Source organism: Notothenia rossii (assembly GCF_949606895.1).
Source record: "Notothenia rossii genome assembly, chromosome: 11".
In the NCBI taxonomy this organism is placed as follows: domain Eukaryota; kingdom Metazoa; phylum Chordata; class Actinopteri; order Perciformes; family Nototheniidae; genus Notothenia; species Notothenia rossii.
In genome coordinates, this window is record NC_136910.1 from 50,369,752 (window position 1) to 50,658,109 (window position 288,358).

At 39.9% G+C, this 288,358-nt stretch overlaps 13 protein-coding genes across 18 annotated transcripts in view; 8 read left to right on the forward strand and 5 right to left on the reverse strand.

Annotated features, from left to right (window-relative positions):
* The window catches only part of lpar1 (lysophosphatidic acid receptor 1), a 47,195-nt gene extending 38,374 nt beyond the window's left edge, over positions 1 to 8,821 (reverse strand). Inside the window, exon 1 of the mRNA XM_079659203.1 lies at positions 8,450 to 8,821. The gene's annotated coding sequence lies outside the window, so the exon portion shown is untranslated. The remainder of the gene's footprint in view (positions 1 to 8,449) is intronic.
* A 32,899-nt stretch (positions 8,822 to 41,720) lies between these two features.
* stbd1 (starch binding domain 1) lies at positions 41,721 to 47,753 on the forward strand. Its single transcript, XM_079657496.1, has 3 exons — positions 41,721 to 42,143; positions 43,194 to 43,582; positions 44,441 to 47,753. Exons 1-3 carry the CDS (start codon positions 41,867 to 41,869, stop codon positions 46,835 to 46,837), a joined length of 3,063 nt encoding a protein of 1,020 aa, XP_079513622.1. The 5' UTR covers positions 41,721 to 41,866; the 3' UTR covers positions 46,838 to 47,753.
* A 4,272-nt stretch (positions 47,754 to 52,025) lies between these two features.
* On the reverse strand, positions 52,026 to 69,033 carry LOC307023442 (phospholipid-transporting ATPase ID-like). Of its 2 annotated transcripts, none has more exons than XM_079656720.1 (28): positions 68,709 to 69,033; positions 66,708 to 66,785; positions 66,520 to 66,578; positions 66,272 to 66,385; positions 65,645 to 65,743; positions 65,453 to 65,514; positions 65,263 to 65,335; positions 65,024 to 65,094; positions 64,815 to 64,897; positions 64,049 to 64,207; positions 63,058 to 63,146; positions 62,408 to 62,601; positions 62,109 to 62,317; positions 61,979 to 62,022; positions 61,719 to 61,884; positions 61,044 to 61,232; positions 60,797 to 60,912; positions 60,526 to 60,690; positions 59,463 to 59,574; positions 59,180 to 59,285; positions 58,542 to 58,692; positions 57,830 to 58,013; positions 55,769 to 55,992; positions 55,136 to 55,219; positions 54,764 to 55,009; positions 54,303 to 54,441; positions 53,912 to 54,042; positions 52,026 to 53,607 (listed from the first exon to the last, which is right to left on the reverse strand). In XM_079656720.1, the coding sequence occupies exons 2-28, from the start codon at positions 66,760 to 66,762 to the stop codon at positions 53,341 to 53,343; spliced, it is 3,591 nt and encodes a 1,196-aa protein (XP_079512846.1). In that variant the 5' UTR covers positions 66,763 to 66,785; positions 68,709 to 69,033; the 3' UTR covers positions 52,026 to 53,340. The 2 variants fall into 2 exon arrangements, with proteins under 2 accessions (XP_079512846.1, XP_079512847.1); XM_079656721.1 differs by having other exon boundaries at positions 66,708 to 66,808.
* A 1,218-nt stretch (positions 69,034 to 70,251) lies between these two features.
* unc13bb (unc-13 homolog Bb (C. elegans)) lies at positions 70,252 to 148,631 on the reverse strand. Of its 3 annotated transcripts, XM_079656718.1 has the most exons (42): positions 148,380 to 148,631; positions 136,646 to 136,675; positions 122,257 to 122,356; positions 120,306 to 120,423; positions 118,512 to 118,635; positions 116,314 to 116,387; positions 115,985 to 116,042; positions 115,687 to 115,716; positions 114,445 to 114,658; positions 102,116 to 102,406; positions 101,927 to 102,017; positions 93,012 to 93,058; positions 91,978 to 92,056; positions 91,015 to 91,089; positions 90,640 to 90,859; positions 90,320 to 90,547; positions 90,053 to 90,194; positions 89,670 to 89,839; positions 87,612 to 87,727; positions 86,576 to 86,739; positions 85,973 to 86,123; positions 85,670 to 85,738; positions 85,219 to 85,308; positions 84,818 to 84,955; positions 84,306 to 84,436; positions 83,929 to 84,014; positions 83,313 to 83,439; positions 83,083 to 83,179; positions 82,581 to 82,724; positions 81,959 to 82,036; positions 81,742 to 81,819; positions 76,265 to 76,353; positions 76,026 to 76,172; positions 75,734 to 75,857; positions 75,590 to 75,643; positions 75,088 to 75,165; positions 74,481 to 74,628; positions 73,435 to 73,491; positions 73,225 to 73,317; positions 72,981 to 73,140; positions 72,141 to 72,459; positions 70,252 to 71,828 (listed from the first exon to the last, which is right to left on the reverse strand). In XM_079656718.1, exons 1-41 carry the CDS (start codon positions 148,399 to 148,401, stop codon positions 72,174 to 72,176), a joined length of 4,818 nt encoding a protein of 1,605 aa, XP_079512844.1. In that variant the 5' UTR covers positions 148,402 to 148,631; the 3' UTR covers positions 70,252 to 71,828; positions 72,141 to 72,173. The 3 variants fall into 3 exon arrangements, with proteins under 3 accessions (XP_079512844.1, XP_079512843.1, XP_079512845.1); XM_079656717.1 differs by having other exon boundaries at positions 70,252 to 72,459; XM_079656719.1 differs by lacking the exon at positions 115,687 to 115,716 and having other exon boundaries at positions 70,252 to 72,459.
* Positions 94,115 to 96,472, reverse strand: LOC307024359 (uncharacterized protein; the record flags this gene model as incomplete). Its single annotated transcript, XM_079658424.1, has 1 exon — positions 94,115 to 96,472. The coding sequence occupies exon 1, from the start codon at positions 96,425 to 96,427 to the stop codon at positions 94,115 to 94,117; it is 2,313 nt and encodes a 770-aa protein (XP_079514550.1). The 5' UTR covers positions 96,428 to 96,472.
* A 1,564-nt stretch (positions 148,632 to 150,195) lies between the features above and the next one.
* Positions 150,196 to 156,248, forward strand: LOC307023445 (stomatin-like protein 2, mitochondrial). Of its 2 annotated transcripts, none has more exons than XM_079656725.1 (10): positions 150,196 to 150,382; positions 150,868 to 151,020; positions 151,128 to 151,227; positions 151,570 to 151,628; positions 151,727 to 151,828; positions 153,201 to 153,335; positions 153,613 to 153,757; positions 154,330 to 154,409; positions 154,504 to 154,632; positions 155,048 to 156,248. In XM_079656725.1, exons 1-10 carry the CDS (start codon positions 150,338 to 150,340, stop codon positions 155,141 to 155,143), a joined length of 1,044 nt encoding a protein of 347 aa, XP_079512851.1. In that variant the 5' UTR covers positions 150,196 to 150,337; the 3' UTR covers positions 155,144 to 156,248. The 2 variants fall into 2 exon arrangements, with proteins under 2 accessions (XP_079512851.1, XP_079512852.1); XM_079656726.1 differs by having other exon boundaries at positions 150,877 to 151,020.
* A 147-nt stretch (positions 156,249 to 156,395) lies between these two features.
* On the forward strand, positions 156,396 to 168,804 carry pigo (phosphatidylinositol glycan anchor biosynthesis, class O). Its single transcript, XM_079656722.1, has 11 exons — positions 156,396 to 157,191; positions 157,334 to 157,830; positions 158,598 to 158,741; positions 158,833 to 158,956; positions 159,037 to 159,196; positions 161,554 to 161,736; positions 162,239 to 163,832; positions 164,045 to 164,248; positions 164,552 to 164,736; positions 165,536 to 165,606; positions 166,569 to 168,804. The coding sequence occupies exons 2-11, from the start codon at positions 157,335 to 157,337 to the stop codon at positions 166,696 to 166,698; spliced, it is 3,291 nt and encodes a 1,096-aa protein (XP_079512848.1). The 5' UTR covers positions 156,396 to 157,191; position 157,334; the 3' UTR covers positions 166,699 to 168,804.
* A 45,715-nt stretch (positions 168,805 to 214,519) lies between these two features.
* On the forward strand, positions 214,520 to 245,198 carry phf24 (PHD finger protein 24). 2 transcript variants are annotated; one of them, XM_079656723.1, is made up of 9 exons: positions 214,520 to 214,863; positions 224,620 to 225,035; positions 227,778 to 227,963; positions 234,458 to 234,536; positions 235,593 to 235,795; positions 237,005 to 237,171; positions 240,145 to 240,177; positions 241,947 to 242,024; positions 243,792 to 245,198. In XM_079656723.1, the coding sequence occupies exons 2-9, from the start codon at positions 224,622 to 224,624 to the stop codon at positions 243,886 to 243,888; spliced, it is 1,257 nt and encodes a 418-aa protein (XP_079512849.1). In that variant the 5' UTR covers positions 214,520 to 214,863; positions 224,620 to 224,621; the 3' UTR covers positions 243,889 to 245,198. The 2 variants fall into 2 exon arrangements, with proteins under 2 accessions (XP_079512849.1, XP_079512850.1); XM_079656724.1 differs by lacking the exon at positions 240,145 to 240,177.
* A 9,012-nt stretch (positions 245,199 to 254,210) lies between these two features.
* Positions 254,211 to 261,210, forward strand: prkab1a (protein kinase, AMP-activated, beta 1 non-catalytic subunit, a). Its single transcript, XM_079656727.1, has 8 exons — positions 254,211 to 254,323; positions 255,923 to 256,107; positions 256,655 to 256,824; positions 257,113 to 257,206; positions 257,426 to 257,540; positions 258,232 to 258,365; positions 258,852 to 258,920; positions 259,911 to 261,210. Exons 2-8 carry the CDS (start codon positions 255,958 to 255,960, stop codon positions 259,986 to 259,988), a joined length of 810 nt encoding a protein of 269 aa, XP_079512853.1. The 5' UTR covers positions 254,211 to 254,323; positions 255,923 to 255,957; the 3' UTR covers positions 259,989 to 261,210.
* Positions 261,211 to 267,796: 6,586 nt separating this feature from the next.
* On the forward strand, positions 267,797 to 268,818 carry LOC307023448 (phospholipase A2-like). The gene is made up of 4 exons (XM_079656729.1): positions 267,797 to 267,954; positions 268,049 to 268,196; positions 268,279 to 268,412; positions 268,520 to 268,818. The coding sequence occupies exons 1-4, from the start codon at positions 267,906 to 267,908 to the stop codon at positions 268,636 to 268,638; spliced, it is 450 nt and encodes a 149-aa protein (XP_079512855.1). The 5' UTR covers positions 267,797 to 267,905; the 3' UTR covers positions 268,639 to 268,818.
* Positions 268,819 to 271,612: 2,794 nt separating this feature from the next.
* Positions 271,613 to 272,844, forward strand: LOC307023449 (phospholipase A2-like). The gene is made up of 4 exons (XM_079656730.1): positions 271,613 to 271,733; positions 271,827 to 271,974; positions 272,066 to 272,193; positions 272,436 to 272,844. Exons 1-4 carry the CDS (start codon positions 271,685 to 271,687, stop codon positions 272,552 to 272,554), a joined length of 444 nt encoding a protein of 147 aa, XP_079512856.1. The 5' UTR covers positions 271,613 to 271,684; the 3' UTR covers positions 272,555 to 272,844.
* Positions 272,845 to 277,084: 4,240 nt separating this feature from the next.
* On the forward strand, positions 277,085 to 278,094 carry LOC307023447 (phospholipase A2-like). The gene is made up of 4 exons (XM_079656728.1): positions 277,085 to 277,235; positions 277,332 to 277,479; positions 277,562 to 277,695; positions 277,801 to 278,094. The coding sequence occupies exons 1-4, from the start codon at positions 277,187 to 277,189 to the stop codon at positions 277,917 to 277,919; spliced, it is 450 nt and encodes a 149-aa protein (XP_079512854.1). The 5' UTR covers positions 277,085 to 277,186; the 3' UTR covers positions 277,920 to 278,094.
* A 2,782-nt stretch (positions 278,095 to 280,876) lies between these two features.
* On the reverse strand, positions 280,877 to 282,906 carry ppp1r3c2a (protein phosphatase 1 regulatory subunit 3C2, duplicate a). Its single transcript, XM_079660280.1, has 3 exons — positions 282,792 to 282,906; positions 282,590 to 282,680; positions 280,877 to 282,472 (listed from the first exon to the last, which is right to left on the reverse strand). Exons 2-3 carry the CDS (start codon positions 282,601 to 282,603, stop codon positions 281,434 to 281,436), a joined length of 1,053 nt encoding a protein of 350 aa, XP_079516406.1. The 5' UTR covers positions 282,604 to 282,680; positions 282,792 to 282,906; the 3' UTR covers positions 280,877 to 281,433.
* Between the last annotated feature and the right edge of the window lie 5,452 nt (positions 282,907 to 288,358).

Below are 288,358 nucleotides of genomic sequence, written 5' to 3' on the forward strand. Positions count from 1 at the left end.
TGAATTATATTCACTAGACCACACAACAGCTGATTTAAGAAGCAGTATTTTATCACAAGTTCACAACACCAACAGAAGCCCCTTCTGAAGCATTTTCTCTGCGATGTACTCTGACAAAATTATGTTTTATTCCGCAGGGAATAGGAGTAAACATGCTAAATTGCACCCAGCTCCGTAGAGACAGGCTGAGTGGCTTTCACTGGCTTCTGGTTTATCCAGAGCCACCCTTAGTAATGTTTTATTTCTAAATAACAGCCAGACTCATAAATAACATTTAAAAGGCTTTTCTAATTTGGCAATAAATTCTCCCAGGGATCATCAGCTTGGGAAAGACTGGTGACAACTTAAATCCAACTCAAGGGTTTTTATCTGCGCAGCATATAACACACCCATTCATTTTGTATACAGCCATAAGCTTCTTTAATTTAAGGTCTTTCGGCTATGATCTGTTCCATATGTTCCTAAAGCAGGTTAATGGCAGTACTGGGGAAAAATATATAGGTATGAGAATAATCTTTGGGAAGTCCTGAGAAATGCAGTTAAGAGCAACATAAGCTGTACGACCCAAACACATGCTGTGTGCTCCACTTTGACACACTTGAGTTATACTTGGTTCCAACACAAGGAAATACTTAACATCACTCCAAAGGCATTAAACACTGTATCTCCCTGCGTCAGAGATGTTTTGGTTTCGTTAGGATAAAGAAAGTTGTGCAAATATTTAACAATGACTGCTTCCAGATAAACAGCCCCTGCCATATGTGTTGGGTTTCTCTGCAGTTTATCGTTGGGTGTGTTCAGTGATCCTCTAATGAAATCACACTATTGGAGACAGATTCCTCAGATTACATCACTCTAGTTCAGATGCAATATGGCATTGCATCACTGCGGTCTTCAGAGATTTCAGGGTTTGACTCAAAAGCATTTTAAAAATGCATCCATTAATTGCCCTGGAGTGACGCTTGTAAGAATCATTAATGCTTGCAATAGGGTTAGGGTTGGGGTTATGAATGCCTTGAGGGTAAATGTGAAAGGTTTGTATAAAATATGCGACAAACATCTTCCATGCAAAGGAATACAAAAATGAAACAATAAGACGATTGTGAAATACAGTGCAATCTGTAAGTATGTTAGGACATTATATCTAAAACTAGAAGGGCACTTGGAGAGCGCAGATGTCCATCAAGGCCAAATGCCTCTTTCATTGTTAATGAAATAGTATTTTTGTATAAGCCACATCATTTGAATTTGTCCTTATTTTTTATATTCTCTGCCTTGGCCCATGATACATCCTTCAACCAAGTTTCATGCTGATTGGTCCCGTAGATTTTTACAAATTCTGCTGACAGACACAAAAAATCAACATTATTTACCTGGCAAATTATATTAAGGTTTCTTTTTCTTAAGATAACAAGGTAAATCTGCTAACGGTAGGCTTTAAGGTTACTTGAGGTCATTCATAGATATTTTCTACATGCCCAACGCTGCAGGACAGGATTTTAAAAAGCATAAACAAGACAACTAATGAGTTTCTATGAACAAGTAGTGGAATGTTCTTGAACCACCAAAGGAGCCACTTGACCTAAGTGTAACTGTACATGGAGACCAGAGTGAAGGCTTTTCTTTATTTTTGAACTTTTAAATAGTAGCTACCAAGTGTTTCACAAAAGCAAAGAAGGAAACAAATGGGAATAAAAAGGTATTTGGCAGAGGAGTTGGATGAGTTGACGATATACTGTATATACACACACAATAAACCCTCATGACAAAGCAAACAAATGCGGCAGTCAATAAAGCTTTAAGTCTTCTTGGGTAAGTCTATGGAAGCATTGGAGCAGTTTGGCAAATCCTTTTATGCTCAGTCAGACTGAACTGCCATCTTCAGGTCTCCAAAAGAGTTCATTCTCCATTCAGTAACATTCAGAGACTTTCAGGACACTGCTGTGTTTTACTTGGCTGTATGCCTTCAGGTTGTTCTAGTTCTGAAAGATGAACATTGTCACGGTCTGAAGTCTGTGAAGCTTTACTTTTAAAGACGTCTGAGGCTCCATTTTGCCCCACAAGAGGTACAAAATTGTATTGAATACTTTTGTAAATGAGAAATGTAGAGATTTTAATAAAAGAGAATAATGCTGACCTGCGGATGGAAATTAGCTCAAAGCAAAATCTGGCACTGTTGATACATTTGAATGTTTGAAGTGTTCATTACTGTGCATTGTCCCTGCCAAATAAACGATTAAATAAATAATAATGTTAATGTTTGGTGTTCTTTTTATGGATCCGACAGCATATGGCTACTTAACTAATATTTACTCACATGTAGCTTTCCAATTGTCGGAACAATTCACATGTTCTGTTTCAAAAGTATCTTCTTTTTAACAATACTGATAATACTCTTTTGCATTCTGCTTTTTGGCATGCGCAAAACAATGTTGTTATCTCATCAGATAAACTGTGCTCACTTCACTGAAACTATTTCAAGTAGATCACAACTATGTTAACTTGATATGAAACACAGTAAAATACAAGTACACAATCAGCAATGTATTCCAACAATTGTTTCACTTTGCATTGAAACTGCCAACACAACAAAATATGTGTCACTGTGGTCACACTAATTATACCAACTTCAGTGCAAAAAATATTCCACATGAGTCAACAAGTCTAACTGAACCTTGGACAATATGCTGTCATGTTACCATACTAGCTAGCTTGCCAACTAGCTGCCAGGTGGCTTTCTGGCTTTTACAAAAACACATTATTTGTGATGGTAGTTTTCAATAGCAGCTGTAGCGTGTGATAGGGGAGGTAAAGGGTAGCATGTGACAGCCGAAGGTGGCTAGCTTAATTAGCTGCTAGCTGGTTTTTGAAAATACATTATTTCTGATGGGAACACCAGCTTGCATGTGACAGGGTAGATAAAAGGCTAGGGAACCACTTGAACACATGATCAAAAATAGCATTATGCCACCAAACATGTTATCTTATCGTGGTTTCTGTCTAACCCTTCGACAATGACAACTATTCTAAACTGCCTTCTTTTTGTGTCACTCACATACAATGGCAGCAGTGTAAGGAAACTGACAAGGACAGCTTCCTGTCAAAACCACAGCTGTATTTTTACATTATCTAAGATAAGATGAAAATGGCCCTGCAACACATATTCAAATAACCACAAGCAGCAAGTGTCTGACAACAATAACAGTCCCCAGTTTATCATGATATACCATGGTTAGCACTCATACAACATGACAACTTGTTTCGAACTGTTTTCAAACAAGTGATGATTTTTAACACAGCTTATCTTTTGCCTGCCAAGTGGCCATAATATATGCTTGTTAGCACGCTCCAATGTGCACTGGTAGAGCAATAACAGACTAGGTGGCTACAATGACCACTTTAGGTTTACACTAACTTCTTTTTCTGATTCTCTTTTATCACTATCTTCACTCGGAAAAAACCCATTTAAATAGTCTGGTTGCCTAAGCACTACACACAAATAGATGGGAACTAGTAGAGCACATACTTTCATCAAAACTATTTCCATAAGTAAAACAAGAACAAATGCATTCGCTCCAAATTGAATGTTACTCCCTTCCACCAAGTCACATGCCAACAAGCAAACCAAGAAACCAAACCAAAATGATGCCAATTCATTGGAAGCATTGAAGTACCTTGTATGCACTCTCGGTATCTCTTATTTAAACCGTTGTCCAACTGAAAGAGGACAAGTTATGACCAACCAAATCGATTTATTAAAACAAATATGAGGACAGCCTCACATTAAGTACCTTTAAACATGCAGAGGTGTTTCTTCACAAAACATATTATGGCCGACCCCTCCCACCCTGGACACAAACTGTTCACCCCCTCCCCTCTGGCAGGAGGCTGCACTCCATCAGGACCAAAACCTCTCGCCACCTAAACAGTTTCTTCCCCTCTTAAACAAGGCCTGCCCCCCCCCACTGACACTTTACCTCAGCCACAACGTAGACTCTATATGCATTACATTAACACAATGTTCAAATACTGCTTACTGCACATATTTCTTATTTTATATTCTATAATTCACTGCATTCTATTTCGCTGTAAATTACTGCTTTATTTTTATTGCTATCCAACTATATTTTATTACAGTGTCCTTAAAGATTTTTTGTTTTATATTAGATTTTTTTGTTTTATATGGAGAGTTTTATATTTTATGCAAGCACCATGACATCAAGTCAAATTCCTCGTATGTGTGAACCTACCTGGCAATAAACCCGTTTCTGATTCTGATTCTGATATTGGTTTTTATCACAAAATAAAGCATCAAATGGGCACCTTTTTAGGTAGTTTTTTGATGTCAGGACAAACCAAAAGTGTGATCAGGCCCAAAGCAGCGCGGACAAATGTATAGTGGTTCATCACGCTTATAACGTGTGATCCCCAACTTGAGCATGATCCGCAGTTAAAGAAGAAATCTGACACAGAAAGGACACAGAAATGATTTGCATTTTAATGGAAGTTAAGAACGCAATGCTTGTTCTGAAAAGCTCCACAATGACATGTATAAATGTTAAACAGCTCTTCAAATCGTGTTACTATTTGTTGTATATTTAATTTATTGAAGCTGTTTGGAAGTCTTGTTTGAATAATTTCCCTGCTCACAAGTCCTTTTTCATTTCTGCCACAATGGCTTACAAAATGCAACTCTGTTACCTGCATGAATGTGGAAACAATCTGGACGTTGGGAGTAAGAATGGGTGGAATGCAGGACCTTAGACGAGGGGGAGGAGGATTGTGCCTTCAGTAATCACAACACAGATGTTTCAAGGACACTTTTTTTTGACGGATGTCAGAGCTCATGCAGGGAAACATAAAACAGTCATCTTCAGGGGAGACCATAAGTCTTTGCGGTGGGGGTTTTGTTTACTTTGAGCAAGAAGGTCAGAAGTCAGAAGAATCAGCTTATCCCTTCGCAGTTTTTGCAGCATCTCACAAGTTGTAGAATAACTTCGGGAAGAGTGTGTTTTTGCAATCCTATCAAATCTATCAACCTGCCAAATCTATCAACCAGAGCTTTAATGACTAATAGTGTGTGCTGCTACCATGGTTACTGAGGAAACTAGTCTGCTCTTGAGAATGATCCTGTCCCCATATTTGAGTGGCGTGTCAGATCCACGGTGACAGTTTATAAACTGAAAAGTATGCAAGATCCCTCAAAAAGGATGGCGGATACATTAAACGTTTTTAGATTTTAAGAATCTAGACTCATGCAATTAGTGATACTTTTATCAATAGACACGTCATCAATAGCAATTAATATCTTTTACTTTGGCCTTTCATTTATGTTCTGTTTGTTTGTGCCACTAACTGGGGGTTGTACCGTTTCTTCCTTTGATTACATCTAAAGTGGACTGGAGAAAAGGACCAGCACCTTCAATTCGCTCTCCCTGTGGCAAGGAGATCATCCCACTGGAAGGACAGCAATCTAATAAACACACGATTGTTTTAAACCTTTATATTATTATAGAGGATACTATTAGGATACCAGTATGTTATGTGTTGTCAGGGGCGCCGCCAGAGATTATGGGCCCCATGAAAAGATATCACATTGGTTACTTAAACATTTTTTTCTTAATGTTCTAAAATTGTTTGGGCCCCTGTCAGTCACGGGCCCTTTGAATCGTCCTAACTTTTCACCCCCTTATGGCTTTTTGACATCGGAGTCAAATCCCATACATGTGTAATTATATATTCAATCAAAATTATTTTCGTTTTAAAAATGTGCAGATACACATTTGCTACAGTGATTTCAACAAATTAGTTAGAATGACTAAACTATAGACTGAGATATGTACGCAACAAATCTGGCCTTGGTTCAATAAACCATAGGTCAGGACACCAAGTGGGCTGCAGCCCTATTTGTGAGGAATTTCGCAATTACAAGTAATACAAATTATTCATGTCCACTCTAAAGTGGAAAGGTTAAATGTCTTATTTTCAGCCCAACGCTTAACATTGTGAAGATCCTATGCTCTAGTTGCCGAGTCGATATACAGGAAATTCCACAGAGGGTCATACAGTAGGATGAAATAGGGTGAAGTTTATCCATATTTCAATCAGGAAAGTGTAGCAAAATATCATCAGTCTGTTTTTTATTCTGAGAATGTGGATTCTATAATTAAAACAGCTTGAAGGAGACCAAGCTAATCCATCTACAGAAGTGTAAATGCTTCTCACTCGCCACTATACCATCAAAGACCCCCTGAGGCTTGTGGCAGTGGGTGGGAGGTAAACAGTGTTCTCGCAAACTCCATTGAATACACAAATAATGACACACACAAACAAGTACCATTTGAGCCTGTCAGTATTAATTAGGTCAAATCAAAAGGGCAAACACGCAGGGAGCAAATGGCTTTTTACTTTCTTTTACACTCGACCTTCACAATCCGTTTATATAGAACTGATGAAATAGCAAATCTGTGTGTTGGATGCAAGTGGAAATGTAGATGAAAAGGAAAAGCCATTAAAGATAATGACCATTCAGAGTACATTTCATGGTAATCCTGCCATTTGTTCTTGGTAAACATACACTTAAAGGCTTAAAACCCGCAGTACATTAAAGCTCATATAAGGCCAATATTGCCAGAAATACTTTTTTATTTTATTCTTGCTATTTTTGGTTTAAAATAAAGTCTGTATTTTTTCCTTTAAATAGATGTACTGTATTTGACACTTCTAACACAAACAGACATGGTGTAGAAAGACTAAAGGGAACTCTAACCAACCTTTACTTGTGAACCATCTGTGTGACCCATTTGATATCTTCAGGGGAACATTTAAGCACTCAGTAAGTTCTTATCTTTCCTGTAAAAATGTGTGTTTGGGTACAAATGGACATTTTGGCTTGAGAGATGGGATGAAGAAAACCCAAGGGGGTACAACACAATCTTAGCCTGGGTCTAGAGTGAAAGGTCAAGAAGTGACAAAAGTATCAGATCCTCGGAAGGTGACAAATACAAACTAATGTCAGTCAGAGCAATCAAGCCACTAAAGAACATTTCTGAAACAACCTGTTTAATGTGACATGTCAAGTTTCTCCAGAGAGATTATAAATTCTTCTCTGGGGACAGAAAAGCTAAGTTTTACAGCAGCCTGGCCAGCAGCCAGTTAAGATGTTCTACTTTGGGTCAAAATGTTGGACAGCTTAAGTGTTAAAAAATGTGTCCTTCAGTTAAAGTCATTATCGGGACTCTTTCTTATCAAACATGCACAGCCTTAATTCATTTACACCACACACTTGGGAGCAATGCATGCGGCTATGTTCTGTAAATGCTTAGTCATAATGCTTTTCACAATCACCTCTCAGGTGAATGAAAAAAACGGTCCTCTCAGCATTGGGGTTTCGTGTCTCTGCTAATTCAACGAAAACAGGCAGCACCTGGCCAGAACTAGAGCAATATGCAGCAATGATCATTAATGTGATACGTTTGAATATTCTGCGTTTGCTTTTGTATTCTCTGTATGTCTTTCAATTTCTGTACAGCAAGACAAGACAGCCAAATAAACTCTTTATCTCCATCCTTGTTACAGGTAAGATAGGATAGCGTGACATTTGCCTGAAAATCATGCATCTACCATTTCTGATCTTGCTTCATCATTGGTTCTGCAAGTGTCTCGTAGCTTTGGAGTTCAGCAACGAGTGAAGCTGGTTCATGAAATTGTTGTTGTATTTCAAGGCCTGAGTCCAGGACACAGCATGGTGCATTGACTCCTGCCGGTAGTAGACAGCACCAAGGCGTATACTTTGGGAAGATGCCAAAACCACAAGAAATGTTTAAGGACCATCAATGTGCTGCTGGCCTCCATATCACACATTTTAGTGCTGACACTGACAACATAAGTATTTGCTGTTGAATGGACAACTGCTACATGAATAACTTTTTTTATATAAAAAGGTGGTTTACATTTGGGACAGAAGAAAAGAAGAAAAATTCCTAACACATTCTCTGACTGCAAGATCAGCGTGGAAAATCAAGACAGATGTCAAACTTTTTTACTCCCAGACTCAACGCTCGCTTCTTTTTTCCCTCTAACTCCCTTCCACAAATGTTGTTCTTATCCCAGAGTTGGATAAAGATTCCAGCTCTGGCGCAACAAGTCATATCATTCCAGCAGCGAACCCCGTTCTCGAGCCCTATGTGCGTGCAACTGAGCGAAGTAAGGGTGCGCACAGCAGTTTTAACGCATCTGTTAATGCCATCAAACCTTTATCTCAACCGAATGATTTCTAGCAACGTCTACGTGGCAGGTAGCCTACACTTTGATTATCTAAAAAAGCCCTATCCGTGCGTGCATTAAAAACGCGCTTAAATCAGCCAAAGAAAAAAAAACGTTATTTTCCCATATGGAGCAAATGTATTAGGGTTCATTCATTATGCAATACATGAGATGGACTACTTACTGTGTTTTCCTTTCCAATGAGAGCAGTAAGTTGGTATCTGAGTTTACTCCCAGAGCAGATCCTGGAAGTTTTATTCGGGGTGCCTTCAAATTCTTCAAACAGACAACTCCTAAAGACTGGGCAACTCGTGTCAAAGTCGCAGCAGTGTAATGATAAAAGACTCCAAATCCAAAATAAAGCCAGGTAACCCTTTCATGTTATGTCCGTGCAGCAAAGCAATAACTCCTTTGATGGTTTTTCCCCCCCGCAGGTGTGTGCCTGTTTAAAAATAAAAGTAGTTTTATTGATTTGTTTGCAGATGAAGTCGCCTTGATGCTCTCAGCTGCGTCTCCGTGCCTCTCTGCGCTGGCGCGGCGTCTCCGCCAAGCTCTCTCTTTCTCTGAGCGAGCGACTGCCACACACACTCTGCAGGAGAAGACCTTTGCCTGCACATGACGTCACAAACACACATGCTTGCACACACTGCAAAAAATTGATTTAAATCAGAATCTGCATTGACATTGTTCTTGTAGGGACAGAAAATGTATTAGCATTTCACTGCAAATCGATAAAACTCCAGGCTTTTCCTGAAATGAGTAAATGATGTGTGCATCTTCACACAGAAGACAGGTAAGCCCTAATGTCTAAAGCAGCATTTATTAATCAATTCACATTTGGCCGTACTAATCTTGATTGAAAGGTATATTTTATGATGTTTAAATGCCCTTTTATCCAAGACATTTCTCGTAGTGTTGCCGTTTTAGAGTTCTTCTTTTCCCCTCAGTGCCTAATTGAAAACACGTTTTTTTCAGTAACTTGTTAAGAGAGAGACAGGAAGGGGGAGAGGGGTGAAGGGAAGCAGAGAGAAAAAGAGAGTGTGAGACTGACACTGTGACTCAAAGACATATTGTATTCCTTACCAATTAACCCCTCCACATAATATAGGTGGAAATATGTCCTCCTGTCTGCCGGTGCTGGTATTTAAGTAAAGTTTGAACCTATGAAGTTCTCAGGTTATGAGAAAGTATTTGGTGAGGACAGTTCTGTCTGCCAACTCTATACCATCTGTGAACACTTACTGAGGTGTTTGTAGTTAACCAACCCCCGCGACTGTGGAATAAAATGAAGTGTTAAAGTTACGATACATGGAGGAATAAAACATTTTCTCATTTGTCCTGGAATTGCAGGTCTCTATGTCAATGACAATTAATGTAATTTAGGACCAATTTCCAAGCAATGCACACAAATGTTGTCCCCGTGCCCTCAAAGTGTAATCCATAAAACAACGTTAGGACTAGAAGCAGCCACCACTTTATAATCTGTGATGAGACTATACAATATTAGCCAAAAAAAAAAAACTTAGTCCAACAATTTATATATTTGTTCGAGGAGATTAGTCAATTGAAAATGAAAGTAACACTAACATTCCTCATTAGCTTTAAATTAAGAGATTCTGTTGCTTTTCTATCTTTTGCGGTATGAAACTGATTATCGTAATGCATCAACCTGTGAACAAAAAAACAGGTATTTGAAGACGTCATCTTTTTGAAATTGTGACATTTAGGACCTTTTATAAACTAAATGTGAACAGGCCATTGCAGTGGTTTTAAACTGTTAAGTGTAAACCCGGCCGTAGACACCATCCCTTAAATCCAACTGCATTCTCGCATCTCTGACCATGATGTGCGCATGGAATAGGAATCTTGGTTGGAATATATATTTTATTTATGTCTGCAGGCTACCATTGTGTCACTGCCTTGCAAAACGCAGTTGTAGTAACTTAATTGTACGTTTACAAAAATGACCCTGTTGATCAGACACGGCAAAATGAGGTTTGGCTAGCCTTAGACACAAACACTAAAGGTTACGGAAACTACATCGAACTGAGATTCAAACAATGGTCACGTTCTTTGTGGTCCTATAGAGGTTTAATTCATCTTATGCTCCTACTAGAATAAATCCATCATTGTCAAGGCCACTAAGGTTTTTGTTAGGTAAATGTGAACATAAGCAGGTTGTTAGAGACATTTAAAAACAACCAGTGTTGTAGTTGTTATGTTAAGCAGTCGGTGTTCAATGCGTAGTCTGACATGTCTTTTGGTCAAGTAACAGAAGGAAGTCACAATGATTGTGACCATAGAAAATGTCTCATTAAATCTAATACCCTGCCCTCAGAACTCTGTAACAACCCTGAAATGTGGTTTGGTTTCACTGCCACCTACAGTGTTTTTCATAGTGACTTATTCCAATACATGCTTGTGGTTTCTTCTTTGCCCTTTAAGATGGAAATTAAAGCATATTGATCCGGAGAAAAAGAAGGAAAAACAAAACACTTCAATTAGCCTACTTAGGACACCAAGTAGTATACAGTTGCTTATAGTCAGGGACGTCCCTCCCTACAGGCCGATCATGCAGACTGCGTGGGGCCTCACCTTGCGGAGGGGGCCTCACCTTGCGGAGGGGGCCTCAACTGAGCCGAAAATGCGGCCCACCTATGCGCTTATGCGGCGCAATTAGTGTGGCGCTTGCGAAACAGAGGGCCTCATCATATAACTTTGCGTGGGGCCTCATGTTGGCCATGTTGCTTATAGTGTCGGTCATATTTTTGATGATTGGAAAAGTGTTCCTGGAAACACACAGAAGCCAGCAATGGGGAAATCTGTTTGCTTACAGAGGTTTGTCAAAATACTTGCATGACCACTGTGCTGCATTTGTACTCTCGTTGTGATAGAAGGTGCTCTATTTAACACTAGTCGAACAGACCAAATATAAATCTTGGTGTCCCACATGAAAAGCAAACATCTCTAGGCGGGCCAAAGAAGAATCCTACCTAGTGTAGGCCTACAAGTGGAGACTCAGGTTTCTACGGCTGCAGGACGTTGTATGCTTGGTTGCTTATGTGAGGATCATAAAACATTTTCCTACTTTGAAGATAGTCATACATTCTTCAACTTCAGGCGGAACATTATCTTAAGAAAAAAAGTATTCTGGCAGAGCAACGAGACATATTAGAAGTTGCATTACTTTAATGAAAATCTCTTGAATGTGTCTTTTATGTTATAATTTCTTGCCTTTTATAATGTTATAATGATGCCTAAACCTATTTTGTATTTATTGAGAAACGTTTTGACAATTTATTTGATGTTTAATCACCCTGCCCATCAACTTATTATTGTTTTGGCATTGGCACCAGGCTAAATAATGTCTTTTATAATTGTGGAAAATCTAAATTCTGCACTGTGCAGGAAAATCGTGATTTTTTTTTAGGGCTGTCAAGTTAACGTGTTAATAACGCAAACATTTTTTAACGCCACTAATTATTTTAACGCGATGTGCAGTTTTGTCCTCAGCCGCCCCGTAGTTTCAGAGCGCATCGAGTTTAAAATACCATATATACAATCCAAGCACACTGCTGATGCTGACAGCCCCGCTCCTGCCGCCCGCTTGCGGCAGACCACACTTGAAAGTGTGCGGGGGAGACGCCCGGACACGTCTACGAGCAGCAAACTTTCAACAAAGATCGCTGAATAGGTGGCTACATCTTGCAGGCCAATTAACATTGTGGAGGACGAGGGGCTGCGTGATATAATTCGGGTCGCATCCAACAACTGCACTTATGAATTGCCTTCCAGAGCCACCACTGTGTCGAAAATACACAACTTGTATGAAGTCCAAAAAGCGAAAGTAGAGGAGGATTTAAGAAAGACTTACCGGAGACTATTGGACTTCACTCAGTAATGACAGTTACCTCGGGGTCACAGCGCATTATTTTGACCCACAGTGGGAACTTCAGTCTTATGCTTTGACAGTTATGAAAACAGAGGAGTGGCATTTCGGTTGAAGTCTTTGCGTTGTGTTCCAGTGCGACTGTTGGCCAAGACGCAGGCGACACAACAGTCTTTGGTGTCAGCTTGGTGTGTCTGGGCCTTAAGACTGAGTACCGTGGTGTCTGGCAGCCAAACAGAAGAAACCAATCGGTCTCCTCCAGACTTCCTTAATTAAGTATCAGAGATGATGGCAGTTCAGGAACACCTGAGCAGAGGCAGAGCCAGGACCAAATCAGGAGAATATTCAACCTCAATTGACTGTTCATCACTATGTTTAGTAAGCACCCACATTGTCTCACACCCACAGGGCTGTTATCCTTCTGGTAGCATTTACTGAAGTGTTAGGAGTAAACAAACCGATGTAATTATAGGTATGTAAGTGAAGAGCAGTGATTGCAAAACTGTTTATATAGCGTAGGCTATTCTTCATGGCACGAGGGAGGCCTGGACATTGTCATCCGCTTTCTCCACAACCCAAGGATCTTATAACACTATCTTGTAGAAAGTAGTGATCTTAGATATTGTACACAAAAGAGCAAAAATGTAATAGTATTCATGCTAGCAATATGCTTTTGATCGAGCACCATCATCAGTTCAAAATTGCAAATTGGCAAAAATATTTTTAGTTTTTTAACCAAAACCTGCCATCAGGCTCAGATAAACTGTTGTGTTTTGTTCTACTAAGTAAATGACAGCATGTGAACATGAAAAGCTAATATGGTGGATAAGGTAAACATTATGCCAACTTAACATCATTACATTAACAGAATGGACCACATTAGGGTTAGGGTTAGGTAGTTGTGTTTGGAGTTTGAGAGCTATGATGTATTTGCCTGATGCAAACTCTCTGTGATAAAAACATTGTATAACGTCACACTTGCCTTTAAAAAGGCTTGTGGCCAGGTCTAGCTCCATGTCCGGCAGTGGCTCAGTCAGTAGGGGCTTGGACTGGGAGCTGTAGGTCGCCGGTTCAAGTCCCCGACCAGACCTAAAATATAGAGTGTGGATTGCTACTTGGAGAGGTCCCAGTTCACCTCCTGCCCTGCCGTGGTGCCCTTGAGCAGGGCACAGGACACACCCCTTCCCCCCTCACTCCCATTGCTCCCCGGGCGCTGTACAATAGCTGCCCACTGCTCCTAGTATTAGACTCCTGGTACTAGGATGGGTTAAATGCAGAGGCCACATTTCACTGTGTGTGCTCTGCATGTGTGACCATTAAAGAGGGGCTTCATCCCTCCCAATTCTAATATATATAAATAATAGTAATGTAGATAGAGGAGGGCTGACACTTTGAATTCAGGCAGACAAAGGTCCTCTTCTTAAGCCTGAACTGCAGCCTTATGTCCCATTACAAAATTATACTTAGATTTCAAAGCAATTAGAGGCAGGACAGAATCCCCCTGACAATAAACCCCACCTCGTTGGTATTGAGAAAGAATTATAAGATCAGAGAATTAAATTAGACTGAAATAGTTAAGAAGTTTAGTCACATTGTCAGCAGCGAGAGGGAGAGGGAGACACAGGGGTTTCAAAGGAGGGCTACATTTCAGTAGTGAAGCTGGAAAGTAAAAGAGACCAAGGGGTTAGGCAGGGTGAAATAGAGGAAATGGAGGAAAGAAGTAGAAGGTGGGGGAGAGAGAAAAGGCTACATAAACAGCCCGGGGTTGGAGAGATGAATTACATCACAAAGTAAACAAAACTCTGAGGTGGTTTGCATGAAAGGAGCCAATTATGAGATATCTTTGATGCAGATACAATCAGTTTGGATATAGAGATCATCCATATGCCTATAACAAAACAATAATGAGGCAGTCGTTTATAAAAGTACCAGACAAAACAAATGGATTGAAAGAAAAATAGATAGCTGGGGATTGGATCACCAATTGGCGAAAGTAAAAACACGTTTTGTTAGCATGAAAATAGAAATGAATAACAATGAATAACAATTTTCTGATGTACTTTAATGTTTTCTTCTTACTTGGGTCATTGATAAAAGGTTTACATAAGATTTTTTGCCACTTAAATGATGAATAAAGTACACTAAATATGTAAAAAAGCATGACTGAACAACCGTCTTTACTTGGTCGCACAAACAGATGTGAGAAGTAAACAAAATCCCTTCGGCCAAATTAAGTAAATATACTTTGCTCCTATGACTCAGAGATGTTATTGTCACGTTAGCTGCAGACAGTGTAACACAGAGCAGATGCACACAATGACAGTAACTCAGACTGTGTGTGTGTGTGTGTGTGTGTGTGTGTGTGTGTGTGTGTGTGTGTGTGTGTGTGTGTGTGTGTGTGTGTGTGTGTGTGTGTGTGTGTGTGTGTGTGTGTGTGTGTGTGTGTGTGTGTGTGTGTGTGTGTGTGTGTGTGTGTGTGTGTGTGTGTGTGTGTGGGTGGGTGGGTGGGTGGGTGGGTGGGTGTGTGCGTGTGTTTTCCGGTCAGCATCTCGTCTCTCATCTCTCTCTGTTATTGCCAAAGAGGAGAGAGTTATGAGATAGAGACGACAGATTAGTCATGGCGACTTCCTTTACTCAGGTGATGATACATGGTAATGGCTCCCCTGTCAATGTCTTCATCATTGATATAGTGTTCTTCTTGTAATGCACTATTGAAAAATGGTTTACAGCCTTTCCTCTAAGCAATGTCCACAAACTTTGGATTAGAATAATATATCAAGTTCAAATGACACACAGGTATACAGCTAGCCTGCACAATTAGCAACAGACCACCAGCTAACATTCAAATGACTAGCTACCAGGTAACGGGCTGCGTTTTAGTTTGACTTTTTCCTGTCCCCCTTCTCTTCGAACAATTCATGTGATGTTCCTGCTAAAGATGGAAGAAAACTTTATTCTCCCCGTTAGTCATACCCCAGTGCTATTTAATGGAACAACTACGTAAACTAACGCAACAAGTCAATGGAGACGATGTAGCTAGCCCACATTACTTTACAATTCACCCCAAAATGTAAAACAGAATACTGTCTTACTTTGGTTTTTGAGCATTTCAAACCAGACAGATATAACTTGTCAATCAGTTAGATGTATGGGCTTTATTTATCCATCATGTCAAAAATGTGTGTATTCACACAAATAAATGCTGTCATGCAATCAGGTAAGCAAACAAAGTCACTCACAGGGAAAGACACTATCAGGCAAGTAAGCATATGAAATGTGCGCGCACACACACAAAGAGGGCTCTTATGTGACAGCTGTTTTTTTTTATTTTTTTTATTTAACCTTTATTTAACCAGATGAAAGCATTGAGATAAAATCTAATTTTCAATTCTGACCTGGCCAAGAAGGCAGTAACGTTACACATAACACAAACATATAAAATACAGAGAACATAACTGTACATTGTGCACATTAGGACACTGTTTGTTATTGTGTGTGTGTGTGTGTGTGTGTGTGTGTGTGTGTGTGTGTGTGTGTGTGTGTGTGTGTGTGTGTGTGTGTGTGTGTGTGTGTGTGTGTGTGTGTGTGTGTGTGTGTGTGTGTGTGTGTGTGTGTGTGTGTGTGTGTGTGTGTGTGTGTGTGTGTGTGTGTGTGTGTGTGTGTGTGAATGCTTGAGTATGAAACATATCCCCAATATTGTAGATGTTTGATCTTTTTACTCTTCCCTTGGAACTGCATCAGTACAAAACCAGTACTTTGCATGGTTGAACATATTGTTTTCTTTTTATAAAGGACTGGTTATACTTTTTTTTTTAAGCTTGCAAGCTTTATAACTGTCTTAGGCTTCATGTTTTACCTAAAAATATAAGAGAGTAACAATCTTTGTATTTAACAAATCCTATAAATGCTTTTCTTGCATTGTCTTTTCCAAAATGGTGATTAAGTGTGAGGTATGGTGACCACATTATCCCATTATCTGGCATTTGTCAGGGCATTGCCTGTCCATTAGTTATATAAAGGTCAAATGTTAATGTGTTTGTTTAATATTTCCACTCTGTACTGTACTAGCCTAATGGCTGCAGTTGTAAACTTAGATTTGTATCTGGCCCCCAATAGATTAAATTGGATTGTCGCCAAGAAATTCAGCTGTCCATGACCTTTGATGCTAATAAGGCCATCACAGTTACAATTGTATTTATTCGCCTACCTTTTAATTCAAAACAGGTTGTGAGCTATGCTAGGATGCTAATGTAGCCCCCACCGGAGCTAGTGCAGCATGGACAAGCCATTACAGCTAACAGAAAGGCCTTTTATTTGGAGCACTAAGCTCAGCTTCACATAAGGAACCAATTACTTTCAACTGCTTTCCTCAGAAAAAAACTGAAGAACCCCCCACCTCTACCTTCTTCTGAGTCCATCCCCCACTTCTCCCTCCCCCCAGTCAGTACCTACATCTTTATCCCTCCCTTTTCCCCATTTATTCTTCCCTCTCTCTTTCTCCTTCTCTTTTGCTGGCATTTCACTTTTTAGCGTACCCTCCTTTTCCTTCCTGCCTCCCTCTCTGGTTTCACTCTTTTCTCCCCCACCCTTTCCTGCCAACTAACCTTACTTTTTATATTTTCCCACTCATTTTTTTTCAAATTTTCTCACTACCTCATTCCTCTCATAACCTTTCCTTGCACCCGTGCCCGGCTCTTTCTGCACGCCACTTGTGTTTCTCTTTCCAATCCCTCCTCTTATCATCCCTCCCTTCCTTACAACTCTTTCTCCCTCTGCTTCTCACCAGGTCTTGCCTGTCTCCCTTTTCTTCGGCTCCCGTCTTACACTTGCACTGCAAAAATATAAAAATCTAGCAAAGAAAGATGGAAGGACCAGGATTTTCTTTGTCAAAAATCATTTTTTCCTCACGATAGATAGCCTACCATACAGAGTTACAGATTAATATAAAGACTTAACAACACCCTTCATAAACAATGTCATACAGAAACCACTCCAGTGAATGGATTAGTTCTTAAGAGGCTCAAATAACTTTCTCGAAGTTAGACATCTTTGGTCTACAAAGAGGATTTCGGAAAAATAATCAGTCTGTATTGAACTGAACTCTTTCTTCTCTGACAAAATTGTAAGAATATTTACTTGGATCAAATTGGCGAGTAATTGATAGACTTTCTGAAACTTACTTTTAGAAAAAACGCTGCTGATATTTAGTGAAAAAACACTGATGGAACAAGCCTGGTTGAGCAGAACTGGGTTTTGTTGGTTATAACGTTTAATTATTATTTTCTGGTATTCCCCTCTTTTTAACTTTTTGATTAACATTATAAACAGTTGATACTGCTTTTGCTTTATAAAAGCAGCAAATGCAAATGTTCTGCCGTAGTAATGGCTGAAGCTTACCCCAGCAATAATCCTGCCAATTGCGGTTCTAGGGGGTGGCACGGGGTGGCAGCTGCCACCTCAGAAAAATGCTTTGCCACCCTAGTTGCCACCCTAGTTGGCAGCTTTGTTTTGAAAGAAAAGTTGTGGCTCATCGGACATTTATGAGAGAAAAACTTGAATGTCCGAGTGCAAGTGAATGCAGCACAAGACGCGACCCTTGTAACCCCTTCCCCGGCCCTGGCGCAAGCATGGAAATTTGATTGGCGGCGATTTCATTTGAACGGGGGGACAGCGCAAAACGAGAACCATTTCGGATCCAAGTACACGGAAGGAATGAGGTATTTGCGGTCTACAATATCAGAGAAGAGACTGTCAAGTTTGGCTGTACTCAGCATTGAATCAAAACTCACCATAGCTTTAAATCTTAATATGTTTGTGAGGCGTTTTGCTGAACAAGATGGTAATCGCCACATTCAGCTGTTATAGGCATGCCAACTTGATGCTCTGCTCACGGAGGAGTCGATGAGCATAATAAACTGTTAAGATGATGACCTTACGTGTGTATAACATTTTTCTTCTTTGTGGGGGTCTGCCCCAAAAAAGTCCTGAGAAAGTCAAATAAGACGGTGTGTAAAACTTCACTGCCCAGCCAAAAAAAAGTAACTACTTTGATTTAACTAGGCCAGTAGGTAAGGGCTTTCCACTGGATCATAACTGCAGCGATGTATGTGTTTTAGCTGAATACACGTTTTTTAACCCTAACTGATGCAGTTAGTCATTTCTTTAATGTTTGTTCTTTCTGATGTAAAGTCAAGGTTGTAACTGTTTGCAATGAAGTTGTGGGGCGCTGAACTGTTCCTTTGATTCTCTTGATATATGATAGTAATTACTTGTCTTTCAAATTGGAATGAGGGTGAGCAAGCATCTTGAGGAACATTCATCATTAACTCCTCCAAAAAATATAGTTTATTTAATAATAACACTGAATATGTGAATCATAACAGTGATTGACAGCTGATAGGAATAATATGTTTGTTAATATTATCATATTAATTTAGACAAACATCGACGAGACAGTTAACCTCTTAAGCACGGCGGTCCCCCCAGTGGACCCCCCCCCCCCCCCCAGACCGTTTTTTTTCGAGACTGTGTCTCAGGGCTTCTTAACATTTATGAAACTAGTAATGTGTAGCACCAGATTAACGGGAAGAATCTCAGCCAACTGAAGATATGAACAATTTTTACCAAAACAAAACACAAGGGTAATACCAAGCCTCTGAATTAGCACTAAGCGAAAAAATGCTAGCGCACTTTAGCACAGAATTCAAAATAAAGATACCCTTATTACTTATCGAAACTGCACAATATTATATTTATAATCCATAATTCAATTTTTATGTAAAAATCGGAGCAAAAAAGTTAGCTGCTAATGGTAGCCACCAGAGTGTATATAGCTTCCGGTTTTGGCCACGCGTCACTCTCACTCCTTATTTGTTCATGTGTTGGTGTCTGTAGAACTTCCCCTCGATTCCATTGGCTCTAGCGGTTATAAAGAGATTTCATTCGTCAAAATCGACCAAGGGGGGCCAGAGATATGGAAAATCCACCCAAATGACCCCAGAAGTGTTTTTTTTTTGCTAAATCTCTCTGAAAAAGTCAAATGTCACTTGTTTTGCATCAATCTTGATACAGGGTACTTATTATATGTTGTACTTTGGATTCCTAAAGCTTTTAGTCTACTAACCCATCATCCAATGGTAGTTTTCACTATAAGTAAAAAATAATTTTTGGAGGGACACTATCATTTACAGTTTTTTACTATGTTCAATCTGAATTTTCTTTAAAATAAAAAACATCTATATTGATTTTGACTTTTCTACATCCAACTGACAGGCTTATCATTACTTTGAGAAAGAAGATTATTAATTTAACCCTTTTAGAAGGGAAGATATGGTCATTTGTTCTGGGAATGTCATTTTCGAGCCTGAGACCTGAAAAACAGGCTCAGTGCTTAACAGGTTAATTAATGTACTTATTGCAGCAGTCTACATAGATTTGGTACCCCTGCTGGTCTAAGAGTGAAACAAACTCATTCAGTTATTGTTCAGTTAAAATTCATTCAATTATGTCTGCCACGTTATATATCTCTATGTAAGGCTTTACTGATGTGCCACAATAACGTCACCAAATGTTATTGAGTTAAAATATAAATATTGTGGCTCTCCAAGTTAACATTAATTGATATGACTGCGATTAAATCAGCATATACTTCTGCCAGGGGATGCCACCACTGAAATTCTCCTGCCACCCTCTTGCCACCCCATGAATATTTTTCTAGATCCGCCCCTGAATCCTGCATTACTGTACTATATTAATATCGATACTGAGTCTTCCCCTCTGTTTAGGGCTAAAACTGTTTATTTTGTATCTTTTATTCCTTCTAGAATGGCAGAGTTGCAAATTCAATTACTGTACGATTGTGATGTCTGACATTTCGACTTTTGCCATTGTAAAACATAATCACATCTATCCTGCTGTGTGCAGTAAAACAATGTTAGCTTAGTGTTTGCTGAAGTAGTGGAAATTACAACCAGAAAAACAAAGCTTTCGTTGAAACAGTAAAGGAATTCATAATCCAATGTGAATCGACACAGCTGTACAAGGGATTTAGGATCGGATTTCACCTGTCTGTGCAACAAAATTAGTCGAAGGTTTCATCGAAGCTAAGTTAGCATCGTAAAATCACAGGTTACATATTGAATCTCTCACCACAGGCAAGCATGCGGTCAGTGTTTCAGTTACTGAGAATACACATGCACACAGCTGCGCACACACACACACACACACACTGAGCAGATCCATGTCTGTGGTTTAAAGCCTGGTGGTGTGGTACCATGTAAACACACTACTCAGTGGCATGGCTGTGGTAACCCTCACACAATGTTCACCCTCTGGTGTTCGCTTTCTCTGCTCTTTCTGTTTTTGTTATTTCTAGTCAATGCTACTTTATTTTTCCTGCTCTTCAACCCCTGTCATCTACTTTCTAAGTAGAACCTGAGTTATCTGCAACAAATATATTGTGTGCCTGCATCTGTATGAATATTTGAATACACGGTATTCTACCACAATGTTGTTGAATCTGCATGTGATACACCCATTGCTGTAAATATACAAGTTATGAAAAACTCCCAAATAAACCCCATAATTAATGGGGAGAAATGGAAGAAACCTCAGGGAGGAAAACAGAAGAGAAATCCCTCTCCAAGGAAGGACACAAGTGCAATAGATGTGTGAATAGAATAAAAAAGACAAATAAAATAACATTAACAATCCAAATGCCACAATTGATAATATGGACACGTATACAAAGACAGATTCAGGAGGATGTCAAAAAGAATCTTCTAGGTGTTGCAAGAAATAATAACGTGGTCATAAGGCAGGTTCACGTCAACAGGCGCAGCCATGACTTATGATCCAAACGTTTAATAGAAATAGGAATAGTATTTTCTGTGTAATCATGCAAACAGACGAATGAAGCAACAAGTCAAAACAAAGTGGTGGAGGTAACAATGCAAGTCACCTTGTTTTTATTTTATAGTTTAAGTAAGTGTACAATGGTATGTAACTAGTGGATGGACAAGTCAGCTAGTAGTAATCAAACAAAGACTACGTCGTCATTGCAGTGCTCCCAATGCGTCGTATCTCCGCAACGGAACAACCGATCAACTCAGGTGAAAGATCCCAACAAATTCTGGTTTCAAGACCAACTGTCGGAGAGTATACACATGTAAGCAGTCACATCAATAGGCAAGAAACAGGTAAACCCAAATCATGTCTGCTGTCATGCAGACTCAGAGTCTCCCCCGTAGGCTCACACACACATTCTTGGATAAAGAGCTATTTGTTTTAATGGCTGAAGGGAGGATGTGAATCTACCACCCATTGTGGCGATGTGCTGACTGCTGCAGTTCTCAGGCATTGTGTGAAGAAAATCAACCCTTAAAACCCCACGTTAGAGACAATCAACTCAAAAAACTGCATGTTTGGGACACAGCAGCAGCTGGAGGTCTGTCAGTTTGCACAAGTCGAACACAAGGTTGTCCAAACAAAATCCTACATTTGGTCGTTCAGAATTGAATTAAATCCACTGGAATATGCTGGTTCTTTCTTGGTTTGTTTGTCAGAATGATTATGGAAAAACTACTGGCCCTATTTTCATGAACATGTGTCCAAGGGTTTAGTAAGGGTCATTTATAACCCATTACATTTTGGAGCGGATTCCGATTACAAGATGGAAACATGTTTTTTGTGTCACTTTTGGAAACAGCCTTGGAGAAGATCTTCCTTTTTAATTAGAGTATCTACCCATGTTTCTATCAAAATCCCTTTTGTGGATATTTGACAAGGGGTTAGCGTTCATAAAATCTTACAGAGCTGTGAGAATATGCTACTGGCTTCTTCAGAGGCAAGTGCCGTGGCATTGACTCTTCCCGAATTTGTTTTATGAAGTACATATCATAAGTCAACACCTGATTTACTTCTGTGTCCATGTCTCTATATACACCTAACAAAAAAACAGACCTGTGTCTTATCTACAACTCTACAAGTACAAGTTTGAACTTCATCTATCGGATAAAAAGGGAAGCCAAACCAGATGCCCTCAGGGGGGATCGCAGGGCAGATGGCCCTATATATTATGAGGAAAACCTATTAAATGGTTGTTAGTGACAACTACAGTATGTCACAGAAGCTAATGTCTAGTTCAACAATTGTTTCTACACTTCCACAAGTCTGTCGGTCAGGGCCCTGAGGGCAAAGTTCACCAAGGTTATCTCGTAGGGCTTAACCACTTGAGACGTTTGACCCTAAAACCTGCAAGATTCTGACAGGAATTGGTACATGAATTTCAATATCAAGACTTTTCTCCCGTGTAAGAATGTAATACTGACAGAGATTCCTAACTCCATTCCATCCACTATCTTGTTAGGGTTTTGGGTTTGGTTCTTTTTCTTATCTGTACAGTTTTCATGCTGGCTGTTTTAATGAGCCGGATGATATGTTCATAGAAAGCATATCACGGCGGCTCAATATCTGATAACCATTCATAGTGCTGTAGGGCGTCGCTGTGAAAAACATGCAGTTGAATCACCTTTCATAGTCAAAAAAACTAAATCCAACAAATGTTAAAACAAAACCCAGTGCAGACATTAAATATAGTATTTGGTTAATGTACACAAGGGAAATAATTCAACTGCATGTTACATGTATAACAGGAGAAAGAATGTATTTATAAAAATAAATTCACTAAGGGCTTGGCTGGCAACACCCTGTTTATTTTAGGGCAAATTCAATGAAAGACTGGCTCATTTTTGCTTTTAAGCAAAGAAATGTTTTCAATATCATGTCTTTATTTAATTTCCCTCCACTTTGATCCTCTAGTTTCTTCCTTTTTTCCCAAATCTTCCCTCTGTACCTGTCAATATTTGTATTACTTATTTCTTTTTTTATTGCCTTCCCTCTCATTTTCGTATCTCTCTATGCTGTGGCGGTGTATACGTGTATGTTTCCCCCGCAGTATGGTTAGTGTGATTTATAGGCAGACTGCTGAGAGACTCTGGTTTCAGCTTTGAAGTCACGGCGACCACAGGACCTCTGGCTAACACACACAAGCTCACAAACACACACACATAAAGGACCTGTGGATTAAACACACATTGTCAGTTCTTTTGCCAGAATCCCCAAAAAAAGGGAGTCAGCAAGTGGGAAATGTGTCACACGGAGAAGGAGAGCAAGCAAGAGACAGATGGCAAAAGGGAGGAAGGAGAGGAAATATATAAAGACCCTAAAAAAGAGAAATGGAGGGAGGAAGGGAGGGAAAGGGGGGAGAGGAAATGGTCCCTGCCCATAGAGGTAAAAGAAGCCCTTGTCTGTTTAAACAAAGTCACATTTCAGCTCTCTTTAGTTCAGTCCCGCTTGTCACTTATAACAGATATCCAGACATTCCATTTCTTTAAAGGCTTCTCTGAGTTCTTTAATATATATTTGTACCTAAAGCTACTAGTTAGAGTCCACTAATTCAAGAGAAGCTTTATAAAATGACAAATAAAAAATAAATATGACATTATGTACGGTAAGTGAAATACAAGATGAGATGTGTTTTAAGAAACAGGTGATCAGAATTAAGGTATACAAGAAAAATGTGATGGTGTAAAGAAATATGAGATGATGAATAATAAAACTTAATCTATTATGAGATAGGTATGAGAGGAGTTGTAATACACAGTATATACGATGTACAAAAAATATGGGATAAGATACATGAGCTGAGATAAGGGATGATATGAGATAAAGTTTAGTTAGTAGATGAAATGCAAGAAATATAAAATCATATGGGATTAGTATGAGAGATAAAAATGTAAATAAATTAAATAAGAGATGGGATGACGTTTATGAGAAATATAGGATGGGGATGAGGTAAGAGATAAGCTATTTGAATTTTATATTATGTGAAGTCAGATGATGTACAATAAAAATCGGATGGAAATTGACATTAACAGACAAAATATGATGCATCAATTTTTATAATTTAAAAACTCAAGCACAATCTGTAATATAAATTCAGTCATGTCGCCAAAAATCTAAAAAGGTTAAAACATGCTACTATGACTATTTATCGGTGATCTGTTAAAAAGGGCTCATTTATATTCTGTAAGAAAAACAATTTTACAAAAAAAGATCTCCAGTAAGCGAGCGTATTGGGCTTTTGAGGGTAGCCCTAACATATGGTTGACATGGGAGGGGGCATGTCTGCAACTGTGTGACAATCTTTGGGGCATGTTAAGAATGTGTCATAGCATGCACACACAGGAGGCAGTTGTGCTTTTTTACATCAAAGTGGTGACATTTAGCACCCAACTTCAATAAGAGGTCAGCCACAGCAGATCACCCACCGTCAAAGCTGTGATGAGAACGTCATTCATTCGTGTGTGAGAAGGAAAGGGAAAGTTTGAGTGACGGACAAAGAATCAAAGAGAGAACATGTCTCTGTGTTCGTGTGTCATAAGGTCATGTGAGCCTGTTTCTGTCAATGAGTTCTTCGACACTCTTTGAGGCAATTCAACAACATTACCTGCTGACAAAGTGGAAGTACAGACAGTTCCATTGAGAGGTTAATGGTCTTTGAAAAACTGAACAAAAATTCTGCACTATTTGATCAGTTTTATAAGTCCTAGAGAAGAATCGCAAACACAGAAGCAGCCATGGTGACAAGCTCTTGCTGTGGTTTTATTACTAGAAGACCTCCAACACGTCATCAAGGTAAACAACTTCATCTTGCTGTGGAAAAACACTCACACCATGCCAGCGTGTTTTCCACAATGGAAAAAAAAACATTGAGTATTAGGGTTAGGGTTGGGGTTGTAAACCATTTTCTGCGAAATACTGACCATATGAGATGCTGCTATACCAGTGGATACTTTGTTCTATACAGGATTTACAGAAATAAAATGTACCGTTTCAAGACAAGCCTTGCCAAATTGCACTTTTTTTAGGCTGCACACTGTATTCTCAATATACAAGTGAAAGTACTTCACATACAATGTCACTACAATGGAATGCATCACCGACATTATGCAACGATAACAGATTGTTCATTGGAAATGTGTTATCCTGAGTTGGCAAGTTCCTCTCGTGTGATGTCATGTTTCATTTCGGGTTAATCGAAAACAGTTTATTACTTTAATTTAGATTGCTTGCAGGGGTGTTATATGAGGCTGTCAATACGTTGCTGTATTTTGTTGTACATAGCATTTTAAATCAGTGCTTTAAACCTGCAGTAGATTCTTGAAACATCTTTTATTAGGGCTCCTGTACAGATTTTGGATTATATAACAAGGAAGTTAAGGGACTTGATTTTTCTTTTTTATTCAGCCTTTATTTATACAGGTGTAAAATCTCATTGAGACACAAGGTCTCATTTTCAAGAGAGACCTGTTCAGTGGTAACACTACCACACAAAGTTACAGACAGGACATAGTATACATTATTATATACATATGCCATTAATAACTGTGTAATATATACCTGGCTGCTAAATCTTAAGAACTGTTACAGGATTTGTATTTTGAAAAGTATTTTTTTTTACTTTTCTTTTTTTATTATATTTTTTATTATATCACAACTTAGTACTTTTTTTTTAACATGTAACATCAAGCTGTCTGTGGCTCTTTCCTGCTGTAACAATGCAAATGTTCCCTCTGTGGGACTAATAAAGGTATTCTGATTCTGACACTAAACACAGAGGCAACACTAAAATACAACATCGTAAAAAAGTAATCATTGAAATCCATATACAGTAGTCAGATATATGGAAAACACAGAAAGGCTGTTTGTTCTGCAAAGGATAAATGCCATGTTATAAACAGTGACATCTTCGACTGCTATTGCATTAGATTCGGGACAATATGGCATGGCGAGGTTGTTTTACATTTGAAAACAAATTAAGATTTGTTAGCTTCTTTCCTATTAATTTACTTGGTTTAATATTATTTGAGCTTTACGAACACGATGAGTAAGAGCAGAAGGATCATAAGGAAATTAGAAGTACTGATGAACAACCAATCACATCAGTCAGACAATCAGCAAACTGCCACTCCCTTACCATGAGCTTCACCTAACTGGAACATACCACCTGCTCCGGTAGGTAAGGGGTGAACCAAACTGAGAGCAAGCATCAAAAGCAACTCACAAAACCTTAATTCAAACTACATTTATTTATGCACCTACACTTTCCAATAAGAACACAAAATGTTATTTGAGTAGATTTACTGCAGAACTAACCAGCGTCAAAAAGCATCTGTTCAGCCTCACTGCTAACAAACGATTCACACCTGTTACCACTATTTTAATTAAGCAGCTGATCTACATCACACATAGGGTAAGTTAAATCCCAAAATAAACATGAAATGAAAGTTAAAAAAAAATGAAATAAGCTTGTGTTTTATATAACTTGACTGATAATGTATTGAATAAACTAAAACATGTAACTGAAATGAAAATGTAAGAAGACAGAAAAACTGAGAGAAAACCAGTTTTGAGAAATAAATAAAAAACTCCAACTGAAACATTTTACATAAGAGCACCGTACAATCCCACTATGAATAGATGTGCTGAAACATTTCTTTTCCAACTATGACATAAGTTTGTTTGATTCAAATTAAAGTGTTTTTGACAGAGTTTGGGCTGGAACAATAGATTATTTACAGAGGAAAAGCCCCGTTTACTGCCCTATTTTAGATTTGGCATATGTCAATCAATGTTTATTTATATAGTCCAATATCACAAATGTTACATTTGTCTCAGTGGACTACACAGTTTGTACAGAATATCAGTATGACAATACGACACCCTCTGTCCTTAGAGCGTCACATCGGAAAAGGAAAAACTTCCAGAGAAAACCCACAGTTTAAAGGGGAACATGGGAGAAACCTCAGGGAGAGCAACAGAGGAGGGATCCCTCTCCCAGGACGGACAGATGTGCAATAGATGCCGTGTGTAAATCGAAGAGATAATACATTTTACAGCGTAGGTAGACCAAATGTTTGGAAAGACCAAATGTTCGGAAATGCATGTGTCTATAATAAGAGGATGAATCCACGAGGATGTCAACAATCCTGTGGGAGCCATCAGGGAAGTAGTATGATGAGAGTCAGGCAGGACCACAGTGATAGGTTCAGCCACGACTCGAAGTCCAGGACTCAGATCCAGGACTCAGGATAGAGGATCCAGGACTCAGGATCCAGGATCCAGGACACATGATCCAGGACTCAGGACCACAGCAACAGGATCAGCCACGACTCAGGATCCCGGCGTAGATAGACACCAAAAGGAAATTTGGGGGAGGCTGGATTATTCGGAACTTGAGAGTACACAGGTACAGACAGAAGGAAGAAGTAAGGTGTCCCCAGGCAGTCTAAGTCTATAGCAGCAAAACAAACGTGTCTACGTACATAGACTCCCTGAGGATAGGTTGAGGGAAAGGGGTAGCAAGTAAGAAGTAAGGAACAGAGGTGGAGAGGCCAGAGGTGGGACCAAGTCATTATTTTGCAAGTCCGAGTCAAGTCTCAAGTCTTTGCGCTCAAGTCCGAGTCAAGTCTCAAGTCAGGATGGGCAAGTTCAAGTCAAGTCCAAGTCCTAAACTTTGACAAAACGAGTCTTAAACAAGTCATTATGTGCTTTTCAACAAATGTAATGACATCCATCAACAGAATAATACTTAATAATCAAACTGCTCTTTATTATTCACATTAATAATTAAATAATCCATCTAGATCCTTCTGCAGGTGGTAGCCTACTTTAAGTATATTTTGATGCTAATACTTTTCTACTTTTACTTGTAACATTTTGAATGCAGGACTTTTTATTGTAACCGAGCATTCCTACACTCTGGTACTTTACTCAAGTACAGGCTCAGTTGTCTTATTTGCCCCCTCCCTTTGAGCATCATTCATCCATCGAAAAGATAAATAAATGTCACAATTATGAAATAACTTTAAATAATTATTTTCCCCAACACACGTTACTATGTTTAGATCAAATATGTGGGCAGGCAGTCAAGCAACGTGTAAAAAAGCCTCAACCCCAAGTGAGCTTGTAGTCTTAATTAATGTTAGCATGTGTGCTTAGCTGTAAACACAGTCGGATGGGGGACCAAAACGTCCCCGTTTTCCGGGCAAAGTCCCCTTTTTCGGAATGTGAGTTAAAAACATAGAGCAAGGTGAAATAAAATGTTACATGTCAGTAAAAACAGAGTAACAGTGTTGTGCCTGTTTGTAGCGTTAGCGTATTTATTTTTCTAACACTTCTTCTTCTTCTTCTTCTACCTCTACTTCTTCTACCTCTACTTCTTCTTCTTCTACCTCTACTTCTTCTACCTCTACTTCTTCTTCTTCTACCTCTACTTCTTCTTCTTCTACCTCTACTTGTTCTTTCTTCTACCTCTACTTCTTCTTCTTCTACCTCTACTTCTTCTTTCTTCTACATCTTCTTCTACTCCTTCTTCTTCTTCTTGTTCTACTTCTAATTCAATGTACCTTACTTGTTATTATTTAGGGCTGCCTGTATGGATCAGGATTTTGCCAAAGCGAGCCAGTTAGACTCTAGAGACAAACCAGGGGACTATGTTTAATCTGTGTCTGTCCATTTGGTGTAGTGTTTGATCCAATATTACATTTGGTTTATATATTAGTCACTTTCTTATGGAATGCCAGGTTTTAGGCCTTGGTTTGAACATTCAATCCTGAAAATAAAAAATCAACCAGATTAATGTTTCTTTAATCCTGACATGACTAGAGTAGATAGTAAGTAAGTAAGTCTGATAGGAAGACGACTTAAAGGATAGAGGAGAAAAGGTTATGGTATAATTACAGAGCCTGTCAATTTATAAATTGAGGAAATCAATGTTAGTCTGTTAACCAAATTGCAGCCATCTGATAATGTACTATCTATTATTAAAGATCAGAGGAAAAGAACAGAACGAGAGGGGTAAATCCGGAATAAAAATAAAGAAGCAAAGAGATTGTAGAGCAGTGAGAAGGAAAAAGCTTGGTGTGTCAATTCATTACATTGCCAGTATTTTTCGTTGTTGTGAAAAAAAATCGCCCCCTCTGATTTTTTTAACAGCCCCCTCAGTAATTTCATCCTGGAGCCGGGCCTGCTCAAGTACAACATCTGGGGCCTTATTTATAACGCCGTGCGTAGCATTCACGTGGGAAGGCTGCTTACGTAGTAGAAATCCCAAAAATAGGTAAAGATATTTTCCGATTCACCAAACATTGCGTACCAGCGAGGAAAGTGCGTACTGCACTTCCTACGCCGGTTTCCCTTTATAAATCACAATCGACTCGAAATGCGGTGCAGCTTTTGCGGGCTTCACGTAACGCCCATATTTGTCTATAAATAGTCAAAGAAACGCCCTTTCATTCATTCATTCATTCATTTTGACTGACTGCATGGAGAAGATCGCAGGAAATTACGACAGAACAGCTAAAAAAAGACATCTCACACCGTGTCAGATTCTGGTTATTTTGGGGAGGTCGAGATAAATCATATTGTTTGGTGGATGCAGTTTGAACCAGAGTAGCAGCATGGAGGTCGGATCGTCACCAAAATAAATAAATAAGTGGTCCGAAAAAGGTTAATGACCAAATAAATACACAGAGCCTTCCTCAGGCAGTGTGTTTGTACCGGGGACAGGAGACCCCCCCTTGATGAGAAACTCTAAGAAATGATCGGGGAATCCCTCCGGAGTGGAGTCATGGCGACTGGATCTGAATTATGTTTTTGTATTTGGTGGTTTGTGTTCCAGCTGTCGATCAGCTGTGCGCAGCGTCTCCACTGCAGCCTGTGCATAAAAAACAATGAAACACGATTAAACGTTACGTGATAGTAGCCTATATAAAACCATGCTCGTATACAACCTATAGAAATGCAAAACGGCGTCAGTTTAGACGTAATTCTGTCGTCCTGCTTACTGTAGTTGTCTGCTTATCATTTATGAGAAAACATTTCATAACATTAACACAACATATTCGAGGTGTTTTTAAATAACATATCCGTATTTATCTATTTCTCCAAGTTATATTTTTGTGTGCACTGAGGAGTCTCAAACAGGCGTTTGTTAAATAATTTTAAGATTGGCTTTAATCAATTTGTGAAGTCATGTGACTCGAGTCCACACCTCTGGGAGAGGCACACCGTTTCTACGTACATGCACTCCCTTAGGATAGGGTGACGGAAAAGAGTAGGAACTAAGATTTATGCGCCACATCTATACCATGAACGCATTGCTCCTAAAAAGTTTTTTTTGGCACTGACACCAATCAAAAGTTGTGCGTCGACTCGGCAGGGGTCAAGGCACGTATATGCCTCTCCCTGCTTCCACCGTCTACAGACACAACCAAATGACATACCATCAGTAAGGAAAAAGAGTAAGAACTAAGATGTATAGGTGAAGAGGCACAACGTGTCTACGTCAATGCATTCTTATTAGATTATTTTATCAACTATAAACTTTATCAAAAAGGAAGGTCTTAAGCGTACTCTTAAAAACAGATAGGCTGTCTGCCGCCCGAACACAAACTGGAAGCTGATTCCACAAAAGTGGATCTTGATAAGAAAAGGCTCTGGCTCCCATTGTACTTTTAGAGAATCTAGGTACAACCAAGAACTGTGCATTCTTGGAACGCAATGCCCTAGTTGAACAGTAGGGTATAATGAGTTATTTAAGGTGAGATGGCGCCTGCACATTAAGGGCTTTGTAGGCGAGAATAATAATTTTAAATTCTATCCTGTGTTCTATAGGGAGCCAGTGTAAGGCAGCCAGAACAGGAGTAATATGATCCCTTTTCCAAACTCTGGTTAGTACACGAGCCGCAGCATTTTGAATCAGCTGAAGCGACTTGACTGACTTCTTGGTACACCCTGATAATAAAGAGTTACAATAATCTAGCCTTGAAGTAACAAATGCATGGACTAGTTTCTTTGCATCGTTTTGAGGCAAGATATGCCTGATTTTTGCAATGTTACGTAGATGAAAGAAGGCGGTCCTTGAGATTGATTTTATGTGGGCGTTAAAAGATAAATCCTGATCAAATATAACACCAATATTCCTCACAGTCTCACTGGAGGCCAAATTAATGCCATCCATAGTTAATATATCTTTAGATAGTTTGTTTCGTAGATTCTTTGGGCCGAGTACAATAACTTCAGTTTTGGCCGTGTTTAACATCAATGTAAGGTCATCCACGTTTTTAAGTCCTTGAGGCAGTCTTGAATTGTATTTAGATGATTGTATTCATCATGCTTGATGAATAAATATAGTTGAGTATTATCCGCATAACAATGGAAATGTACAGAATGATTCCTTATAATATTGCCTAACGGAAGCATATATAATGTGAACAAAATAAGTCCGAGCACTGAGCCCTGTGGCACTCCACGGCTAACTTTGGTTTGCATAAGATTCATCGTTGACACATACAAACTGAGAGCGTTCAGATAGATAGGACCTAAACCAGCCTAAAGCAGTTCCCTTTATGCCAACTAGGTGCTCTAGTCTTTGCAATAGGATATCATGGTTGATTGTATCAAATGCAGCACTGAGATTGAGCAAGACAAGAATAGAGACAAGTCCTTTGTCTGAGGCTATTAGGATGTCATTTGTGACTTTAACCAGAGCTGTCTATGTGCTATGATGTGTTCTAAAGCCAGACTGAACATCTTCAAATAAATCATTATTTCTTAAAGGTCCATGTCATGGCCATTTCTACTGATCATATTTCCATTGTTGAGTTCTACTAGAATAGATTTAAATTGTGCAATTTTCCAAAATCACATTGGTTTTTCTCATACAGAATCTCTGTATAGTATATATATACCGCTGCTGCGAACTGCTGCGAGGAGCGGACAGGTTTCCGGGTCGGCGATACAGCGAGAACAAGCTAAACTTATCCTGAGCACACACAAACACTCACAGCCGAAGTAAAAACAATAAGTGTGGCTTGATATTGAGTAAGAAAAAGGTTTATAACGCTGTGAGAATGGGTCTGCGGAGAGCATTTCTCCACGATCCCAACTCGTCTATTACCAGCGTTTACCAGCGAAGGGATCCTGGTGTGTGAGGTGCTCCACGGATTGGTCCATTTGGGCCAATCCGGTCATTTGTGGTTGATTTGGGTGTTCACACATCACAGAATCCAGGAAGCACACTGGAAAATGAGAAATCTCCAACGAGGCGTTTTGGGGCAGCATGGACAGGTATTTTCTGTGTTAGAGTTGTACTCGCTACAGGGTGTACTTTGAGGGTATTTGAATCTGCAGACCGTTTACATGCATAAAAACCTTCATAACACACAAGGGGACGGGTAATAACCGGAAAAGCATGACATGGGCCCTTTAAGTAATCACACAACTGTTTTGCGACCGCTTTTTAAGAATCTTTGAGAGGAACGGAAGATTAGAAATAGGTCTATAATTGGCCAAAACCTCTCGATCGAGGTTGTGCTTTTTAAGAAGAGGTTTTATCACTACTACTTTAAATGATTGTTTGCTTAGATTATGATTGTTTGTGTCAGTCTTTATGTCCGTCTTTATCTTTGCTGCTGTGCGATATTTATATATATATATATCAAGAGGAATTAATTCAAGCTCTTTCAGAATTGTGTTTTCCTTTAGAACCATATTTTTGCAATGAAATTACTGTTTGACAATTCCACATTTAAATTTGTGCACATAATGTAAGAACATAACAGTGGTCCAAACTATGGAATGTACAGTATGTCTTGTGAAAATATTCTGCAAGTTATTGCATACTATTGACATTGTGTGCATTACCATTGAAATGTGTTCAGGGGGTTATACAATTATTCCTGGGTTGAGGGCCTAAGAGATACAAAGGTAGCACGAGTTATACAAATAAGGAGAAAGTCAATTGTAAGAAAAAACAAAAGCAATGAGCAGACAAATGGGATACATATTCTTGACTTCTACTCACAAGAAAAAAGCTGAGTCATGCTAAGATATCCTATTCAAAACATGCATTTATGCCAAAGCAAACAGTAGAACTAGGAGGGGGAGAACAGAGTAAGATGTGGCGGTTTCCCTCTAAAACTTTGACTCGATACAACTCCATTGCATTGACACTGATCCTCACTGCACATTCAGCATTAGATGAATACTTTCATTAACTACCGTTTAGCCATGCGAACTATCAGTCCATGACTAACATTAAAACTTCAATGTACAAGTTTATTCGTTAGCCAGCAGCTAGTTAGCTATCAACAGCACTTTGGTCAACTCTTTTGTTTTTAAATATGCTATATAAATAAAGTTGGATTGGATCAACATTTACATTAGCAAAAGCTTACTAAAAGGTAAAATAGCTACGTATGTGTACACAAGAGAGTGTCAAAAATGAACCCAAAGAATGAGAGATTAAACTGCAGGAAGCACAAAATAAATCGGTTGCAATTGTTCTTAACATTAGCTATAACAATTTGGTCATAGCAATGCAAAAAAAAAAGATTTAATGGCATGAATACCCATATTTATTAGCATTACACAGCTAAAGGCTTTCATACAGTGTGTGACATTTAAACCAATGAGTGACACTGTGTTATGGTCGCTTTAACTTTGATAGTCCTATATATTTTTTGGCTGCTCCAATTACCAGTACCATAACACGAATAGACAAATCAAAATCCAAGCAGCAGGTACCAGGTTTTTTTTCAAACAAGGACTCATAGTATATGAGAAAAATAATAGCCAACTTGGAAAACTTTTTCGGTTAAAACATCATTCGTGTATGCAAAAACGATATGACTTCACCCTTTCTACCGGTGGGAACAAAAACAAGAAGACATAATTAAACTGATTAGGTTCACGGCTGCCACCACTCAGTATCGTGTGTGGGACAGAGACAAAGAGACGGAGAAGTGAGTTGTGTATGAGGTAGGCTACAGAGTGGAAAACCAGGGTTTTGGAAACATGATTTCCTGTGGAAACAATGATGTCATGATGGTCTGTCTTTCACATACACACACTATTTGTCTGTGAAAATCAGCTTTTCTCTTGCACTATGTTAATGCCATTAAAATAGTCTGTGTCAACTCTGCTATAATAGTTTCTCTGACTTTACTAAAGTCGTTTTGAACAAAATGTGTCAGTGCAAAGACTGTATGCAACAACTAACCAGTGTTAACTAGCCAATAACAACAACAAAGGTAACACGTAGGTTCAAAATGGCCAACCATGCGGCATACAAAAATGTCATGTTCTGGCCCTACTCACCATAGGAATAAGGTTTTGGTACACTACTGTGTGTGCAGGACAATGGGAGGCCGGAAAAACGGTTTGCAAGCAGCAAGTGAGACCAATTTATCTATATGTTAAGATAGGCAGCCTACCTATACCACCAACCATGACAGAGCCAAACTAAGGACAAAAGGCCACCAGGTGCATTTTATACACAGCTCTAATGAGGGGAGTGGCTGGGGAGGAGTCAGGCATTGATCTGCATTCAAGAGCATTACCCACTACATAGGTAATGAGTTCATAAACTAAATGTTAGATTAAGTAAAAGGTTTTGACGTGATGATGACATTACCATTCATCCATTGGGGACCTCTGTCTTTAACACATTTGATTTCAATCCATCTAATAGTTTAAATATGTATTTTTGTACAAGGCGCAATCACGGCTAAACACTTCTATGGCCGTCTGTCTTTTCTTCTGCTTTGAAGAAACCACATTTGCTACTGCTGGAAATACTTTGACTTTCTGTGTGTGAAGGGTTTTTCTTGGGCGAGACATATGCCTGGAGAACAGTTAATGTAGATATTTTTATGACCTTGTTAGAGCTTTCAGACGTGAAGTTAATCCCTCTGCTAGTAGGTCAGAGAAACTGTTTTGATAGAAACGGCCCCTGGATGGCAGTTTGTGGCCACACTTCATTCATATTCAGTTTCAAGCCACAATCTGATCCATTTCAAATTCAAGCTAATTTATTAGTTTGAATTTGCTTGAATTTCAGTGTAATTCTGTATATGTGTGTGTTGTGTAATGTTCCTTTGCTAAATTGCCAACCACATTGGAAATATTTTGTACTACTTTTAAATCCGAAGCTATTTATCTATGGCTGATGAGTAGTAATTCAGATCACATTTAAGCACAAACCAAAACATTTGTTTTATTTTTCGGTCTGTCTGTGTGTGTTGTTAATCTGCAGTAGTTACCAAACTGGCTCTAGTTTTCCACTTTGCTTTACCGGCACAGAAATCTGCTTACAGTTCATGACCTCTTTGTCTGTTTCTCCTGCTCACTGTTTTTGTCTGTTTCTATCCTCTTACTCGTGTCACACTCGGGTTCATTTTGTTCATTCATATACTGCCATATTTTCATGAACTTGCTGTATTGAGTGTAGCATGAGTAGAGGAAGAACCTATCGCATTTTGGAAAATGTCTGACTGCACACATCATTTTTCACTTATGGAAATGGCCTCAGCAGAGGTCTGAGCTCTCTGAATGCCCTTGTAGTTTGCTTTGGTTTAATTTGTCTTTATTTAATTCAAATTCCTTTCCCTTGCTTCTTCTCTCTTAGAATGTTTTTGAGAATCTATTAAGCTTTTGGGGTTTTTTCCCTTTCCTGTAGTGTGTTATATAGGTTTATGTGCATGTAAGTGGTCTGCCAGAGCGAGTTTCTCTCCTACACACTTCCCCCCTGCCTGAAACACCTCCATTGGACTCCATTGTTTACTTCCATTACGTATTGACATCGCTATCTAACAGCTTCTTTTGGCTAGTGCTGCAAAACCAACCAATCAGAGCAGACTTGGCTCTGGTTTCAGACAGAGAGTGAAAGAGGTGATGCTGATACAAAAAAATGACTTTTTGAACATTAAAGCATGGAAACAGGTCACAGAAGAGGGACAAAATACAAATATGAGCCTGCAAATAACCATATGTCCTCTTTAATTCATGATACACGATTCTCACTACCTTCCTCCGATTTTCTAAGTATTTCTGTGATTTATTTTCTATTGTTTTTCTATGTTCTCCCGTTTTCATTCTATCTCCCTAACACTTCAACCTCAGTTTTTATTTTCTTAATGTCCCACATTCAGACAGAGCGAGCACACTGCGAATCCCACCTGTGAACTGGATTGTAGTTCCACATTTAGTTAATGAAAAACTCATCAAATATTGAGTACACTATCAACCTTTTAATACCTATATGCCAAATAGAATTTTGGTATTCCAGATGCTGTACAATCCACTTAAATGTGTTTACACTAAAACATATGAGGTGGAGATGTCTTGAAAACAGTGGTTCAGTCTCACTTCCACCTCATTTGCAAACAACACACACCTACTGCTTTGTAAGAGTGTGTGAAAGTTAATTCCTAGAAGTATCTGTGAGCGTGTGTTTTCATGTGTGTTTACGGCTTTACATGGTGACCCTTTACGCACAGTGTTTGTGTGTGCATGTGTTCGGAGGGTACAGACTACGATTGTTCTCTCTGGGTGTTAGCTTTCGGAGCAGGAAGTGCACGTTTGGGTCAGGGGGGGGGATCTAGGCACGCTCAGTCTGACCACATCTGTTCAAATACCAGAGACCCTCAAAGTCACACAGGACATATGTGTTGGTGCGTGCACGTGTGCCCGTGTGCTAGAGAAGCCGCTCTTTGTGTGTGCAATTTATAAAAATATTTAAGCTTTTGCTGAATATAACACGTTTCCACGATAAGTAAGAGGAAAATGTTTCATGTAAATGCCGTAATGTTAATCCAAATGGGCAGACACTGAATAAATACATCATTATGCAGCTCCAAGGTTGTTCTTATAGCACTGTTAGTTGTTTCTGAGAGTCAGATACAATGAGGGTTTATATTCCTGATACATGGGGGCACTCTCACTCTCTGTGCGGGACTGAACAGCATTTTTATAAATTGTCTCACGTCCCACAAATTGAGACAATGTCCCACATTTCATTGACAGTTGCCTTTTTTACTTGACTCTCATCAAAGGCTGTTTGGAAAGAAAGAGACTATCACCATTAGATCAGTCAGATGTCAATCAATCCAAAAATTCTAGAAATGTGTTATCTTTTGTCTGACGGTGAGTTTTTTTTGCGACATTTATTTCTTCTAATAACAGATGGAGGTGAATACGATTTGAAGCGACATTATATGCGATAATCACAAGAAATGCCTGGCTCATAAAGAAAAAATGTAGATCTATGGATACATTGCTCCAGTTTACCACACTGAAGAATGGTTTATCACACTTATTGTAACTCGCTTTGGATGAAAGTGTCAGCTAAATGCAATGTAATGTGTAATGAAGCACTCGCGTCAGCACTCTCTGCAAAAGTAAATGATTATGAGTGCGTCTCTTGTGTAAATTCAGACACATTGTACTTTGTCATTATCTTGAGAAAACGTTTTCCGTCATCAAAACGTAAATATAAGTCTGGTGAGGACTGCATTATCAATTGTGTTCAGCTTTGGACCAAAATGAACTTGTTCCAATGGCCCATCAGTTTGCTATCCCAATGGGTCGATGTTAGCCCATTTATTTGAAAAGCCATTGCACCATAATGTTTTCTTTTGTTATAACTATGGCAGACACACATTACGCGCTACTCCGACTCTGATTGGTTTACCTCATTCCCCATGTCTTAACCTAACCTAACTAACCAAAGAAGGCAACAACGGGCTGTTGAACAAATGAGCTCCAAGTCCAATGGGGCATTCTTCGGACTATTAGGGTTTTGAAATAATGTGCGTTCTCCGCATAACATCAAAATTGGACATACCCAAGTATACTGGCACAATCCAACATGTGTAAATGCATCACTAAACAAAATTTTACTGAGAAATACATTTTTATTTGAATACCTCAGTAAATAATAAGTGTTTGACTTGACAACACTTTAAAGTGGGCAATGCTTATATCACTTGTTGGAACAATGTTTAACTCTCGATAAGGCCCCATATTGCATTTGTCCAACATCACTTTGAACATAAACAGACACAGACAGCCACGCATACACACAGGACTGACTCATGGGCTTTTGTTGAGGCAGTAAAAGCCTTCAGCTTCAAACACACCCTGTTGATTAAAAGTCATTTAAAGTGTCTGAGACGACGGGGAAACGAGTGGAAGGGAAAGAGAGGAAGGGAGGTGAAGAGAAAGATTTGAATATAGAAGGAGATTGTTAATAGGGGGATGGGATGAAAAGGAAAATGGGCCTGGAGGAAAGAGGAAATAAAACGGTCGGTAAATGTTCCCATGTGTTGCTGGAGCTCCGCATCTTGCAGGAGAAGTGAGAAGATGAAAGCAAAGGGATAGTGAGTAAAGACGACGTCACGGTAACACCCAAGCTTACACATACACAGTGAGGAGGAGAATATGATGGGATGAGGGAGGTGAAGACTAAGAGGCCATATTAAAGCAGATGATGGGAGATCAAAGTATTTAAAGGCAAACTGCAAGATATGGAGGGATGAAACGAGGACAGGAGGGCAACGGCTGATATTTAAAGATCTAGGGAATAAGCATTCAGTCAGCACTTTACATAGAAAATAAAACAAAAGCGGAGTAGTTCCCCAAAGTCATTTTTCTCCCTCCTCCGCCCCTGTGCTGCCACGTTTACTGGACAATCCATCTATTCTTGGGAAAGAAAAGCCCTGACAGCCAGACGGGAGCCAGGGAGAGCCTAAGCACCCGTGGTAATAGTTGACATTCACTTGTAAACAACATAAGGGGGGAAAGGGTGGGAGGGGTCATTAATAATGTTTCATTGTACGGTGTTAGCTAATATTGTTTATGAAGGTTTTTTTTAATTGGTGATGGAGAATGATAGGGATACCAGGAGAGTTGATTTGGATTTATATAGACTCTATTCAATCAATGAGACACTTTTGCTGATCAGACTGTTTAATTTGAGCCATTTGTAGATGCCTGAAGACTTTGACAAATGTTCATGCAACTTTGAAATGTTAACATTGTAGCACACTTACTTCCCTAACATAAAACATCATTATGTATTATTATGGAGGGACAAAGGTATCCTCTATTTTCTGAAACACAGAAGATACAACAAGTGATTGTGTGGAATGATTTATAGGATAAATCAGTTCACAGGCAGGTAATGGCTAGACAAACAGAGTGGACATTGAAGCCAATGACTGATTGGGGACAATTTGAAGCAGGTGGGGAGGAAAGGGGGGAAAGGAATGGAGGTGGAGTCAAGAGTTTGGAGGAAAGGTAGAACATGGCCATGAACAGGTTTGAAGAAGTGGGAATGTGGTTGGAAGAAAGGAAATCAATTCAGGGTCAAGTTTATACCCTGTTTGTAACAACAGAAAGTACACAGTTTTTCAAGTGTTCTATACATTCCTACCAATGACAGGGTGTCGGGGCTTTCAGCTGCAAGTTGAGCCTTTGATTATTCTACATGGCTCAGTATCCAGATGACATTTACACCAAGCAGCTGGAAATGAAAGACTTCAGACTGTTAAGCTGAGTGCAGTTGGGACATTGTTAAAGTTGACCTGAGAACTCCTGACATCTTGTGGCGGAAATTAGTCTAACAGTGTCTCAAATACAATGTAACTACTTGTCGACTATGTGAAAATCATTTCTGCTCAGTCATTTAATTGCATATACAGTGTTGCTAAAAGCAAGTTGGAATGGAATATTGCCAGCGGAGTGTGATAGACTTTTTGCCATGTTATGGAATCAAACCAAAGATTTACATTTCAAAAATGTTCGCAGATAAACTATTTGTATGAGTCAGTGTGCAAGTGGGTGAGTCAAGTTCAGTACCATGCGGTGAAAACACGCCTCATGATAGTGAATTTATATTCTCCCCACAAGGCAGCTGTGTACAGGTGAATGTGTTTTAAGGCAGAAGTTAGGAAGTGGAGATTATATATCATCATTATAATCAAGATGTTACTCAATTATCCATTTCTTGCCTCAAATCTTTTCCTCAATCAAACAACATTTACCCCTCCCTCATCGACCTGCCGCCACACCAGCAGCCACAATGCTGCAATTGAGGCTAAACTTCAAGGTTGATGAGGGAGGGGTAAATGTTGCCAGATTGAGAAAAAAGATCACCAGGAGAGTTTTCTTGACTAATAGAATGAATTCTGGGGGTTGGAGCTTAGACTTTCCGACTTTCAATTAGCTGCATCTGCTGCCAATCAGGAGGACTGTCAATCACATGTCAGTTAAACAGAAACACAGAATAAATCACAACTCATTACAAAGGTTTAATGTAACTCATATACTTTGATCAGCTGATATTGTTTCTCATTTGACTTGTATTAAGCCTCACATACCTGTGCAATTTTATGAGGTGGGGAAAACCTTCACAGAGTTTGCAATGTCCCAAAAAAAAAAAAAAAACGTTTCATTGTACATATTTGTATGTATGTGATCTTTGCACATTCTTCTTTTAATATAGACTTCTTCTATCAGAGCACCTTGCAAAAGACACTCACCAAATCCTTCTCAGGCCTGTCACAAGAATTTAATTGTGTGTGTTTAGTCTTGTAATGTGTCTTCTCCTCTGTGTTTCTTTCTGTCGCTGCAGTGCTAGTTTTTATATCCAGCAGGAGGAGCTCCAGAGTGTTCAGGAACTTTCTTGCTATTACTCCATCTCTCCACTGGGAGGAGCTGTGACTCCGCTGATTTCTGGAGCTTTCCTGTGTGTTCATGAAGCTATTTTTATGATACATCTCTACTTGGATTTTGAGGCTAAAGAAAATTATTTATTTTATTTTGAATATATCTATATATTGTCATTATGAATTATTTGTTAATCGATCTAAGAAAATCACTGACACTAGAATATGTACAGTAGAGCCACATCGTTTATCAAAAGGCAAACCATTTTACTCCTAGGCGGTAGCCTACTCATGAACAACATATTGCACAAACCTGCACACCCCTCTTATTCTAAATAAAGGTTAAAATGTACATATCACAGTTATATATTTGTTACAATATGTTTTGTATTTTATTTTCTCTATTCTATTTATGTTCTTTATATTATAGTACTTTGTTTCTGTTTTTTGACAAAAAATACTGTCATTTTCAAATATTTTATGATTATGTTTTTAATTGTATTTATTTTCTAAATATTGGTTTTGTTTTTATTATAATGTATTTATGCTATATACGCCCTTATTTATTATTATGGTTATCATGATCAATATTATTTGTATTTACTATTTATTTATGGTTCACGCATAGGCCTACTGCCTATAAAGAGATATGGTTTGTTTTTTGAGCAAAGTAGATTTAGGCCATGATTAAACAAGGTCAATAGATAAAAAGTAAAAACATATATTTTTTACATCGGCATTAAATATATATTTGGATTAAGAAACTATGCACACCCTTAGTGGAGGTGTACAAATAACCTTCCATTTGAAGGGCCAAATCCTATTCATTATTTTGAGACAGGATGTCATCAGACTGTCTCTCAGTGGATCACGATTTGCTCCTCTCAGTTGGATGTGTGGAACAGGCTGCATAAACAGCTCCTTTCCCTTTTTATGAATGAATGCCGAGTCCCCGTGATCCAGCCAACCAATGAGTAGCTCGCACCTGCACCGTATTCAGATCTGCAGCAACAAGAGGTCACTACACTGGAACAACGTGCAGGATCTAGAGCGACAGCCCGCAGCCGATCAGTCAGGCCTGCATACGCACATACAGACACACACTCCGGGCTGGTTACTCCCACCACAGACCGCCATAATGCCGCTGAAAAACGGCAACACCGTGGGCGTGGAGAGACGCATGGACCTGGCGTCTCTCTTCTGCATGATCGGGCGGCACGGTCCCGCCGTGGCTCTGGCAGTGATCGCGATCGTGTCGGTGCTGGCGGGGTTCGTCATCTACCGGACCGTGAGGGGGAAGCGGAGGAAGGCCCCGGCCGCAGAAGGTGATGGCAAAAGCCCCGGAGAGGAGAGAGACGCAGCGGGGGTCCAGGAGCAGAGCCCGGAGGAAGCCCGCAGCTGTGTGCAGTCAACAGGTACACATCCACACATAACGGAATAATAACATGTACATAATGAGGAGAGTGTTCAAGACCTTGGCTTTCACTATGGTAAACATAATATAAAATAGCCTTTGCATTGTCAACACTAGGTCAGTGTATTTTGTGCATAGGACAATAATGCCTTTGAATCTTGAATGTTGAAATATCATATGCATTTGAAAGGGTAGGCTACATCACGTGTTACTATTAATATATTGTGAGTTAGGTTACAGGAATGATACTGTAGGTCACCATAAGATAACTATAAAACTCTATTATTAACCCTGTAAAATCTTCATAGGTTTATCCATTATAAACGTATATATTTAATAGTAGCTAAGACAAATAATGTTAGTAAATGTTGGCAGTGATGAAACCATTGACTACTTTGTAAGGTATTAAACTTCTTTCTACTCAATTGAAGTTCTACTAAGGTTACAGTTACTACTTTGACCTTTTATTACATTATGACAGTGGAATTAACTGGTTACTGGTTATTTATTCTAAAATCCACAAGGGAAATAATGTACTTTCTATTATTACTACATACTGTAGTAAACTATCTGTCTGTTGGAGCAACTATGCTTATCAAATAAAAAATGTAAAACAAAACATTTCATAAACTCAGAATATGTAATGCATTGGTATGTATTAAACTAACCCTATCCCTATAGTACAAATGTTATTTGATCAAGTGACCTTTGATCATTACTTGATCAATTCAGATTGCCAAATATACAATTGAGTAATAGGGGTACACAAAGGAGATTTGGGGCAGGTCAAATAAGTCGTTGTTGCTGATTGCATTGATTACTTACCCTGTGATTAGATCATTTGCTGTATTGTCATTTCATAAGAGGGTACAAAGGTGGAGAAAAACAAGAAACCTTTTTGTAAACCAGTAGAGATACTTATCAAATGTTACAACTGAATACATTTATCTTGCACTTACCACTTTCAAGTTTTTTGATAAAGTCAGACAAAAATGTTAAAAGGTAGAACCCAGAAATAAATTCAAAATCTTTCCTCTTATATCCCATTTAGACGCGAGTGATGAAGTTTTATCAGACATGAAGGAGGATGTTGGTCTGATTCAGAGTGACCTCAAAGTCAGGCACCGTCGTTCTGCTGCTGCTGAACACACATCTTCACCTTACCCTCATCTTAAGAGTGAGACCCAGGTACCAGACAACAAGCACACCACTTCAGATGACGCAGAGAAAGTGGCTGTTGTGTGGGACTCTTACCAAGTATCAGAGGCGTATGCAGAAGAGGCTTCTAAGAGCCAGCAAAGTGGTACTTACACGGAGGCTGAATTGGTGCTGGAGGATGCTGTTGACCGCCAGGATGTGTTGGAAGAACTCCATTATAATGAGAGCTGCCTGAACAAGACTGAGACTATTAAGGATGAGAACAATGAGGAGGAAGAGAAGGTAAGCAGCCATTTGTCTCAGAGTGAGGTTATATGCAAGCTTCAGACACATTTCAATCTAAAGAGATAGTTTGGACGTTTTAAAGTGGGGTTGTATGTGGTACTTCTCCATCAGTGTATAACACAACCCCATATTTTTAGCCACCGGAAAGAAAGGCCAATAAAAAAATAACAATATCAGAATAAGTGTATGTTATATTTACAATTCTTAGATTCAGTTTGAATTTAGTTCCCTTCCAGAAACATTGTCTGTATATCTGTCAGCAAGGTAATGTGGGAAAACAATAAAAAAAAAAAAAAGATCATTCATATAGTTAGAATACGTCGAGCTGACGCCTCTGTCCACAGCACTGTAGGTTTGGCTTCAGTCGCGTAACCTCTATCTGCTTCTCCCAACTCATAGTGGGCTGAATGACCTCAGGCAACCCCAAATCAACACATCCAAACTATCCCTTTGAAACAATTATTGAGGTTCTGGTAGCTGATATTTTGGTTACCTTTGGACACAGAGAAATTTGGTTTTGACCCCCCAATTCCACTTGGTGTGTTTTGATGAGCTTAGCTAACAAGTTTTAAACTAGTATCTATTTTTTAATCCAACGCTTGGCAAGAAAGCAAATAAGTATATTTCCCCATTTGTCAGATCTACTACTGTTTTAGGATTTAGAACACTAACCCAGTTGGAATATTTCTCTCTCATCTACAGATCAATTTTCCTTCTCCTTCATTCTCTGTTTAGTAACCGACTTGCACAGAGTAGGAGATCAGCCACAGGCAGTTTCTCTGTCTTGTATGTATTTGTATCTACTGACAGGCAAAGTTAGACCTGAAGATATTAACTTTCTCTTCATGTGTCTAGGTGTTGAAATCAGAAGACCAGGAGGATGAGGGTCTGAGCGCAGATGAGGATGTTTCTGACAAGCAAACCAGAGAAGAGGCGGACAACTTTCTGTGTGCTTTCATTAATCCGGTTTGCTTCGAACAAACCCGTCATATGAGTGAAAACAGTGATGAAGACAAAGATAATGAAACAACGAACGACGTGGAGGACTCTGAAGAGCCTATCATTCATACAGAAGATGTACCTGATCCTTGTGTTTGTTATGACAATGAAGAGTTTGAAGAAGAGGAACCAGAAAGTATTGACTGCAATAGTTATTCCGCTGATAATAACTTCTCTCCGGATGAGGGAAATGGATGTGAGGAGTGTTTAAAGGATGAAGGTCATGATGACAGTCTGTCAGGTATGACAACTGATCAACCAAACGCTCAAATCTCAGGCATTGAAGATTCCATCGACTTGTCATCAGATTGTCCACAGAGAGAATATAAAACAGCTTCATCTCTTGATGAAGACACTGATATTACCATTATTTGCCCTCACATATCGTCACAAGAGACAGGAAATCAGCATGAAAACTTCCAGAACGGTACAGCTGTGGCGTTGGCTGAAGAACGCGATGACCAAGTGTATGAACCTCATGTTCAATCTTGCTATGAAGACATAGAAAATATCCAAATGATAAGGAAAGAAGCTTTGGACGAGGCAAGTGTTTCTGATGAGCCTGACGTAGCTGCCAGTGATGGTGAAAACATTGCTACCCCAGAAGATATTCAAAAGGCTGCTGATACGGACACATTTGAAAATGACACTGATTCTGTAATTGTTGAAGAAATAGTGTGTCCTCAACTGCACCCCATTTGCCAAGAACAACAAAGTGACCATGTAGAAACAAATGAAAATGTCAACGAGACAAGAGTCGATGACCCTGATGCTTGCAAAAATGCTAGCTGCACCGCACTAGTAATGTCAGAAGATATCTCTTGTCCTGTAATGTTGTCTTCCTCCCATGACCAACAAAGTGACCACATGGAGAATAATGTAACTTTGGACAAAATGACGGTTCAATCTGACATTGATGCCCCTGGCTGTGACCATTCTACAACCACTTCACTAATAATGCCTATGGAACCATCCCATCCTGACATGTTATCTTCCTCCCAAGACCAACAAAGTGACCAACAAATAATTCCTGAAGATACCACTGGTGCTGCTTCTGTCATGACCGAGGACAGTAAGCCTCCTATATGTCAAATTCGCTTGCCATCTTTCGAGCAATTCAAAATGAGGGATAATGACCCATCATTGGTTGGTAGTGCTGGTGTAGAGAGTGGGATTTCAAGCATGGCTGTCAGCCCTGATGGTGGGAACGACTTTGACGTGATCTTTGAACATACAGTGCTTCCGATGATGGATTGTTATCTAAAGTCTGACTGGCAGATGGAGGCTCAAAAAATCCTCTTTGCTGATGATGCAGCCACATCCAGCATTGAAGACGATACGGCAGGTATGGTGTTCCAACCTTTCCCATCCCATCACTCCCAGCAACCCCACAGCGAGCAAACAAGTTGGACTGATTATGAATCATTAGCAGCAAACAACAACATGTCTGGCCATGAGATCGACGAGAGTTACCACAGAGCGATAGATCAGTTTGCGGCGGAGATTGCAAATAGTGTTACTAGCTTTGTGGAGGAGCTGGAAAAACAGTCAGGTGTGAAAGTTGTAGAGGTTGTAGAGGTTAAAGAACAGAAGGCAGGAGTAAGTGTTGAAAAGAAAGAGGAAACAAAAGCAGAGAAAGAGAAAGAAGAGGACTATGAAAAGACTGAAATCAGTATCATGGAGGCAACTATGGACCATAATGAATGGATCATGGATGGAAACTACCAAACCCTTCCCTGGATGAATCTTTCTGCTTTATCTGTTACTCAAGACCTTACAAAAACCAACGAGCTTCCCACTGGAGAGAGCCAAAACAGCTTGGCTTCAACGGACACCACCTGTGTGGATCCAACAGAAATCCCACCTTCTACTGATGTCCAACAAACCAGCACTCTCTCTCTCATCAACGATAACACGGAAAATAACAAGAAGGTTGTGGCGGTACAGCCCATGCCCAAGAACGTTAACGTGACCTTCCGCGTCCATTATATCACCCAATCGCCAAGCCAGACGGTGGCTGTCACGGGGAACCAGCAGGAGCTTGGGAACTGGAAGGAATTCATCCCACTTGAGAGAGCCAAGGACGGGCACTGGGCCACGGTGGTCAGCCTGCCTGCGGAGAGTCACGCGGAGTGGAAGTTTGTGGTGGTGGACAAGGGAGAGGTATGTCGCTGGGAGGAAGGCGGCAACCGCCATCTTGACACGGGTTACGGAGACGATCTGCTGGTGCACCAACGTTGGGGACTCTTCTAAAAGGCGAGGTTCGAAAAAGATTGATAAGGGCATGTTCAGTATTGGTGGTGGATACGGATCCAGAGAGTTTATATCATATGGTAACGTATATCCATCGTTATGATTTTACAACTTGATTTGAATTTGAACAGTAATTGGCCACACGTGTTTTGACCTGAAGGGTTAGGGTTATCCACACAATGGCATAGTTATCTAATGGGATTTGTCTTAGAGGACTTCTCTAAACTAGACAGTGATTAAATGGATCTTTGAGGGAACTTTGAAGATTGCCTTCAAAATACAGAAGCATTACATGAGACGTCTTCCTTTCTTCCGTGGCAGTATCTGTGATTATGCAAATTGCACCTCTTTAAAAAGCTCTATTTAATGCAAGTGTTTGATTAATGTGAAAGGAGACTTTATTATACTGTCCGTATGCTGCTTAAGTACTCCCCAACAATGTCTGAGAATAAATGCACATAGTTCACTTTTACTACGGCAATAACGAAAGCAATAAATGTATATTGTTGGTGTTATATCAGGTATTCTAATGTGCTTGCCTCTTAACTTTGATATAGTTGATGCTTCCTTTATCTCGCCTGACTGTGTGCATGTACCACTGTCCCATTGTTGTTCTATCAATGTGCCTTTTAAACATGATTTTTCTAATAATGTGTTATAATACATTAAAACAGTGTTTTTCTTTTAAAGCGGTAATTTTCTTTGTTTTAAGTTGAGTGAATTTCTTAAGGTGTATTGTCTATGTTCTTAATACAGTCACTTTCTTGGTCATGTGTATGCTTTTAATCGAAGTAGACTTCTATCAAAAATCATGTAAGTTTTATGCAAATATCTTGTTATGCAATACTGTGGAGATAATGCTTCTTTTGAATGCCATTAAGGTTGAGTTTGTTACCAAATAAACAAGTCTGTCAAATCTATGTGTTTATTTTACCAGTTCATTCATTGAGAGTCCACATTTTCCAGATTTGATTGAAGTTGAAATGTATTATTAGCTAAACACATGAGGAAATAATATTAAAAATCTGCATTGAAGTTGATCAATTCTATATGTATTTATTTTAGTGTCTTTTTTATATTCTGTGAATCTTTACACAATATATATAGATAGATAGATAGATAAGGGGATGCTGCGATCCATTTGTGAAGACAGATTTGCCAATCTCCATTCCAAATGATTGTTTTTAAACTGCTTACAGCAGGTCCACTCATTTATTTCTCAACCAAGCATCGACATGTACAAATGCTGTGCTTTTGCTATATCAATCCATGTGAATCATTTACTGTTGTTGCGACAGCCTGAGACAAATTCAATATTTTAAATGATACCTTCTTACATTTCTGTGATTCAGACCAAAAGCCGAGCTGGTGACCTTGTTCTGAGTCCAGCTGGCTCAGAGGTGGCTCACGCAGAGGAAGCGTCATTAGCAGGCGTGTTTCCCTGCCAACTTGTCAGCTCCACTGAGCGCCGTGCTGAAGGTGACTTCATCTTCCAGCCAAGGAACGAACGTACGCATGAACAAATGCAATGTTTCGCCAGTCCCGTAAATGATTCATCTGCACTGCAGGGAAGCGGGAGGTTATTTCAGGGGATGGAACCAAAACAAAGCAGTGCTGGGAGAGGGAGGGGAGATGCATTATGGGAAGAATGAGTTATAGTTCATTGGCAATCTGGCAAATAGAAGAATTTAGAGTAAGCCATGCAGACTTCGAAATGAAAAGAATAATAATTTACAGATCAAAAAATCAACAATGAACAAGAAGGCTTTAAGCACTTTAGACATAGATACAACGATTGTTTAGCGTAAAATACTGTCAGCTATAATATAGACTTTGAGTTTCCTGTGGTTAACATAACGGCCCGTCCACACAGCAGCGTTAAAAAAAAATCTTGAACATCTTGGAGGTGGGCCTGTCTGAAAGCTTGGGGATTTTTTGCAAGCAACGCGACCATCAACCAATCACATGAATATCCCCGCCCCCGACATACCTCCAAGATTTTCAAGATTTTTTTAATGCTGCTGTGTGGACGGGCCGTTTTACACAGTACGAGTGGATTTGGTATCTTTGCTTTTGTCACGGTTCAAAAGGAGTAATAGCCTAATGTTTGCCGTCTTGGTTTGGACCACAGAGGCTCCATTTTCAAATCATCATTTACATGTTCTGATTATACATCCATTATCTTCATTCATTCATTCATAAAACTCATTCAGAGGAAAATGTACAACGCTTTTTCCCACTTAACATTTGCTGTATAATATGTGCGTACTGTATGAAGGTTATTATGACAACAGCAACATTTAGACCTGCCACTGTGCGTCTTCTTCATGTAACAGCCTGTGAAATGTCTTAGCAGCAGTTGTAAGCATTTGAAAAAGCCTAACTATCCAAAAGGAACAATTATTATGGGAGCCGATTGACCCTCAAGCTTTGCATAATAAACACGTTGCACCTTTGAACCAAAAAAGGCCTCTTGGACTCATCTGCCTCACTTCAGACAGTGTCAACTGATCAGGTGAAAATCACGTGATTTCTTGGATCAATTCTATTTGAAAACAAGAGTTCAGGGAACTTTTGCCCGTTTGCCCTATTGGAGAGATCCAAATTTAACAAAACATGATTTTATTTAGAGGTTCTGTTTACACTGAAAGCCTCTGATCAATATGTTCAATTTGTGTGAAGCTGACCAGACAAAACGCGGATACGATCTGTGATAAAACCCCGTTCTAAAGAGCCAGCAGAAGTGATGTTAATATATTCTCCTGGGTCATGTGGCGTGTAAATGCAACACACCCCCCTCACTGGTGCTAACGCGGCAGCAGGGAGCGTGTGCACTTTCTAAGGTTGAAGGTAATCCTTAATTTAGACACAAGGCTTACAAGTGACACCACTCTTACACTTATAGATGACTCTCTCTTTGTCTCCCACTATCTCACATAGACTTTTGGACAAGTACACACACAGGGTTTGTCCAACATCTGAACAGTTAAGCCACTGTTGAACCAATGTTTGATTTCTGTTAAGGCTAAAGTCTTAACACTGGCCATTGCTCTGTCTTCAAATGCTGAGTAAGGTTGTCCTTGAGTTGACAACGCCTTCAAATCATCACCCTATAATGGTTATTCAGCTCCTACCGTGTCTCACTGTGAAAGCTAATCATCTATTGTCCATCCAAAAGATAAGGCTTTATCATTCAAGATGCCTGAATGTCCCAGAGAGGCTACAATGTTACAAATAAAAGTATGATGGATAAACCATACAATATTTCTTCCTTAATCCTTTCTTATTATCACCTTAATCTGCAAACCTCTGCCTATACAGGGAAGTGACAGTGTTGAAAGGGGGAGAGAGAGGGGATGACACATGGCAAATAGTCGCAGGATGGATTCATGGGGCTCTTCTAAGCAACACTACAGCCAAAAAAATTAAGAAATACAGTTTTTTTAAAAATAAATAGTCTTCAAGTAGATTTTTTTTTTTTTATTGTAATTTAATTTATTTAAAGTGTTGGCACTTTTCACGCATTCTTAAATTTATTTTTTTCATTTGTCTTGTCTGTGTATGTTTTAAAAAAACAGGAAGATATCCTCTACCATCAATGTCCAACCAATCGAGATGGAAATATGGCAGGAAGTCATCCTGGTTCTCTAAATACAGCGCAGCGGTTTGTTGCCTGGTACACTGACACACACAGTGATGATCCTCTAGCTGGAGTTGGAAAGCCTCGTGTGAAATTCTTTTCGAAGTGGACTCTGCCGTCTCCTCTTACAGCTTTCCACTTGACCTTTGACCCAGGAGAGTTTTACGATAATGTCACAGTGTATGTACCATAGTGGGTCTTTACCCCAACATTTAACTATAACTAACTACATCTTACATTTGCTTCAAATCTGCCCTTAATTGATCTATTTCTGTATCAAATCTGACTGTCTTTTTGTAACAATAAATGTCAGAGCTTATTTTTAGTTTAAAGATTCTAACTGACTTCTTTTTGGGTCTCTGACCGCTTCTTATTTCAACGATATGGACCAGAAGGTAAGTTGTAATGAATAGAAAATGTTAGATTAAAGTTTAACAATGTTTATCTGGTTAATCAGAAACACTATTTCAGGTTGGCACGTAATGAAAAATAGTCTGTGGTTGTGGTTTGGGTGTGTCACACTGGCAGGATATTTTTAAATCATTCCTGTTCCATACTGTGGGATCATGCAGCAACCTTCACTGACCTTCACTAGGGTCTGCTGACTGCTGCACTGCCATAAGGGAGGAGGGGGGGGGGGGGGGGGGGGGGGGGGGGGTTTGCAAGGGTTACATAGGAGCAGGAGGAGGCTGTTTGAGTTTCATTTTGTAACCTTTACACTGAATAAATGTGGCATTCAGGGGCATCATGTCAAGTTAATGTGGAAATCTATCAAAATGCATGTGAAGAGTTTTGATTTCTAAAATGTTTTTTCTTTAACCTTCTTGTTAAGATTTTGAGCACATTTCTGCAATTCTAAGGATGTTTTTAGAAATGTTATCCTCTTCAGTTACCGTTTTCTTTCTTTTTTTAAAACTGTTATTGATTCACACCTTGTGGACCGGAAAAGCTTTTTTGGTACCGAGCCATGGGACAGCCCTCCACCAGTGATGTCATCGCTGGCAGTCCCAGAGAAAACTGCAGTTGTGAGCTGAATGCAGTAATCTATGTGTGTGTGTGTGTGTGTGTGTGTGTGTGTGTGTGTGTGTGTGTGTGTGTGTGTGTGTGTGTGTGTGTGTGTGTGTGTGTGTGTGTGTGTGTGTGTGTGTGTGTGTGCAGATGTTACAGTCAAGGATGTATGTACTGCAGAAAGGCAGAGAGAGATGTGGGAAGGTGATACAATATTTACAATAATCAAACATTGTTGAACTATACAGATGATGCTGTCTGTGTAAAGGCTTGCACTTGTATGCATGTTTTTGTCAATCAATCTATACATCTATCTATCTATACATGCCTAGTTTTAATTCAATGAAGCATTATAAAAATCCCATAATGATCTTGTTTGAAGGCAAAAATGCTGTTAAGAGCTTTAAATAAAAAACATCATCCAGTACATTGTCAATTTTATGATCTTATTTGACGATGAAATATTTGAAAATCTCCTCGATTTGACTCTGGTAGACTTAAATGACACAAATGTTCAAATGAAAACACAGGATATGTTGCTGGACTTAAAAAAAAGATTTTATAAGGAAATATGTGCCGAGTGCTTTCACTGTTCCTTTTTGACACTTAAAACCATCACTGTGACTTCATTTTTCTGATAAAGGGTCCACACTGACCCCTGGCTGTACTTTGAGAATACTGCGGTACCTAATCTCTTCATAGGCGACAGACATATTACATGAGCAGACAGGTTATTAACACAGAGCAGAGAAATACAACAAGGTTTAACAAAAATGTAAATCAGAACGTAAACAACAGAGGTTCCTAGATCTTAACAGAAATGACTCGTTTCTCAGAATGACACCCTGAGTCATGACAATTCACTTTTCAAGGAAAACAAATAAAAAGTTATAAAAGGCATCTTCATGTTACAGGCACTGTGGGAGTCAGGTAGTGGCAACCTTTACACAAAAACATCTACAGATCATGACACAAAGTTAATCTCATTCTCATTGTGCAAGTTGTAGCCCATTAAGTAGCTATACACAGTATTTCTTATCATTTGTGAAATCATGCTTGAGATTTTCCTGTCAAATATACAGTTATTGAACAGTCTTCTAAGGCAGCTGGGCTGTGAGGAGGCACGGTTCAATTTAAATTAAAAACTCTCCTTGTTAGTGCGGTAAATGTTGTGTTGACTTCTAAAATTTGAGTCAGCTGTTCCAAAACCTCCTTATACATCAAATTCAAGGATTTATTCTAGGCCAATTTGCTAAAAAAGTGCAAAGAAGGTCAATAAGCAAACACTGGAACATAGACCATTTGCTAACGTTGGTATTCAAAAAATATCTATCTAGTATGCCAACATTTCAATTGTTGCACAAAATATTTTTTAATCAAGCACAATATTTTCCCCCATAAATTCCTTAACATTCACGAATCCTGAGTAGGCATGTTGACGGTGTATTAAAAGAGTAAAAACCTGAAATGTAAGATAATGCAGATTTAATCTCTCTCTTGTTTTACTAAAATGTGCTTTGAAGCATCTGAAAAATGTTCAGTTTTTTCTCCGAAAACATCCGTGCTGAAAAGCATTTTAACATACGACGTCTGGATTTTCTTGATTGTCGTTGTAATAAAATGAATTTATCTGTAAGGACGGAAATAAGTGTCGAACACAGTGGCACGCTTTGAAAAATGTGTTTCTGTATTAACAGTGTTATACTTATTTAGCTAAAACCTGCAGAAGCAGCATTGTGGTCTTCTCATTCATACCTCATAAAAAAACTCAAAGTCAAGTGTGAAAGTTCCGCGGAAGCTATCCAGATGGTGTGCTTTACCCTGTATTTCAAAATCAAAGCGTTCGACCTCCAGCCTACGGGCTCTGAGCATCCTCCTGACCCTCTGCGATGGTGCGGTAGTGCTGCGGCTCGTTCTGAGCCAGAGGAGAGTCGGTCTGAGAGAACAGGGCGGGGCGGCTCCTCAGGGGCAGCCTCAGCAGGAAGCGGCGGGACGTCACCAGGTCTCCGTAGCCCTGAGCGTGGGAGAAGGCGTAGCCGGAGCGACGGGTGCTGATACGCCTGGTGGGGGGGCGGCGGGGTGCGGGGGCCGGCAGAGCCTCCTTACGAAGCTTGTGTCTCACCTACAGGGAGAGAGGGACGAGAATGAAATGAAGATGTGGGTTCATTTTGTAATGTATTTATCCAATGTTGATAGTTTCTTTAGGAGTAGTAGGTTAGCCTATCATAGCGAATTATAACTCCACATATCTTCGTATTGGGTATTGGGTATATTCCTATTGTCAAGATATTTACTGTTTTTTTTGTTATTCATGTGCAAAGGCTTTTTACTTGCTGCTTAACCAACACAAATTCCAAACTTTGGGGACCTATGATGCTGATGTTCAGGTTTATACATGTTGTGCCTCTACTGTGACATGTTCTCACCTTGTCGTTGATGGTGGGCCGGAGTTGAAGGACGATGAAGCGGTAAGCCACCACAGGCAGAATACAGAGGAGGGACGTCAGGAAGATGGTGAGCCACACGTTGGGCTGGGTCAGAGAGTTTCTCGCCGTGCCTGGAGTTTATCAAAATCAGTCGGAATCACAAAGTAAAAGGCTTTTCTATTTAGCAGAACAATAACATTGTATATTGGTCGTAAGTGATTGTGCACATAATTAAAATAGAGGATGACATGACAAATAATTTACATTGGTATATCGAGATTGGCCTTTTATAAGACATTACCTTATACATATTGCGTTGTCCGTTTCAGAAGACTCATATTTGAAAAAGCATGCAACAATCTGCCTCCCTGAATGAGCTGAGTGAACTCACCGATGAAGGGGAAGTAGGAGGTGAAGATGAGGAACATGCCGTTGCTGTACATGGTGAGTGTGATGGCGAAGTAGGAGGCCAGGCTGCCCCAAACAAAAAACTGGTTCAATGCCGTCCAGTAAAATGTGTCGAGACAAAGCTGAAAAAAAGCAAACATTATTTATATATTATTATGAATAAAATGTATATTTCCTCTTAAATGTTGTGTTGTTGGTATTTATGGCATTTTGATTTGATTTATAGATAAAATTGTAGTTCAATAATTTCGGAATCAGAAATATGTTATTGTCCCACAGAGGGAGTGAATACTTTTTTCTTTTAAAAAAAAATGAATTTCCAGGATTAGTTTGACATTTCAGAGAAAAATTACAGGGTGCAGGGGCTTTGCATTAATATTGCAAAGCCCCTGCACCCTTGCTACATGGTGTGTTGCTCCTGGAGACAGGAAGTGTTCTCCTCACCTGCACGCTCATCACGATCAGCAGGCAGGTCTGCGCCAACAGAGCAAAGGACTGATAGTCGGCGATGTCTTTGCCGTCGTCTCGCACTGTGTCGTACATGGCGGCCCACGGGATGAAGAAGAGGATGAGGGAGCTGTAGCAGCTGTGCAGCAGGCAGCGCACAAACATCTTCTTACTGAAGTACAGGTTGAGCTGGCCCGGAGTGTAGAGCTGAGGGTACTGGGAGCTCCAGCGGTCGTTCACATCCTGCACAAACACAGCATCAGTGAGAGAGGATAAATACTGATGACTCATATCATTTTCAACAAAAGAAAATGTTTGATTTGAGTTATTCCAAACTGATTTATTAGTAATTCCCCCCTTAGTGCATACCTGGTCAAAGAGGCTCATGCCGAGGACAGGAAGCGCCGTGTACACCAAGTTATAAAGGGTGATGAACCACTCGTCATACACTGTCTGTGACCACCAAAAACATGTAAATACAGTGTTAATAACATTATATGTACTCATGTTAACGCCTCCAGAGCAACATTTGGTAAAGAAAATGTCACTACAATTTGGAAATAGTTTTTTCCTAATACATTTTGGGATAGAAACATTTCCACACGTGTCCTTTACATTTTAGCTTGAGCCTATCTGTGTTTCAGCACACTTCAATAAGTCAGCCATATTTACTTATGTAAAGAAAATAATATTCATATTTAGTTGGAACTACTGTATGAGGTTTTGTTTGAACCTTATGGCATTTCAGTCTGTATTTGTTGTTATATTGTATAATATCCATGTGAATATTGAAAATCCCCAGAATTGCAATACATGTATACATATGTACTACGGATATAATATAAATTAGAATCATTTATTTATCTGTGGGTTGGTTCGATTTATTAATTTTTGTACATACTGTATACCCCTCGTTCTTACTTGTGTGTCTCATGTGATCCCTTATTTATTCTCTCTACATGTAACCCTTTTAATTATGTAAGAACATTCTGTGTCCCTCACCTGTGCAGAGAAGCCGCAGAAGAAGGCGTACCAGAAATGAACGAAGGTGAAGGTGAAGTTCTTGTAAAAGAAATACTGTAAGAATTTGCACATGCGCAGGTAGGACCAGCGGCCGTGCACCAGCAGGAGGCGCTGAAGGTAACGGAACTGAGCGAAGGAGTAGTCGCTGGAGAGGACCGCCTGCATGCCCTCCTGACCACTGATACCCACGCCGATGTGAGCGGCTGTAGGACAGACAGGAAAGACAGAAACGAACATTTGAATAATAACAAACAGTACGTATTTTCTGGCTATTTAGTTTTACAAAAGCTCAAGTGGTGCAGTGATGACGTATTTTTCTAGACAGACCAGGCAGTTAGCATTGCAAGGGCTCCCTCGCAAACGACCCTGAAGTTGGCTTCCGATTCAGAGCATCCGATTCGGCAGTTAAGGGGAAAGTTAAGGGACATTTAATTTACAGCGCTGAGCGAACAATCCTCCGTGTTTGAACCTCTTAAATCGCTGCATAGACGATTTATTTGGACTGGATTATTCCAGAGACTCTAAAGATTCTTTATAACACGGTTTTAGATTTGTGAAACCTTAATTCTATTTGTGAACATTTTAAAAAGGCAGATTTCAGTGCTTCTTTCGCATCTTGACCACATAAAACCAGGTCCTGATCTAAAACCACTATACCTAGACTCATCAAATCTGGACTGGATTATCCCAGAGAGTCTAAAGATTCTTTATAACACAGTTTGAGATTTGTGAAACCTTAATTCTATTTGTGAAAATACAAAAAAGGGAGATTTTGCGTTTTTCTTTTTCTTTTGTCGTTCAGGAAAATAAAGCTCGCTTTTTGTTACATTACATGTAATTTGTTAGACGCTTTTATCCAAAGCGACATATATATATATATATATATATATATATATATATATATATATATATATATATATATATATATATTTAAGCAATAGCTCATGACAGGCCGTGGTCATTTTACTGCATTTGGGTCTTATTTTTCCCCAACCCTGACACTGAGTCTGCTTCAAATTAACTTATTATCCTCACAGGATCATTTTATTAAAGTTAAAGCGATCCCTATGAGACACCACAGCGTGTTCTCAGTGTTCTGCTCATGCTGCTTTGCTTTTGGCTAACTGTTTTTGTTGCTCTGCTTTATGATTGTAATGCATGACTGTGCCAACATGTGTCTCATCCTCCCCGCTCTTGTTTGTAGGCTGCACCTGCTTTTCAGGAGACCAGGCCTCGCAATTATGTTCTTTCTGCCAGTGCATCAACGGTAAGAGCCCATCACAAACTGCAGGATCTGTCACCCAGCAGGAGCTAGGCTAACATGCTAACAGGCACAGAGCCTTAGAACACCACACACTCCAAAAGACAGATTATGTAGTTCACATCAGGGCACGGAGCTGCTGCAGCCTCACCTGACCCAGCAGTCAAAGAAGCACTGAAATCTCCCTTTTTTGTATTTTCACAAATAGAATAAAGGTTTCACAAATCTGAAACTGTGTTATAAAGAATCTTTAGAGTCTCTGGGATAATCCAGTCCAAATAAATCGGCTATGCAGCGATTTAAGAGGTGCAAACACGGAGGATTGTTCGCTCAGCGCTGTAAATTAAATGTCCCTTAACTTTCCCCTTAACTGCCAAATCGGATGCTCTGAATCGGAAGCCAACTTCAGCATCGTCCCTCGCAATGGGATTCTTCCATTGGGAGTTTGGAAAAATGAACATAAAAAAAGTACATATTTGGCACGTTTTTGATATTTCCAAGTTTAGTGCAGCAAGATAACTAGTACCAAATATTAGAACGTAATGCTATAAACTAACAACATCATGGTCACACAACTTGTCCTAACCAACGCTACGCTAAAGGCGGCTAATATTCGCGTGATGACATTTAGTAATCTCATTTAGTCCCTTGCTGCTAGCAATCGGTTTTAGGTTCAAAAACCCTTTGAGACAAGGGAACCAGAAGTGGTAAAATGCTAACACATTCCCAGGATGAAGGACTCGTTCCTGCACCACTCTATCTGAGTTGAGAGAGCTCACCCTTGATCATGCTGACATCGTTGGCCCCGTCCCCGATGGCCAGAGTGATGGCCTGCTTGTATTTTTTCACCAGCTGAACCACCTGGGCCTTCTGCAGGGGGGTGACCCTGCAGCAGATCACCGTCTGACACATACAGGCCGTCCTCAGCAGCTCCAGGTGCAGGTCCTTCTCCAGAGCAAAGGCCTGAGGAGCCAAGGGAAGAACTGCTTAGGTAACGAGTCAGGTCTAACCCTCAAACACAACCCTAACCCCCTCAAAACACCTAACATAAGTCCTCTCCCCACTGTAGAGAAATACAGTACATTCTAGTGAATAAATACTTAATCCTTCATTTAATTATTTTCCAGAAGCATGTAAAAATGTAATAATATTCTACCAGGAATAAGTGAATACTTACACTTTCTAATACGTTTCCTTAATAAACTTGATTTGAAATATTCTAGCTTTCTGCAAGAGTGTCTAAAATACACATATTGATCAAATCAAACAAAGATTAAGCATTTAAAATACAAAGAAAAATGTCTTTATGAAGAACAAACAATACTAGAATAATCTGTTAAGGTCTGTATAATACAAATATGTATATTTGAATTGTACAATGTGTTGACTGTTTATCTAGAGTTAAAAAAGAAAAGAAAAGAAAAAGGATTTTTAGAAAGATAGCCGATATATTTAGCAACAAGGGAAACATTTAGAAATGTGCTTCCTTACCAGACTGTGTCCGTTGATAACCAGGCCGTATTCTCCCTCCACCTTCTCATCCTCCACCCTCTCTATCTTCTGGAGCCAGAACAGACCGGCGCGAGACGAGATCACAGACGGCTCGTCCGCCGATTCTGGACACATTTTCCTTCTTGCATTCCTGAAAAAAGGAGTAAACGGAGAAGAGTAAAAAAAAAAAGCTTTGACATTTTTATGAACTTTTATGTTTTCCACAATAATGTAATTGGGATACAAACAATAATTTAACTCATATACACATACTAATTAAACCACTGTCATTTGGAGCTAACAAGTGCTAAGTGCATATCAGTAAAACTAAATACTAAAACATCACTCTATATTTTGTAATATAAATGTATAAATGTACATATGTTTTTTCATTTCATCTATGTGTATATAAATATTTTCATTATATATATATATATTTTTTTTTTTTTTACATTTGTCACTAAACCCCATTACCTCCGGGATGAAGAAGTATAATGATTTGAGTATACCAAAAAGTAAAACATCTAAAAGCTTCAGTGTGTTAAATTCAATGTATTAATTTAAGTACGATGATGTTTCCTCAGCCTCTGATGAGCAGACCCCTCCTGTGTGTAGTTCTTTGTGTGTGAGTAACTTACACCAGCTCCTCTTTGACTCCTTCAGGCGTATTGGCCGTCACGACGAAGATCTCCTTCATCTCCTCTCTCAGCATGTTGCAGGAATACCCGATGTTCTCCGCCGTCTCTGTTTCAAAACATACATGTTTAAAATGACAGTGATTCAAATAATCTGCTAAACATGTCTAGTCCATGACTCGTTCAGTAACCGACGACACAGGATGGTCATATAAACACAAACATATTTCTTTCACATTATAATACTGTATTACCTATATTGGTAAATATCATTTGTGGCACTCACCCTGTTTATCCCCAGTCAACACCCAGATTTTGATGTCAGCTTTAGCCAGTTGCTCTATGGTCTGTGGCACACCGTCCTGCAGCTTGTCCTCCACAGCTGTGGCTCCCAACAGCTAAAAACCACAGAGTAAAGGGTGTTAATGGAAAAAAAACTATCATTTTGTATCTTGTGTGTAAAAAGCAACAATAATTTCAATTCCCCCCCCCCCCAATATTGTATGTTTAAAGTAACAATTGTAACATACGTAGGGTTGCAAAATACCTGGAATTTTCAAAGATGGAAACTTTCCACGGGAATAAACGGGAATTTATGGGAATAAACTGGGAATTTTCAAAATTGAAGGTTGGCTCTTCATAGGGAACTTAAATATAGTTTGGGAAAGTATATTTTAGCATAATCTTGACTAAAACAAACCGATGCCATTCAAGTACACTTGAATATCCATGCCATAGCACACTGCTACTGCATGGCTATTGAGACCACACAAAGGTTCGCAACAGGCTCACAAATGTGAGAGTGGAAAAACTGGTTGGCATTCGGGCAAACCTAAGGCTCTTTGAGCCTAACACAGAGCCATCCTCAACAAGGCTGGACAGTGACACTGAAGAGGAAGACTCAGAGTTGGATGTTGATGAGGCCCAGGAAGAGCCCATTGACTGAAAGGGTAAACAATGGAGAGGATCGCTTGAAGGAAGATTTGCATGTTTAATGGGACTGTTTGGAGGGAGAAGGGTGAGTGGGGTTGGGGGGGATGAGTAACATTTAACTCAACATTCCTGTTTTCGTTCTTCAATGAAACAAATAATTGCTCAATAAAATAATAATAAAAAAAAAAAATCTGTTGAAATGTCATGTTTTTGGTTAATTTTGCATCGAATATTTCCAAAATTCCCCAGCTTAACTTCCCATGGAAACTTTCCGGAAGTTTTCCGCCCCTTTGCAACCCTTAACACAAGCATCAATGGTCAACCTTACAATATCATCACAATATCTTTATTGAGGTATTTGGTCAAAAATAATGTGATGTATGATTTTCTTTTTATACAACCCAGTCCAGACTCACCTGCAGGTCTTTCTCTATCTCTTCGTAAAGTTCATCGAGCATCTCCTCTCGGCCGTCCATGGCGGTGCTGGCCTCATGGTGGCGCTTTCTCCACTTATCCATGTATTCCTCATCCAGATCTTTGTAGGCCAGGACCAGAGTCCGGAGACCGTCGCCTGCATACTCCTGTTTCAGTTCAGAACAGGTCAAATTAAAGAAATCCTGACGATTGCTGAGTGTTTAGTGTGTTATATCACCAAACATATCACATAAATCTAACTGCATGGCTCACGTTCAGGTGTGCCGTGGTGACCTCCGTCAGCTTGTTGCAGGACGGGTGTAGTCTCTCATAGATGATGGTGTCTGCTCCTTTGCAGTATAGAGTCAACTTGCCTTCAGGGCTACGCACTGCAAATCATTAGTGAGGGCATTGTTATTGATTAAATATCTTAAGAACATTTTTACCTACTATCTTCAAACAGCAAGTTTTGGCAAAAACTGAAACAAAATAAATAAAATATAGCACATATTTCTCTCACCTATGACTGACATCCTCTTTCGCACGTTGTTGAAGTCAAGAACCGCCAGGAGTTCATATGTGACTTGTTTTCCCATCTCCACTAACGTGATGCTCTCCGGTGTGCGTGAGCGGAACACAAAGCCGAAGTTCCTCGCTGCGGTCACCAAAGCGCCCTCGTCAGGCGACTGAGCCTGGTAGTACAGCTCTCCTAAAAGAAAGAATTTAAAAAAAGTTAGAATGTGAGGATTTCTGTAGTGGGAGGCATTGCTTTCTTCCACTGGGTCACGAGAGAGCATGTTGGCTTTATATCTCAAATGATACCTGTTAAATGGTTCATATAAAAAAGGAAAATATATTAGAGTAAAAAAGAGAAGCTATCTGTATATTTCAGAAGTGTCTCTATGTGTTTTTTTTTTACTATGTTGTCTTAATGTGCAATATACAGTTTATTTTTACGATTTGTCTTGAATTCTTTCCTGGCTCCTTCAATAACTTATATTTTAGTTTATTATTGTTATATATTTTTTAGTACTGCTACTTTTTATTTTACAATGTTTTTTGTATTCACTAAGATTTAGTTAACTTTTGCCTTTTATCTGCACACAAATAATCACCAGAGACAGAACATGGGCAATGTGATTCTTCTGTTATGCGGCCATGTAGTAACAAAGCCTTGCCACTAGAGGTCGCTCACCCTCTTTCTTTTCCTCGGGCATCACTGTGTGGCACAGAGCCAGCAGGCGGAAGAAGTCCTGAGCCTCTGGGTTTGCCTCCTTCACCGTCTCCAGCAGACTGTGGTCGTGAAAGATGAACTTGGGATCCGCCAGCTGGTTCCAGGAGAAGTCCAATCTCTCTGTCTTCTGCAGAGAGAAAAGAAGCAGACAGAGAAACTAAAGAGCTGGAGACAAGATTCACAAATATATAAAAAACTGTGTATCAGTTTTCTCCTCTCACCTCATTTATTTCCACTCTTTGTCCAGAGAAGTCAAACAGCTCCCCTGAATAACAGAGACCTTATTTTAGACATCTAATTATCCTAACTCATTCCCACATTAAGCAGTTTATCGTTATCAGAGCAGCTCACCGTAGGCTTTCCCGTTGATAGAGCACTTGTTGAAAGCCATGATGTTCTGCGTCAGAGTTCCAGTCTTGTCACTGAAGATGTATTTGATCTGGCCCAGCTCCTCGTTGAGGGTGGTGGTCCTCGCATGGGCAGGGGTGTCATTCTTTGGGTAATACATTTTCCTGTCCCAGTCTATGTAGAAGCTGTTCCCCAGGCGGATGATCTCCACACTGATGTTCAAACAAAAAGGGATCCGTGTAAGATGCAAGACAACTAACTCTGAAGGCGTCACGATAAATGTTTACGATTTCTGTACCAACCTGACATAAAGCGAAATGGGCACCACCGTGTTGAGGATGATGACGTAGGACCAAAAGGAGAGGAAGGATGTGAGGCCAGCACCGACCCCCTGATCACGAGGGAGGAAGACCGTAAACATAGAGCCCTCCCTTACCTCCCAGATTGCACTGCCGATGGCCAGAACGGTGCACATGGATGCCAGGAAGCCAAAGATCTGATGGATTCAGAATAGCACACATTGACATCAATTGACTTGTACATTAACAACAAAAAAACAGGAAGAGGAAAGACACACACAAGGTTTTTCCCAGTGTTTTTTAAAAGTATTTCTTGTCACTGTTTGTTAAAGGAGTCGATTAGTTATTGCAAAATCAAGCAGTGCACATTCCTGAAATTATATTATGCTTTTTTCCCCTATTTCTTTAGCATTGCAATGGGACATTTCTGCCACATTAATCGTAATTTGGTTTAATTGTTAAATAGTTTATTTGATGAGAAAACTACAGTCATAAAAATGAAATACCAAATTGCATTTGTTGCTCCAACAAAGTAGCAAAGCAAATGTATAACATATTTACTGTAATATGAACACTTAGATAACATAAGAAAACCTTTTCTGCTGAGCGTGTGTGTGTGTTTGTGTGGCAGTGAGCATGGACAAGACACTCACACACAACACCAGGACATTCATCAGGTGGTCGATGCTGGTGCGTTTGAATGTGGTCTTTCCACTGTTCTGCATCAGCTTGGTGTCCCGACCTGGAAACATTCAACTTCTTTTTTAGATGCATTGAAAATCATGTAAGCAAAGGTACAAAATCCACCTCAGACACTCCTAATAAGCCATTCACATTTAATGTTAAAGGTGGGGTAGGTAAGTTTGAGAACCGGCTCAGGATACACTTTTTGTTATATTCCATGGAATGCTCTTAACATCTCGATAGCAATGAATATCTTGTGCTTTGACAAAAAATCGATAAAAAAATGTCATCTGTGGAAGCCGTAGTACTGTAAAAAGCACGACCAATCATTTTAGCCAGCCCAGCTAAAATAACTGGACGGCCTACCTGCCTGTCATCCTTCCATCTGTGCACAAATTTATCTCGTGCCCTCATTGGTCATGTGCGCGTTCACGTGTGTTGGTTGTGTATTTTCAAATTCTAGCGCACTCGAGCTGGTTTCTCCAAAATGACTTACCCCACCTTTAAGTCTTCAGGAAGTTTATAATTATGGTATTGTGGATTCATTTTAATTAAGCATACATTTTGTAGGCCTGTAATGACAAATGCAAGCTATTTTCAAGCTTACAAAATGCGAACTGAATGTAGTAAAGTGGTAACATTTAGCTTATGTTTTGCCAAATATATTAATAGCTTGAAGCTAAATCAGTGTCATTAAATAATTATATATACCTTAACGTGGCTTTATCTTTATAAATTTCATTTATTACATATTCACTGCTGTATTTACCGTTATTATTGCGTATTTCGTTGTGTTTTAAATATATAATTTGCTCAACTTGACCTAGTCTGTTGTGTGTAGCATTAGCGCCCTCTCTTGGCCCCACATAAGCGGTGCAACCCAAATGAAATGTACCTGTCCTCGTGCGTTTTTTGGACTACATTAGCATTAAGCATTAGCAGACTTGAGGAACTACTAACCTCCAAAGATGACCAGACCGAAGCACCACTCGGTGTTCCTCAGCGTGCATCCTCTGAGCAGCACCTTGTCGTTGTCCAGAGAATAGGTCTGTCCGTCCAGAGACAGGGTTCCTTTGAATTTATCCAGCCGGTTGTTGGGAGGCTCACATCGGACTTCACCTGAGAGAGACCGAGGCTAGTGTCAGCAACATATCCAAGTAAACTGTCAAAGTATCGTGTGGAACTACAGGGAGTTATACACTGAAACGCCTGTGTTAATAGATAGACATAATAAGAACGTCATTGATTGCAGCGTGTTACATAAAAGGAAACTGTTATCAAAACATGTTTATTATATATCGTATTGGAGCCATTCACGAGGTAGATATATTATTTGGCTCGATTCTTAGAGGTTTAAATAAGAACAAATATTAATAGATTCTTACCTTCAGTTCTAATATAAAAATATTACAAATCACATTCAGAAAACTTACATTTGAATGAAAATCCACTTAAAACCTTTTGCCATCAATATGTTTTCCCTATAATAATTTTAATTTAAATAAATTGTCATATTCCTTTGTATATTATTCTTGTATACATTTCTTTTTTTTGTAGTTTTTAAAATAGCTTTTACATGTATTTGTACAACTTCATTCCTTCCATTGTTTTCACCCATGGCACTATGCGTCAAAGCAAATTCCTTGTATGTGTAAACCTACTGGGCAATAAACCGGATTGGGATTCTGACAAAATCTTGGATTCATTTCTTATTTCAGATTTTTACCATTGAAGTGAGCCAGGAGGTCAGTGCTGTCCCCCAAATCCCCGGTTATAGTCAGCGCCTGCTTCACCTTCAGATTGGTCTCACTGGGGGACACGAAGAGGACATGAGAAGGAGGGAAGACAGTGTGAGACGTTAGCCGTAAGTCACACACACACACACACGGACACACAGACAGACAGACAGACAGACAGACGGTTCTGCACACTCACCCATCTAACTCAGCTGTTTCTACGTAAACCAGGTTGAGAGGCTCGCTGCTGGACAGCAACATAAGATCCGCCTTAAATGAAAACAGAATGGTTAACTGATAGAAGATTAGATAAAAATCACTTGTGGGAACTTTGACTTATTCTAGCTGTTTTCACTGAAAGCATCAACGTATATAGATGAGCTTTACGCTATAAAACGCCATAATGAACACACAGTTAACAATCATGTCCATACTTACTGTGACAAACTGATTATTCTCCAGTTTGATGATGTCTCCAACCTGCACGTTCATCCATTTTTCTTTTTTTAGTCTGACAAGATACAAAAGAAGATGAAATGAATTCACAGAACAGCAAACAGAATATGAGCTTTCAAAGCCTAAAACTGCTGTGTAACATGTTAAAAGTATACAGTGTTGAATATCTTACTCTCCATCGATGAGGATGTTTACCATGCGGTTGTTCACCTGCTTGTCGCTTGTGTGTCTGTTCTACTCAGGTGTCATGGAACAAAATGAAAATAAATTAGATTATATTTTTGAATTCAGTAAGTCATATTCTGCCCCAGTATTAAGTGTGGTTCCTCTTTAGTTCTGTTAAATTGTGATAATTAGAACTTACTATGTCATCGCTGGCATCTTTGACTGCTGTTATAGACAGCACTAAAATCAGAGGGACGGCGGTCGTGAACCACGAGAGAGAGGAGATTTGTGGGATCAGCTGTTGACACAAACACACACCAATGCTTTAATATTATGCATCTGTTCATGATGCACACAGATTCAATATTCGTGAGGCTAAATAAGGTCAAATTCCTGCCAAAGAATGTGCAGATAACATTGGCGAAGACATCCATTTCTGCCACGATTCTCACTATAATAATAACAATATTATAATAATAACTTTTTATAGCAACTTTCATAAAAGAAATGCAGCAGGAAGCACTCAAGGAAAATAGATGAAAAAGTATACATATGATGAAAAAAGTAAAAATCACAAAACATTGATAAAAAAAGATGAAATTGAGAACCTAGCATAGGACAGAAAATCCATGAACTTAAAAAGTAAAATAATAAAAAATGTAAAACATTAAAATCAGTACCCATTTTTGCAGCATAGACATCACCAAACGGCTAGCTACATTTTGTAATAATTCGTACTCATTGAAAAAAGTAAAATGACCCCTAATATAGTCCGTGTCGACAAGCATCACAGCACTAGAGTAGGTACATAAAGAGAAATGTCTACCTGCAGGACCATGAGGAACATGAAGTAGGCGTTGGCGAGCCTCCGGAACTGCTCGAAGAGGTTGAGTGGCAGGAAGGTGAAAACATTGTATTTGGAGGTCCGGATGGCGTTGTTCTGAAGGACAGAGTAGTTACACATGAAGGGACATAAGCAAGTGATACTGTAGCTACAGCGCTGTGTAGCCTCATTTGATGCCATATTACTTCTGCTTTTTTAAAGACAGCACAGAGCTTTGTGTCTATACTTACAGCATATTGGTAGGAGAGGTTGTACGGTCTGTCGTTAGCTCGAAAAAGTCTCTCCTCCTCTGTTAGAAAAGAATAATGAATTATGTAAGCATCAGTACCATGAGTCCATGTACTGTATGTTACACACTTTTAGTTTAGGACATATACAGTACAGACACACAATAACATTTGGGAGCTTCCTGACTCACCTATCTTCACCTCTTTCCCACACAACCCGCTAAAGAATGACGTTACGGATCCCATGTTTAGCTCTCCATATCTCACACCTGGAGGAAGAGCTTGTGTTTACCTATCACAGAATAAATAGAACTTATTGAAGTGAAGATACAATTCGTTTTAGTTAGACCAGGGGTGTCAAACTAAAATTCATCGCGGGCCACATTAGCATTATGATTGCACTCAAAGGGCCGGTTGTAACTATATAAATATATAATATATACAATATAATGTATTATTGCCTCTGAATTGGATTATTATCGGATAGGGTAATAACTTAGTAATTAACTACGTCTGAAAGCAGAAGTCCAGGGCAAATAATTCTCTCTTCAGTGCGCATGTCACAGTGCGCGATGCATTGTGGGACATGTCATCTGTAAAGTGGAATGTAACTGTATAATAACGTATTATATTCTTTGCAAGCTCTTGCGGGCCACATCAAATGAAGCCGTGGGCCGAATTTGGCCCCCGGGCCTTGAGTTTGACACCCCTGAGTTAGACCATACAGACATATCAACTGAAAAGGGAAACTGGCATGAGTGAGGGGGAAGCAGTTTATTTATGGAAGGTCATGTTTGTGTTTAGCTTTGGTTCAGTATGAAAAGATATATAGATGACCAAGTGCTAGCAGAGGAAATAAGTGATTTAATTTAAGTAAAAAAATTGTAAGTGAGAAACGGGCGACAAAAAAACAACAACGAAAAAATATGTTTTGTTGCCTTTAACAGTAAGGTGTTATTATACACTTGTGTCATTATGCATCACATGTGGTGTTATTAGTAAATGTAATTAGTTAGCCAAGGCTGGAGACAATCTTTTGATGTTAATTGCAAGCTTTTTAAAGTAGCTGTTCGTCATGGAACTAAGGACTACAAAGGAAAATGGTCAAGGACTCCCTGGAACAAGACATACAATTGATTAAATTATATTAAATATATTTTATTCACTCCTAATTGGACAATTCTTTAAATTCCTGACTAAATAAATAAAAAATGTAAAAAAAACAATACATTTTTTAAGTAACATCACTATGTAACACTCGCTCTAACACATTGTACGTGATAGGCTAATGAGCGGGAAATCTCTAAGTGGACCAATCACAACCGGTATTATGAGAAAAATGAAGCATTTTGGACATTAAATCATGAAAACGTGTCACGGTAGAGGCCCAAAATTTGAATAATCAACCAGAAAATGAGCATAATAGGACCCCGTTAAGTGAGAAAACACACAGCTCTTTCATTGAGACAATACCAGGCAACATCCTCGAGACGTTATCTGTGCTGCAGGGCTGTAAAGACACATCTAACCGCTCCCTTCTCAACCCTTTGTACCACAGTGAAGTCTTTGGCACATAATCCATGATCGCAAAGATTACGATTGCGATATGACCGTGAACCTCTGACTTGTTCTGAATCAGGTGAGCAGAAGAAGACTTCGAATACAAAACAGAACATCTTGTTTTTGCTTCATAGTTGTGATTTTGTATGATCTTGGAACAACAGATCCTTTCAAAAGTGGAAAAGGAAGAGTGGGAAATGTTCAGGGTGAAATTCATAACAATAAAAGTAAGCCAAAGGAAGGTGCCTGCCTGAATACAGAGCAAAGAAAATAAACCAGCTATTATTCTATACTGTATTCCTTTTCGATAGAAGTTAAAAATATCCTACACCTTAGAGAAAAACACTTTTCTCACAACTACACTACTGCTAATAGCTTGACCCCGATCTGTGTTGTTATATAGATCCAAAACTAAAGCCAGTTCCAAACTCACTCTGCTGTCGTTCTCACAACACTTTGAAAGAGTTATTGTGAATCGGAAGTGTGCCACCAGGCTTGGACTTTGAAATGAGAGAAACATTTGAAATACATGACCTTTCTAAGGGTTTAAAACGTGCGCCCATTTCCTCGAAAGCGCATGTACATCCACCGATTCCCCAAGGTGTGCAACCAAATGTTAAACAGCCACATACCTGAAACAAAAATGGGTTTTCCCGCAGACACAGACTCAGGAACACAGGGCCCTAACAAAAGAAAATAGAGGACAAAAACAAATTTCAATCCTCCATTTGCCTCTGCTTTAAATAAAGTAAATCCAGGCCTTATAGAGGTCTGTTTGGACGTCCAGGCTCCAGCAGAGAGGACACACGGGGGCCTCCAGCCGGGACGAAAGACACGCAGGATGGACGACAGGTGGAGTGGTGACAGAGGCGCCTGCAGCAGAGGTTTCAGGTTCGATCAGGAAGAGCTGGGATCCCCCCGCGGCCAACAGCTCAGGGCCTTGAGTAAACACTGCAGCGATCTTTGGACCTGGATGGTAAAACGGGGCAGGACGGGGGCTGTAAAACAACAGTACAGGTGAACGGCTACAGCCAATCAGGGCCAACGTTAGGGTTGTAATAGGGGCGGTCAGGTATGTAACGCACCCTGTGAGGCTGCGCAAGCTCACACTGGGGACTTACCTCTACAATATCAGTGCCTAAATACAGTTTACATATACTTACGTGCAGGAAATGCCAATCATCTGTCACATTTTTGATAAATTACTTAAAATGACAGCTCCAGATATTGTGACTTCCTGACTGATATGCTCTTCCAAAATGGAATTTAATATGTGTGCTCAAACACAAAGGAACCCAGAGTCATCCAGGGGACTTCAACATGCTTGCTAAATTAGTTATTGTGTGTGTGTGTGTGTGTGTGTGTGTGTGTGTGTGTGCACATGTACATAGACGCCTACAGTATCTGCATGTATGCACAAATACCCATACTACCAAAAGAAAAAAGTCCCGATACATTGTTTGTCCAATTCAATATGTAAAAGTACCTGCATTATACTGTATGCAAGCAAGCATGCTTTTATTTTATGGCTATTCCGACCCACAATCCTTTGCAGGGGGTATACTGTTTAAGCATTGGGGTCAAAGCTCAAGGTACTATGTGGACACAAATGGATGCATACTGCATGAGACACCAGATGCTAGACCTTTTATTTATTACCCCCCTTTTATTTGATTGTTTGTTATTGCTTTTTATTCATTCTGTGTTGTGTACTGTTTTTATACTATTCCATGCTCACTGCTTGTAGCACTTCGGGATTTGAAGTCAAATATGAAGTGCTTTATAAATTACAAGATTTGGAACGCAGCAGTGATTCGTTTTTTTTAAGATGATGCAACTCCACAGAAGACACTAAATGATCTCACGTTTATCAATTTTCAGGCACCATCAAATTGAAATTGAAGAACATTTAAAATTTCATTAGTGTTATGAAATTGCTCTGTCTGTTTAACGAGAATACGCAATAGAAAAATCATACATGCATTTCATTTCATCAGTTGATTGGATTGTAAAAGGGTCAGTTTGGCTACATTACAGTACAAACAGGAGATGTTTGCTATTATTTGTCTTGGTTTTGACAAATGTTTGACAAATTATGGAATTGATACGATGATAAATCCAATCAAAAGCTGTGGTTCATATCAGTTGGGGGAAAAAAGCAGGTTCACAAAGGTATAGATACGTCTCAAATACTTTATACAAAAGTCATTATCAGAATGTTGACAAGGTGACAATACAAAGAAAACACCACAAAATGGCAGTTACTGTGACTGATACACTCGTTAACTATTGCAGTGATAGTGCAAGGGTTAACACATTCTCAAAGAAAGAAAGATCAAAACTTGTAACTTGGCACGAGGAACATGTATATTAAAAGAGGCTATGAACCATTTCGTATTCACAAAGTATAACGTACTGTAACAAAGACAAGTCGGTTTAAAAATATGCACACATTGAGGTTCTCATATTATATATTCATTAAAAGTAACATTATAACATCCTTTCATCTGTTATACACATTCACTGGATCTCACTTCATATTACTCCATGAAACAGAATGTGATTGACATCTTTAAAAAGGAAACTTAACACAAAATAAAACTAAGAGATAGAGTTAGAAATATCAAAGATAAAAAAAGATAAGGTACATCACTTGGAAAATGTAATAAACATCCTAATGGGCAAAGACTTGGCCAAATGAAATACAAGGATTCAAAAAGAAATTTAAAAAGATACACATTTCACCAAAGTAAGGCCACTCAGACAGAGCAGGAAGAGAGTTGTAAACCACAAATAAATCTACGCTCGTTTTCAAATGTTCAGATATGGTGGAAGAAAACTTTACCTGAAAGTTTGACATGTTTTTTTCCTCAATTATAAATGAACAAAAGACTTCATTATCGCTTTTGTCAGCCCCCAACATTTCGTTATTAATAAAACACTTTATTCTGAGGGCGTGTAACTCATCTTGTTGAGCTGCAGATCTATTCAACTCGTTCAGACGTACCACTCTTTGCAAATAAAAAAAAAAAAAAAAAAAAAACGGTAAACAACAATTTCAATCTAGGCCTTTGGAAAAGCACAGACAAAAAATAAATATGTATAAAAAATAAATAAAATGGCTGCACCCTCATGGTTACTCTAGAGTTGGAAATGGAGATTTTTGTGAGGAACAAATCTGGCCTTAGCAGGGTTCACTTTGTCGCATTTTTAGTTATTGAAATCATATTGTTGTTGATTATATACGTATTATATCATTATTCTTTTCCTGGGGGGACACAGGAATGAGAGTTGAAAATGGCAAGGCACTTTTATCTGGTAAATCCTTTAAATTCAGGGAATCCAATATCACTTTGAAGTACCTTCTCTTGACATTAGCTGTCCAAGATATGAAACCAGTACATATTTCAACACTTCCGCTCGAATCAATAATTGACCTATTAAGATACACGACCGTATCCTAGCTACAAGCCATTAATTCGTTCCAAAAAAAGAAGCCTGAATTTACTCAAACAATCACAGTGGATCTACACAAAGAGACTTTTTTGTTGACTTCACACATTCACAGTTGGCAGAGTGTAAGGCATCGAACACATGGCCTAGGTTTGAAGGGGTTTAGGTGGTGGTTGGTGGTGGGGGGGGGGTTATTGCACAACAACACTGGAGGAATTGTGGGAACATGTTGGCCCTCCAGCCGGGCCTGGCAGCCGATGCTCCCTTGAGGCTGTGGCGTGTGCACTTTGCCACTCCGGCTGATGAGGAGAGAGGTTAAAGAAGGTTAAATTACAGAGTAAGTGGTCTAGTGCCTAGTGAAACAGCTGGTTAGTGTGAAGGTTGAGTGACTTGTGTGCCGTACAGTAGCTCGGTAAATAATAACAGGAGTGATTGAAGAACAAGGAGTCCAAAACACCCAGAGTGTGAGCGTGACAGTGTGTCGGTGACTTTGATAAGGCGCCATCAAACAGTCAACAGCAGCTAAGACACGTCAAGTAAAAGTCGTTGTCAAAAAAGTAAATGACCACGTTTTTTTTTTTTTTTTTAAGAACTTCGTGAAATCAGAAGACCTTCGAATTCCGTCTTTGTCTCTCCAGCTCATCTCATCTGCCCTCCTCGGCCGATCGAGTTTCTGATTTCAGCTTCACGAACTCCTTGGCCACGTCGTCGCTGGAGCGCTGGGAGAGGATGCGCATGGCGGTGAGGCCCGTGTCGTCCATCTGGATGCGTTGGCCCAGATAGCACCAGCACACGCAGCTGCCCTTCCCCGTGATGTCTTTGAGCTGAATGACAGCCATGCCGACCACTCTGTCTGCGCGGCCGAAGCAGTAGTCTTTGACGCAGAGTTGCAGCTCGTAACACTCAAAGCCCTCCTGGTTACCCAGAACACTGCAGGGGGGAAACAGTCATTTATCAACACAGCAGCAGGTTGGTCAACTTGGGTTAAGAATGTAACCCTGTTTAAGTAAGGCTGCGACCAACGATTATTTAGAATTGTTTGGTTTAAAGACAGTATACAAAGTGTAATACACCATTTTTCAGAGCCCACTTGAAGTGCTATTGTCTTTGGTCTTTTTTTTCCATTCTGGTTTTTGGATCGAGGTTTCTCTCTATCTAATTGACAAATTAAACTATTGATCAATTACTCAACTAATCATTGCCGCTGTAGTTTTTAGTACTGACCCTGGCATCTAAAGCAGCCAAAGATCATAGATTAGCCTGTTTGGCAAACATAAACATCACTGCCTAAGATGAAATACTTTATAACCCACATCACTGTAAATATCTCATGTATACTCTAAATAAACAAGATAAGGGGAAACAATAACATCGCTAATGTCAAGTATCCAATGTTCAAAACATCCATAAAAAGGAGATTTCAGTGGTCCCTTAAGAAAACGGTTACTTACAATTGGAAAGTCTCGTTGAACTTTGGAGACCAGCTGTTGTTCTTGGATTTGGTCTGGAATTTGCGTTTCTTGTCGCTGAGGTTAGGCCCGATCATGGTGACCTCCACGAAGGGTCGGAACATGCCCGACGTCTGCCATTTTATATCGTTGGCTCCTATGACTAAATACGCAAAATGGCATTAAAATCACGCTTGGTTTAAAATGGCCACATATTTAGCACCACGTTATGAAAAGTCAAACAGACCTTTGACGGAAACTTTGCGCTCCTTGTTCCCAGGATTCGTGTGCAGCTCAGTCTGCACTGTCACCTCACCGATTGGCTTGTCCACACCTGGAGCTGGATAAACGCACAGACAAAGAAATGAGCTTATATTTGGCCAAATAAAGGAACAAAGATGAGTAATACACAATGCAGCGTAGATATGGGGCTAGCAGATGATTTAATGAGACCTACCCCTGCTGGGCTGTGCTTTCTCATTGGGAGTCAACCTCATACCCTTCCCATTGTGCACTGGCACAGAGGCAGCAGAGGAGATACAAGAGAAGAGAGCAACAACATGTCAACACAATTCTGCATCAAAATAACACAAAACAACAGGTGCAAGGAGGGGGTATTATCAAACACACTATATGGAGGTAGATTTGTGTAAATATTATTTATGTGACCAAATCGACAATCCGTGTGTAATCTGTAAATGTAAAAAACTTCCAAAATGGCGAAAAAATATTTAGAGATTATAAAACAGATGTGCCAATATACTAACAAATTCAACAAATAAAATACATCTGTGAAAACATTCAATTAATTTACAATTAAATGAAAATAATTTGTAAATATATATAACAGTGACAACTTTCTAACAGGAATTCATGAGTTTTTGTTATTATATTTATGAATGGAGAAATTATTTTACTTTGACTCTCGACACACAGACAGTAGGGCTGCTCAATTATTCGTATTTTAATCGCAATTACGATTTTGGCTTGCAACGATTATGAAAACAACATAATCAAGATAAAACGATTATTTTTTATTGGTTTTTCAGTTGAATTATACTTAAGTTCTGGTAATCAACTGTTAAAAACATGCTGTTCAATTTTTCTTTCAATAAATTGATGTTTTCAAGGTAAATGGATAATCGTTTTTAATAATCGTGATATCAATTATTGACCCAAATAATCGAAGTTACGATTTTTGCCATAATCGAGCAGCCCTAACAGACAGAAACACAAACTATGTGTTTAAGACGTGGTTTCCACATTTTAAAATAAGAGCATGAGGTCGGATTATTTGCAGATCCGTTATCTTTTCAAAATCTTTTCTTGAGTTTACAATTATTTCTGTGCATTTGTGGACGGTGTTTGCAGATTACACATTTACACACCGATTTTCAATCAGTTTACACAATAAGCCAATCCACCTCCATGTACATAGCGCCCTCTCCTGGTCTAACATGGGACACTTTTCAGATGTGTTATTATGGGGGGGGTCAGAAGTACCTTGTGCTTGCTGGGTGGTCACAAAGGTTTTGATGAGTGTGTCTGTTGACTGAGTGTAGAGGGACAGCGCGTGGCGTAGCGACGATAGCTCGGAACTTTTCTCCAGGAACGCCTTCTTCAGCCCGTTGCCTCCTGCGTGGAAGTATTGCTGCAAAGGAAAACCGGGAATGAGTCGGCCTATAGAAGTCTGGAAGAACAACTGGTGGTTTACTGTATTTTGGTGAAATAGTAATAGGAACTCTAGATCAAATAAATAACTCCTTAGCAAGATGAATACACATTTCATTTGACTAAAATTACTCTAGTCTGTACTCTACATCTAAAGGCAATATTCCAAAGATATAAGAGCCAAGATGTACATCCTCTAATCCAAAAACCCCAATGGCTTCTTAATTATATTTCAATATCAAGAAAAAGAAAAAATCACTGTATTTTGAAACAAAAAAAAATAACTGAGGAAAAACTGAGGTTTAACAAAAACATAATAATTTAAAAATTTTCTTTACAAAATCTTCTAGCTTTCAAGCTGCTTACATAACCTTTTAGAATACTTGATTAATGGATGAATAGTTGATGAATGAAACCAAAACCTGCAGTATAAACTGACCTTGATCGTGTCCAGTGCCACATCCATGACAGCACACTGCCTGGGAGACAGGCTTTTAGCCTCCCCCGCCATGTGATCCTGCACATCCACATGGAGAGCAAAGACACAAGTTAAATCCACAACACATCTATTAAGGTCATTTCATCTAACATGCTTTAAAATATTAGAATATTCCATTTACAAAAAGTACTTTTAATCAAATCTGCATATTCTGTTGAAGCTGCACGAACATGGAACTCTAACCCAGCAAGCACAATAACATTTCTTGTGTCATGTTTTTGTTATTATTAGCATTTCCTGTATAATGAGTGCCTATATCGCACACTGCTATTGTTTAATTAACTTAAAGAGTATTTCAAAGTATTATAATTAGTTTGTTTCAGGTTTTTTGTCCCGGGATGAAAAACAGACTCACTCTGCCGCTTTAACAGAAATGTCTTTTAGTTTGCCACTGACCCTGTTAAATAAACTCACAATAATAAACATGAATAAATGATAGTACCTTGAGTTTGGAGAGCTGACCCAGTTCTTTGGCAGCTGAGAGAATCTGTGCTCCCTGAAAAAGAAAGAAAGAAGGGGAATTCATTTTGTTGCTGCGGTTTTAATATGACGTTTCACTGTAAATGTGGAATGCTGTTGAGCTTACAAAGGTGTCGTTGCCCTGTGGCAGGACTATAGTCTTCTCCAGGCTGCTCATTACGATCCTCCACAGCTCCTTCAGCACACGCTTCAAGACGGTCTTCTCACAAGCAGTGGCAAACAGTGTGAGCCTGCAAACACACAAAACATTCAGCAAAGTGTGGAAGTAAAATGTTGCCTTGTTGTTATATAGTGTTGGGTAGTTTAATCTACAACAGACAAGGTTCTCTCGGGGCACCTTTGTAATTGTCTGTAACTATGGTAATATTGGCACTTTATTGTATTATTCATCCACTCACTTTCCATCCAGGAAGTCCATGAGTGGCCGCAGCATGTTGTCAGAGTCGGCGTCCACCTGGTTTTTGTTGCTGTCATTGAGCGGCCCTTTGATCTGGTACAGCAGGGACGCCATCTGTCGCATGCAATCGTTGATGCAGCTCTGGAAACTACAAAGGAAAAAGAAAATGATCGATCGGGACAAATGCATGTGTGGTCACGGATTTAAATGTAAAACAATGTGTTTTTAGGATTAGGATACCTGTTCCCGAATGTTCTGCTGAGCTCATCCAGCACGTTGTTCAGCTTCACCTGCAGGTCGTTCAGCAAGTCACTAGCCTCGGAGTCCATCTGCAGAAAGGATCCAAGAAGGGTCTTTTTTTTGCATATACAAAAGAAAAATCCTAAATATTTAAACTCCAAAGTATGTGCTAGTTTTGGAGCTAATGTAATTATTAAACAGCCATTTAGAGAAGGCTTCATAATTGCAGATATTAGAATCAAAATCCATCCAATAAACTTGCTGCACTTAAGCGCAAATTCTAGAAGATACAAGTAGAAGCAAGAGTATAAGACTTTAAATAAATATCTTCATTAAAAATGTACACCGATGCCACCAGTCAAGCTTCATACAAAGGGGGTCCCAAAAAGAGGAACGAGGTAGGTTTTATGCTTCATTCATGTTGTGTCGCAATGACCTTAAAAAAGGAATACTCAAAAAAATGTTCAAGCAAATCAGGAAGTCTGAGACTTTTTTGGAACAAGACTTGCGGAAGTTCACCTCGTGTTACGCAGAAAAATGGCGGACAAAAGTGATAGTAAAAAGGTTTAATATTAATCCATACAGTATGAAACAATATAGAATTAGGTAGTAACTACTAGTTGCTGTAGAGTGACCCAGTGTTTCCCCTAGGTTTACTGCTTTGGGGGGGGCTGTCTGAATGATTGATTAATGCATTTGTGTTTCTTAGGGTCAAAAACACTAAACTCATAACTTAAAATGAAAGTGTTTAGTTTATTTAATAAAATAACACATGTTCAATGTGAAATGTGACAGTAGATAGATTAGCTGCAATTTGGTGCTATAAATATGTATTATTATTAAAACAAAACAACTTGAATTTCAGGGGGGGCCGCGGGGCTAGTCAAGACAACGGTAGGGGAAACACTGGTGACCTCTAAATGGCAAAGTCAGATATATCCAAGTTTTGGGATTTTTATGAAAATTGCTGTTACAACAACAAGCCTGGGAAATACCTCTTATAGCTAGCATTTAGTTTCACAGCTCATGGACACACCCACGTCGGAACTTCCTAACATTGCAACTGGGACTATCCAATGGCATGCAAAAGCACCAAAACTGTAATAATATTTATAATATACACTCCATCACAAAAGTCACAATTGTGGTTTGTAAAGAGTAGAAGACATTATTAAAATTCAAGGCACACATCCGAGTAAAACCCACCTTTTTACCAGCAATGTCAATCTTTCGAAGGTAGCGCATAAAAAAAAAAAAAAAAAAAAGTTTAATTTTGCAGGAGATGTGCGTGTCATACACCTCACACAGGCACAGGGCGAGGGAACAAGTAGCAAAGCAAATTACCTTTCAGTATACCTAACGCAGGTATACTGTGGGACATCTAAATAAGCACTGCCTGCAGGGAAGCTAAACCGTGGCACGGATCATTAAGTCAATGATCCAATGGCCTTTTGATTCATGGCCTGTCAGGGTGGTGTAGGACCATTAGTGTGGAGAGACTGAGACGCAGCACAAAGGGAAGGCTTCAGGGGAGGAAAGGCAGCTAGGGATGGATTGTGTTAGTTTGTAATGTGCTCTACGGGTTTTGTTTTGCCTGGGAGTATTTTTGGGGGATATTAATATTTATGGTTCTTTACTCCTGCACCCACCTTCTTGTCTTCACATGGCTACGACAGCATAGAGATGTAGAGGGTAACAGAGGACAACCTCGATTAACATTTCATCTCCCATTCGGTAATTCATTTATTTCAAAATGACTACGGAGAATCGATTACCATTACACAAAGTGCTGTGGCAGCAGATACTGGTATGCATACCTTGTCTACTGGTTCATCAATCTTTGTGTGGTTGTAATGGTAAAAAAATGAAAATGAAAAACTGTTAAACGACTCCGGTTCTGTTACTGCATCCCTGTACAGTCAAATCTAAAGAATACAAATATTTAAGTTTTTCCCATTGGAAAGATAAAGCTGTATTTCACCCACCTTCTCCGAGTCAGGCTATTGCAACACAAAGTTACAAAGAAAACACAAAATTAAAGAAAGGAAACAACAAAATGTTCGAAATAACCTTTTTTTTCTGGGGGGGAATGACTTTTGAAGGAAAGGCTAACAAAAGTGAAAGAGGGTAAAGATTTTGATGTGGAATTCACCACAGATGACGTGATAAAAGATGAACACTATAAACTCCACCATGATAACCACGCTTGTGTCAGTAGGACTGAGTATCACTAAGATGTTGCTGTGAGTAGGAAGAACATGGCCCACAAGAATGATGAGGTTAAAGCACTTCACACTGCAACAAACCTCAACCTCATTTTTCTCCCCTACTTCTTCTTCTTCCTCCTCCTCCTCCTCCTCATCATCACTCTCCTCAAACTGGGAGTGGCAGTGAAAAGACAACACAATGTAGTTAAATCTCACTGCCGCAAAATACCACAATCGTAATCAACAAAGTTTGTTTGTTCAAGATCATTTAAGAGCTTCTATTTTGCACACAGTTATAACAAGTGATGTAATATTTGAGTATATGCAAACATGCACCAAACATGTTTGCATATACAGAGAACTTGCCTGCCATGCTAGCATTCTATTGTTGGGCTAGAAAAAGAGAGGGAAAAACATAATTGAGACCCAAAAAATTAATTGGAGTAAATGATGCCCTGCAAAGGCAAAACGGATTCACTACTTATGTAGTAATGACTTGAGACTAGGGGTGCACCGAATGGGAAATTCTTGGCCGAAACCGATACCGAAAATAGGAAACAGTTGGCCGAAAATCGAATGCCGAAAGGCCGAAAATGATTAATAGAAATATATATATATATATATATTGTATACATTTTTTACCAATGTTGTTCAGCTACCTGATTATGGAAAAAGACATGATTATGGTAAAACTTAACTTAAATAATAATCACTATTATGGGTCGATAAAACATTTATTCAGCACTTTTGAATGCATACAGTACATTAATTCCAAGTCAAGTGCATTTTCTTTTATCTGTAGGATAACTACAACAAAGTGCGTTCAGAACAAAGCCAAGGTGCTTTAAAACTGCATAAACATCTAGGCCAGTAGGCCCACAACTAAATAGTGTAAATAAAGACTGTGACAGCCAGGCCTTCAACAACAACAAATGCACCTATACATTTGGTAACCTAACGTGTTGTTGTGATGACGTAATCAAAACGCGGCGACAACAAGCACGGCGCGCGACCATGCTCGCGGCTGGCTCACAGCCAACATGTCTGCCGCTTGGAGATATTTAAAAATATCAGAGAGAGAGGTGCGGATTGCGATTTGTAAAACGTGTTCAGCTGACATTTCTCGAGGGGGTGTAACTGCAAAGACTTTTACCACTTCGGGATTACTCCACCACTTGAAATCAAAACACCCGAACAAATATGCGGAGTATGATCAACGTAACCCTGTTCTCTGACATTCGGTGATATTTTTTCGGTGCTAAAACCCTTTCGGCCGAAAGCCAAAATGGCCTTTTTAACCATTTTCGGCCGATAATTTTCGGTGGCCGAATATTCGGTGCATCCCTACTTGAGACCGACCGTTGCATTTTCACCCAGAGTAGACAACAAGAGAAGCACATCCAGTGCATACTAACTGATCATTTAGCCTAAACTAGCCTTAGCTAAAGCTAAACCTTTACATTACAGATTGATTTATACCATAGGGTTAAAGAAAAGTACCCATTTTAATTTAATTTAATGAAATCAGTAATATAGTTTCAAATCCAGATTATGAAATTAGTAGAAGTTGAACCCTTAGAAAATAATTTTAAAAAACACATCTCCTGCTAGCGGTAATTAGCTTAGCATACCTCACAAGCTAGCAGCTTGGCTATTGACTGATGAATTTCATACAATTCGGTGTAGCTATCTTTAAATCACATACTTAAATCTATCAAAATGGAAATCAATCTGTATCAAGATATTTTAATTTCCTATATGCTATAGCTTGTGCATAAGGAAAATAAAGTTCACCCTGAAACAAAAAGCTATATTTGACCAGAAAGTTGAAAACATTTTGGTGGTAGATACATTTTCCACTTCCGTAAAGAATATTCTTCGCCGAACTCCAGTATCTAATGATTTCCTGATATGTTTAAGCCACTCACTGAACCTTTCAAAGAGCTCACGTGTAACATCAACATCAGTAAAATACTTGCAAGACAAAGTGACTTATCTCAACAACCAACCTTAGAAATAAGAGGTTCTAAAATAACCAGTTTTTTCTGCAGATATGGCGACCTTCAGTTTTTTGTTTTTTTAAAGCCATGGTTGCAGTGAATTTGGTTGACTTTTCCCCAAGCAAAACCATGAAGTTCACATTTGTACTTCATAAAAAAAGAAATAAAAAAACGTCCTGACTACCAATCAAGTGTCATCATCAGGTAAACAATTAGAGAAGGGGTGGCTAAGTAAGATAGTGGATCTACGGGTCTCTACACTACAGTTGAAACTACTACCAATGATTCTAATATGCTACCACCCACAGTACCCACCAGAGCCTCTGCTTCCTTTTCCTCAGTCATGACCTATTTCCAAGTCAGAGGCAGATGAAGATAATCAATACAGGGGTGTACCACACACCATTTAACTGATTAAACAACCAAAATATGTGCTTTAACATCTGCCCGTTTCGGCTACTCAGAAAGACCATGAAGGAAACCTACCTCCTCTTCCCCTGCCTGTTCCTCCTCCTTCTTCATGTCCTCCTCATTTTCCTCTTCCATCTCTCCATTTAGCTTTAGTTGTAAAGTGAACACACTGGTTGAAACTCTAGCTACAGTGTCTGACAACTGTAGTCCTACAATCGACCACACAAAAGCTACATCTACACTAAATGGGCTAAAACACTTCATGTAAAAGCATGGCGAGTGATTTAAAGCAGTGGGAGGGCAGATCTGACACAGAGGCTATTGATTGTTCTCACTGTAGCTACACCAAGACAGAGGACATGATTTCATTAGGTATGAGGCTAATGTCTGTCAGTATTGATCTATGCTTATGCGTCATTGAAAGCATCACATCAGACATCGGGACGGCGTATTGACCTGTTGAACAACTTCCACTCCGGGTTTATTAGGAACAAAGATGGTGTCCTAGTACGAGGATTCTACTTCACATGGTCACAACTAAGACTACTGAACCTACCAGCGCTTCTTCTGTCGCACTCTGATGCACAAGAGACACAAAAATAACTGATGAACAAGCAATCACCACTAGGATATCTGAATTTCTTACTCAAGATTATTTTCTTTGTTTTAAGACAACATCATATTAGAGTTCAAATATATTAAATGAATAAACAAATAAATAAGTAGCCATGGTAGTAACTTAAAACCCACAATGGCCCTAATACTGCATTGCTATTAATATTATCGTAGTGGTATACTGCAGTCATCCATCCCGTTTGAAGCCACAGCACATCATGCTCACCTTTGTCTGTATGCTTACCTGTTTTGCACCCATCGACTCAAACATCTTCTCCAGCTGGATTCTTAACTGCTGCACGTTATTCAGCAGGACACATGGCTGCCAGAGGACAATGGAAACACATTACACACATGTAGCAGGAACTCTACAGGGAATTGTAATAATCATTATATTGAATATTCAAAACCTATGTAAAAGAAGTTTGAGGAAGTCATGTTATAAGGTGTTGACAACTTACAATCTTCTCCTTGTCGATATAAGTAGGAAAACTCTTGGTCAGAATGGCACTGTACTGCAGAAGAACGTTGGCAATAGTCTGAAAGAGAGAGAGAGAAAATTAAATGTATTTAAAAAGTGTATGGAACAAAATGTCGCCTGAAACAAAAAGTTTGAAATCCGATTAGACCTTATCCCACGGGGACTATATTACACCGAAGGATCACTCCCAAATGTTGCCTTTTAAAACATTCCCAATTGTCCTGTAATGTATTTTCTGGCATGAAGGAAAGAAAATCCCCAAACAAAGAGAAATTGGAGGGAGGGGAGTACTACCACCAATACAACATTTATTTTTAATGAGAACATATAAAATTCTCTTGTGAATGTCCCTCCAGACAATGCTGTAGCCATTTTGTTATTTCCCCTATATCTTACATTTTCCTTACATATTTTGTTTCTAGCATAATAAAATATTTATAGAAATGTTCTGCTTCATGATCCTCGATGTATTATCAAATATGCACATTTAAGAACTAAATCCATGTTTCATGCTCAAGCAACTAAACGTTACAATAATGCAGTGTTTTTTATTTTCCCCCTGTTGAATTATTTTGCAATGTGATTTTAGTGTTGGGTGTTACCTTGGAGAAGCGGCGGCTGTACTGAGCCATGACAGCGGGGTCGGGACACTCCAGTTTCTTGATGATCTCAAAGCTCTGGTTGAGCTGCGTGAAGATGTCCACCACGGAGCAGGAGAACAGAGCGTGCTCCGACGTCTGCTGGAACTGAGACACAAGAAAAAAAAAAAAAAAATTGACCATACAGTTATTAGAGTTTTAAAAATATCTACATGCTGTAAAATAAAAACGTTCAAATCAGAAATTAAGGTTAAACCATTTTTATGAAAGATCCTCATACAGCTGAAGTAACTTTTCAAGTACCTCTCTTTTTTATTTATCCTATTAAAGTGAATATATTTTGGTTTTGGAATGACAAAACTACGAGTTTGCAAAACCAGTATTTTTCAGTTTTCTGACATTTTTTGAAGAAACAAATAATAGACGACACTAGAAAATAATGGGCAGAATTATATATAATAAAATAACCATTAGTAGCAGCTAAAGTCAATTTCAACTTTCTTACTCCGTCTTTTTTGTCTCGCTCTAGCGCTCCATTCATGAACTCCATGGACACGCCCTCATTTTCCTTCAACCACTGAAGCACGAATTGTAGGAACCATCTGAAAGTAAAAACAATTGGAATTATTTATTAATTTGGATAATATATTATTATATATATAAATTGGGAGTCAAAAGTTTCTTTAAAAAAAAAGATGTAATGTTTCCCCGTGCCTGCGAGGGAAAAGCACTTACGATGGGTAGTCGGGGACAACGTCCTTAAAGCTCGGCAGGTCTTTGACGTATTCGTTGTTGAGCCACTTGACCTTGAAGTGCAGGTTCATGTAGTCGGTGCTCTTACACAGCCTGAGCTTCTCGTGCTCTGCAAATACAAACACATACAGAGAGATGTATGCTATAGCATCATGGGAAAGGGAAGAACCAAGTTTGTTTGGACTGGGACTCATACCTAAAAGTCAGGATATCTCCGGCTCGCCATTTTGAACATTCTTTTTTAAAACACGTTTCTACAGATACTAATTTCATAACTGTCTTGTGAGGCTTACTCGCAAACATTGATCTGACACAGACAGTCGTTACTGTAGGGGATTCATCTCGAGGACAGGGGCTGTGATACAAATCTGACTGCTTCTGGTTGTGCTCTACAGTACACTTTATGCACTCTATCTTCATGTTTTCGAGGTTTTTAATATAAATATGTCTTCTCCGTGTTCTTACACAATTTAGCCCAGTAGAGTAATAATAGTACCATGAGTCTTTGGTATGGTTCCACAGGATATTACGAATAGATATACCCAAGTTTTATCCTATACTATGTGATGATGGATATCTGACACTGGGTGTGACTTACCTTCCATGGCATACTTCATGTCTTGAGCGAACAATGTCCACATGACCTCGGCTGACACCTTCCCCACGTTCATTTCTTGAGGGAACCTAAGAGAGATAGGGGATAAATTGACATACATTTCCTATTCTTAAGCATAAATAAATAATCCTATGTAGTTACCACTGGAAAATAGAAAAATAGAACATGTAATATAATGCTAAAAATATATGTGTAGCCTAATCCTATGTGCATATACTGTACTTAAACGCAATGAATAGACATCCACAAAAAATGCATGAGACAGGATGCAGGGAAACCGCTTAAGATGTTGTAGGTCGTTATGTTTCCTGCAATTAAAAAACAGTTAAAGATAAAGGGAGTGTGTGCATGTCACTAACTGGTTGAGCACAGGCGTGTAGGAGTTCCTGTCCTCTTCAATGATGGAGACGATGAGCATGATGAGTTTGGGCCAGAAGTCCAAGTTCTTGATGCTCGGACCTTGCTCCTCCATAGAGAGCTCATCTTTGTTCTAGATTAGAAAAACAACACAGTCAGCCACCGAAAAGAGACTTCCAAACAATCAGTTTACATCTGAAACACATGTCTGGCATTACTTACTTAAACAACCAAGTAAAGAGTATAGCAAGGGGTTCTTTGGGAAACATTTTTAGAGGGCGTAATGCAATAGGCCCTTAAAAATGCAATTGCTTTGGCAAAAGAAAAGACCCTGAATGATAAACAATACATATTTCTAGTGAGTTAAATTCATTTTGACAGCCAAATCTGACATCTAACTGACAGCAGAGCACCCTCAGAGTGTAGCTCAGACAGTATCCTGATGTCGAATTTCAAAACTAAAACCCAATACAATGTCATGTAGAGGCAGCTGGGTGATTGGCACATGACTTACTGTGTCTACAGGTTGGTACTGTCTGCTGTACAGCTCATGGCAGTTATTGAAGATGTAGTCATATGTGGAGTTGAGGCAGGCCTTGACACAGTCCTTCACCACCTGACTGGCTCTGGGTGGAGACTGTAACTCCTGGACCTAAACACCAGAGGGAGATAGCAACACTGGCAGTGAATGACGGCAAACAATCATTGTTACCCAATTTGTTTTTACATTAAGTTAAAGGAAAGGGTTATCTGCTATAAGGGGAGTACATACATAAACTACTGTACATCAACACTATCAGGTTGGGAGTTCATGGACAAGCTGTGACAAAATGTTATATTTAAAAAACAATTGATAACCGTTTCGTACAGAATGCATCGGTCTTAAAAAGAAAAGCATGAAACACTGTTTGCTACCTTCATCCTGAAGAAGGTGATGCTGGTTAGAAGGTCCACCGTGGATTTCAAATCCTGCAGGCGATCCTTGTTGCTGGCAGGAAAGTGGTTCTACAGAGGGAACATTGTTTTATACATGTCACAAAATGCAGATTCAAACGTTATAATTGCACGATTTTCCCCCGTTCCTTCTTTAGAGGGTGTCATTTGCTTAAATTTTACAAAAGAGAGCCAAATACTAACAGTCATTGTAAATTAAACAGTTTTTCTGCAATTGCCTGTGTCATATTAATGAAAACAAGTGAGGGAAGAGGTACTTGAATTCAACTTTGCATATAGAGTGATAATAAAAGAAACCTGAACAACATAGCAAAATAAATGTTTAAAGATATCAGGGAAACTATTGACTTTTTCCAAACAATATCAGGCATTAATGGCAGGAATATATATGAGTTACAGTCAGATAATTTACCCTGTAGGTTGAGAGGTCAATGCGCAGGGAGTTGTGTAGCTGGTCTAAAAGCTTCACAAAGCGTTCTTTCTGTACGGTGAATAAAAGACAAAAACAATGAGATTTCATACAGTATGTACACAAACATATTTCTAATTATATGTCTAATAAATAATGAGATTTTAAATGGAAATCAGGATCAGTATTTATATATATGGACAAACACACACATTGTTGTATGTTTATGTTTTAATATTAGAGAAAGAAAGAGAGACATAAATTAAAGACCTATGTATTGTCTGTGTGTGCTAAATGAATACAAACCCCAAAATTGGAAGCAGAAAAGCGGTCGGAGGCGGACACATTGGTGGAGGCGGTTGTGTGGGCGTAGAAGGCGTTGATGTTGGCCAGCAGGGTGCTCATCACCGCGGGAACCCCGGGACACATGTACTTAGACGACAGACAGGCAAAGTGCCTTGAAAGAAAAGCACAGGGAATGCTTGATGAAGACCTGGGACATTTGTTTGTCACAGAGGAAAGGTTTTTTTTTCAAAGCAACGTGGGAGTACAGGGCCATTTGATCAGCCTGCGTAATCAACTTGTTTTCAGCTAATGATCCCTTTTAGAAACATCTGCCCTGCTGTCGTTTCATCTGCCCGTCAGCTCATTGGCACATTTAGGGAGAAGGATGATCCCATTGGGGTGTGCTTTGGGTGAGTGATGGGCCCAGCTATAAGGCATTTATATTGTTGCATGACGTCTCATGGAGACAAATCCATCCTCCGCCCATTTATAATTGATTTTCCTTCATTCGGAGGCCAACAGGGAACTACTCAGCCACTGAGAGGCACTTTGATGTGAGAGCAAAAGGTGGATGGGACAAACACATGGACAGGGCTGAGGAGAAAGTTCATATCTGATACTTACGTCATGGCCTGGTAGATTGACTCAATCCCATAGCGCATGGCAAACTCGTCCACGATTTCCTGAGCTACGTCGTCATAGTAGACCTTCCAGGAGTCGTCACCGCGAGCTTCTGGGATTTTCACCCCGCCTTGGCCGAGAACATCGGTGTAGTGGTGGAACAGGTTCTGTAATGCACGGATACAATGTGTTAATGTCATCTGAATGGCTTTCATACAGTAGGTCTCTTCCAGCCTTTTTGCCTTATGTTTTGAGATTGAAGTACGATTGTACGGTGGCCGACAGGTGCAAACATGCTCCAACAAGCCAAAACTCTTCCATTAGGAGAAACACACTGCAGCTTGAGTAATGATGCAAGTATAAAAACACAAATGTGACAAATGCTGAAACATCTTCACCAACCCTTGCGCAGCATTTAGAACACATTAATCAACTTGATGAAACGAAGGCGCAGTGTTTACTAAAAGCGCCGCATAAACGAAACGATGCAAGAAACTGAAAACACAACCAAAACGGGGGCACTAGAGGTGATGCACACAGCTGGGACCTGAGTGCTTGTTGACAGTACAGTTTTTTGGGCATATTTTGATAATGTAATCGCATGATTCCTTCTGATATTATGACCAACTTTGTAATCCCCGAACATCAAAAAGCAAGCGCTCCGCACTCAGTTGTGTGCTTCTTGCAGTGTTTTGTTTATGCAGCGCTTTTGGTTAACAATGTGCATGTTTTGTCCAATTGGTTAAGATGTTTCTTCATTTGTATATGTTGTGGCACATTTTTGTATTTATTATTTACGTCATCTCAGACGCTGCAGCGCGTTTTTCCTAATGGATCTGTTTTGGGCCGTTGTAGCGTGTTTTCACTTGTTGGCCTCCGTACATTTGAATAAAGAAGAAATATTTCCAAACAATTCAACCATGGCAAGTACTGTAATGAGATTATCATGATTATCAACAACACAATTCCTAATTTCATGCAATGCTCATTGTTACCATGTGTGTTTAGCACAACCCATGGCAAGAGGAAAATCAAATACCTCATGCAGGGAGGTGTACTGCACATGATATGGAGCCACTTTCTCCTCTCCCTTGATCTCCACGTTGATCTGAAGGCGAATGGCACCCGACACGGCGGATTTGTCCGTTCTCTTCTCTGTAATTAAACATAAATTACATTCAGATACATGCACATGCGTTCTCGATTCATAACTCCGAGGACATGGAGGCGCACGTGGATCAAGGTCTGTTTAACACTAATTACAGGCTATTACCATGGCAGAGCTATGTAGAAGGGGGGGGGGGGGGGGTTCTGTTTCTGCAGTTAATGGCAACGCTTGAGGGTGAGGGAGACAATGGCAGTAGGCTGAAGACACTTGAACCAGAGCTTTCCTGGAGGGTGTAGTACTTGGCAGCTCGCCCCTGCTATTTGCCCTGACAGGCATATCATTAGGGGTAATTAGTACATGTCGAGCCGAGCGGTCGATTTCCGACTAGAGCTCCTTCTTGATAATCACACATCAGGAGGAGAAACAGGAAAGTGCAAGGAGATAGAGATAGAAAAATGTTGCTTCAAAGTCTTATTTCTAATGACCCCGAACCAGATTTATATTTGTCCTTGTTGATGTGATTATCAGGGAGATATTAGATTGAGCACTTCATGGATCCCAGATTGTGAGACACAGCTGATTTATTGGCACACTCATATTCAGTGTCATGCTGTTTCAATGGGAGATTTATTAAAGCCACGGTTAAGTCATTTAGAGCACTTCAATCAAGAAGAAACGAGAGATGCTCAAGGAGTGAACGCCTCAGTCTTTAAAGCACCATGGCTGTGAAAATGAGTAGTGCTTTTAAAAAAGGACAGTGATCAAACCAACATGAGACAATGCCTAAGGCTGGTCAATATATGAGTGAACTGGGGGGGGGAGGCATATAGAGATCTTTATATATTGCAACCGGTTGACCAATCACGTCAAAGCCAGAGAGCTAACCAATCAGAGCTACTTATACTGTACAGCCAGTGCTTATAGGAAATAGACTAATAAATCAGCTCCTGTATAATTGACCGTATGGAGAAGTACTGGGGAATATAATGAAACCAAATGTTTTTGTCAGCTATCGCAGAGGGAATTGACGGAAAAAGCTTGCCAGAGAAAGTCAGTTATTTTAATGCAGACTATTATGAAAGATACAAACAAAAGTTGCTGGAGGCAGAATAAACGTGACTAATGAGCTTCAAACTACAGACTGACTGAACTTTCTGCAAGCAGAACTTTTACTCGCTCAACAAAGCAACACAGATGTGTTACGACTGTGCGCCTCATTGGTAGTAGATACATTCTACTTTAATATAAAGTAATGTACTATGTAAGAGGGAATGTGGGAACAAAGCCAAAGTTAGAACGTAGCGAAACAGACATCGTAAATGAGGAACAACATGCAGTATGTCAAGATCCATTGGCCGTGGGGTAAGGTATTTAAATATTTAAAAGGAGGTTGTGTTTCGTACCAGTGCACAACTTTCTACTGAACTAGCTCAGGTTTTTTAAACCAGTTCCATTTGGGATTCTTGGAAACTTGGAGCAGTTTATGTAGAAACATTGTGATCAAGGGCGTGCAATCAACAGAGTTAAACGCAGACTGTACACACAGTAACAAAATGGTGGATTGCATCAGTAACCTGTAGCTTCTCTTCAGTTTTAAAGTTATTTGTATTTACAAAACAAAAAATTACCAACTATTTACTGATAACATTGCACACAGTTTTTTTCTGAAAATATCACACTAGACGTACCTACAAGACATACCAGGGTTGTTTAAATTACATTTGGGAACTTACTTTTTGGGTTAAGAATTGTTTTTACTTTGTTCCAAACTGCTCTGAACAGTTCCAAGTTTGCATTTGATGTTGATGAAAAGGTGAAAAGAAACTGCTGCTATTGTTTTACTTAGCGTTTTTACAGTGGTGCTATCCTTATGTCTAGATGTTCATCCTTTAAAAAAGGAGTTTTTAGGTTTGTGCTTGACTTGGTTCTATTTAATGTACAAACCGTATGCTTCTGATTGAATGTTCATAACAAAGACAGTGTACTGACCCAGGTTGTACCAAACGTCCATTTCTCCACTCAGAGTTCGAACTTCAATTATACTCTGGCCCAGGAAGTCATCAGATTCCCTCTTTAGACGCTGCTTCACCCTCGACTTGATGTCATCGTCCTCGTCCCAAACGCGCACTTTAATTCGATCTGATGAATTGTGGCATTCGCTAGCGAGATAACAGGAAACAAAATGAATATAACCCAAAGAAATGTATATAAGACTCAATAGCATAGAGCACAGAGAGATGGTACTGAGTTTCTGAAGAAAAGGGTAGTGCTATTCTTAGTTTGTTGTATGCTTGGGACTATTAGAAAGAACTTTGCTAAGTGTCTTTACATTTATACAAACATTTAATATTCAAGGAAAATTGGTGACTTACAAGTGGTACTTCTCTTCCCAGACAGGATTGAGGTTTCCATAGATAGTCTTGGTTCTCTTCTTGGTCTTTCCCACCTGAACGGTAACATATGGATCGCTGGATCCTGTCTTGTCCTTTGCCTGAAGACCTTGGGCACAAAAGACTATCGCGAAGAGGGAAAACCAAAAACATTTGGAATAACCATTAAAAAGAATCAGATGAAACCGATGAGGATGATGCTGAAGGTTAATGATGTGGTTGAGTTCAACAATTTTCTGTCAGTTTCACCTGTGATGGTGATCTTGGCTGACCACTTTGAGGTGCCGTCCAGCACGCTCTGCTTGATGGTCTTCATCTGCTGCGCATGGATGGCTTTGCTTATGATGAACACTTCCCTGATCAGCTCAAAGATCTCTGGTTTGTTCCTCTCCCGGATCTTCATCCTGTCCTTCATGGCCATGATAATATTCTGAGTACGGTCTTCAGCCCCGTGCTTACAACTCTTCTCCGCAGCACCTGAACATTCAACAAGAAATGTATTTAGGAATAAAATCCAAGTTCGAAGTAGAGCCTGTAATGTTAGTAATTGTTTTCGGTACAGTACTCACGCTGTAGACAGTCAGCATTCAGAAGCTCTTGGCACTTTTCATGGCACTTGACCCCACACTCAGAACAACGCATGCCTTGGCGGGCAATTCCCCACAAAAGCCCTTCGCACTCATAGCAGTATGTAGGGGTAGTGGCGGTCCACACCTCGAAGTTATGTGGTGTAGTGCAGGATATGGGGTAGATGAGAGCCTGCAAGGTCTTCTTGTACACATGGTTTTTCTACAGAAGGAAGAATTTTTTGTGAAAGACGGAATTCCTGATTCAGTTTTGTTGAAAGAAGAAAGGGTAACATACAACAACTACAGCCTCAAAATAGTTCTATTTTGGTGGATTCCAAAAATGAAGCCAGAAGAAGTTTAAGGTGTTGTGCTCACCAGCTCCCCGTCCTTGACCGAGGACCGTACAGCCATGGCCGAAGCGATTCCCGCCTTCCTGGCTTGAACGAGAGACTGAACAACAGGTGACGGACGGACAAAATGTTAGCATTTATGAAACAAATCTACAACCCACAACCAAAGCACACCTCAAAATATTACCATGAATACATAAAGGGTCAGTGTGGTTAAAAATGAGGCTGGGGTAGTTGGAAGGGTGGTGAGTAGGGTTATTATTTTCCCAATGATGAATCCTTACCAGAAGATCAGAAAACCCGGGTTAGTATTAATATTTTCTAAGCAGCTACAAATGATACCGTTATACCAGTACAGTAACAACACCATCAAAAGATACCAAAACCATCAGCCAGACATTCTGATGGAGTGTTAGTAGAGTATTCTGTCCTTGTACCTTTATTATTTGTGGCTTGCGGGTGAAAAAGAATACAAACCAAAAAGGTGGAGGAAGGATTTGTTACAGTATATTTTACTGCTAATATCAAGTAGGAATACAAACTACCAATGACCAAGAAGGTGCATGCAAGTGTTTGAATTCTTTCAGAGGTTTGCGATCAAAGTGATCGACATACATGTTCGAGGAAACTACTTTTTTTATTTGTCCTACTTGATATTTTGGTACTTAGGTAGAAAAGGGAAGGGGCAACTGGGTTCTATTAACTTACCATAGCCTGACCAAGGAGAGTGAGTGCATTCAAGAGAGTTGTGGGGAATAGTTTTGGGTTTAAGAGAGGAGGGAGAGAGAGATTAGAAGGCTGATTTAATATTTGTCTCCATTTTTTGATAACAATCTCATCCTAAATTCAGCTCAAAGGTACAGAGAACTGTAACTCCTGGGGTGGTCCAACAAGTACAGATATATGCATTTACATAGAATGAACCAAACAGACAGGATGATGTATGACATACAGTTTAGATAATAGTGAATGACAAGTTAGTACTGACCACGTCGCTGACCAAGGCGAGAGGTTTCTTTTTACGCAAGTCTGGCATGCTGTCAATTCCATACAGACCAGGTCCGCCCCTTTGCACCAAGAAGAATTAAATGAAGGTGAATGAAAAGTCCTCGCAAACAAAGCATGGCAATGCATTACATTTTCACGGTTATCCTAATAATCAAATGAAACAACAGTATTACATTGAATGTTAATTGTTTTAATTATTTGTAATAAACATTTCAAAACATGATTCTGAGAATTGTGTTAAGCCAAACAAATGTTGGGGTAACTACCGTAATTTTCGGACTATAAGCCGCGCCTTTTTTCCCATTTTTCGACGCTGCGGCTTATATAACGGTGCAGCTAATCTATGGATTTTTACAGCTAACGGCCACTAGGGGACCTCCTAAATCTATGGATTTTACAGGTTACAGTCCACCACCTTTAACTCTATGGGCTCTATGGCCGGTCCGCGGACCCCCACCTTTAAGCGGCGGGTTCCAGCAGGAAAAGCTGGAGGCCGGAAAAGAGTGAGACAAGTAGCGCGCAAAAGTAAAAGTGGAACCGAGAGTGGTACGAGAGACAGAACGAGAGCAAGACAGACAGACATTACGAGAGCGAGACAGTTTGTCCCCGTACCACTGCTGTAGATCACTGCCGGTACGTGCGCTGGGAGCGCACCGTTTAAGTTTGAAAGTTGAAAAGTGTGTGTGTCTGAAACGCTATGTGATACAGTACAGTTTACACAGCACAGTACATGTTCTGTAGCTACTATTGCACTCAATGGTAACACTTGAATACGTTATGCAAACATGCAAGTTGTTTGTTGAAATGTTAATAAATGGGAGCTTCCTCAAACAGCCATCTCTTTCCCGGCAATCCCCTCTGTGCACGAACCCTTACATATGGTAATTAAACATTAAAACACCTGCGGCTTATAGTCCAGTGCGGCTTATATATGTACACATCATTCAATTTAGCTGCTGCGGCTTATATTCAGGTGCGCCTTATAGTCCGAAAATTACGGTATATATGACTTACCCTGGTTTGTCCCAGGCTTGTCTTGCATTGGGTTCTTCATCTCGGACCTACAAGGTTTGAAATAAGAGAATTTAGCTTGACAATGTTAAGGCTAAAAAATAACAGTATATATTATGGGAAGAGGGAACGTTGTAATAATGGAAAAAGTTACATTTGGTTGAGTTTCACCTCTCTGATGTTTCAGAACATGCAAAGTCAAATAAAAATGAAGTGATGATGCTTTTAAAAAACACAGAAACACATTAATGTTGCTCGGCTCTTTAATTGTGAAATGAATTGTTTTGTGAAATGCAATGGTGGACCAACATTATGTAGGAACAAGACAAAACCACAGAAAAAGTTATATTCACAGAAATTAAGATAAGAAAAGTCTGTTTACCTACAATCTGCTTTTAAAAGAAGACCAGGTAATTCAGAAGGCCTAGATAAAACATTTGCAAGGCTTTCACAAACCACCAATTATATGAATGGGTATGAAACACGTAAAGAAGTTATTTTACTTTCTCTTAGTTAATGTAAGTTTCTTATATTGTTTAAAAAACATTAGGGGAAAAATAAAGCAGCTGCACAAACACTAGCACTAGGAACAGAACTGGTGAATCTTTCTCTAACATGACATGAATAAAACAAATTATAAACTATTCATCATATAGAATAACTTGGGTATATCATTTCTTATTTTCTTTGCAGTGCACACAGACATTCCCTTTGACAAAGACAAATAATGGAGAACAAGAAAAACTGTGCACCCAACATTATCAACAGGAAAAAAGCATAACTATAGAGAAAGTGTTATATGAGTAACCTGATTATCTTCTCCACCACACTCTGCAAAATAAGTAGAAACAACGAAGAACAATTAGTAACCATATGGAGTAGCTGAAGTTGACCAAACTATTTCAAGCATGTTTGAAACTGGTTAAAAGAGTCACAAGCAATCAACTAATGACTCTTAAATCAACAAGTGTTTCTAAATGATAGCAGTATAACTCTATATACATTGAGTCTCAATGCAACATACACACATTATATCTAATAATGACACAATGTGTTTTTTGGCAGCTGTTTCTGGCCTTATTTAGCAGTAGAAGTCAAAGAAAGTATCATTCAAATATACCTGGGTAAAATTCATCTTGAGATTGGGATTGAGATCCCTGGGAGCCTTGAGAGCCATGGGAGCCTTGAGAGCCATGGGAGCCTTGAGAGCCATGGGAGCCTTGAGAGCCATGGGACCCCTGTGACCCATGAGAAGATTTGGACAGTCTATGACGTGTTTGCCTCTTTTCCCTCAGAATGCGCTGGAAATTAGCTACACGCTCTTTGTGACTAGCATCCATGTGCTTTTCTTCAATAACCTCATCGGGAACATGGTTTTCCTTAATTGGACTTAACCGCACCTCATTCGTACTGAGTACTGTACCCAGTGGACTGTCGGCCTTCCTTATTGGACAATGGTCTGGTGTTAAGTCAGAGTTGGACAGTTCCCCATCTGTTGGACATTCTCCTTTGTCCTCTGAGACCTCTACAGAGTGATACTCAGTTGGGGTGCAGGGAGAGGGGCTTGCGTCACGAGGGGATGCTTGAAGGAAACTTGATATGTTTTCACGTGTCTCATTACAATCCACATAGACTGAAGCCTCACTTTCCTCCTTTGGAGTGCCGCATTGAGTGTGATTCTCTGTCACACTAACCTCTCCCTCCTTGTAGTCTGTGCTGCTCCTTTCCTCCTTGGGTTCACTACGTTGACCGACAGGTGATGCAGTTGCCTCCGTCCCACTGTCATCTTTAACACCTTCAGGGTTAGGCACTTCCAATTTTTTCAAAGCCCCTTTCAAAGCTGACCTGAAAGTGAGTACAGCCTTACTTAAAGTTTTCACATCAAAACCTACATTGGGGGTCTTGGATGGGCTATCCGCATCTATTTCAGAAGATTCTGGTGACAAAGATTCTGCTGCTTCATCCTTGAAATGAATGTGATCTGTCCATTCCCTGTCCAAACTGTCAGCAGACCCCAGATCAAGAGTATCACCGGAAGATGGACAGTCCTCACACAGTGAATTTGTCTCCAGGTAACCATCATCACAGTCCGTCAACAGCACGGTGGAGCAACTCAGGCTCCTGGAGGGATCGCTACCCATTTCATTTGCACACGCACCCATGGTGTGGTAACCAGAACTACGCGAGTACGGGCAGTTTGCGGAACAGTCACACTCCAAGTGTTCTTCCTCCTTTTGTAGTCTAGGTGGCCTCCAGTCAACCATACTAGAAGAACTAGTTGGAGAGATAGAATGTTGGCCAAACAGTAATGACAGATGTTCAGAGCTGTCATGAGAAGAATGACCAGGTGTGCTGTTTCTTGTCTCCTCTGTGGCACACCTGTCCCAGACACCAAGACAATTCTCTAACCCTTCTCTACTATTGGCACAAGAGTATATGTCCTCCTCGCTCCAACCTGTTTCTCTGCTTATACTGTGGTGCATATCACCAGAAAGCCACCTTTGATATTGTGTGTCACCAGAGATAAAGCTTGCTTCTTGACAATTGGAGCTGTGACACGAAGACAAAGAGCTAGTGCTTTGGTAGTCATGGCCTCGCTGAATATCCAGGTAGCAGGGGTCAGGTTTTGTATGGCCTAGCATGTGTGTATCTGAACTCTGCTTTGAGTTTTCTTTGTCCGTTTGTTGCTCCGATTGGAAAGTGACTCGATCGACATGCCATTGTTCGGGTGACCTTTGAGATGGCATGCATCCACAATCTGTTCCACAATCTTTGCAATCCAACAATGGACTGGTGTATCGCCCGTGAAGTGAAGTGATGGCGTTCTGTCTACCTAAACTTCCTCTCCTGATGCGGGGGGTTTGAGAAACAGGACTAGGTTCAGGTGCAGCTGAAGCTCCAGAGTATAGCTCGCCTATTTCACTGAGAACTGCATCAACACAACAAGATACCTCATCTACCGAGCCTCGCACAGATGTTAGATACTGTCTCAGGTCTGAAATTTCCTCCTGGATCTTGTTGATGCCCTTTAGCTCTTTTAGGATATGTTCCACTATATTACCCGACCCTTGCTCAGCATCCTCATCTTCCATCTCCTTTTTCTCTTCTTTATTTTTGATCCTTTCTATCAGTTTGGGTAAAGTATCCTCCAAAACCCCAACGCCCACCAGGCAATCCGAGCTAGGCTTTTCCCCACACAGGATGAGGTCTGCTTTGGTGCAGGCAGTGTCCACTGACGACAGGTCAGAAAGGGAGTTATCCTCGATCCCCTGCAGGCACTTCTGCAACTTTCTTCGCATTCTTTTCCCGACATTGGGGCTCTTTGATCTCTTCTCCTCCAGATCTTGCCTCTTGGGCGAGAGAGGAAGTAGCTCTGACTTATAGGGTTCATCCTGTCCACTGTGTCCTCTGGGGAACATCCCTGAGGAATTGAGCTTTTGATCAGCTTTTACCACACATGGAAAAATCCCTCAGTGATTCCTTCAACTTCAATTGATTGAGTACCTGCGGGACAAAAAGACAAGTTATTTTGTTGACAAATAAATCAAAACTTCAAGAGCTGACCTGCATTTGTTGTGTATCAATACAATAATTATATGAATCATATGTTTAGCTTAGTTGGTTGGCAGTTCTGCCTCTGCTATATCCCTGATGTTAAAAAGCAACCAAGCTGATTATAAACCATCAATTCAATAACATATTTTATATGCTACTTAAAAGACAAAGCGGAATGAAATCTTCAATAAAGAATATTATTAATCTTTTGTATTTTGCATTTACTGGAATGACATTTTCATGACCAACAGACCAAACAGAGAGAAAACAATTTCTGCTTACATTGTTAATACTAAGTGGTTGTGTTTCAATAGTCCATAAATCATGGCTTTAGATATAATTGTTTATTACGATATTAAATGTTACCACAGAGACTATGCTGTACAGTATAACATGAGGACAGACAGTGTCTGTAAGGGACCTGTTCTCAGTCTGAGTAGCAACTTGCAGAATAAACTACATGCAGCTGCTTACATCTCTGTAATTAACATGCTCTGAATTAAGATGCAGAGAGAGAAAGCCAGCTCGGTAATTAGATGACAGGTCAATTCTTTCCTCTAAGGCCATGTCACACCCATACCAGCTGCACAGCTTGATACTTTAGCTCTACATAGCCAACAGTGTAACAATAATCTATCTAATGGCATTACATTATCAAGGAATGTATGTTGTCCAAATGTGTATCGGAGAATCATGCCTGTTTTGGGGAAGCATAGACTTGTTTACAAAAAAGAAAGGTCACAAGTTGAGCAATTATATTACAGATCCTATATGTTCCTTCCATTTACTCATAGTATTTGTTAGACACAGCTCAGTGTTATCATCTATGTCCACTTGACAATAGCCATTTAGATATTATGACCAGGAATATAGAAAGTCCTATGAAGGTATTGCTGCTGTTGACATTTCCTGCTGATCACCCCTAAAGATCAGCAGTGATTCGTAAGTAAGCCATTTTGGGGGTTTCTTGACACTCCTAACTTGACTATTTAAACAGCAGGAACATGACATATATACAGCAACCTGCTTGTCTCTTTCTTATTCGGATTCTTTATTTCTGTAATAAAAATAATAATAAAAAAGGTCCTATAAAAGGTTCTGAAATAAATGCTTTAGTGTAATTTCAGCCTCAAACAAAAAACACACAAAATCATGTTAACTGTCTCGCATACTATATTTTAAAGGATGCATGCTTGAGTCTAGGAAAGTTCCTCCACTGTTTGACTTGGAGCTGACTGATTATTTTTCTATATTCATTTTCGAAGAAACCTCAATATGGAATATTTGGATTTTGTATTCCATTAAAGTAAATTACTCCAGATGGTTGCAAATTACATTAACACACCCCTGCACTGGACTTTTCCAATAAGCACTTGAGCGCTGAAGGTGTGTGCTAGCCTGATAAGGGTTTGGTAGAGCAGAAAAAATTGAATCAAGTATATCAGAACAGAATGTGTCCAGTCGCTACTGAATTGGAAATTAAGCTCATGAGCGTATCAGCCAAATGGAATCTGAAATAAACTGGGAGTATTATCTCGTGTGATTGAAATACCATGGGTAAATGATTATGTTTGTCTGAATACGAAATGTGAACATCTGTGTTAAACTAATTTGTCGTATGACGCATTAGCAACCAAATGTTAAATAAATCCCCCAAAATTAACTTCACTTCAGGAGGGCTACTGGCTCTTTTGAAAGAAGCCATGATCTGCAATGGGTGCCCTCTAATAGTCAGTGATTTAAAAGTCAGCTGTCCAGGAAAAAGAAAGGTTGAAGGGATGTTGGGGTCAGGCCCAATTTCCAGGACAGTCATTGTAATAGCCTGCAGCAATCTTCTTTCTGTCTTTGCTAAATGGTCTGTGGCCTGAATACAAAAATACATTTTATTTTGAGGTTGTTAAGTTTACATCTTATCAAATAATAACATTTGCTTTAAAAACTTTGATAAACTGACTACTTAAATAGGCGGATATTCTGATGTTTCCATTGGACGACCATTTCTATGTACATTAACACACATGAGTTTATATGTATTACATTATTAAAGTCAACACAAACTTGAGATTTAATGCTTAATAGAATAATAATAAAATGTCATGCTTACCTTATCAGGGAAATTATGATCCGGAACAACCTGTAGACATCATCTGGCAATATCTGTTAAGTCCACATGTAGGGTTGCAGAGTAGGTCAGTAAAGAAAAATTCCCTGTTTACTAAAAAATATATATATATGCTCGGGTGAATGTTGAAATGTTTCTCAATCAATCAATCAATGAATCAATCATTCCATCAATCACCAGCATATCTCCTTTAACTGACCGAGATGCAGAAGTGCTGACTCTTCTACTGGCAAGTGCGACAGTAGTAGAGCGCGATCACACAGCAGTTCACCCTCGGTTAAGTAGCCATCCCTAACCCCCTCCCACCCTCTTGCATGCTTTCTTTGCTCTCTCCCTCTCTTCCCTCCTCTGGCACTGTATTCCAGCACAAAGCTAATCTGAAGCTGTGAGAGTGCCAGCTCAGTCTCATTCACTCAATTTCTGTATCCACATCTGCCAGCAGCTGATATTCGGGATGTTTCTCTTTCTATTCATAAAAAAGTGAAAACACCCCTGATAAACATATCAGTATTGCTGCTTTTCTTTAACTATACTTGACTGCTTTTAACTTGTCAATGCAACATTTTGAGAAATAATTTGTATTCCAGTGAGTTTGGAAAATGATACTGGAAATTGGTCTGACAGCCAGCTCCATTTCCTGCTCTAAATGCCCCTTGTTTGTCACTGCTTCCAAACGTTTTCAAGGAAACTGTAAACACACCACATATCTCATCTTATCCTATTCCACAAATGCAAACAAGCATGTGAGGATGTTTTACAATGTCTTATTATCCTGGTCAGTGTTGATGATGGACGGATTAACAAGCCATTCTAATTCATTACAGTCTTTTCAGCATTTAGACTTGTGTCCTAAGTGTTTGCCTTCATCCTGTATTAAATTGCCCTTTTGCTGCGTTCACAACGGACGCAATGCGAATATTTGCTTCGCTCTAATCGCTCCTATCGCATCGCTCTAAACGCTCGAGTTTCACCGCGGCTGCCAGCTGTGTTTACTCGTGTCATTCAAACAAGACACGCTGGCTCGGGAGCTACAACTACAACAAAATGAACATATTTGACCGTTATTAAATTATAATACACGTTTCTAAATGATGCAACATGAATGAAGTAACAACATACTGACACCGGTTAGTAAAAACCATGAATTAATGCTTGACAAGTCTGAAGACAGACGGTAGGTGAAAAACCTTTTAAAATGCTTGTTTTCTGAATGGAGATCGGGTAGACCAGGCTAAGCTAACGTTGTATATGCTCCGTCCACACTCACAACAACGGCCTACAGACATAAACAAACCAGCGACTGTATTCACAATGACACAGACAGTCTGTGGTTTGTACTTGTTTAACTTTTGTCCAGTTTCTGAACAGATATGAGGAACTGTGAGCTCTGTGTGCTAACTACTAACAGCTAACGGCTGATGTTTTCTGGTTGAACGTCAGTGGCGGCAGGCTGAGATCCTCACCGCTGATTGGCTACCGCGAGATCGCGTCACGCGAATATGAAGCTCGAGTTGAAAAAATTGAATTTGAGCGTTTGTCGCGGCTCCCTTCAATCGCACCGCGGAATTCGCGTCCACTGCTTCATGATTGCCTTCGGAGCGATTTCGCGTCTGTCCGCGTCTCTGCATTGACTTTACATGTAATCGCGCCGCCCCCAAACATCGCATCGCGTCCGGTGTGAACGCAGCATTAGACAGCTTTCACCTTGCTTTCCAGTTACACTCTTCAATCAGCCGTCATTTACAATACATGTTAATCTCAACCATCCCATGCAAACCAATCATGATAATGGAGCCAATCGAGGTCCTACATTAGGTACTCCTTTACTGCCGTGCCATAAAAAGCTTAATCAAGTCGATGAACCACAGTTAGGGCTGAGAGATTCTGATGATTTCATTACGAGCATACACTAAAGATTTACGATTGTACCCGCAGGATTAGAACCGACATACATGCGCTGGATACAAATGATCCTATATGTTATTGTACAATGTAGTTCAATGTGAGGCTATGCCATCTTATCCCGATACCAAAAGTCAAATATGATGGAGACAAAAACAATGTCATGCCTCGATTTGTATTATCTATTTTTCTTTTTCAGAAAATGGTAAAAATGAACATTTATTACTCAGGAAGTTAATTCCTTGATCTGAAAAATTACAAACTATAAACATGATTGATTGATTGATGAATGGCTATCATGATGCAATTCCCACATCCCATCTTCTAAGCTAGAACGTCCCCGCTCATTAGATTGTTCAAATTCTTGGACACACTCAATTATTTTTGTCCACCCGTAGGGATGAGATGCTGGGTGATTCAAATGAGCAGAAGATGCAACTCATCAGTACAAACCTGATTTGTATCTTGTCCCTGGACTACAGATATTGGCTCATTGGGTATTAGTGCAAAATATATTGTTTTATATTCTTTTACAGATTCTGATAATACTAGAAATTAGTGATTGACCCATAGGGAGAGCTAACTTCATCATAACTGGAGTTTCATCTGATTTATTAAATATTAGATGTTTCTTGGAACCTCTATTAAAGCAGCGTTTTTGCTGGATGGCTATCGCATAAAAGCAGATCTGATATGCAAGAAATATTGAGGTGGGTGACACTAAATCAAATACACTCATCCATAACTTGAAAAACATTTATGTTCTGGCTTTTAATGAGTTGCTGAATCGCAAGTAGTTTCACTATTGCTGCCCAGACGCTATCAAAAGTGTTTAATTGACCTCCGTTTACATGTGTGCAACCTGCAGAGGAGCATACGCGTGTTGTCTCAAAAAAACTATTTTTTGACATTTTGGTGCATAATTTTAAAAACTACCAAAGAGGTAAAACTCAACAACATACAAATATTCACAGATGTGTTATCCATCTAGGTATGCGTCTTAAGCTGCATTCACACGATATGTCGAAAAACTGCATCAATGCTGACGTTGCCGTTATGCTCCTAGGGAGAGAACGGAAATTCTTGCAAAGCGCTGCGTTTAAAGTATATACTATTTAAAAATTGACCTCATTCACCGCTGACCTTTTGAGGGGCAACCAATCAGTTGACAGCAGTAGGAAGTGGCGCAAGCCAGAAAGGGAGCCAACAATAGAAACAAAACTCATGGGAGTTCAGCTTAATTTTTGTGTGTTTATGGTAAAGTATAGAGGGTAGTCAGACTTCAGAGGTGATTAGAAGTCAGATATTGGTAGAGCAACTCTATTAAACCACTGCCTACCTCCCGGAGCTGAACCCTGACTTTATTGATGGCCTTCAACCAACGAATTCTGGATTGGGTAAAGGGTAATGGCGGTCCATCATCATGGAACCTGGGTTACATGGATGGAAAGAAAGACTTGTTCTAAGACTCAGTTCTTATGGATATTCATCATAGCACATATATTACCAAATTGAATTTAGAGCATACCTTAGGAGTTTAGAGGTCCCCCTTTCTGTTGGAGTGTCGTTTTTCAGGCCCTGTCCTTCTTCAGAGATCAGCCCGCGTATCTCCTGCTCACCGACGGTATAGTGTCCATTTGTAGGAGGTTGTCCATTGGTGCGCGGCTGCCCATTGGTGGAGGGGTGAAAGCTAGTACTGTGGTAGGAGTGGAAGGACTCCTCCAGTTCTGACCCTCCAGTGCTCTGGCCAGTCTCACTAAGCTGGGAGCTGGTCTGGCTCAGGTTTCCTGATGACCCAAAGCGACTACTTTCCACTGGACTACAATTGGGAAAGAGGAGTAAGGAAAATATTGTCACATTACTTTTGTTGTTAAATCATCACAGGGTAAAAGACTATTTCTAGATGTTACAGTTGTTCTTCCTGTGGCCAAGGTTAGACAAGTGGGGATTATAACATAACCTGTGTTTACATTTTTACCCATTTTCATAACCACTTTTATATTCACGGGGCATGATGCAGATTAGCTACATTTCTTTCAGAATACAATTTTAAAGATATACAAAAGTTGATTTCTGTTTATATATAAACAACAATTATTTCCACCCGAAAGCAAAAACACAACACAGATCAGAATTCCATGCTCAAACTAAATGTATATCGTTTATAATGTTGTATGCTTATATTTAACTATAAATATATCAAAAGACTCGCCTTTCGTACATGCAATATAAATCATTATTAGTACATTCACTTAGCCATGAATATATTAAGATGTACATTTAGTTTTGGAATTCTGTTTTTAAATGACATGTACAATTATGAAGGTGCTACAAATAAAACTAAGAATAATTTCAAAACGCACACAAACACTCATGCACACACATACATAAACTCAAGCTAAATATGAAATGTAACTATTGAGGATGGATTGCAGAGCTGAACAGGGAATACACTTTTTCCAAAACGTCAATGCATCATAAATGGTGAGGGAGGATGCCATTTATTATGCTTTCACTAGCCTTTTTGCATTCAATAGATCCTTCTTGGACTGGATGTCCAGCTGCACTCCAGAGGTAGGACCTGCAGAGGGGTATGTTTCTACAAGCCCTTCCTTCTCCTTTGGGGTCAGGGATGCTGAAGGATCTACTTCAGGAGTGGAGATGCAAATCTGGGGGTTTGCTACATCATCTGATGAACCTACCGATTCAGATTTGTGTGCATCGGCTGTTGCAACCTTTTGTACAGTTTGAGTTTGACCAAGTGTTGCTTTGTTGTCAGTTTTGGGTTGGGATGTTACAACTGGAGCTTGTGTTTTCGGTGGCTCTGCCTGCCAAGGAAAACTGATTTTCGTGCCAAATAATGACGTGGCTGGCGGCTCTTGTTTTCCAGCAACAGGTTTTTCATCTTGAAATAGCCCACCAGAAAGGGTTTTAAATCCTGAAAACAGACCACTCACTCCTTCAGTTTGAGGCATTGATGGAGTACCTGAGGACGGTGTTTGTGAAAATAGAGATCCAAAAGATTTCCCTGCATCACTTTGTGTCGACATAAAACCAAACAGGGACTTGGCTTCAGGTGGCTCTGCATTTTTGGGCAACTGATTAACCGGAGGAGCTAAATCAGTATGTGCTTCCTTATTATCCGGTGGGACTGATTTGTCACTTTCTTTACTCTCAGAGTCTCCCTTAATCACCATGGGCTTCTCATGTATTATGTCTCCCTCAACTGTTTCTTTTTCAGAGTTTTCCCCTGGATGGGTGGTGTCATATGTCACAGAGGTTTCCGGACAAGCCGCCTCAGATGCCACCTCACTACTACTTGTCAAGTTGCCAGATTTGACTTGATCGTGAACTGGTGGGGTTAGGTCCACCTTTTTACTTGTGGTAGTCTCAGTGCCAGATGGAGTCACTGTAGGTGGCACACTTTCATTCTTAATCTGTGACTGTGGTGTAATGGCAGGCATTGGCTTTGACTCAGCTGGCTTTGGTTCAGTTGGCTTGGGTGGTTGGCCTCCACCCCCAAATAAAGATCCACCTATGCCTCCAAGTATTGATGCTCCAGCCTGTGACCCTGCAGTCTGAGCAGTGGCTCCTCCAAACATCCCTCCAAGTAAAGAACCTCCAGGCTGTGCTGTTACCGCAGATCCTCCAAACATCCCACCCAGTAACGATCCACCAGTCTGGGGACCTACAGACTTGGCAGTGGATCCTCCTCCAAACATACCACCTAATATTGACCCTCCAGGGGTGGGGGCAGGGGTTTGAGGACCAGACTGAGTCGCTGACCCCTTAAATAACCCTCCCAGTAATGATCCCCCTATCTGGGGAGCCGTAGTCTCGGTATTGGAGCCGCCAAAAATACCTCCTAACAGTGATCCTCCATTCTGCCCAGTAGCCGCTTGAGGTGCCGTTGCTCCATGTCCAAAAAGTGAGTTCTTCTGCTGTTGCTGAGGAACTTCAGAGGAAGCAACTGTTGGTTTGAAAAGGGAGGACATAAAGCCTGTGACTGCATCTGCTGCTGTGTCACCAATGGATTTATCTGACTCTGTAGGCTTTTGTTGTTCCTCGACTACAGTACTTGCTGACTGAGTGGCTGGTGTTGCTTCTTCTACTTTAGAGAGTGTTGCATTTGGACCTGACTGAGCACTTAAAAGCTCTGGTGTAGATGATTCAGATTCTTTGGACTGAATATCATTAGCTTTGGTAGTTGGCTTGTCAGCATCTTGGTGATGAGCTTCTTTTGTGACTTCGCCATCAGTTTTTGGTAAGCTTGCCTTAACACACTGGACTGTACCGCCAGGCTGCTCTAATGTTTCTGCGTTTTCATTGCTTTTTGTAACTGTACCACTTGCATATATTTCAGGACCTGCTAGAGCACTTGTACTGTCATCATCGGGTTTTGGTAGAATTGTTACATCTGAAGTAGTGTCTGTAAGAGCTGTAGTTTTCTCGTCATCAACGGATGTTGTAGCCAGAGCGGGAGGAATAGATCCTCTAAGTATAGAAGGCAAACTTTTACCAGGTATCTCATTAGGAGCTGAAGCTTCAGGTAAAATATGATTGGGAGCAGATTTGACTGTCTGTGCAGGAGCGGTTTGAGAAGATGACCCTCCCAAAATACCTCCCAATATAGAGCTAGTATTTGGGGTGGTTGAAGTCTGGGCAGCAGTCCCACCAAACAATCCACCAAAGGACCCACTTGTCTGAGGTGCTGTTGTTGAAGCTGCTGATCCCCCAAAAATACCACCCAAGATAGACCCTGCAGTCGTAGATCCTGCAACCTGGGGAGCAGATCCGCCAAATAAGCCTCCAAGTAAGGACGCCCCTGCCTGAGGGCCTGCTGTGGGAGAGGCTCCACTCTTATTGGGACCAACTTGAGTAGAAACCTGAGGAGCAGATCCACCAAATAAGCCTCCAAGTAAGGATGCCCCTACCTGAGGGCCTGGTGTGGGAGAGGCTCCACTCTTATTGGGACCAACTTGAGTAGAAACCTGAGGAGCAGATCCACCAAATAAGCCTCCAAATAAGGATCCCCCTGTCTGAGGGCCTGGTGTGGGAGGAGCTCCACTCTGAGGAGAAGCCTGAGGAGCAGACCCTCCAAATAAACCACCTAGTAAAGACCCCCCTGTTTGAGGGCCTGGTGTCGGATGAGCTCCACTCTGAGGAGAAGCCTGAGGAGCAGACCCTCCAAATAAACCACCTAGTAAAGACCCCCCTGTTTGAGAAGCTGGTTTTTGGGTTGAAGAGCCTCCAAACATTGCCTCTAATAGAGAACTTTCAGGCTGAGAAGAAGGCTGAGGAGCAGAACCTCCTAGCAAGGACATCAGACCTTTGCCTGGTGGGTCTTTGGGATCTGATCCACTAATCATAGACAGAAAGCCGGAAGATGGGGATTGGTTACTGGTGGTAGGATCTTGGGGTGCACTTTCTGTGCTTGTTTCCTTTTGAACAGGGACCATTTCTGAATCTGGATCCATAGATGCAATATCAGTGCCTTTATTTGAAGCATCCTGTGAAGTGTCTACAGTAGCTTCTTTGGATGACCTTACATTCACATCACTTGATATTTCACTGGGTGCTGCTTGGTCATGGCTACTGGTAACAGATGATATTTGGGAAGAACCTTGTGCTGTTGGTGGCACTTTAGTGTCAAAAGTTGATGATGAATTGGGAGTTTGTTGTGGAGGTGTCAATACATCATTAAAAACAGAGAATATACTCTTTGCCTGTTCTTTTGGTGGTGCAGCTCCCGCTGATTGAGGAGTACTGGGTCCTCTAAACATGGAAAACAAAGTGCTTTTTGGAGTGTCAGTAGATGTAGAAAAGCCACCTAATATTCCCCCAAGTACAGAGGCAGCTGGCTGCCCTTGTCCTTGTAGCTGTGCTTGTGGTTTAGATTGTGTGTTGGGTTCCCCTTGTAGTTGAGTTTGTGATTTGGCTACTCTTTGTTGAGATAAGGGTGTTGTTGGCTGAGGTTGTGGAGGACTGGGTTCACTAAACATTGAAAACAGTCCCTTCATTGGGCTTTCAGTTGAACTTGTTGACCCAGGCAAAATCCCCCCTAGTAAAGATCCTGTTTGAGCTTGCTGTTGGTTGCTGGGACCACCAAACATTGAAAGGAATCCTGTATTTGGGGGGTCTTTAGGAGGAACAGTTCCCTGTTGTGGTACGTCAGCAGTAGGCTTGGTTTGAGGGGGAGGCTGAGGAGGACTTGATCCTCCAAACATTGATAATAAACTTTTGCCAAGTGATTCCTGTTGAGGAGCTTGTGGAGCTGCACTTGGTGGTCCCGCTTGAGGCAATGGCTCAGTTTTAGTTGCAGCTTGTGGGGGATTGGGACCACTAAATATTGATAATATACTTTTACCCAGTGATTCTTCTTGTGGAGCTGTAGTTGATGCAGCTGATTGAGGTGTGGGTCCTGATTGGGCAGTTGCGGATCCTGACAGCATTTCTCCGATTGAAAATCCAAAAAGTCCGCCAGATGGTTTAGTTTCATTTTTTTTCTGTTCTGTAGTTGGCATAGTTTCTGATCGGCTTGTAAAAGGGCCTGGCAAATGACTGGGAGGAAATGGTTGGGATATACTTTTGTTTGGGGGTTGGCTCGGCACAGGGCTACCGCTTTGGTCCATGGTTCGTTGTCTCTGTAAACCCTTAGATGCTGATGTCAATGAACCTTCTGTAACACTCGGTTTCATTTGCTGTTTCTGAGGCGGAGGGGGCTCAGCGCTAAATAGGCTGCTTATTGATCCAAATAGATTTGACACTCCTGTAGCTTCTTTATTTGTGGGAACGCTGCCTGGTAGAGATGCAGTGCTGCAAGTTTTGCTCTGCTCATTGGAAGATATCTGAGAACATTTTTGGGCATCTGGCATGGGTTCTTCTATTCCAACTGCGGATTTGAGAAAGTTCATGAAGCCTGCCTGTTCAGGTTGTTTCTCCACTGGTATATCCATTGGCTTACCAGCTGTACATGGTCCATGTTTAATAAGAGCTTCTTTTGTCTCTAAAGGCACTGGTACATTGGGCTGTGTTTGTGGGGTTGCTTGTTGTGCCATGGTAGTCTGACGTGTAAGTATAGGTTTCTGTGAAGCTGTATGTGATTGAATTGAGGGTTGGGTTACTTCACTCGTTGTTTTGACTGTAGGCAACATTCTTTTATGTGTGCTAGTGGACATCTGCGTTTGTTGAGTCACATCAGCAGTAGATTCCTCTTTGATAATCTTTGACTTCAGACTTTGGAAACCCGATGCAAGAATGTTCTTAGATTTGTTGTCAGAAGCTTTCTCACAGTTGTTAATGCTAGTTTTGTTTAACTCCGCCTGTGATGTTTTTCCAACAAAAGAGGATATAAGGGAAGAAACCTGTTTGACATGACGATTAGGTTGTTCTTCTCCCGGGGACACTCTTTCCCTCCATTCCTTCTGTGATACATCTTCTACATGCTTCACTGTAACTCCTGTTGATGAACGCCTTCGTTGACTAGGCCTGTAACAGTTCCGAGGTAGCTGCTGATTGGAATTTTCAGATGGATTAGAGTTCAAAGAAACAGCCAGCTTTTGAGCAAGAAATGTCTTTGTTTCCTGGTTGTTCCAATAAGGACCATTGTGGTCTTTATTACGACAGGAAAGGTCAATAACATCTTTGCATTGGTCGCCATTGATATAACCATTCTGTCTTGGATCCACCCTGACTTTGTTTAATCTGTAAGATGTGAAATCTACACCTTGTTGCCCTTGTGGCAGAAATGAATTCTCAAACATTTCAGAGAACTGTTGAAGATTTAAATTCATGATCTGATTTCCTTTTCTATAGGCAGCAGACAAATCCAGAGGGGCATTAACGAGTATAGAATCACTGTTATCTTGACTGGGTAGCCATAAAAGCTCATCCTCATTGTAGAGTGGGATTTTAAAGCCACACACTGAAACCATTTCACTGTGCAACCAAGCACTGGGAAAACCGTCTAAATGCTGTGCATTTTCCAAAGACTCGCCTTCAGGGGTACAAGCGTACACATATTCACCTTCCGCATCTGTAAGCAAGGCATAAATGTACTCGTGATCTGTGTAAACAAAGTAGCCACAGTCACTATCTTCTGCTGGCCACCACATCCCTTGCTCCAAAAGTGCAAGCCACTGCTGATACCACTCTGTGTCTTCGAGGTACTGGGAGTCTTCCATCTCAGTTGGGGCACTTGGGGGATAAATTGAATCTATTTGTCTATTCAAATTAAACTGACTCTGATGGAACATACCATTAGTATGAAAGTGTTGTTGGGCTGTATTATCCATTCCATATTGCCAGTTAGCTGAATAGGATAAGCTTGGTGCAGTCTCCTCGTAATAACCTTCATGATATGAAACCCCATTCAAGCTGTATGTGCTGCCATTATTAAAAGAGTGACGTCTCGCAACATTTGCATTACTCGGTTTATTAGTTAAGTTCAACGCACCCTCCTCATGAAGCGAATGTTCTTTGTTTCCCAAGTCTTCGTGGCTGTTCCATAATTTCCTCTTGGGATATGGATCATCATTGTGTTGCTCAAACCGATATGGTTGAATTTGTTCCTGGCAAACAACACCTTGCATTGGTCCGGTTGAGTTAAATGGCTGATATGTATTTGAGGTGCTGTGAGGAAGAGCAGATGTCTCACAGCTCTGTCTATACAGTTGATCCTGGATTTCATAATTTAGTGACTCATTCTGAAACATCTGCAAAAGAGCACTTTCACGGATCCACTGGTTTTCATCATAAGAGGGACTTGTTCTATAAGGAGACAACTGACCCTGGTTAAGATTTTGCCCTGTTGCTTCATACAAAGAGGAAGTGCTTCTGCCAATAAATGGCTGCATGGACATTATTGACGGAAGAGTATGGCTTTGTAAAAGTGAATGAATATTTCCTGTACTATAAGCCATTGGGGGAACTGACTGAGGTGTGCCAGAATAATATATCTGAGATATATTGCCAGTGCTAATTGAGGAATATGGTGCTCGATTCTGAAGAGATCTTGCAAAAGTAGCAGAGGTTCTTAAATCCAAACTCTCACCATCAATTGACACAGGTACCCTAATAAAAGCATGTCTGCTCTGTCCAGGATACAGAGAATCCCGGTCCCTTCCAAAGTCTGTGGAAGCACTTTTTAATATGCCTGAATGTAACTCTGTGTACTTATTTGAGGTTGCCTGTGGTTCTGTAACTTGACCAGATTTGTCTATTTGTTTGGGAGTACAAGCTTCCTCAGTTACATTTTTGCCAAAGAGTCCAGATGAGAACCCTTGTTGGGCAGGTCTAAGAATCCTCTTCTCTTTCTCTGTATGTTCTTGTGAGGATTGTTGTGATACACTAGTGTGAAGTGGGGTCTTCATTGTGACTGAATTATTATTGACTCTCTCATGCAGTGATTGTACTGCCGATGTCTGGCAGGTTGGGTCGATGTTTTCAGATGATTTTGTGAATTTGTTGAACAACCCTGAGAGCATGCCAGATTGACTTGCAGTGTCCACCGGTGTTTCAATGGTTTGGTTGCTTTGAAGTGGTCTTTCTAGTTGTGTCTCATGGATCATTTCAGACTGCTGCTGTTGACCCATATTTTCTGAGGAGGATTTGAATAGTCCTGAAAGCAAACCACTAGATTGAGTGGTTCTTTGTGATGAGCTATTTTGTGGTTGATTTTGATTGGACATTGGGAAATCTCTTGCACTTGGTTGCTCATAGCTAGATTTACTTGGTATAATTCCATGCTGCTGAGCTGATGGGGGCTCTTGTTTATTAATGTTGTCTGCTGAAGCAAATTTAAAGAGACCAGATAAAATACCACTTTGTTGCGATGGTTGCCGCTGGAGTGGAACCGTTTGTTGTCGAGTAAAGCCTGGCTGCTGATTTGATGCTTTATTTCTGAGATGGTGCCCTTGGTTTGGATCTTGTTGACTATGCTGTTGATTGAAACCCTGTTGATTGTGTTGAACATTGCTTTGTGGTTGCTGAACTGTTTGGCTGCCTGAAACATTCTCAGATGAGGCAAATTTAAACAAGCCAGACAAAAGCCCCTTTTGCTGAGATTGCGTTTGCTGAGTTTCATTAGAAATCTGCTGCTGGCCAGTTAGATTTCCAGGGATGTTCCTCTGCGTTTCAGCTTCAGAAGGCTGAACATTTTGTGGGATACTTTCTGTTGATGAAAACTTAAATAACCCTGAGACAAGGCCCCCCATCCGTGGTCCTGACGTACTTTGTTGTGGTGGAGGTTGATTGGGAATCTGTGGGAGATCACTGCTCCCGTGTGGTTGATTGTTTTGGGAAGCCGGATGAGGCATATTGGCAGAAAGCTCACTGGAAGAGCCAAATTTAAGTAGTCCAGATAGCAGTCCTTGTTTTGGTTGATTCGAGCCCATAGGAGAGTTGTCCTCGGTTGAGCTCCCTTTAAAAAGACCTGTCAAAAAACTTTGTGATTCTGTCTGATTTGGGGCTTGATGCTGCATTCCATGGGGGGCAATTGGTTTCTGATTTGAAAGTTGTTGTGCTTGTTGTTGTTGTTGTTGTTGTTGTTGTTGTTGTTGTTGTGAGCTGGATGGCACATTGCTGTTTTGACTTTGCAAATTACTAGTCACATTCTGGCTTGAAGCAGACGGAGCAGAGGTAGGTTTAAATATACTGGAAAACCATCCTTTTTCAGTGTTTTCCTGGGGCACAGCAGGATTTTGTGTAATTGTGGTAGAGGTTGTTGAAGTTGAATTATGAAATGATCGCACAGGATTCTGTGTGTTCATGGAGACACTAACATCTTCACTAGATGCAAACTTTAAAAAACCAGAGAGCATGCCTCCCTCTGCTTTGGGGCGTTGAGTTGAGACATTTTCAGAGGGGAAGACAGAAGGTCTACTGCTCAATGATGGGCTCTCTACTGGTAGTCGGGGAGCCTCTGTAGATCTAAACACTGGATAAACCGCCAGAGGTGGAGCTCCCTGGGGCGGAATGAAGCCAGCAGGTGTGAGCAATGAACTCAATGACTTCTTGAAAGGATTAAAGAATCCAGAATTTACTGATTCTGTTTGGCTCGTGGACCTTGCTGGACCCAGATTAGGCACATGTTCTTGTTTGTAAATCATTGGATTTTCTATGCCATACATATTTCCATCTCGTTTTTGTTCCGAATGTTTCTCTTGCAATGAAATGAATGCTTCGGATTTTCCTTCTGCTGTCATTGACTGTTTACCTTGATGAACATATTGCTCGTCCTCTTGTGTATGGCCTGGAGGATGTGTGGATGTTGGTGCCTGTTCAGCGGCGTTCCCATTATCTACTGCAGAAAAAAGTTTTAAAGGATTCAATTTTCCCAAGACTGAGTTACCTGGAGCATTTTGAGGTTTGGTTACAAACTCTGGTACATGTTCTTTTTTACTAGTCTGATTCCTTGTGGGAGACTCTGTTTCTTGATAATGACCTTGTGTCTTGGCATATTGTGATGGATGAGAAGGCGGAGAACTGAATGATTTCTCATGAGAATTGTCTACCGGAGATACAACAGCCACAGGAGCTGAGCTATTTGATTTGGGAATGAAGGAAAATAGCTTTGTTAGCCCAGATTGGTTGGAGGGTTCTGCAGATGGCGCCTGTTGAGATGGGACCGGCTGTTTGGGGCTTCCTCCAACTTTGTCAGTAAGAGAACTAAATAATGAGCTCATGGCATTTTTTACTCCTGAAATGCCCTGATCAGCAGTTTGTGATTGGATTTCTTCTTTAGGATCTTTTGGTGAACTATGTTGGTCATCGCCGAGAGAATCGGTTCTATAGCTTCCAATAGATGATAGCCTCGATTTGTTTGATTTAGGAAGGGAGCCATACTTGCTCATTTCTTCTTCTTTTTCAGCAAGGTATTCAGAAACAGTTTCAACTAGACACTGGAGTTCGTCCAAAGGGTCTACATATTCATCACTTGGTTCCTCGACAGGAGAGAGCATTGCCTCTGGGGCCCATCCTCCAAGTTTAGCTTTGCCAGACTTTTTCTCTCGAGGACCATGAGAATTTTCGGAGGGACAGGCGAGGGAATACCTGTCTTTATAATGTCTTGCGTTCTCCGAGTAATAGTCCGAAGCCATAAAGGCGATATCGTCAATATCCTCCTCTGCTCCCATGGAGTAGCGAAGATCCTCAGAGTCCTCCAAATCAAAATCAAACCGTTTCCTCATTCTACCCTCTTGCTCTTTTTTGTATGCCACATAATTCTCCAAGGTGTTGTCTAGCTCATTTTTCGCCCACATCCTTGTCTTGTAGAGAAGGCCATTTTGGTACGGCCTGAGGCAGGATGTTATGCGCTCCTCTTCTTCCTGCATCTCAACTACCTGCCGCATAAATAGCTCCCCTCTCTTCTCACGGAGCAGTGCAATGTCAGAGGGGAAGGCCTCTTCTCTTTTTTTGTCAGCATCTGTACTTAGCAACCCTCCTGGGTCTCTTATCCTTTTCTTTCGCCGTCGATCAATAGTGTCATAACCCTGGGGGTAGGTGGGAGGCAGAAAACCACTGCGTTGAGTATTTTGAATGGTAGAGGTGCGAGACGCCTCAGGGTAGGGTCTTCCCATTCGAATGATAACCTTTTCTTCTTCATCATCCAAGAATTCACTCAACTGAGGCTTGCTCTGTCCTTTGTATTTCTTTTCCCAATCTTCAACACCCATGCCAGAATCCACAGGTATAATTCTGACCCTTCCTTTCTGATTTAATGGTCTAATTTAGTTTAAATAAATTGATGTTACAATGGGAGGGAAAGAGCATAGGGACAGACAAGAAGCAAACAAAGAAGAAGGAAAAAAAAATGCAAACAAAAGTTAAGCAGAAAAATAAACAGAAATAAAGACGAGAACAGTTTCATGCAAATGTAAAGACGAAATTCAGATTAGCTAGCAATGCTTTTAAGAATGAATTAGAAAAGCTTGGTTACAATGATAACGCAAAGAAAATTGCAATAATTAATCTAAAAATACCATAAAATATATATTACTGTGCATGGGTATTAAACAGTATGTCTTAGGATTTCTTCAGTGAAATGGCTTAGCTATCAACCAACAAAGCAGACCCTCATGACCAAAAACAAACACGACCAATGAGCTCTCCCTGGCTGTAATCCAATTTTTTTTCTTTTTTCTGATGTAGAATTATCCGGATCAACTTCCTATCGTTCCACACAGGCTGATTTGCAGCAGTCTCACTGGTACCCAAGTATTTTACAACAATCCATGAGTAAACAAAAGTACATCCAGTGCACTGGGACCATTATTATTGACCAAAACTGGCTTCAAAATAAAAACAACCACAGTATAATGTATTATTATTCCTATAGTGAAAGTCACGCTCCTCTTTTCCTCTTTAAATTGAAGGTAATGTATTTGATTTATAATTTGAGTGTGATGTGCCTTGTGACAAAATCCATTTAGCCTATGAAGTGGATCCCTCTTCTTTTAACAAACCATTTACTCTGTCACAAAGGTAAAAACAGCTCACAGACAAACAAATAAAAGCTCCAGCCATGTTTGATTCTAGGTCAGATAAACTATTCAGAAGAAAAAATTATGCATAATTGTTTAACCGCCTACTTTTGCCATTAGGCTATAACTCTAAAAGGGAAGGCCCTCCGACGTATGTATTTTATTTTAAAAAAAGTGAAATTATATACTTTAAGATAACCTGATGTCTTATAAGGTTCATTGTTGAGATAAAGATCATTTCTGATTAATAAGGGTGTTGTTGGTGGCATTCTTGTTTCAATATTGATTTCAGAGAGTGCTGCCTATGTGATTGGGACTCTGTGACAAAGTTAAGAGTTTCATTCAGAAGGTGTGTTTCAATGGATACTCTCCCTACCTGGTTGCTATCTGGTCCCTGTAGTCCAGGTCCAAACTGTGGACAGAGTCTGTGCAGGAGTCCGGGTGCTGCTGCTGCCGAGGCCCCATGGGATACTGGTGCATGGAGGAGTTGGGCTGAGCCGTTGTGTGGTAACGCGGAGGCAGGCTGTTACTGGTCTCACTGCGATAGTCACTGTCCCGGTCGTCTACGGCACTGTCCTGGTCATCCAGAGCTGCAAAAAGGAAACAGGGTGAGCTAAGTGAAGGACTCTCACCTGAAACATCTATAAGTATGCTTTGTGTGGCAGCAAGCATTTACAAATAAAATCCTCATTAACTCATGTCAAAGCGGAAGATGCCAACCAGTTCAAATGTTATCTAAGTGGACACAATTATTTGCAGTTTATCAAATAAACTCAAATAAAACAGCGTATGCCAGGTTAAAATGAAGGGCAATGGGCATGCATTTTTTTTTTTTTAAAGATTATATGGTATTTATACATACAAGACTTCCTGCTTAATGGAAAAACATTGAGCTTTATCTACGTTATCCTTGATGTTTATATTGTACAACACGTATCATATACTAGCAATGATAAGAAAAGCACCTCAACATTTTTGAAAGTGACCTTGCCAAACCTAATAATAACCCTTAACCTTTTTCAAGAGTGAGTTTGGTGTGTACTGAGTTTATCTTTCCAGAGCCATAAAGGGAGAGTGTTAAAGATAAACTGATTCTATTGATATCTCTTGGGAGGACAACAAAATGTGAAGGTGACATACAGTAAAAAATATAGTTTAGCAATGACTACAACCTATAGGTTCAAAGATGCAACTGCAACGTGGACCCTTTAGGATTTGATAAGGGCTCCTGTTGTTCAGCATTATATCTATGTATTGCTACTCACTAAATGTCTACATTTCAAGGAGAGAAAACACTGACTTTCTGACATTTATCTTTCTAGGATGTGTCAGATAGCAATATTGTAAGAATTAAGGTAACATGGGTTATGAGAATTATTTGACCGCAGCACAAAGCATAAAAAGGAAAACAGCGTAAGCAGGAAAAGGAAGCTGAAAAAAGAGGAAAAAAAGGATTAGGAAATCATTTAGGAAAAAGTGTTAGGGTGGATTAATGATATAAAAATGCAATAAATCCTTATAGATTATATGTTATCGGGGAATGTGGGGCATTAGGACATGCAGAGGGCACTGAGGATTGGCCGGGGGGGGAGAATTTGATCAAGTTTTGTTTACATACTCAGAGGCTCAGCCCATCCGAAATAGTTGCCTGGTGGAAGTGCAGACGTTACAAGTGAGAGGTACAGTCAGAGGAGGCAGGGGTTGTGAAAACAAAAGTGTCCCTGTGTTGTAATAGTGAGAGGATGAGGGAAAACCCCATCCGAGAGGAAGTCAAACATTTGACATGCATAAGGGTTCAAAAGATAGAAGGACTCCATTTTAAAGTAAGGACGTGAGAGGAAATAATATTAAAGTCTGAAAATAGAAAGACGGAGAAATGGCTCCATCTAGAGGTCAAAAGGAGCGTGTGCACTCACAGCACTGGGAGGCGGCAAATGGCAGAGGGCGACTCTGAACGTCATCGTGAAGAGGATACTACAGAGGAGAGAGGGAAAGAAAACAGCATTCAATTTGTTTTTCATGTTGGCATATATCTATTATTTACTAAAACAATTCACCATTACCACTCCATCAATATTTATAGAAAGGAAAACCAGTCATGTGGCATTAGAAGAAGATGTAGACGAAAACATTCAGCACATCTTATAAGACATACAGAGATATTATCAGTATGAATAAACTGATGTGCGGTGCTTTCTTGAAACAAATATGAATACAAGTCAAATCTTTTCAAATTGCACTTTACCTCATCATGGATCCCCATGGTATTGATGCGATCCAGCTTGCCTGTCCAGTACTCAGCCTCATCATCCGGGATGTCTACATCACACACACACACACACACACACACACACACACACACACACACACACACACACACACACACACACACACACACACACACACACACACACACACACACACACACACACACACACACACACACACACACACACACACACACACACACACACACACACACACACACACACACACACACACACACACACACACACACACACACACACACACACACACACACACACACACACACACACACACACACACACACACACACCACCTTACTATGTTTGAATAAACATCCTGCTCATCATAATACACTAAGCCCCTTTCATTTTGTATGAGCCTGAGCAATGAGAACATAAATATTGGCCGCCAAACTAAAGCCAACAGATTCACTTAATTGTAAACAAACGATTAAAATATGCTATAACAAAAGAAGTCATCACGATGTCCTATTATTCAGGGCTGTCATTCATTCAGTGTGGAAAGTTTCCAAAACAACTTGAACCTCTGTCTGGTTTTCTAAATTCTACATGGAGTGGTACATCTTACTTTAGGCTAATTTTGGCTAATTCGACAAAATCTCTTTCTGTGAGAGCAGCAGCGCTAAAAATAAAGAATTTCACAAAACGCAATGTATTCTACTCGGATATAACTGTATTAATGAACATATCATTTATATATAAAATAAGTTTGTATTTTCATTAACTTAATCATTTTTATCTGTTTATGTTTCTGGCAATATTACTCCCCTCTGCCGGCTCTGTAATCCATTGATATTCTCATCAACAATAGCCCTCAAACAATCCATTAAAATAATCAAATTATTAGGTTGTTTTAAGTATTGGAGCAGGTCTTCTCACTATTCCCTCTTTGCAGGGGCATTTGGTGCTGCTCAGTCGACAGATGCACATTAAAGGCCACTCACACAAAGGCCAGGCTTCAAAGACACACCGACCCACAGCTTTAATGAACGACTGTGGTGGCTCAGAGAGTCACGATGGCCTCCTGCAACCTTGAAAGGTCTCCTCTTGAATACAAATAAAAAAACACTTGGTGGACAGACTCCCTGCTCTAACTTTGATGATCACAGGGCTTGAGCTTAATATGGAGTCCTGGTATCAGAGATACTGTAGGATAACTGTGGTCAAACCCAGAGAGCAGGAGGAGCACAGGGGACGACCACCCTCTGGATACACTGTAACTGAATGGTAACCTAGGGCAAATATATTTGAATGAAATTACTTGAAATTACTTTTTTAAATTCTAAGTCAAGCTAACAAGCTAATAGCTAATCAAGGAGGTGTCTGAGGTCGAGCATTTTCTTTGATCAATGAACATGAAATGAGTATAAATGAAGTATGCAGGAACAGTATGTTGAAAATAAAAAGAAGGTGCATTGTGGGATGTTTGATTAAGCTAAGGGAAATGTCCCCGTAATACTCTCCTCTTCTTCATTTTAGCTATATATAAACATATTCTTAATAGTTCCTTAATCCTGTTGGCCACAATGGAACAGCCTGGCGAAGACCAAATTATATTTCCTGAACCTAAGTTAATAAAGGAAGATCTGCCATATACGAGTCAGTGCCCTCAATTTAAGCAGACCAGAAACTTCTAATCCCCAGTGGAACCAGAGACGGGACATTAGGCGGTTGGACGAACGTCTAAGACTGCCCTGTTTCTAGCCATTAGTTGTTCAACTTAAGTGTCCTGATTTAATGAGATAACGCTATTTGGTTATGATTTAATTTTGTTACGGGGAGAAGGTGACCTTGTAGTCTTCTTGAACATGTTGTTCATTTAGTCTTTTATTTTTGTATTTGAATTACAATGACAGATGCTTGCATAAGACTACAGGACACCAGGTTAGAAGATATGATTCATTTGAAAGGCAGTGCCCCAGGCTGGATAGCATTTCCTGAGCAGCGACTGGTGACATTTCAGCAGGAAACACGTGTGCACCTTTGTGTATCTCATTGGATCACGGTTTGATTTGCCCTACGCCAACCAGAAACTCAAATGTACTTTTTATTATCATGCACCCATTGTGGTCAGAGCTGGTACTTGAGATGATGGGAAAATGTCTTTCATAAAGACCTGACCTTGACAACTGTGTCAGAGACTCTCGTATCTCACCAAAAGGCAGCTCGAAGCGAGAGTCCAGCAGGACTCGATGAGGCGTTTGGTTCTTGGTGCCATATATCTCATCTGCCTTCATCAGGACCTCTGCGTCCAGAAAGAGCCAGTCCCCCGAGCCCTCCTGCAATGAAGACACATACATTGATATTGACATTTGGACAATTGGATCTTCTTAGTGTTCATTATTCTACTAACCTTCTGCCATCATTATCAGTAATCATAATTTTCAAGTACCGTAATTTTCGGACTATAAGGCGCACCTGAATATAAGCCGCAGCAGCTAAATTGAATGATGTGTACATATATAAGCCGCACTGGACTATAAGCCGCAGGTGTTTTAATGTTTAATTACCATATGTAAGGGTTCGTGCACAGAGGGGATTGTCTGGAAAGAGATGGCTGTTTGAGGAAGCTCCCATTTATTAACATTTCAACAAACAAGTTGCATATTTGCATAACGTATTCAAGTGTTACCATTTAGTGCAATAGTAGCTACAGAACATGTGCTGTGTAAACTGTACTGTATCACATAGCGTTTCAGACACACAAACTTTTCAACTTTCAAACTTAAACGGTGCGCTCCCAGCGCACGTACCGGCAGTGATCTACAGCAGTGGTTTTCAACCAGTGGTACGGGGACAAACTGTCTCGCTCTCGTAATGTCTGTCTGTCTGTCTTGCTCTCGTTTTCTCTCTCGTACCACTCTCGGTTCCACTTTTACTTTTGGCGCTACCTGTCTCACTCTTTTCCGGCCTCCAGCTTTTCCTGCTGGAGCCCGCCGCTTAAAGGTGGGGGGCGCGGACCGGCCATAGAGCCCATAGAGTTAAAGGCGCTGGACTGTAACCTGTAAAATCCATAGATTTAGGAGGTCCCCTAGTGGCCGTTAGCTGTAAAAATCCATAGATTAGCCGCACCGTTATATAAGCCGCAGCGTCGAAAAATGGGAAAAAAGGCGCGGCTTATAGTCCGAAAATTACGGTATTGTATCTTAGGTTTATATCTTGTGTTTGTACTAGTGTTTTTCTTTTTAACATTTGACGGAGCAGGGTGTACTTTTATTAATTATTTGTATTAGAGATGTGTCTGTTAGAGTGTGTCAGGAATCAGGATTGATCCCTTATCTTACCTACGGGTATAAGAACCTGAACCTGATCTCACAGAATTTGTGTTATTTATATTGTGTATGGGTGCATATGCGTACTGTTAGAAATTAAAATCAATGTTGATATGGCGTAATTTGAATTAAATACACTGTATTTAATTTAAATCTGTTTTATTCTAAAAACCGAAGATTCACACATGACGTCCGGTTTTCCGCTAGTGAACTTCGTCATTTCCGGATAGCATTAGCATGTGGCGAAATGCTACGTTTTCGAAACAGTGAATTGAAGCAAGGTGAAATGACATGTGATGTTGTACACTAAACACACTGGGATTAGCACTCATTTATTGACGCTGAATAACGTTTATCAGGGAATGTTTAAATAACCACAGACACCAGAATGATGTAATTTAGCAACAGAAAAAGGCAGGAATTGCATTGGACCCGCCCCCCGACGACACCGGCCAATAGGAGAAGACCTCAGATGACAACAGGAAGAGCAAGCCAAGAATCGACCTCTTTTCCCTGACCTCGGCTGACCGGACGCATGGGGAGAGAGCCTCCACTCGCAAATTTCATTTGTACATCACCGCATCTTTTGTGTAATTAAATGCTGTTAACTTTTATAAGCTTCCCTTGACTCTTTGCAGTCTGTCCTGCTCTCAGGGTTCAAGAATTACTAACAGTACCTCCTCTGATTGTTGGATACCCTTCAGAGGAATCCATGATGTCCCCACCATGGTGTCCCAGATGAGGCCTTTGTTCCACACCTCGACAATGAGGCCGAGGTCCAGCTTGTTGATCTCACTGAGGAAAGATTCAAATTTAAAAAATGATGGAAGTACTGTCAAGCGTGTTTATATCACCTTTTTAACACCCAAGGGTTGGAAAGGTCAGCGCACTCAGCGGATAATAACCATAGTTGTGTAGTTTGAGCCCTTGTTATCAGAAAACATGTTTCTGATCGCCATTAAATCCACCCATAAATGTCTCCATAGTTACTGCCAGGCCCCATAACTGTGGATGACAAAGGCTACTTCCTTTCTTCGTTGTGTGTTAGCTATCATATTCAAGCCTTGTTTTGTAATTCAACATGCTTTTCAAAGGGCTTGAAAAACAGCTTGATGACAGCAACAAAATGGCATATCAATTTTGAAAGGAGCAGCGCTACAAGGGCATTTGCATATTCTCTCTATCTGTGGCAGCTTATATATTGATTGAAGGGCCAAACAAAAGGAAGATGAGAGGAAAAGATAATCAAAGAGAGCAGCTCATTGAGAAAAATTAAGGGGGAGGGGGGGGGCTGAGTGTCCAGGTGCATATTGGCATTTACTGTAGGCTTTCTAAATCATGTGCTCATTCATGCATATAATGATACATACAGTTAGAACAATATACAAATGGCATTATATATCATTTGCTATATACCATGATATATGATAGGACTTACATGTATTTATTATTTCTCTATAATTTCAGTTGAAATGTTCTTAACATTTAAAAATGCTACATTTCATTTGCTAAGTATTTATTTCACACAGGAGTATACTAACTAAGGCTTTCCTGTGTGTTTTTTCATACGGATTTTTGATTATTGACTAAACAGAAATCATTATATATCCTGATATTGTTTACCCAAACATTAAAGAGGCCCTATAAGGCACATTTCTGGTTCATATTTTATATTTAGTGCCTCTAGTGTGACATGTTTACATGCTTCGATGTTCAAAAAGGTATTTATAGGTCTAAGCCTATCATGTACAATGTGTAGCCAATAGAAGTGTGAGTGTTACAAAGTGATGTCACCATGTTAGGAAAGTAAACTGAGGAGTTTTTTTTAAATGTTTTTAACAGATTTTACATACAATAAATACTTTTTTTCCCCCAACGAATGGTGCTGGGCATTTGATGGAAATGTAGATGGGTATATATAGAGATTTTTTTTTTGGTTTACATCATAGCTGACACATCATTAATGGACAGCAGAGCGATGAAGGTCTGGAAAAACAAACAGTGTAGCAATGAGCGACTTAACAAAAGACAAACAATGACACGCATGCAACAACGTGCCGGCTCTCTTGTCACCATAGATACCTTTCACGGGGAAAGTAAAACGAGGAAATTAAACCAATGAATTACAAAGAGGAAATGAACAGCAGCTGTTTAACAAGATACTCGCACAGCGGGAAAACAAAGACACCTTTCCCGGAGCTCAAAGCACCAGGTAGGAACTAGGCTGGGGACCGTTCACGTAATACAAAAAGATTCTTTTTTTGGAACGTGTCTTTATTTACATAAATGAATGATACTGATTATATAATAATATGGGATATTATGAACATATTTTTGATATTCCATTCTATTTTATTTATAGCTTTTTATATTTTAATTATTTGTTTTAACATTTGTATTGCACCATTACTTATCATTTATATGTGTATTTAAATATATTTATTCAATAATATTTTATATCATTTTAAAAAGGGAGCAACTGGCCAAACCAGTCTTATAAAAACGTTCTGGTTGTAGTTTGTATTGAAGTGCTCGATGTCATTGCATAATTTGCTTTCTTTACCATGAAAGTCATATTTATTACAGTTGGTGAATTATTAAATTGTGTCTTTTTTTGATATAACTTACAACATGAAATCCTGTTCCCAGCAGGGCTGGTCCCCCCGCACCGTGATCGTCGTGCTCTTGACATTCTGCACCTTCAGCGTCACGTAGGTGTTGAACTTGTCTGAAAACAAAAGGAAAAGAGAGATTATGTTTAAATTATAGCGAGGCATGTAATGTCCTTTGGAAAAGGAGACAGTCTGAAGCAATGTTGAGCCCTTTCTAGACTATAAGCAATCAAGTTTGATGGCCATTTACAGAGTTCATACAATTGAAATAATAATAAATAATTGTCCCCTTGTTACGACATCTCTCTCTCTCTTTCTTTCCCTTCCTTTTTATTTCACTGAAAACTCAATAAATCCAATTTCAAAATATAGTGAGGTAAACTTACTGCAAATACATGTGAGAGACTTGTGTATTATTATAAGAGAAAATGAGATGAAAAAGCTCTACAGATGATTGGTACAGTAATATTTATCTGACAAAACGGGGCCAAAATACATAATTAAAAAAATTGTCAACAGTCATAAGATGATACAATATAAAGACATATATTTAAGTCGAAACAAACCAAAAGGAGAAATACACACTGTCAAGTAATTCTACATTAATATTCACCGGGGCGGGCTTTGTGTGGTAGACATTAGGAGATCCAGTGAGAGTGAAAGCAGATAAACCCCCCCCCCTCCCCCCCAACTAAGTCAAGCCAAGCCAGGCCAGGCCAGCACACTGACTCTGTTAATCTCCATGCAGAGCCAACCTCATGCAGCATGCAAAGTCTTTACCGCACAGTGAACACCATCTTCTTTTGAAACTACTCTATATCATTGCACTCTTAATATGGAGTGTGTCATAGAGGAAGAAGGTCCGCTGTTACCCATGACCTGTTTCTGCTGCGGAAAGGTCTCCGTCAGCCCTGATAGCATCAAGACTAACATTGAAATTCAGTTCAGTCAAAGGTAAAGGCAGTCTTAACAAAGAAAGGTACAATATAATGGCGGATTGCAGGGTGTTGTAGTTATTTGTGCAAAAATCACAGAAAATAAAAATATTGTCGCCTTAACATTTGGAGATTTTTGACCTTTTTTCCTTTTTAAATTCTAAATTAAATATAAATGTCCTGCTACCCATGTACTGGGGCTCAGTCCATACAGTTGTGGACAAGGGTTCAATTCCAACATAGGGAGTATCTACATGCTCTTTATCTCCCCCTTAATATCTGTCTCTGTAATAAAAGGTACAGGCAGCCCTAACAATGAATTTATTTAGTTTTAATCCAAGTTTGTTATTAAAGTCGTAAAAAACAAGAACATATATTTGGGTTTTCGACTCACAAAACAAGATCAATATGAAGATTTCCTGCTTTTCAGAGCTTTATATCATGTTTTTATCTTTTTTATTTGGACTGAGAGACTTTGAGAATTAGGATGGATTTTTTTGACTAATTTCCCAAATGTTATATATCAGAATATAAATAAACAATAATTGTTAAATGGTAAATGGATTACCCTTTACATATAAAGGTCAGCATCTACACACATTCGAACACTGTTGGCACGCAACTTGGGGTTAAGCATCTGCCCAAGGACACTGACAGCAGAGGCTGTAGATTGAACCACCGACCACCCGACTGTTGGACGACCTTCCTGGGCCAAAGCAACTTTAATCTAAAAAAAATATATCGATAAATCAATCAATGATGAAAAAAAGTGTTGTTTGCGGCCCTAGCTGGGACCGTTTGCTTTTGTAACGTGGAGTCAAGTGCCTGTCTGCGAGTGTGTAGATGATTTTCACACCCAGTGATCTCCATCAGCCTCCATCATGGCGGTCAGCAGAGCCACAACACCCAGCTGTCAGCGCAGGGAGAAGAGGGCTGAAGGGGGGGGAGCGGAGGGCGGATTAAACGGCGCGTGACGCAGCCATCCCACTTTTCATTTCCCGCTGCAGGGAGAGGGAGCATCAACACGTGCAGGCTGATGTGCCCTGTTTCACTCTGGTGGTGCACCAGGGGGGGGGGTCTTCCCTGAGACTCAAACTATACAAATAAATAAATAAATACGACCCCCTACCTGGGCACTCAAGCAGCTGGAGGAACGAATTACACTGAGACCCCGTCCACACGGAGACGAAACGGGTGTTATCCGCTATAGTTCTTTATCGTATGGAAGGTTCGTCCACACGAGGCCGTAACGGAGCCGCGGAAACGGAGCCCTCAAACGATAACGCATCCCAAAGTGGGAAGGTCTGGTAATGTGACGCTTGCGGCACCGTGTGTACGCCCTAAACAATCATAGCCCCGCTCACCCCCGCGTCATTGCTGATGCGTTTCGCCAACAACAACAATGGCAGATCACAGGGTTGCGTTCGCGCTACTGACCATGGTACAGATGTTAGTGCAAAATCTACAGCTTCTCTACCAAAACGATCAGTACCAAGTGGACATGGAGAATTACAAGAACTACATGTTGCTAAATCCACCGCGGAGAATAAACAGAAGGGCAACCAGGCAACCATGGCAACCATACTCGAGGGTCTTATTCGCTGCTTTTAGTGTAATTTGTGGCGGAAGTACAGCGCCACTTACAGGCCCGGCATATGAACTACAGCGTCTCCAGCGGTCTCGTGTGGACGGACACGTTTCTTGAGATGATTCCGTGTGGACGGAAGACTTTTTTGATATCGACCTCGGTTTTTTTTCATTTTCGTCTCCGTGTGGGCGGGGCCTGAAACTCTGATCTTGGGCTTTGGTTCATATTGTATCACACTTCATACTAAATTATTACAATTTTGTAAACGTTAAGATTTGAGAATTTTAACTATGGAACTGTATATAGATGAAATAACCAGATAGGTCATTAGTTTTGGCATTAAAAAGGCCCTAATATGGGTTATCCCTGTAGTGTGTTATATAGGTTTGTGTGGAAATAAATGGTCTACAAAGGCTAAAATCCACTCCAAAAAGTTCCCAACAAACAGAGTTTCTCTCACACTCCCCCCCCACCCTGCCTGAAACGCCTCCATTTGACTCCTTTGTTCACTTCTGCGACATATGGATATCAATATGCAACACCTGCGTTTGTATTAGATAGCGCTCCAACACATTGCACTTAATAAGGGGAGGGACATCTCTAAGCGGTTGATCAATCACAACAGAGCTGGCCAGCTAACCAATCAGAGCAGACTGGGCTCTGGTTTCAGACAGAGGGTGAAAAGAGGTGCTGCAGCACAGGCAGTATGAGAAAAATAAAGAGCTTTTTGAACATTGAAGGATGTAAACATGTCACAGAAGAGTATATTGTAAATACAATATGAACCAGAAAAAGAGAATAACAGGGCCTCTTTTAGGTTAAATACCTGATAGCTTCACAACACAAGCCAAAAGTCACAATCATTCAAACACTGGAGGCGAGTTTTTTCTCATTGGAAGCGATAAACATTCACCCACAATTTTTTGGAAGACATGACAGTTTGTCCCTGTGCACATACAGAAATCACACACACACACACACACACACACACACACACACACACACACACACACACACACACACACACACACACACACACACACACACACACACACACACACACACACACACACACACACACACACACACACACACACACACACACACACACACACACACACACACACACACACACACACACACACACACACACACACACACACACACACACACACACACACACACACACACACCCCCCTTGGTCTGTGGGAAATAAAAGCAAGGCATCAGCTGTTCTTTTGTCGATTGATTACCTGACCACCCTAAACAAAGATTTTCCTTGATACCCTGGCAACATTTTGAAACATTTACTTTACACAGCCCCTTCAACACAGTAGCCAGATAACTAAACCAAACTCAACTCTTGACACAATCTTACAATAAACATTTGACCCAGTTGGTTTCCTACTGCCATATATATATAAAGATTAAATTCGGCCCTTAAAAAAAACCATGTTGTAAAAAAAAACCTGGAGGCGTAATACCGTCTAAAAGCATTGTCCTTCTGGCAAACAGCGTGTGTGAAAGAAGACAGACCTAATTATTGTCTTGGGTGGACAGTAGGACAAAACACAGGCATTATTACAAAGGGAGCCTGGGGGATACTCAAGCCTCTCCCCTAATTAGATAGTGCATGCCTTGTGCCACGTTTGGGCCGGCTACCATGAATTGAAGAGATGAGATAAGGGAAGAGGATGTATGGATTAGATAAGAGCCACTTAGCGGCTGTGTATCCTTTGCAGCAGGTGCTGTCTACAATACAGCAGATACAATCTGCACCTAAGGAGAAAGCAGCAACAACTGTCCGGGAAAACACCAAATATATGGCGGCACACTGAAGATGAAGATGTTCTATAGCTAAACATGAGATTTATGAGATTTGGCGTCAATGGTATGGAAAAGTATCGGTACCTGTCTCCGAAGTGGGCACGGCAAATTGTAATTGTATGTTATTTTGCTAACATTAGATATTTTAATAGCTAAAAACATTTAGCATTGTGAATATTAGTTAGCTAGGGCTAACGTTTAACACTTTTCACAGCTTGAATAACTTTTTGTAAGGTCTATGTTTTTTTATTTATTAAGTAGTAGTTTTTCACTTATTGGTGGTGGGTGCGTTCACTGGAGCTTGGGAGTGAATGGTTCTGTTGACTGAAAATGTTCACCGCTATTTCTATTGCAACACCATCACACTTTCACCACACTCGCTATCCCATTTAAGGTAGCTGAATTGAATTGCATTGTGCCTGTTGTGGAAGAATAAATGGTCAAACAAATGCAAGAAGTGGAGTGGTTCTATTTCATCCTTAGTGACCGCCAGAGGCGGTGCTTTAGCACTGGATATCTTCCATCTCGCGCATGCGTAGGTAGAATATTTATATCAACAAAGTCACGTGTGACCTTGTATGACCCCGGAAGGCATAAGTTCCGGCGTTGTCAACGAGTTCAGTCCTTTTTCATCTTCTCGCTGCGCAGGTTACTACTTTTTGAGTAGAAGCCAAGCTAGCTTATTGAAAATTAAGATTCTAGCTCATCGCTACCTGTAGCCTTGTGATCGTCTCGATCGGAGCTGCGGGCTCGGAAACCGCTCGCCCTCCAAAGGCTGCAACGAGCTAGCTGTCCGCCCTCCCAAGGGAGGGGACCGCGGTGTTCACCGCTCGGACCCTAGGAGCTCCGGACCGGTAAAGAGCGGACGCTCCTGCACGTCAGCCGGTGAGATCGCTACCATTTGTCGCTGATTGTACTATCTATTCTCAAGCTAATGAGATAAATGTGTACAAGTTAGCCGAGGGCTCTCGCTAATTTGTTACTGCGCTAGTGAAGGGAGCGTCTCCGCCCCCCTCTCACTACATATATTTGGTTCCTTGCCTGTTTTATCGTCCAATTAGATGAGTGTTTTCGTTCAAACTAACTGTTACGGCGCTAGTGAAGGGAGCGTCTCCGCCCCCCTCTCACTACATACATTTGGTTCCTGATCCAGATTTGAACACTTCTATGACGTCACAGAAGTGGCGCTACGGCTATTGGGCCAACTCCACCAATCAGGAGGAGACAGCCACGGGCTTTGCCGTTCGAAAACGCTGGAGACGCTGTAGTACATATGCCAGGCCTGTAGATGGTGCTGTTCTCACAGAATCAGCCCATCAGCATGATCTGTTTGGTATTTTGAAAAATAAAAAGTATAAATATGCCTTATATAGGTATGGTCCTACACTATATTATTCAAATATAGCATGATAGGTCCACTTTAACTTGCTACAGCGCTAGTGAAGAGAGTGTTTCCGCTCCCCTCTCCCTGCTCACAGTTGGTTCCTGTTCCATCCTCCAGTTAACTGAGTGCTCTCGCTCAAAGTTAACTTGCTACAGCGATAGTGAATAGAGTGTTTCCGCTCCCCTCAGACTGCACACAGTTTGTTTAATGCCCGTTCCATTCTTCAGTTGACTGAGTGCTCTTGCTTAGGCTAACTCGCTACGGCGCTAGTGGAGAGAGTATTCCCGCTCTCCTCTCACGGCATAAAACCATTAACTGACTTCATTGTTCTCACCCCAGTTAGCAGAGTGCTCACGCTCAAGCTAACTACTATTGTGCTCACTACCCTCCACTGCATATTTGTTTCCTGGCCCAGTTATTTACAGTCAGCTGAGTGCTCTAGCTATCGCTAGGTCTAACGGCTCTAACACCTGTATGACTCCTCATTAACCAGAGGATGGCCATGACCTTTGTCCCTCTTGTCTTGGCCTCGAGCATCTGAGGGAGGGCCTTTCGGAGGACCCGTGCATGAATTGCACCATCATGCCTCGTGCGGTAGGAGCTGCTAGACTAGTCGAGGTTGAACTACTGACTGAGGATGACCTTCCCCGTGCACAGTCGATTCTGCACAGCCCAACCTACCGATCCTAGGCGTTGGTGCCCGTACAGAGCACACCGCTGCATCCGATCCACCCGTGGCTGAGCTGATTCTAGATGACGATGTGTTCTCGATGGCAGCTTCAGCCACTCAATTTAATGAGTATGACGGGGAGAGTCCATCCCATGCTTCTGGGCCTGGCTCCTGTACCTCAGCTCATGGTCCCTCGGAGGAGGCAGATGAAGGCTCCATGGGTACCGTCATTCGCATGGCACTGGCTCACTAGCAGCTGGATGCGCAGCAGCCCGAAACAGCGCCTGCCAGTGTGTTCTTTGGGCGCAGTCCGGCACCCGCCACCTTTACTGTTCCTCCCTCTTGTGAGTATCTGAGGGAGTTGCATGCGTGCTGGAGGGACACTAAGGCTCTTTACAGTCTTACGTCCGATGGCCGAGCCCTGGCAGCCATGCAGGATGCGGCAAGAGTTGGCCTTGACCACATGCCGGCTGTTGAGCCTACCATTGCTTCCCTCATAGTTTCCCCTGACGAAGCTCTGAGGTCGGAGGCCAGGTGCCCTCGACTCCAATGTCGGTCACTGATGACCTGCTAACTAAGGCTTCCGATGCAGCGGCGCGCATGGGCCGTATAGGCAATTCCCTCTCTCACCTCATGCTCGCCCTCTCAGCTTCCCCGCAGCAGGATGCTCTTAGCGCTTCATCTACCAGCCTCAGTGACGCCTCATTACAGGCGTTCGCTCTGCTGTGTTCGGCGAGTAGGAGCATGGCTCTACTCTTTATGTTCAGCAGGTAGCTAGTGGAGCCTGTGTTCTTGCACCCGCTCCCGGTTACGCTGCATCTAGAATTCGTTATCAACTCAACCAGTGAAGGCAGTGTTCTCGCCCCCGCTCCTGGTAGGCGTGTTGCTTGATTCTAGCAGAAGCCGCCTGGCTGTCCTGTCAAACTTCCTTGTTTAACCCAGCTAGGTGTGGGCCTGTCCATCTGCTGCACAGACTCTGCTGTGGGACGCCTTGGCGTCTCCCCAACAGGAAGAACGTCTTGTATCAGTTGGAGGGTCGGATGTGGCAACCCGACCCCTGCCGTCTCCAGCTGTGGGTCTGGTCACTAGAGGGCCCGACCCACTGCTGAGCGACTGCATAGAGTCTGTCAGGAAGACTATTCTCAAATGCCAGGGCACCATCTACTCGTAGGCAGTACGGAAACAGGTGGAAACTGTTTGTTTGTTTTTTTGACTGGTGCCAAGGGCGAAATGAGGACCCAGTATATTGCTCGGTGCCGACGAGCCTTGAGTTCCTGCAGTCCCTCCTGGACGACGGCCGGTGTCCCGCTACCGTCAGGGTGTATGTGGCTGCTATATCAGCTCAACACGCAAGGGCTGACAACAGCACAGTGGCCATAGGTTGGTATCCCTCCTTTTAAGGGGGAGCTCTGAGGCTTCGCCCCCCGAATATCCCAAGGGCCCCTACATGGGACCTGCCCTTGGTGCTGGATGCCCTATGCTCGCCTCCTGTTGAACCTTTGTTACAGGCAGAACCGGAGTGGCTCTCAGCCAGGACTGCTTTCCTTCTTGCCATCACCTCAGCAAAGCGTGTAAGCGAGCTTCAGGCCTTGTCCGTGAACAGCTTGTGTCTGAGGTGGAACTCAGATGGCTCAGGTGTCACCTTATGGCCGAACACAGCGTTCCTCCCTAAGGTGCAAGGACATACAGTATGTGCAGAGCACATTCGCCAGATACTACAGGGTGAATGTTGCCGCCCCTCACCCGCTGGGTGTGGTCCTCCTGCAGAGTCAGCCTAGGCCATCCTTATAGGGGGAGTATTCAGACTTCCTTGTGACTCTGTTGGTATAGGTCATCCAGTGCTAAAGCACCGCCTCTGGCGGTCAGTAAGGATGAAATAGAAAGATAGTTACGTATGTAACTACGGTTCTATGAATACTGGATGACCGCCAGAGTTTCTTGGTCACTCGGAATCTCGTGTTTCCGCGAGAAGATTCCATAGGACTGAACTCGTTGACAACGCCGGAACTTAAGCCTTCCGGGGTCATACGAGGTCACACGTGACTTTGTTGATATAAATATTCGACCTACGCATGCGCGAGACGGAAGATATCCAGTGCTAAAGCACCGCCTCTGGCGGTCATCCAGTATTCATAGAACCGTAGTTACATACGTAACTATCGATTTATTTAAGTGTATCTTCCTTCTTTTTTTGTACTACCTACAGCTGCAATACTTAGTTTCACATATTGAGACGGACAAGTCAAACAAATTGGTCTCAAACAAAGTTTATTTTCTCCTGATTTGTACTTCTCACAAATGGCATTTTGGAGTCAGATTCTTTGCAAGAAATGTAGCCAATGTGAATGTAGCCTTTTTGAACCGTCTCTGGTAAAGCCGTGCCCATTCTGGATGTGTTGTAAACCAATATGAACTTCTTCTTGCTTTCAAATATACCTTTTATTTAGAGTTCTAAAAAATGATTTTTTTAAAATAGTTGATTAATCATTTAAAGTAACTTTTCATGCGACAGAAATAGCAGAAAATGCTGTTTTACGGAAATGTAGTTATGGAGATGTCCTGCCTTTCTCAGATGTATATTATATTGAAGTAAATATTGGATTTTTGGACGAACAAAGGAGTAATCTACTGATTCAGAAAGACATCCGGTAGAGCCCTAATATTGTCCATACCAGTTCGCTGACCAGGATCCACCACACAAACACCAACAGACAAAGGAATGAATCATGCCTAACCCAACATGAGGTTAAACGTTGGCATGGTCCTTCCTCATTGAGTAGAGATCTCATTCTGACATGTCAAAATGCATGACAGCACACACACGGTGTTTGCACACACTCATTCTCTCATACTGTGCAAACACACACATCTGAGTGTGTTGTACAGAAGTGACGATGCAGGCTTTCTGTCCTGTCCCTGTTTTGAGACAGTCCTCTCTCTCCCTGTGCAGCGGGACCCCGAGCCCTCAGTCAAGCGTCTTCATCCATTATTGATTGATGAGGAGTTTTCCCAATAAATTAGTCAAGGAAACGCAGGCAGTTGGAAGGCTGACATTTCAAATTCATACCTCTCATCAATATTGCATGTAATAGAAGATTTATTTCAGGACTATTCTACTATTGTTGCGACCGCCTGATGAGAAGTTTCTCTGCCTTCAGTTCATAAAGTTATGGACTAAGCAAACAGTGAAAGATGAATGTTAACTAGGGACGGTTCAAGTTTGGGGAATATGTGGTTTTAGGCATCTTATGGCAACAATAACCTTTAACATATTGGAATTCAAGGAGCATAAACTATTATTAGAGAGAACTATACAAAAGGTGATGAGAAAATATTGCGAATTGTCTACATCAGGGCAATGCTTCGCTAGAATGGTCCGACATTTTGATAAGTTCATCTTCCTCTTTCAGGTTGCTTTACCGAGTCAGCATGTTGTTGATTACGCTGGTAATAGCAACTTTTCTTGCAGTATATTCCTCCATAGTATCAGGTTTTGACAGAGGGCCTTGCACGTGCATCTGCTTTTGAAAAACAGCCAATAGGAACTCTCTCCTTTTCTCTGAAATGGCCTGTGATTGGCCAGAGTCTCCCGTTACGATGTAGACTTTCTAAAGTCTGAAACCAGAGCTAACTGTAGATGCAGAAGTCTAGTGTTCACTCAGACCCCTTGTATAACTTTATGCCGAGAGGTTGTTATGACATTGTTGCCCATCAATGCCTAGAATTAGTCGCTTAACCCAGCTTTAAACTTCTTTTATTTTGGTAATTAAATTGAAACGAGTAACAGACAACAAGTCCAGAAACAACTTGTTTTTAAAGGGTGCCAAAGAAAAAGCTTAAAATCAGTCTATCGGAAGGTGTGGCGAAGCACAAACACACTTCCAGACCAGCCTTATGTAAACTTTAAGAGCTCTTCCAATACATCACACGTCTCCCAATGCAAAACAAGTTACGGTTATCAGAAGCAGAAAGGGATAATAAATAACCATATCATGTTAAGTCATTCATTCCTTGAGCCTGAGTAAACAGAGAAAGGCCATTACCTGACTGAGGCTAGATTAGGTGCAGATCTACGCAGTGGGATATATATGCAACTTATATATAGATATAATCAATTGTATTGCAGTTTAAGCAGATAAGTGTAATCTAAATGGAAAATGTGCCAAAAAAGTAGCACAATATCATAATGTCTTCATGATATCATATGCAAGTTAATATAGCTGCAACAGTTAGAAGATTTATCAATAAGTTGGTAACATAATTACGGCCTATTTTGATAATGGATAGACGATTAAAGTAATTTAAAAATAGAGAATATGTTTTCAGCCTCTCAAATATTACATTTTTCTGCTTTTCTCCGTTTTAGTTCATACGAAACTGAATGTTTTTGAACTGACAAAACAAAACTTTAAAAAATATGTTTTGCTACTAATTGACAATGTAAAGACAATAAAATAATCAGTTAAATCATAACATAATCTGCAGATTAGTGGAAGATAAGGGGAAAATAAGTAACGCAGCGTCCACACGGCGGCGTGCGTTGAAGCTTGCCGGTGAGCTTGTCTGAAACTCGACCAACAACCAATCACATGAATCTCCCGCCTCGGACACACAAGCACGCAAATTGATTGGCTGACACTTCCGTCGAAGCTTCAAAAGTTGAACATTGCTCAACCTTTGAAGCGAGCAAAGCAAAGCAACGCTCCCACAATGCAGTTCGGCAACGCGTGACGTCACTCCATTCAAAGTGAATGGGCAGAAGCGTTGAAGCTTCAACGCACGCCGCCGTGTGGACGGGCCGTAAGTTATATGTTATTGTTCGCTGCAGCCCTAGTCCATTCATCATGATGTGAAATGTTTGCATATACAAATATAAGCTACATTCTGCAATACAGACGACACATTCACAACCCCAAGTATTTGAATATCCAAATTTGATTGCTATTTCTGCTGTGGAACAACAACCATAGGCTAATAAAACGTGTAAATAGAAATGTAAGCATGCTGGTCATTTATTTTTTCCAAAAAATTGCCTCTAATTTATACTACGCACTGCAAAAAGGCACAAACCATACAGTATTTAATTGTAAATGCTGTGTTATCCTATTCCATCTCACATAATTGTACTTCCTTATTTCTTTGTTGCCTTATGTATAATGTATTGTTGGGTTTCATTGCCTACATGTTGTTGCTATTGTTCATTTGACGATAAATCCGCAGACTGGCTTCTCAATGCATATTTCTCTCTACTGTAGCATGTAGACAACAAATAAACAGTCTCACTCATTTACAGCGTGAACATAGCCTTGTTTTTCTAAATCTAATACTGGACTGTACTCAACTTCATGGCCCTGTAGCAAAGAAGAACACAACAACTGATGTCTACATTTCGCCTTACGGAGACTGCAAGCTTAACTGATTTCCCTGATGTTTGCTCTGGGACAGGTGTCACATGAGGAGGGAGGGGACAGAAAGAGAAGGCTGACAATCTAAAACCAATAACTCACTAAACTAATAAACTGTGCTGCCTCTGACATAATGTAGACACCTCTGACTCATTTTTTTGTATTATTTAGAAAGGGACACAGCGAACAAACGAAGAGGCCTGCTGTGTAATTAACTTTAACAAGTATCCTCAGCAAACACAGGGTCAGACGGGGACCTAGAATGAGAGTGACTATCTAGCCAGAAACGTCATACGGCTTAGAAGAAGGTGTTATGTTAAACACACCACGGATTTGCTTAGGTGGAGAGCGTGGGGATTTGGATTTAGCCACCAACAATCTAAGCTCACCTGTGCACGGTTATGACATAGAAGGACACCGGAGAACATAATGCAAAGTCAACCCGGGCCTCGCTAGAACTTGACTGATTGACCTACATACGAAAATGGTTGCAAGTGGCATGCTTCGAAAAACAACAACGCTAATTATCATTAAGTTAGGTGAGCCATGTAGGCGTCTGGCTTTATACAGTGCAAACAGCTGCATTAGTTAGGGTTGGCTGTGTACATTTCCCAACAGCTCAACACTGGGTCAGGGAGTTGGAGGTCTTTAAGATACGCCTTTATGTTTTAGATTCCCCTGGTGTCTCTATGTCTCCATTTCAATCACTGGGTTAGGTAGTCAGAGTTTGGAGGATCCATTGTTCAGTATTGATTCAATGATCTATGATCGAAATGTATTGATTTAAAGGGAAACACATCGATACATGTTATCTTTACGATGTGTGCCTTTATTTTGAAATGTCCATGGCACACCTGTGTCACTAGTTGGAGATTATAGGATCCATTGTCTGTATTGATTCAATAATATACAATCTAAATCATTGATTCAAAGTAAAAGTCATCCATACATATCATCCTTAAAATATGCTTTTATTTTTTTAATTCCCTTGGCACGTCTGTGTCAGCGTTTCCATCTAAGTGCAACTAAAAGACATTTGCACTTAAATTATAAGAATTAAGGCACTTTATACTTAACAGGAGGCCTATTTTTATACGTTCATTTTAAGTAATATCTTGTTTTTCATTTAAATGTCTGGAAGAAAGCCCAGCTATAAAAATATCGAACCAAATGTTAGTTGTTCTCTTTCACAAATGGGCATAAAAAAACAAATCGTATCGTGGTATACTTTGTAATGTCAGCAAATATCTATATTTGTCCAGATTAATTATAATATTGTGATGAAACTTGGATAAACACCCTTGGTAGACAATGTCATTGAACATATGTCTCAAAGCAACACTAACAATCCTGTAGTTAGCCACAGAATATGCTCTGGTCTCCCGAAAAATGAGAAAATGATTTGCACATAAAAAAGCTTCCTTTCTCCAAAATCAACAGTGTTCATGTAAAACATTTGAAACATTTAGATCAGGGGTAGGGCTGAACGATTAATCGATTTTAAATCGAAATCGCGATTTGAAATGATGCGATTATCAAATCGCAAAGCCTGCAATTTCTTTTACTTTTTTTTTTTTTCTTCTTGTGTGTCAGTCATCCACACCAATTAGAAGTGCTGTGCTACACATGTACCAGCCATTGTTAACCAATCAGAAGTGGCCCATGATTGAAGGTGATAAGACAGATTGATCCAAGTATTTTTGAAAGTGCCTGCCCTTTCCAAATGCCTTCCAATGGAGCTTTCCTAGATGGTTTGGTGAATCAAACCATCGGAGTCAGGTTAGTCATGCTCCATCACATGTTTTACAGATATTACAGGGTGAATCTTAAACTGAAGCTTGACTTTAAAGCAACCCAACGAAAGTTGCATGTAAGTTTAGTTATTTCACTCGTAGCTCGGGCTGCGGGGGTGCTAGAGACGGGAGCATGTTGTTGCGACCTTCCTAGCCGGAGATATGGCCGCATTTTACAATAAACTTCTGTTGGCTCGCTTAAAAACAAATATCGCAAATCGAATCGCAATATTTGTCAGAAAAATCGCAATTTGATTTTTTCCCAAAATCGTGCAGCCCTAATCAGGGTTGTCCAAACTACGGCCCGGGGGCCAAATGAGGCCCATTTTGAATCGGCCCTCAGCAAATTCAAAAAGTATAATGTAATATGGCTTACAAATGAAATTTGTGCTTATCTTATATTGTATTTACACAGTAGTATTTATGTGTTAATAAGCCCACTTTTAAAATACATTCAGTCAGCTAAAGTTGGAAACATTTTCTAACATATGTTAGTTGATATGTAAATAAGTCATTGGGCTTTTTTCTTAACAAGCTTGAAATACACCCTTCATATTTCTCCTTATTATAATCAATCTGAGGCTTCTGTTTTAAGGGATGAGCTGCCAACACTCACAAGCATCATTGACCTACATTTGATTGGTTTTGCTAACTTAAAACTGAACTTATAAAGGCAATATAGTGAGTGGCCCAGCCCTTCGTATATTTTTCTGTATGTGGCCCTCGGTGAAAAAAGTTTGGACACCCCTGATCTTTAAGACAAATACAGTCCTGGAAAGTAGAAGAAGTTCCGATGTACTCACCTGGAGGTCCTTGGAGCTTGGCTTTTTTCACTGTAACACAAAACAAAGACAATGTTTAGGCTCTTTGGAAAACAGATTTCAACCATTTTGAATGTTTTTAGTAGAACTTTAAGAGTTCAAGAACACTAGGACGCTGGGTATAATGTTAAACGTGGATTAAATAACAAGCTGGTAATGTATACATACTGTATATGGGGATGAGTAGTGTACAGTATCTCCTGTTGTTGAAGCGTGACACATTCATTTATATGCAGAGAAACCGTGAGTCACAAAAACATCGAAGGCGATGTTGATGTCCACAAAATGAGGAACACGTAACCTGCAGCTTGATCAAAAATGGATGAGCCATTTGTTTTGGTGGGAAAGCGTTACGTCAAAATGTAATTAAAAAACAAAAACATGAGATTTGTTGAATTTATACACACCATGCCTTTATGATATTATGATGTTATCATTTAACTTGCCTTACTTCCCTTTCCCCATGACAATATTCTTCAATAATAACTCATATTCATTAAAGAACAAATCTTAGTTATTTTCCCTGATATATTTGTAGATAAATATCCAATCTTTGTTCATGCATAAATGTCAAGTTTCTTCATGCGCCATGCCCAAAATAGGTTTGAGAAAAAAAAAATCTTAAAAAAGGACGCCTGATGCTTAGTTTAAGTAAAATATTTTAAATTATAAAAAACAATTTGATAGTCACATTTTATTGGAATTATTAAATAGGGCTGTACGATTTGGAAAAAACAACTTGCAATTGCGATGAGATTCACCATATTGGATTGTTTGATCATTTTCTTAAATCAAAATTCTTCTAGAAATGATTATAGTGTGATTAATTAAGAGGATCTTTGACAAACACATTTTTTTTAAATTGCGCAATACAATGGGATGGAAATATCAGCAGCTCCAAATAACTTAATTGGTATATAGCACATATTTAGCTCTTAAGATAAAATGGTGTTTCCTTTGATTTAAATATTGCACTTGTCCATATTGCGATTTTAAATACAATTGATATTTACTGTAAAAATACATTTTATTTGACCCTAACATACCAACTTTATAGGTCCCATGTCATACTTTTCCGTTTGCTAAAAAACGCCATTGTAAAACATAATCACTGATGTTCCGCTGTAACGGTGGTGGACTCATCAGAACAGAGTGGGCGAGCTGACCAATCAGAGCACATTGGGCTCACAGGGAGGGGGAGCAGGAGCTCCAACAAGCCGTTTAGGACAGAGAGTACACATACTATTCAGAGATGCTGTATGAGAAACCAATGTGATTTTGGAACATTGCACAATATAAATCTATTCTAGTAGACCTCAACAATGGAATTATGATCAGTACAAATGGCCATGACATGGGATCTTTAATATAATCAAGGAGCTTAAGCCCAGACAGCTGTATCATAAAACACAACAGCTGGTAAACAAAAACAGAACAAAAACAGTGGCAAAAGAGCGCAAGGGCATTAAACATTACGGGTATTTAAAATAACAATACACATGAAGTATTGGTTGAAAGCAGCCTTTTCCGAATAACCTCAAAAAGTTATTAAAGGGAATTATGTGGTTTATTTTTATCCGATCTTTAACCCCCTGATGTATGTATACAATAACGTTTATGGGATTGTGGAGCGATTTGGAGGGGATTAATCGTGATTGCTGTGGCAGAGAGATGTGTTCAGGCACATAAAGCTTTGCAGGCGGAGATGGCAGATGGACAGGGCGGGATGATGGGGGCACAAATGAGGCTTTCATATTTCCATGTAACATCGCCTGTATTCCCCGAATTACTTATTAAAACAACTACGCAGGAGAGACATATTTGTTTGTTTTACTTTCTGTCCAAAACATCACTCCTACAAAAATACACAATAACGTTAAAAATGAAATACATTTCTGGGTGGAGTACTTGTTCAGAGGTCTGTAGTGTAGTCAAGCTTTGACATTAACAACTGCAGACTTCAGCACTTTTTAAACGGTGGGAAAAGGGAACTTTGTAATCTCAACGAAGGAAAGAAACTAAATCTGAAGCGCTTCCTGTCTTGTGCATACCTCACTGTGAAGCGGAAAGGGAGCAGTGGAAATGTTCAGAGAGCTGTGTTTTTTTTTTCTTTCTGGATTTCCACTAACTCTTTGTCACCGGGGAAAGTGAGCTGGCTCAGTGGCCTTTTGCTCCTCATTTGCATGATGTTATTTAGGGCTGTGTTAAAGGGCAATACACCAGATGACCATTATGGTGGAAACTGATGCTTATCATTTCCTGTCCTGGACACTGCATGGCTTTCTTTTTCCAGTACGCTGACTTTCTACTCAACATGCCTTAAACTTAATTCAAATATATTTAATAAGGCTAATGTTTCGGTCAGCATTTTTGTTCTGAGAAGATTTCATTGTCTTTGAAACAATGTAATTCCGGTCACATATGATTTATTATTCGGTTTAAAAACCATTGATACAAAGGCTATAAAGAATGACTTAATCACTGCATGTAGATTTAAGTCCCGTTATAAATTCGTCCATACAAACATATACATTTTAGGATCCCAAAATCTTAATACAAGTAATTTCCCTCAGCTTTTTGGCTGATATAAAATAAAATATAATTTCTAAACAAACCAACATAGATGTAAGCCTGGCTCAAACCATTTTATGCCGACTTAAAACACATTTAAATATTCTGTTGTGCAGAGAAAATTAGGTATAAGTCAATGTAAACAAACAGTGTAACACATAAAAATACTCTGTAGATAAATATTATGATATGGTATTTTTTTTTAACTACAGATTAACATACATGATCCTCAAGTGTATCAATACATTTTCACATACCTAATGTCAGATTAGGACGTATAGGGGAGGTTAGAAGTGTCAAAATGTCCGCGACTGAAATGGTGGTTCATCTACTGTGAGTCACATCAACACCAAAAGGACCAGTCTTTTTTTTTTTACTATTACTATTCCGCTGTTATTTTTCTTATTATTACTAATTAATCACCTTGCCCTTTGCACTTTATTTGTTAACAACTTTACTAATAACTATTAGCGTATACATTTTTATGTCGTATTTGTCTGTGTTCATATACCTTTTGTAATTTTACTATATTTTGATGCTATGCAGTTTTGATTTCCTTCCGGGTATGAATAAAGTTAACTATCTGTCTATATAATATAATAAAAATGTATACCACTAACCTAAAAAGGTCTACTTTAATTGGTTGAATTGAAAGCTGACAGCGCAAAAACTCAACACAGCAACACCTTTTTTACTCTAATTACTTGAAATAAAATAACTTTTCGTCTACTTAAACAATCCAAAATGTGCAATAAAAGGTTAATTCAACCAAATCTCTATATGTATTTGATTAGATTTTTATCAAGACATCATCTTAAGGGAAAGCCATATAGACATTGGGAGGACATAGCAGGACATAGCAGGACATTGGTTGATCCCTGTGTCACTTCCTGCTCCTACTGTACAGGCAGTGGTTTACTTCCTCTTTGTGTTGGCTGTGATCAGGTGGGGCGAGAGAGGGAGAGAGAGGGAGGGAGGGAGCAACAGATGGCCATGGGATTACCCACAATCCCTAAGCGCTCTCTGCCTCTTTCTCTCATAATTCCACTACTCTGCTGCATACATCCACTCTGCAGTCCTAGTCCTGCAAAGCATCCAGTCCTCATCCTTTAATACATTATTTTCTTGTGATAACTCCTCACCTACTCAGCCAGCGGCAGAGCCAAAGTCATATAAGCAGAATCAAAGCAAACAATGTTGACGCAGTTGTGATGATAGTATGTTCCGTATAGAGCCGGGCAGCAGTCATGACGTATTTCTGTATTCTAATCAATAGGATTTTTCCACTGGATTTGGGAATTAAGATCTGTGGCAAACAAACGTTCATGATACTTTGGTTTAGCAGGATAAACTCCACATATATTATAATAATTGATGCGTAAATGCCGTAAATCGCCAGATGAAAGTAGCTAATGTAATGCTATAAACAAACCAGCCACTTTTTAGCAATCGTCTTTTTTAAGACACGCAAAAGCTTCAGATGTTTAAGAGGTATACTGACGTATTTTATGTCCCAGAATAAACTTTTATTTCAGGCATCAAACAAAAAAACAGATTAAAAAAAAAGTTTAATTTGTGCTAAAAAGACAACTCCTTTCCGGGTTTTGTACTACACAGCCTTATGATCCATGACTTGAACTCTTTAATTACTTTAGAGTGTGTGCCAGAACACACAACTGCTACATCACTGTTTTCAACGGATGAGCAAATCTAATTTCACTGTATGTCAACAGAAGAATCACCTGCATACAAAAAGTGTAATGATGCACGAAACAAGCACCACATCCTGTTCAGCCGGCAGTAAAACCGCAGGACGATGTACAGTAGGAAGCATGAAGCCAGTTTAGCAGCACCAAACAAGACTTGGCAAATATTGATGTAACCCAGATTGACCTGCCATTTAGAAAATATAATTGCTTAATTGACCCACATCCTCCACCGTAGTTTGGTCAAGTGCCACAATAGGGATTTTATCACAATTGCAATATGGACTAGTGCAATATCCAAATTGCATGTGGAACCATATGCCATCAAAGGCAAAGCATGGGTCGTTCTGGGTTAGGTATTGTGTTGTTGCAAAGATGACCTTGCCTAGAAATCATATCCAACAGGCTTGAAGAGAAGATTTTGGTTCGATACCATTAATGCAGAAATTATCAATACCTTGGGTTAACGTTAAAATAAGGTGTTTTTTTCTCCAAATTACTCAACCCCACAGCTCTTCCAATGCCAATAATCACCTCCAGGATGTTTATTAAGGCGCTACATGAAATACTGGGTGATGGTCAACTTGAAATCAACACAGTCCTCTACGACTTCTCTTAAAGACTTTAGACCAACAGTTGCCGTAAGCTGCCATTCAATACGGTGTAAGAGTTTAGCCTTTTGTGAGGAAGGGTGGGGTCCGTAAGCCTTTTTCGAAATGTAACTGGAAACTACATTTACTCCACAGTATTTAAATACAAAAAATGTCAGTACATTTTTACTTTTCTTCTACAGTTGTGTTTTTATGTCTGCCCAAACATAGGATTGTTGGGACCGTATGGTTTGTACCTTGTTACAAAGCAACAGATTGCATCCAAACAAAACAAAGTCTTCTCCTAATTGAATTAGACCCACTCTGAAATCACTGAGTTGATGTTTATTCTAGTCAGTCTAAGGCTTTCTGCCAATTTTCATATCGATGTTATTTTGGTAGTACAAATGAATAACATTCAAGCCCTTTTTAGTACCTCGGAAAAGGAACAATTAACAGTATCACTGCAGGTCTGCGCCATAAAAAGCATCCAAACACTACAGTTGAACTCATATTGAGCCCTATTGAATGACCTAAATATTCAGTGTATAATTGCTAACATTATTAATGTCTCCTTAAACGCACTGTGACTGCACTTGTAAAGGTCTTCAATGAAATCCACTTAAACACAGACAGTGGCAGAACTTCAGTGTTAGTATTATTAGATCTCAGTGCTGCGTTTGACACTGTTGACCACAACATATTACTCGACCGACTAGAAAACTTGGTTGGACTTTCGGAAACAGTTCTAAATTGGTTTGAATCCTACTTAAAGGAATAAAAAAAACGTTGTTTCTATAGGTAAATACACATCTGAGTTGACAAATATGACATGTGGGGTACCTCAAGGCTCCATATTGGGGCCTCTTCTCTTTAACATATACATGTTACCACTGGCTCAGATAATGAAAAACAACAAAATAAGTTACCATAGCTATGTAGAGACACACACATTTACGTAACAATTTCACCAGGAGACTATGCTCCAATTCAAACACTGAGTAAGTGCATTGAACAAATCAATGACTGGATGTGTCAGAACTTTCTCCAATTAAATAAAGATAAAACTGAGGTAACGGTTTTTGGAGCCAAGGCAGAACGTATAAAAGTTAGCGCTGAGCTTCAGCCTGCAATGTTCAAAACAACAGATAAAGCCAGAAATCTAGGTGTAGTCATGGACTCTGACCTGAGTTTCAACAGTCACATTAAAACAGTTACTAAATCAGCCTACTTTCACCTAAAGAATATATCTAGGATTAAAAGACTAATGTCACAGCAGGATCTGGAAAAACTTGTCCATGCTTTTATCTTCAGTAGACTGGACTACTGTAATGGTGTCTTCACAGGTCTCACTAAAACATCTATTAGAAAGCTGCAGCTAATTCAGAACGCTGCTGCTCGAATCCTCACTAACACTAAGAAAGTGGATCACATCACTCCTGTTCTGAAGTCTTTACACTGGTTTCCTGTGTGTCAAAGAATATATTTCAAAGTACTGCTGCTGGTTTATAAAGCTTTGAATGGTTTAGGCCCAAAATACATTTCTGACCTCCTGCTAAATTATGAACCATCCAGCACTCTCAGGTCTTCTGGGACTGGTCAACTTTCTGTCCCCAGGGTCAGAACAAAACATGGTAAAGCAGCGTTCAGTTATTATGCTCCAAATATCTGGAACAAACTCCCAGAAACCTGCAGGTCTGCTGCAACTCTTACTACTTTTAAATCCAGACTAAAGACTTTTCTTTTTGCCACTGCTTTTAATTGAACTATTCACATGTTAAACTGCACTGTAACTTTTATCCATGTATTTTTTCTTTTAATGTTAAAGTAAACAACCAAAAAAGATCTGCCCCTTCCTTCAGACTTCCTTACAGAGCCCCTCCTCCAACACACACGAACGTGCACATGACCAATGAGGGCACGAGATAAGTTTATGCACGAGATGGAAGGCTGACAGGCAGGTAGGCCATCCAGTTATCTGCCGCGGGTCGATGCAGATAATTGGACTTGCTTTTTACAGCGCCACGGTTTCCACAGATTAAATATTTGTATATATTTATTGTCAAAGCATTTTATTTATCCATTGCTAACTGGATGTTAAGGGCATTCCATGGAATATAACAAAAGTGTTTCTGAAGTGAAATACCTACCCTACCTTTAACAATTATAACAATGTATGGTGATAGATCTAACAATAGCCCCCTGCATTTACCATCAAATAAACGTTGAAACAATTCGGGGGTGAAAAAGTTACTCTGGGATTCTTTTTCAAATATCATCTGTAACATGTGGATTTACAGTCGATTGGAGCGTGTTGCGTAACGGCCCCTACACACGGCAGCGTGCGTTGTCACTTGGCGGCGGGGGGGGCTGAAACTCGACCAACAACCAAATCACATGAATCTCCCGCCCCACACACAAGCACACGGTTTGATTGGCTAGAGCTTGTACTGGCATATGATTCGATTGGCTGACGCCTCCATCGAGGCGGCAAAAGTAGAACATTGCTCTACTTTTGCAGCAAGCACCGCTCCCACAATGCAGTTCGGCGAATCGTGACGTCACCCCATTCAAAGTGAATGGGCAGAAGCGTTAAAGCGGCAACGCACGCCGCCGTGTGTAGGGGCCGTAATGGGAACACTCGCTGCAGATTTGAATTAATCTCACTGCTACTAAAGTAATGTAAAGGGAACATCCAATCAGAGCATTTCAACTACATAAGTACTATAGATCAGGGGTTCCCAAACCTTTCAGCCCGCGACCCCCAAAATAACAGTGCCAGAGACTGGCGACCCCTGTCATCGAGGGGGGGGGGGGGGGGGGGGGGGGTGCTACGTGCTAGTGATTTGTCAACGGGGTTCACTTTGGGAACCCCTGTGTCTACCCTCCTCCAATTCCAGACTTTCTAATGAGATTTTGAGACCCTTAATTTAAAAAAAAGATCCGTTATTCATTTCGCAATTTTTTGAAAACATTATACTGTTTTTTTTTTAAGAATTGTAATTGTGGAAATAAAATTCTAAAATCTCGACTGCATTTTTTTCTTTCTTGATTTTATCAACCACGACCACATTTCTAGTGTCTAAACAAAAAGTCATTAAAAAATAAGTTGATTTACGGACGAGGGAAGCCCTAAAATGCAGATTTATTTAAGACTGCACCACTCAGGTATTCTTACAATAAACCTAATGACGTGTGTGAGTGTGTAGATCTCAGATACTGTAGCATCATGGGAGCCATGCGCCCAGTCAGCCCTGCCCTAATACGCAGCCGGAGAGCCCCCCCACACACATGTCCACTTGTAAGGGCAACCACTTATCTGTTGTGTAAAGACATCGCCATGGAGACGAAGCATCTCGACTCCCAATAAATAAACAACATTGTCAAGCTGTGCTGTCGGGGGATGAGTCACAACGTCAGCTAATCACACAGCCCCCTGCCCCAAGACCCTTTCCTCTGTTATCTATGGGCTGCATGAACTCCAAACAGCTTACCATAACAGTAATCGATAAATGGACGGTGGGCCCATTTGGTACGATAACTCTTCATTGGTGGAGCCATGGGGCTGAACTTTCTGTGCACATACAAAGATGCCTTGCCTCTTTTTGACCTTTTCTCTGTGAGTAACATTCCTCTTTGCCAGCTTGGTGTATCGATGTCCAAATTCAAGCTGAGGCTCATTGTTTCCAGGTTTTATATTTAAAAAAGGGACTTCCAACCGCAAAACCTGGCAGGTAAAAGACTATTTTGTCTTTTTTACATTTGCTCCTCCTACATCTATTATTCATATTTTTTTCTTTCTTGTTTTAATATCAGCTTTGAAAATGGAACATCAGGTCAGGCCACGCTTGAAGAGGGCTGATGTGAGTTCGATCTTGGTAGAATTTAAAATAAGTTCATATAAATATCTAGGTTTCGTGCAGTTTTTTTTTATAGTTGAGGCACCACATAAAGCCTGAACCTAAAGAAAGCACTTCCTTTAGCATAAAATGAAGTGATTACACAGGCGTATTAAGGTTCAAAATGAACCCTGGAAAGAGAGCCAAATATTAAACTGTCAGACTTTGAAAAACGTATGAATATGTATGCCTAAAGCTGAGGGAAATGATTTGTGCTATCTTGTCAGCCTAGCCTTCCATAAAAACATTTTTTATTTCAAAAGTCTATTAACGGCCTTGATGAAGTCATTCTTAAAGAGGATTTGTTATGCTTTTTGGGGGTTTTCCCTTTCCTGTAGTGTGTTATATACTATAAGTTTGAGTGCGTGTAAATGGTCTGCAAAGGCTAAAATCCCAAAGTTCCCTCCAGAGGGAGTTTCTCCTTTTTGAACATTAAAGCATGGAAACACGTCAAAATAAAAAGGCACGAAATACAATTACGGAACCTGAAAATAAGCATAATACAGTGTAGGTCCTCTTTTATCTAGCCTTTCTATCAATTGATTTCAAGCTCTAAAATAAACACCTATTATGTTTGACCGGAATTTCCCATTTGTGCAGAACATGGCAATCTTCCCGGGCAATTTGCCAGGATGCCAGCGTTTTGGTGGATTCAAAAGAAGAGGAAATGAGCTAATAAAGTGCCAATTCACTCCTGATATGTTAGAAAAACACCACCGTTAACTTAACACAACTTCAAATGGGGAATTCATGCTCTGTATGTTGTTGAAATTAGAGCTGTTTACTTGTGAGCATAATTTCTCGGCAGTGACGTCCATAACATTTGCACAAGCATTAAGGAAACTTAAGATCATGACAGATTGTGTAAATATGCATGATCGGAGATATCAGAAGGATATTTGCAAATAATTAGCTGCGTATGAGTCCTGACTTAATTTTCCAATCATTTCAGAACATTTGGGGAATTAATACTGACAGTCATTCACACATGCCAGGTACAAAATGTATAACAGGAAATGCTTAAAGCCACAAGTTGGAACTTTCAACACCCAAATGACAATAATGAGACAAACAGGATCAGACAGGGGATTACCTTACAAAGCCTCCATCTGCAAAACAATCATTTGATTTGTAGAAGTGTACTGGGAAGTTCAGGGAGTGGGCTATTTATTCCCTACACAATTTTACACCTGCAGTTCATACTTGCAGTAATAATTTAGTAAAAGCAAGAGGACTGCAACTCTAAAAGGTGTCGGCAGGATTTACGGATGATTGCCTTAAGCCTAATGTTATGTCAAGTGACAGGATACGAAACAACTACACGGAGGAATATACTCCCTAATTTGAGTATTTCAAAAAAAATCTCAAACCCTAGGATAATTTAAAAAATGTTTCTGCTTGGAGCACACATATTCCAAGTCCTCTGACCAACTACATAAAAGTTCACTTTTTTACCCAATTGCTCAATGACATCCCAAACATAATTTATATAAAAAGTATGACACCTGACCAGAGGCAGATGATGGGACTGAAAAGTAGACTGTTATAATTTATTTGATAATGGGGCAGAGTGTTGTTCATTTTAAAAGTTATGTTGTCAATGACCTCGAAAACAGTCTTTTTATCTAAAAATGGTGAGAAGATTTCAATGTATTTCGAATTTCGAATTTTTCAATTCAGTACATCCTGTCTACATGTATCCCTGAGAACAACTGGACAGATGAATGTTGGCCTAACTTCTTGCACAAACAAATATTCTGCGATAAACAATGAATACAAATGTCTCTATTTGATTGTCATCTTGGGGAGTGGTAATAAAGAAGTATTTGTACGCTCTGTAAAATATTATCTTATACAATCTTAAAAGCAAGATTTGTTTAAGCTAAATATTACCCTAAAGGAAAATAAGTTAAAAACCATTAAAGCAGTCTTTCTTATTTATGTTTTACCCCATCCTCACAGCTGAATCAAATAGCTTGGCATTGGCCTTGTTGGCACAGAATAGGATGTTGCATAATGTGCTTTGCTGCTGGGATGCTGGCGGGCAAGGATTGTCCAAACCTGATTTACTTTGGTGTCATTTTCACCTAGAAACGTGCTCCAGTAAAGAAGTCTTTAACCTTCTTTAAAAAAAAATAAAAAAAGGAGCTATACACACAAAGTCATTGGGCATATTATCATTTTGACCCCTGAAATGATCTTATTTATTGCTGGTCTTTTTTTTTCCAACATGGACTTTTATTTGATTAACATTTAAGGGGGTTGTAAAAGCTCAGTAATTTGATCATCCACTAAATTAACAGTGAGGCCCTTAGCAACCTTCAGAAGGAGGCAAGAAGGCCCCTGTATCCGTTTTATTGAAGGACATTAAACTGCTTATATCATAATTTATTCGTCAGTCAAATTAAAATACCCATCAGAAAAGCAACAACCTTATTTATATGTTAACCTTAACCTGTACAAGTGAGTTATTTATAATTTAAGTGCAAATAATAAAATAATATTTGTATTTGGCTGGAGTTTAACCCAAATTGAACATCATTTTTAGCCATGGCTGACATTTATTTTGTAATATCTTCAAAACCTCTATAGGCAACAGGTCAGAAGTGTTTCTGGTTTAAGCTACAACAGCTGGTATATAGGCTATATAAAGGGCTCAGACAAACGAGAAACATATCGTATCCAATTTAGCAAAACAACCTCAATATGATTTTTTTTTTTTTAAACAAAAGTGTGGGGTTATAAAGCGTTGAATCACAACAGGACCATTTTCTGGTTATTGGCCACTTGTATTGTCCCAGAGGAGGATGTCTCCAGCCAGAAAACCTGTTCTGTTAGATTATATTGAAATAACCAGATTTAACTAGACCAATTTAGTTTTTTAAGCATAAAACTTAGAGTTAAGTGCTCTATAACCGTGTAAAGAAATGAAAATAAGAGTGACATTTACCTTTGACACACAGTAACGACATGGTAAAGCTCTTCCAGTGATAGTCCAGTAGTTTGACACAGTTTGTAGAGCAGCTCTCAGCTGAGATTTACTCCGTCGAGTATCATTGTAAGCGGTGAATTACTTTGTCAAATCACTGATAAACTCCAAATCGACGTTTACAGGTGGTTTTCCGAAGCTGGACTCGGGCAGAGAGCGGCAGCCCCCCGCCACGGCCACGCCATTATTAAAACTCTCATCACAGCTTTTCCAGACTGACGAACAACCTGAGGGCACCGAGAGAGGCGGGGTCGATGCACCTGTTACTGGCGTCTGAGCTGACCAATCAGAGTACAGTACCACGCTAGAGGGCGGGGTCGATTAAAAGATATCCGACCAATTGCTGAGAGGAACAGGTTGGAGGAAGACCAAGCTAAACGATTATATTGTGCAGTACTAATTATTATTTCAAACGAGATAAACATGACATATTCATGGTTAACTTGTTGATATATCATTTTTTTATTTTATTTTATTGTTAATTTCTTTGAATATATTTAATAGGATAACACTTTTTATTGCTTAAATTGTATGATGGAACCTTTGAAATGTATTTATTCCTTGATGATTTTTTGACTATTTTTTTCCATTTTATGGATGCCAATATTGTATTAGGCTACACTTTGAAAACTTTTAAATGATAACATGTTAAGCAAAACAACACATGCAATATAAAGTTATATTACCCTTAAGACAATGATAAGTTTCCACTGTTAATTACAATTGAATGTTGTTTAGTACAAATAATGCATGTAAGTAGTTTTTTTGAGTTTTTCTGTCAACAAATATAATGTTTTTTTGTATTATTGTTGTAATGTATAGATCCCTTGATGTGACTTTCTTTGTCATTAAAATGGCTGACTGGTTTTGTAAATATACAAATTTCAGTTTGAGCAGCATGATTTCTTATTTATGATAAAGCTATTTTAATAACGTTTATAGTAGTCTCCTGTATTCATTAATAATAGGCCTTTTCACACAACATTTATCTTTTATTTAATGTGAATGGTTACTTAAATTTGAGAATTTTTTACTTTTATTCAGAATCAGTTTTATTACCAAGTAGGTTTACAGGAATAGTATGGTGCATACAACGATTATTGTATCTGAAATCACACAAGATCCCTATTTTGTATTTCTCATGTCGTGGTTTTTTACTGTAATGAATTTGATCAATGCATTTTAACAATTGTTTGCTTTAAGTATTTTATCTGACATTACTGTAATAAATACTAAAATAAAAAGCGCTTCAAGATTTGTATTGGCAGATGAGAAGCGCTATATAAATTAAATGTATTATTATTATTATTATTATTATTATTATAATATGTTCGGTGGTTGAGTTAAACTCTGTTAATACAACAACAACAAAACTGTCAAGGGTCAAGTCAGGTCAGCTTTGTCAAACCCTTATACCCACTATTATTGTTCACACACAAAAGACTAGGAAAACATTATAAAGCCATGTACAAACATATACTCATGTTATGTCCGCTGTCTGCTTTTCCTATTTCCCATATTAACCCAATGTCGTCCTTTTGAACAGATACGACATAAACCAAGAGATCCCAAATAAGCTACATGTAATAATAATAATAATAATAATAATACATTATACTTGTATAGCGCTTTTCTAGAAACATTTGGTACATTTACATCTATGCCACACACCTGCAGCAGGGCTAATACCAAGCCAACAGCACCCCCCTGTGTGATAAATGAAAACTGTAGTATCAACGTGTAAGCGGAACCATAGTCGTACGGTTTTTGCAGCCTTCACCGTCGGGACTTTTTTACCGTTGCACCACTGATGTAACTTTCATTTCCTCACCGTGAAGGGTCATACACATAAGAACAGAGTTTGTAAAGAGTCCAATTTACGAAGCCGAAACTAAATACAATCACTCAAATTCATTGTAATGATGCTACGGGCGCTGTGTCGGACCAGCGGGGCCCTTCTGCAGGTAAATTAAAGCTTTATAAGCACTTCCGGCGGCATGTTAACATGGGAAAACCCGTTGGTAAAGTGGTTGTCATTCAGCGTGCACCAGGGTGTTATTAATCCACGACATGTCCCTCTTTATTCGGATAGAATAACTCCTGAGATCGTGCCAAGTTAACACGAGAGTCACACTTTATTTAGCTAACCACTGACTGACATGCTAACCGTTCATTATGGCCAGGGAAATGCTATTTACACATACACTTTTCACACACCAAATGCATACTGCATTTCAAATAAATACTACGAGCAAATCAGAAATTGTATGCAGTTTGGAGGCTTTCTATAGACTTAATAAATTGATTCATCAAAATAAAATAAATCTTCAGTTGCAGCTTTATCTATATTCATCATATATATTAAATAACACTCTTTGCTGCAGGGGCTTTGGTTTCACAAGCATATTTTATTTATTTGTTTGATTTTCCTGCCTGTTTGCGTGTGTAGCAGACCCAGCGTGCGGCGCCGAGGCTGTGGGTCACCCCGGCCCAGCAGCGATGGGCGTCCAGCCTCCCCATGAACACCGTGGTCCTGTTTGTGCCGCAGCAGGAGTCCTGGGTGGTGGAGAGGATGGGTCGCTTCCACCGAATCCTAGAGCCGGTATACAGCCTTTGTTGTCAGAAGATTCCTTACCAAATACTGTCAAATATTACTGCGAGGAAACAATAAACAAATTCTCCAAAACACTTATATTTTTTCTCTTTTAGGGTTTAAACTTCCTCATACCTGTACTGGACCGAATTGGCTATGTGCAAAATCTCAAAGAGATGGTCATCGATGTCCCGGAGCAGTCTGCCGTATCTCTAGGTGAGGGGTAAATCAAGTGTCCGAAATGAAGTGTGACAATTGTCCAATTGATAACATGTGTTATAGGAAATCGCAATATTCAAATTGCAGCAGGCAGAATATTTGTTAGAGGCTAAATATTTGTGGGAGAGAAACTGCTTCTCGAGGGAACTTTGGGATTTTAGCCTTTGCAGATAATTTACTGTGCTTCAAACCTTTATTATGACAAATAAGAAGGGTTTGTCATACAGGAAAAAGAAAGCCCCAAAAAGCATAATAAGGCCTCTTTAAAGCATTTAAATTGTGCAGCTCCAGTGACGGCAAACACTATTTAATTTTAATGATTGCTTCTTGTGTTTACAGATAATGTAACGCTACAGATTGATGGAGTGCTTTACCTAAGGATCCTAGACCCATACAAGGTATTCTGTTAAGAGCTGCTTCAATTAATACAATAATTGTCGTTTTACCTCGGATTACATTAATACTAGCTTTACCTTTTTAATTTGTTTGTTCCCAGGCCAGTTACGGTGTGGAGGATCCTCAGTATGCCGTCACACAGCTGGCACAGACCACCATGAGGTCCGAACTGGGCAAACTCACACTGGACAAAGTGTTCAGGGTAAGGGCAAATACTGATTCGATAATGACTTTTATTATTGTTTTGAATTAACTTAATTCAATAAGAAATAAATAGGCGAGAAATAAATACGGAGGCGGGTTGGGGGTGAGGTAATGAGGACTTTTATAGTAATAAACAGAGATACCTTTTGCCAGGGGTAGACATTAAGGGTACATAAGGGTACAATTCCACAGTGGAATTGTATTATCACTGGCCCCACCACTGTAACCACTGGCCCAAGAGCATTCGTCCAAAAAAATCAACTAATAATGAAGAAAATGAACACATTTGTTGCAATAGTAATCTATGCAAAAACGACATTACTACTTATACTACAACATTTGAATCATCAGTTCTTCCTCATTTTCCTCAATTGTTCATATTTGGTTTATTAAAATAATTATATTGTGGTCATTGTTAAAAAATGTCTGCTATTCTCATTATTGTGATTATTATTGTTTGTATAATGCGCTTTCTGCCTTCCTGTCATCAGGAGTTAGAAATGTAATGACTATGTAATAGCCTAGATTAGAACCGTCATTATCCAAAACTGCTGGGACACTTCCCTATAGCCAATACCTTTTATATTTGTTCTACTCTTCACTTACTTGTCAGCATAGGTCTGCATTAATGTAGAGCCGACACAATACCTTGTTTTATATTGGCATCGTATTGAAGCCAACTCCATCGATCAAGCCAGCATGGCTGAACATTTCTCTCCCTCTTCTTCTAATACTCCTTGTCACTCCTTTAACTCCTCCGGTGACTTTCTTTTATTTGAAGATAGCTTTTTGCCCGGCGCTTGGCCGCTTAACGGTGGTTTTAAAAACATTTTGGCGAATGGTTAGGTGGCGTTAAAGTCTGTAGGGAAGGAGCGCGCTCCCGCACGGGAGACTGCTCGCGCTGCGCTCTACTCAGCAACAACCGCCTCACGAAACGCTATGTTGTATCGTTAATAAACGAAACAATGGTCAAAATACCAAAACCACAGGACAATCTTTTTTTTAAAAAAAGCAATATCTTTAGTGGCCCGAGCTGGCAAGTGGAAAGTACGTTATGCTGGCTAAATAGTGCTTCCGGGCCAGTGGGCCATTTACAATGTCGAGCCCTGCTTTTACACATACGGTTTATAACGCAATATTGTTTTATTATCAGTAGCTGCAACACATTTTTAAAGCTGCGTTATTGATCCTTCAATAGGAAGTACTTTGAAGACTTATTTGCGCTTTTCTTTAACACGGACAATGCAAACTATTTAACTTGACAGAGATGTGCTGCGTGTGAATGTAGCATAGGCTAGTTTTGAAACCCTTCTCAAATATTGTCGTACGCACTGCAGTCACTAAACGTTTGTTTCTTTGTCCCCTCAAAGGAAAGGGAGTCCCTCAATTCCAACATTGTCCAGTCCATCAACCAAGCCTCAGACGAGTGGGGGATCCGTTGCCTGCGTTATGAAATCAAAGATATTTATGTTCCCCCTCGGGTAAAAGAGTCCATGCAGATGCAGGTGGGGGCCAAATATTTTTCCCTCAACAAATGCTTTTTCTGTCACATATACGTTTGTTTCAGTATATTTCATTGAGATTGAAGAAGTGAATTTGTATATTCAGTAAATGATTGTTTAACACATTTTCTTTTATGAAAACAAACTGTTATCCTCTGAGTCTAGGAAAACATGTCAGGTCTTGTGTTAACTGTACTAACACTATAAAGTTTGGCATTTTACAGGTGAGGCTGGATAAGTTAGAGAGCTGTATTAATCACACTTTATTCCCCCTGTGTAGGTGGAGGCTGAGCGTAAGAAGAGAGCCACAGTGCTGGAGTCTGAAGGGACGAGGGAGGCGGCCATTAACATCGCCGAGGGTCATAAACAAGCCCAGATCCTGGCCTCCGAGGGAGAGAAAGCAGAGCAGATCAATAATGCGTCTGGTGGGTGCACTTCAAACACCCACCTCGGTTGTTTTGTACATATAGTTGCTTTTTGTTTTGTGGTTCTGTGCTTTGAGGGGTTGTGCTTGTTTTCTGCCATCTCTGCTGTGCTTAGTTACGGTTGTTAGGTTCACAATGCAAGGCTTAACATCTTGTATCACTACGGAAGCCTATTTCTGCCAGTCAAAGATAGAAAGTGAGATGAAAACTTAGCCGTCTGATAAACCAAAGCTGTTAATAATATTATGATGACAAACTCAAAAGTGTGGACTAAGCGTCAAACATTTTTGACTTAACTTTAGTATTTCCAATGTACGACTTAGCATCTCAAAAATACTGAACTCTCAAATGAATGATAAAGCATCTCGAGTGTGAATTAGCTTTTCAAAACAAAGAGAAATTGAGTCAAATAAAGACTTGATACTTATTTTGAGATAACAAGTTAACATTTGCAGAAGTGTTGCCCTTATGACCTACAGGATTTCTTTGGATCAGGCTGAAGTGGGCTTCTCTGATCAGGACACAAGTGAGACGTTATTAAATGGACAAAGTATCACTGTGTTTCCCCGCAGGAGAGGCTCAAGCAGTGTTGGCCAAAGCAGAGGCTAAGTCTAAGGCTATCCGTATGCTGTCAGACGCTCTGACCGAGCAGGTGAAGAGGACTTTCTCTTTTTCAATGAGCTCTATACGACCATGGTCTTATTTTTCAAAGTGAATGTATTTGACCTTTCTTGTACAATGCACAGAATGGAAACGCGGCGGCCTCCCTTAGCGTGGCTGAGCAGTACGTGTCAGCTTTCTCCAAACTCGCCAAAGAGACCAACACCATCCTCCTGCCCTCCAGCGCCGGGGACATCAGCAGCATGGTCACACAGGTACGTACACCAGCATCATTATCTCAAGAGTACTTTATTATCCAGGGGAAAAGGGGTTTGTGACATTTTCTTTATTTTACAATGAAATAAAGAAAGAATAAAAAGATAGAAACAAACTATTTATATGAATCAGAAACAGGTTTATGCCAATAAGTTCACACATACGAGGAATTTGTCTCAGTGTACATTGTTCATACATAAACAGTTAAAGAAGATAAAAAGCAAATCAAAAGTAACATTTATATAAACATAAGTGAGAGTACAATGTCTAATTAAAGAAATCTAACTGCTGTCTGAGTTTGACAAGTGTCAATGTTGTAGACTGAAACTTGTGTTTTTAGACACCAGAATGATTCTCTCTTGTTGTCTTTAATGCATAGCAATAATTGTTCTCATTCTGTCCTCCTGCACTCAGGCTATGACCATTTACAGCTCATTGGCAAAGACGAGCACACATGTAGTGGAGGAGAAGAAGAGTGATGATGATGATGGGAACAAACCACATCAATAGCAGGACTCAGCGGACACAGAATGAACTCTACTGACACAGAACCACAAGCAGCGACAGTTATGTTTTCAGTTATTTGGGACTCCAGGGCATCGCCGTGAGAAAAGCTTCACACAGCTTCAACTGACAGGACAGAAGGAAAACTGACAACTTTAAACACTTCAGGAATGTTCTGCCGTGGAGTCTTGGAGGAAATCATGCCCCGTCTCAGTGGATTTCTAATCTTCACTGACTATTGTTTACGTTTCGTTATTGTCTGATTAGGAAATTAACACATTTTTAGCCAAATATTCTCACAACAGTGACTTTGGCTGGCTGGCGAGAGGGAGAACTAGATGTCAGGTTTTTGGGATTCCCCAGCTTCTGGGTGCAAAACACTGTCGTGCAGTAATGACTTAACATCATACGCTAATTATTTGTAATTACATAACCTCAATTGGACTTAAAGGTTTCAAAATATAATTAAAACACAATCTTGTTAAATGTATTTGACTTTTGATACTGATATCGAGGGCTGTCTTACATAAGCTTTCAGGTTTGTAATAATGTCTTCAGCCTTATTGGGACCAGCAGCTTTGAGTTAAATGTGATGTCTGACTGTTTGCTTCATAATGCTGATAAGTTTTAAAAAATTAAGTTGATTCACAAAAAAGCATCTCCCTAAAAACAACCCTTATCCAGTATCTACTTATATTATTTAACAATACCTTATTAGTTCATTGTAAATACCCAGCTGGCCCTATAGGAACAAATGTCCCATAATTGTCTCTTTTTTTTTTACCTCTTATGTCATGAGGTTCATGAAGGACAAGAAACAAAGATTTGTGAAGTGGAATTAGATTAAGTACGTTTGAAAATATACACGTTAGAAGAATACTGCATCGACGATCCTAAAGAAACACTTGGAATTCTTCAGATGTTATGTTTGGGAACCCTTGACTGTAAATGAATGAAATCTTACATTATAATTTGAAAAAAGACGTTAAAGTTGCCCTCCATGTTATGGGTCACTTTTTTGGTTCGCCAATGTACAATTACCATGACAATTCAATGTAAAAAAGGTGTTTAATTTGGTCTGACTGTCAATAAATCAATGTATAAATGTTCAGCTATTGTTTTAAATCAGTAGAGGTATGTTGAACTTGCCAGGGTTCATTATTCGTTATAGGGATACATGGTAGGTGGCCTTTGGCAAATGTAGTCGGGAATATTTGGCAAAATATAAGACGACAAAATAAATGCTTCAGTATTGTAAATGGGTAATACTTTAAATGAAATGCCTTTACATTCAAAATCATCTAAACAAACAAAGTATATCTGTTCTAGGTACATTGTCACAATATTGCAATTCGCAGAGGACTGAATTTGGTTCCTCAACATAATGACGGAGGGACACCTCTTTACTCACGTCCTCGCTCTCCTATCTGTGATACAGTGTGTTTCAGCCCTCTTCTTTGCCTTACAGACGGAAAGGAAGCTTGTAGTTACAGTTTACTACGGTTTGCATTATAAATTGTTTTGCATATTAAATTATAATAAAGCGGTTCAGCACTATCCAATTTAAGTTTCCTTCTGTTTATTATAACATGGCATCTTTAAGGGTAAAGCCCATCATGACGACGTCAACAATAACTTTCTCTACAACCATGTTAAAGAGGCAACTCAAAAAGTTAGTAATAGAAGCAGCAGGCTAACTAATAAAATGGTTTATATAAAACAAAGAAACTACACCCCTGGCCCTGCAAGCGAACAGTGGAGCGAAATTCCTGTCTGAAAGTCCGGTATAGGGAAAAAAAACACAAACAACATTTCTGCGTTACACAGAAAACCGTCCTCTTCATATTTCCGCCGGGTTGCACGCACGCTGAAGTTCCTAGCTGCTGTCACCAGCCTCTAATCTCATCGTACCGGAGTCCCAATGAAGGTGAAGGGGGTGTCGCGCTGTTCTCTATTTACCTGAGACACCTGTACCCTTGTGTTGTTACTAAACACACACTCACACTCACATCCGCCCTCTGGCAGAGAGAGGAAGAAAACCCGACTGCTGCAAGGTCAGTGACAAGAGCTAACACAAGCTAGCCGCAGCTAATAACTTACTAACGGTCTCTTTCAATGTTACTAGCATTAGCATCTTGTTAGCCCCATAGACAGGTATATTTGACTGTATTTCTGTTTGAACCTGGATGTGTGCAGAATGAAGAAGCTTCCAGTGCTCTCCCTGCTCCTCTGGGTGTGTGCGGTGTACTTTGTGGGCATTTACCTGTTCGTCGGCGGGTTCCTGCTGGTGAGGCTGGAGGTGAACCGGACCAGTACCTGCGGGGACGTGCTGCAGCCCGGGGAAGTGCTGCAGCCCGGGGAGGAACCGGCCGACTTCTGCCGGGTCCAGCCTCGGTTCCGCCGGGCAGTCCTCCTCATCATCGACGCCCTCAAGATCGACTTCGCCTGGTTTGACCCCAACAACACGTCTCCGAGACCTTATGAGAACAAGCTGCCCGTTCTGGAGGAGACTGTCACATCCAGGCCTTCCCACAGCCGCCTGTATCCTTTCCGAGCTGACCCACCTACGACCACCATGCAGAGGATCAAGGGCTTCACCACTGGCTCCTTGCCTACCTTTGTGGATGTAGGCAACAACTTTGCATCCAGTGCCATCCTGGAGGACAACCTCATCCACCAGTTTGGGCAAGTGGGTGAGTACTAGATACACAGATGTCTTTATCATGTGTCCTCTGCAAGACACTCATTTAGGATGTTCTGCAGAATTGAAGAAGATAATCTATCTTGACAGTTCTTTACAGCCTGTTAAGGGGAGGCTAAAGCCATCAAAGGGCTGCTGCTGCTCTGCTGACTATGCTCCAATGGAAGCTTGTTGTAAGGCAGGACAAGTACAGGTGTGGATAATATCGTTAATGATGGCTTCGTCCCAATAGATTTCCAATGTCATGAATGAGTGGCACTACAACTACATGCACCATCTAAATGGAATGGAGCCATCTTTAATGTTTTAATTCCACCTGTGATTTTTCCTGCTTGCTTTAACAAGTCAAATGTATATTAAAGTGTGAATGTATACTGTTTTGTAGAGTTATATGCCTATACAGACATTTCTGTTTTGTGCCTAAATCATACTTTATTACATTGGTTTCAGTCATTGGGTCGTTAGATTATTCCTAAGGGTCGCCATAAAAAAACATGGTCAATTGCTTTTAAATTGCATCAGACACGAAAAAGCATGAAACCGCTTGCTAGCACATATTAGTTAATCTCTAAGCAGACAGTTTGTGAGCAATCAAAGCCTTTGCTTGGTGGGGTGGAGATTTGCAAACACAGGCAGGATTATTCTGGGATGTCACAAATTGAAAAAGTTGCGAACCACTGCTTTATCACACCTCAAAATCTTCCAAGTCAATTTTGAAATCACTGATGGCATATGCTCTGATTTGAACTCCCTTCACAGGCAAGCGCGTGGTCTTCATGGGCGACGACACTTGGGAGAATCTGTTTCCGAAGAAGTTCCACCGCTCGCTGCCCTTCCCTTCTTTCAACGTGAAGGATCTGCACACGGTGGACAACGGCATCCTCCAGCACCTCTACTCCACTAGTATGTATTCACCTCGGCACTTCCGTAGCCTTCTCGTAACGCACTCGCGCTTCACGCCTCTCCATCTGTCACTTGCTGTTGGTTTTCTCAGTGGTGGGCGAGGATTGGGATGTCCTGGTCGCTCACTTCCTCGGAGTGGACCACTGCGGTCACAGGTTCGGCCCCGACCACCCGGCCATGGCGGACAAGCTGACGCAGATGGACGGAGTCATCAGGTCAGGAATACCACATCCGAGACATCTTTGATGAGTCTCTCCCTGAAATCCCTCTGACCATATTCCCGTTTTCCCTCCAGGTCTGTGATCGACCGCCTGCAGAACGACACCCTCCTGGTGGTGATGGGAGATCACGGGATGACGGACACGGGGGATCACGGCGGGGAAAGTCAGAAGGAGACGGACGCTGCCATCTTCCTCTACAGTCCCTCCCCTCTGTTCCCCGGACCGCCAACCCAGGTCCGTAGAGCACCGCCGGTTTTAGAGAGGCCCTATTATGCTTTTCCCTTTCCTGTAGTGTGCTATAGGTTTGTGTGCATGTAATGGTCTGCCACGGCTAACATCCAGTATGAGGACAAAGAAGACCTTTTTGAACATATAAGCATGTAAACATGTCAGAGTTAGAGACACAACAAACAAATATGAACCTGAACATTAGCATGATATGGCCCCTTTTTGATTTTATGATCAAGAGCTCAATAAGATGAATTTCTAGCTAATTACAGGGCTCGACATTAACGACTGCCCGATGGCCCGAGGCAATCTAGTATTTAGCTCGGGCAATGAAGCCTCACCTGCTCTTTGCCCGATCAGGCAATCTATTATGGCAATTGTGGCGACGTGTCAGTGCCTGACAGCGGTCAAATCGGTTGGAAAACGATAAAAAATGTGCCAAAAGTCGGTCAACCCGTCTTTCTTTATGAACGTCGCCATTTTGTGTGCTTCACGGATGCGCTCGGTTCTGCTCGGTCAGCTTCCGGATGAGGAGGCATTCGTTCGACCAACTTCGCAATGTTCGGGCTGGCCTGGTCAATACGATTTCTATACAATGAATACTACCCCCCAATGAATCGAATCAGTAAACTCAGTCATTTCTTTATTAATTCTCTGGCATAAATGGCAGAGTACTATTTATTTGTATTACATGATGCAGGTCATTCATTTCTTGTGCATGTGCAGGTCATGAAATGCAATAATATTTTCACATGCAGGTCATTATTCAAGTACTCCATGACCACCCTGAACGTGCAATTTGTTTGTAAGTAATGATTGTATAAAGCAGTTATTTCAGGGTGGTTTCGACCTTTTGCCAATTCTTAATTTCTAATAAGCCGGCCAGTGTACACTCGAGGTCTCCCATACTAACAGTAGATAACATTACAAACATTTTTAACAGGGGCCATAATAGTATAAATAATGTTTGTTTTGGCAGTTATAACTGAATGTAATGTTTTCTACTTGTTTACATCTGGGAAGGCATTTGCCTTCATCAGATGGAAAGTGTCTTGACCAACAACTTAAGTATTTCTTATAACTATGCAGGGCATGCAAGTGAGCAAACACAAACAAGAACTCATGCAAACAAACAAGTGAAATGAAGAATAAAATTGAAATTGTACAATATAATATTGTGGTGGTTGATCTTATAATTCAGTCTAGAGAATGCACCGGACAGCATCTAAGACCTGCTAAAATCTACATTTTCTAGGGGGAGGCCCCCCAAACCCCTTTGTGCGTAATTTCTTCCTCGCGCATTTTTCAGGGCAATCTCTATTGCTAACTAAATTAAATCCTTAATGTCATGCACTGAATTAATTAACTGTAAATTAAATCCTTAATGTCATGCACTGAATTAATTAATCTTAAGAAAGATTATTTCAGTTTATTGTGGAGGTTAAATGGACAAAGAGAAGATAATAACCAATACATATTATTTCTGTGTTTGATCTGTTGTAACTTTTTTCATGCTGCCCTTCTTGGCCAGGTCGCTCTTGGAAAAGAGATTTGAATCTCAATGAGACTTTTACCTGGTTAAATACAATAAACAAATCTTTATGAATTCCCATTAGACCCGGAGACTCAATTTTCCTCATGATTCAACTTATCCAGCAATCTCCCTAATAAATACCACCGCAGTGGCAAATGACTTCTTCATTTAATGGATTCATTATTCATAATCTGCTTGCTGGTAATTTACTACGCCAACCTTTGGGAGATTTGTGGAGTTAGGTGCTCAAACATCTATTTGTAGATGAATCAAATTGATCTACGCTTTCAATTAGTTCAGTAATTATAGGCAGGTTGCATTCGGCAAACGTTGAAGATGAACTTTCCCTGCAGATTTATCTTCTTGAAACTCAATTTAAAAAATGCCTAAATAGGTACAGTGATTATAAGAGGACATAATATGCTCATTCTCGTTAGTATTTTGTGCTTCAGTGTTTAAAAAGGTCTCTACTTTCCTCATACTGCCTGTGCTGCAGCACCTCTTTTCACCCCCCGTCTGAAACCAGAGCCCAGTCTGCTCACAGATGTCTCGCTCCTTAGCCATCAAGTACAACATTCAGCTGATGAAATGTAAAGTATGAGCACAGGCGTAAAAACACGTCACATTGTCAGTGAAGCTTCATTAGACAGAATCTATTTAAAGTTTGAACAGCATTACATTGTTAGCAAAGTGCTGCAAAAGTAATGTCGTATTTCAGAAGGTAGATGTAAATGAATACAGGACCCCAGCCATCACTAATGAGTGTTCTCCCAGTTGTTTAAGCTGAATCACCCTAACACCCTGGACTGTTATTCTCTCCCCTTTGCAGAGTGAACCGGACGTGGTGCCGCAGACGGACCTGGTGCCCACGCTGGCTCTGCTGCTGGGGGTCCCCATCCCGTACAGCAGCGTGGGCCAGGTCCTGCTGCCCGTGTTCTCCCCCCACGGGCAGACAGGAGGTGCAGTAGGAGGTCTCAGCCAGCTGGAGGCGCTGTGGATCAATGCTAAACAGGTAGGACCATCAGAGGACACCATTTAAATATCTTCACCAGGGATGGAAGAAGCATTGCATCAAGGTGCATCATATTCTATAAGATACTCATATATTTCTCTCATGAGCTGTTTATTAAGATGCATTTCCCAGCTGATTTTAAATTGGTTGGTTGAGTTTAAGAAGGAGAACTTTCTTACCTGTAAAGTCGTGACACTTTTTCCTTCAGATTCTCATAAACATTCAAAACCAGTGCATTTGGAAATAAGCGGTTTTCATTGGATAGGAAGGGGATGAAAAATGTTAATCTGAGGAGCATAAAGTACCTTGTTTACCTCTAAGATGTAGGGGAATTAAGTTTAATTTAAAGTAAATACTCAAATAAAGTAAAAGTACCTTTTTTAAATACAGTATTTATAAAAAAAAAAAATTTTATTTTCCAAACATATAGAACATTTTAAGTAATCGTGTTTTTTGTCTGTGTTTCTCGAATTCACCTCACCTTACCTTGTTGCTCCTGAAGGTCAACCGTTTCCTGGAGACGTACTCCGGCATGGCCAAAGACATCCCGGCGGAGAGCCTCTCTCAGCTGAAGTCAGAGTTCTCCCGCCTCTCCTCTGAGTACCTCGCCACGGTCAGAGAGGGCCGCCCCCCCTCCCCCCGGCTGGCCGCCTCGCTGCAGGCCTACCTCACCTCGGTCAGAGCCACCTGCCGCGCCACCTGGGCCCGCTTCAACCCGCTGAAGATGGCGGCGGGCCTGGCCATCCTGGCGTTCGCCTGCCTGACGTGTTTCGTCGTGTCCGAGCTGTCCCTCGTCTTGATCCGGGAGAGCGGTCCTGGTTTAAAGCCGCCGCTCCGCGTAGCTTTTAGTGCGGGCGTTTGCGTGGCGATCGGTCAGATTGGCACGCAGGGCTACGTGGAGGCGTCGTGGTGCCTGGCTGCCGCCGCCCTCAGCTCAGAGCTCGTATTCCTCTGGAGAGCCCGCCGGTCCAGAGCTGTCCCCGAGGAAAAAAACGGTTCTAAAGCCCCGAAGAGTCCCAGCTGGCTGACCCCGCAACGCCTCCTCCTCCCGTCTCTTCTGGTCCCGCTCCTCCGCTGCGCCTCGCTGCTCTCCGACAGCTATGTGATCGCAGAAGGTCGGGCCGTCACCTTCCTGGTGTTCTCTCTGGCTCTCTACATTCCCATCCATCTCAACTGGGATGGCCTGCTCCTCCCCCCCATCCACGACCCTCTGAAGGCAGCTGGCTTCCTGCCTTCCCCGGCCCTGTCCCCGTCGACCGTTAGGAAGGAGAGCGGCACCCTCCTCGCCTGCCTCGGTGTCCTGGTTGGCAGCCTCTACCTCTCCCTGTCCTTCCACGCGTGTCGGGAGGAACAGGGCTCCTGCCAGCCGTCCCCCTTCCTCTCCCCCCTCTCCCGGCTGCAGGACAACCAGCTGAAGAACCTCCACTACGTCCTCTCCGTCGTCTCTCTGGGCTTGTGGACGTACCTGCTGAAACGCTGCCTCCGCCACTACGGTAACCTCAACGCCTCGAGCGGGGCGGTGTTCACGGCGCACTGGATCCTCCCCCTGAGCTCCGTGTGCCTGGCGCTGCAGTGGGCCGTCAGCGCCACCCCCGAGGACAGCTTCAGGAACCTGACGGAGGTGATCGGCCTGGGCCAGCTGGTGCTCCCCAGGGCCGCCTTCTGCCTCCTGGGACTCGGGATGTTCCTGATCTGGCTGGATCCCCTCACCGTGTTCATAAAGCCCAAGGATAAAACCCCAGCCCGGGGTCAGTCTCAGACCCCGTCCCGCTACCGAGCGAGCACCGGCATCAGCACCCAGGCCGAGCTGCACCACCTCATCCCGCAGATCTACCAGCGCATGCGTCGCTCGCTGGACGACGACGAGCAGTTCGTGGGCGATGTGGACAACAGCCCCGCGGTGAAGGCCTACGGGCTGGGGACAGTCTACTCGGCCCCCTTGATGCTGTTCTGCGGCATGCTGGGAATTGGACTGCTGCTGCTGCACCCGGAGGGCATGGCTCTGTCCTTCCTCCTGCTGCTGCTGGAAATGGGAGCTCTGTTGCACATTCACGCGTCCTCCACCACCCTCCGAAGCCTGCAGGGAACCTTCTCTGGTGAGATTCACACAATCACACGTCTGTTCTTCTGGGCTTTATTTGTCTGGTGTAAGAGAGGCCCTGTGAGGCAAGAGAAGAACATCTGTTCTCAATTCTCAAGTTTTATTTCAATTGTTGTTATTTTTTATCTCCTGTGTTGAAAGAACACATTATATACTTGTTATTTGTCAACTTAATTCCACTGAACACCTCCTCTCTGTTCCCCACAGCTGACTTTAACGTCCCCTGGACCCCGGTGGTGCTCTGGTCTCTGGCCGCCACGCAGTTCTTCCACGCCACAGGACACCTCCCCACCTTCCCCTCCATCCAGTGGGGTGCAGCCTTCGTGGGGTTCCCTGACGGGCACACAGGCACCCTGCTGCCCGCCTCTCTGGTCACCCTCAACACCTTCGCCTCTCACATCTTGTTCTCAGGTAGTTACTAACAGTAAAACGTGGCTCAACAAAAGGACATTGTTTAACATTATGAAGCCAAATTGTGATTTCCATGTGAAATAAATATGTTTTACTCGTTGGAGATGTGAAGGATTTATATCCTGTACCAGAAATGTATTTAAATGAATTGAAATACAATTAAGTGATTTTATTATAATGATAAAACACACTGGAAATGAGATATCTTGGAAGGATTGTTTTAAAGAAATGAAATCAAACAAAGTAGCTAATGTATAGAACTGTAAAGTTAACCTGAACCTGGTTCTACGTCTCTCTGTGCAGTGGCCTGTCCGCTGCTGCTCTTCTGGCCCCTGGTGTGTGAGGTGCGTGGGAGTCGGGGGGGCAGAGCCTGCGGGGACGAGGGAGAGGACGCTGTGATGGAGATGAGACTGAGAGAACACCCCCAGCAGTTCACCTCCGCCCTGCTGCAACTCGCAACACGCTACCTCTTTATCCTCGGAGCACAGGTACGTCTACAGACCGTGAAACGCTTTTGTCCGGTCAGTATACCAAATATATTCCTCACCATGAGTAGCCGACCCCTCTTAAACTGCAATGTAGCTGCACTTTTATCCAACACAACTTACAATAGGTGTATTAAACCATGAAGATACAAAAAAAGGCAAGAATCCTGTAAGAACATTAGCTTACAAGCCAAACCCATTATTAGTGCTACTGCATTTGCTTCTTTTTAACCTTATCTTACCTCTATATTTTGTATTGTACGTGTTATATCGACGTAAAATGTCCGCAATTCTACTTTAACTTCTAGTGTTTGTATACCGATTTTTTTAATCTTTATTTGACATTTTACTTAAAGAAATGTATACAAAAATAGGAATTTATTTTTGTTCATCTATTTATTGGAAATGTCACTACCGTATATAAATGTCTAAGTTATTGTATATTTTTATTGCAAAGTGCTTCTTTCATTTCTTATTTTTATTCATATTTTTATTTTAAATATTCTTTTATTTATCGTTTTTTTTTATTACCATTCCAAAGTGGAGAAACTGACACAAAACCCAATGATTTAAATGGGATAAATTCTGATTCTGATGATTGATAGATTTCCACATTACGGCAGCATCTGTTACTGGACCAATACATTTAGTCACCAATCTAAAACATTTGGGATATTTTGTAATCTATAACCTAGGATTATTTTCTTTAGTCCGATGTGTAATAATCATTTGACGTCTTGCATGCAGTCCTTGCTTCCTCTGCGTACCTTAATCACGTCGCTGTGCCTGCGTCCCTTCACAGGTCTTCTCTTCGGTCTGTGCTGCTGCTATCCTCAGGAGACACCTAATGGTGTGGAAGGTTTTCGCACCCAAGTAAGAGCCCGAATGAATTTTCCAGCTCACACAAACTCTCTTACAGGAAAGACTCTTAAAATATATATTGCAGTGGTTGACCGTGACACCATGTTCGTGTCCTTATTTACATCTGCTTAGCCTCAAAGCAAAGTTCCTGACTTGAATTAATGCTGTTTGTAATTCATCAGAATGCATCACATTGAGACTTCAACAGAATGGAGAAACACATGTTTCCCTTTACTCAAAAATGTGTTTTTCTTTAGTTTATGTCCCTGAGATCCTTGACTATTCTGACACGCAAAGTTTGCCACTAGAGGGCAGACGCATCTCTTCACCGACAGGAGAGATTTATGTTCCAGGAAAAATCAAATGTACTTCGAATTCGGAACACAATCTCTGTCTTTTACACAAAAGACAGAGAAAGATCAACACTGGCAAAGAAACCTGAAATCTTGAGCGCAGGTCAGACATTGTGCAGTTTTTAGATTTGTAACTGTACCCTGGATCTCTTACTAAGATAATATTGTGTTTCTTAACACGGTCACCCACTGCCAGTTGCAAGCTAACAAACTAACCTGAAAAGAATACAAGATGCTGACTTCATAGCTTTTTTAAGTGTGAAAACCCTGTTAAGAAAAAGGTGTTTAAGGATGGGAGGACTTATTTTTCAACAAATATCTAGATCTTATACTAAAGAATTTGAATGGATCTTTTTTTTTTTTATCAGATATCTTGATTTATAGATCTTATCCTTAAGACTTACTATAGAAAAACGTTTCTGGAATAATTGTCTTGTTCAAATAGTGTCATGTTTTTGTATTTTTGCATCTTAAATGGGAAAATCATGTTAAGGTTCCCTATTAATACAAAATCAAATCATAGATCTTTATAGTATGGACTTACTATAGAAAATAAATCTTGTTAAGAATGATAGACTGTATATATAGACTCTACTATGTCCTCTGTTCTCTCCCCCGCAGGTTAATGTTTGAGGCCTCGGGGTTCCTGGTGAGCAGCGTGTCTCTGCTGATCGGGGTCGCTCTGGTGCTGCGAGTGGACGTGGCCGTGGGCGGATGGTTTAAGAGACTCATCCCCGACGCGTCCAGGTAGCAGAGAACAGAGGGAACGGACATGGCAGACAACACTGTATAGTTTTTATACGGACCTCTCACAAAAACATTGCCATCTGTGTCTGACATCAGGATCTCCACAAATACGTCATGGCCAGGCCAACGCACACTTCCTGTTCAGCCAGAGGGACTTTAGGACGTCGAATCTTGGACTGACTTGAGCTTCTTTTGAGTCTCATTTAAAGATTTTGTACTGTAAGACGATAAGCTTGTAGACCGCCTCACTTAGCTGATGAGGTTGGAGACTTTTAGTTGTGTGTGGTCAGAGGAGGAATGTCTGAATGTCTCCTGTTTTTCTAACTCATAGCATGGATACAACCTTTCAAGCCAGACCGTTTACAGCAGCAGTCTGTTAACAGATGGCTAGCAACCATACTTAAACAAATTTGGCCTTTTGGGGATTTTTTTTCCTCCAATTTGAAAGAGAGTCTTGCATATATGTACGGAGGCCCTGAGACGCAAGTGAGAAAAAAAAAAATGCTGAATCACTTTCTAAATCTGCTGGAACTAGTTGTCTGTCCTGCACTTATTAAGCTGGTGCATGTACAGTTTGTTAGCAAATGTTGTTACTGTCATGTCTTTGTTTTGGATTGAAATGAACTTTAATCATTTCATTAATTATACCTTGATTGTGACCCATAAATACATTGAAGAAGAACATTTAGTTATAGCACAGTTACGAAAGAAAATATAATAATAATAATACATTACATTTATATAGCGCTTTTCCTGGTGCTCAAAGCGCTTTACAAGCATATATAATAATAATAATAATAATAATAATTTGTATATGATATGAAAAAACAAAACCTTTTTAATCAAGACAAGACCGCCTAGGAGTATGACATGAACAATTTTAATCGCCATAAGGAAAAAAATGTACGGAACTCTATCTTTCTGTATTATTCCACGTTTCGCGAGCACAATAGAAAAACTACATTTTAAAAGCTCAGTGTACGCTGTTACATTATTCCAGCGTGTTCTTTAAGTGCCCATGTATGTGCCTCGGATTTAGAGTGCATGAAGAACGTGTGAAAGAAAACATTAAAATGCTTTTAATCCTATTTCATACATGGGATGGAGTTGCACTTCAGCCTATTATGGAGAAAATTAGATTTACAACACCTGACAAAACACTTTAGTTCACCAATTTCCACAAAATGATCCCATCAAAAACCTTTTATTTGCTCTGTTCTTGAGTCATAAACAAAAGAGACAAAACGATTTTGATCAGAAAAATCACCAGAATATTCTTTTTTCCCCCTTGCCTCATTGGGCTTCCGTACACGTGTGCGTGCAGGAGCAAGAGCATGTGAATGTGTTTTTCTGCAGAGGCTTTAACCACCAAGGCCATCTGCCATCCAATGTGTGGAGCTACTTCATGATCAGAAATCAAGTGCATTACACGTCCTAAGTGTTTGCTGGAGGCTTTTTTTGGTATGTTTTTCAAGATTGTGAAATAACCAGCACGTGTGGTTACTGCCAATTTACATAGTATTACTGTGAACTTAGTTTTTTTATTTATTTTTACACGGTTTTGGGTTCTTAATCATTTTTTTAGGGGTTCGGATTCCTATCTTTAATGCCTATTTATAATTCCTTCTTTAAATCTCAAACTAAACTTTTGTCTTACTTAGGCCTGAAACTTTTATTCCCTGGAAAAGGTGCCTACATTTGACCAATGCCTTTTTTTGTGTATGATGTCATTATGTTGACAGGGACATTTAATCCAGTTGATTAATTTATAAGTCAGTATCTGAAGTAAGATATGTGACTGTTGTGCAGCTGTAGTCAGCAGCTAAAGCTATTTAGCTAATGCATGATATGGAAGGGGTGTTGACTCAGAATGAATTAGCTACAGTGAAATAGTGCTGCGTTTCTCTGGCTGCTGTATGGGAGTGACTGGTCATTTAGAGCGGCTGCCGTAGTGATCAGCCCAAAGTGAAGGTTTGGCTAGGTTGTGTGATGACGGGGCACTTTTTCTGTTCTGTTCTCAAAAGTTTAATATATGAATATCTGATTGATTATGATGATTTTTTTTCATTCTGTGAGAAATGTAATAAAAGTTTTTTACAAGAAAACCTCAGACGTGATTCATTTTGTGGTCGACGAAGAATGTTTGTCCCTGTAACTTTTGTTAAGAAAGAAGGAAATTCACCAAGGTCATTAGACATCTGAAATATATCTTTTAACTGAAAAACACAATTGTACATTATAGAAAAGGGATACATCTTGTTGCAGACTGAAAATGAACGCACAAACTCTGGGTCTCAAAAGTAAAGCTAATTTGAAAGTGCCTCCACTGTTTGCAAAAAGAAGTCTGATTGTTAGAAGTCTATGCGAAAATGACCGAACATCTCACTTGATTCCTTATCTCAGTAAACATTTTCCTTAAGATGTTTTGCTTTCAATTGCTGGTTAAAGGTCTTTTTTAATACCTCATGATATTCAATGTGTAAATGATGGTCCCCTTCGAGTAGACTCAGAAGAAACTGGGTCTAAAGTTAAACCAATGCAACATTGCCTTTAGGTTGCAACACGTAGTTCAATTGTATAGAACAAATGACCCTAATGATTGTATGGCCTCAATTGCTAAAAGTCGGTTTGGGTGATCTCCATGTGTTCGTGTTGGTTCTTGAACCTATTACATATCTTTTTGGTTCATGAAATTTAATCGAAACAATTTGCTTTCCTAAAATGTCTTGCTCAGGGATCAGATGATCTTCGCTTCACCCTCTCCAATCACTTTTTGTTCCAATAAAACAAGATAACCGGCTACAACTCGACTAATTAAAACAGTTCTCGACAAACCAATCAATGAATGAACTTCTTCTAAAGAGTCCATGCCAAAAATGTGGTCCTGAAGAATTAAAACAAATTATCTTCTTTCAAATTCACCAAAGTTATTACACGCGATCTGAAGCTTTGGCAAAATAAAAAACGTTATGGTCGGACATCAACTCTGCAGATCTCGGATGTAACGATCGGACGATGTGGTTTATTGTGCGTCCGTGTTTCTACATTAGCATAATTTATTGTCGCACTGAAAACAATTGATACGTTGCAGAAAGTAGTATTTAATGTTCAGTATATTGATTCAAGGACCTCACGGAGGAGACAGGTGCTGCCATACGTTTTTACTGCCCATCAGTCAAGGTGCTTCATTCATAATTCACCGGGGCACTCCATTTTTCCACTTCCCATAAGTCTGGAAGCTGTCAAACATCTCACTCGTACAAACGGGCAAAGGGCAACATTATGTTCATGTTCTCTTCCTGACTCAGCCTGCCTATTACATGTTTTTTCCAGTAAAGTAATAATCTTCTTCGAGATGCGCAGTACTCAATAAATTGAATTTAAATTAGTTTGTTTTTGATACGTGATTTGCATACACTTTAAATACAATTTACATTTAGTTTGTATAATGGAAACGGGATACAAATTGGACAGGGTTGAATTCATTTAGTAAATTATGAATATGAAACCTCATGAGATTACAGACGCAGAACTCTGACACAGCTTTATAAACGGTAAAGACAGAGATGACATAAATACATAATGGAGAAAATTGAAAAGCGCATTTTCAAAGCCAGAAGTTGAAACACTTGATAATTGAACTGTTATGATTCACAAGGCTAAAGTTAAATGGGAAAGAAAAGTAGAAAGTAAAACAAAAAAGGTTTTTCGACACCATTGTGGTTTTGTTTTGTATGGAATACTAAGAGGGCCAAGCATAGCGGGGGGAAAAGTTAAAAAATAATTAAAAATAATTTTTAAAAAAAGGTTTAAATTATGAAACAAATTTAAATCAAATAAAAGTAAATATTGTTTTATTTGTAAAAGCAAATGAAAGAGATGAGTCGTAATTTTAAGAAAATTAATCAAATAAAAGTAAATAAAATGTATTACAGAGTAAATAAGAGATCCAATCTGTTATTTTAAGTACAAAAATTGAATATAAGTAAAAAGAAAAAATGAAATACCATTTTAGGACTAAATTTGAGTTTGCGTATTCACTGAAAGATTGAACGTATTGCAAAATGTTAACCTTTTTAATTATATATTAATGTTTTACATTATGCCTTGGCCTAATACTCTTGGGTGGGATTCTTCACACTTGGAAACCCACTCTAGAATGATCAATTTCCATATAAGCAACATCAAAACTTTCACCATAACATTAAAAAAACTTTGGTTCTTATTTTTGTTATTTTGGATGTGAAACACCATTATCTGTGGAGTAGATTGGCACACCTTCATTGAAAGCACTCCTGCTCCTCTAACTGCTCATGATTACAGGATGAACAGCCCTTTGGACAACAATGCCCGGATTTCTGCTTTCATCCGATATTAAAGTCAGAGTAATGTGTATCATGGGGATAGAAAATCATCCGGCTGCTCTCTGATGTTGGTGTTCAGTGCGAAGGTCTCTTTCCACAGGGGACAAAACACAAAATAGTTTTGATACAGCCATCATCACTCGCTGTAGCTCCTCCGATGTGAACGAATAGGATCTCTTACATCTGGATGAGCATCCATTAGGCTCGGTTTCAACATCTGTAAAAGCAAACTCAAAGTCCAAAAACGTGAAAAGTTCCAGAATGATCAGAAATCTGTTGTTATAAAGATTTATTTATTGTAACATAAACACAAAGTGGACCTATCATGCTATATTTGAATAATATAGTGTAGGACCATACCTATATAAGGCATATTTATACTTTTTATTTTTCAAAATACCAAACAGATCATGCATTTTAGCCATTCCTCATTTCGCTCAATTTAACACTGGCTGATTCTGTGAGAACAGCACCATCTACAGGCCTGGCATATGTACTACACTACAGCGTCTCCATCGCTTTCGAACGGCAATGTCCGTGGCTGTCTCCTCCTGATTGGTGGAGTTGGCCCAATAGCCGTAGCCTGTGACGTCAGAGAAGTGTTCAAATCTGGATCAGTCTGTATCAGATCCGTTGCAGCCCCTTTTTAAGAGATTTGGATATGGAGGAAAATAGAGAGGTTTGTGTTTTCTGACTCTTGCGTTCACACCTGCCTTGTATAGTCCGGTTGAATCGAACCCTGGTGCGTTTAGCCGCTTGGTGCGGTTCATTTGGGTGGGTGTGAACGCAGTCTGAGACCTCTGAAGTGAACTAAACAACCGGACTCTGGTCCGCTAAAATAGGTGGTCTCGGAGCGCTTGCTTGCGAACTCTGGAGCGGTTCATTGCTGGTGTGAACGCAGTCCGCACCAAAACATAGGAAGCGCAGTATTTACCTGTCACAAGAACGGGGATATCTTCAAAAATCTTTAGCGAAAGAGTCTTTCAAGACATCCGCGGTTGTTTAGTTAAAGAGTAAAGCAGAATGAAGTGTTGAACAGTGTCCTGTAAAGTAAAAATTCTCCGTCAGCTACATAAAAGTAAGAACACCTGTCGTCGGTGAAACGCCCCTCCTTACTGTAGAACGTCTCTCATGAACAAGAACATGCCGATCTAGATCCCTCCGCTTTGCGTTGGGCTCCTGATCAGCCTGTCGGTGTTATTTTCCCCATAATGACCGCGCCGCTGCACATTATCCCGCTTATTACATGGCCACATTCTCAACAAAGTAACGACATGACTCCCACTATTAATTGAAATGCTTTTGTGGATTTAGAAAATGATTTTATTGATTTAAAAAATAGTTGTATGTATTGATTTAAATTGACATGCATCCGCTAAGAAAAATAGTCCGTTGTTACTGTTTGAACTAACGTAGCAACGGCAGGAACTGCTTCGATAACGTTTTTGAGGAGCTTTTTGATTACAGATTTGAAAACATCGTTGCTTGCTTTAAAAGTAGCACAATTAATTATGTCAAACCTTGGAAACTATCTAGATATCCCTGCCCTAATGCCAAAGTAACTGGCAACTGAATATGTGTCGCCGTCTGATGTCTATGTCTGGACCGCTGCGTAAAAAAGAGGGTTTCTGCCCGTTACTTCTCCGCTGTTTTTTTAACGGACGTTGTCTGATTATATAATCATATGCGCGGGCCGCTAGTGTCTGTTGATCTCCAGATTAACAGCAGCATGAGAATAACCTGCCGAAAGTGCCGATGCTCCATGGCGGAGGCTCCGCTAGAAATTGCCGGGATTTGCGTTTTTCCCCCTTTAATGTCTGACCAATGGTTGAACAGCATTTCCGAGCACATGACTTGTGTTTAAAGTTTATAATCCGTTTGAGTTTTGCGCATGTGAACGCAAACCGAACCTTCTGAAAAATGAAACAATGTAACAAACTGGTCTGGTGCGCACCAGAGAGCGGACTATTAGGTGTGAATGCACCCTTTAGTGGGTTCTCTGGAACACCGGGGACACATATTCATGTATCAATTCGTACAAAAGTGCATTTTGCATGATAGGTCACCTTTAAATTGTGTAAATATGGTCAAACTGCTTTTTATACATGGATTTAATATTGGGAGATTAGAAAACAAATATTACATTGCATTGTCACAATGTTCAAATTCCAGATGTATGTAATCAGAGAGATGGCCATCTTTTTTTTAGCATGTATTACTCATCACAATTTTTTCTTAAATTTATAGCAAATGAATACAAATATATCTTTTAAAACTTTGCAGAAGGGAGTGTTTATCAGTTGCAGGCTCAGTTCAATTATTTGTGTGATCTTGTTCTTGAAAAATGTAAATAAGAGGACATTTATTTAAAAAAAGAATTAGATGAATGCTGTTTGAAGTTTTCTTCCTTCATCTTCCTCCAGGGATTTTTTCCAAATCATTTTGTATCCTGCCTGAATAATAATACAATGAACAAAGCTAGGTTAATAGGAAGAACATGCTTTAAATAGTCCCTTTTTCTGAAGGGATATCTGCTTTTCTAGCTCAAGCTCATGTATTACAACATTTACATAAATACTAGATAAGCCATTGGTCACAGTGACGTTGACTTAATTAAATTGTAGGCACGTTGATTGGTTAAGCTCTCTATAAGTCTGTTTTCAGTGTACAGAGATAATAAATATTGTTATAGCTCAATTTGATGCCACCAAGGTTTACCATGTCAGCATAAAGGCCAGAAGGCTAAACATACTCAGAAAAGGAACATTTTCAATATGAAAACCTGAGTGCTTTTAAAAGGATACAATGAGGCTTTAATGCACAGTGAGGGCAAAAGGTTACAGAAACACATTGACTGATGGGAAGTGAGTCCATTATATGTGGACCATGTAGACAGGAACCAACCACATTTTCCAGGTTTTCGACTCATTTTCATATCTTGGTTTTGGAATTTGTTTCTACATTTTCATTTAAATATCCTTTAGAAATTGGCTAAGGGGAAATTATGTCATAAAAAGAACAACATTTGTGTGAATTCTGCCTCAACTCATAAGTAGCATTTGAATCATTACTAATTGTTCTTTATAACCAGGGTGGAATATGTCCAACGAAAACGAAAGAAAAAAAGGGTGCAATCATGGAAACAAAATGGCAGATATCCAATCAAGTTTTATTTATACAATACATTTTAAAAACTATTTTTGGTCGAGCCAAAGTGCTGTACATGCAATAAAAACACTGCGGTAGCAAACAGAAAAATATAAAAATATATTGAATATAAAGGATAGAAAAATATTTCTTTGTGCATGAGGGCGACCATTACCAATCTGTGGACATGATATAAACAGTGATAAACATTTCCATAGCATTCAAAAGTATGTCATATTGAACTTGCAAACTGTATGTATTGGCAGCGCCAACAGACACAGAGCATGAATCAAACTCAACATATCCCAGTTGAGAGTTTATTGTCTTGACTTCCCCAATATTGGTACCTGACGTTCAGGAAGAGAAAACGTTTTATGGCTGAAGGGATTTTCAGCTTTACCGAAGCCAAGGAGAGGTTTCTCTTTAAAATGATATATGTGTATATCCATGGAGGGGCACAATTTGTTGCTTGAATGCTTTGAGTTTGGAGATTACTTTTTTCTCTGAGCATGGGTAATTACACGCAGTTAAATTTGACAACTTTCTAAATCAAAGTTCCTACAGCACTTGAGGAAGTTCTCGAGCATATTTCAGCCGTCATGCTGAAAAACATCTCTGTCGGGGTAAATATGTTTTGGACGCACACCAGTAATAAGTCACATAGTTGAAGAAGATATTTCATAAAGAGATATAAAGGTGGCTCATGATGCAATACTGTAAAAAAAAGTTTTGAAAGTTTGAACAAAGAGAATAATTATATATTCCGCGTAAAAAACAATTGGCCAGTTTGGGCGTTTTGGCTTCTTTTAGCACATAGTTTTAATTTTTTGCCTACAACATCAATTTGTTGTTCACTACCACCAGTCCTGAAAGCGCCATAACAAGCAAGCCCTGTTCATCAAACAGAATGAAAAAGTTTGCAACTAACTGAAAATGGAAGAGCGAACAGCAAACAGACCAGATTATTTCCTTGATATTAGGGTTAGGGTGAAGATCTGCATCGCCTGGATTTCTAAATCCAGCTGTCCAAGTCATTTTATCCATTCGAAAAATGTCTACCACATATTTTACATCTTTAATTTAAATTACATTTATGTTCATATGTAACCCTTTTAAAGTTGCACTATGTTTAATATTTAGATTTTGCTTTAACCTTTGGGATTACTCTTTTTATATAGGTTTAAATATTTAATGCTGTTGAAGGGAGCCTAAAATGAAAGACTTTAATTTTACAGGACTGCTTGGTTGTAATTGTTTTGTTCATTAAAGGCCCCGTGATACGGGCTCCACACAACAATATCTCAAAAGCTTACTTGAGAGGAGGCATCGGACTTTTGAGACTTCAGAGGCAGGGATGAAATGGACAGGTCTCTGCTCCTTTGATAGTTCCAGCACCACAGGGCGTGGTTGATCGTTAACCGTCCCGAAGGGTAGACGATTTTCCCGTTATAGAAGTTTAAAGAAACAGGATTTCTGAATTCTGATGAAAGTTGAAGCCAAAATGGCCTGACTCTCGAAAACAAAGATACCCGGATCTTCCCTAGATCTTCTGGCGATCTTGTCCATTCATTGGTAGGATAGCGATTGTATTTTCCTTAAACACCGCCTCCAATCAGCTTCGTCACAATAGCATCTTGTGCGGTCTTGGTTCAGTTAAAGAGATAAACAGACAATAACTCTGAATGTAAGTTCATGTAAGTCAATGGGAAAAAGTATGTTGGGCCAGAATTTTCGTTTTATGTTGTTTTATGTTTCATGTGTAACCTACTTGCTGCAGGTCTCCCTTGAAAAAGAGATCAATGATCTCAATGGGACCTACCTGGTTAAATAAAGGTTTGAAATGAAATGAGATTGAAGTCCTGTAAAGACACTCAAGTGTAATACCGCTGTTGGCCACAAGAAAAGAGCTTCCTGTATGCTAAGGTAAGGTACGTTTATTTATATAGCACATTTTCAGACACAGAGGCAATTCAAAGTGCTTTACATCGCCATTAACACTTAATAATAAGACAACAGAAAGGAATACCTACGGTAGGTGCTAAAACAAGTTCAAAGTCTTCTGGGTAAGCAGCTGTAAAAAGTAGTGTTTTTACCCTCGACTTAAAAGAACTCAGCATTGGCGAAGATGGTTTTCTGGAAGTTTATTCCATTTGTGGGGAGCATAAAAACTAAAAGCAGCTTCGGCGTGTTTGTTAAATAATTTGCACCAGGATATATGCAGCAATTACATGAACACCTTCAATGAACGCTGTCTTTAAGATATTTCATACACAATACTGGTTTTAGCATCATGTTCCTAATGTTACAATTAATAATTGACCGTTTCAAGTGTTGTGCTAATGGTTTCTGTGTAAAAGCCCAAGGCTACAATAGAAAGCAAAAGCAGGGACGACAGGACGGCACTAATGCAGTCATGCGATGGTACAGTACAGATGGCAAAAACAGATGGGCAGAAATAATAATATAATACTACTCTTTTGCCCAGTTGGCCCCTGACTGTTGCTAACAAATAGATGCTCTTCTTCAAAGTGGTGACTTCCTAGCATTCAAGTATAAAGAGGACACTGCAAGAAGAGCTCCCACTGTGAGATAAAGCATCCTGTGTGCAATTTGACATATCACTACCTCTAGCCAGTCTTTCAATGTATTTTAGTGTATTTCTTTCTTTGGGATCACTAATCCAGACGATGCATTGTTCTCTATGGTTGAGACACTCACTATAAATTGATTTCCCCAATAGGATGACATTGTGTTAAACTGGTAGAAAACAGAAAAACAAAAAAGACACACAATGGATGGTGTGAATGGTTTCAAATTGAGTGAGCAGCTATTTTTCAGTTTTTGGAGCAGAAGTTGCTTGTAGGCGTTCGAAGTGTGAAATTGAAGTAATTGCAGAGATAAGACAGCAATCTCATCCAACTTTTTTTTATAAATCTTTATTTGAAAGAGGGCTTCAGTGCTGCTTTTGAAAGCTGGTAAAGGTCACCATGCTTGTGGGAAACCTATGTCTGTGCCCTATTTTTTTTAAAGGTCACAGAGCTTAGGAGATCCTATAAAGAATGTCAGAATAGCTGAAGATAATTTTATTTCACCATTGATTCTCTGAAGCAGAACAAAGAACATATAGATCATATTCTGGCAATACAATGACCGAGTGATTTTCTATTGAACTTCATGAGCATAAAGGTCAGGTTTCTGAAGCTTAAAGATCAGGTATAACATGGTCTCTTAGTATTATCATGACGGACTGGAACATTTGCATTATAAACGGCATGGCCTTGGTGGAGGTTTCCATTCACAAGATGATTTTTCTCATATTCTTGCATTCCAGTGACCTAGTTTGTATTGATCCTCCCTTTTATATCCAGTTCATTTAGCTGACACTTTTATCCAATATGAATCACACTACCAAGATGCTACACAACCGAGAAGAATCATGCACAGATCTAGTTATAAACCAAAAACTGTTTTTTTTGCAATATTGTCATCCCATATTTCCCCCCAATGACATTTAGCTCACCAGCAGTGGCATTAGAAGTATATAGTGTATGATGGATTGGAAAACTGCCACTGTCCTGTAGTCCACTAAGTGTGGTATAGTTTACTACCTCGGTTCATTTTAAATAAGCTGGTAAGCAATGTGTTTTAAGGGCCTTATTTACCCCACAAAAACAGACATGCTGGTCAGTCAATAGTCCTCGAATGATATCAAAGCGCTAACACCTCAAAAGAGTCCCGTATTTGACCTGGATAATTCAAATGCTTTGAGGTAATCCCTGGTTTCTCGCACTTTAAATGGAAGTATTGAGCTGCCGTCTTGCTTCCTTTGATGCCGACTGAAGTTTCCAAATGTGGACATGTAGTGTTGGGCTACAGCTAGGATTAAAAGGAAATTAGAAAGCTAGCTGTGGTTTTAGGGAGATAGATTACAAGGACTTCTATGCAATAAATCAAACCGCTTATCTGGTGTCACAATGACACATTTGAAATCATGATGCAATTCCCTTGAGGGCCAACCTAATGTCTTGTTTAAGAGAGCATTATTATTGAATAAATCAATTTAATCTACATTTCCAAAAGTAAGTCAGGTTCATGGTTCTGCTCTGCTGTTTTTAGTTCACATATCAACACCACAGTTTAGGTTCCAGTCTTTCCTGAACTGTTCTTGATAATGACTCAGCAACAAAGAGTGATGACTCACAGTTAATATAAGAAGACATTTACTTAAAATACAAACAAGGGAGATGTCAGCCACAGGGCAAGAAGAAAAGGGCATTTAGACAAAATCTAACATGACAGGCAAGGGTCAAAACCACAAGGGCAGCAGGAGACCAGGACAGAACAATGGACTGCAGCTTGAATGGCAAAACGAAATGTGAAATGTGAGAGATGTTTTTATACTGGGAGCTGATTGGTTGATTGGGAGCAGGTGTGCCGGTGAGTTATGGGATCAGGTGAGTGTGACAGCTGTGAATAGTTCCAGGACATAGGGGGTGTTTCTCAATGTTGAGGACGCTTCCTTGGTAGGACATGTCCCTCCGAGTCAAGTCTTTCGGAGGCTAGGCCAGAATTCTTCCTTTCATTCGGAGAACAAAGAATGGGACAGGTTAGCAAGTGTGCATGTACGTCATATGAGAGGCCCCGTCTTACATTTTCCGCCAAAGATTTGGGAAATTGGTCCGTGCGCAAAGCATTGTGGGGATTTTAAGACCGCAGAGGATACACTGGTGCATCCTTGAAATTTCCCGCAACGAAGGACTCAGTCCTCGGTAGAATTCCAAGGATCCTGGACATTGGGAACAGTCCTTCGGCGGGATTCAATGAAATAGTGGCTCTGGAGGAGCCTTCCTCGACATTGAGAAACACCCAGAGGCTGTGGCAGGTTTTTAATTGGGCCTTTTCAATCAAGACATTTTTAAATGTCACAGTGGGAAAAAAACTATTGATGGGTGTATTTTATTAGCCGCTTCAGTTCCAAGGTTGTGGCTTTGTGTGTGCTATCCTGCTGTCACAATTGTTATTGGTTTCCTTTATACTGCTGTGACAAGGCTAAATGTTTTCTGAGGGGAAAACAGCTTTTGAAAGAACAGACTAGTACAACAAAGTATTGTAGGCAGTTCCATTGTAGGCTAAAAAAAAACAATTGTGATTAAAGAACCTAGAATTTCAAAATTGGGGTGGTTTGTTTTTCAATCAAAGGAAATTGGTAAACTCATAAGAAAAAAATATTTTCTGACTTTACGATCCTGTAATAATAAGATCCTGCAAATGTATGAGATTACATTTGACCATTTCCAATTTCCTTTTGTCAACAAACATTACAGAAACCCACGTTATCTTTTCCTTAGGAATTTCCCGCCTCACCTGTCTTAGTATTATTTTTTACGCGTAAAAAACATCTCATTATAGTTTGAAATGAGATAGACAGGCTTACTCTCAGTGATAAAATGACATTTGTAATACTAGCCTATGCTAGCATTGAATTATACTAAGGTTACCTTGAAAGAATTCCGATTAGATTACAGAGCTGGAGTCAGATTGACTATTACAGCCGTCCTCATCCTGCTTATATACTGTAAGTGCCCTTATTTAGCAGACCACTGAGTGGGATGATCAGACTATTTATCCCTCACTGACAAACTGACTTCCCACTGTGGAAACGTTCATGCATGAGATGGAGGCGTGCAGCAGACTGAAGGCTTCATTGACCTTACTGTTTGATGTGGGGGGTGAGAAAAGTGTATTTTTACAGTCTCCCTATGTTGCTGTGTATGTAGGCTTTCCATTAGGAGGATGGGAATTTGAAAAATCCTTGTGCCAGAGGGGTTGATTCTATGTTGAATGCTTTACAAATGTAAAGCAAAAGCAACCTGATGTGTACTCATACAAATTGAACTCATGATATACCTGAAGATAAAGATATTTTCAATATTGTAGCAGTGAAAAGAAAAATAGTAGGCCGTGTTGTTTCACAATGGATGTTGATGCCAAAAAGCTTCCTAAATAAATCAAAGAAGTTGGAGCTAATTTTCACTTACAGTATTACTTAGTTTTGCTAACTTCGGTTTGATTACACATTAAGAGACAAAATGCCATGCCATTTGTAATGGATTGCACAGTTTAAGTGATTTCTAAGAGAACTCCACTGAGCACACACAGTTCTATTAATACATCATCCAATCACCCTAGAACAGCTCAGATAATCAACAACCAACATTTCCTGCAGTTAGAGAAGAGACAAAGCACAACAAGCTCTCTGAGGAAGGAGCAACCAGACACCAGCTTCACATTGAGATTAGCTGATATCATGATTAAACTTTTCCAATTTGAAAAGGGAGGCTACTTCTTCAAATGTTTTTAAGTGCTTATCATAATCTCCAAATCCTGCAACTATCTGTAAACCACAGTGACTTTACATAAAAATCTATTTAAGATGAGCTATCATTATTTACTAATGCTGATTATAGTCGGGTCCCTTTTTGTTAGCATTACAGAAAAACTACTGACTTGACTTGTATTTAACTTGGTGAAAGGGTGTGGCATAGATTCAAGAATTCAAGGCTTTTATTGGACCAAAAATATCCTAAGATTTTTGGAATTCATCTTAATTATACGGAAGCCAAGACCTTGGTGGAGGTCTGTTGTTAATTTTTTATGTTGGGAGAAAAAGACAGCTTAACGTTTTTACTTTATTTTCACTGCAAAATAGTTTAAGAAACTGATCAGCACACTCATATGTAATAATAAAATAGAAGAAGAAGCAAAATAGAAGAAGCTCTTGATTATGCCCAATAAATCACTCTTAATACCGTAAGAAAAAAGTTATCATGTCTTTGAAAATGTATTTTTATGTCGGTCCTTGGTTGACTATGAAGAGAATTTCACCTTGAAAGTTAGTACAGCAACAGATAACCCTGATAATGCTTTTCTTCTTCTGGAAAAAAAGAACCATTTGCCTCATTCAGGTGCACGTTGAAGGTGCTACTCGATTTGACTTTCCGTCTGTCATGCTGGCAGGCAGAAAACTCGCAAAGTAAAGAAACGTGCCCTGAAAGAAAAGTAAGCTTGTCTTTGCAACGAACAACCGTACACACACACAAACAAACAAACATATATCAATTGCAAATGAGGGCACTAACATAGCAAAATTATTGTGGAATTTGGCATATTACTTTTCCCCCAGATGCCAGGTAATCCAATACATAATTCTCTGCTGTTCCTCCTTCTTCTCTGGGGGAATGTTTTTCTTTTCTGTGGCTATCCCCGGCACAAACTTAGACATGCATATGTCAGATTCTTCTCCACTGGAGCACATAAGATGTCTCTGCAAAAGCCTAAGACACCTCTTGTTTTCCAGAACAAAACAAATATAATTGATTTTGATGTGACATACCAAGAAAACACAGTGATGAATGGCCAAATGTTCAAAAAGCTTCTTAGCTGGTGTTATGTTCCCATCATAACAGGAGGGTTGTCCTGACGACACCACACATGTGCCTGCAGCTGTACCACAGTCTTTGATGTTCAGCCAAGGAAAATCATTTTTCACCTCAATGCTTCGAAGGTTGTTTGATGAAAAGGTCTCAATCATACAACCAGGAAGAGGAAAGGTTTAAATCCTTAATATTCTCAAATATTTGGAGCCCTTGTTTTGCCAACCTGGACAAACAGCTAAATGCTAACTTAAGCATGCTAACAGAGACAATGTCATGGCTGTTGGTAAAACATATACCTTGTGTACTAGCTCAGTTTAGCGTGTTAGCATTCTAACTTTAGCTTATTAGAGGTCGAGTTGACAACCTCTAGGGCAGGGGTGGGGAACCTCCGGCCTCCGGGCCGTATACGGCCCGCGAGACCATTTGGTATGGCCCTCGAGGTAATTTATAAACACACGCAAAAAAGAAAACAATTCAAGAAATCTAGACCGCAAAATAATTAAACAAGCGAGTGCCTGTTTTTCAGGGGTGTAGTTCTAACGGAGAGCACCAGAACGCGGCTCCTGGCCGGGACTTCACAAATTGCAGTACCCATAAGGAGCTGTACACATGCCGCAGTTTTTGCGTGGCTGTGTCTTTAGTTGAAAGCCCAGTGGTGATCTGTTCATCTGTCATACTGATCATACAGTCAATAACTTTGTTGTTATTAGCATCTGGTTAGCTAGCTATGCTAACGAATATAAGAAGCTTTTTCTCCAACCAGTGAGGTAAAGGCACATCTTTATATGATCAATATAGTTATAGAAACATAAGAGAATAAAATAAATAGGTATACAATACTAATATGACAGTAAAAAAAAGTTGTTATTAATAAACAAGAAACAGTTTAAAAGGGAAGTGATTTGTAAAATATCCATAAAGAAAAAAAATCTGCTTACAGTTCTGTTTCATATGGGTGTTGAGAGATGTATCCATAGATCTCTTCATGTTGCTCTCAAAGTGCACCAGACTGATGCTTTTAACTTCAACATTTAAAAACTCTTCCTGGTGGTGCATGCCCCCAAACCCCACTAGATGAGGTTTGACCCCACCCCCCCAAATCATGTCCACATGGATAGAATGAAAGAAAGGCGAAATGAATGGGCTGTGATTTTAGTTTTTTAAGCAAATGTTGAGTTCAATCATTTGTACGACCCTCGAAGGATGTTGTACAAATTGAAATGGCCCTTGAGAGGAAAAAGGTTCCCCACCCCTGTTCTAGGGGCTTTTTCAGGAAGACAAGTAAAGAAGTGTTATTGAATTCAATTTAGTTGCTTTGGTGACAGCTTCCTGGTATTGCATGTGCCTCTCACTGTCACTGGAACAATTGTCTAGATTGGAGCCATTGTTAGTGTTGTTAGCAACACCTGCGCTCCTCCTGTGACAGATCAAAGTGTCTCCTGTGAGAAAGCGTATTGATTTGAGGTGGTACTTTAAGGTGATGGGAATAAGCCTGAGAACCATTTCAAAACCACAAAAAGATAACGTTTTTTTTTTATAAAACCCCCAAGGCCCTTCATTTGGGAAAAAAAGCCTTTTTAATAATCATATAAAATTGCTTCTTTAATAAAAAATGGTCTCTTCAAAATAAATGCACACCCCGCTTAGACAATAAATAAATACGTAAAAAGTGTTTCAATGAAAAAGACAAACTGGATAAAGTGTGAGCTGTTCCCTTAACCCGCCCTGATGCAGTCAATTTAGTGGAAAGCTGTTTTTTTTAACATTTAATCCAACTATGTTTCAGAAAGTTGAAAGTCACCCTAACCCAGAAAAAGACAACAGGTGCCTTGAAAGGTCCTTAAGAGCAGAGCTTCTGGCAAACAGCAGCTGTGGCCGTGTGCTCCAGGAGGAGGAAGGATCAAAGTGCAACGAGTGTACAGTTTTCCACCTCTCTTAAAACCTAAGAAAAGACAAAGTCAGACTCTGATGGGCTGATAGAGGAATGCAACCAGCTGCTCTCACTTCCTAATAAGGAAACAGGTGACCTGAATAACCTCTAATCAACTAAGGATGATTGGGATTTTCCTCTTAAATGAATTGGGAAAAGACACATGACAACAAGTACCCAATTATAAATAAAGGATTGCAACAGACCAACATTTCTTAAGCCACACCCCTCTCAAACATAAGGAGGTTTCGGATAGAAACACTTCAATTTTTTAACGTACAATAACCTGCGGTGTGAGATAACAGATCCCAACTGGCCTATAATAATCCTTCCAATTACTAAAAACTTTGAACGTAATATGTTTAAAAATGCAATGACAGTAACATTTACGCCTCATTAGTTTTTATTGGAAGGTTTAAAAAAATCTATAAATGACAGATTATTTCCAACTGTCTCTCATGCCTTGTTTTTATATGTTGAAACTATTTCCAAAGCACAGTATATGACTTGACATTACATGTGTGTTAAAAATACATATTTTTAAGTGAGATTTTGAGAACATGGCCTTCCTTACATCATGAAACGTGTGAGTTTCCTCCTTTGCTTGGCTTATCATCACATGTACCATATTTGACACCTGGAGCGCTGACCTCCGGGACCTTTCAGCAGCACTGACAGCTGTGAGGCATATGCTGCTCTGGAAGAGACATATGCTGTTAATGCATCCACTGGATTCTGTTAGATGGCAAAGACACTTCAACTGGCGTACAAACAAACCCAGAATCAGGGCCATTACTTTTTGTTCAGTATATTTTGGACGCAGAGATAGTAGCCTACATTTCCCTCTAATACCCCAACATGTGGGCAGTAATATCAACTGTTTTTGTAAGTGTTTTTAGCTGTTTTTATCTTGCATATCAGAGGACATGATTGAACATTTTGCAGTCCGTTTATCTTTTTCCATTCTCTCTTTTCGATTTATTTGGGTGTGCAGTCTCATTTTGGATTCTACCAGCATCTAACATTTTCTATTGAGGTTTATTTTAATTAATGATTTGAAACTACTTTACATCTGTACCTTTTTTTTTTTTTTATTACCTGTGTGATTACTTAAAAAGGCTTGGCTATATCATTGAATACTGTATGCAGTCCAGTCGTGATGTTTGCTTCCAGGCTTTAATGTTCAAAAAGGTCTTTATTTGTCTCGTACTGCCTGTGCTGCAGCACCTCTTTTCACCCTCCGTCTGAAACCAGAGCCCAGTCCACTCTGATTGGTTAGCTATCCGGCTCTGTTGTGATTGGTCAACTACTTACATACTGTATGTCCTGTCCCTAAGCCTATCACGTATAATGTGTTGAAGCACTAGCCAATAAAACCACAAGTGTTACATAGTGATGTCATTACATTACTGAAGAGTCCAATTGAGGCGTTTCAAGCAGGGAGGGAATGTGTGGGGGAGAAACTTCCTCTGGGGGGAACTTCTGGATTTGAGCCTTTGCAGACCATTACCATGCACACACACCTATATAGGTCACTACAGTTAAGGCAACACCCCAAATAGCACAATAGGGCATCTTTAAAGTTAAACCTCTAAAAAATGTAGAGGCTTCTAGACACTTTCAGGTGCAATGACATGTAGATTTAGCATCTCATTGAGTCATGTAATCTTTCATCTTCTTATTCTAAGTACATGGCATTAAGAAAGGTATAATATAAAGGGATACGACTCATTATTGCAATAATAAGATGCAATATATTGCATTATTGTCCATCTCCTCAGCCCAAACACAACAAAGAGGTGAAAAGAGAAGCGTGCATGAACAAGTAGTCATTGGGGCATTGAAGGGATTAGCTATTGAATGGAAAATAACACATTAAGCTAATGGATGAAGCCAATGGACTGCTCTTCAATCAGCCTCCAAACACGATCTACAACCTCTGCACACTAATGTATTATACATCCAAGGCGAGCTGGACAATGGCTATCCTCCCTAAGAGACTGTATGGGATGCTTTTGTATGGATACATGCAGTTTGGAAGGGAATACTTCATGTCTGACATTTAAAAGGCATATGCAAACCGAGGCATTAGTGGGAAAACAGTAAATTACACTCCTAAAGGTCGGTACGTCCTTACGCAAATTAAAGTGTCAGTACATAGCAACGCATGCAGAAAAACTTCTCAAAACCGTTCTGCGGAATCATGTTGTTTGATAAATCTGCCCCAGTCCAGTTTTCCAAAAAAGGAATACAGGGCAATCTCAAAAAGACTGCAAGAAGGTCGATTTTTTTTAACCCATTCTCAAAGGAGCCCATCTTTTTCTGGACATTTTGCTTCAAAGGAGAACTCTCTGTGCTTAGTATGTACAACATGAATCAGCCATACATGTTTGAGTTATTCTGGAATATATGTTCATAGCCTATTTTATAGAAAACCACTTGTTGTTAGTCTCGTGTTTTCATTCATTGAAGAGCAGCATTTTCTGAGAGATTTTAAAATCTCAGATCTGCTCAGGTCTCAGTGAGTCACGCCCCTCAAGTGTGCATTTCAATAGGCAGGAAGACTCTGCTGATTGCGGGAAGTGCAAAAACATTTTAAATAGCGCATTTCAAATCAGAATAACTCAGTGTGCTTCCAGAATCGGCGAGGACACTATCGATACTGACTCAGCAATCACTGTAAGTTATATTCTTGTTTAAATAGACTTCTCTGTTTCATTTATTCTACTCTGTATAATTGTTCTGTAGTTATTGTAGCTAAAACGGCGATTTCTGAGAGATTTTAAAATCTCAGATCTGCTCAGGTCTCAGTGAGTCACGCCCCTCAAGTGTGCATTTCAATAGGCAGGAAGACTCTGCTGATTGCGGGAAGTGCAAAAACATTTTAAATAGCGCATTTCAAATCAGAATAACTCAGTGTGCTTCCAGAATCGGCGAGGACACTATCGATACTGACTCAGCAATCACTGTAAGTTATATTCTTGTTTAAATAGACTTCTCTGTTTCATTTATTCTACTCTGTATAATTGTTCTGTAGTTATTGTAGCTAAAACGGCGATTTCTGAGAGATTTTAAAATCTCAGATCTGCTCAGGTCTCAGTGAGTCACGCCCCTCAAGTGTGCATTTCAATAGGCAGGAAGACTCTGCTGATTGCGGGAAGTGCAAAAACATTTTAAATAGCGCATTTCAAATCAGAATAACTCAGTGTGCTTCCAGAATCGGCGAGGACACTATCGATACTGACTCAGCAATCACTGTAAGTTATATTCTTGTTTAAATAGACTTCTCTGTTTCATTTATTCTACTCTGTATAATTGTTCTGTAGTTATTGTAGCTAAAACGGCGATTTCTGAGAGATTTTAAAATCTCAGATCTGCTCAGGTCTCAGTGAGTCACGCCCCTCAAGTGTGCATTTCAATAGGCAGGAAGACTCTGCTGATTGCGGGAAGTGCAAAAACATTTTAAATAGCGCATTTCAAATCAGAATAACTCAGTGTGCTTCCAGAATCGGCGAGGACACTATCGATACTGACTCAGCAATCACTGTAAGTTATATTCTTGTTTAAATAGACTTCTCTGTTTCATTTATTCTACTCTGTATAATTGTTCTGTAGTTATTGTAGCTAAAACGGCGATTTCTGAGAGATTTTAAAATCTCAGATCTGCTCAGGTCTCAGTGAGTCACGCCCCTCAAGTGTGCATTTCAATAGGCAGGAAGACTCTGCTGATTGCGGGAAGTGCAAAAACATTTTAAATAGCGCATTTCAAATCAGAATAACTCAGTGTGCTTCCAGAATCGGCGAGGACACTATCGATACTGACTCAGCAATCACTGTAAGTTATATTCTTGTTTAAATAGACTTCTCTGTTTCATTTATTCTACTCTGTATAATTGTTCTGTAGTTATTGTAGCTAAAACGGCGATTTCTGAGAGATTTTAAAATCTCAGATCTGCTCAGGTCTCAGTGAGTCACGCCCCTCAAGTGTGCATTTCAATAGGCAGGAAGACTCTGCTGATTGCGGGAAGTGCAAAAACATTTTAAATAGCGCATTTCAAATCAGAATAACTCAGTGTGCTTCCAGAATCGGCGAGGACACTATCGATACTGACTCAGCAATCACTGTAAGTTATATTCTTGTTTAAATAGACTTCTCTGTTTCATTTATTCTACTCTGTATAATTGTTCTGTAGTTATTGTAGCTAAAACGGCGATTTCTGAGAGATTTTAAAATCTCAGATCTGCTCAGGTCTCAGTGAGTCACGCCCCTCAAGTGTGCATTTCAATAGGCAGGAAGACTCTGCTGTCGCCCATCAGCAGAAAATAGTTAACTAATTACAGGGGCGTGCCCCCAAAGCTGTGAGAACTGAGCAATCTGGTATCCATCTTAAGTTGCATTTTCCTGGAGCGTCAGCTTCAGCGTCAGCTTGACGAAGACTGACAAAGACATTAAGAGTCCTGTGTGAGTCACGTGGGAGGCAAAGAGGAGGCAAATCCTACTCTGATTGCGCCAAGTATCGCTGGTGTTATTTAGTTTTATTCAATTCTCTTGGGTTCTCTAGCCCCTCATGCTTTAATCATGTGTATTTTCTGCATTCCTGTTCATGTGTCTTCTCGCAATTATCACTGGCCCCGTGTTTCTCCTAGATCTCACCGGCCTGCTCTCGTCTATCCCACATGCTCCACTGAGATCCAACATCTCGTTTCAGGGGGCCTGTGGAACTGCCAGTCAGCTGTTCCTAAGGCTGACTTCATCTCTGGCTACGCTTCCCTGCAGTCTCTGGATTTCCTTGCTCTCACGGAGACCTGGATCACTCCATCCAACACATCCACCCCAGCAGCTCTCTCCACAGCATATTCCTTCTCCCATACACCCAGACCCTCTGGCAGAGGAGGTGGCACTGGTCTCCTGCTCTCTCCCAAATGGAGCTTTTCCCTCTTCAAGCTACCTAATTTCACTCCTTCCACCTTTGAATTCCATGCCGTCACAGTAACCCATCCTATACAATTAACCATTGTTGTTCTCTACCGTCCACCAGGCGCCTTGGGGGACTTCTTGGAGGAGTTAGATAATCTCCTCTCACACATCCCTGAAACTGGCCCTCCCGCTGTACTTCTCGGCGATTTCAACCTCCAGACAGGGAAGATATCTGAACTAACATCTCTGTTAACCACCTTTGCTTTCTCACTGTCTCCATCCCCACCAACTCATAAAGCTGGCAATGTCCTTGATCTCATATTCTCAAGGAACTGCTCTACTTCTAACCTCTCTGTAAACCCGCTCCACACCTCCGATCACTTCTTCATTTCATTCTCTCTACCCCTTTCCAAACATAACAACCTCATCTCTTCTAACTCTGCTCCTGTCCGCCGTAACCTCCGTTCCCTCTCCCCCTCTACCTTTGCCTCATCGGTGCTCTCAGCCCTCCCTTCCTCTGACTCGTTCCAACTCCTGCCTCCAAATGCTGCTGCAAAAACTCTCCTCTCGACTCTCTCATCCTCTCTGGACTTTCTCTGTCCTCTCACATCGCGGCCGGCTCGTCAGTCCCCTCCTGCTCCCTGGCTAAATGATGCACTGCGTGCTAATAGAACCATCCTTCGGGCAGCAGAGCGGAAATGGTGGAAATCCAAACACCATGACGACCTCCTAACCTATCAGGCTCTCCTCTCCTCTTTCTCTGCTTCCATCTCTCAGGCAAAAAGCACTTTCTTTCAAGATAAGATCCAATCTTCCTATTCCAATCCCAAAAAACTATTTTCTATCTTCTCCACCCTCTTGGACCCCCCCAAAGCACCTCCCCCCTCCTCCCTTCTGTCAAGCGACTTTGTTAACCATTTTGAAAAAAAGGTTGATGATATTCGCTCTTCTTTTTCTGACTCACCTTTACTCACCGCTGGGTCACCAGACCCTCCCTTCACCCACACACTGACCTCCTTCTCCCCTCTCTCTCCAAGTGAGGTTCTTACCCTCGTTACCTCTGCCCGTCCTACCACCTGTTCTCTGGACCCTATCCCCTCAAACCTCCTTCAGACTATCGCTCCTGATATTCTACCATTTCTCACCCATTTCATCAACACTTCTCTAACTTCTGGTCACTTTCCAAACAGTCTCAAGGAGGCAAGAGTAAACCCTCTCCTAAAGAAACCCACTCTCAACCCGTCTGATGTTATTAACTACAGACCCGTCTCTCTCCTCCCGTTCCTGTCTAAAACACTTGAACGCGCTGTCTTTAAACAACTCTCCTCTTATCTCCATCAGAACAACCTTCTGGATCCGCACCAGTCTGGTTTCAAGGCAGGTCACTCAACAGAAACTGCTCTCCTTGCTGTCTCTGACAAACTGCACACTGCTAAAGCAGCCTCCCTCTCCTCTGTCATCATCCTTCTGGACCTGTCTGCTGCATTCGACACGGTGAACCATCGGATCCTCCTTCGCACTGTCCAAGAACTTGGAGTTTCAGGCACTGCACTTTCCCTCCTCACCTCATACCTCAACGACCGCACCTACAGGGTTACTTGGAGAGGGTCCGAGTCCGACCCTTGTCAATTAACTACAGGGGTCCCTCAGGGCTCGGTTCTTGGTCCCCTCCTCTTCTCCCTGTACACAAACTCGCTCGGGTCTGTCATTAGCCCGCATGGTTTTTCATACCACTGCTACGCTGACGACACCCAACTAATTCTGTCCTTTCCCCGCTCAGAGACCCAGGTCGTCGCACGCATCTCTGCTTGCCTAGCAGACATCTCTCGGTGGATGTCTGCTCATCACCTCAAGCTCAACCTTGACAAGACTGAACTGCTCTTCCTTCCGGGTAAAGATTGTCCCACTCTTGACCTAACAATCAACATCGGCACATCTGTTGTTTCCCCGACTCAGACTGCAAGGAATCTGGGTGTGGTCCTAGATAACAAACTGTCCTTCACTGCAAACATCGCTGCTATAACCCGCTGCTGCAGATACACGCTTTACAACATCAGGAGGATACGTCCCCAGCTGACCCAGACATCAGCGCAGATTCTGGTCCAGGCTCTCGTCATCTCACGCCTAGACTACTGCAACTCCCTCCTGGCTGGTCTACCTGCATGTGCCATCCGACCTCTGCAGCTCATCCAGAATGCAGCGGCTCGTCTGGTCTTCAACCTTCCCAAATTCTCCCACACCACACCGCTCCTCCGCTCCCTTCACTGGCTTCCAGTAACTGCTAGAATCCACTTCAAGACACTGGTACTTGCGTACCATGCTGCGAATGGATCTGGCCCTTCCTACATCCAGGACATGGTTAAACCGTACACCCCAGCACGTGCACTCCGCTCTGCATCAGCCAAACAGCTCGCTGCACCCGCACTGCGAGGGGGACCCAAGTTCCCGTCAGCAAAAACACGTGGGTTTGCTATCCTGGCTCCAAAATGGTGGAATGAGCTCCCCATTGAAATCAGGACAGCAGAAAGCTTACACATCTTCCGACGCAAACTGAAAACTCATCTCTTTAGACTCCACTTCGAGCGATAAAATTACTAACAAAGCACTTATATACTAATAAAGGGCTGGCTTTCTAAATGCCAGTTGAGTAGCACTTGAAATGTTTGGCTCTATGAAACCTGATGTACTTATATGATTCTGTTTTCTTAAAGGTTGTATCTTCCTGGTCGAATGCACTTATTGTAAGTCGCTTTGGATAAAAGCGTCAGCTAAATGCAATGTAATGTAATGTAATGTAATTTTCCAGCAAATTGATGCTTAGCTCTGTGACTCCGATGTACAGTAATAGCATTACATGAGAGGAACACATTAAAGCTATTGATCTGTACTTTCCAATTATGTTTCCTTTTGGCTTTTACATTTCTAAGTATAGTATCATAACTTTAATATAGTATATTAAAGTTATGATGAGAGACCCTTGAACACTGTTGTGGAAACAAGATCTGGCCAAGGATCCACAAAGGATTGTTGAATTAGGAATGGCTTTAGAAGTTTGTATTGGGGTTTCTATTTGTGTTGTACTTTTGGGCCCCGGTTGAAATCCATCGCAACTGTTGTGAATCCGAAAGGACATCTGCTGTCCTCTTTGAGGGATCCATCTTTAATCTTTTCAGAGCCTGCAGATGGGGTGTTCAAAAGATAGATTATGAATACATTTGACAACAGAAATATTTTTTGTTTTTCATGTTGAAGGGTATTAGATTAAAAACTGGAGGTACACAAAGAGAACAGAAAAGGACAAAGACAGCATCATGACACATCACATTATTTGAGATTGTGACAGCAGAGGCCTTATGGGATTTATGAGACGAGTAGAACCATTGATACGTGGCTAGTTTTATCGTCGTGCCCACAGGGAAGGTAGATTCACCTTCATTCAAGGTGGGATGTGCTCCTGTTGCAATTTCTCTCAAAAGCTTTTTAACATGACAGTGAATTGTGGGTTTATGGAAGGCAAATAGTATTTGACTTAATGTGAGTTTTGCGTTGACTTTAATTATAACCCTTCCTGTAACAATGCCCAGACATTTGGTCGGCGGGTACAGAAGGGATCAAATCCACACTGGCATTGTGAAACAGGTTTCTGAATCGATTGATAATGCCTGTCAGCTTTTCTTGAAACATGTCTGAGGTGATTAATTAGCAAAGCCACAATTAGAGAAAACAATTACACTGGGCTATTGTTACCTGGTAAAATGAATGGCTCTCTTTTGCCAAATTCCCAAGAGCACATTCCTCATCCAGCTGGCATGTTGTTAGCAGTCAGGCTTTGGCTTTTAAGAGTAATGCATGCCTTTATGAACAACTGAATGCCTTACACATAAGAGTGAAAGTTTATGAGGGCAGAGAACCACAGGAAAGTCTTTAAGCCATATTTCTTCTGGTTAGTGAGTTACAGAAAGAAATGGGTACTTAGTCAGTCACTTAACCCCTCCTAAGTGCTCTCGAGAAGTCATGACTTGTGTATTTTGACCGCAAACGATTAAAGAGAGCATGAAGCAAATGCGAGCGCTACTCATCAATCTGCATGTCAACCTTCGAGAGCACAAAGGCAGATTTGTATGCGTAGGAAAACAGACAACAGTTAGCGTAGCCTTTATTTGAGCAGCAAGAGGAACGTGGAATTTGAGCTGACAATGATCAAAGGTGCGTGCACAGAAATGTTGACGGTTTGTATCCTCTAAACGCAAACTCAAACTGTTTGTACATTTTACCAGGAAGAAAAGAGTCATCCTCTTCCTCTACTTTCAAAATACAAAGTAGGACAGTAGAGTTGTTTAACCTCCAAATGAAGACAAAGAGCAGTATTTGTTGTCTGCAATTTCTTGAAAATCTAAACACGTAACACTTAAAATAATTACTAGGGCCGGGACTTTAACGCGTTAATTAAGATTAATTAATTACACAAAAATTAACGCGTTTTAATCGCACTTATTTTTGCACCGCGGAACGTTTCTCACTGGATGAGTTTCAGGGAGTTTCACCAACTAACGTTCATGACTTCAAACAACAACAAACCACAGTGAACAATAAGTCAAACGTGAAAGAAGAAGCTGATGAGACCGCTTTGGTTGGCCCCGTGGATGGGACATTTTGTTTTAAAAAACGGACGGATGGAAGCATCGATAAGAGCACAGTTCGCGTTGATCAAACAGTGGCCTATGCAACAGAGAGATTTTATTTTTCATCAGGATATTGGAAGAATAGGAGGGATTGAGGTCAATCACTGGCACTTTTTTATTTTATTTTAAATGGTACACTTTATGTTGAACTATTTATTACGTTGTTGGTGCAACTGGCACTTTATGTTGAACTGTTTATTGTTTTGGCCAAGGTTATTGAGAGAGTTGGACTGAAATTGATTAGATTTTTTAAATCAACTGTTGATAAATCAACAAAGTCTGTTATGGCCTCTGAAGCAACAGAGAGATGTTTTCTAATAGTCAGGGTTTCCAATGTTCTGAATGTACTTGAAAGTATTGTGTTTTACTTAAAAAACAAAGTTATAGTTTACAGAAGGTCTACCTACCTATAGGCTACCTGAATCTCTGAAATGTACTATATTCCTAAATATGCTATTGCTACACTTTCTGGCAAAAATTGCACTTTTCTGTTGGTCTTTAAGTACCACCTTGAAAAAAATAAACTATGTTTTATTGCTTAAGCTTATGTATTCAGTCATTATTCAATGGTATACTAAAATCCATGTGAAAAAAATTGCTTCTCACTGTTCTCAGGTCAAATATTTATATGTGATTAAAAATGCGATTAATTAATTAAAAAGCCTGTAATTAATTCGATTATTTTTTTTAATCGAGTCCCGGCCCTAATAATTACCTATTCAAATTCAAAGTTAATTTTGTCGTTTTTATTCTTAAAAGTTGTCGAAAATTGATTTTTAAACTAGATGCAAAGGTTTCTTGTGTCGTCTTTTTACGTTTTTCAGATATTATCTTGGGATGTGGCAATTAAGAATGAAAGTCATGGCTCGAATCTGACATGCCAACATGGATAGGTTACATTAAGGGGATCATTTGGATCACTAGAATTTGGCTGATCTTCAATATTAAGTGCGGATCAAAATGCCCATAATAAGGGACATATACGCTAAACAATTGACTATATAGGCCTTCAGAGCAGTTGCAAGTCATACAGTGTTGGAAACAAATATTTTGCCCAAAAATACTTGAGAACATCTAAAGAGCAGACTCAGAAACAAGTGTTCACATGATCTGGATTGCAGTCAAACCTAATTCTGTTGACTTGCTGACTCAGTAGTGCTTGTTTTCAGCCTTCTCAAATCTGTTTTAGCTCAATCACTTTTTGTTGTCAATATACTTCCATACAAGCAGTGCAGATGCTACTGTCATAGGCCCTTGGGAGAGTCTAATCATAATAAAGTCCAGGCATTGGGGAATGGGGCCGAAATGTCCGAGAGCGCTCCATCACATTCGTATTATCACTGCAGCTGTAAGCAGCCAGCAGACAACGCGGACGGATGTGAGAGCTAAACAACATTGTAGAGCCTCTTTCACCTCAGCCACTTATTTCCAAATAGAAGGAAGATCAATACAGTTAACGAGATTTACTGCAGCGAGGAGAAGAAAGATCATTTACACTGAGAGCAGGACAGTGTTTTAGTTTTTTTTTTTTTATACTTTCAGTCAGTACTCGGCCGAAAATGCTTCTAAGCCCGAGAAAGCTATTATCTCCTTTATTTCATCTCATGATGACAATTACTACTGCTGCAGTTAGGCATACAGTATTTTTTGGGATTGATATTTTTGCAGCAGTCGTTTTTACTAATATAACTTTAAATCTAGAAATGTTTCGGGACCCAGATAATTTTCTGTTAACAAAGTCAAACTGAAAGTATTGAAAGCCAGGATCAAAAGTTATTAAATACTAGATTCAACAAAATAAGATGGATTTTGTTAATATTTTTAAAACAAGCTGAAGTCATGTATCAAAAGTCCTGATTGGGAAATTTATTTTTTCTTAGTAGGCAAGAATTTTATCAATCTACTTTTCTACATCAACCATTATGAAAATTTTTATTCTGGGGTTTTACAAATGCGCATCACAATTGTATGGGAAACATAAGAAACTAGAGGGAAATAACAGAAAGTACCTTAGTTTCTAAACACAAACATACAGACAGACAAACAAACACCATTTGGACTTCTGTTGCTAGCTTTTGTTTTTAGCTCCTGTTGCTAGCGTCAATATTAAGCTAGCTTTTCGCTAATTACAGCCATCTTTTTGTCAAAAATATATAGCTTAAGGATTAGCAACAAGCTAAACTGTTACAGTCAACATATTGAAATATATTGAATTGGTTGACAACATTCATTCATCTTGTTCTCACTGCTACCAAAAGAGTAAACATGAAAGTTAATCAACCGAAAGTAACGTTAAAGCAAAATCAACAGCTCTTGATACCAGACTAATCATTAGGAGTCGGAGGCGGTGCATCGAAGGTGCAAAAGGTAACTTTATTGAGGAGCAGAAAAGCACATGGTGCTTGCTTGCAGTCCGAGTAGAGAAGAGAAAGAAAAAAGAAGGAAGACACAGTATATACCCCGGAGGTACAGTAAGCATAAGTGTCCGTGCGGAACAATACCCCCAACCTGTAGTTCCATGAGTGAATAATGTATTAATAAGTGATCACTACAATAGCGTACATTTTTTATCTACTACTTTTAAAAACATGTAAGATACTGCTAGTGCCACAGGTCAAGTACCCCAATCTCACCAAAAGATAAGTCTACTTGTTTTGCAAATTGTAATACAATTGTGTAATGTTGTGTTTTGCCATACCATGGTTTTTCCTCAACAGTTTATCATGACCATCATGTCCTCTCTTATATTTGTTTTAAATGTGTCTTATGTGTTCCATTCAGCATCATCCTGACCCTTGGGCTAATAAAACAGTGCTTTTAAATGTTGTTGTTAACATGGTTGAATATGTCCCTACTAATCTCCGGAAGTGGTTTCGGAAGTGAAATTAGTCTCCACTCTCAGTGTGTCTAAAGTGCATTTACACCTTTTGGTTAAGTGCCTTGTGGTTACAATAAAGTAAACCAAGGTGCATAAATGGGGCCACAAAGTGAGCCATAACACTCTTTGGCTAATGGTTTGACACAGGAATAGTCTTAATGCATTCAGCATGATGTTCTTTAAAAATTAAAGTAGCCTACAATATAGTTTTCAATTTAAAAATCACATGTAGAGTTACTACAGCTTTAACATTTAAATGTTCTATTTGATGAACAAAACATAGCCACGCGCACATCCAAAACACGTGCAGGATCAAAAGCAGCATTGGAAATATAAAACAAGGTGTGCACACTGTGGCTCCTTTTAATGCAATTTATTTGTACACAATTGTTGTGAACTAATGCTCCTAAAAGGAAAGCATTAGCTCAAAAGTGTGGATATGCTACCGAAGTGAAACAATTGGTTATTTAAACAAATTGCACTAAATCTTATAGTTGTCCCTGTATGAACTACTGGAAGCTACAATGTCATCATCTCCAACGCTATAGGGGTGTAGAAGAATAGTTGTGAGTGAGTGGCACCGGAGAATCGATTCCCCATTCCCACTGACAGATGGCCTTTGGCTTTTTCGTGAAAATCCTATCACTGAGAAGGGGGGGGGGGGGGTGGGGGGGGGGGAAGACATTTTACTCCCACTGAAAATGCTGCTGGTGCAAATCACATCGGATACAATTTAGTCACTCACTTGCATGTTAGAGATCAGAGAGCTAACTATGTCATAATCATGATACTGTATTCACTAATGGTATCCACGTCTCTCAAGCCTTGTTCATGTAAGCAAAACTAAAAACTAAATAAAAAGGAAGAGAAGTCTATCTGTCTAACTTTTGGCTGGTACTGAGAGTTTTATTCAAGTAGCTGTCGATGTCACTTGCCTCGACAATCCATTTTGCAGCGTTGCTCGTAGCTGGTGGGCACAGAAGATGACAGATTACATGGAGTAGCAATAAAGCAGCTTCAATAAAGCATCAAATGAAACATTCAGGAGGAGGCAGAGGGATGCATTTATGAACTCAGATGAGCAAGATATCACAAAATCAAAATGCTACAGGTGGAAAGATAGACCTGTCTGTGCCTGCTGGCATCTTGAACCTGCGGAATATTTCAACCATGGACACATTTGTCTATGAAACACGCCATTATGAAAGGCTTAGAGTCATTCATCCATTAAAAGTAGTGTACAATTATAGATGTAAGTGACAGTAATGTCTCTGGAAGGAATGCAAGGACATCACTGTCAACTTTTATTTGGATGCTTTAGTATGAGTCTGGCAGGTATCATTTAGAACACATTTTTTTGTTGCTTTCATTTGACATTTCTACAGTTTTGCGATTCAGAATGAAGAATGAACCACTTTAACATCCAAGACCCAGCAACATGGTGGGCGCCTTACCCAGCGAGCACTCTTCTTAATCAAATAAGTGCGCAAACCTTCTTCATACGAGTTGATATGCAGTCCTATTTATATATCCTTCTTCTTACCCTCATGACCATTGTGTATCCATTTTGGCAACAGTCGGAGCAGCCTCGAGAAACAAGACATCCATAACAGTGCATCCGCGTTAAGTGGCAGTCCATTTCCTTTCACATTAGGGCCCTGGCCAAACTCTCATTGTGCACAACTGCATATCCGTCTTTCATCTAACCCAGTGACTCAATCAATTATGCATGCAAGCTAAGCACGCCTTTCTTACTCAAGTACCTGAGAGCATCACGGCTCATCGTGAGGCGCCAGGGTGTTGCTGTATAATGACAGGGTGTCGTCGCTATGCTTTGTTTCTCTCCTGCCTCTGGTCCGATCTTTAACTTTCTTTACAATTGTCAAAAAATGAATCTATTTTTTTTTTTCTTGAAGGTTTATTCAGTAATTTTGTACCACTTGCAATTTCGTCCATAACTAGAATTGAGTGATCCTGTATGAGCATACTCATTATGGCTCAAAAGACGTGTGAGTTTTTGTTCTTGCTCCTTTAATTGGTTCGAAGTGGGTGGAGATCATTTGGAAAAAGGTGAGGTCGAAACCATTCATTCACATACAAAAGATGTATTGATGAAGGTTGTTTTTAGGGTTAGGGTTCAATTATGGAAAATTTGTATTGAGTGGGAAATATGTTTAGGGGAAGCAGGAGGGATAATTGGAGGACAGGTCAAATAAACACATAACCTTTAACAATCCGTTTGTGCCTAAACCTTACCTTTTACTGGCGTTAACCGTTTGAATATGAATATTTCCGAACCTTTATCTCGTTCAAACCTTTGGCTTTAAGTTACTTTTACCCCAGCGTCATTGTTGCCATAAGACATGCTTTGTGACTCTTCAGAGCAGACACCACATTTCGTGACTGGAGCTTTCTCTGCTGAAACAACACGGAACAGCCTTCGCTCTGCTGTCGTCTGAGACATCACAGTCGTGTTAAGCTAAGAGAAGAGATTGAATAAACATACCGTCACCATGACACTTCAATCCTGAAGCTCAAGGACTTCCAAGATTCATCATAAATTCCGGAGTAGCTGCAGATCAGAGATACTGTCGCTAAATGGTATTCGTGAAGCTTGGATCTGGAAAAAAAGGTGATGTTTGAGTGTTTTTCCCAAAAAAAAATTAAATTCGTTTTTGTTAATCAACATTTGAAGGAGTCCACTTAGAATACAAACTATTTCAAAACCAAATACCTGACAATCTGTAATAAACACCTGAGGATACTTCACACAGATCTCCAATTGGTCAGCCTGCTCAGCCAGCGAAGCTAATAGAGTTGTAGCATGAGATATTTTACTTATTAACATAGTCAGTTATTTGGGGAGGCAGCTGCACTGTAATTGTGAAGGATGTGCGGAAGAAAGTAATTAGATCATTGCAAGGCTGTGTTTTGCCTGCAGCTGTCTGTTTTTTATCAGTTTTTCCAAATGGGTTTTTCAGATCTCTCCTTCTTTGTCCATACAGAAGTCCAATTATCTTTTTCTATTTGTGTATTTATTTATGATAATTTACAGAGAATGGAATGATGGCAGTTTAATATGCATTGGATGTGCCAATGGATTTCTAGGCAATGCTACAGGGGGCTTCTGGCATGGATAGTGATGCTTAAAAACAACAAACGTTAAGATGTCATGTGAGCCATTTTTTTAAGTCTCCTGCCGTTTGTTGAATTTGTCGAGGATTTGGCGTCACCAGAAGTAGTTTCCATATCTTGTTGTTGCCCCAGTTAAGCTGCATTCACATAATACGTAATCTGCTATTTGCTCACCACTAGGTAGGTCTCCGAGCATTGAAAACAGCTAGTTACGTTTAGTTTCTATGGTTACCTCGCTCATAGCTTCACGGAAATGGGTTTAATTGGACATCTCATTAGGTCACATACAAACTAAAGCTGTTAGGGTTAAGTCTTTTTCAATACTGAACCCATCCGGCCCATTGTGATCTTCCCCCATCAGGTGCATCTGAAACACGTGTTTCCATTACAAGAATGGATCCCATCAAATATTAAATTGTGCTAAAATGCTCTGTTGGGCTGCTGCCATGGAAATATGGACTGTCATTTGTACTCTCAACATTATCTACTTCTAATTTCTGGATCATTGTCTGCTCACAAACGAGGCAGGGAGGTGGTTCTAATATTCCAAACTAATGGCTTTTCCTTTCATTACTGCCTTCCTTGGAGTGCACAGAAATTAGCCAGCGTATATTACAAAGATGGAGATGTCATGAGTGGAAGTTATTGGGATAGTTTCTCTAAACAAATACAAGAAAGAAAACTTCACAAGCGCTCTATTCTTAGTTGAACCTGACTGCCTGTTCTCTCTGGTAGTCTCAGATCTTGTGTCCCTTTCTGTCGCTTCATGTCTAATTAATTAACCCAGCTTGGTCCTTTCAGAGCCCTCCGCAGCAGAAGCATGTTACCTATAGCGACAGATCACACTACATGTCTACTTGTGTTGATGTGAGCAGGAAATACTTAAAAAGGATGGTTAAGTAGACTTCTTTACTGAGGAGTTAACGTCATTACAACCTCACAATTGCTGCTAACAGGCAAAAATAGAAGAAAGTTGCTCTGCATTTCTTAAAGGGGCCCTTTTATACTCAATTCAGGTTTCATTGTATTTTGCGCCTCTACTATGACATGTTTACTTGCTTTAATTTTATGTTCAAATATGTGTTTATTTGTCTCATACTGCCTGTGCTGCAGCACCTCTTTTCCACCTCTGTCTGTATGGTTATCAATTAGAGATGTCCCGCCCTTTAGCCTATCATGTACAATGTGTTGGAGTAATGATGTCATTATGTAGTGGAAGTAAACGTAAAAGTCCAATTGAGACTTTTGGGATTCAAGCCTTTGCTGACCATTTACATGCACACAAACCTGTATAACACATTTCAGAAAAGGGAACACTCCAAAGATCACAATCGTATCGTAATCGCCAGAACGCCGACACCTCCTCATCTCTACCGCTCCCATGTTTTATTTTGTGTTGCCATAAGTTAGTCTCTTTGCGTTTGTGCACTGGGCTAATGCTAATGCTAATAATGCTAATGTGAGGATAATAAAATGGCGGCTTCACAAAACCTTTTGGGAGTTTTACGGGGCGTGGTTTGCATTCCGCCCAGCCAATCAGAAATAGGAACCTTTTTCTCCCACAAAAGTACCTGCTCTCTAGCCGGGACAGAAAAGGGGGTAAAAAAGGTTCTGATGAACTAATTTTAGTTCCGGCTCTTTTTGGTGTGAACGCGACATTTCGGAACTAAAAGTGGGAAAAGTACCGCGGTGTGAACGCGACTAATAGGGCCCCTTTAACATCAGACAAATATATACATATTCATGTACAGATAATACTGAATATGTGATGAGAATAAGATCTCCCACTGTTTCCTCTCACAGCTGCCCTCTTTCTTGTATCTGATTAGTGACAGACATTTTGTCATCGCACAACTTGATATAAACTTGACAAATACACAGCCTTCAAATCTAGGTTGTCAAAACATATCCATACTGAGCTAGATTTGCGAGATGAAAGAAGGATTAATAAATACAAGGGTCTATCCAACCAAGGCCTCAGGGAAAAACAACGGAAATGAAAAGAATAATATTACAAGCAATATATTTCACAATCAAATCAACTTACTTAGTGCATTGAATAATATAAAAACGAGACATGATGGATTATCGGCCCCTTCAATATATTATTTAGCCTGAATGCCTTAGGACGGATACATTTTTTATCAGAGACAGAAGCTGGCTAAACTCAAGCTGAATTAGCTTGGATGATAAATACTTTTTTCATCATGAAGTAATTGTCCTGCCAGAAAAAGAAGTTCATTTAACTGCAAATGCTCAGTCTAATCTAATATAAATCTAGTCCTAACTATTGGTTCTGGTGTTTAAGTTTAAAGGACTATAAATCCCTATAGATTAAGTATTTGAAATGTTTTATTTGGAACTGACCTTGGTACCATCTGTTTTTATATCGACCTTATCTGCTCTGTAACAATTCGTCTCACAAGTCTGGCATCTTGTTAAGGCTCCAAGCGCTCACATTTAGAAAAATATGTAGCTCTCCGGTCACAGCCGGAGATAAATGGAGTTGCTGCGCTCGCAGGAGTTACAGCCTGTCGCTATCACTGCCTACGGGCCATAAATAGGATGAAACCTGTGACACATTTAATTAAACTCAAAATCTCAAGCTGTCCGACATTGTGTTTGGCCCTCCCTCCATTTGGTCCTAATGGATGCTTGTGGTCCGTAATGCCTCGGTGCCAGAACCACTCTGACAGCTCTGGGGAGTGATGCTGAATAATAGGGCTTTGTCAGAACTGCTAATAAATCTACATTGTTGTCAAATTGTCTGAGGAAAAGATCACATCTCCAAATCATTTATCTACCCAAAGGATCGAGGAAACGGAATGTAATGTTTAAAAAGAAATCCATGTTTGGGGTAATTTGCTGAACCCAGAGGTAAACAATGCTCAAGCTGTCGGGGAAAATCCTGTGATCCGGTTTGACGAGTCGTTGAAAGGCTGTGATTTATCGGGGAAGACTGCCACGTCAGCTGGCAGGTAGCATCTGGATAAAATCACACCAACAGCGCCTCGTCACGAGGTAATCCACATGTAGATTCGAGATGTGACAAAGAGCAGCTGTGCTCCAGATGTAACACCACCGCCAGATAAGTCAGTGCTGATCTTCCCTGCTTTGTTGTGCTGTTGCGCAGCGATTGAAAGGTAGATAAGAGATTAGCATTTGGCAGCAGATTTCAATGCCGTGATGGAAATCCAATTACCACTTCATTCTATCATATCAAGTGTGAGTGTGAGATATGCTACTCCAGTGGAGAGACATTTAGAGTAGTCTTAAAGGGGGACACAAACTAGTTTTGAAGCTCCAATTTTCAATCATTTTGGAATTGAAATAATTACAAAGATTATTATAAAAGCATGTTCAGCCTTCAATGAATGTTTCTATTGTAACAAACAGCACTTGGTAGCAAGTCCCTAGACCATTAATGAGCTGGATGGCATTCTCTATCCTTGACAAAGTTAATTTGCTGTTACCGTTGCTATGTTGAACAACTTTTGGACAACAATGAGGAAATATAGTTATCGTTTTTCATCATAATTGGAGCTTGTTAAGAGTATTGGACATGGACAAAAAATAACACCTGAGGGGGGAATTGACCAAAGTTGTTTGGGTTGTCACTCCACGGAATTACATTTGATTGGATTTACTTTTTATCTACACACCCCGACTTTAGCATGACTCATGAATCAGAATATTTTTTTCTCCAGAAAACAAGACAAAACAGGAAGGTAAATATTGATGAGAATAATTAACTTTACTCTCATTATGGCTGTTTTGATATCCACCAACTCCTGATGGAAATATCTGTTTCCAAGCAGCTTGTTATTTGTATCTATCATCTGTTTAGTTTTGAACAAAAGGTGTTCTGTACAGTCAGTATCAAAGCTTTCTTAAGAGGCCAAAAGTGAATATTTAAAGCTGTAAAACTAGGCAGCAACCTACAGATCTAGAAAGTGAAATACCTTTAACACGCGTTCTCTCTAACGGCCAGCGGGGGTTGACTCAATTGGACGCAAGAAAATGTCTAATTGTATAGAAGTTTTCCGGTTGCGTGAAGTGCGTGAAGTGCACTGCTCGGTTGCGCACCGCGTCTCAGCTGCTCCGTCCGTCTTGTGTTTTGTTTTGTTTTTGTTTGTTTGTTCTTGGGCTAATTATTGTCTAAACGTTATTTGTCTGTATGACACATCATTTTTGAGAGACCATGCTTTTGATCCTGTGGATTACTTTTGCCTTCTGCGGACCTTGTCTGGCCATACAACTTTTCAAAACACACCTGAGCCACAACACGAACATGTACGGCGAGGAGCCCCGGCCTCTACGCTGCTACAGCCGAGAGGCTATGCTGGAGCTACAATGCGATTGACCTCCTACGAATACACCAAGCCACCTGTGTTCTTCGTTATTGGATGACATCCCTCGGGAGCTGCTTAGACACATCAGGAAAAAGACACGAGGAAGGAGGGGAGGCGTTCGGAATCGCCTAGCGGATTCAGCCGGCCACCACTTCCATCCATCATTCTCACAAACCTGCGCTCATTGAGCAACAAAGTGGACACACTAAGGATATAGACAAGGTACTGTCATGAATTTCGTGAGGCCTCTTTACTATGTCTCACGGAAAGTTGGCTACAATCTACGATGCCTGAATCTCTCTTTGAAGTACCCGGATTCACCCTTGTTCGAGCAGACAGGGATGCGACCTCGGGGAAAACCAGAGGAGGCGGTATTTGTGTGTATATTAATGATCTGTGGTGCCGATCATACTCCTGTGATCCCAACGTAGAAATTCTCGGCATGACGTTAAGACCCTTCTATCTGCCTCGAGAATTAGGGTGTATTTTACTGTTTGTTGTTACGTGCCTCCCAGCGGCAGAGCTTCACTGGCGGCCGGCTCTATCGCTGACTGTGTTCACGAGCTGCAACCCAGCCACCCCGATGCACCGGCAATAGTGCTCGGGGACATGAACCAATGTCGCCTAGAGACTGTGTTACCTGGGTTCCAACAGTATGTTAAGGACCACACCAGAAAAGACAATATCCTGGACAAATGTTTCGTAAATGTTAAAGGAGCCTATGTGACTAAATGTAGACCACCAATACTGAACTCTGATCATAATGTTATGAATATGATACCAGTGTATAAGACCAAACTGAAGAGAAGTAAACCGGGAAAGAAAGTAATAAGGACATGGACAAATGAAAGTAGGGAACAGTTGAAAGCCTGTTTTGATTGGACAGATTGGGACATTTTTCCGGAAGGTTCACTAGATGAAATAACTACTGTTACCAATGACTATATCAACTTCTGTGTAGAACTAGTTGTTCCCACTAAAGAAATACAAATCTATCCAAATAATAAATCTTATGTGACTAAGGACATTAAAACCGTTATAAATACCAGGAAAATAGCAAAAGACTATGGAGCATTAAACAGACAGAGAAAGAACTGAAAGTCAAATTGAGGGAATCAAAACTGGCACACAGAGAGCTTTTGGGAAATGCTTTTAAAGCCAAAAACCCCACAAAGTTATGGGACACCATGAAAACCATGACAGGAATGTCATCCTCAGCTAAACCTATTGTGACGAACAATTAATTTTGTTTTGCTAACGAACTAAACACGTTCTTTACCTGTTTTGAGTCACTGGATAATTCTGCAAAGTGCAATGAAATTCTCGAAACCAGAATACCTGCTTCCTCTGACAAAATTACCATCAGTGTCGAAGAGGTCAGAAAAACATTTCAGTGCACCAACACCAAGAAAGCGGCTGGGCCAGATGGGTGCAGCGGTTTTCTGTTGAAGAACTTTGCTACTGAGCTGGCTCCAGTGTGGCAACCCATCTTTCAGGTTTCTATTGACACGCACACCATCCCTCTGTCATGGAAAACTTCACACATCAAACCGCTGCCCAAAATGCCATGCCCAAAAGAACATAAGGACTACAGACCAATAGCCCTCACCTCAGTGATTATGAAATCACTAGAAAGAATTCTGCTCCGATTTCTTATCAGTACAACACAAGACAAACTGGATCCATACCAATTTGCCGATAAACAAGGGTGCAGTACGGAAGATGCTGTGGCCACTCTGGTTCACATCATCACTAAACATTTAGATAAACGCAACACTTATGCAAGAGCCCTCTTCCTAGACTTCTCATCAGCATTCAACACAATACTTAAGCAGACATCTTGGTGTCAAAAATGGCCAAAATGGAAGTAGATCCATACTGTACCTTATTTACTGGTATGCTGCTTTCCTCACTAGTAGAGAGCAACTTGTGAAGGTTAACAAAACCCTGTCATCTGCCATCACAACCAATGTAGGGGCCCCCCAGGGCTGCGTGAGTTCAGCTGTGCTCTTTACTCTCTACACTGATGATTGTCGTACCAACACACCAAATCAAGTCCTCATTAAGTACTCTGATGACACTGCAATAATATCTCTGCTCAGTAACACAGACGACCCTGAGCTGCACCAACAGGCTGTAAATCAGGTGGTGGAGTGGACTGATAACAATGCTCTTGAGATCAACCAAGAAAACTGAGGAAATCCTTTTTGGCTCACCATCTGACTCCCATAAAGTCCCCATTGTCATCCATACAGATGAAATCAAGCAGGGAGTTTCATACAAATACTTGGGTGTAATGATTGACCATCTGCTGTCATGGAAGGATCACATTGAATATCTGTGCAAAAGGACAAAACAAAGAATTGATTTTCTCCGCCGTCTTAGGTCTTTTGGGGCGAGCAGAGAAATTCTTCTGTTGTTCTTTACATCTGTGATCTTGTCTATTCTGCAGTACTGCAACACTACCTGGTACAAATGTTTGTCAGCAGCTTTAAAATCAAAACTGCTCCACCTGTTACAAATCTGCTCAAAGATTGTTGGTCAACGCTGTCAGAGACTCTATGACTCAGCCTATCATAACAACCTAGTGAGGCTGTCCAACAACATCATCTCTGACCCAAACCAGGTTCTGAACAGTGAATATGAACTGCTACCATCTAATCGGAGATACAGGGTCCCACGTTTCAATAAAGTCAGACTGAAGCACTCCTTCGTGCATCAGTCAATCCTCACAGTAAACACAGAGCTAAATCCCAGATCAAATGCACGCCGAAGGCTCTTGAGCATGTTTTCTCTCACTGATTGTGCTTTTATGTTAAATGTTTGTTGTTTGTGTTTCGTGTATTGTGTCTGGATACTTTGTCTGTTGGTGTTGGACATGGGGCTGCTGTGACGCAAGTCAAATTTCAGACTTGATCTGACCAATAAAGTATTATCGTATCGTATCGTAGAAGTCTATGAGAAAATTGCCTACATCAGTAACCCTTTTCCTAATGACTTCATGGTCTCAACCGCTACTTTTAAGTTTTCTTCAATATAGCTTGAGGTCAATTTTGTAAACTTGGTCATATCAACAGTAAAATGGATGATTAAGCATCATATGCTTTACGTGTGACGATTTACCATGCTGGGAGACGTGAAGGTGATACCGTAGTCCACCAAACTCTGTGGGGCCAAGTAGAGTCTATGGGTATACCAACATTTTAAAACAATAAAATGCTTTGCAGAGCTGAGGGGTTCATTCTCCATGGGTTACTAGTTCCCTCTTTCCAGTACATTAAAGTAATAAGAATCCATTATGTGTAAAAACATATTGATGAGTTCCCCTTTAAGGCAACAGAAAACTGCAATGAAAGAAAGTAGAACAACACTAAATGGGTCAGTAAATAAAGCCAAGTTGCAAAAGATAGTTCAACATCACTGTTGCTGCTATTTATTGCAGACCTACTGGCTTTGCTGTGTGCTTTTTTAACACATCGGATGGGAGAATAAATACTAGTGCTAGCACGGATTCAGAATTGCCATATATTGTACAAAATTAAGTGACTGACCTGGCGTGACTCAAAAAGTCCCAGCTGGAAGGTTTGACAACATCCTCTGCACAAAAACAGGATATGCCCAAAAGAAATTGATGTTTGTGCAGCGGCCCCCCCCCCCCTTCTTTCTCCAAATATTAAATGTTACAAGTGTATTGTAATGCTCCCTGCTGGTTAACAGGAATAACCAATGACGCTTGCCACAAGGATTTTAAATTTTAATTTCAGCTGTCATTCAATTTCACGCTTTACTCATATATTTATCGGAAGGATTAGAAAATGTGTTCATGCCTACAGCTACTAAGCCTTTAATCTGTAATATTATAATAACCTATATCCTCGATCTTGAAGATATGAGCTATGCAAATATGTCATGCCAAAAGCAGAAGGTAGAATGTATACACCTTCTGCTTAGATAAGGAGCTGGTAATGTGTCTTTTTTGAGATATACAAATTAGCATATTTGGAGTACTGACATTTGGAATGAGACTATTTATCAAGCACCACATTTTCCATTACTATCGGCAGTCATTATTTTTATTTGCTGTCTTTGTGAGCAGGATTACGGATAAACTACTTGCCCGATTTACATGAAACTTGGTGGAAGGGATTAGCACGGACCGAGAGAGACCCCATTACATTTTGGAGGGGATCCAAACCACAGGGCCAACACAAGTGAATGTTATGTTTCACTCTCGTTAACATCGCAAGATAGGGCTGCATTGACGTTGTGTTGGAATCGTTTTAAAAAGTTTTGTTTAGAAAAAATGTGAATTCATCAAGTCGGAACAACAACTTCTAAACATTTCAATAGCAGCAATAAAACCAAGTCCATGAATGCACCATTTGCCTTGGCAGAGGCCTGCACTCTCTCTAAGTGCAACCATTTCCGGATATAATTGTCCGAAACTAAAGTGTAGTTTCTTGAGTGATACTTAACTATATTTATAATAGTAATAGTAAAGCTTTATTTATATAGCACTTTTCATACAACACATGCAGCTCAAAGTGCTTTACAAAAGGACACATCACAAGTTAAAAACAAACAAGAAATGTAAAAGGTACATGCAGCAAAATATAACATGTTATCAGGTTAATAGACACAAGGAGGTACAATGTATGATAATACAAATAAAATAAATAAACAATGGACACAAGCCAATTGAGTTGATGTAACAATATAAAACCCCATAAAACAAAGTGAACATAGGTACAACAGAAAGAAAAAGATTAAGTCCTATAAAATAAATAAAACAATATAAAGGTAGGTAAATAATAAAGACTAAAAGAACATTGAAAGTGGGGGGTTAATAACATGTTTGACACGACAAGGAGGTTTATTCAAATAAAACTAAATATTTTATGACGAAATTTAAAGGCAGGCTCCATTCCATTTTGATGATAACCTTCGAAAAAGAATATTCACGATTTACACATTTCGAAAAGAATTGGCTGAATCGTAGTGAATCTGATCCAGTTGATCAGTTGCCTGGCAACAGTGGTGGTTTTGGCATCAACAGGTTTTTCCAGCCTACAGTCTTTAAATACATGCTTAGGCAGACTACACGAGACAACAATATGTAAACAGAAGGTATTTCTGAATGGAAAATAAATACTTCTCAATATCGTCTGCTATTAAAAGTCACAATACATCAAAGAATAAAATAAAAGTCTTTACATTTCGAGTTATGTTTATAGTGAAGTTCTGAAACTCCGTCCATCTTCCTTCCATCATCGAGCTAATCTGATCATGCCGGATCAACAAACAAAGCTTCGAGCACAGCCTTCACTCAGCCTGATCCTTAATTCCCTCCAGTCAAAATCTTTCTGTAGTGTTGAAGAATTGTTCAGATAGCATTCTTTATTATTTCCCAAAGCAAAGAAACATCCATTAATTAAATTGCATTCACATCTGTTTCTGCCTTTGTTCAAATGAGTATGTTTGAACTCTGTATCTGTGTCTTCCTGTGTTTATTGCTTTTTGTTCAGTTACGTGGGCAGAATAAAGGAAGAAGTCCACAATTTAAAGTTGGCAAAAGAGATAAGAACTTCTTGAAATAAGACTGTGACATGAACACACATCACTGTCTGACAATGACTGCTGTTTAAAACAAAGGGGAGAAGAGAAAAAGTCCCCTTGGTTGCCAACTTCTTTTGTTCGAGTATTGAACAACCATTTCAACCATTAAAGTTTCCCTGGATAACGTTTTATTTTGTAATTCAGCTTGGGAAATACTAGCCTTCACAGCCTCAAAAACAATGCTAAGTTAGTACTTAGGCTTGTAATGCTAATGGATTCAGTTTATGTTACAGGGGATCAACACAATTTAATAAATGTTTTACTAACTATATATATCCAACGCAAGGTAAACCCTGCATGTATTATATATGTATCTTTTGCATATTTGGTTTGTTTAAAATGGTAAATGCGTCTCCTAGCTGTCTTAAATTGTCAGTAAACATTCACACTCTAACTTGCAAGACCTTACAACCCTTTCAATATGCTTATCGATCCAGAGATATATATGCAAACACATGCAGTGTTAACTCAATCCTCTGATGTAGAAAACAATGTGTCATTAAAGAAAATGGAGAGCCTTCATTATTCTCTTCAAGTGTCCAATGAAAACAGTCTTTGTCCCTTCAGTGCTCTTTCATGTGGAACCACAAGGTTGTGGACGTGTGAGCACCGAGCAACACATTGTGTAGGACATGTAATTGGAATGGATCAGGGGCAAGTGTCGTGCTGACATGAGAATCAAAGACAAAGGCAGCCTCCTGAATGCAGCAATAAGATACTGGCTATGCTGCGAAGAAGTACCACAATACAGAAACTACATGCTGTGTGTACACAAACCCCTAATTCATAAATAATTCACTAGTGTTTGGAAGGAAAGAGGATATTGCATACAGACCTAACATACATTGGATGAACAACTTTCTCCAAGATCAGAACACTAGATTTTACAGCTAGAACTCAAACGTTTGATATCATTAAGTTTGCTCTGATTGGTGAATCCATTCATTGTCTATTCATACTCAAGCAATTATACTTCACCACAAGTTTGAGACTTTTCTCGACTGGTTCAACTTTCCGGCCTTTTAAATGATGGATTGGAATATCAATAAACAGTAGGTAGTGTTGTCCTTCAAGATATATTACTAAAACATATGTCTTTTTTATTATCTGAATTTATATATTAAATATTTGTTAAGATTTAGCTTGGAGTCACAAGTGTGTCGCATGATGAGATTGAATCCAGAATGAGACAAAGTTGAAGCACACCACAGTTTGGTTCCAGGGTGCTTATCACCCCCTTGGCTTACTCCATTCGGATTTTAAGCGAATTAGTAAATCCTGTGCAGTTGTAACAGTGGGAAGGGGAACATGTTTTATGTAAAGTTACTCTGAGCGTTGGGCATTTTGGTGCTTACTTGGATTCTGTTTTTATACATTTGTAATTGCAGGTTTTAACAAGTTTACTTGGTTCATTACAAATCTTCAACAGATTATGTAGCATTTCTTTTATTATGATCAATGGAGGTTAAAATACATTTTTCTACATTCTTTTTTTGCAATACATTTTCTACCAATGCTTCCTCATTATAATCACTGAATGGGATGAAACTCCACAGAAAAGGAAATGTATACCCTACCTAATATTTGTGAAAGCTAAACATTAAATGCTTCCAAAATGAAAACAACATGTATCACCTCAATATGTAGTTAAACCCACTCTACATCAATACATTGATGCTGAAGGATGCTAATTACCTCAACCATGAAGGAGTTTAAATCATATATGCCGCCTAACCTGATTGGCACCATCAACATTTAATTCCACCCTTTCTTATATTGGACAGAGATGTGATAAGCAGGGACATTAATAACATGATTCTGAATGAGGGGTCTTTTCTTTAATGTCTACTCTTGCAGTAAAACTCCTTCACCAAGGGAGCAAGTGACAGAAATATAAAGAGAAAGGTGCAATTACTGCTCGCCCAAACGGACCAATCAGGTGCCATTTGGCCCATTGTTCTCATTCCACAGGGAGAGTAATTCAGGGCTGAAAGGGCATTGATTGCACCGCTCCAAAAATCCAACTCCAAATCCATGGGCTTGCTACTCCAGTGAGAATGCAACAGGACTGTGAATGGACTGCTAATAGAGACGGACTGCCCCTCTGAGATCACTGCAAGTGTTCTGAAAGAGGAACTGAGGTCATTGCTATTTGCTTTCCCAGCCTTTAAAAAAACATGCTTGGCTTTTCCTCAGTCACTTGTCTTCCTTTAGTTCCCATCTATACAAAAATAAAAGTTTGAATCATACTTTTTTTTCTCTCTTTCAGGTTCATATTTATGTTGTGCCTCTACTGTGACATGTTTACATGATCCAATGTTAAAAAAAAGCTTTAATTTTTTCTCCCTTTGTCTGAAACCAGAGCCAAGTCTGCTCTAATACCTCATTCACACCAACGGTGTTTCCGGGCCGGTTCGGAGCTGGAGCTTGAAAAGCACTGGGTTTTCCTGTTCACACCGCAGCGGATCAGCCTCTTAGCTCTGGAATCCGGTTCATTTCGAGCACCAAAACATTGTCCGGCCAGAGCAAAAGCACCACATACGTCACGCTAACGTCGAGGCGGGGGCAGGGGCAGGGACAGGGGCAGGGGCAGGGGCAGGGGCAGGGGCAGGGGCAAGGGCGGGGGCGGGATCAACTACTGAACAACAACAAAAAGCCGACGTTTTATCCAGTTTGTACACAACGATGGAGAAACTTAACAAGCAGCAGTGGTCCACTGAAGAGACCAGCTACCTACTGGGAATCTGGTCTTCCGAAGAGGTACAGAGGAAGCTGGAGCACAGTCGGCCATTGTTGTTGTTGTTGGTGTCAGCTGTGAGGGGTTTCCGCGCGCTTTGGCTTTATCAATCAGGCACGCAAACGGTTACGTCATGACGCAAACGATGATGCAATGACGCAGCACCAGTCTACTCTGGGCAGTGTGAAAAGAGCCGGAGCTAAACCGAAGAAACGGTTCTGAACCTGAAAAGCTCTAGCACAGAGCTTGAACCGGAATTGCGTTGGTGTGAATGAGGTATGATTGGTTAGCTGGCCGGCTCTTTTGTGATTGGTCAACCGCTTAGAGATGTGTTGGAAATGTTCTGCCCCTCAGCCTATCATGTACAATGTGTTGGAGTGCTAGCCAATAGAAGCGTCACTGTTACATAGTGATGTTACTAAGTTACGAAAATAAACAAAGGAGTCCAATGTCCATTGTGTGTGTGGAAGAGAAACTAGGGGACTCCTTTAGCCTTTGCAGACCTTTTACATGCACAAAAAACCCATACTAGAGGAAATTAAAACCCAAAAAACACAATAGGGCCTTTTTAACACTTTGACTCATTTATGTACATTCAAAAGTGCCCAATGGTAAACATTCCCAACAATGAAACAGTGAAAATGTAAAGAGTTAAGTTCAAATTCCTGAAGTATCTTTCAAGTTTCTTCTCTTTCTTCTCATTGTTCAAGGAGCCATAGTAGCCTAACACAATATATCCAACGTGGAAGGGGATTTCGTATATCCTATTCGTTTTTCAAAGCGCAGAGGTGACTACAGGGAAGAAGTGTCACAGGCAGGCAGGTGAGGGGTCAGGTTTCCATTGTGACATACCTTGCCGTACCATTTCTTCCTCTTCCCTCAAGACCATTGGGTCCGTGTGCACTTACGCCTTCATCCATTATGCATGGCGTTCCATTTGAACCAGCAGGCCGTAGAACAACACAGTGGGACATGGTGCAAACCATTTGTTCATACATTAACCAAATACCCTACAATGGAGAGCCCACTGTAATGATGCCGACTCAGCATTTTTACATTTCTACCATTTTTATATTTCATCTATTCTCTGATTTTTATATATTATGTTGCAAGGAGAAACACATTTATTCCGTAATTTCCTGTATGGCCTTATTGTATTTAAAAAAATGCTGACACAGATGTATATTCTCCTTGTGGAGTAATATTTATCATTTTGGCACACATGTCATTTTATGTAAATCAATTTCATGAGGGACTGATGCCAGGCAGGAAGAATGTGTTTTGCAACACATACAAAGCAGAGGTTATTAAAGTACAGTTTTGAATTTTTTGTTATTGAACATACATTTAGAACATTTATTCTGTGTATACCTAGTCCAGCATATTTGTGTTCTAGTTATTCTTTTAGTTATTTCTTAATGAGTACAAAAGAATGATACATTTTTTTATTTTTCCTCTGCCTGATGTAAATAGCACTGTAACCATTCCTGTATTTTATGCTCATTTTATTCCATTTGAGCTTGTTCTATTTGTTTTTTATAGACTGTGCGTCAAATATGTTTATTTGAAAAGCACTTTGAATTGCCTTGTGTTAAAATCTGCAATGTCAATAAACGTGCCTTGCCTTGGATGTGAGTATTACTTGGTTAATATATATTGTTTTATTCTAGCAGCTTTTTCGACATGCATACTAAAATATAAAGTTGTTAAGGTGTTTATTCGAAGCACAATAACACACATACTAGTTTGAGCATTGGAAATACCTGTTGCCGTTTTCTTTTCTCTTTAATATCAAACAAAAATGCATATCTTTGGTACTGGCTTTAAATTCAAAACATAATAAGCGGAAAGGGGAAATGATGAAAGCAATTTTTTTTTAGCAAGTTTAACTAACCTCTCACGACAAATTTGTTTTTATTTAATATATATGCTCTGAAAACATTCCATTATATTGAATGGGTTACTCTCATAAAAGTCAGAAATAATAATTCACCAGTTTATTGCATCCCATCTGCTGATGACTGCATGGATTGCCAAAAGCAACTTTGCTAATATTTTTTAATCACATTATAGAAGGGTGATATTAAATAAACACTCTTGTGCTTATAAAATTGTTTAGAAATTGTGGTAAAAAAAGGAAAGAAAACACTGCACCAATTATGTGTATTTGAACGCAAATGTGTAATTTACCCCAAAATGTAAAAGAAAAATCACAATTTAGCCTACATATTTTACTGCAGATTTGAATATGTTTCATGCACTCTCCCCACTTTATTTAATTTGTACTGCATGGCTGCAGTTTTGCATGCATAAAATGCCTCCATGCCATGCTAAATTCTGACTCCAGGCTGTCTTTGCTTTGAAGCATACCCCAGCTGCCAAACAAAAAATCGTTTTGACTTGAATAGGATTCCAACATTAAAGCAACATCCCATTCTCAAAATCATTACATTCATGTGTGACATGGTCCTTAATGGTTCCAACCAATCAACACACTCCAGGAGCACCTACAAGTTGTTAACCTACAATGACTATAACTCGCAGCAGGGCTCTCTGGAGGGGGAGGGGGCTGAAATACGATGCTTATAAATCCCCAAATTGAACTTCAGTGGCCGCCTTTGAGTCTCCTCCTGTCTACAACAGCCTGCACGCTGCGTGTCTCTTCAGATGCTGAGGGACTAGCTCAGGAAGGAGGAGGGTGGAGGAAGAGAGAGAGGAAGATTTCAGCACCGGAGCTGTCCGCCGAGAAGACTCAGTTCCTGCTCAAAGGAGACAAGCTGTACGACTGTACATTTCCACAGTGGGACCTAGAAGAGGGGGAAGGAATAATAAACTGCCGTGCCATTCATCTCTCTCGGGAGGGGGGCTTCAGAATAACATTCAAGTGAAGTCTTGCCATGCTGGACGGCTGGGCTTGAGACGCAAAGGACAAAGTCTCCACATAAGCTGAACAGCAGCCTTTTCACTCTTTACGGTGAGTCCACACAATGCCACAAGGTTACATAAGAAACCATGCGGGACGCTACACAAGGTCTATTTTTTTTTTTTATGAATGATGTTCTAAACTATAGCGGGACAAGTATTTGTTGGGAAGCCTCATTACGGATGGGATGCATACTGTATGTAGGTCAGAACGAAAAAGGGGGAAAGGAGAGTTGCTTTTGTTTCATACAAATCTGCAGAAATTGTGGCAAAAATGTGGGAGTTCTTGCATGTACGTCATTGGCTGCTTTTCTTTTTCTATGACCTTATAGGAAGTTGCATCCATTCTGCAACTAATGGCACTGGCTGCATAATTCTGAATTCTCTGTAGCAGATGTAATGTACTTTGCTCCGTCCCACAGGGGAGTGCTGCCGTCCATTAAGCTCTCCATCAGTCTTTGCTCACAACCCCTTGTTGTTGCTATCTCCCAGCCCACAGAGGGCTTCACAAACCAGCCAATACGAGTCCTTGTGTGTGAGTGAGTCCTGCTCCTCACTCTGTGATGGATCCCTGCAGCCTGAGCTCTGCTTATTGTCAGACTCTGCGCGTCAAGGTTGGCACAGAATCCCTTCGACCTGGCAGCGCCTGAATGCTAACGTGATGTGTCCAGTCTAACGATGCATTGAGATTTAAATTCCTCCTCCATTCAGGCCCTTTTTTCCTGAATCTCACACCCCCCCCGTGTACATTTGCAAAGCCTTGAGCATTCTTTATCTGTGTGTGCACACAGGTACAAGTGTTGAAGAGGAGGCAAGACATACCCAAGGGAGAGTTGTTGATTCATACTCATAGAAGTGTTTATCTCGGGGCAATGATATATTTATTTGGTTTATTTAGCCCTGTGTGTCCAAGTGTACGTACATGTTGCATGTTTTTTTAAATGGCTGTTAATGATTCCACTCAGTGGTTATTACAGCGATCAGGGTGAACTCGTTAGTGTAATTAGTTCCAGGTCTTTGCTTCCCTGGTCCGTGGGTGAGGTCTTCAGCTAAAGGGGGATTAATTCCCATGAAAAGGCGTGCTTTGTGGTGCTCCCATTCAAAATACGCCCCCCCCTCTACCGTCCTCCTCTTCTGAAACAAGGAATGAAAAGGAGGGCTGGTTGGGATTCTAATCAGCGCATAACAGTGACATCCAACAGCTTTGGGAAAGGGAATCATACAGTGAGAGAAACACATAGCCAGAAACAGATTAGCCTCCTTTTCATGCTTTTATGAGGTAAAACGTGTGGTAACGTAACAGTTTGTCGGACAAATGTCGTTCGGAAACGGGGTCTGTTGTCTAGTTGGGTGAATAGAATGTAAAATTTCAGATTTAGATGATTGTACTTGACATGTTTGGTTCTTATCTTTACTCAATGGTTCCCATGTTGGTTATTGGATCATCCAATTACATTTTCTCCAATTAAAGCAGTGGATATTTACCTTGCCATTGATCTAAACCACTCTACAGTTGAACTGCTAGCAACACTTAGGCTTCAACCTGACGATTGACTGCACAATGTCTTGGTTTGTTTTAAGCGGTCCTAAGTCATAACGCTGGAAACCACTGATGTCCCTTTGAAAATAATTATTGCCTCCCAACATTTTTTTTAAAAAGCATTTTTCAAAAATCTTATGAGCAAAACTGCCAGTGGAATTTGTGATTCCTTTGAGGTCACCCTCAATTATGTTTTCTTTGGAGAATATGAGCAACTTGACTGGCACTTCGAAGAGCGCAGACCAATTTTTCCAATTATTTCGACACCACATGAATGCAGCCTTAAATGCTCCATCTTGCAGTGTGGACACTAGTGCCGAATAGTTTGTGTGCCCTAAATCAGATTCCCTTCAGAAATGAAATGGGTTCTTCCTTGGCTCATAATACACCCTTCCTCCAAGTTTCATTAAAATGGAGCGGGAAGTTTTTTCCGTAAATCGGGCTGACAGCCAGCAGACAAACCGAGTCGGAAACTTTCACCCTTAAAGGTTAAGTTATTCTAGCTAACGTGCTAAACAGGGCAGTCTTAATCACTTTGAGCAACATATTAAAGCATTACCCTTTTTGGCACCTGGACAGCACAATATATTACTGGGGGAAAAAAAGTAATGGTGGACTATTTTTCCGTAGACTGATAAATGGCTGTTGTATAAGCCCCTGCAGATCTCAATAACCTCCCCATGGTGACACTTGGGCAGCGAAGCACTGAATACTAATAAAAACCTTACGGTGTCCCTGTTGGCCTCTAATACACTGCTTGCGGAAGAAAATGGATTCCAATTCAAACCAAATTCCTGGTTAAGCATATTATAATCAACTTCTTTCCACCGGCATGTGTGACAAAAATAGATCCGCCAACATTTCTTGGGTGCATAACATTCACAAAATAACTATGGGTTGGAATTAGGAGCTTCACAAACGCGCTAACTATGGACCAGCGATGCGTTTGATGCCTTCGTTGTTGTCCCGACGTGGTCTGATAGTGTTAAATTAATGAGTAAAGTGCAGACTGGCTTCAACAGGATAACTCAGAGTAGCAGAAACAAAATCACAATGATTTGAGGAGCACTTTGGTGCCACCTCCCTTTGAAACAATCAATATTTAATTAAAACCAGGATTCTCCTGAGAGCTGCATCACCTGAGTGCTCGTTACAGTCAATTGTTGACGTAAATCACATATGCAGTTTCTGGAAGAGTATATAGAGTGTCAGAGAAAATGGGGAAATAAAATGAAAAATATACTACTTGGAATATGGACGAAAACAGGAGAATACCGGATCTGAGACACAAAGGCGATGCAATACCGGCAGCTTGAGAATATTCTATCACAGTGCTGCATGACAGAATAACATTTCCTCTGCCATATGTCAGGTTCAGCCCCAAGGAGTGGCCCTGATTTTCTTCCACTCGTCCAGACCTTTTTTTATCCAGAGGCATTTAAATCATTCAGACGGTTCCAGAAGGGAAAACAGAGCAGCACACGTAGCTGCTCCTGCAGGAGTCTACTGAACGCCAAGCCTGAGAGACTTTGATGCCATCCTTTCCCTCAAATGTAATATCAAAAGTGATTTTGGGTGACTGCTAAGCCTGAGTGGCATCATTTTTTCAAATAATTTTTAGGGAATTTATAACAACTTCACTTCGATCATTTCTGTTTAAAAAGATTTAAAAACACAGAAGTAGCTCCGGGTATATTGCATATTCATGTCAATGAAGAAAAAACATGAGAAAAAGGAGAGAATTTGGATACATTATTGAAACATTTAATTTGTGGTTTAGAAAATAAAATGAAATCTGTAATAATCCTTTGTTCCACAGGAAATGTGTGTGTGCAAACAGGCCAGGGTTGATTCAGAAAGTTGGCAGTGTTGGCCAACTTATTTAAAATATGTTAGCAATCTTTGCAAATGACTGTTTTAATAACTCCAGTAACGAATTAAATTACCCTTCATTTTTATTATGGTTTACTTCATCAGATATTCAGTATGCGTCTGAAAAAAAGGCAGAATAAATTGTCAAAGAAGCAATCAAGCCAGAATTGTAGTCCTAAAGTTAGCTTAGCAGCACTGGAAACTCTCCTGCTAACAAAATAGCATACTCATACGTTTTTTCCTAGCACAATGATGATGGTTTTCCGTACTTATTATTTGCCATCTGTTATAAATTACTTTTCACAATACATTATGGGATACTTTGCGTCCGCTAAATTAGGATATGATTATTCAGGAATTTTGACCAACTTTAACCTTAGCGGGAGTTGTTCGCTCCCTGTGCTAAGTGTCAGCTGACTGAAAAACACTTTGATACAATCCAATTGTCAAAAATATATAGCATAACTTACACCAGTAGCTGTAATGGACTTTCTTGTCCTCTTTAAAATCGTATTTTTAGAATTGACAGATTTCAGCAAACAAAAATAGGATAGTAACAAACCATTCCATTTACATGGATATACAGTACATGCATGTCTCTATTCTGTAGATACTCACTAAAGTGCTGTCATGCATGGAGAACAAACCATCACCTATCCCTCTAGTGAGTATAAAGAGCACGCAGGCGTTGAGCTGCACAAATCTTGCTGTGGGTTTGGCAGGAAAGAGGTTGATGGGTTTGACAGCCCTGTGGTCAGAAGCTTTCCAATCTCAGACTTGTGAGGCCACCAATTCACAGGTTGCTCAGCACTGTCTAATAAACTGAGGTATCAAAGCCAGGCAGGCACTGACCCATTTGTGTCAGAATAGACTTGTACTCTGAGAGGAAAAACAACATGAGACCCTTATATAACATTTATGAGTTAACCTTAAAATGACAAGGTCTTCTGCATGCTCAGCAGTTTCCTTATCCAGTATTGTTTGAAGAATATATATTGGTGACAGATAGCATCCTGTCTTCAGCTTCCCTTTGAACACACAAGAGTGAACATTTCCGTTATTGAATTATTGTGAATAAACAATAGTTATTAATAATGCAGGAAAATAGATACCATTGTCTTTCTCTTACAATTTTTTTATGTACTGTTTGTCAATAGTTGAGGGAGAGGTTTTTACTTAGAGTTATGACTTCCTTTCAAAAGGATATATACGGTATCTGTGTCATTTACTGCCGCCGTTGATTTGATAGTGTACTAAGGCCTTGGGGCTTAATAGCACTTATTTGTTATTATTGTTTCGTCTTTTTCTCGCTTGTGTTTATGATTATTAAGCCTGTTCACTTTGATAGCCATTAAAGAGCAATTTTTGTAATCATCCCTTTTAAGATGACACGGCCCATTATCTGCACTGCTCAGTATTTGAGCATCCAACTGTGGTGGCAGCATCTGAGCATTATATCAACCATACAGTATAAGTTATGTCATTCTGCCCTCAAGCATTCAAAAACCGTAAAACGTGCTTATTTGCTTGGGTTCTTGTGAAAGAGGCTGCAGTTTACAAGTTGGCATTTCTGGCATCCAAAGGCTGCTGCTGTCTCATTTCTGTGCCAGCGATGCTCCGAGCCTGAGTGGGAAGGTCACTTCAGTGGATAATTATGTCCCTATAACAGCAACTTGAAGGCTGCATCTCACTTCGGTTAAATGCAATCCATGCGTCCCTCACTTGCGTATTTTCCGTCTTAGTCCCTCCCACCAGGGAAGCATGGAGAGACACAAGGAAACCACGAGAAGGGAGAAGAAGCAGGGAAATGAGTTTTAAGAGCAATAGGGACATCCTTGGTCCTTTCCTCCGGAGCGTCACGTGAAGCGACGTCCGTTTGTGATGACGCCGCACAGATCTTCTGAAAGCATCCAGCTCTTTCCCCCTTATTTTCACAAACACCCCGCCTCTGTTAGCACACATTTACTGACATAAACATTTGTATCATCTGTTGTAGACCCAAATAAATAAAATAAAATAAGAACTCAATCTCAAAAAAGATAAACGCCATTCTTAAAATTGATAAACAAACGTTTGAATAATATTGATTTGAGTGCACAATAGAAATAAAATAATTGTGAGAAGAAAAAGAGATATGTTTACTATCAAAACCCAGTTAGATTAACATTCATTGGATTGCACACTGCTTTTGCTTGTGTGGATATGTAGCAAATTAACATTTTAAAAATAGTACTGACTGTAATTGACTGAATGGAAATGACAATACATGAAAATGTAAAACGAAAAAAGCGATCATGAAAAATGTTTCCAATAAATGAATAAAATGATTTTTGACCACTTTGTTCTTAAGATATATTACATATTTGTAACTAAATGATACATTAATTGAAACAAAACACTTTATAAACTGAGGAGTGACTCCCGTGAGGTTCATGTGTTTTCTTCACTCCGCTGGGAAACTGCTCTCATGTCAAGAACAGGTTAAGAAGCAACAGATCAGTGCATGGGCTGCATCGTCCAATCAGTCAGCGATACATGGTAAGGGGGCGGGGCGAGTGTCTGAGGACAGAATGTTTTTGGGATGTTCACAAAGACCTAAAACTCCAAGCAATTAAGTACAAGATTTGAGAAAAAAACCCAGATACAAACATATTATGTCTCTGTGCCTAGTGTCTTTTCATCTTCTGTTTTGTTGATGTGCTATGTTTTTCAAGAGTATAAGTGGAGCAGAGTGGACCCAAATGCAGGACACAGAAGCACCTATACCTTATTCAAGGCTACATTTGAAATAGCAAGGCCAGAACAGAACAGAACTTACCTTCATTACAAACAGCATCATACAAGGATCTGCTAGAGGCCAACAGAAAAGCAGGACGAGCATGATGAGGGGATAGAGGGCAGGTTTGTAGGAGGTCATGTAATTGAAGGGCTGATGGGGACAGGTGAAACTAATAAGGCCAGGACAGACAATCAAACAGGAGAGAAAACACAGGAATAAAACAGGAAACGCACAAACCAAGATCTTGAAAATGCAAAATGGATATAGAGGATGGGATCAGCGTTGGACAAAAAGTGAGAATTTAACCGAGAATGGTAAAAACCTCCAGTTACAAGCCACAAAATAACTGCTAAGCTATGCCCTGCAATGATAGTCTTCCTCAATGACGACCACTTAATTTAAACGGTCAGTCACTAGGTACAAAGCCCTCCTGCTGTCTAATAAATGACAGCAACATGCTAAGAATACTACAGGATTAAAATACACAGGGGCCTATGGAATAGTGGATAGGTTGTTACCCTAACTGCAGGAATGACAATCAGCTCAGTGAGTTCAGCATAGATGAGCTTATGGCTGAAAGGTTCTGTTCCATTATTTTAATGCAGGAGTAGTTTGGATTGGTTTTGGTATAACAGGGAAAAGAGCTAAGGAAAATATGTTTCATCATGTCATCACTTTAAAAAAAAAAAAAAAGTACAGAGTCCGAACGTACTGTATTTATCTCCCTCTGTGTTTTGAAAAAGATTGAACATAGTGCACTTATTAAAAGAAAGCTATTTCTGTCTTTCAGTCTTTTTTGTTTTGTTTGATGGCTTGTAACTAATCATCTGTCCATTTTGGACTTTTTATCCAACTCTGAGGACCTTTTCGATTTCAATTGTGCACAATACAGTACATAAACAACACACTCAAGTGATTTTAATAGGCACGTTGGCAGTTTGAAGTATACTTGATGCAGTCAATTATCGAGTGTGACACACAAATACATTGTTAAAACAAGTCTGGGACACAGTTAAAGAGGGCCCATTATGCTTTTGGGGGTTTTCCCTTTCTTGTAGTGTGTTAAATATGTGTGTGCATGTTAATGGTCTGCAAAGGCTAAAATCTCAAAGTATATAAAGTATGAGGGAGTTTCTCTTCTGCAGGAGTGCTTTGCTTTAACTGACTTGACCTTTGACCTCCCTTCAGAGAGATGCCAGCCTAAATAGATTTCTGATGCAGGAATCAATAAAGTATCACTTTGTCTAGTCTTTGACTGCATGAAAGCAAACCAAAATAGAACAAAGACACCAAGAAGCGTTTGATAGTGGCTATTTTTATACACTGATGACATGTCACCTGACTGTTTGTAACCCTGGATGTTCTTTTTTTATTGTCTAAATGCATGAAACCGGAGACAGTGCGGCTTGTGTTGAGGTCTGTGCGATTGCAAATGAGTGTTGTAGCTTCTACAGTTTATAAAGCACCTGGAGTCCACCAGCAGCCTGAGAACATATTAGAGCAAGAGAGAGAGTATGGACTCCCATTTCACTGCAAATAAATGCGATTGAATTTCACACAAGCACTTACTGTACGTGGAGTGCGGATGGATGGAATTGCGTTTGAGAGCAAAGACACACGTCTCATGAGTACCGTGTAATCTACTTGAATCCACGAGGCACCTTTTTGCAATAATGGAATTTACGTGTGGGTCTCACTTTAGTGAAAAAGAGTCAGTTTCAGCATTCTTCTGTTCAAAATATACAGCGTATGACTCACCTAGGACTTATGCAATCAATTTCTGACAAATCCAGGAGTTTTGCAGATTCAAGGTCAATGACCAAAGAAAATAGTCTTGCCACAAACAAGATCAATAACACTGGGAAAATCGGATTATTTGGGATAAAGACGAATGCCAGCAGTCTAAAGATAACCAGCAAAAACTCATTGAAAACCTGAATAGATAGTGAAGTTCATGTTCTCCTCTGTGGTCGATAAAGTTGATCTTATCTTCTATCTTATCCAGACCAGATTGCTTTCAGTCAACAGTTAGCATTGACGAAAAGGTGATATTGATCAAAACACAGATTTTTGACTATTTAAAAAGGACCACATATACACAACCACGGTTCATTCTCTATTATTTGAACTCAAAAGCAAAATATGGACTCCAACCAATGTAGGAACATTGGGTTTTGGAAATTGGATGGTAAACAGAGGAATAGAAATTCCCTGAAAAAAGCACATGTGTGGATGAAATACTGGGGCTTATAGAAATGTTGGACATTTCTATTTACAGTGCTCTGAACATCGGTTTTGAAAAACTCTTTAGAGTAAGGTATACCAACAAAATAACTAGGACAACAGTTGAGGAAATACACAACTGAGCAAATGTGTAGAATATATATTTCTTGTTAAATTGCTTTCAGACCTTCAAAAGGGTTTTTATGGCGGTCTTTTTGATTCCTTAGAGTTTTGAACACCTATTATTGACTGCTCTTGAGATACAAGACATCCTTCACGTGATGCGTTGATGATGGCCACAAGCACATTAAACCAAAGTATAGATTTCCACATCGATGTGTACGCTATCCCTTACTCCCAAGTAAGAAAAGGAGCCTTTGAACGTGAAGGCAACATTTGCTGTTTTTGTCAAACATCTGCTACCACTGCAAGGGCCCCATCTGGGATTGAAAATCTTGTATGTGGTGGTTTAGATACAAATCTGCAATCTAGGGCGTTTTGCTGTGAGTGGAATGACCTATTCCGTTTTTAGATTACACATTTTTACATTTGTTACTAGAATCATTCAAGCAAAAACCATAATCTCAGTCAGTATCTACATCTTCATGGATATTGAATCGTGAAATACTGGCACAGAAATGTGGGAACAGGAGCAGATGGGGAAGGTTTATTGGTAATCAGGAGAGGACTTTAGGGGCAGTGTTGCTGAAAGGAAGGGATTTGAAAGAGGCCTTGCTGTTCAGCGAGTACGGAAAAGAGAAAAGACAGTTAATATATTCATAGGTTCAAAACATCATCTCTGTTTGAGTGCAGCACATTTCCCATATTGTCTTCCCTTTACAAGAGAGTTCTTTGGTTTGTTTACCATACTTCCAATGTGCCTCTAGCAGCTCTTTGTAAAGTAGGAACTAATAAAGGTCACATTCATGTTTGTATGCACTTTTCATGACCGTGTATACATTGAGCTATGTGGTAGCTGTGCCAGTGTATATGTAATGGAACACAAGGTTATATTGAATCCCTGAACCTATATCAGCACTCAATTACGATGATGGAAAGGGTCTCGATTTGTTTTTTCGTTGTGATTTTTGTACTGGTTTAAAGTGGGTGTACATCAATTGGTAAAATGTGATCTAAAGTACTTCCATGTACCAATCACAATGTAGCAATAATCTAATCGCCATGACAGCTGTGGGCTTGTGTTCTCATGTTGCCAGGACTGTCAACTGAATCTGATTAATCCACGCCTGCACAATCGTGATGAAGCAGAAGTTATCAGAGGCTTTAAACTTGGATATCAACTGTACAATTGTGAGTCACTCTTGCAGTGAATTATAAATGCAGCGCACTTGTGTAACGGTTCTCTGTCTCTTTCTCTCTCCATCTGTCTGTAGCCATGGGAGTGCTCATGTCAAAGAAGCAGCAGGTGGAGAAGGTGCAGAAATGCAACGCTGTGGTCTTTGCCTTCCAGTCGGGCATTAAGGACCGCCCTGCCCCCGCCAAAAATTCGGACGACGAAGAAGAGGAAGGCGAAGCTAAAGCGAAACCTTCGGCCAATGCTGATGACAATACAACAGAGGAGGCGGAGCCAGAGGACACGGACAATAACCCAGGTCCGTCCACCTCGCAGCCGGCCAAGGAAGACTGCAAAGTCAACCAGGAGTCTTGGTCCAGGTTACGGGACGGGAAAGGAGTTGAACCGGAAGATCTCGACAAGACCCATCAGCTCACGCCACCTGCTTTCGTTCGGCCCAAAAGGGAAGCCGATGACGACCAGCCCGTAGAGGTGGAGCTGAAAAAGAAAGAGCAGGTAATATCTGAGCTTAAAGGTCCCCTATTATACTGTTTTCATCAATATATTAAAGGTCTTGCAGATCATGCATTGTAGCATGCCATAAACCCCTCTGTTTCAGCCCTGTTTCAAAAGTGCTGATTCTCTGTCTGTTACTTTAGATGAAAACAAGGAGCCACTCCCCGCGCCCCTCTGAGAGATATGTGGTTAAAAATAACACAATGGTGCTCTAGGAGGAAATTCAGGTGATAATGTGGGGGGGGGGTTACCTTGGTTGGTGATTGGCTAATGGTTACACAAGCCAAAACATCGTTATGACCAGGGATGCACACAACTTTCTCAGTGAGGTACTCAGATGAGCAGCTGGAGTCAGTGTTTGTGCTAGTGGAGTATGAAGCCCTCTGTATCGCGAATGTCAGCGGGGAGGGGGGGGTTAGTGGAGTGCAGGGCTTCGTGACCACAGAGCGTGTGAACGTTGTGATCAGCTGTTTTAGCGCAGTGCTGCTGTACAGACCGACGTTAACAGCAGCCCTGTCTGTGCACACGGAAACCGACTCTGTCGTCCGGTGATCTAACCGCCTTCTGGAAAAGCTTCACAAGTACGTCGGTACGCAAATGGGCTTTGTGACACAAGTGACGGTACGCATTTGAGATTGTTGCCGCGCATGCGTATCTGCGTACCACTTATGTGCACCGCTGGTTATGACATCAGAAAGTGGCCAAAATCAGATCAGCTCATTTTCAGACCGATTTCTTTTTCGTTTTTCCTGAAACTTTCAGAATCTCTTTACACATAGAGGACACATAATAGGTGACCCTTAAATAGGGATGTGGGTAATCATAGCCAGGATGTTATTTAAGTTATATATCACATAATACTTTTTACCTTACCAAAACAGACACTATAAATCCCAAAATCCTGGTATTAAAGAGACAGAATCTCCATGGCAACAGCAGAGCATTATCTTTTCCTTCTTTCAGGTTAGGCATTATGATAAAGCTGGCTGTAAAGGGACTATTTATCTAAACAACCCTTGTTGAAGGTGAGAAAGCATTAGTATAACGTTTTTATTTTCTGTTAAGCCTTTAATTTGTTATTTACGGGTTGTGCATGAGGGCTCTTCACAGCGAGCCTCCTGTGGGCGGGATGCTCCGGCTGCCTCAGAGAGGTGACCTTGTCCTGGGCGGCGCTTACAAGCAGGGTATGGAGTTCATAGGAGGAACGACTCCATTAGGTTTCTGTATTTTGCAAAGAGTAAACACTGCCTGCTGAACACTCGCTGTACTGCCGATGCTGCACTTTTACAAGAGGTACAGACATAGAAAGGTCCACAGAAACCCCCAAATAAAATGATAGATATGTACTTGGGAGTTTCGAACGAGCTGAAATGTAATGTAAAATGATGTGTAGACCACAGTAAGTAAAGGAATATGGATGGTTATGTTATTCTCTTCCTCTTGGTGGGTGGATTTTTCTGTTATAGCAAAACTAAAACTACCTAAAAAAGCAAACTAAATATGTTTGAAATTGTTTACTTTCTGTTAGATTGCAAATTATCTCCATTGGCAACTCTCTTTATTTTCTGATTTCAAATACGGTATACCTACTAATATATGATTCTTTCTCAACCCCATCTTAAGACCTTGTTTCACTTACAGTACTATGCTGATGACACTCAATTGTATGTTGGTGAGATGATTCCTCACCTTAAAATGAATCAAACAATAGCCAGGGTTGAGGGTTGAGTTTTCAACTTATTCATAATAGTGGATTTGATAGTAACTATCTTTCTGGAGCCTATATTAACATCCTATTTCTTTTACCAGTGGTTGTACCCTGAATGTTATTGCACCACTCCATTCAATGCAAGACATATCAAAATCTATGCGAACTAGTGAATTTATGCTTCCTTTCCTCTTTTCATGCTTTTTTTATCACAACTCTAAGGCAAAAATATCCACTATGCACACCTTATACTTCAACACTCAGAATGCCAGAAGTTGCCAAGCACAAACATTATCCCAAGTGGAGAAACACTAGGGATTGCATTGACCCCATGGCCTTTCCTTTAGTACAAGCTTTAGGAGAACAATTCATTTTGCCCTCTAAGAGCAGCAGTGTTATAGGGTTAACTGTGAGCCGCAATGAAAATGTATGTCTGTAGGGCATTTGAAATGATTACTTTAGATTTTGAGGTAAAGCACTGCATCTTAGAATCTGCCAAATGACCTAATTTAAAGGTCGAAGTCCCCGCAGGCAACATGCATCTCTTTCTGACATGTCTTCATGATGTATGGAGCTTGTCAATGTAAATGGAGTCATCAGGTTAAAAGACTTGAGCCATAACTGTAAGATAAGATGTGACTAAGGACTTTTGACATGCTCTCATCTGTGAGACATCTACAGCCCTGAAGAAATAGATTCTCTAGTCATGTTCTCTTGCTTGAAAGCAGAATGTATCCTAACTGTAATTGGAGTCTGCAAAGAAGTTGGAAAAAACTGACAACAAACACGTCTTGGATAATCACATCAAATATTCTTTTCAAAAGAAGTGCTGTGTTTATCATTTATTCAAGACCGTGAGCAAGACAACAATATGAACTACCGCTACAATATATATCATATAATACCCATCACACCAACAAACCCTAACGCAAAACAATAATTGCTTTTTCCATCCATCCATCTGTTATCGAAATGATTGCAAGATTGCGACGAAAATCTTTGTGTAAATGACGCTGACCCTCTTCTCACCTCAGCCATCGAGCGATGAGATGTGTGACGTGTGTGAGGTGTGGACAGCGGACGACTTGTACCCCTGCAGGATCTGCACTCGGATGTTTCATGACGGCTGCCTGAGGGAGCTGGGCTACCTGCGGGCCGAGGCTCTGCAGGAGATGAGAGACACGGCCCACACTGTCACCGGCTGGAGCTGCTACTATTGTGTAAGTCTGCACAGCTCACTGCCATTAAACTTGCTGGACGACAAATTCCCACAGGTCTTTATAAATGCAGATGCAAGGATGTAGAAACAAGAACAATGGTGGTTTTCACGTTTAATTCGGGTGAACTTCACCTTGAGTTTTTCTCTCTTTTTGGTTTTACTGTTCTTTTGGTCACTCTTTCTTTTGTCTAGGCAGCAAACTTTATTCTTGTTTTCTGTTATTTTGTATACATACAAAATATGTTCCCTTGTCCAAATGTAGCATCTTTAATGATTTCATGAAATATAATTGGCGTCACTAACAATGAAGGCGACCAGTATTATCCTGATACTATAGAAAATGTACCAATGATAAGCTGGGCCTCAAGCCATACAATCAAAACATAAACCTGCATTCCAAAAAAAGAGAGTTTGATGGAAAGAAATGTAGGTACCACTTTACAATAAGACTACCCTTATAAAGGGTTTACGAATAGTTTGTAATTCATTTATTAATTAGGTTGTAAACACTTTATAAATGATAAATAACCTTTTATAAGACATGAGATAAACAGGGCAACTGTCACCGGTTGCTTGCCAAATAGTGAGCCCACATTTATCTGTACTGCTAAGTCTTATATTGGCTACCTAGTTTACTTCGTCTTCTTCATCAGCCAGCATCCTTGGTATCTGTTGTTCACTGGGTTGATTCTTGCTAAGTAGCCAATATAAGGCTTAGTCATCTTGCCAAATAGTGAGCCTGTGTTGATGTATGGAAACTATGTTAGAACTGGTTTATAAATGGTTCTTAATGATTAATAAAGTGTTTACAACCTAATTCATAACCTAATTATAAACCCTTTATGAATCCTTTATAAGTCTTATTGTAAAGTGGTACCGAAATATGTAATTGCTCTAAAATGAGTGATAAATGAAATACCTTGTTTTTATTATGTTCTATAAATGACAAGAAAGGTGTATTTTTGTGATTTACATGGTTTTGCCTTTAGCCAACCAAGCATAATCAATATCTAAAGTAGGGTCATATTCTCGTACACTTCTATAAAATTAGACTTATTTTGCAACCAGTGGCCCTGCTGGCCATTAGAAATAATGCAGGTTTGAGGAACTTGCTCATGTCTTCACTGATCAGACCCGGAAGCTACCTTCACTTTATAAAAATCTATGTGTGAATGTAAATGAACAGACTCACGGAAAATGAGACAGACATTCATAGCAGGGAACACACACGTGGAATTGATGTCATTAACGATGGCTCATATTCCTCTGGAGGATGCGGCTGCTGAATTGGGACACAGCCCCTGGTTGAGTTAGCAAAATTAATTAGCTACAGCTGAGTACATCTACCGGCAAGAGTTGCCATAGCAGCAGGTCTAATCAATAGTTTCTGCTATTATTTTTCACATGAGATCGCTTGTTAATGCACTTGTAATTAAATAGTTTATAATTAGGACTTCAGTCGTCACAATGTTAATTGTAGTTAAAATAATGTTGGAATATGTACCATCCTCGTTGTGACATGGATACAGTATACAATATGTGCAAGATTGTTAAAAGTCAACTTAGAAGCATCAACTTCATTTATGGCCCATAATGACTTTCAGCAAGGGTGAGATAAGGACAGAGACGTCTTTGTATTAAGCTTTTAACTGTAATATCTTTATATGGAAATGTATTCAAGTAGAGGTCAAGTAAAGTCGAGCAACTGGGAGAGTTTTATCGTTTAAAAAAATCATTTGCATTGAAGGCAGATGCCAAAACGGTTGACTCTCTGGTGATCACAGAGAGGCATAATGCAATCACGTTTAATTCAGACATAAACAACTGGAGAGTGCTTTTGCCTGAGTGCCCTTCAGGATGGAGTGGGAGCTTTGCGGTTCTTTCGGCAGCCCTGAGAAGTGGAACCACTTCCCAAAAGTTGCGGATGTTTTCACACAATCAGAGAGAAGACAGCAAAAGGTCATCTGTATTTGGCGAGCTCCTCCGGTTTGTGATGATGGGGGCGGAATGAGCGAGGGAGAGACAGTGCTGTTTTATTCAAATTGTAAATTGAAGTCCTCACAGCTAAAGGAGCTGTTACAAATCCCCCCTTTGCGTCACATCTGACATTTCATTTCACAAGGGCACTGGGGACTGTGGTGGGCAGATGGACTGAGTTTCCTTGAAAGTGGATTTAGAGACAGTCTTCAAAGCAGAGTGCTGCATGTTTGGGTCAATTGCTGCCATCCCACATAGGAAAGGTTCATGAACACGACGACCCTTTTTCATACCACAGACTTCTTTTTAATACTTGCTGCTAGCCAATATGTGCTCTTTCCGGGGCCGTGCTTCAGTCACCAAGCTGGATAGGATATTATGGAAGACAATGCGATGCTTTTTAAAGGCAAAGTTACTCATTGTTATTCAGGGGCAAGAATAAAGCCACTATTGACATGTCTGAGCATTGCTTCTTTAAATTGATACATACAAGTTCAAAAAGGCCAATTCTGTTTTAATCATAAGACGTTTTGACTTATTTGTTTTAGAACTTAGTGTAGGAGCCACATTCGAAGTATTTTTCTGTGTTTGTTACGGTATATGTTTTTTGAGTCACTATAGGTGGTGGGCGTGTCATTGGATTTGTGTGGTGACGTTTGTGGTTATATCCGGTTGCTTTTACCTGCGCACTTTGTAATAGACGGAGGGGGAGTGAGCTAGAGAAGGACAATTTTTGTTGACCGCACGCACGCACGCACGCACGCACGCACGCACGCACGCATACAGGAATATACGCATATGGATATGGAATATTGCATTTTTGCTTTGGAAATATAAGGTCAAACGCATATGCATACGAGAGACTGAGTTTTTGCGCGTCCACCGTGTTTTTTCTCTTGTTTAGTCCCTCGCGGCACTTTGTTTAAGATTACTGCCGCAATACTTAGGTTATATATGTCCTCCTTAACTTCCTCAATGCAGAGATTTCAAATACATTTCTTTCAAATTGATTTGTTTTTTTTCACTTCGTTTTTCTTTGTTTCAGTCATTATTATTTGTCTGAGATGAGAATCTGCATCAGACAGTTCATAAAACCCAGATTTATAAATATCATAATATGGTAACAGCATAAATCAGATTATTTGAATACGCAAAATTGCATTACCAAGCGTATTAGGTTAGAAACTACAATATTCACCAGATTTTATCTAATTTACGGCAAAAGCCACGCCCACTTTTGGTATTATATCCACTTACCTTTACAGATAATTGTGTTGGTTGGACAGATACAGTTATAGGATAAGGGAGCATTTTGATTCATTTTTTTCAATGTAATGAGTTAGCTGCAATATGTACCTTCAAAGCTAGCATACTGGAGCACTTTTACAGCATTAAGAAATTAGGTTAATCAAACCAGAGTTTTTGAAACAAATCACTTAATGTTACTTCACAGGGTATTTTCAGTGCTGGGTTATAATTATCTAATTTCATGACATAATGTAGTAGTTGTTTCACTGCGAGCGACATCTGTCACATCACACAGACTAATCTAATTATAATTCACTGTTCACAAAGACATTCTGATTCCTGAAGCTTTGAAAACATTAAGATTGTTTTCTTACCACCTGCTTCAGCAGCCTATTTAAAGCAGTTTGAACAAACACATCAATGCTGTCATTTGTCAGAAGAGAAAAGTCTCAAACGTCTATTTATGCAAGCTGCCAGAATAAGATTAGAATGTTTTGTTATTATTATACCGTTTTCTCCCCCGGGGGCCTTTTGTGTTAATTTTCAAGAAGCTGTCTCTAGGTGTTGTATAACCCTTAAATCACATTTTGTGCTTTGCTCATGTTTCAAATGTTGTCAGACTAACACAGAAATATAATTATAGCACCGATAGCTGATTTTTGCTGACTGTTGGTGAGCATTGCAGATAATTGATGTCCGGCATAAAAAAAGGAGGCAACTTTACAGCATGATTGATTAGTTTTGTCCTTTATTGATTATTATCTTGTTTTTATAGTGACAGACAAGTAATGAGAAATTGATTATTTAAGTACATTTTTACCAGGACATAAAAAAATACAGCGGAATGCATTAACAAAAAAAAAACACAATCAAATCAAATCAATGATACTCTAAGTTAGATACAAGAGATAATACAAAGGGAACTGGCACATATTTTTGATTAAGGTGCAACTTTGAACACTACCCACATGGCTAAGGAAAAACAACACTTCCTCATAACACAGTAGGTAATTTGCAAATGAATCCCAAATGCTATATATGACTGTTTGTGTCATATATAAACGGGTTTAAAACAGTATTACAACATGCGCCTGTCGCTGATACTGACTGATACTGACTGATACTGTAACATATATAAAATACTCTGCAGCTACTTTAAAACTATTATTATTATTAAAACATATTGGCCACAATACCATATTGTACTCTGAGCCTGTCCTTTAAATGCAACAATGTGGGGCTTTTGAAGGAATTGCTGATTTAAAAAAAAGCAGCCACTGGAGAATGAGTACAATATAATGTGGAGAACACATTGGGTTTTTCAAACAATTCAGACCTGTGTTGGCTGTTGTATGGTCAGGTCAAAGCTTTCAGTCTCGGTAAAATTATGTCAAAATCAAAATGTCATACATTTGCTTAATGTAGTGTTCAGTCTATTTTTGGATTTCCTTGACTTTTGAATGGTCATTCAGGGCGGATATGTTCAGGGTTACACCTGCAAAGTCACGTGCACAATTTGATAAATTAAAGAGGGGAAGGAGGAAAGGACATCCACATGTGAGTGAGATTCCCGTATCCATTAAAATATTAAGTAGGTTAGGAATTAGCACCCATTTACAACATCCGGATATTCGCAGGAAGGACGTGCTATAGTGTAATTGGCTACGCATTACTCTTGATGCGCAGACAGCGGGAGGGCAAGATGTTGATCTGGATGAAAGGTTGAAGAAAAGCACGAGGACGTCACAAAGCTTATTGCCACACTTTTCCATCCCCCATGGCGGATATAATGAGGCCTTGTTTGTGAGGGGAGAAACTTTTCTGCTTGTAAACGGCTGGAAAAATATGTGTGGGAGTTCAGTCAGTGGCAGTGTGTGGGCAGGTTGTGTCTGAATTGGGTTTTAATCAGCGCCATGAACTTTTCTTCATGTTTATATGAAATACTGTTAGGGGACATTCCAGTATTTGGTATTATACTATTTTATTAGTCTTGGTTTAATGAGGCTGATACAAAACAGTATCACACGCTAATTATTAAGTCAGATAAAAGCATATTTAGCAACACATCAAAATCCTCACACAGTACAACTCATTTCAATATATCCTCCACGACCTCCACTGGCTCCCCTTGAATCCGTAAAAAAAGCCTTAAAAAACTCACTTATTCACTCTAGCTTTCAATCTCTAATCATCAACCTCCGCACCCCCCCCCACCACACATTTGACTTCGCAATTGGATAAGGACTTTTGTTTTTGTTGTTCTGATCTGATTTTATGTTAAGCATCATTGAGCATTAGGAAAAGCGCTATAAAAATCGTATTTATTTTTATTATACCACTTTTTAATTGCAGTCAAACTCATGTTGACAGACTACATTTGTTTGGGACAAGGGAAAAATATTATCTATGTAGTCTTGAAATTGATGTTCTTCTCCCGATCATTATGCTTCTCATTTTAATTTCGCTCGTATTTGCTAGAGGGTGCTTTTTTCGTTTTTTTTAGAAGAGTGGGCGGCTGAGCTTTTTCATTTAGATTTCATAATGTGGATTTTATGAAGCCCTGACATATTGCAACAGTGAGTGAGGCCCATGTAAACAAACTGGAATTGACTAACCCCGGTAATCCCAAAAGGGTTATTAAACTTCCATCATGCCACTTACCTGATAAATAATGTACAAGTAATATACAAATACAAATATTCAAATAGCAGTCTCCTGATTTTCCTGGCCTGTGGATGTGCTGTTGCTTGGATTTATTTTTGTACACATCATTCATCCATTATGGCTCAATTATCATTGTTTTTTGCTACACAACATTTCGCTAAACTCACATGAATAATAGTTCTGTGTATTTAAGTAAGAGGATAAATCATGATGTAATGTTCTAGCAAAGTGCATAACATATTGTTTCAATTCAAAGTTATGTTTCCATTGTAATGGCCATGTGGCCCTTAAAACGCCTTAATTGAAATGCACCGGAAATCTCTCTTGTCATAGTTTTTTACTAATGATGTACCGTAATTATGAGGAGAGTAAGAGATACATAAGCACATCATGTGAGTCACCTGGGAAACAAGTTGCTGAGATGGATTCACAATCCAATACTCTAATTACAGGAGGAGCCCCATCTGGGACTATGTCTATGTGATTACAGCACACTCACTTATATACATCAAGTAATGTACCACTTGACTGTAAAAGAAAATGTGTGAGTGGCATATATTCTACGTAATGTATTTCTCTACCCCTGTCTCACTCCTTTTTCTGCAGGATAATCTAAATTTGCTGCTAACAGAGGAGGAGATGTACAGCCTCATGGAGACTTTCAAGCAGTGCAAGATCATTCCAGGTGAGTCACCGCAGCGAGGTTATAAAATAAATTCAATTTAAAAGTAGGGCATTGGCTCCATTTGTCTAAATCAGGGCGTTTTGGTTCTGTCCCAAGCTTCTGTTTGTGCAGTACCGGATGAAGTATTTTCACAAAAATACTATTGAATCCAACCCCCTTACAGCAATTTTTGGTATTTATACCCTTTTACCGAACAGGCAATCAAATGGAAATAGAAATGGAAATGAGCCTCTTCTTCAACGTTTAAATGCTGGATACATTAATGTTTCCATGAAAAGTTCTTTAGAGTATGGCAGCCTTTTGATGACATATTTGATCAAAGAGTAGTAGGGTATTTAATGTCCTGTCAGAACAGTTACAAATTAGACTTTGTAACCCTAACTTTTTATTATAGTGTTGTTTTGAAATCATTACGTTTATTTAGCTTTTTCCTTATTGTAAATTATTTGTATTAAGTGTATTCCAAACAGGTTGATTATATCTATATCTCCTAAGCACACTGAAACTGAATGCCAAAATCAAAGAGGAACTCTTTGTTTTAAAGTGGCAGGAGGTCTGTCAAATTTCTATAAAATATTAGGCAGTTAGAGAATGTTATATGTATTTTAAGGGATGGGAATGTTGGCTGGAGACTCGTACTCTTGTTTGTATATTTCCAGAGACATAATTAGCCCTGTTATCTGTTTGCACTGTTAAACATTAAATAGAGTTGAAACTCAAAACAAGAGGGAATAATGATAGTTAGCTAAAAAAGGATAAATGTCCAACAACAAATATACTGTGTCAGCGTCAAGCCACCGTAAGGGGAAATCAAATCCCACTGTTTTGTTCCATTGAATATTTTAAGGTTATTTCCAAGTCATAGTTCTTACATTATTTGCCCCTACCGTTGCTTCTTCCAAATGTGTGGTATCATCTTGCAGCTCTTATAGAGAGCTAACAGTGGGAGGTCATCCTTCCTTCGTAGAGAATGAGTCATGATAAGTTAATTACATCTTGACGACCGCTCGGTGGCTAATTAAGTCTGATGTGATGTGTTGTTCCCCGCCGCTGTAGAGTCCTGCATTGTGTCAGACGAGCTTCTGCAGTACCGCCATCATGCATCCAAGCATCTTTTTGACAAGGATCTGACCGATGAGCAGGAGGAGGAAGTCCTGGCCCAGTTTGCGGCGCTGGATCCTGAGAAGAAGGGTCACATCGAGTGGTCGGACTTCCTTTACTTCGAGTCTCTTGTGGTGTTGAAGAAGTTTCGCTCAGAGGTGAGGAATCATGTTGAGCATATTCAAAACATAATAACAAAGCAACTTCTAAACTCAAGGAATTTTCTACAGCATCCAATTGAAGCCTGCAGATTACCTTACGTAAATATGACATGTTATTTAGCTGATGGTTTTGTCCACAGTAGCTTACACACACTCAATACCATTGACTACATGCCTAGGAGCAATTTCAGGTTAAGCATCTTGCACAGAACGTTTTTTTTCGTAACATGGAGAGCTTTAGTGGTCATAGTAAATGAACATGATTGAAGGAGGGAGTCAAGTGACGTAGCGTATAGCGACTAGTCCACATATGGAAATGTTTTGTATGGATGGAAGAGATAGACTTTTGACCTGGAGACCTCAATTCAACTTATAAAAAATGACGGACTAAACTATGCCCCATACATAATGTCATTTTTAGATATACGTAGCTAATATAGGTTACATAATAAATGTACGTATTTACCCAAACCATAATCTTTCCCCTTAACTTAACCAAGTAGTTTCAATTAATGTGTTTAAAACTGGGATCATTTCAGAACGCATTGGCAAACAACCTATTCTTTATTTCAGGTATTAGGACATGTTGGATGTAAAGCACCTATAAAACATATACAAAATGGAGGGTATTATCCTGCTAATAACTTTTGCTAACAAACTGCTAACGAACCGCCAATAACACTTGCTAACAAACTGTCTTGAGCAACCAAACTAAATATAGTTTTTTTACACAAAATGTCGACCTGATCCTCTCTCTTTCACCCAAACAAGGTGTTTGCCAAGTTCCTCGGGTCAGTACTTTCTAATCAGCCTTGTAGAGAATCCAATAAAAGGTCGTAGACTACTTTATGATGAGGTTAGTGTGATAGTAGGACTCAGGGCCAAGTCTTCCAGAAATGATGGCTTTCATCCACCAGCCTGAATTACTCATACTCATTGTCACCTCACCGGAGTTCAAATGTCGTGCTTTGTTTTTGTCTAGGAGATTACATTAACGGACTGTGTGTGTGTCTGGGGTAAAGCAGCGGTTGCTGATTATGTCAGACAGCGCTAATGTGATTGAGAATGATTGAGGCCAAGAATTCGGCACTAAAATACCTTTTTTTTGGTCCCTAAATTACAGCCATCAAAGTCATACAAGGGGAAGGGAATTAATATGAGTAGGTGCAGGACACCTTATCTCCAAATCTGTTTCATTTCTTCTAGAACTCAATGGTGCGTCTGCTGACCGCCAAGGAGAGGAACACCGCCCGGACAGTGTTCCTGGGTCTGGACCTGGACGAAGACGACGTGATCACTAGGTCAGAATCCCGCCAGGCCCAGCAGTCCTGGTACCACAAACAGAGCAAAGACTCGCAGTCCTGCAATGTGAGGTGAGCAAACCAAAACAGGGTCAGCATCCCGACACAACATGTTTGAATACTTTGGGAAAAGTCTAGACTGAGATAAAAAGGCACACGTCTATGCTCACGTCTGGCAGCAGAGTGAGGATCTCATCTGTATGCAAACTGCAGCTGGCAGAGGGAAAAGTGGTGTTGGCTGCGTAGGGAGGGAAGAGAGTCAGAAAGAAGACTGAAAGCAAGATAACAAGCTGTCTACTTTTCACATTACATCATCTCCTTCTGGTTGACATAAGCCGCAGTAACAGTTTCCATTTTGATGGCATTGGGGATGACACGCTTCTTTACCAGAACAAAATAAAAAATGAGACTACTGAGACTTTTATGTTTTTAGCATCAGTGCAAAAGTGCATTGTCAGTTCAGTGTTAAATCCAGGGCTGAACATATAACTTATAATTCAATTCTAATTGTTTTTGCTGCCATTTCCCATATCACTTGGAATCTTACTTAAACTAGGCTTAAGTAAGTAAGTAAGTTAAGATTAGTAATGGCACCAAATCACATCACATTAATGTTACTAATTTATATGTTTTGCCATTTGGACGTAATAAACGTACACATATTTACAATATCTTGTATATTCTGGCCTGTGAAAATCTGCTTTTCTCAATATCTCTATGATATTGTGAAAGGTGTCGTTTATAGTGACGAACCTACTGTATGGAGAATGATCACTCGTGCTCCTTTCTGCTTTACGGATCTTATCCATCTGTCCAGCTTTACTGTTTTGGTTCGCAATTACCACTTTTTGTTTTCAGCCCAACAGCGGAAAGACACAAGAAGTAATTAATAAGAAATTAGGGCGAGCTTTTAGCATTAAAAGAGCAAGATACTTCCTTTAGAAGACTTATATTCAATCAGGTTGACACAACAAATGACTCGAGTGATGTACCGTAACTGCTGGATGTGTAACGAAGCAGCTGTTTTCCTAAGAGTTCACTGAAGCCTCTGAGTGTAGATATAATGGAAACAGATTTATTTTAACCCTCTTCACATCTCTGGTTATGTTGTACACTTATTTAGCAATATATGGCAATGTTTTTGTTGCTCCAATTCCATCCAATGCAAGTATGACACCCATTCATGAGTTCCATTGCAGCTCTGTATCGCTAAATCCGGCAACTTTTTAGCGGTCCGATCGAATATTGAATTGATATCTCTCTTGTAACTCTAGACTGCTCAAATATTCAGTTTTGTTGCGGACTACGCCACAGTACAGAATGTACAGACACTTCCAGTTTCACTGAGACTTTATAGCTTATATGTTGTACTCGTAAGATGTCTGCTGTCACCAAGTGGCCAACAAAAACGGTTATTGCAGGTCTAACATTTCATTGCAGTATTTTTAAGATGGATTACATCAGCATGACATTAATATAGTTTATCTACACTGCCAAAGTTTAAGTAGAAAGGACCTGAACAAATTAACTAATGTGTATTCCAAGGTGCCCTAACTTCAGAGGAAGGCAGTAACGTCAACTGTCAATCAATGAACACTCATCTGGACGGTAGCCTTTAGCATTTCAGCACAACAGTAAATTTCTTATACGTCTCCATGGACTTAATAACTCAAAACCTCACAGGGTTGCAGAGCTCAACTTCTACAGCTGTTAAAATAGCTGTCCACTCTTTTCTTTCTACATGGAGCAGGGGAATTAAAGTAAAAACCGGCAGCTTGTACCTCCCGTTGATACAGTATCCTCTTTTGCATACTAACACACTTTAAACTGCAACCAGAAACGGGGCATAACAATGCTGTTTTACTGGAATTGCAAAAGGACTTGAAAAAATAAAACGCATAAATCAGGAAAGTAAATATTGGAAAGGGAATTTAGCCCGGTCCTCCTCTAATATTAAAGCCACTTAAGTGTTTTTATTATAAAATGTACTCTAGGATGCTGCCACTCATGTCGTTAGCAGGCACTTAGTTACCCGCCGGTTTAATGCTGAGTGCGGCTGAACTCCTGCTATTATTAAATTGTCGAGTATTAGGATTATTCAGCTGGTTTCTTGGATCTCACTTGAATCGTGTTTTTTTTGTAAGACTCTCGAGACAAACACAAGCTGTTGTTTGGCTGAGATCAATCAGGTTTCAGTATATGGCAATCCAATAGAACAACCCTGCAACAACCTCTACCTTTGAGTGTTTTGTTCATACTGGATCAAAGACATATTATTTGACACATTTTCCCATATAACGCAATCCTGTGCAACTCCACCATAAAGTACAAACTCTGAAAAATGACCGGAGTTGTGTCTTGAGAAAAATGGACCATCATAACCTTCAAAAACATTTTATGATTTTTTACTTTTTTGCATTGAACAGCTGTTTTATGACGCGCGCATCAATTTTAGCCTCTGCTTGATGGATGATTTTATGGCAGCTTTTATGGCAGAAAATAAAATAAGGAATCTCACTCAATCTTGCACAGTCGATAGGATATAGCAACATATATATGTATGTTTTTTATCCTCAGATATCATTATATTAATAAAATAAATGGAAGCTTTGATTCACTATCATTGGGTTACATGTGTTTGTACTCATTCTGTGTTTATTGATGTGGGTCAATGGTTAAAGTAATCTCATGTAAAAGTAGTGAACAATGTAGAAGTACTTTGTGATAAGTCCTGCTTTGAGAACAAATTATATCAATATACACAATTACTCATTATGCATGATGACCCATTTAAGAGTGAAATGTGTCTTCTTAAATAATTCTCATTTAAAAAGCAAATGATATACCATTTCCCTTTGGAATGCAGTGGAGTACAAATATGAAGTAGCATTTAATGAAAGTACATTTAATTAAAAATGTGCTTGTCATTGTTGTGTGTGTACGTGTGCATGTGCTTATTGCTGATAACCTTCTTGTGCTGTGTAATGTCCCATGCCATTGCATTCCCATCCGTCTCACTTATTCCACATGCTGCCTTCCCCACAGACTCATGGGACTCTGCTCTCCTATGAATTGTGGGTGAGTGTGACTCGGCACTGCATGGCTCGTTTCCTTTTATTCACTTCAACACCCTCGAGCGCTCTTCAATTCTCGAGTATTCTCAGACAAGCCCTTGATTTGGATTCTATCTGTGCTCTTACAAAAGAGGGATAGAAGCCTCTCTTAGATAAAATGGATCTATTTCCGAGCATCCTGCAATCGAAGTTGCATGCATCCTCGAATGAAGTTTAATGAGCACAGTATTTGAGCCCCTTCATATGATGAGGTCTTGTTGTACTGAGGTAAGGGTGAGACTCAGACTGGCCTCTAATTATAGGGATCAAAAGAAAGCCTTTTATCCTCCTTAGGGGAGCTTTGCTTTAAAAGCCTCGATTATGAATATAGAAGCACACCGTGGACCAAGGGGTGTGAGTCGTTCCACGCATAACACGAAAAGTGCAATCTTATTAAAAAGCAAATGTAAACCAAATGCGTCAGAAAACCCTTTGATCGCTGAAATTATAGACCTTTGCGTGAGACAGTAGTTCTTTTTAAAAGGAGCGATCACTCGGGAGGTTCATCAAAAGATATTCAATCTGACTCAGAAAGATCAAAAACTTGTGAAAGTCATTTTCTGGTTTCTAGTCTAATGTGAAGTGACGTTTTACTGGCCTAGTTCTCAATGTAGCCTTTTTGATTTGGCATCAAACAGAAAAATCCATTCTAAAAAAAGATTTCACGTTGGGTGTGAGAGTCCTTTTTTGACTTTGGAAACAGTAGTTTAAAATATAAATGTAACTTAAACATTTTTTTTTTTTTATTGCCATTTTCCTGTTATATGTTCTTTGGTTTCTCCACGAACGTATTTACATAATTTAATTTTCAGATCTTCATTATTTGTCCTCATATTGTCTGTTTGATCATTCCCCCTTTTTAGGGGCCTGTCTCTTTAAGTCCCCTACACAAACAGCCCTCGCTCTGATTGGCTAGCCAGAAAGAAACACAGTGCACCTTTGCAAGACTTTTAAGCTGTTGTTGGATGGTTTATTGTAATACGCCTGCATGTGCCATAGGAAGGGGAGACCTATCTGAAAAGCTTGATGAATCCCATGTTTTCTGACTAAGCAGCCCACAAATCCTATGTTGTCTTTGGCAGCATTCCCAGAAAGAAGCCCTGTTTGCACCTCTGTGAAGTGAGGCCCAGAATGCAATGGCAACATGAGGATTTGATGGGGATTTATGGGAGAATAATTAGTTTCATGGAGCAGAGCCTGGTAACTTTAACTTTCCAATTTCGCAAAGTACTTTTCAGCTGATAGCATTTCAGTCCAGACAATACTTTGTGCCATTTCTTTAAAACTGGGCTTCATTTTGTGGATTAGTATGCCATCTGAAGGCAGTTTCAACATATAAAGCATTCTCTGCATTATTCTTCTTTTTAAAGAAAAATCTTTGTGATTTGAATCCCTCAATTGCATTTTAATGTTATACAAAATGTCCACAGCGTCATAGTGACTGAAACACAGATGTATACAAGGAAATTCTGACTAACTGCGTGGCATGTCGAATGTAACATCCAAATAGGTTTATTTGAATGCTTGAAAGAAATATGTGGATCAGAAAATGCCCTTATATTCCAGTAAACTCATAATTCCTTATTTTTTCTAAAATTTGAATGGTGAAATCATTTGGGTTGCATTTTCCTTTTTTGTATAAATTCTCCTTTTTTCCAGCGGATGGGAAGGGTCTTTCATTGACTGTTTTTGTAGCCTACTATGTAACTGATACTTTTCTGTCCTTTGCTACAGTATAAGTCATGTTGGACCCATATGTGAGAGCAGTCCAGCCAGCTCTGGCAGTGAAAGGAGCAAGACCGATGAAAACAGGTATGTTACAATGTTACCGACTTCCAGTGACGGACGGCATAATGGTAAATCTGTCCTATCACAGTTTGTTCCCTCTAACCGGCCTTCAGATTCCCTCTCGCTGTGAAATGTACATACACTTGTAAACCCTTTTAGAATCAGTCTTTTCCAATTGTAGCTTTAATGTCCCTCAGTGGACCCCACTGTGCAAAGACGGTAATCATTGCCTCTGCAGCAAAAGTGGAATTCATACGGCGTCAAAATTCATGGATCAGTTGTTGCTGCCCCTGCAAATGACCCCGATGGACGCTTTCTCACTCTCACCAGATAATAAAGACAAATTCCTTTCGGCTTATCGTGACCTTTAAGACCTTCTTCCTGCAGTGCTTGACATTTTTTGCAATAATTGCAGCTAATGCACCAGCACTTATGCAGCGACTACAGGGGGCCACAGGGAAAGAGAGAGCTACACAGGAGAGTCATATTAGGCTGAATACTAATAATAAGAAGATGAAGACATTGTTTGAATACATTCATTTGCAAAGCAGCATGAGGCAAATTACAGCAGAAAAGGGCCCAGCTACTTAATATAATGATTTTGTAAAATCATTTATTTCTGCACAGTTGCGGTATTGTATTGTAATGTGGTTTTTGTTGTGTGTGGTAACACTTCGGTAGCACATGTTCATATGTAATGTGGTTTTCATGAGCGAATCATGAGGAATTGCCTTATTGAGTGAGTCCAACAAACAGCTGGTGCTCTTTTTCATTTTTAGTCAAAATTGTACTGTGAAACATCTTTAATATGTCAAATGGTTCATATGTTCTGATAAGGAAATACCTTTTTACTGACTTCTCAAAACAGCTGGGCACTGTATTTGTTAAGCCAATGTGACTAAAACACGAGTTAACGATGCATAGGTTGGGGACCATTATTAATGCTGGTGATATTTGCAGATTTAGGTTACTATGGTTTTTAGGTTACTATTCATGGCAACAGGATAGCGAATGCAGTATTAACCGAATAAACTAAAGTCCAAATGTTCATTGTAATCATTGAACACTTCACAGAGTGCAACAGTGGCCCTATTTCTATTAACGCCAATTACGTTGATGCGTAAAATGGGATATGGAAACGCCTTTGCTGAAATGTAGCCACTGAAGGTATGTGGGCGTTTGAAGCTGGTGGACAAAACAATTCAAACTAAAAAATGCAATTGAAACCAAATCCAGAAGACTTCTCTAGATTATTCGAACATGGGTTGGATGGACAAGGACAATGGTTTACTGGTGGATTACAGCTATTTGTATAGCGCTGCCAAAACCCCCATTTACGCCAAACTATCCTCTGCTTAGCCAAGTTTTTTGTTCCTAATGGAAACAAGCCTAATTCAAATGTATTTTTTGCGTAATTTCAAAAGTTTGCTTGAAAGTTGATTAACAATTGAATGGAAACGACTTGTGAGGCCAATTTCTAAGATTTTTTTATATTGCTTTGGCAAATAAAGAGTTATATAGTTGGGAGTTATGAGATAAAACAGGGTTTGGAAACACAGGTTGTACCTCTTAGTAGAACCATCTCATTGTTGGCTTTGGTCTTTTTGTTGACAGAACAAAAAAAAATAGAAACGATCAAATATAGTGAAGCCATTTTACTGTTGTTCTGAAGCGATTTTGGTAAAATATCAACTTATTCAAACCCCTTATTTTATCCATTAGAAGTCATGATTTCAAATGATTTAGTTTTTTTTTACTTTATACAATTAAAATTCTCTCTTTATTCAACAGGCCAGTGACCTGGGCAGACTTTTTAAGGGAGAGTGCCATCTACGTTTTGGCTGCGCGGCCCAATAGTTCTGCCATGCACATCCGTCTGCCTCTATAGTCCAGGATCCTCCACTGCACCCCAGAAGAGAGAGAGGGAAAAGAGAGATGGGTTATCCAATAGTCTATACAGATGTGCGGAAGAAGATTGACGTGAAGACACAATGACACGCGGAAGATGAACTGGATGAAGTTCTTAAAGACAGCAGATACAAGCCATCGAGATAATCTTCCCTCCTCTGCATCGACCCAACCCAACCCCCCCCTCAACCACACTACACTTGACAACACACAACACTGATTGACACGACGCGAGTGACAGCAGTCGTCACATGTCCCGACTCCCAAAACTTCAAACAAATGCGAGATACAGGACGAGGAAGACAACCGCCCACCGTGTCAGTGAAAAACTTTGAGTGTAGCAATCATTCATCCACTCAGACAAGCTCCTAGGATACTCGCACTCTATTAAAATGACATACCTCACACTCTATGACCCCTCCAGATGCATAACACACCTTTCCGCGAAAGTATGTCAATGTGACAAGTTGTTACTATTTCAGAGATTCATTCCTTTGGGTCTCATCTTGTCTTAATAATCGTTCCATGCTACTGTAATGGGATTGCGTTATTATTCGCCGTGGACATTTATAATCACATTACACAGAGGCACATGCGTTGAGACTTCTGGAAGGAGATTAAAAGTTGCCATTACCAGAACGTATACCAAAACGGGAATGAAAAGCTATCCACATACCTGCTATTATACGAGAACTGCTATTCATACCAGTATAAATTATTATAATGCATTAAAGAGCTGTATTTATTCCTGTATCCTCTGATGTATTCCCCTCACCTCCGGTCTCATCTAAGAGTCTATGTTTCTTCTGAAGTACTAACCGTGAAAAAAAAGGTTGTGAACGTTTAATGAAAGCTAACTCAGTTAAAATATGTGCATATACTGCCATGTAGTAAATTTCTTTGTTCCTGTTATGCTCTGAGCTTTGGCAAGGTGGACACATCTGATCCGCTGTCCTAGTGTCATTATTTGCACTGTGGGAATGAGATGCGGATGGACTACTGTGTGACATAATCACTGTAATTAAAAAATGAAAGACCATGGGAGGTTTTTGTTGATATGAAGATGCTATGTTATGGAAAATGTGATGGGAATTATATAATGCTACAGGTTGTACAACATTTGAAATGCACATGAAACTGCTCGTAGAATCACTGGAAACATGTTGAGTGTTTATGCCATGTAATGAAGGTCCTCTTAGTTAATAAAGTATGATTATGACATGATTCTTGATTGTCTGAGGGATATGTTGCTGAAATAAATGCATGGCATTTACTCTCCTTCTTGAGGTCCTTTGGTTTGTGTCTTTTCTTGTTTATTCAAGCATGAAGGCGACGATTAACACAACAAATGATTTGATATAGAGATAGACGATATTGTTGAAATCAACATTGTTTATAATTCATTTCATGCTTCACCTTGTTGACCACAAGTTATTAGTAACGTACATTCTTATTTTATATGCACATTTGTACACATATTCACAAGTTAGTAAAGCGTAAGGTGGTTTATTCAGATCATGAACTTTCATTTTTGGCCCCTATTTCTTTTCATAAAAAAACATCTTCCTAATTCGTTTTCTTTCAATGTAGCAAGAGTTTGATTAGAATCATTAACACAGAGTTATTCTGTTTCTTGAATATTAATACATTACAGATTTGTATAGACAAATAACTACAGACATGGTCAGTCAGGCAAAACAATAACAAATAAGATTATAATAATTAATTGTCCAAATAAATACAACAAGGCAGTTCATTGATAGCTGATTTTAGCTTTATACATTGTTATGTATCCATTATATTTCAATGTAATCCTATGTTGTAATAAGGTTTTCCTCCAAATACAACAAGTAATGTCAGGAACAATGTTATACCTCTGGCCATGAATATCAAAGAGGACCATCAATCCTATCCACCGTGGTAAACAAAAGGCTCATAAACATATTAGTGATCCAAAGCATCCTGACTGGAATGCAAACATAACACACTGGGATGGGCATCTACCGAGCACAAGTGATACAGATGAGCCCATAGGGTCATAATAGCCAGTGCCTACCCATCTGTTCACCCTGCTGCCGTCTAGTGATCCAGCCTCGTACCACTGGAATACAGAGCAGCTCCGTTCCTGATTTGAACTCGATGACCTCCGCTGAACACCCCCATGAATAAATGACTTTTCTCTTAGACGTCACCTCTACGTGTTATACATGTTCTAGGTTTCCCGGTGTTTCATACTGTTCTGCAATTACATTTTCTATAGTAGTTCTCTGCACGTTTAACTGTAAATCTTCCTTAGAAATATAATTATCTTTCCTTTTTCTTGCTCTTTTATATCTTCCTGTCCTTCTACTTTGTCCTAAGTCATTGTCTGTTTTATTAAATGTTGCAGATACTTTTAGGTCAACCTTGAAGTGTTAATGATACCATTACACTTTGCCAAGAAAGCAGATCATCTTCACATTCCTATGATTTATTTAACCTTAAATGCGAGTCCCAAATCAAAAATACAAATTGTTATACGTCAAAATATCCAATGTAGCATGACTCAGGACTCATGATGAAGTTTAGCAGTTTTATCTAGCCAATGTTGTCTTTTGAAGACACTATAACATGCAAAAGAGGGGTATTTACTGACATATTTTATGTCATTTAATAAGAATGTTAACATTAATTTAAGCTTGAGACTACCAGACCATTTAGCGGGCTTATGAAAGCTTTAGCGCAAATTCAATAAGGAAGACCTAACGATGAGTCACTTACACGTCACTCTATTGCTCTCTCCCCCCTCATTAAACATGCGGGCGTCCCCCCTCATTAGCCAATTGCTGCACACGTTAAATTCCTTAAATGCCTGCTCTTCCCTCCTGTCAGCTGTCATTTCAGGTGACAACACGCAACCCTCCTCCACCCCTCTCGCCTTCCGTCTCCTCCAGGACAAAGCTAAACCTTCCTCCTCCAGACCGGTCCCACCTACTTATCACCACCACCAGTGTCTAGATCCTGGGGATTTTCATCGGAGCGGTTCTTTCCCTCCCTAATGATTATCCTGCAAACCGGGGCCTAATCGCCAAAACACCATTCCATTCAATCTCCTGTTGTATTATCATGGCATCATTTCATTTATATGACGTGTAACAATAAACATGTATTCCATACATCGCGTCTCTCCGGTTTGAACTAACCATAAACCCATTTACAAAGAAAACGAATCAAATTCCACAGAGCTCTCAAGTCTCACGCATTTGGCGTGAGACACACGCATTTCACTCCATTCACACGCCCACACGCCACACCTTGTATTTCTCACGCAGAGATTCCTTTCCAGAGTAGGCTACCAAACACCGCTGCCAAAATCTCACTCTGAACTCTGTTCAAAACTTGAGAGCCTTGAATTCCATATGCGAACATACTAATTATTTTTCACTTATGGAAATGGACATGGCAGAGGTCTCTGCTCCCTGCCCTTCTTGAATAACATGTTTTCATTAATTATCTGTGTGTGTGGCTTGGAGGGGATTGAATAATTGTGCCTTCTTTTATTGTTTGATTACCCAAAATCGGAACATTACATTTGCCATCTTTATAATTGTAAACTTCATATTTGCCACATTAGACTGGTAAGGTGACAGGCATAACTCTAAACTGCTGGGATTATCAAAAGGTCAGTTACAGTAAAGTAATAAAGTAGTATTTCAGTTAAACATGTTTCAAATACAGACAGTTAATAGCCCTTTGTGATGGCCTTTTGCTCAAGTGGATGGAGCAGAAAACATGGCGTCATGATAGAACTGCTGCATCGTCAAGTGCGATTGCACAGATAAAACGTTCCACAGAGGGCTAGTGCATGCAATCAGGGTATAAATGTCAAGGGAGTCGTAGCCCCGGGACAGTCAGAAGTGGCAATTGTGGAGCACATATGAGCCAAGTGAGTGTTTAAGCTTACATTAAGAGTTCAGAAGCTGCTCATGGAGCACCATGCCACTGGACCTTTCACCTGCCTACAATTAAAATAAAAAAAGAAACTCAAAGCTCCAAAAGGTCACCCAGTCACTAAAAGGCTTTGTCAGACAAAGGGGTGGACAGAAACTAAGGATTGTGCTTTGAAGCTTCAAAGGCTTTGACTGCTGGGGACTTCTACTTTACTCTGTTTAGAATCCCCATTTACTATTTCTGTAGTAACTATTCTTCCTGGGGTCCGATAAGAAGACAATAAATCAAAATATCTCAACAGTACATGATTATATCAAATACTAAATATGGTTAAATATATTAAAATATGTATTCTACTTGTTTAAAGCTAGCTCTTCGTCCCAATCGCTACCCCTTACATAAGCTCTTCAGAGAAACAGCCTCAACTCACCTAGAAGCAATGTGTTAAGCTTTCTGGTATTTTTCTACAGATACAAACATTGTAGTAACAGCAGTGTACAAAGGCATGCATGCATTTGTTAATACACATGGCAGATCGTTTGTAAATATGGAATACAGGAGAGGCCCTAGACAGCTGCCCTGAGGAACCCTCGCATTCTAGTTTATTTGTTTCATATTTGACAGGATAAAAATCATTCCAAACATTGTTGTCTCTTTGATCATTACAATTTCATTCAATAGATTGTTAACAATTTAAATTAACCAGGTAGTCCCTCATGTTCTATATATAAAAAGCTAGACTGAATCCTCAGCGTAGCCGTACCCATCATTAACTTTCTCTCCGTTTGTTTTAACCAGTCATCTTCTGTGTTAAACATGTACATGGTTAGTACCATGTTTATATGGGTGTTGGAATTCAGAGTTGATACTGTTTTCTGAAAAGTAACTCTATGTCTGGTGGTGGGGAAACATTTGCCTTGCAGATGGTTTTGTAGTGGTTTAATGTTATTCAAATAATTGTTTGGAGCATGAAATACAAGACACATTTTCGTGAGAATGGATAATTAAGTTTTATCTTACTATATTTGTGAAGCATTAAAAAGAAAAAGCACAGCTATAAAGTGTCTTCTGCACTGAAGCATATGTTACATTTGTATCTGTGAGTAAAATAAAGAGAAGAACATTCAGCTGGAGACTCTCCATAAATTAAGAAAAACAGGTAGAAAGACACAGATACAAAGCAGAAGAGGAAGAGATCAAAGACACACATAATTGAGAAGAGTGTGTGTGGGAGAGAAATCATTTATATGAGGATGTTATGTAATTATTTCATAACAGATTTGATGATGTGGTTCTTGACCGGGTTAATTGCTTCATTAAATGCTTAGTCAAAAGTGAAAGCTGTACTGTGAAATAATCCAAGGTTGTCCCACCCAAACAGCCTCACGAATTACTGGGATGATAAGAAATACTTGTTTAAGCTCCAAGATGCAGCCTTCCTGTCAGATGGGATTTCCAGCTTATGGTCCGCTCTGTATGCCTCAGAAAAGGCCTAGTACACTTTCAGAGAGCGGAGACAAAAGTTGAAAAGGGGTGACATTTTAAGTTGACTTGACAGTTTGATCATAGGCCATGTATTTAAAACAGCAGCACATAAAACAGCGGAAGCAGTGTCACCACTTTTGTGTCGATTGTCTTGCTCTGTTCTTTAACATAACATATATTTTTTAATAAACTCTTACTGACTGTATCAATAATAAGACACACATACAGAGCAATAGTATTTTGTGTCTTTTCTTAAACAAATAATTAAATCTGCCAGTGGGGTAGGAACATTTTAACATTCGATCTTTAACCTGAATTTACTGAGGACATTGACTTGAGACTGGTTTCACGGATGTGTCAGTGGAACTATCCATACAACAAAAGTTCCAATTTAAACTTCTAGCAGACCACAGCAAGTTTCTACAAGATGTAATTTATATATCAGGTTTAGAAGCAAACAGTGTGAAATGTTCATTTCCTGCTGAGTAATAAATGTCTAGGGCTTTGGATGTGACAGGTAAATAAATACTAGTGATGTTACGTACTGCGCCAAGGCTTCTGAGCGTGGTTCGAGTAATCCAGGATGTTTTTGGTTAAGCGTGTATCGAGGCTTGTATCGAACCTTTTGCGAATCAATTGGCTGGAAAGCTTCATAAGGCTTCATCTCTCCATCACTACTATACAGGCCGTCGGTGGGTATCCTTACTAAATGTTCCCCCTGATAGCCAAGCTTATTGCTAACCAATCCCTATAAATAAATGCTTAATGAAGTTGCAGACCACCATCAATGATTATATTATGCATTGCCTTTGTCAAGGTTAAAGTCAATAACATTTGCCTTCTGGACAATAGAGCCTCTGTGTTGTTTTACGTGCTCAACCCCCTCTCAAAAAACGTGATTAGTTGAGCATTTATTTGAAAATAGATGTAAAAAATATGAAATACAAAAAATGCCCCCAGTGTTTCCCATTGATTTCAAATAACAACAGTAAATCGATCCATCTTTAATTAGTTGACGAGAAAGAGTGAAAAAGGTGGACCCAAGACTAAAAGCTACAAAAACTGGAAGTAATAACTTTATATTCAAGGTTTGTGGAGGCAACAGTTATCAGAACAAAGCCAAGGATCAAACAAAGACTGAAATGTAACCAGCAGCACTCAAATACAAACACATCTGATGAGGGGATGAAGTGCAGGTGGAGATAAGGGAGAAGAAGCTCAGATGAGGGTAAGACAGGAGAGCAGGCACGAAGCTGATTGGCTGTGAAAAACTCTGGGAGCAAGGCGGGACTAACGAGACTGATTGGAAACAGATGTGTAGATGAAAAGGTATAGGAGCTATAGAAACGGTGGTAGGACAGGATAAAAAAACAAAGAAACACACACACACACACACACACACACACACACACACACACACACACACACACACACACACACACACACACACACACACACACACACACACACACACACACACACACACACACACACACTGAGCCTTCTAAAAAATAAAACGTAATATTTTCTATCCTGTTGTTGTTCTTTTTTCCAGTGTGAACAAATTATTAACCATTTCCCCAAAATTAGCAATTTTCTAAGGTCACAGTAAAACGCTGTGCTCTGGAACCCATTTCATGTTGGTTAAAATGCTTAGAAGGGTTAAAAATAAGTAGCATGGACCAAAACCTGTTTCATGTTGTTGGGAAAATAGGGAAGATAATCAAATGTAAGCACTTTAATTAAACATGGTTTTATTCAGTGTTTGACAGAGGAACAATTTCATGAATTCAAGTGCGTCATCTGTGCCTGCACAGATGTGAGCCTGTAAGAGTGCCAAAACAACAAGTGCTGGTTTGTGAGTCATCACCCCCCATGTGTAATCATCCAGAGGGGCACAGTAGAAAGGTTATCTGGTGTGTCCTACAGAGAACATATCAGGGCTAGTTGTTGGCTGAGGTGCTGTTGGCGGCTGCTGTGTGTTGTCTTTACTCAGCAGGGGAGGAGTGATGGTAAACAACTGTGACGGTGGGTCATGGTTCTGGGGAAGCGTGCCAGAAAGCAAAATGTCAGCACATCTGCATCACGGAGTTCATCAACAGGTCCGTTGGCCATGATTTCTAATGAGGCTTTGAGAGCTCTCCAAGTTTGGGCTTTAGGGTTAGGTTGTTTCGGCTTTGGAGTGAGATTCTATCAAAGTGGAAATTCAGGTGATAAATATTGAAAGTCTTTTAAAATATCTATTAATAATGATGAAATATAAGTGTGGTGGGTCCCTTGTAAAAAAGCAATGGAATTTTTCCATTGGATTCTGGTGCGGAAAAATAATCTCTGTTTTAAACACACATTTATGACACTTGCCACCTTTTGTTCAGCAGGATAATCTCCACATATTAACACCACTTCGTGTTTTGAAGGGAAAATGCAATCAGCAGAAGTAAAACATGAGCGTAATGCTATCAACAAACCAGCTCTGCATCACCAATGCTAAGCTATCTTTCTGTGAATCAAAAAATTGATTTGTTATTATAAAGTCACAGCTTTCTTTGTACTATAACTACATAGCGTTGTACCCCACGCATTTAAAAACTATGTCTTGCATATAGCTTTTGCCCAAGCCACGATCTTCTCATAAACCTACAAAGTTGTTTTATGGCCTGGACCAAGTAGAGTTTTTAGCCTACATATATGCAAATTGTCTCAATGCCTAAACGTGACCAGGTAGTTTAAATCAACAAACATTGCCAAGTTTCTTGATTGTCTAAATATAAATAAGTAGTTTCATTGCCAAAACAGAATCAAGTAGTTTGTTAGCCTTAACATAACCAAGTACTTTAACTGCCTTAACACAACTAATACGTTTTTCAAGCCTTTACAAAGAGTTCACTTTCACAACGATAAATAGAACAGTGTTATGTATTGTTTTGGGAGTCAGTGTGAATTTATTTATTCTAATAGATAAGTGGAATGTTAAATGGGGGCTCTATTCACGATCCATTAATACCCAAGAAAAGACAGCTTTTGAAGTAATAAAGTAATCCAAGACAGGGTTAACGCACTCCCACCTCAGTCCTTGTTCTACCATTACCAACTGTTTATCAACATGCCTTACCATCTTGCCAACACAGTTTTAGATCCACCTCCACATGCAAGCAAAAAACATCACATCCCACCTCCACCAGCCAGGCTGACTTCATTCTTAAAGCCCACTCTCTTCTGCTGTCGTGACCCACAGCCGTCTGGTTTGTTGATGGCCGTCTACCATGCCTCTCGCAATACCTAAGGGCCCTTGTTAAAGTTCATACTCTAAAAACATGCACATATACATTTTTATCAAACATAAACTGAGCTCTTGATTGCATTCATAAAAGTGCTTTTTTTTATCCCAGATAAGAAGCCATCTGAGGCGAAACCAACAATATAAGCTGGCTATTATAAGCATAAAGGCTGTGGAGGGAAAAATTAAACCTCTATAATTGAACAGCTGTCGTGGTATAAAATGTGCATCCTGCAATCGACTGTGACCATGCCCATCATTTGGGTCTGTGTTTGCTCTGACACGATAAATAATAGGGCCTTGTGAAATGTAGTTTCTTCTGTTTTCAAATGGTCCAGTGAAATCCAACGGCCATGCAGTGCACATATCTCTGCTGGACACATTTTAATTTAGCTCCTCATTATGTGCCAGAAGCAAACTGTGCCTGGAGGTTGTTGGAGTGCCGTTTGGGGAGTGAACATCATTAGTTGAATACAATCTGCGGCAAAGTTTGAGGAATAGAGAATCGGCGCAGTTAGTAAGCAAATGGTGAGGGGACAAAACAAAGATTAAAAAAAAGACATTGCTGCCGCTCAACACGACTCTGCAAGCTGAAAACACAGTTCACACGTTCCCAATAAGCTGTTAAGAGAAAATGCTGGAGGCTAAGCATTCAAATAGACAGAGCAACAGCTACGTGTTTAGTGCTGTCTTGCAGTTGATTTAGGATCAGATTTAGCTTCCTGACATGAGACTAAATAATGTGCTTCATCATCTTGTCTCTAAAGTGGGATATTTCAGGAACTCATAGAAAGCAAAGTGTGGCCTTATAACCTTAAGGCATTGTTACAGCTGGACCTCCACAGTTTAAAGGTCACGTAGAGACCTCTTATGCGAATGGCAACATGCACTCATGCTAAATGTCAAGACTGACGCAAAGCTGTTGTTTTTTCTTTGTCCATCTGCAGCCTTAATTAGGATAAAAATACTATCGGTAGCTCAAATAAATCATGAATGAGTGGCATGACATTAAGAACTACAGACCCTAATATCAAATAATTGTTCAACATTACTATAACATTGTGTACAATGTTATAGCCCTACATAACACACAATAACCTATAATATGTACAGTATGGGTATACATGGATATTTACAGGCATACCATTATCTTAATTGTTCTATGTTCTTCATCCTATGCCGACATTTTCTTAGCAGAATTGACACATTTCCTGACTGATTTTTTGTGGCTGTGTATGTAGATCACATTTTAAGAAAGTGTGCCGATGTATCATGTACATTTGTTTGGATGCTATTTGTAACAATGGCATTTTTACATTTTCTTTGAAGTATCTACATTATAAATGAAGGCTTTTATCTTCACCAAACACAAAGAGCTGTACATCATCACTCTACTTATCCCATGCATCCACCTAGTGGCCAATATATCTAATTACATGTCAGTGCTTCAACCTTTCAAATAGAATCATCATTAAAACACTACAGCCAGATAGGTTAGCTGTTTAAACAAAAACGAGTGCATATGGTGAAAAAATATTATTTAATTTTGTGAGAATTCAGAAGTCACATGTTAAAGTGTACCATGTTTATTTATTGTCAATCCACTGCGCCTGCGCACACTAGGGGAGGGTTAGGGCTATTCAGTGTGACACATGTTTTGTTTTCTATCCATAATAAAATGGGACAGTTAAGCTAACAAGGATACTTTCGAAAAGCTTCTCAGGTAAAAAGCTCACCGAATACGAGTATTTATCATTGTGCATTCGTTGTTTTCGTTTGTCAAATGAGAATTAGGTCGATGTCGCAGCTAGTATCAGCAGCTCGTATGTTTGCGTTAGCAGGACGTCCAGCCGCTGCAGAACACACTGAGGCTAGCTGCTAGCTGTTGTTAGCTTTAGTAAACAACACGGTACCTCCTATTGCCTCAGTTATGAGTCAAACTAAACAACCTACCGTTTAGTAGTTACTTGCTAATAAAGCTATTATTCCCAACCAGGTAGATGAGCAAATGTAACGTTAGCCATCCGGGGGTCCCTACCTTTAGGGGCTAACGTCAACATAATTTTGCGTTGCATGTTCAATTGAAATGCAGTCCACCAAAGCACTATAAAGGTAGATAATAACAGTAATTTAAAGGCTGCATAATACAACATGTGATTATATATTATCGTCTCACTCACTAAGGTTGTTATTATACCATTACTAGAGGTGTAAACAGTACTCACAGATTATATCAGCAGTGGAAAATAGCCTTCATCAACAGGGAGTTAAAGCAAAGCCGTTACCTATTCTTAAATTTGACTATTGCCTCAATGTTAAACCTTTAATTGACTTAACGCCACTATATAAGGGCAAAATAACATTACAGGAGGAACTAAAAAAGGATAATTAAAGGCATAACTGTTTTTGATTGTACTAAATTGTACATATGCACTTTATAAAGTGGCCACTAAGTGTATACTTTATGCATACAGTGTTTGAGCCAGATTAAGACGCTGAACTCCATTTAGACTCACATGTAACTGATTTCATGTAGTGACACATTGATCACATGTTAACCTATAACTGAACAAAATATATCTCAACAAGTGTGTGTAAATATCCTGTTGCTGTTAAACAGTGCACCTTCCAGTGAGTTTTCAATGTCACCTACTTGGTGTCGGTATGAAACTGAATTCCACTGACTTGAAACGTCCTGGAAATAGGTAATCCATTACTTTAAAAAAAATGTCTGCCTCTTTTTTTGTCAAGGTTATGTTACCATTGCTTAGTACCGCAGCTGGTAGTGCAGCAAGACGTTTTACATGGAGCTGTAAGTAACACAAATAATACAAATATAAACAATATAAGAATAATAAAGCCAATTCCCAGTAGGAGTTGATTGTGAGATATGTTTTTTTTTCTCAAAAAAGGTTTTTAGTATAGAGTGACTGACTACTTTTCAGTTTCCTGTTGTTTATAAAGCCCCATTCTGCAAACAAGTGTTAAAGGTAGCTGTCAGATGATGTAGGGTAGTAAAAAGGGCCACCTCTCCTCTGAAGTGGAGTACATCATAAGCCTGTCAAGTCCATTTCACATGGTTCCGACCCACTGCTGCTTGTAATTTGCTATCCACTCATTTGACTGAACCTATTCTGCTGTTCCACATTGTAAATCACTCTAAATAGTGCCCAAGGTGTAACACTTTTTTTTTATCTTACGTGAGTGATGAGGTCTTAAAAAGAAGCGTTTGTAGCTGGTTCTCCAGCAGCAGCTATGAATGATTAATGACCTTATTTTAAAAAAGAATGTGTGCGGTGTTCTCTGTTTCTTCCCCGCACAGTGACCTTGCTCCAGCCTCCTAGAAGACACATCGCCATGGGGAATACAAGCAGCGAGAGGGCGGCCATGGGCCATGGGGAAAAGGCTCAGCGGAGGGACAGCCGGGGAAACAAGGAGGGAGGCGGGCCAAAGATCCTGATGGACAGCCCGGAAGACGCAGATATTTTTCATGGCGAAGATATGAAAGTAAGTTGTCTGAATAACCTGTTGTGAGGGCTTTAGAAAAGGTCAGAGAGCGGCGCAGTGTTGCCGTGTTTTTGTAAACAAAGCATTGCAAGAAAAGAACAAAAAGCCAATTGGAGTTTGGACTATTGCAGAAAATAAGATCTATGGCAAACACACATTTATGAGTCTTACACATTTTGTTCAGCAGGAAAATATCCACATATGAACACCTCTTTTATAGTTGTTAAAGCATAAATGCAATAGGCAGAAGAAAAGAGCTAAAGTAATGATATTAAAGTCACCACCGCTAAGATAAAGGCGTGTAATGTTCAGCGTTATTACAGTTAGTAAAAATCTAATTTGGTCACTTTTTAGCATCCGCCTTTTTTTAAAAGGTAAAAAATCTTGTATTTAACTACTTTCATGCATCTGATAAAAAACATTGTTAAAAAACACGTTGACTTCAATACATGGGAACCAGGAAGTACACCAATGCTAACTCAGGTCCAGGTTAAGGACTCATTCCTGCACCACTCTATTAACAATGGTGGTTTTATGGGTATTTTAGGCTCCGTTAGAGAAAGAGGAGTTCCTCGCATGGCAGCAAGACTTAGAAGCAGATGACAAAGGGCCAACTTTAGACCGACCGACAGTGTTTCGCTGGACCGGAGACGGCAGGGAGGTGTACATCTCTGGATCCTTCAACAACTGGGCCAACAAGATTCCCCTCATCAGAAGGTGAGGGGGCGCCATAAACTCCATAGTGTAGTGTACTTGGGATGTGGTTGAAATATGTTTTACATGTCCTATATTCTAGTCTATATTCGTTACTAGTTAATCAATGGAAAGATCTTTATAGTTTTTAAAATACAGGCTAGCTCAGATTTTGTTGGTGCCCAAAATAGCACATTGTATTGTCACTAGATTAAGTTTGTTGTATTAATAGCGCCTTTATAGTGGTTGATGTTTTAAAGAGAAGTACTGTGTTACCTCACTAAATGTTCCCTCCTGTCATCTGTGTCAAAGTCAGAACACCTTTGTGACTATTGTTGATCTACCTGAAGGGGAGCATCAGTACAAGTTTTATGTGGATGGCCAGTGGACCCACGACCCGACCGAGGTCAGCATTACATAAGAAACTATAATGGACTTGGTGATCATTTTTACAGTCATCAAATAAGAAATTGCGGAGTAGGAGACAGTTAAATGCCCTGCTTATTTATCTGCTATTGTTCAATGTTAACATGTTATTTGCATTTAAACATGTTTTTTTGTTTTTATGAAACTAGTTTTTCATCATAGAAATGATATCGTGTCTGGTCACTGTGTTTCCTCACAGCCTGTTGTAACCAGTCAGCTTGGGACAGTGAACAACCTCATCCAGGTGAAGAAAACAGACTTTGAGGTGTTCGAAGCTCTAATGGTGGACTCGCAGAAATGCTCCGACATGTCAGGTGAGTGCTGAAAAAAACACATGTTGAAATTATTAACTGGGTGTTATAGAAAAAAGGATTCCAATATTTGTTTATATGTATTTCTTTCTAGATCTATTCTATCATTCAAGAATATATTTTAAATGGTCATAGTGCTTATAGTTATTGTTTATGATTTGTAGGCTGGAAAATCTATGCAGTATCACAATAGTTATTTTAGAACAGCCCTACCAGCCACTTTAAAAAAAGGCCCTTTGATACAGTGGATCATGCCTTGCTGTCACAAAGACTCTTTAGTATCGATCTTTCGGATAGTTGGTTTGAGAACAATTTATCAGGCACACAGTGTGTGCGGGCAGAAGGTATAACTTCTACATCTCTTCATGTATCCAAAGGGTGTGCCACAGGGATCTGTTTTAGGGCCATTGTTATTTATTATTCATATAAAGAGTCTTAATAACATTATTTGAAATGCAAATTTTTATGCTGATGGTACAGTAATTTACTGCTCTGTATCATCCCCAAATCAGGCTCTTTGTCAGCTCCAGACTGCTTTTAACATTGTACAATCTAACCTATAACTAAACCTCATAGTTAACTATTTTACCATGATCCTGGAGTTCTATAGAGATTACACGTTTTCTAATAGGAGTGTGGAAATGTTTGAAAGTGAATATCTTCGGTCTCATTTAAACTTTCCTCCCCTCATTAGACCTCTCCAGCTCTCCTCCCGGGCCCTACCATCAGGACGCATATGTTCCTAAACAGGAAGAGAAGTTTAAATCTCCACCCATACTCCCCCCCCACCTGCTGCAGGTCATCCTCAACAAAGACACTGGCATTTCTGTGAGTAACTGTTAAAACAAAGAAGCTTATTCCACTCCGGTACTTTTAGAAATACGTGTTCTCTATTTTGTGCTGTTACTGTCAAATCTATCTATAGATCTATAATCTTCAAATATGAACCTTTCCTTTGTTGCTTGCCTAGCATGAACACATTTGTATATTAATGGTCGAGTGCCAAAATGATAACAAAAAGCATCTATGGCAATTATTATTATTATGAATACATTTAATTTAGCTGAGTCTTTAATGCATTATAATAAGTGCAAACATTAGATAGACAATAGACAATTGCTAAGCATCAAACAGTACTTATACTTGAGCCACAGGCTTAAACAACCAGTATTCAATTAAAAACAAATCAGACAAACATCTACAGAATATAAAATAAATTCAAAAATAGCAAACATAAATTTAACAAGTGTATAATATGAAAATCACACATAAAGATGAACAAATATGTTTTCCTTTGTTTTTTCTCATATCCAGTGTGACCCTGCATTACTCCCAGAACCCAACCATGTCATGCTGAATCACCTCTACGCTCTCTCCATTAAGGTACGTTATTAAAAAAAGATATTGCTATCTTCCAGCATTATGTGACTGTTCAAATGTGGCACCACCTTCTGCGGTGACTCAGCTTTCCTAGCTTTTTTTATTTTTGGATTGGAAACTGTGAGCGGCTGCAGCTGTTTGCTTACACAGCAGATTGTATCCACGGCATTCCAACAATGATAACGAGTTCCTGCAAGGGGAGATGAAGGACAGATAAATTACCCTTTTTTCCACTTTGTGTCTGGAAAAACAAACTGAACATGCACGTAAGGATATAAATACCAACGTCACTGTCAGACTTCATGGGGGGAAAAACAAACATGCATATGTGTAACACTTGTACCTGACCACACTAGAACCTAGTAGCGTTGGATATTCATTTTCCTCCTTGTTGTTGAGATAAGTGAGTGTTCGTTAGTGTTCTTCCCACTTATGTCTGTGGTTTACACAGGGTTCTTACGGTCATTAAAAACCTGGAAAAGTCATGGAAATTCAAAATGCAAATTCCAGGCCCTGGAAAAGTTATGGAAAACAATATTTTCCCCAAAGTTTTAGAAAAGTCATGGAAATCTAACTAAAGTTGCATCAAATATAATTTATATTTTAGCTAATCGCCAAAATAGTAATACTATAATGATAACACATACTGTATCGAATAGTAATGGAACGTAAAATGGCTTTTAACTGACGAGGTATTTTGCTGGTGAGAGATTTTAGTTGCTTTAGCGTGTAAGCCTATTTGATTTTTTTTATATGCATGTTTCATATGCAGACCTTATTTTCCTGTTCCATGTTAAAATAAACCATTTTCAGTGGTGCCGCTGAGAAAGAGTAATTATTTGGTCATGGAAAATTAGGTAAAGATCATGGAGAAGTCATTGAAAATCATTGGTGAAAAAGTGTATGAACCCTGATTACAGCTCTGCACTCTTCCCACATTTGTCTGAAATGTAATGCATTGTTTGAATTTTCCCTTGACTGCTTATGTTACAGGATGGAGTGATGGTGCTCAGTGCGACACATCGCTACAAGAAGAAATACGTCACCACCTTGTTATACAAGCCCATCTGACCGCGCTTCAAATTCTTTTAAAGAGCGTAACAAAATATTAGCTCCGTAACTTAGAGAGCGGGGACATCCAGGACTTATCACCTGGATGAGAATCTCACATTTAGCTAATAAGAGGCTCTGAGATGATACTTTGTACACTCAGTTATTGTACACTCCAATCCTACATAATCTGCCTATATTTGTTCACTGCAAATCTTCTCTAGGTTTAACTTCTGCTTTAAGACATTTAGAGGCAGGTTGTTTGTGGTAAAAAGAGACAGAGATGACACGAGGAGGAGTGGTAATGGTTTGAAAATGTGACTAAAAGTCCTCAATTACACGAGGTCGCTGTAGCGTTTCCCATGATTGAGACGACAAAGGTACAATCAAGAATGTGAATGTCGAGGTCAAAGAAGAATGAAATGCACTGCAGTAGTTCTCCACTGTTTATCAGAGTTTTGTTCAGTGTTAATCATAAAGCACACAGTAGATCTTTTCTATCATTTGTGAAGTTTTTCTTGATGATGTGGTTTGTTTTTGACTTGCGGTGGTAAGTTAGTTTGACCAAAACGTAACACTTTTTTAATTTGTTGAGAACATTTGGTCTAAAGTTTATTAGCTTTCCACTACAAGAAGGTTCATTTCTAATGTAGAATATGCATACAGTGTATGTACACTTGCAGGACGACGATGTATCAGAAGAAGAATGCCAACCCTTTTTAATGTATTTAGTGGTCTTTACACTAAAAAACATCATTTTCATTCATTTTATAAAAGTGCATTCCAGAAATCAATTGTCAGCTTTGAAACTGTTTCAGAATGTGATGAAACAGGAAAAAAAAGATATATTATTAGAAATAGCAGAAAAAAGACTTGATGAAGGGACCAGCATTGGATCATGTGACAAAGTCGTACCGTTAGTGTGTTAATAATACTTTTTTTTATAGTTAACATGTTTGTACTGTTCATGTATTCCATGAAGTTTGAAGGTCCTGAATGTGTTTTAAGTTTAAGATTTGTAGCATCTATTTACATCATAAGTATCACAGGCCAGTAGAGACTGACAATCTCCTTTGTTTTTGTTACTTCTGCTTTTGTTTTAGATCTAACATGGGGATAATTTATTCATTTCAAATGCTAGGTTTTGAAATCATTTCATATCATTTAAAAAAAGTGTTGCTTACCCTTTGAACCAAGCTGATGTGTACACTTTTGTATTAAAGATTCCGTTACAAATTCATAAGCAGTTTGTTGTGTTTTTGAACATTACAGTAGCTATTTAGGTTAACAAATAATTGACTCTACATAAGTCATGATTACAAATAAAGTATACATTAGAATTAAGTAATTGTCAGACAGTTCCATGTGTAGAAGGTAATGTTTTTTATTCAGTCCACTTTTATGATGGACCAGACCAAGGTTTTTTAACACACATCATCCATAAAAAATAGCATTATCCCCCAAGTGCTCAAAATTAAAACAAGTAACTGAAATAAAAAGATAAGAATGAAAACACACTATACCAAACGGTCATTATGAAGATGTAATTGAATCCTTTCGAATGATGTTCAAGCAGCTTTTTGCCAATAAGTTGAACATTAAAATCAAGTTGTTGCCACTTAAAGCGTTTATTTGAAATATGCCTGGCAATAAAGTACTAAAACACCATGTGGTGCTTGAGTTTATTGCTAGAGTGAGTGGGGATTGGATCATAACGCAGTTGCCGATATAAAGTTAAAATGGCGATACAAATAAAAGACAAACAATTTCAGTAGGTGTATCGCCTAGAGTCCTCTGCAAACTAATGCTCAGGTAAACACACAGGCCTGCCTCAATTTTGTTGCAGAGTGACAAACAGATCAACCTTTTACTTCCTGTTACCTGATGATTGTGGCCAATCAGGAAAGACCTCTGGAATTAGTGACACAGGTGGCATCAATCAGTCCTCCTTTGGTTATAATTTGAAGTTGATTATGCTTGGCCTCTCAAAAATACATCCATATTGTTAGTAAAGTTTATATATATATATATATATATATATATATATATATAAAATAATAAAATATATAATATATTCAATATAATAAAATATTACATATTCAAATACTTTATTGTCCTATTTACTCAGCTTCAGAGTAGTTTGGCAATACAAAGCTTAAGTCCCATGCTCCTCCGACAGTCCAACACACAATTTACTGAAAGGTCCCATGTCATGCTGTTTTGGTTATTACCCGTCCCCTTGTGTGTTATGTAGCTTTCTATGCATGTAAACGGTCTGCAGAGTCACAAACCCTCAAAGTACACCCTGGAGCGAGTAAAACTAACACAGAAAATACCTGTCTATGTTGCCCCAGAACGCCTCGTTGGAGATTTCTCTTTTTCCATTTCGCTTCATGGGTATAGTGACGTATTTGGGTATAGTGACGTCCGCGGAGCCGTTAAATTTGGACCAATCCACGGACTTCCTCACACACACAGACACTCGGCGGGACGTTGCGAGGCTCGCTGCTGCGAGGAGCGGGACAGTGTGAGCTGGCTCACTGGTGTGGGGTCGGCGAGACACCGCGGAACTCAGCCTGAGCACACACACAAACTCCCAGCCAGGCTGCGGGTGTGTGTGTGTGTGTGTGTTTCGGGCTGGTTTAGCTGTGTCTCGCAGACGGCCACTGGGCTCACAGGGCGGGGGGGGGGGGGACAGAGAGTGAATACACATACTATACAGAGATGCTGTATGAGAAACCAATGTGAGTTTGGAAAATTGCACAATATACAGTAAATCGATTTTAGTATACCTCAACAATGGAATTATGACCAGTAGAAATGGCCATGACATGGGACTTTTAAGACATCAAAAGAAAAAAAGGGTAGAAGTGACACAATGGTGCAAATCAAATGCAGGGAAAAAAACTAAAAAGTAACATTAAATGAGATGTACAAATAAATACTTTACAGTTGAATAAATGACTGTACTATTATATAAATATGTGGAATGTAAACAGACGTATGTTCTACAAGCAAAACAAAAGTATATTTTTAACTAATAATTAATACAGCCCCAAATTTAAAGTTACATTGTGATAGTGGCTGATAAATAAAAATAGAAGACTACCTGATGTGAATTTACAGATGTGCGGGGACACTTTCTCCTGCCTCTGTACAGTACATGCACTTCTGAACTCTCTGATCCCAGTGCTCATCATATCATCAGCATTCATATCACCAACACTTTTAACTCTGGGATTTTCCACGTATGTCAACTTGCAGACCGGTCCCATGATTATCTCTATATTGGACAGGGTACATGCTGCTTGCTGTGTAAAATAAGACATTCAGTGACATAATAATGTTAACACATGTTTGAACAGGATGTTTCAACATTTCCTGACCTATGAACCCATGTTCAAGCTACAACCAGCTTTGGAGTGGTTATGTGAATTTAAGCATTGTAAACATTTATATTTTCCAGAGCATTGAAGCAGATCACCATACCAAATTTCAGAAAGCTAAAACCTTAACTAATGATATTAACTTTTAATGCTATTTATTTTAAGTATTACAATCTAATAATGAAAACTGTATACTACTTAAAAGTAGAAGTACCCAATGCAAAGAAATGGCCCCTGTGAATAATCATCATTACTAATAAATGCATGTCTATAAGGGATTTTATATTTGATTTGGCATTGGTTGAGGCTGGGCTCATTTTAACAATGCATTTCCACTCATTTTGCACAAAGAACTGCAACCAATGATAACCTGAATTAAGGCTCAGTCTGTAGATTTCAATGTTTATAAAATGTACAATAGTGAGACGGTATATCATAATTAGCTACACACTAAATACAATGCATATGTCTGCTCGCTTAAAGACCTACTATGTTTGCAAAAAAAATTGTTGGTTTTGCATACAGAAGAATTATCAAAATAGTTTTTCAATAAATGTATTGTCAATCGGTTAATCTGCTTATTGTTTCAGCTGTTCATTTTAATAGGTTTTATACAGTGGCATGAGAGGAGAATACTAAAGTTAATGACAACCTCCAATCCTTACATTCCTTTATACTGTACTGTACCAGTCACATCCTACCAATGACTCATGTAGAGACAAAAATACCTTTTGTAAAACACAGCCCTCACGAGAAGCTGTTGATATATTTCAAGCCTTTAAAACATAACTAAAGCTCCTATTTCCATATCTACTGTTCAGCCCTGCACATGGATCCATAAGCCCATGCTGAGGAACTCTAGTATAGACAAATCACCAACAAACCAAACATGTCTAGTCAAAAGCAATGGCATTTTCTCCTGGAGGCCAAGGGAAGCCAGGCTTCCCCTTTTTTTTCGGATTGTAGTTATAATTTTAATAAATAAATAAAAACACTTCGTTTAGTTTCGGAAATTCTTTGTTGTGTGTTGCTGCCGGCCCCTCTCTCCCCCATTCTCATTGAGTATTTTACAAAGAGTGAAACAGCGCCCCACTAGATGTTATGGTGAAACAGTAGATTGCACTCTCTGTTGCGAGAGGAGGCCAGCCGAAATTTGCTTCCCTTGGTGAAAAAAAATTGAGGGATTGACCAATCAGATGAGGCTCACTTCATGCCCCTGCCAACCTGTGATTGGTCAGGGCCATGCCAAGGGAAGCCAGAGGCGGCTGGCTTCCCTTGCCTCACAATCCAATCAAATCGCATCAACTTAGTGGTGCAGTGACGCGTCCCAAAAAGCGGAAGTAAGCTGCGCTCGGTTTCCCTCGACAAAATAGCAATGGGATTTCTCCATAGGATTTTGGAAAATAGCCCGAAAAAAGGTCAATGGAAAATCCACGTTTTGTTCAGTCGGATAATATCCACATGTCTACCCTACTTTTATAATTTTTGAATCATAAATCTAATCGATAGAAGATAGATAGCGTCACTGCACCACTCTCACCGCCGTTAGAAAGTAGCAAGCAACTAAGCAAGTGCAATTATGGAGGGTGGAGATTTGGAGTATTTAATCAAAAATAATTGTACTAAACTTCCGCTGCAGCAGCAACAACAAATACAATCTGATGACAGGCCAATGACCAAACTGTAGCTGTGTACAGCGAGGAACAAAGGAGCGAATCGGACGTAAAACGTTAAAGGTCTCCTGATTTAGTTTGTGAATGAATGCTTATTAGAGTTTCGGCTGGAGAGTGCGTGCGGACCTGTCGGTCAGATAACAGGCGTGTGTAAGTCCTGCATCTGTATGATACAAATGTGTGTAAAATGATACCGGGCGCTGTAATCACTCATCTGCGGTGTTGGGTGTAACGCGTTACAAAAGTAACGGAGTTACAGTAATATATTACTTTTTGCTGCAACGAAGTAATGTAACGCATTACTAATGAAATGTGGGTAATATATTACCCGTTACAATGCTCAGTAACGCAGTTACAACACATTTTAACCCGAAATTAAATGGTGTTTTGTTTTTTAAGAATGTACTAACATAGCGAGACATTCCGACACCGGACAAATTGTGCGGGTAGATTATTAAACCTGGTGTTTACCCCTCTGGCTTCGCGTCGAGATCTTCGGGATAGTTGAACGTTATGCAACCATTCAAAAAAGAGAACGTAGCGAAAAATACAAACAACACATTGTGTCAGGTGCGCGTGACCTGCTCCGCTGCGCGTGCATCATTTCCAAAGTGCTTCCACAGCAGTGACACACATCTGATCTGTGGATAATCATTTATACGAAAATGGTTAAACCAACCATCACTAAACGCCAGCAACACTGCATCTACTGCAGACAGTAGCAACAGGTCAGATGCGGACATCACGCTACCCTCCGTTGTGGACACTAGCTTACTCCCGCCTGACTCGCCGGCCCCGGAGCAGCAGTCTTCGTCGCCCAAAACTACGCCGCCCCTCTGCGGCCCGCAGGTGCCAGGTATATCTAAACAACTACCCGCCTGTACAGAAAAATAGACAATGGCTAGAATATGCATGTGAAAATAGTACCATATTCTGACATGCCTGTAGAAATGTTGGGTCAAAAATAATGCATACAATAGCACAGATGCCTTCACCACGAATGGCTACAAAAATATCTCATATCCCAAGCTTATTATCAACGAGCTGATGTTGAGGCTGAAATGTTCTCCAGGTCACAAAGTCAACCTCACATAATGATGTGATACCAGTTTTCAAGCACAGTAAATATTCTCTTCCCATCGTATATTATGGGACCAAGCTGATGATGTAGTAGGCTACATGGTTTTAATAATACTTTTGCCTTTCAATGTTTGCCATTTCAAACCATGAGCATGGTTTAAATAATATTTGCCTTGATTTACAATATGTTAACCTTCATTATAGTCCTTGACAGCGGTCTGTACTGCTGTATTAACAACATGTTAAGAATTTACAATCAGAATCGAGTATTCAACTAAGCCCTGTAATACAAGTTGTTAGTAGCCTTAATATAAGGGCCTACACAGTTGTTATGCTATACCACATTGCCCTTCACTGGATGCATAATGAGCTGCACTAAAATACATTTTAGCATTTAAAATACCTAGCTATTCTTTTGCGGTTATTTTGGTGAAAGTAACTAAAAAGTAACTAAAGTAGTGTAACTCATTACATTTCAGAGAAAGTAATATTGTAATGTAACTTATTACTTTCGAAAGAGAGTAATAAGTAATATGTAATATATTACATTTTGGAAGTAACTTGCCCAACACTGCTCATCTGGTTAAGTTATTATTACATTGACCACCACACCCCCCCCCCCCCAAAAGAAAGGACGTATTATTGGCTTCCCCTAATTTTTTCCCCACGCCACGCTACTGGTCAAAAGTGGTCTTCAATGGCATTAAAACGAAAAAACGATGCTGAAGTTAATCCATAGGTTAATCCAATGTGTCTGTGTCCCTTTGAAATGATTTCTGATAATCCATAAGCAATAAACCTGCGTTTCCGTTTCTAGAAGTCAGACCTAGAGACAGCTTCACTCTGGTGCAAAACTGCGTGCGCGAAGCCCACACCTTTTAGTTTGACCATGTGTGTGAGTGGGGAGATTCCCCTTCGATTCTATTGGCTCTAACGGTGAGAAAGAGATGTCAATCACCAAAATCGACCAATGGGTTCCAGAGAAACGGTAAAACCCCCATTTCCAGCCAAATCACCTCAGAGGCGGAGTTTTTTTTGCTAAACCTCTCTAAAAAGATCAAACGTCACTTGTTTTGCATCAATCTTGATACAGGGTACTTATTATATGTTGTACTTTGGATTCCTAAAGCTTTTAGTCTACCTTACCATCATCCAAGGGTAGTTTTCACTATAAGTAACAAATATTCTTTGGACGGACACTATCATTTACAGTTTTTTTACTATGTTCAATCTGAATTTTCTTTAACATAAAAAACATCTATATTGATTTTGACTTTTTTCTACATCCAACTCACAGGTTTATCATTACTTTGAGAAAAAAGATTATTAATTTAACCCTTTTAGAAGGGAAAATATGGTAATTTGTTCTGGGAATGTCATTGTTGAGCCTGAGACCTGAAAAACAGGCTCAGGGCTAAACTGGTTAAAGCATGGAAGCAGAGCAAATATATTACATAAGGGACAAGAACGTTCTCACAGAGCACATTTTTCAACCAAGATTTATTTAGAAACCTTTTTTTGAATGAGTCTTGAAGATAACAACAACTAGTATCCCTATAGGTTATACAAGCTCCCCAAGCATGGATCCCTCACCCCAAGGCCGGACAACACTAGTTAAACAACATCAAACACAGGCTCAGACTCCAAGGTAGAGAGTGTGAGAATTTTACCTGCTTTCATGTTTGAAGGCGTGAGACCCTGCGTAGTATAAACAGCTGACTGAGCAGCCCCTGAGGTCCCATACTTGATATAAAAAGAGGCACTGATGTAAGAGCGAGAGCTTCACTGTGACTTACAGGATGAACACTTTACAGGTTCTGTTTCTCTTGGCTGCAGGCCTCTCTGTCGGTGAGTACAACTCCACAAAAGTTGTTCATCTTGGTGGTTGTGAACAGATGGATCTTGTAGTTGAGTAAAACTGTGTCTTTTTCTTGCGTTTTAGCCCACTCACTGGACTACAGGGCTCTGAATCAGTTCAGGAGTATGATCCTGTGTGTGATGCCTGATAGCTGGCCTATTTTCGACTACGCTGACTACGGCTGCTTCTGTGGAAAGGGAGGCTCCGGCACACCTGTGGATGATCTTGATAGGTCACGATTCACTCTGTGTTATACTCGAGAGATTGAAAAAACTACGTTATCCAGTCTGTTTAATATTCAACTTGACCCATAGGTGCTGCCAAGTGCACGATCTGTGTTACAACAACGCAATGCAACACCCTGAGTGCTGGGCCATCGTTGATAACCCGTACACCGAGTTCTACAGCTACAGCTGCGACGAGCCAAACAATAAGGTCTCCTGCGGCAGTGAGTACACCAAAACAACAATAATGAAATGACTCTCTTGTACTTTAACCTTAGACTGTTTGTCTGCCTTGTGGTACTCAGAATGCTCTTTGTTTCATTATCCTTAGGCGACAACAACGAATGTGAGATGTTCATCTGCGAGTGCGACAGGAAGGCCGCCGAGTGCTTTGGCGTATCGCCTTGGAACCCTGAGCATGAGCACCTGCCCGGCGACCGCTGTCACTGAACAGAAAAAGTGATCCGTTCATTAATTTGTTGATTTCTTACTATAAATATTCACCTTATACATTTTCACATGAAGTATATGGTGACGTATACCAATCTATTTATCCCAACCTGTGCTGATTACTGTAATTGTGTATGTAATTGTAAGGATATCCTGAAAATAAAGACACATTCATCTGGATCTCTCATTATAACATCCAATGGTATTTAGGGCTCTATAGTCTACCTTTGGTTTTCAGCATTAAAACAGCAGTACAGTACAGTACAGCATAGACTCAGAACATTTGACATCTTTCTGTAAAAGTCCCAAAATGTTATATTGGCTTGTATATATATATATATATATATATATATATATATATATATATATATATATATATATATATTTGTATATATATTTATATATATATTTATATATAGTTAAAAAGCATTTTTTTAAATAGTTTTTTCACCCAATAAGCTTTTTCATTTTTTTAAGAATTCATATTTAGATACTTCAATGCCTTGTAAACTTTGATTATCTTGAACATAAGACATTGCTGCATTTTCAGATAGCATGTAGAAAGATTCTTTCCTCCAACTACTTGAGGGAACGGTTTCTCAAAAAATATCAACAAATATACCAAACACATTTTTTTTGTTCAAAGCAGCTTTTTGCCAATAAGTTGAACATTAAATCAAGTTGTTGCCACTTAAAGTGTTTATTTGAATTATTCCTGGCAATAAAGTGCTAAAACACAATGTGGTGCTTGAGTTTATTGCTAGAGTGAGTGGGGATTGGATCGTAACGCAGTATAAATATATAGCCTACTGATATAACCGATATAAAGTTAAAATGGCGATAAAAATAAAAGACAAACAATTTCAGTAGGTGTATCGCCTAGAGTCCTCTGCAAACTAATGCTCAGGTAAAAACTTCTCAACACACAGGCCTGTCTCAATTTTGTTGCTGAGTAACAAACAGATCAACCTTTTACTTCCTGTTACCTGATGATTGTGGCCAATCAGGGAAGACCTCTGGAATTAGTGACACAGGTGACATCAATCAGTCCTCATTTGGTTATCATTTGAAGTCGATTATGCTTGGCCTCTCAAAAATACATCCATACTGTTAGTAAAGTTTATTAAAAAAAAGAACATTCCCTTATTTTGGAATGGTTAACATTTTAGCAGAATAAATACCTATAAAATATTTTTTTAAGGGAAAGTGTGGTCTTTCTTTTTAAATATTCATACCAACGTTGATTCAAGGAGAGTCCATTAATTGGGTGGAGAAAATATGCTCCATCAAAGACCATAAAATATTCAATATTCAAATGCTTTATTGTCCTATTTACTCAGCTTCAGAGTAGTTTGGCAATAGCAAGCTTAAGTCCCATTCTATTCCGACAGTCCAACATACAATTTACTTAAGACACCAAAAGAAAAAAATAGTGCAAGAAATAGTGCAAGTGGCACAATGGTGTAAGTGAAATGCAGCGACAAAAACATTAAGTAACATTAAATAAGATGTAAAAATAAATACTTTACAGTTGAATAAATGACTAGCTAAAATAGAAATATGTGGACTATAAACAGAAGTATGTTCTATAAGCAAAACAAAAGTATATATATTCTTATAACTAATACTAAATACAGTCCCACATTTAAAGTTACATTGTGATAGTGGCTCATAAATTAAAATAGAAGATTACCTGATGTGAATTCACAGATGTGCGGGGACACTTTCTCCTGCCTCTGTACAGTACATGTACTTCTGAACACTCTGATCCCAGTGCTCATCATATCATCAGCATTCATATCACCAACACTTTTAACTCTGGGATTTTCCACGTCTCTGTACAGATGTCAACTTGCAGAACGGTACCATGATTGTCTCTATATTGGACAGGGTACATGCTGCTTGCTGTGTAAAATAAGACATTCAGTGACAACACATGTTTGAACAGGATTTCTCAACATTTCCTGACCTATGAACCCATGTTGAAGCTACAACCAGCTTTGGAGTGGTTATGTGAATTTAAGCATTGTAAACATTTATATTTTCCAGAGCATTGAAGCAGATCATATACATACCACATTTCAGACAGCTAAAACATTAACTAATGATATTAACTTTTAATGCTATTTTTTTTAAGTATTACAATCTAATAATGAAAACTGTATACTACTTAAAAGTAGAAGTACCCAATGCAGAGAAATGGCCCCTGTGAATAATCATCATTACTAATAAATGCATGTCTATAAGGGATTTTATATTTGATTTGGCATTGGTTGAGGCTGAGCTCATTTTAACAATGCATTTCCACTCATTTTGCACAAAGAACTGCAACCAATGATAACCTGAATTAAGGCTTAGTCTGTAGATTTCAATGTTTATCAAATGTACAATAGTGAGACATTATATCATAATTGGGTACAGACCAAAGTTACAATGCATATGATGCTTAAAGACCTACTATGGTTGCAGAACTTTTTTTGGTTTTGCATACAGAAGAATTATCAAAATAGTTTTTCAATAAATGTATTGTCAATCGGTTAATCTGCTTATTGTTTCAGCTGTTCATTTTAATAGGTTTTATACAGTGGCATGAGAGGAGAATGCTAAAGTTAATGATAACCTCCAATCCTTACATTCCTTTATACTGTACTGTACCAGTCACATCCTACCAATGACTCATGATGTAGAGACAAAAATACCTTTTGTAAAACACAGCCCTCACGAGAAGCTGTTGATATATTTCAAGCCTTTAAAACATAACTAAAGCTCCTATTTCCATATCTACTGTTCAGCCCTGCACATGGATCCATAAGCCCATGCTGAGGAACTCTAGTATAGACAAATCACCAACAAACCAAACATGGCTCAGGGTTCAATAAGTGTGAGAATTGTACATGCCTTAACATATGCTGTTGGAATCCTAGAGTCCATACATTGCAGGGCCCCTGCAGATTAGGGGAGGAGACAGGCCCTATTTACTATATATACAAAGAAGGCCCAATGCAAGAGTAAGTGTTACGTTGTGACCTTCCTGCTGACTGACAGGATGAATACCCTCCATGTTCTGTTTCTCGTGGCGGCCGCTCTCTCTGTCGGTGAGTACGACTCGACATAAGCTGTTCCTCTCACGGTTGTGAATAGATGTCTCTTGAAGTTGAGTATTAAGGGGTTTGCTTGTTTTACTTCAGTCACCTCAATGGACTACAAGGCCTTGAACCAGTTCAGGAATATGATCCTGTGTGTGATGCCCGATAGCTCTCCAATTTTCGACTACTCTGACTACGGTTGCTACTGTGGAAAGGGAGGCTCCGGCACAACTGTGGATGATCTGGACAGGTCATTATTCACTTTGCTTTTGAGTCAGACAACACTTAAATAAAACGAGTTGGTTCAGTCTGTTTCAACTTCATCTCGTATGATTTTTTAGGTGCTGTAAAGTGCATGACAAGTGTTACAGTGATGCTATGCAACACTCTGAGTGCTGGCCCATCTTTGACAATCCCTACACCGAATTATACAGCTACAGCTGTGACAACAAGAAGGTCTCCTGCGGCAGTGAGTACAACCACACGATGTGAATTATCTTCTCACGTGATCTTTTAAAATTCTACATTTACTATTAAACCTGCAGAAATATGACTTCCCCCACCAATTGTATCACTATACTATATGTTATTGTCTTGGGTAATTCTAACAGGGGTGAAATATTTAAATGTCAATGAGAATACATTTTTTTAATTCAATACTTTTTTAATTATTAGTTGGCTTTTTGATAATCTTGTCTTTATTGTCCATAGGCGACAACAACGAATGTGAGATGTTCATCTGTGAGTGCGACAGGAAGGCCGCAGAGTGTTTTGGCAGAACCCCCTGGCTCCCGGAGAACGAGCACCTGCCTAGCGACCGTTGTGAGTGACAACAAACAACTGGAAAATCAAGAATTCATGCTTCATCATGAAATATCAAAATGTCAGTTATCACAGGTCACAGATCAACTTGCTGAGGAGACTTGGCTAATTAAAAAGTTATGAATACAACCTTTATGCATTCACAGATGCATGTATATTGATTTCTGTATATACATTTGACTTTAGTTATTTATAGACCTCCATCATTACCTCAATGTACTGAAATGCTGTTGTTTGTTTCTTAAATGTGAAGTTATCCTCTAATAAACACAGTTTGAGCTGCATCTCTTATTTTAAATGCTGTTTACTGATGGCCACTAATAAAAAGGGCTCTAATCAAGAGTCACCCTCTGGGTCTGAAAAGTGAAACCAAAAGGAAAGTGCCCTAAACCTGTATTCTCTCTCAAAGCCCGCAGGGGGCAACTTCTCTAGATCAGAAGTCTGATTGTATAGAAGTCTATGAGGAAATGACCCTAATTGGTATGACCTCAGTAAGCGTTGTTAACAATCGCTTGTTGAAAGCCTCTTAACTACATAATGATGTTCATTATATAAATGATGGTGCCATTGAGAGTACAATAGACAATAAAGCAATAAGTGCTTTTAGGGTTCGGCAGCCTTGTGTTTGACAGGTCGATACCATGGTGCTGTCCAGTTTCATGTTAGACATTTGAATTTCAGTTGTAAATGTAATGGTACATTAATGGTCACCTTAACGTTTTTTTGGTGATATTTATTCTCACTCCCTTTTGACGCATCTGGTTCCAAAATAAACACACTGTCAACACCAAGATTAAGATGAAAAATGACAAAGCAAAACATACAATGAATATATGTTAAAGGTCCCATGTTTTGGCCATTTCTACTGGTCATAATTCCATTGTTGAGGTCTACTAGACTATATTTACATTGTCCCAAAATCACATTGGTTTTCTCACACAGCATCTCTGTATAGTATGTGTGTTCATTCTCTGTCCTAGATGCCTTGTTGGAGCTCCTGCCCCACCCTCTCTATAGAGAGGCGAAGTCCCTCCCCTTCCGGGGGACTTCCATAGGACCTTATTTCGGAAAAAGTATGTATTGAAGTCAATGGAGAGAGAAAGTTTATCTATCAATCCCGCTTGAATTGTGCCACGAATTACACCTATGATGTTTGTCAATTTAAAAGATAATTTTGCAAGTCAACATTTTTTAAATGTGTCGTAAAACTTTGAAGTACGACATTTTTTTGTGTGAAGCGCTCAATGAACTACATCTCTGGTCTCGTACACGTCCCCAACACCAAGATGGCCGTCACGTTGGCACATTTCACCTCTTTCTTTCAGAATGAAGCGAAAAGTATTAAAAGAGGTGAAAATCACTACACGTCTGGGCATGTTGAGAACTGTACATACAAAAAAGGGGAGTTAGTCGGCTCCATTAGAGCCAGCATGCGGGACCGGCTTTACAAGGTTTCGGTGAGTAACACGAGTGTAATGTGTAATGTTAATAACATCACTTACGCGACTCTGGGATTTGTAGTCTTTAGTTGCGTATTTTTCAGTCTTATATTTCAACAGTTTTACGACAAACTGTGACTTTTTTGACATCGAAATTATTTTTAAAGATCGACAAACATCATATGTGTAATTCATGGTAATAATTCAAACGGGATCGTAAGATAATCTTTCTCTCCCCATTGACTTCAATACATAATTTTTCCGAAATAAGGTCCCATGGGGTGGAAGTAGATGGGCGTGACTTCGCCACTCTATGAGCCCACTGTGCTCTGATTGGTCAGCTTGCCCACTCTGTTCTGATTAGTCAACCACCGTTACAGCTGAACATCAGTGTTTATGTTTTACAATGACGTTTGATAGCAACTAGAAAATGACACCAGTAATGGCAGACAGATTAGAATGCTGCGTGGGGTCTGGGTGCCGTGTTGGTGGGTCGTTGCGGGGCTCGCTGGTCCGCCCTGTGGGGCTCCTGGAGAGGAAAGTGCATGCCCGGTGCCGTGGAAGGGCCAGGGAGGGCCAGGCCCTCCCATTTGACATTCCTGCCCTCCCCCCAATAAACACGTTTTTTATTATTTATAAAAATAAAATACATTTTTATTTTTTATTTTTTTAATTATAAATAAACTGTGAACTTTTATGCTACGATGTATGTGATGTCAGATAGTTACTAAAAAAAGAAATTGCAGGCTACGTCAAATAAATGCATGTGTCTGTTGTGATTTGTGATTCGTCCACATTTAGACCAATCACAGCGTCACACTCTGCCGCCTATTCTGGATTTGTTTATTGTTTATTGTGCATTCTGTAGACTCCCATTTCTGTTTGAATTACAAAATGGACATCAGAAATTGGCTTAAAAGGTCATAGGATTTATTAAAACGAAATAGCGATGAAAGAACTGCAGCCGATGGTGCTGCTGGCGACCCTGCACCTGCCGTTGCAGCAGCACGCCTTAATGTCACAAGCTTGACCTCGGCAAACCCCGGGGCTGAGTTAGCGAGCCCAAGCCTTGACTCATCAAGGCGGCCGCCACCGAGGCACAGCTCCTTGTGCCATCACCACCTGCGTTGCACACCCTATACCACACCCGCCAGCATCCTCCTCCTCCTCCTCCTCCTCCTCCTCCTCCTCCTCCTCCTCCTCCTCCTCCTCCTCCTCCTCCTCCTCCTCCTCCGTGCCGGTGCCTCCACTACAGACGCTACCTTGCAGCACATCAACAGGTACTATTGGGCCAGCAACCGCTCAAAGACCAACAGCCCCAGGTGATCTTGGGGTTAATAAACCAAACCAGGTGAAACTGGATCGTTAAACTGATTGTTTTCAGGAAAGAAGCACACTTTTGCCACTGCATGGTACTACAACAGGCCATGGCTTGAATATTCATTAAAAGCAGACGCAGCCTTTTGTTTCCCCTGTAGACAGTTTAAAGTAAATACGTCTTCATCTGATGCGGCTTTTATGTCAAAGGTTTTTGCGACTGGAAACACGCATTACATACTGATAAAGGACTGCTAAAGCATGCCGCATCAAAAGAACACATTTCATGTGAGAGTTTGTGGAGAAGGAGAAAGATACGCGAGGAAACAAATAAGGAAATTAGTACTTTGGTTCAGATCAGCTGGCACGGAACCGTTATTACGTGTCAGCTGTCGTTGATATTATAGCTTTTTTAGCTGTCAACCAACTCCCTCTCTGAGGTGACCACGATTCACTCCACAGCATGTCCGAGTCAGGCAGTGGGCTCTTCCTATCGCTGTTTGAGTATACGCTGCACAAAGATGCAGAGTTGGCCAAAATAATGTTCGAAGTTAGCTCGGCTGAGCGAAAGGATGCACCTGCAGTGCATAGGAAAATAAACCACGGGCTAAACAGTTCATCGTCTCCGTCTCTACTATTTATTTCCGAGTGCAACGATGAGGAAGCTGCCACCCTCAACCAGTGTGCCCTGCTCGTGATTTACCAGTGTTTGTGCTGCCACGCACACAATGTTTCAAAAGTGGTTTCTATGTTGCCCTTTATCTGTGTATGTATTTGCGATAAGTGTGCGTCTTTACGGTCTTTACGCAATGCTGTTGGCATTGCTGTTTGATATATATTGTGCCGCAGGCCCGCAGCACATGACGTTTTTGTGTGCCCTCCCATGAAAATCATATGCCCTCCCTTTAGATTTGTTCTGGCGCCGGGTCTGTGAAAGTGTGAAGTGGATTACTGGTGTCGTTTCCTGGTTGCTGCGTCAAACTGTCCGCTCCGGGGGCCTCGCAGGGTGGACTCGTGAGCTCCGTAATGTCCCGCTAACGATGGCACTTAGTCTATATCCAGCATCAAGGGAATCTCAGCGTGAAATCCACCTCACACTGTCCGCTCCGGCTGAGCTGCTCGGGAGTCCGCCCTGGCAGAGGGTGTGCCTATTGTTCTATAGCTGTGTGCCAATTGGTCCAGACTTAGTGACGTCAATAGGCCCCGGAAGAAAATCTACAACGAGGCGTTCTGGGGCAGCATAGACACGTCTTTTCTGTGTCAGAGTTTTACTCGCTAAAGGGTGTACTTTGAGGGTTTGTGACTTTGCAGACCTTTTACATGCAGATGAAGCTACATAAAACACAAGGAGACGGGTAATAACCAGAAAAGCATATGATGTGACCTTTAACCCTAACCCTAGAAACACAATTTACAGGTTTCCAAACCTTTTCCGACCCACAACCCTATGTTTTGGGGCGGACCATTGAAATTATAGTTGTTAAGTGTTTTATGAAGCTAAACATTGCATTTAGAGCATGGGAGCAAAGCAAATATATTACATAAGGAACAAGAACGTTCTCACAGAGCACCTATTTTATCCAAGATTTATTTAGAAACTTTTCTTTGGATGAGTCTTGAAGATAACAACAACTAGTATCACTAAATGTTATTCCAGCTCCCCATGGATCCCTCACCCCAAGGCCGGACAACTCTAGTTACACAACATCAAACACAGGCTCAGAGTCCAAGTTTTAGAGAGTGTGAGAATGTTACCTGCCTTCATGTTTGAAGGCGTGAGACCCTGCGTAATATAAACAGCTGACTGAGCAGCCCCTGAGGTCCCATACTTGATATAAAAAGAGGCACTGATGTAAGAGCGAGAGCTTCACTGTGACTTACAGGATGAACACCCTACAGGTTATTTTTCTCTTGGCTGCAGGCCTCTCTGTCGGTGAGTACAACTCCACAAAAGTTGTTCATCTTGGTGGTTGTGAACAGATGGATCTTGTTGTTGAGTAAAACTGTGTCTTTTTATGTTGCGTTTTAGCCCACTCACTGGACAACAGGGCTCTGATCCAGTTCAGGAGGATGATCTTGTGTGTGATGCCTGATAGCTGGCCTTTTTTCGACTATGCTGACTACGGCTGCTACTGTGGAAAGGGAGGCTCCGGCACACCTGTGGATGATGTCGATAGGTCAAGATTCACTCTGCGTTATACTCGAGAGATTGAAAAAACAACGTTGTCCAGTCTGTTTAATATTCAACTTGACCCATAGGTGCTGCCAAGTGCACGATCTGTGTTACACCGAAGCAATGCAACACCCTGAGTGCTGGTTCCTCATCGACAACCCGTACACCCAGTTCTACAGCTACAGCTGCGACAAGCCAAACAAGAAGCTCTCCTGCGGCAGTGAGTACACCAAAACCAGGACCAAAATGACTCTCTTGTACTTTAACCTTAGACTGTTTGTCTGCCTTGTGGTACTCAGAATGCTCTCTGTTTCATTATCCTTAGGCGACAACAACGAATGTGAGATGTTCAACTGCGAGTGCGACAGGAAGGCCGCCGAGTGCTTTGGCGTATCGCCTTGGAACCCTGAGCATGAGCACCTGCCCAGCGAACGCTGTCACTGAACAGAAAAAGTGATCCGTTCGTTAATTTGTTGATTTCTTACTATAAATATTCACCTTATACATTTTCACGTAAATGGTGACGTATACCAATCTATTTATCCCAACCTGTGCTGATTACTGTAATTGTGTATGTAATTGTAAGGATATCCTGAAAATAAAGACACATTCATCTGGATCTCTCATAACATCCCATGGTATTTAGGGCTCTATAGTCTACCTTTGATTTTCAGCATTAAAACAGCAGTACAGTACAGTACAGCATAGACTCAGAACATTTGACATCTTTCTGTAAAAGTCCCAAAATGTTATATTGGCTTGTGTATATATATATATATATATATATATATATATATATATAAAAACTGCATTTTTTGAAATAGTTTTTTCACCGAATAAGCTTTTTCATTTTTTTAAGAATTTATATTTAGATACTTCAAAGCCTTGTAAACTTTGATTATCTTGAACATAAGACATTGCTGCATTTTCAGATAGCATATAGAAAGATTTTTTCCTCCAACTACTTGAGGGAACGGTTTCTCCAAAAATATCAACAAGTGTACCAAACATAATTTTATATAGGTTTGAAGAAGGGCTGGCAAAATGTTGTTAACCAAATATAAGTTGTTTCATATCATATAACATGTTTTCCGGCCTGATTTGTATTATGTTTGAAATTAACAAAGCAGTTTTGCAGTGAACCTTTTTATATACCGACTAAGTTTATACAGTATGCACAGAAAACATAAAGGTTGCAGAAGCTTTCGAGTAGGGTCCAGTTTATTAATCACATTCAGATCTGGATGCTATTATCACCTTTGTAAATTTGAATCAATATGTGTTTATTATTATCAATTTAAGTAATGTAATGTTTCACCTAAAAAATTTTTTCATCATAAACGGGTTCCATTTGTTCTATTGAAGGACAGTGAATCATCATATTGAGTTTTGGCCCAGCCCTACTTTACAGTATGCAAATCAACCATGCTATGGCTGCCATTGTACTGTTAGGGAGGCTCCCTTTTAATCATGAACTAATACTTCCAGGAGCTACCATTTTTGGCAATAATTCAAGCCCTGTTGGCTTGAACAAAACAATCAATTTCAACTGCTTTTTAAGGTGATCAACACTTGTAATTACTGTAATTATTTCCATAATGTGTCCTTTGTTGCTTCACACAGCTGATGTTTACAGGTGAATTCAGTCTCTGCAGCTTAGTGTCTTATTTTGAGCTAGCCACCACTGTGTGCTCGTACTGTTAGTCCCCCCTCTTTGTGTTCACAGCTGTGGCTGCAGCACACTGGATCGGTCCGCAGGCTATTGTGCAGACAGCACTCTGCAACAGCACTGTGAGCACCAGCAGCTGGGAGCTGGGAGCTGGGAGCTGGCTGCTGGCCGCGCGCCAGCTGTGGCTGCTGCTGGAAACAAGATAAAAACCAGAGAAACGACAAGTGCAGAGACAAATAGTTATTGCCCACCGAAAGGGTTTTTCCCCCTTGTGTGTTCATATGTGATTATATGTACATTGCTGTTGTTATGATTGGTAACACTATGATGCCAAAAAAGTGTTTAAGGGGGAGGATGAGTGAACTAATAACCCTTATTCAGCATGGTATAACTTCTTTAAAAATAATTTACTTTACTTTTTTATTTCACTTTTTAGATATTGTTAAGAGTGCATTTGTTACTTTTACTTAAGTTTCAGTTCATACACATATTAGGCATAGTTGCACAGTTATTTTGCATCCACAATAGATCAAATACATCATCAAACATTCTTACAGAAGTATAAAAAAGCCACTTTGCTTTAACTTTTGCTCCAGATGATTTTATGATTTAAGATTTATGATTGTGATGCCTACTTTTGTCAAATTCCTCGTACATGTAAACCTACCTGGTAATAAACCTGTTTCTTATTCTGATTTCTGATTATTTTGTTATTGTTTGTAACTTTCTCTCATGTGTTAATCAAGATCTTGATCTTGATGTGGTTTTATTGACTTTATAATTGGTTTGGTTAGTTTGTTTTTCAGTTTTTAAAAAACGATTTTTTCACTCGTATGGAAACAGCCTTAGCAAAAGTATCTTATCTCAGAGTACTCTCCAGTTTCACTTTATAGACCGAAAAAAAATCCTTTTTTAATTGGGTCGATACCAATACTTTGGTAAAGTGTATAGGATGCAACTGTCTCAAAGCTACATCAAAATGCTAGAAATAGACTAGCTCCATGGCTGTTTATCCTATCATTCATTGTAGAGGGAGGACATCTAATACCTTGCACCAGCCCAATACTGTCTAGGCGAGTGAATACAAAGTGCTTTAGGGTACAAGGTGTGTAAAACTGCTACAGATACATTCCAGCTTCCATTTATGGTGCATCAACTTTAGTTCACAAAGGGCGGTCCAGGGCGGACTCTAGCCCTGGAGAGAAGGTTGTGGACAAAGAAACAAGTTTAACAGAAACATGACTAAGACAGAAAGGAACAGAAAAAGCAGACAGACCAACTTTCTCAGTGTCTTACAATGATGACTCCACCCTTGGGCGTGTAAACACAGGCCCACGCTTTTTTTCTAAAGTATATCCCGGTGCTCATGCTGCCATGGATATTCAATATTTGCCATACCAATCCGAAATAGTTTGAGAGTAACAGTTCCCAGCATGTTATTCCAGCTCTCACAATAGATAAGGGAGTGTCTAAAATAGAATGTTATATGCACATGATGTAGCAAATGAAAAGACGCATCAGAAACTTGAGCCAAGAGAAACAAAGTTTGCCGGGATGAAGTGTAGTTCATTTTCTACTTTCGCTCCATGGCCTTTATATCCTAATCAGGGACTATGTGTTCATGCAACACTGCAAAACACAACATTGTAAACTATAAGCTGTATTTCTAAAAGGCCATGTGTTTGATGATTAGGATGTAACCTCTGCACAAGGAAGAGAAGAGAAAGAAAAGTTTCTTTACAAAAATAGATTTATTCAGAACAATTTTGCATGTATACTTCACATTTCAACAGGGTAGTTAATCTCACAGAAATGACCACAACCTCTTGACACAACTCATTGTTGCTGGCACGTCATTTCGACACGTGCCCCCTCCACAGTTACTTAAAATGCAAATGGGAGATATTTAGGATCTTATTTCATGGTGAACACATGAAATACCAGGTGTTATGGGTAAAGTTGGGAAGGACGAGTCAAACAAGGGACTTTTAATCAGGGAACTGCTGTTTGTTTCACGTCTAGAACCAAAAGTCAAACATACATTTCATGTCATTTATAGAACAAAGATATTTATTTTAACATTATTATCCTTTGTCCCTTCATCCGGTTCTGTGGTGTTAAGAGGTTGTGTTCATTTCAAGTAATTATTTGTGATCAAATGCTTGGCTTTAGACCAACCAACACTCGAGATTTTAGGAAGTCCATGTATGCTTAAAAAACTTAACTCTAAATAAATATGAAATAGTGACATTATTTACATGTTGTCATAGTTCTGTTGAGGGGCTGATCTCACAGCCTGGCCGAACCCTTTGTTCTCCACTCTTTGACTCTACCTGATAAACCCCTCTGAAGAGACTGTGAATCTAAATAGTTCTGGATGTCGATGGTCTTCCTCAGTGAATCAGTAAAGTTCTGATTACTGAGGGTCGTTTGCATAGGCCGATATTGTGAAAGTGTGGTGTAACCACGGAAAGCATCCTCTTGGTGACCATTGGATCCATCCGTTTCCACGAACACTCTGTAGTTCTGTCCCTGGTTATTATCCCAGTGTAGCGATGCGCCATGTCCAGCCTTGAAATACACAAAAAACTCAGCTCCCTCCTTCGGATCTATGTTCTTTGGCAAGCTTAGGTCAAAGGCGAACAAATTCAAATCAGAACCCCCATAGCGCTGCTGCTGCAGGAAGTTGCAAGGGATGTCATGGTGGCTTCGCCAAGAGTCAAAGGTCACCCTTACTTGTACACTCTCATCAATGGCGACATGGGAGACGAGCACTTTGCCGCTCAAGGAGTTCTCTGAGATGTTGCAGCTCTCCAACTGCACACGCATGCCTCGTGTGATGAAGGCTTTGTGGTCGAACGTTGGCTGAGGGAAACCCAGGCGCAACTTGCAGCGCTGCAGATTGTTTGATGGCGACTGTTGGCCTTGCAGTCTAGCGAAGGTGGGCTTTATCAGCACTTCTGAGGAAAGGGAAGATGGCTCAGAGATAAATAGGCGTACAGCAGTGAGAGCCAATCCAATGGCATCTGCGAAGACCACACGCTTCTTGTTCATATAGCCGCTGTCCCTGCGGAAGCAGCTCCGAGGCTCTGAGGACAGAGGAGAGGGGGGCTGCGAGGATGGTGCAGGGAAGGGGGAAGAGGAACGAGGTGAGTTAAGGCCGCTCCGTGGAAGAGAGTTGGCCGGCTGATAGCGGTGCTGTGCGGGATTCAGAGGAGTCTTAGACAGCAGCTGATAAATATGTTGGCGATGGCCGAGGCTCAGACATGCGGCAAGGTCTGCTGGCATCGCAGCGGGCTGGGTATGACTCCCAAAAGCATGGAGAGCTCTGAAGAAGAAGACATGATGAGGTTAGTATAAGACCTATAGTCAGAAGTACTCAGATCTAGTACTTAATTATAATAAGTTATGCTACACTTAAGTGAATGACAGCACGGGAGCTTACCTTGCACACTTCATCTTCAAAGGACTGAATGTGTTACGCTGTGGTGTTGTCTGTTGTCGTTGCCAAATGGCTGTGGGTAATTCAAGATTATCTGTAAAAGGAAAATAATATTTAATGAGTAAGTTAATATGATCTCTGAATTGAACACAAATATATTAAAATACAGATGTCAAGGTGATGTTTCAATGCAAAGTATACTTACAGGCTGGAAGCCACCTTTGGTTTAACCCGATCAGTGAAAGAAAGAAGGATTGTGATTCTGGTCTGTCTCTGTTCTCTCCGGAGCTTATCTAAGGAATTTAGAAATGGGGCTGAACCTTTTGTGAAATATGTGGATAGAGTTCAGCCAATCAGGTAAAGCTCCTTTGTTTATGTCCAGCCCCCAAGGAAAATTTGCATGCAGCCTTGAAGATTTCCTTTCACGGAGCGCTGCTTTCATGATGATCAGGAAGTACTGAATGTTTTATTCACAACAAACTCAGAGCCCTTAATAAAGTTGAACACAAACACACATACATCTGAAATAAACGTCTGAAATGTTTGCACAATGTATGTTTGTGTTCAACTTTATTAAGGGCTCTGAGTTTACATTCAATACTTCCTGGTCATCATGAAAGGAAATATTCAAGGCTGCATGCAAATTTTCCTTGGGGGCTGGACATAAACAAAGGAGCTTTACCTGATTGGTTGAACTCTATCCACAATCTGTCATAATTCATGATTCGTTTTGACTTGTATTTACAGTATGGTACACACATGATGCAATAACGAAACTGGCAAATGCCAGAAAATGTAATAAATGTATTCCCTGAAATGTCAAATTACTGCTTTAACACAATAATGAAGGCATATGAAAAATGCTTAAAATAGCAGAAAACTTTAACCTATTAATCCAGTATGATCAAACAATTGCCAACACAGCTTGTCAAGTTGCTTATTAAATACTGCATTGTAATGGTCATTACAAACAGGCATTGTGATATATTTCAAAATGATGGAATTTATTTTTGTGGTATTGTTATTGTTCTAGGAATAATTTGTATTGCCCCGTGCCGTAGACAAGCTAATGGTTGAAGCAGTGTAGGAGTTCTCATCTTGCTGGACCCCATGCAGCTACAACGGAATATTCCTGATTTCTGTAACATTGTAAATAGGACTGGATGTACCAGAGATAGACTTTAAACGTGTCGACTTAGGTTGTTTTTAAACTGGTTCATTCAAGACTTCCGGAAATAATCACGTTTTGTGAAGTGGAAGAGATACAGTTTGTGTAAACAGCTCTGAAACCGGAGCTCACCCTGGCTATTGCACTGGAAACAATCTTTTTGATACATTTGTTCCGGATGTTTTGTTTGAGCACTTACTGTGTGGCCTTACAGTCAAATCGTCCTTAGCAGATGGTATTTCTTTATATCTTTTTTTTTGTCCAAATCAGCAGTCCATTCACCATTTTAACAGAAATTAAATACACATAAATGTTGTGTTTTTTCTTATTAATTTCAGTCTTACAAAATATATGTGCTTTGTGCTGCACAGTTGGACTTGCCCCTTCACAATTTTAAACCATTTTCCATATTTCAGGGATCTGAGCACATAGTCAATCTGAAAATGATTGAGCCGTCATGAGATAAAAAAGGTGGGGAGGCAGATAGGACAGCGTTTTTTTTAACAATGCTTTACATTTGTTTCCAATTTTCGTCAAATGAGAAAGCATTTAAATGAGATTAAATGAGTAATTTTTTTTATTACCAAATTGTGCTTTTTAATGTTCTTCTTTTGGAAGAGATATGCTCCAAAAAATATATGATAAACAGTTTTTTTTAGGAAACGTTTCTAACATCTCAGTTATTCGAAATATATAAAGGCCTTTTTTCTTCTGTCTTTCAGGAGGAGTAACTGGTAGACATACTTGTTTGTTCAGAATGTCTGGTGTGCTCTTCATACAGACTTTCACACGGAGGTGAGGTCAGAGCACAACGCAATGACGAAGACACATTCCTTACTCTGCAGTCAGTGTACATGCCCTCTGTTCTATCTGCACGCCAGCCTCATGGGGGGCAACATATAAACCCGCCCTCCTAGCGACAGCAGACAAATAACAATACAAGCATATAGGTGTTTGTATAAGTGAATGTGGTAATGTTTTTATTTTATTTGGTGTTTTTTTGTCCCACATTCTCTCTTTCAGGAGGGTCTTTCACTGCTTAGTGAGGGTTTATATTGAAGTGACTGTTATGATATTGAAGTGACTGTTATTTTGTATATATTGATTGTTGTGTTTTATGTGTCTGTTGATTGTAAGGATATACATATTTTATACATATTTGTATATTTGTATTATTGTATTATTGTATTCGGGATTGTTGGAAACGTTATTTCAATCTCTCTGTCTGTACACACAAACTGAAAGACTGACATTAAATTTGACTTTCCATCCATCCATCTTCTCCCGCTTATAAGTGCTCGGGTCGCGGAGGTAGCAGTTCCAGCAGAGAGCCCCAAACTTTCCTTTCCCTTTCCCATCAACCAGCTCTGACTGGGGGATCCCAAGGCGCTCCCAGGCCAGCGAAAATATATAATCCCTCCACCTGGTCCAAAGTCTACCCCATGGTCTCTTCCCAACTTGACGTGCCTGGAACACCTCCCTAGGGAGGCGCCCAGGTGTCATCCTTACTAGGTGCCCTAATGACCTCAACTGACTCCTTTCGACACGAAGGAGGAGCGGTTAAACTCAGAGCGGTTAAACTCCGAGTCCCTCCCGGATGACTGAACTTCTCACCTTATCCTTAAGGGAGACGCCAGCCACCCAGCGGAGAAAACCCATCTCGGCCGCTTGTATCCGCGATCTCGTTCTTTCGGTCATGACATTTTTTTTTTTCTTTGACTTTGTTTATTTTTAAAAAAGGAGCAAAAGGGCTGCTTGCTCAAAGTACTCAATGAAACTACAGGTCATTCAAATAAAATTAGGTGGTGCACAAATCAAACTTAACCACCCTTTGGTAGCCATATTGTGTATCTGAGGTCAAGTGTGTGGTTGTGAAGGAGTGTTTGTGTTGTGGCAGTGAGAGTGGCCTAATAATAATAATAATAATAATAAGGGGCAAACCTTGTAAACGAATTCCACCATGTCCAAACTAATGAACCGGTTTGTCATACACTCTTGTTGGAAACATCCTTGCAATCTTTGAAATTCCTTATTCATTAGTAGGCCTAATAGTTTGGCTTGCTCCGTACACTTTAGACACACGATTGTTGTACACTTGTTGGACGTGTATGCATGTGTGAATCGATTTGCAAACATGGTCACAGCTATTGAAAATCGACACTTTAAAAAGATAAATAATACTTTAACAGTAGCAGGGGACATATTTCTGCCCTCAATTATTATACCTCTCATACTTTAAGTAAATTGTAACTTATTATTTCACCATAGTCAGTGGCTTTGCAATCGGCATATTCATTTTGAATCACGTATTAACTTGAATCTTCCCTTTATCTAGGAGGGCTCATTTCAGAATGGGAGTCTCTTCTAGGATCAGATCAAAATATAAATCCTCTTTAGCATTTTGATGAAATGCAGGTCATCATGACGACCAACATAATTTGAGATGGTAACCGGGGGTTGGCGTTAACCGTTACCACGCCAACAAGTAGAATAAGTCTTAACCCAGTGGATAAAAAGGATTTTCAAGTTTTGTTAGTGGTTGGCTAGAAACCGATTTATTTAATTCTGTTTTCATACAGACAGCCAACGTGAGAATCATTTGAAAGAATACAAGAAATAAATGGTAAACAAATGTTTTAGCTGGTTAAATTACCTTTATCAGTTGTCGTTGTTAGCATAGCTTTGAAGTGGTTTAGCAGGCCATTATCATTGGTGAGTTGGACCTCCAAAGGTGACTTAAATTATAAAACAATCTTAGTTGTTTCGACCTAAAGTATAATATTTTTCTTAACCTAACCAAGTTTGCTCCTCTAAACCTAAAACATTTGTTTGTTTTGATTTACAATGTTTGCCTTTTTACCATTTGGTGCTTTTTGGCAATACAAGCCATTTAAGGTAAGGTAAGGCAAGACAAGGCAAAGCAAGGCAAGGCAAGGCAAGGCAAGGCAAGTCTATTTATATAGCACCTTTCAACACAAGGCAATTCAAAGTGCTTTACAAAAATGAAAGACATTATGAAATTGGCATTTAAAATCAGTCATTAAAAAGCAAAGATAAGAAAAGAAACATTAAAAGAAAAAAAGACATGGATAAAAGTTACAGTGCATTTTAAGATATGAATAGTTCAATTAAAAGCAGCGGCAAAAAGAAAAGTCTTCAGCCTGGATTTAAAAGTAGTCAGAGTTGCAGCGGACCTGCAGGTTTCTGGGAGTTTGTTCCAGATATTTGGAGCATAATAACTGAACGCTGCTTCTCCATGTTTAGTTCTGACTCTGGGGATAGAAAGCTGACCAGTCCCTGAAGACCTGAGAGTTCTGGATGGTTCATCATTTAGCAGGAGGTCAGAAATGTATTTTGGGCCTAAACCATTCAAAGCTTTATAAACCAGCAGCAGTATTTTGAAATATTTTCTTTGACAAACAGGAAGCCAGTGTAAAGACTTCAGAAGAGGAGTGATGTGATCCATTTAAGGGGGTGACACGACTTAAAAAGCTGTTAATAGATGCATTTAGTATAGTTTGAGTACATGTATTAAAGAGTCGTTCAAATCACCAAATGTGCAAATAATAATTTTGTCTCCATTCTCTGCATCTCCCTTCCCCCCTTTTAATAACACATTTCATACTGTAGCCTGGTATCATAATAACCTATAATTAACAGTCTGTAAGAAGAGCTTTCTTTTACTGTAGTTATGGCACTCTTGTCCTGACAAGTATTAAAAACGAAACACTGCAAAGTTCTGCCAATTCAGCATTTCTAGTAAAAAAGCACAGCTGTCAATGCTGTGATAATTGGTATATCACATATTCTAAATACATATTTCAGCCACAATTATCAACCTTATTTGACTGTCTGGATTTGGCTTTCTCACGTGAAATATCTATGATACGTATAAACATCATGTCATGAATCCAGTAAACCATGTGATGAAATAAAGTGATAAAATAACTTCTCCAGGCGGGTCCTCCCCCCAGTCTCTGAGAGAGTCACGACACATACCGATTGTGTAGTGTCTGCTGTGTACAGATGTCCAATGATCTCATATAGTATAGTCATATGTCAAGCATCATTAATCTCAGTTTATAGTGTCTGTCTGCTTGTATTCCTGCTCCGTCTGTCTAGATTTCCTCTTGTGATATCTATCATTACGTCAGGCTCAAATTGATTGGAGGAGGACATTGGTGCTATATTTTGACTGTTAATGGGATCAGATATTTCTTTTCAACTTTCCCTCTCCTTAATTAACACTCCTCCGGTTACTAATCGGCGGTAATGTGTATATAACACATCAGGAGTATATAATAGCCAAGCTAAACTGTTTGTTGGAGTACCTCAGGGAATCATCTTAGGTCAACAGTTTATTCTTGAGACTAACTAAATGAGTTCCCTGTTTTCATGCTTTAAAAGACGTTTAAATAATTATAGTATGATCATGAAGCCATAATCGATTGGAAATGGGTTTTTCAATCGTGTCTCTGCCTCTCTTATATATTGGAGGTGAGTCAACAGTGAGTATTCACACTTTCACCAATGAGCTCACTCACTTGTGTTAGAAAGTTACTCCAGTACTATGAAATACTCATCTTGAGTACTTTTGTTTCATG

Bases quoted from the DNA above. Each gene is read 5' to 3' on its own strand.
- stbd1 (XM_079657496.1), top strand. From the start codon at position 41,867: ATGCCGCTGAAAAACGGCAACACCGTGGGCGTGGAGAGACGCATGGAC. The intron at 42,144-43,193 runs GTACACATCCAC...TATCCCATTTAG, and splicing joins CAGCTGTGTGCAGTCAACAG to ACGCGAGTGATGAAGTTTTA. The intron at 43,583-44,440 runs GTAAGCAGCCAT...TCATGTGTCTAG, and splicing joins ACAATGAGGAGGAAGAGAAG to GTGTTGAAATCAGAAGACCA.
- LOC307023442 (XM_079656720.1), bottom strand. From the start codon at position 66,762: ATGGGATCCGTAACGTCATTCTTTAGCGGGTTGTGTGGGAAAGAGGTG. The intron at 66,579-66,707 runs GTGAGTCAGGAA...CTTTTCTAACAG, and splicing joins TGGGAAAGAGGTGAAGATAG to AGGAGGAGAGACTTTTTCGA. The intron at 54,043-54,302 runs GTGAGTTCACTC...GATAAACTCCAG, and splicing joins CTCCTACTTCCCCTTCATCG to GCACGGCGAGAAACTCTCTG.
- unc13bb (XM_079656718.1), bottom strand. From the start codon at position 148,401: ATGTCGTTACTGTGTGTCAAAG. The intron at 85,309-85,669 runs GTAAATTATCTG...TTCCCTCTGTAG, and splicing joins TTGACCTCTCAACCTACAGG to AACCACTTTCCTGCCAGCAA. The intron at 73,141-73,224 runs GTCTGTTTGACT...TTGCGTATTTAG, and splicing joins GCGCAAAGTTTCCGTCAAAG to TCATAGGAGCCAACGATATA.
- LOC307023445 (XM_079656725.1), top strand. From the start codon at position 150,338: ATGATGCTACGGGCGCTGTGTCGGACCAGCGGGGCCCTTCTGCAG. The intron at 151,228-151,569 runs GTGAGGGGTAAA...TTGTGTTTACAG, and splicing joins GCAGTCTGCCGTATCTCTAG to ATAATGTAACGCTACAGATT. The intron at 151,829-153,200 runs GTAAGGGCAAAT...GTCCCCTCAAAG, and splicing joins CACTGGACAAAGTGTTCAGG to GAAAGGGAGTCCCTCAATTC.
- pigo (XM_079656722.1), top strand. From the start codon at position 157,335: ATGAAGAAGCTTCCAGTGCTCTCCCTGCTCCTCTGGGTGTGTGCGGTG. The intron at 158,957-159,036 runs GTCAGGAATACC...TTTTCCCTCCAG, and splicing joins CAGATGGACGGAGTCATCAG to GTCTGTGATCGACCGCCTGC. The intron at 163,833-164,044 runs GTGAGATTCACA...TGTTCCCCACAG, and splicing joins CCTGCAGGGAACCTTCTCTG to CTGACTTTAACGTCCCCTGG.
- phf24 (XM_079656723.1), top strand. From the start codon at position 224,622: ATGGGAGTGCTCATGTCAAAGAAGCAGCAGGTGGAGAAGGTGCAGAAA. The intron at 225,036-227,777 runs GTAATATCTGAG...TTCTCACCTCAG, and splicing joins AGCTGAAAAAGAAAGAGCAG to CCATCGAGCGATGAGATGTG. The intron at 237,172-240,144 runs GTGAGCAAACCA...CCTTCCCCACAG, and splicing joins TCGCAGTCCTGCAATGTGAG to ACTCATGGGACTCTGCTCTC.
- prkab1a (XM_079656727.1), top strand. From the start codon at position 255,958: ATGGGGAATACAAGCAGCGAGAGGGCGGCCATGGGCCATGGGGAAAAG. The intron at 257,541-258,231 runs GTGAGTGCTGAA...TCCCCTCATTAG, and splicing joins GAAATGCTCCGACATGTCAG to ACCTCTCCAGCTCTCCTCCC. The intron at 258,366-258,851 runs GTGAGTAACTGT...TCTCATATCCAG, and splicing joins ACAAAGACACTGGCATTTCT to TGTGACCCTGCATTACTCCC.
- LOC307023448 (XM_079656729.1), top strand. From the start codon at position 267,906: ATGAACACTTTACAGGTTCTGTTTCTCTTGGCTGCAGGCCTCTCTGTC. The intron at 268,197-268,278 runs GTCACGATTCAC...CTTGACCCATAG, and splicing joins CCTGTGGATGATCTTGATAG to GTGCTGCCAAGTGCACGATC. The intron at 268,413-268,519 runs GTGAGTACACCA...CATTATCCTTAG, and splicing joins CAATAAGGTCTCCTGCGGCA to GCGACAACAACGAATGTGAG.
- LOC307023449 (XM_079656730.1), top strand. From the start codon at position 271,685: ATGAATACCCTCCATGTTCTGTTTCTCGTGGCGGCCGCTCTCTCTGTC. The intron at 271,734-271,826 runs GTGAGTACGACT...GTTTTACTTCAG, and splicing joins GGCGGCCGCTCTCTCTGTCG to TCACCTCAATGGACTACAAG. The intron at 272,194-272,435 runs GTGAGTACAACC...TATTGTCCATAG, and splicing joins CAAGAAGGTCTCCTGCGGCA to GCGACAACAACGAATGTGAG.
- LOC307023447 (XM_079656728.1), top strand. From the start codon at position 277,187: ATGAACACCCTACAGGTTATTTTTCTCTTGGCTGCAGGCCTCTCTGTC. The intron at 277,236-277,331 runs GTGAGTACAACT...GTTGCGTTTTAG, and splicing joins GGCTGCAGGCCTCTCTGTCG to CCCACTCACTGGACAACAGG. The intron at 277,480-277,561 runs GTCAAGATTCAC...CTTGACCCATAG, and splicing joins CCTGTGGATGATGTCGATAG to GTGCTGCCAAGTGCACGATC.